This window comes from Haemaphysalis longicornis, unplaced genomic scaffold (genome assembly GCF_048455015.1).
Source record: "Haemaphysalis longicornis isolate Haplotype H1 unplaced genomic scaffold, Haemaphysalis longicornis Haplotype H1 scaffold_2, whole genome shotgun sequence".
In the NCBI taxonomy this organism is placed as follows: domain Eukaryota; kingdom Metazoa; phylum Arthropoda; class Arachnida; order Ixodida; family Ixodidae; genus Haemaphysalis; species Haemaphysalis longicornis.
This window is the reverse complement of record NW_027526295.1, coordinates 62,727,381-63,015,738: the sequence shown is the minus strand read 5'-3', so window position 1 is coordinate 63,015,738 and position 288,358 is coordinate 62,727,381. Positions and strand designations below refer to the sequence as shown.

The 288,358-nt window shown below is 47.6% G+C and overlaps 2 protein-coding genes, 1 long non-coding RNA gene and 1 pseudogene across 9 annotated transcripts; 1 reads left to right on the top strand and 3 right to left on the bottom strand.

Annotated features, from left to right (window-relative positions):
- Positions 1-79,180: 79,180 nt before the first annotated feature.
- Positions 79,181-81,605, bottom strand: LOC144167140 (uncharacterized; annotated as a pseudogene).
- A 9,019-nt stretch (positions 81,606-90,624) lies between these two features.
- Lrch (Leucine-rich-repeats and calponin homology domain protein) lies at positions 90,625-175,892 on the bottom strand. Of its 3 annotated transcripts, none has more exons than XM_077697922.1 (15): positions 175,485-175,892; positions 167,443-167,587; positions 165,233-165,362; positions 155,230-155,472; positions 146,779-146,894; positions 143,757-143,859; positions 142,749-142,883; positions 136,202-136,264; positions 132,356-132,456; positions 125,143-125,314; positions 124,353-124,448; positions 118,168-118,464; positions 112,101-112,178; positions 106,734-107,376; positions 90,625-93,053 (listed from the first exon to the last, which is right to left on the bottom strand). In XM_077697922.1, exons 1-14 carry the CDS (start codon positions 175,663-175,665, stop codon positions 107,083-107,085), a joined length of 2,154 nt encoding a protein of 717 aa, XP_077554048.1. In that variant the 5' UTR covers positions 175,666-175,892; the 3' UTR covers positions 90,625-93,053; positions 106,734-107,082. The 3 variants fall into 3 exon arrangements, with proteins under 3 accessions (XP_077554048.1, XP_077554047.1, XP_077554049.1); XM_077697921.1 differs by having other exon boundaries at positions 118,168-118,467; positions 175,485-175,891; XM_077697923.1 differs by lacking the exon at positions 106,734-107,376 and having other exon boundaries at positions 118,168-118,467; positions 175,485-175,889.
- A 1,073-nt stretch (positions 175,893-176,965) lies between these two features.
- On the top strand, positions 176,966-245,318 carry Vps50 (vacuolar protein sorting 50). The gene is made up of 27 exons (XM_077697920.1): positions 176,966-177,108; positions 177,296-177,361; positions 178,997-179,110; position 179,906; positions 183,284-183,354; positions 185,775-185,899; positions 190,748-190,865; positions 199,182-199,217; positions 201,631-201,713; positions 203,779-203,920; positions 207,934-208,050; positions 210,981-211,114; positions 211,242-211,397; positions 214,562-214,660; positions 214,837-214,927; positions 215,503-215,682; positions 220,487-220,587; positions 221,712-221,785; positions 222,395-222,486; positions 223,740-223,766; positions 225,448-225,555; positions 233,509-233,600; positions 235,759-235,852; positions 237,863-238,024; positions 240,101-240,222; positions 244,427-244,625; positions 245,134-245,318. The coding sequence occupies exons 1-27, from the start codon at positions 177,067-177,069 to the stop codon at positions 245,248-245,250; spliced, it is 2,763 nt and encodes a 920-aa protein (XP_077554046.1). The 5' UTR covers positions 176,966-177,066; the 3' UTR covers positions 245,251-245,318.
- Positions 245,319-251,720: 6,402 nt separating this feature from the next.
- LOC144167139 (uncharacterized) lies at positions 251,721-253,534 on the bottom strand. Of its 5 annotated transcripts, XR_013321858.1 has the most exons (5): positions 253,389-253,534; positions 252,310-252,436; positions 252,152-252,231; positions 252,010-252,096; positions 251,721-251,936 (listed from the first exon to the last, which is right to left on the bottom strand). It is a non-coding gene; the product is annotated as an uncharacterized LOC144167139 (long non-coding RNA). The 5 variants fall into 5 exon arrangements; XR_013321857.1 differs by having other exon boundaries at positions 252,152-252,436; XR_013321855.1 differs by having other exon boundaries at positions 252,010-252,231.
- Between the last annotated feature and the right edge of the window lie 34,824 nt (positions 253,535-288,358).

Below are 288,358 nucleotides of genomic sequence, written 5' to 3'. Positions count from 1 at the left end.
CGAACCTCTTCCGTGCCTCTGGGAAGGTGATGTTTTCGTTGACTTTCAAGGCAATGATCTGTTTTTCTTCTTTGAACTTTCCACAGCTCCTAGAATAGGCAGCGTGTGGTCCCTGGCAGTTGGCACAGGTGAAGTTCTCGGATTTACAATTGTCAGTTTGATGATCATGTGCTGCACATTTTGCGCACGTCAATTTACCACGACAAGACGTTGTGCCGTGCCCAAACCGCTGACACTTGAAACAGCGGCGCGGGTTCGGCACGTAGGGTCGGATTGGACATCTCAAGAAGCCTGCGTTGACCGACTTAGGAAGGTTAGAGCGGTCAAGTGTCAAGATTATGTGCTTGGTTGGAATTATTTCATCATTTCGGCGTATGGTGATTCGCCTCACTGCTGTACCGCCCTGCTCTCGGAGGCCCTCGAGCAGGTCTGCTTCAGTCTCATTCATTAGATCCCGATCAGAGATCACGCCCTGGCAGCTATTGAGGCTGCGATGGGGCGTGATCTTGATGTCAACATCTACCATGCGCGTTTGCTTGAGGAGGTTAGAGGATTGTTGCTTGCTTTCTACTTCTATCAAAACTTCTCCCGTTGTGAGTTTTCTAGCCTTATACGACTTTCCGATAAGGCTTTCAAGAAACTTGGAGATTAGAAACACAGATTGGGAAGTGATGGGCTTTGTCTTGTCAACAGATTCCATGATCAGAAACCGCGAGAAATTATCAGGCTTTGGGGGAGAGATCGATTGCAAAGGAGGAAAAGAAACTTCGGTGCGGCCCCTTTTCGGGGGCCGATCACGTCTGGGGGGGGGGTTTAGAAAATGCCATATGATACATTGAAAAGCAGGGAGACGGGGGTACTTTCTCCTTTGACCTTACCCTGGTAGTCAAAGAGGTCCCGGAGCTCCCTGCCTGGTAGACAGGCAGGGAGCCCATCGGCCGGAGCTTGACCACGGCTCTGACGGCCACCGTTTACGGCTTCTACCCTTCACCTTTAAACACATCGCCACGGTTGGACACGGCTTATGTTGGGAGCTCGGGGTCCGCGGTGTCGCTGCTCACCGTCACCATGAATACTCAAGGTGCCCCGTGCGGGGCTGTAAATGTACTACAGTTTCCTCTTTCTTCATTGAACATTATTTGGAAAGATGAACTGCTTCGGCTTTTACCTATGTATGTTAATGAGGTAGGGAAGTGGTCACGACCGCACGAATCTATTCCCACTCTACACTCTACACGAGGAAAGAGAACTGCCGAACCAAAGCCAAGTCAAGATATGAGTAGGTGCTGTGTCCTCAATTGTTATATGTAGGCTGGTTTTTGTTAAAGAGGCATGCTCCCGAGGAAGTTAGAAACTTCGCTATCAGGGGACCTCGGGCGTCCGTGCCGGGAGAGCCCCAAAAAGAATTACGCGCATTCAGGTCGCCTATAAGGATACATGGTTCGGGCCGCTGGGCACCCAGCGCCTCGAAATCAGAGCTAGGAAGTGCAGAATCAGGAGGAAACCGCTATCGAGCCATTAAATTTTATTGTACAAATTGCTACAGCCTGAAGGACAGTGTTCAAGGTGATAGGGTGCCATCGTAAGTATTTTTTGGCGATCATGGCAACACCGCCCGAAGAGTGTGTGCGTCCATCTCTGTCCTTTCTAAATGCCATATACTTATTCAAAAAATTTGGGTGTTTGAAATTTAGATGTGTTTCTCGAACATACTTTACACTTTGATGATTAGAATGCAGTATCTCGTACACATCGTCAAGACTATTACAAAGGCCTCTACAGTTCCACTGATTAATATTTTCTCTTTCCATTATTAAGTCTTAAGCGGTGATGAAGCGTGTCTATTTATGTGAGGTATGTTGCGGCTTGCACTTTTGGAAAGGTGTTTAAACTTTTCTAATGACCTGGACGGTGCAGACCATTCCCTTCGCTGCAACGCAAGCAGGATCAGTCAGACATCCATTTCCTCATCAGCTGTCAGGGGGGTTGCCCGGCAGGCCCCATCCACTCTACTTGGCATCCTTGCCGGTGCCCTTTGTTCGATCAGTCACCGTCACAGGCGTCAGGAGCGCCACGGGTGGCACGGGCGGTGCGGCGGGGGTGGGAGCCGGTGCGGGAACCCCAGTGTCCATCTCCTCGGTAGCCTCCAGTGTGCTGGCGGCCGGTGAAGCTGGGGAAAGAGCGGCATCGGTCCCGCTAGAGACGGTTGTGACAGGTTTGGCTGCCTGAGGCTACCCAGGGGGGTGATGCGGCGGGACAAATTCAGACTCGCTGTACTTAGTCCCTGCAGAAACAGACGCCGCTACGCCCCGTGGTGAGCTGCGCCGGCGTACTTCCCCTGAGGGAAAGAGGCGAACCTCTTTGGCGCCTCTGGGAAGGAGATGTTTTCGATGACTTTGACGTCAGTGATTTCCTTTTCCTGTTGAAATGTCTCACACTTCCGGGAGTATGCCGCGTACGGTCCCCGGCGGTTAGCACAAGTGAGGGTGGTAGAGTTGCAGTTGTCAGTGGGGTGGTCCTGTGCGGCGCATTTCGTACAGGTTGTTTTGCCATGCCCAAACCGCTGGCGCTTGAAGCAGCGGCGAGGTATCGGTATGTAGGACGAATGGAACGCCGGATGAAACCTGCATTTACATGATGCGGGGTGACGAGCGGTTCAATGTTAGGATTACAAGCTTGTTCGGCATTACCTTGTCATCTCTGCGCATCGTGATGCGGTGCATGGTTATGATGCCCTGATCATTTAAAGCTTCTTGAAGGTCGTCATGGGTTTCAGTTTGCAGATCTGGCTGAGAGATCACACGCTGCGAGCTGTTCAGGATGCGGTGGGATGTGACCCTGATGTTCAAATGGACCATTTTTGTCTCAGCAAGATGTGTTGTGGCCTGTTGCTGGTTTTTCACCTCAAGAAGGATTTTATCTGTCCGTTATTTTTTTGCTTTGTACGGCCACGGCCTCTCGATGGGAACTAGGTCTTAGTTCCCATCGAGCGGCCGTGGTATGGCTTTCCAATGACTCCCTCATGATACTTAGTGATCAAAAATACTGAAGCGATTATGTAGCGATCCAGCGATTCGATTACCAGGGAACCAGAGTAGTTGTCAGGCTTTGGAAAGCTTATGGTTAGAAGTTGAGTAAACGGTACTTCAGTGCGGCCCCTTTTGAAGGACCGATCGCGTTTTTGGGGGGAGTTTGATTTATACATACAGCATCGGAAAAAAGAATCAGTGGACGGTAGTACTTCCTTGGCTGAGTTTAACCTAACGCCATAAGACGTCCTGGAGCCCCCTGCCTGGTGAATAGACAGGGAGCCCATCCGCTGGAGTTGACAATGGCTCCGACGGCCACCGTTTGTGGTTTTTGCCTTTCACCTTGCAACTCCTTGCCACGGTAGAAAACAGCGTGAGTATATGGACTCCGGGTCCGCGGTGTCGCCAATATTATCACCTTGAATACACAAGGTGCGCCGATGGGGGGGCGAGAGATTGGACCAGACGGCATTATGATGAACCTAAATTGTTTATTTGGTAGGCAAGAGAACAGAAGTAAAACTTAGCCCTGTTGTAGAGTCGCCTCAACTTGAGTGTAATTGCATCCCGAAGTACACACGGCAATGTTAAAGAGGAACGGGGATAATACCGTGCCTTGCAGGGTAACAGTGGATGGGATATGGAGGCCGTCGCATTGCAGGTCGATGAGCTGAATAACAGCTGTTACATGACGAAGGCGTAGGAGTTCGCTCACCCCTCTTACGTTAAGGTGACATCGCTGTTGAGCGTCTTCCAGGGGCCCAATAAGTATCGATGACGAAAAGCCAAACGCCAACTTATCCATTTAAAGTGGTATTGACAGCAAATTTACAATATAAACAAATGGTATAATTGAATTCACTAGTTTCCGAAGATGCCTTCCAGAAAATCTGGAACCCTGCCGTACGGGGCACCACAGAAAAAATCAATTTTATTGGCGTGTTAGCGTGCTACCTCAGATTGCCAGTGCCAAAAAACCGCCATCAGTCTGACATAAGACATTCCGCACCCTGGGAACTGGCCGGTTCTGGCTGACGTCGATAGTCCCCTCCGTCAACTTTGGCAAAGCGGCAAACAATAAACGCTATATTGTCAAGAACGAATGAAATTCCAACGTCATTAACACAAACGAATTCAAATGTGCCGCAATAAAAAATTAAAGCTAGTAAACATCATCAATTGCAGGAATTTGCAAATTACTTTTGAAAATTTCCGCGCCCGGGTTGCCGGAGCAGGCTAGGGCGCGCCAATGCAGACCGCGTGAGAGCACCGCAGACAATGCGGAAAACGTGTGTCACGGCACGGGTTTTCGACTGACGTCACAACTTGCCGTTTTGCGCCTAGACTTGTGTGACGTACATTGCCAAGAACTGTAGTCTGTCCTGCCGGTGTGTGGAACCGAAACTGGTTAAAAGAAAGTATTTTGACCACTTTTTCAACATTTTCTTTCCGCTTACAAACACTCTAACCATTTCTATGCTGAGTCCTCACCGGTTTTCGCTCGATTTTGGTTATTAGTGGTCGGGAGGTATTGTTAACAGCGTAAAACGAGCAAGAAAGGGAAAATTTGGCCACAGTACTCCTTTAATACTTGGCGAGTAGGGAAAAGCGACAGAGACGTTCTTCCCCGTGCCCAAGCATGCACGGCTACGCTCGCGTACGGGCGAATACTCGGAGTTTCCAGCCTTTAACAGGCGTTCAGAGTGTTGCACACAGCCGAAAAGGGTATAAATACGCGCCGCCCCTCCCAGTAGTACTGTGGTGATTTACCCAGGGGCCGGTGCACGCTGCGCCTGATGGAGGGAAGCGGGGAGCTCACTTGACGCCCACCATCACTATTATCATATTGGCTGTCAGGTGGACTTACACTTCTCTCCTCCACCAAGCTTGCGACTATTTGCACAAGGCCAGGTCAAGAACGCCTTTGCTGGATCCAGTTAGAGCCGGTTCTCGCAAACGCTGCAACCGTTCCGCCATTTTAACGGCCGAAGCATACAGCATTTTACTTGTGTGACGTCACATTATCCAACATGAAATTTTAAAATCCATATTGTAGGCGGATTCTCTTAGCGGTGTACGTGCACTTCTGTCCACAAAACGAAACCGCAGATCAGTTGGACGCTGCTGCTACACTCTTGAATACAGTAGACATAAAAACATTACCCTACACTGACATGAAGCCACACATGAGACAACTTCGTAACACATGGCAAACATACCGGAGTTGCCAGACAGATTAGTTAGACGTAATGAAACCACAGTTGGTACCACACGCCACTGACACACACAACAGATACACGGAAGTTACCCTTGCCAGGTTACGGATGGGGCACACACGTCACACCCTCGTATCTGCTCACGGGATCTTCAAGACCTCTGTGTAGCAGGTGTGGTGAGGCCCTATACGTAGTTCGCATACTCATTCAATGCAAGGCACTCGACATTACACGAAGCAAACAGTTCCTACAACTTTACAGACTACACATCCCACTGCACCCAGCGCTTTTCCTGTCTGACGATCCCATGTTCTCTGTCAAGCATGTTTTTAAATATTTAGCCGAAACAAAGTGTTTAGACCTAATTTCATATCACGAATAATCACAACCTGGCCTTCTACACCAGCCATTCTCATTGTCTTTTCCTGATTTTACTTTCGTTCCTGTTGAGTGATTCTTCAGTTTACATCTTCACCCGTCATACATAACCACTGTTTTGGCCTCTTTGCCCGAGTTGGCCTTGCGCCATTAACCTCCAACCATTAATCAACCATCTTAAAATGCAGGGGTGCAAAACGTGCGACGAAGAGGGGAAAAATACAAACAGGCGAGTTAAGGCGCACCAACAAGCCCAATTTCAAGTCTTGGCTGCAACTCGGCCTCACGGGCCCCGAGCGGCCGCGTGGCAGGCAGGTGCCCACTTGTACCACCCTGGAAGCTCCTGAAGGGCTGGCTTCACCGCCGAAAATGGACCTTTGCTGCAATGCACAAATCTTGGCTGTAGCAGCCGTGTCTCGCGCTAACATAGCAACGCCGAAGCACTTAGCACTGATTCGTAACATAGAACTATAGCTCCAAAGGAAGTTGCGGATTCAATTGTACACGCGGTTACTCGGTGCCAAAGTTCGAATATTACTCGAAAAGGCCTAGTGTGATACCGTATCAAAAGCTTTCTGGAGATCTGCAGCCAAAATTACTGCATGGTATACCTTGGGACGGGTCGCGGTTATTACGTGTTTCAATTGGAAGAGTGGATCGTGAGTTGAAATTCCGACCCGGAAGCTGAACATGGTGTGCAGAAATACCCCAGTGGGATTCATCTGGTTTATATTGTCACGAAGCCAAGGACGACGCAGTTGTTTGGAAAAGAAACAAGTTTATTGGAGCGAACTTGTGCTCCCCTAACAACTGAAAAGAATACAGAGGCGGCGAAGCAGCGGTCAACAACGTGACGTACGTGCATCGGCGAGTGTCGCAGAATCGAATGCCGCGGCGTCTGCTGTGCCGGCTTTTATCTTTCGGCGCGATAGTTTCTGGAACCGTCGATTCACATCCAGAACATTGTAGATCACAGAAGATTATTCTGGGCTAGCGGCGTTAGGGCGAAACACTCTGCTTATCTGAATGAGATAGCCCGTGCGGCATAAAAATAAAGAATGTAACACGCGCTTCGCATGGGACACAGGTAACAGAGCCGGGCGCGGCCGGGCATTAAAAACAATAAATAAACAAACCCGTACATGGTTCGCGGCAATATGTCCCCCATGGAGACATGATGATGATGATGGTTGGAGTTTTTTGGCGCAAGGCCAGCTGGGGCAAAGAGCGCCAAACAAAAGTATTTAGAAGAAAATAGTGGCTACTAAAGCCAGAATAACACTAAACTCAATTAACGACAATGGTGATGGCTGGTGTATAGGGCCAGTTTTGATTACGCATGATAGGAAATGAGGTTTAAAAAGTTTACATCAGACAAATATTTAAAAACGCGTTGCACAGAGACCATGGCATTATCCCCCAAAAACAACGAAGGGTGTAGCGGAATGTGTTGTCTGTATAGTTCCTTGAAGTGTCTGTGTCTTGTTGTGTCGAGTGCCTTGCATGTGATTAGGATGTGGACTACCGATAGGCCCTCCCCACACCTGCTACACCCAGGTCTTGGAGAGCTAGTGAGCAGGTGTGAGTGTGTTACGTGAGTGTGGCCTATCCGCAACCTAGCTAAGGTAACTTCAATGTGTCTGTTATGTGAGTCAGTAGCGTATGGTCCCAAGTGAGGTTTTATTACATGTAACTTGTTATCTGTCTGTTCACTCCAGTGTGTTTGCCACGTGTTGTGAAGTTGGTGTCTGATGTGTGGCTTCATATCTGTGTACGGAAGTGTTGCTATGCCCACTGAATTCAAGAGTGTAGCAGCAGTGGCCATTTCATCTGCAGTTTCATTCCCGGCTATTCCACAATGGCCAGGAACCCAACATATTGTTATTTCGAGACTTGATACGTATGCCACCATAAGACCCTTAAAAACAAGATTGATTACATAATTTTTTGAGCGTTTTCTAGACAAAAGTGCACGTACAACACTAAGAGAATCTGTAAAAACTATGGACTTTGGAATTTGATGCTGGACAATGTGGTCTAAAATAAGTAAAATGCCGTGTGCTTCAGCTGTGAAAATGCTGTTGTGGGAGTTCATTCTTTTTGCCATGTTAAAGTTCGGTCCATGCGCAGCACAAGACACAGCATCAGCTGTCTTTGATGCGTCGGAGTAAAACTCTGCACACTGGTACTTATCCTGTAGGAAGAGGAAATGCTGCATAATAACTGCCCTTGGTGCCGTGTTTTTGTCGAACTGCACAAAGTACAGGTCACAAGAAACATCCCTGGCTTGCCATGGTGCAGTAAAATCAATGATCGCTGTCTTGTGGATATATGAAAATGACACTGCTAGCTCAGAAGCTTCTGCTCTCACTCTGAGAGGGAACGGCATGGGAATAGATGGGCGGTTTAAAAAGAGCTGCTGTGAGGATGCATCATGAATGGTCGAGTTAAAAGGATGATTTGTGAGAGACATTATTTTAGAGGCATACAACAAGTCAGTGTATATCCTCTGGTGATACAGGGACCATTTGTGGCACTCTGCATAGAGGCTTTCCACAGGGCTGGTGCGAAAGGCGCCACAAGCAAGGCGAAGCCCCAGATGCAGAACTTGGTCAAGCATTTTAAGTGCCGTTTTCGTTGCAGACCCATATACGACGCTGCCGTAGTCCAAGCGAGATCCAACCAGTGCAGTATACAGACGCAGGAGTAGCTGCTTGTCTGCACCGTACGATTGGTGCGAGACAACTTTAAGGATATTCATAGTTTTTAGGCATTTTTGCTTAAGCATTTTCAGATGAGGAAGAAATGTTAATTTGTTGTCGAATATTAGGCCTAAAAACTTGTGCTCCTTTTTTACAGGAATCGACACGCCGTTTAGAGTAATGTCAGGGTCCACATGGATCCCGCGAACACGGGTGAACACAACGCAAGTACTTTTTACGGGGTTCAGCTTAAAGCCGTTTGTGTCCGCCCAGCCAGCAAGTTTGTTCACGCCGAGCTGGACTTGCCGTTCACAGATTGACATATTACATGATTTAAAAGATATTTGCACATCATCTACATAAACTGAGCAAGAAATGGTTGGTGGCAGTGCCTTACGGAGGGAGTTCATCTTCACTATGAAGAGTGTGCAGCTCAAAACACCTCCTTGAGGCACGCCATTTTCCTGAACATGTACATTAGAAAGTGCACTACCAATTCTTACACGGAAAGTTCGTTCAGACATGTAGCTAGAAAGAGTGCTAAGCATGTTGCCCGAAACACCGAATGACTTCAAGTCACTCAAGATGCCATATCGCCATGCCGTGTCGTAGGCCTTTTCCATATCAAAGAAGACTGTAATGCAGAACTGTTTGTGAATGAGGGCATCTTTTATGTAAGATTCCAAGGCAACAAGCTGATCATTGGTGGAGCGCCCCGCCCTGAAGCCTGCCTGGCAGCCCTCGAGAAGACCGTTGTATTCGAGGAAGTACACGAGCCTGCGATTGATCATCTTCTCGGAAGAGCTTGCACAGGCAGCTCGTCAGGGCTATTGGGCGGTAACTTGAGGGGGACGACGGGTCCTTTCCCTCCTTCAAGAAAGCCACTACAACAGCCTCCCTCCAAGAGTGTGGAATGTGCCCCGAAAGCCATATTTTATTATATAGATGTAGAAGTGCTTCAAGTGTGTCTGCGTGTAGGTGTTGTATCATTGTGTATGTAATGTTGTCTGGGCCTGGAGCTGAGGGTTTACACGTGCTTAGAGCAGCCCTCAGCTCATGTAGTGAAAACAGGGAGTTGTAAGAAGTCTGTGATTTGTTGTTGTCGTGTAGGGACTTCTTTTCACAAGAGGCTTTATATTTCAGGAAAGTGTTCGTGTAGTGTGCTGAACTGGACACGTGTTGGAAGTGTTGTGCGAGTGTGTCAGCCTGGTCTTCCAGTGTGTCCCCTGTTGTACTGACCAGGGGCAGGCTGTGTGTATGTTGTCCTTTGAGTTTGCGTATACGTGTCCATACCTTGCGTGTGTCTGTGTTTGAGTTTATAGATGTTATGAATGAGCGCCAACTCTCTCGTTTTGCCTCACGGCGCACACGTTTTCCTAACGCCTTGGCCCGTTTGAACAAAATGAGGTTACCCGACGTGGGGTACCGACGAAGGACACCCCACGCCTTGTTCTGGGCCTCTCGCGCCCGCCTACAGTCCTCATTCCACCACGGCCTCCGCTGGTTGCGCGGGGCACCAGAGGCGTGGGGAATGGACTTTTCGGCGGCGTCGAGGATGTGCGCCGTGAGGAGTTGTGCGGCTTCATCTACGTGTAGGTGTGCTATGGATGTGTGGTGTAGTTTCGATGACTCTGTAAATGTGTTCCAGTTAGCTCGTGCTTCATTGAACCTATTATGGGAAGATGAACTGCTTGGGCCTTTACCTATATATCTAAGTGAGGTGGGGAAGTGGTCACTACCATATGGGTCAGTTCCCACACCCCACTCGAGAAGAGGAAAGAGAACTGCGGAGCCAATAGCCAAGTCAAGACATGAGTATGTGTTGTGTCCTATGTTATGATATGTAGGCTGTTTATTGTTAAAAAGGCATGCTCCAGAAGATGTCAGGAATTTCTCTATCAGGCGACCTCGGGCATCCGTTCTGGAAGAGCCCCAAAGAGAGTTGTGAGCATTAAGGTCGCCTGTTAGAATGTATGGTTTGGGCAGCTGGTCAACCAGCGCCTCGAAGTCAGAGTTTAAAAGTGAAACATCAGGAGGAATGTATATGGAGCATACCGTTATCAACCTATTAAATATTATCGTTCGAATTGCCACAGCCTCAAGGATTGTGTTCAAGGTGACAGGGTGGCATGCTAAGGATTTGCGGGCGATTATGGCCACACCGCCAGAAGAGTGTGTGCAGCCAACCCTGTCCTTTCTGTATACCAGGTAACTATTCAAGAAATTTGTGTTCTTGGAATTCAGGTGTGTTTCCTGAACACACATTACACTTGGCTGATTGCTATGCAGGATCTCATAGACGTCGTCAAGATTACTTAGAAGGCCTCTGCAGTTCCATTGAACGATACTTTCTCTTCCCATTATTATGTATTAGAGCTACTGGAGTGTGACTATTTATGTAGGGTCTTTCGGGGCTTGGACTCTTGGACGGGGTTTCTTTACCTCCTCTGGAGGTTTAGATGGAGGGACCCGTTCCTTCCGCTGCGAAGCAGACAGGAAGGGTCCCACATCCAAGTCATCATCTGATTTGGAAGGGGTACCCGGCGTACCGGACCCCCCGGACCTCGCACCCTTTGCGGTGCCCTTCGTTTTGGCCGCGACCGCCGAGGGCGTCAGGAGCGCCCCAGGTGGCACAGGCGGTGCGGCGGAGGTGGGAACTGCTGCGGTTTCCTCCAGCTCCAGCTCCATCTCTTCCGGGCCCTCGCATGTGCTTCGGGCCGGTGGAGAGGAGGAAACTGAGGGTGCAGCAGCATCCCCAACGGACGTGGATGCCACCACAGCCGCCGCTGACTTAGCAGGCGGTGCGGTGGCGGGTTGGGTCGCCAGAGGCAACCCAGGGGGGGGGCGGAGGCGGGACCAAGTCCGACTCGTGGTACTGGGTCCCCGCCGAAACAAGACGCCGCTCCGCCCCCCGGCGAGCTGCGTCGGCGTACCTCCCCAAGGGGAAAGAGGCGAACCTCTTTCGCGCCTCGGGGAAGGAGATGTTCTCAGTTACTTTCACGTGGATGATCTTTTTTTCTTGGTGAAACTTCTCACAGCTACGGGAGTATGCCGCGTGCGGCCCCTGACAGTTTGCGCAGGTGAAGGTGGTGGAATCACATTTTTCAGTGGGGTGGTCGTGTGCGGCGCATTTTGCGCAGGTCTGTTTGCCGCGGCAAGAAGTCGTAGCGTGCCCGAACCGCTGGCACTTGTAGCAGCGGCGCGGGTTAGGTATGTACGGACGTACACCACACCTAATGAAACCAGCATTGATGTGATCAGGAAGTTTTGAACTGCTGAATGTTAAGATTATGTGCTTTGTGGGTATTTCAACATTGTCGCGACGGATGGTGATTCTCCTGACAGCTGTTACGCCCTGATCTTTCAGACCTTCTAGAAGGTCGGCCTCTGTTTCACTTAGCAGATCTGGTTGAGATATCACCCCCTGCGAGCTGTTGAGGCTGCGGTGGGGTGTGACAGTGATGTCCAGATCTGCCATGCGGGTTTGGGTCAGGAGATTTTTGGCTTGCTGCTGCGTCTTGACTTCAACCAACACTTCACCTGTTCGTAGTTTTTTTGCCTCGAAAGATTTGCCAACAATTCCTTCAAGGAACTTGGAGACGAGGAATACAGATTGGGAGGAGACGGGTTTGGATTTGTCGATTGATTCAAGGACCAAAAAACGGGGATAGTTGTCATGTTTCGGAACGTTGATAGTTGGTAGGGGTGGAAAGGAAACTTCGGTGCGGCCCCTTTTCGGGGGCCGATCACGTCTGGGGGGGGTTTTGAAAATTCCATATGATACATTGGAAAGCAGGGAGACGGGGGTACTTTCTCCTTTGACCTTACCCTGGTAGTCAAAGAGGTCCCGGAGCTCCCTGCCTGGTAGATAGGCAGGGAGCCCATCGGCCGGAGCTTGACGAAGGTTCCGACGGCCACCGTTTACGGCTTCTACCCTTCACCTTAAAAACACCTCGCCACGGTTGGACACGGCTTATTTTGGGAGCTCGGGGTCCGCGGTGTCGCTGCTCACCGTCACCATGAATACTCAAGGTGCCCCGTGCGGGGGCATGGAGACATGCTCCAACGCTTTGCTTACGGGAGATGTGAGAGAGATCGGTCGGAGGTATACCTCCAGCGCCAGCGGTATGTCTGGTTTCTGGATCAGGAATACCTTAGCAACTTTCCACTCGGGTGGTAAAACACCAGCCTCCCAGTAACGATTGTAGCAGGCGGTCCGAATGTCGATTAAACGATTGTCAATTTTACGGAGTAGCTTGTTAGTAACGCCATTCATCTTAGACGCGGTCGTGGGCAGACCTGACGGAAATTGTCGGTGAAGGGACGGTTAACCGATAAGCACAAAGAAAAGTCAAATCTCCTCTGTCTAATGAGGACGATGGTAGAAACGCGCTTTTTTGCGTGTGAAAATCATAAGGCAAAGTGCAGAAGTCAAAGCGTCAACAACCAAAGTGCAACCTGCCTGCCAGTCGGCAGGCAGGTTGCACTTTGGTTGTTGACGGCAAACGAATCCATCACAAGAAAGGTTAGCGTGCCCCTAAATCGTTATTATTAGAACATCGTCGTCGTGCAAAAAATCAAAACGCCACAGTCCAAAGCCAAAGTACACTTCAGCTCAGCCGAAGTTCAAGCCAACCCCGCTGGAACGAATCCAAAGTAAAGGCTGAGCTACCCAAATGCGATGGTGGCGCAATCGGATAGACATGGTAGCATAACGCGAGGGACCCAGGCTCTATTCCAACCACGTGAAGCTTTTTTTCTTGTTTTATCATCATCATCATCATCAACGGGCTAGAAGCGGCGGAGAGTAGCAGGTGCAGCCAATTAGAAAGAAATGAAACGCTTCCGAAACGAAAATTGAAAGCAAACTTACGTCGTCTCAACGGGCCATAGAACGAATAATGATTGGAGTGACACTTAGAGACAGCCAACGAGCTTCCTGGACCACACAACAAACTAGAGCAGAAGATAACATAGTTCAGATAAAGAAAAACAGAAATGTACTTGGGCTGGCCACGTAATTAGGCGAAACGGCAATTGGTGAAATACCAGTGTGACAGAGTGTACGCCGAGAAACGGTCTAAAAAAAGTCATGCAACCCTCCTTCTAACGACGACAATGGGTGAACGCGGAGCTTTCTCGTGATGAATTTTTTGATTGACCAATCCCACACTGCGAGTATGTGCCACTCTGGAGGTACGCACCACTTTTCTAGAATACCCACAACAACACTGGGGTGTACACTCCGTAGGCCTACCGTCTGAGCTTAGGGTGCACGGCGCAAATGGGTATCTACTGCTTGGCGTTCAGTGAGCAATTTTTTGAGTGGGTGCCAGCTTGAGGTATTAAACCCAAAGATGTGACGCTAGGCCTGATGTCCTAGATCTCAAAATTGGTAGTTAGGCATAACGTCTTGTGGCGAACAGCCTTACGGCACGCAGAGTAACCCCATTCTTCTCCTAAGGAATTTTTTGGATGTTGTCTGGAGTTTTGGATGTCGTCGGAGCCGGATAGATGCCGGCTTCATAACGCGAGGGATCGAGGTTCGATTCCGGCCACGGGAATCATTTTGGGGCGAAGCACCTTAGGGGCTCGGGCAGTAAGCGTTTGCTGTCATCTAATGTAGTCACGGTACTAAAACTCAGAGACACTTGTTCTACAACACCTAGCTCTAGAACGCGTGCTCCGGCGTGTGACATGAAGCCAACTTACGGCCAGTCTGTCTCTTATTTAATTGCTTGAATCCAGTTTAATGCAAGAGAGGGCGCCACCGCCTCAGCAAGGGCGCGATTGCTCCTCTCACCGACGCTTCTCCAGCGCCACACTGCATGCTTCGCCGCTCCCCAAGTTACACGTTAGTAGATATGGCACGGTTTTTCTTTTCGTTTACTTCGCCGACTGTCATTCATCGTCATCTTCAGAGAAAGTTGGCTTTCCTGCAGGGCACTGGCGTGCAAGTGCATCAGTGTGGACAATAAACCTTCGCTTTAAAAAAGGAAGGTCAATTTCTCGATGAATGGCCGAAATAAGGAAATACGGAGGCAAAGAATGGACTCGAGAGGCGCGGGACACGAGCGGTTGGAGGTCGATGGGAGAGGCCTTCGTCGTGCCGTCGACCTAGTAGGCTGCTGCTGATGATGATACAACATCCACGGCTCCCACCAAAGGAGAGAGGCCGCCAGCTCTGCTTTTTCTCAAGCCTTCCACCACACGTGCAGCTGCGTCAATTTTTTTTCTGCGAAAATGTGCGGGGTCTTTTTTTCACCGCACAATGTTGTTCCATCATGCTGGAAATATTATCGCAAGAAAGAAGCCTTAGTCGGACTTCGACTCCTAGCAACCCATATAACTTTGAAATAGGCTTTTCATTCATTCATTCATTCATTTATTCGTTAATTCGTTCATTGATTCATCATTATTGCATACCAAGGGCTTTTACACTGGTACACTTGTAACAATAAAAATACGAATTCTTGTAACAATTTGCAGATTCCCGACGAGCACCTGCCAATCATGAGCACAGATGGACAAAAACATAAACGTGCACTTACGGCAGATGCGCAAGTCATTGCATTAGAAAGATATTTTTACATCATGATAAGAATCCGTGGGAGGCATCGAAAACAATCTACGGAAGGATGGCATTGCACAAAACGTTCACGGTCCGAGGACGATTCTCTACGAAACATATTGGAGACACATACAGAAAGGTTACGTGTAAACGATCTTTAGCAACATGTAACTTAACACTAATAATTCAGGTGCATCAGGGTGACCATTCCCTACGTTGCATAAATTACAGTATGTAAATGTTAATTATCCGTTAAAAGCAACCTCGCTGTCTTTCTCGGGCTGAGCGAATGGATCCGAAAGTGTGGCGATATATATTATCGCTTTGAAGCGTGCGCTCCATAATAGGTGATACTTGTCAAAGCAGTTATCGTGCCTTTCTTTTTTCTTGCATCGAGGAAACAATTTTTCCTGGCCGACTGAACTCGACCGTAATCGGCAGCGCTTTCAAGAGCACGCCTTGCGAGGGAATTAACACGATCGTGAATTTCCGCCCATACTGTGCAGGCAGCGGCTGGGCTGCTGCTAAAGGATACTAGGTGTTTCACTGGAGCCTTCAATAGAAAGGCTTCAATTTATTGGTGGCTTTTCCTGATTCCCAGTTCATCTATGTTTGACGCCGAAACCTGTGTAGTGGCCGTTACGCATGAATGACGTGCTGCCATGCTGAAAACGCCGGTGGACGAGTCCGGAAGCGAGGGCCTCAATCGAAGACTTGCAGCATGAGGATGACGGTTGGTTGCTAAAATTGGACGGCCAGATTCACTCAGCGTCTCGAGAGGCGACGCCCTGGTGCAGCTGGAAAGAAAGATTGCCCTATTTATTTATCGCCTTTTCGTGCTCCACCCTGCACAATTTATCAAGAAGTGTATGACAGGGAATGTTTTATTTTTCCGCAGAAACTTTCTAAAAACGTGTTACTATATTTGTAGATGTTTTCACTTATACATGTGCATCGTTAGGTAATTTCTGTAATTTGATTGAGCATCACTTTCATCCCTCTGTAACTTGACATACCTCGGTGCCTCTACGGCCTCCGAGGCACTTTCAAGTGATCTATGACCGTTTTTCGCCTGGGGGATCCGAAACAAAATTTGTTGGAAATAAAACGACTTTACTTGACTTGAAATTCCCGCGTATCTGCTCATTTCACTGCTAATGTCGTCAACAGACAATAATCTTCCGCTGCCTCTGCCAAGTAAGTGCGTCTGTTGCCTCCCACCTCTCAAGCTCTTCCCCTGCCTTTTCATCCTATTACAATATAAACGCAGAGGAAGTTTGGCAAAGACAGTTCAATTTTCCCGCGTTCGACTGCTCCGGAGTTTGGCCTCGGTCGTCGTGGGGTGCGGACGTGTTTTTCGTTCGCTCCTGCGCGGCCGGGGCGGTATCGCGATTATGCCGGCCACGCGTCGCGAGCCATGGGTGTTTTGTTTGGGCGGCGCGCGCTCTGCTGCGTGGGGCCGTCGAGCGCCTGCTCCCGCTCGCCAGTAACCGCTCGTCTGCCTCGAACTTCACCCAGCAAGCTCCCCACACTTCGGACCTCCGCGCACGACTCTTCGCAGCACAGCCTCGCCTCTACGCTCCACCGCTCCCGTCGAGAACTTCTCCCGGACGCAGCATGACGCCAGGACCTGTGTTTGTGAGGTGTGCTGTGCTCGGTGGCCCCCAGTGACTGTGGCAACGCTTCTTTTCCTCGCGGCGCCTCAACTTTTCTCTTTACCTATCTCCTTTTTCGCTACCCTATCCTATTCACCCCCTTCTATATTCCCTACCCCCCGGACTGGGTTGTATGCCGGTGACCCCCCAGATGGGCTCAATAATATCCCCAGTCCATTTCTTTTCCTTTTGCATCAAACCACTTAGTAGTAGTAGCGTTCGACTGCTCCCGCCATCAACTGAAACCTTTAGTTACTGTTCAACTTGAAACACTGCCACGAGATCTAAGCTCACGCAGGCTCTTTCTCTAGTTTTCTGTCACTGTACGGTTTTGAGCACGTATTTTTTTTACTTCCTGTCGCAAATGTCAAGCACACATGTACTTTATATTGAAGAACACTGCGAATACCAGTTGTGCATTATTTCAAACAAACACGTTCCCAAACCCAGTACGACTAAGTCATCTATTCCCCACACAATACTCTCCGTAGTGTGCGTTTTGCGGCAATTCAGGCACACTCTACCACATCGTCTGGGAGTGCGAGCGAAACCCCGACAAACCATGTTGTTGGGCTAGTTAGTTCGTATTCATACTTAAAACTGCGCATTCGGACGGGACAAGGGCCCGACAAGAACGGGACGTCCTGTGTCTTTTCCGTGTCCCGTCCGAATGCGCAGTTTTAAGTACGAAACCCCGACCTTCCCCCCATACCCAACCCTTCTCGTCAGCAGTGGGAGTGCATGTTGTCCAGCTCGAGCCTCGACGACCAGATCATTTCGGTTGAACGAGCTGCGAACTCCAGGAGTGCCCATGGACTTCCGGACTAGGGAGCCACCCCACAATTTATTTTTGCTCAATGAAATTTCTTCTTCTTCTTGTTCTTCTTACCTCACATAAGCCTAATTGCGGACAGACAGAGAGGCCGGAAGATATGTAGCAAACCAAAGTTTTCGGGTTTAAGTAGCCCGAAAAAACTGTAGCCTTAAATTAATAACGACAATAGTCTTTCTTGAAGACCAAAACCCGATAGTTTTGGTCTTCAGGTGGCGTCTGCATTTTTGTCTGTCTGCCCCTTGATTCAGCCAAGCAGCTGAAGTTAAAACATTTCTTGAACCACAATTTCTCATAGCGAAAACCTTTCCGAACCACTAAACGTGGAACCACATTTTATACTTGTCAACATTGTTGAGCAAGAATAAAACATTACAGGAATATTTTAGAAAGAACATTAATGCATGACTAGTGCTCGCAGTGTTCTTTTAATTGAAGATAAATGTATGCGTGATATCTGGGATAGCAAATAAACAATACGGGTCGAAAACAATATTTTGACACACAAAGCAAAAAGGGACTTCATGGTGATAGCATTCCGAGTATTCTAAGCTCAACAGTATCAAAGGGTTCCAGCAGACGGCATGGGCGTGCGAACGCGGAAAATGTGCCGTGGCTTTAGCAAACATCCTTTGTGTTTATAGTGGGAGCAGCAAGACGGGAGCGGAAAAGGGGGAGAGGTGGGCTGGGAACAGAGTAGAGGCCAATAAGTAGGTAGGGCTCCTCAAGATTATGGTGTTTTGACAATATTTGCAGCGTGGGGAGCAGACGCGCAGACAATGTTTGTACACGGGACCGCTCAGTATTCTACAGGGAGTAATTAAAATTGCTTATGAATATTTAAAGCGAACCCCTCTATCTCACAGTCTGGATTTCCTCATTGACGGTCTATAATTATGCCCGCGTCTTTAAGTCCTACCAACTACGCCGTGCTTGTTATGACTTCAAGAGATTGAGGTCCAGTAGTGATGCAACTTGCGTCAACTGAAACGAGAGTGAAAGGCGAAGGTGTCCAAGGCCCCCTCAATGTTTCTTCGGGTCCGCAAGTGGCATCCAACCATTTAGGTACTGTCGTTGTGTTTAACGTTTCAAACCAAGGAGGAGTGGAGGCGCACGTCGGGAATCTACCACGCCATCGCATGAGCAGAATCTTCGCTTTAGCTATTCTACCAGAGCATGGAGGAAAGAATACTCAGGAGAGGCCCTAGCATTCCAATGCATTGAAAAAAGTGCGAAGGAAGTGACGTCATTTTTAATGATCCCACTGATGGTGTCGCCTAGTTTTTTTATGCCTGCGGCAGCTAAATATGGCCACATGCCACGGACAATTTTTTTGCGGCGTTTTGACTGTCGCTTCCTCGATACGCTAGAAACACAGCGCAGTCGCTACGCCAAACGTTTTTAGATTAGGTCAGTTTGAAAACTCCGCCGTCGGTGGCGGCCCCAACTCGTACCCCGGCCGCAGCGGTGCTGACGCCGTTGACGCCGTGTTGAGATTTCCAGTAAAGCACATACAAATCTTTATCAAGGGAAATCGGGAAAACGTTGCTCAATTGCAACTTGACGGGCCCAAAAACCCTTAATCGGCGGAGCACGCAGTCGCCGCCGCCAGCTGCTGCCGGCAAAATCTCCCCGCTCAACGTTGGCGAGAGCCACATTCAGTGCTTTGCTCTCTGTGCGTTTCTTCATTGTCAAGTTAAGTGATTTCATTGCAGCTGAGACGTAGCGCACAAAGACCGCCGTGCTGTGCGGACCCAAACGCTGCTCCCGTCGTCTGCGTTCGCTTTCGTTAGCCGCCCGTACCGCGAAGCTGTTATCAGACCGGAAACAGCAGAGGAGGATGGGGAAGAGTTTTGGGCTCAGTGGGCTCATCGACATGGCGGGTGCGGCTCCACAAACGTGACGTCAGGGCCTCTCCTAACCATTTCTTTCAGAGGGCCCCGCAGCAACATAATATGGAGTAAGTAGTGCACTGTGCATACACAAAATGACCGAACTTTGAGGCATCATGTAACACGCGATGCAGCAAAAGTGAAAAAATTAGCAGTGGTTTAACTCGGCCAGGATATACGTAGCGTGAGCTAACGTTAAGCGATCCAATTCCAACCCAATCCAATCCAGTCCGGTCCAGTCAAGTCCAGTCCAGTCCACTCACTGCTCCTCGAGCATGCGCAGCACGGCTATCCAGGAGCCACGGGAAACAGCTATCAAGGGGCTCCGGCGCAGCATCAGACTTGGCTATTGTGCAATGGAGGCGTTCAGCTGGGCACGCGCTGGCGCCAGTGCGTCTGCCGCGGCTTGGACGTGACTCCTCTGGAAAGCGCAGACCGGCGAATGTGCAGACCCAAATTCTCTACTCACCCGTACTCCAATCGGATTGGATTTTCAATCCAATCCAATCCTATCTAATGCTCCTCGCGCTTGCGCAGCACGGCTCTTCAGGGTCCACGCGAAACTGCTCAACCTCGACCAGTATAGCTTACGCTACAAAAGGCCTACCTGTCTAGGGCAGCAGCGTTAACGACACCAGGATATGCTGGGGTACGAAAACTGGCACCTCCGGGCGGGCAACCGTGGCCGATGATCCGTGAAAGTGCATAATTGGCACCTTCGGAACGACGTTTTCAAAGACACGCCCAAGTGCACATTCTTCATTCGGAGACTGGCAGTGTCCGAATTGCAGGTGCACGACAAACCTGCTGACGACCCTGCCGATGTCGTCCCGGAATCCGTCCAAGGACATCACCAGCATCCGCTCCGACATTTTCTTGTATATTGCTGCAGACTTGACCTGCGCAAACCGGAGCACACACGCATATATCATCATCATCATCATCATCATCATCACCATCATGACCAGCCTGTCTACGCCCACTGCAGGGCAAAGGCCTCTCCCATTATTCTCCAATTACCTCGGTCCTGTGCCAACAGTGACCAATTTATCCCCGCAAACTTCTTGATCTCATCTGCCCATCTAACTTTCTGCCGCCCCCTGCAGCGCTTGCCTTCTCTAGGGATCCACTCTGTTACCCTTAATGACCAGCGGTTATCTTGCCTTCGCATTACATGCCCTGCCCAAGTCCATTTCTTCTTCTTAATTTCTACTAATATGTCTTTAACACCAGTTTGCTCCCTGACCCACTCCGCTTTCTTCTTGTCCCTTAATGTTACACCTATCATTTTCCGCTCCATTGCCCGCTGAGTCGTTCTCAATTTAAGTTGAACCCTCTTAGTGAGCCTCCAAGTTTCTGCCCCGTAGGTGAGTACTGGTAAGATGCAGCTGTCATACACTTTCTTCTTCAACGACAATGGTAGGCTGCTATTCATTATCTGATAATGTCTGCCATATGCACTCCACCCCATTCTGATCCTTCTAATTATCTCTGCCTCATGGTTTGGATCTGGGGTCACAACTTGGCCTAAGTAGATATATTCGCTTACCACTTCCACTGCCTCGCCACCTATGTCAAACCGCTGTGCTGTCCCGAGGTTATTGATCATTACTTTAGTTTTCTGCATATTAATTTTCAGTCCCACGGTTCTACTCTGTTCGCCCAGTGCGGAAAGCATGCTTTGCAATTCGTCCCCCGAGTTACTTAGCAGGGCAACGTCATCAGCAGATCTGAGGTTACTGAGGTATTCTTCATTAACCCTTACTCCCACCTGTTCCCAATCCAACGTTCTGAATACTTCTTGTAAGCATGCTGTGAATAACATTGGAGAGATTGTGTCCCCTTGTCTGACACCCTTCCTTATAGGTATTTTACTGCTCTCTTTATGGAGGATGATGGTAGCTGTAGACCCATTATAGATATCCTCTAGTATTCTTACATAATGCTCATCTGCCCCCTGGTTCCGTAATGCCTGAATGACTGCTAGGGTTTCGACCGAGTCAAATGCTTTCTCATAATCTATGAGGGCTATATATAGGGGTTGAGTATACTCAGCGCACTTCTCTATCACCTGATTGATCGTGTGAATATGGTCCATTGTTGAATAACCTTTACGGAACCCTGCTTGTTCTTTAGGTTGACTGAAATCTAAGGTTGCAGAGATTCGCTTAGCGATTACCTTGGTAAATACCTTGTAGACGACTGACAGTAAGCTGATCGGCCTGTAGTTTTTCAAGTCCTTCATGTCGCCTTTCTTATGGATTAGGATGATGTTCGCGTTCTTCCAAGATTCCGGTACCATTGCGGTCATTAGGCATTGCGTATACAGGTTTGCCAGTTTTTCAAGTACAATTTCTCCGCCATCCTTCAAGAGGTCTGCTGTTATCTGATCCTCACCAGGTGCTTTGCCCCCTTTCATTTCTTTTAAAGTCTTCCTTACTTCTTCGGTCGTTACTGGTGGGATGTCTATCTCCTCTGAACTACTGTCTCGTTCGGCATTATCCTGTATGTCCCGGCTACTGTACAGATCCCTATAGAGCTCCTCGGCCACTGTGACTATTTTATCCCTATTTGTGATGACATTGCCTTGTTTATCCTTAAGTGCATACATCTGATTTTTCCCCACGCCAACACGTCTCTTTACTGCTTTCAGGCTACCTCCGTTCTTTACAGCGTATTCGATCCTCTCCATATTATACTTCCGTATGTCAGCTGTCTTGCGCTTATTGATTAACTTCGAGAGCTCTGCTGGTTCTATTCTGTCAGCTGCAGTGGAGATTCTCATGGTTTGCCGTTTCCTGATTAGATCTTTCGTCTCCTGTGAAGGTTTACCAGTATCCTGTCTAGCCATAGTGCCCCCGACTTCTACTGCACACTCCGTGAGAATGCGTGTAAGGTTGTCGCTGGCTTCCTCTGTCGTAAGCTCGGCTTCCTCGTTAAGGGCGGAATATCGGTTCTGCAGCGCGATCCTGAATTCTTCTACTTTGCGTCCTACTGTTTGCTCATTTATCGGCTTCTTTCGTACTAGCTTGTTGCGGTCCCTCCTCAACTCTAGCCTAATTCGAGATCTTACCATACGGTGGTCACTACACCTTACCCTTCCGAGCACTTCCACATCCTGCACGACGCCAGGGTTATCGCATAATATGAGGTCTATTTCATTTTTGTGCTCCCCATTCGGGCTCCTCCAGGTCCACTTCCGACATTCCCGTTTACAGAAGAAGGTATTCATTATGCGTAGGTTATTCCGTTCTGCAAACTCAACTAGTAGGTCCCCCCTGCTATTTCTACTGCCCAGACCATAGTTCCCAACTGCCTTGTCTCCAGCCTGATTCTTGCCTACTTTAGCATTGAGGTCCCCCATAACTACAGTATACTGCGTTTTTACTTTAGCCATTGCCGATTCCACATCTTCATAGAGGCGTTCCACTGCTTGGTCGTCGTGGCTGGATGTGGGCGCGTAGCCCTGCACCACCTTGAGCTTGTACCTCTTATTGAGCCTAATTACAAGAGCTGCTACCCTTTCGTTAATGCTGTAGTATTCGTCTATGTTGCCAGCTATGCTTTTATTGACAAGAAATCCCACTCCCAGTTCTCTTCTGTCCTCTAGACCACGCTAACATAAGACGTGTCCATTTTTCAGCACCGTAAAGGCTTCGCCTGCCCTCCTAACCTCGCTAAGCCCTATTACATCCCATTTAATGCCCTCTAATTCCTCGAACAACACCTCGAGACTTGCTTCGCTAGATAAGGTTCGCACGTTAAACGTTGCCAGGTTCAGATTCCATTGGCGGCCTGTCCGGATCCAGTGATTCTTAGCACCCTTTGCTGCGTCACAGGTCTGACCGCCGCCGTGGTCAGTTGCTTCGCAGCCGCTGGGGACTGAGGGCCGAGGGTTAGTTGGCGTATTCATGGGAGGTTGTGGCCGGTACTACACCAGGGTGGCCAATCCTGCTCTGGTGAGGGAGTGCATTGCCGGCAATGGTCGCCGGGGTCAGGCCGCACCCCAAGCCCCTTTGTGCAATTCCATCAATACGCGGATTTTTTTTTCTTTTTTTTTTAATCCGGTGGGAATTGTCCGGCACCGGGATTCGAGCCACGGTCCTTCTGCACGCGAGGCGAGTGTTCTACCTCTACGCCATCGCTGCATCCGCATATATATACATATAAAACTCCTAAATGAGCAACTCCGGATACAACTGCTATGTGGAAGTCTTTGAAGTGATGTTTTCGGACAGTACAGGCGGAGTGCTGTTTTTAATGCATTGAATGGGGGGTTTGGTGTATTGTAGGCAGAGGTCGGCGAACTCACTCATGAGTCCACTCACTCAGACTCATTTGGACTCAAACTCACGCGTGAGTTTGAGTTTGAGTGAGCGCGAGGCTAGTGTGGCATGGTGAGTTTGAGCTTGAGTGAGTTTGAGCCGAGTGATCCCGACTGAGTTAGAGTCCGATTGAGTTTGAGTGCGCCTGAGACCTAGTGAGTTCTGAGTCCATTTTGAGTTCTGAGTACATACTATAGGAGTTTTGAGTCCATTTTGAGTTTGAGTACATATGAGTAGCCTAGCAGGCAGCTATGGTTGGCTGTTAAGTTTCATGCGTCACTGTGGCCTCGAAATTCAGGTTACCTGCGGGTACGGCACCAATCGCGATCTGCATGATCGGTTGGGAGGGAGGGGATGTCTGATTTTTTAAGTTGTTTAATACACTTAAGTTTAATACACTTTATAAGCGACCCCAAACCATCCACCGCCGGCGGCGGCGTCGGCGTCCGCAGTGCTCCTCTTTAAAGAAACAGCAGCCGGCGCCAGGTTTCGATCCGCGGACTTTGCGGCCGCAGCGCGACGCTCTACCGATCAAGCCACGGACGCGACGGTGACATCAGTGTTGACGCGCCTTATATCTTTAACGCATTCAAACTACGTCGTCAGCGGCGTGCGTTGGCGACTCAGCGGCGTTATAGCGGCTTGATAACTGCGTGGTGTACACGTGATACTACAAACCCGATGGAAGAGATGGAAGAGAAGGCGGCGAGGCGGTGGGCTGCGGAGGCCGAGCGCAAGCGCCGCAAGCGGGCCGACAACCGTGCATTCGCACTTTCACATTCTCCCCCTCGGGGAAATGCGGGGGAATTTTTTTTAGTTTCTTGCTGAATTTTCATGGCTATAAGCACTTGCTGTATACCTAATTTTCGCGGCTGGGCGCGTGAGTGATAATTGACTGGTGAGGTCATAAAAAAGGGTTGTCTTAACTTTTCCTCCTGACGGATCCACTAAGAGCGTGGGAAAGGGTGGTGGGAAAGCACACGGCGGCGCTGGCGTGCTGGTTGTTCGCCTGCTACTGTTAACGGCTTGATATACTAGGGGTCACAAAGGAAGAGGTGAGAGCCGGGGGAAAATGGGGGCGGGGGCTGTCCTTTCTGGTGTTTCAAATGAATTAGCTGAATTGACTGGGCAGCGCCCCTTAAGACAGAATAATGACCACATTAGATTGGGTGAAAAGTGAAACTGATGAGGCTAAGGCGTGTAAGGTATCAAATGAAAGGCCCGATTTACGGAATCAAGCGGGGTAAATAAAAAATTTGCTTCCTGATTGTAGTCATCAGGCAGTCATAATGAGTCATAGATTGGGTTAAAATTCAAAATGACGCTGCGAGAGCATGTGGGGAATCAAATTCAAGGTCTCGATGTGGGGAATCATTAGGGACGAAAATGAGTTATGGATATATCATGACGTAGTCATGGTAAGTCATTGATTCGGTTAAAATTCAAGTTCATGACGCTAGGGCGTGTGGCGTATCAAATAAAGGTCTCGATAAGGGTAATCACGTGCTTCCTGATTATTATCATGACATAGTCAAAATGGGTCATAAATTAGGTTAAAATTCAAAATGATGCCACTGGGTGTCCCGGGCATCAAATTAAAGGTTCCGATAAGGAAAATCACGTGGGACAAAAATGTGGCAGGGATATATCATGAGATAGTCATGGTTAGTCATCGATTGGTTTAATTTCAAATTGATTCCGCTAGGGTGGGATGGGTATCAAATTAATGGTCTTGATGAGCGAAATCACGTGGGAGAAATACAAAAATGCTCCCTGGTTATAACCATTAGATTGTCATGGCGAGTCTTATATTGGTGTAAAATTCGAAGTGACCCCGCTAGGGCGTGTAGGGTATCAAATTTAGTCTTGACGAGGAGAATCACGTGGTACAAATAAAAAAAGGCTTCGTAGTTCTAATCATAAGATAGTCATTATGAGTCATAAATTAGGTTAAATTCAAGGTTAGGCCGCTGAAGCATGTAGGACGTCAAATTGAAGGTTCCAGTTAGGGGAATCACGTCGGACACCTAAATAATGCGTCCTGGTTACAGCCATCAGAGTCATGGTTATTTTGACTGGTTATTTTGACTGGTTATATGGTTATATGACCCTGCTAGGGTGTGTAGGGTATCAAATTAAAGGTCTCGTCGAGGGGGATCACGTGGGACAAATATAAAAATGCTTTCGGGTTATAATTATGAAGATTAAGCAAAAGGTACACACTCACACTCACGCTCCCACGCTCACTCACTCACTCACACTCACTCACTCAAACTCACTCACTCACACTCACTCTCACTCTCACTCACACTCTCCCTCACACTCCCACTCACACTCACACTCTCACACTCACTCTCTCACATACTCACACTCTCACTCACACTCACTCTCACTCCCACTCCACTCACACTCACACTCTCACTCTCACTTACACTCAACTCACACTCACACTCTCAATCTCACTCTCTCACTCACACACTCACTCACACTCTCACACTCACACTCACACTCTCACTCACATTCTCACTCTCACTCCACTCACTCTCCCTCACCCTCACACTCTCACTTAAACTCACTCTCACACTCACACTCACACTCTCCCTCTTACTCTTACTCTTACTCTCACTCTCACTCACACTCTCACTCTCACTCTCATTCCCACTCACACTCTCACTCTCACTCATACTCTCACTCATACTCTCACACACTCACACTCACAATCACTCACACTCACACTCTCACACACTCTCACTCACGCTCTCACTCTCACTCTCAGTCACACTCACACTCTCACTCACGCTCTCACTCTCACACTCTCACTCTTACTCTCACTCACACTCACACTCTCATTCTCACTCTCACTCACAGGCACACTCATACTCTCACTCTCACTCACAGTCACACTCTCACTCTCATTCACACTCACACTCACACTCTCACTTACACTCACACTCTCACACTCTCACTCTTACTCTCACTCACTCTAACTCACACTCTCACTCACACTCATACTCTCACTCATACTCTCAATCTCACTCAGACTCACACTCACACACTCACACTCTCACTCACCCGCACACTCTCACTCTCACTCTCACTCCACTCACACTATCACTCTCACTCACACTCTCACTCACACTCTCACTCACTCGCACTCTCCCTCAACCTCTCACTCTCACACTCTTACTCTCACTCACACTCACACTCACACTCTCACTCACAGGCACTCTCATACTCTCACTCACAGTCACACTCACACTCTCACTCACACTCAACTCACACTCTTACTCTCACTCACACCCACACTCTCACTCACTCACACTCTCACTCTCACTCCCAGTCACACACTCACACTCTCACTCACACTCTCACTTTCACTCACACTCACACTCTCATTCTCTCTCTCACTCTCACTCACACTCACTCACACTCTCTCACTCTCGCTTCACACTCTCACTCTCACTCACACTTACACTCTCACTAACACTCACACTCTCACACTCACACTCTCACTCTTACTCACTCTCACTCACACTCTCACTCTCACACTCACTCACACTCACAATCACACTCTCACTTACACTCACACTCTCACACTCTCACTCTTACCCTTACTCTTACCCTTACTCTCACTCACACTCCAACTCATACTCACACTCACACTCATACTCTCACTCTCACTCACACTCACACTCTCACACACACTCACACTCTCACTCACACTCACACTCTTACTCTCACTCTCACACTCACTCACACTCACACTCTCACTCTCTTACTCTTACTCTCACTCTCACACTCACACTCTCACTCAATCTCACTCTCACTCTCACACTCTCACTCTCTCTCACACACTCACTCTCACTCACACTCTCTCTCACTCACGCTCACACTCTCACTCTCACTATCACTCACACTCACAATCACACTCTCACTTACACTCACACTCTCACTCTTACTCTCACTCACTCTCACTCACACTCACACTCTCACTCATACTCACACTCTCACTCACACTCACACTCACACACTCACACTCTCAATCACCCTCACACTCTCACTATCACTCTCACTCCACTCACTCTCACTCACACTCTCACTCTCACACTCTCACTCACTCGCACTCTCACTCTCACACTCACACTCTCACTCGCACTCTCACTCACACACACTCTCACTCTCACTCACAGGCACTCTCATACTCTCACTCACACTCAACTCACACTCTCACTCACACCCACACTCTCACTCACACACACTCTCACTCTCACTCACAGGCACTCTCATACTCTCACTCACACTCAACTCACACTCACACTCTCACTCACACCCACACTCTCACTCTCACTCACTCACACTCTCAGTCACACACTCACACTCTCACTCACACTCTCACTCTCACTCACACTCTCATTCTCTCTCTCACTCACACTCACACTCTCACTCTCATTCCCACTCTCACTCTCACTCATACTCTCACACACTCACACTCACAATCACTCACACTCTCACTCTCACACACTCTCACTCACGCTCTCACTCTCAGTCACACTCACACTCTCACTCACGCTCTCACTCTCACACTCTCACTCTTACTCTCACTCACACTCACACTCTCATTCTCACTCACAGGCACACTCATACTCTCACTCTCACTCACACTGTCACTCACAGTCACACTCTCACTCTCATTCACACTCACACTCACACTCTCACTTACACTCTCACTCTCACACTCTCACTCTTACTCTTACTCTCACTCACTCTAACTCACACTCTCACTCACACTCATACTCTCACTCATACTCTCACTCTCACTCAGACTCACACTCACACACTCACACTCTCACTCACCCGCACACTCTCACTCTCACTCCACTCACACTCACACTATCACTCTCACTCACACTCTCACTCTCACTCACACTCTCACTCACTCGCACTCTCCCTCAACCTCTCACTCTCACTCTCACTCACACTCTCACTCTCACTCACAGGCACTCTCATACTCTCACTCTCACTCACAGTCGCACTCTCACTCACACTCAACTCACACTCTCACTCACACCCACACTCTCACTCACTCTCACTCACTCACACTCTCACTCACACTCTCACTTTCACTCACACTCTCATTCTCTCTCTCACTCTCACTCACACTCACTCACACTCTCACTCTCGCTTCACACTCTCACTCTCACTCACACTTACACTCTCACTCTAACACTCACACTCTCACTCTTACTCACTCTCACTCACACTCTCACTCTCACTCACACTCTCACACTCACTCACACTCACAATCACACTCACACTCACACTCTCACTTACACTCACACTCACACTCTCACACTCACACTCTCACTCTTACCCTTACTCTTACCCTTACTCTCACTCACACTCTCACTCATACTCACACTCACACTCATACTCATACTCTCAGTCTCACTCTCACTCACACTCACACTCTCACACACACTCACACTCTCACTCACACTCTTACTCTCACTCTCACACTCACTCACACTCACACTCTCACTCTCTTACTCTCACTCTCACACTCTCACTCAATCTCACTCTCACACTCTCACTCTCTCTCACACGCTCACTCTCACTCACACTCTCTCTCACTCACGCTCACACTCTCACTCTCACTATCACTCACACTCACACTCACAATCACACTCTCACTTACACTCACACTCTCACACTCTCACTCTTACTCTCACTCACTCTCACTCACACTCTCACTCATACTCACACTCTCACTCACACTCACACACTCACACTCTCAATCACCCTCACACTCTCACTATCACTCTCACTCCACTCACTCTCACTCACACTCTCACTCTCACACTCACACTCTCACTCACTCGCACTCTCACTCTCACACTCACACTCTCACTCGCACTCTCACTCACACACACTCTCACTCTCACTCACAGGCACTCTCATACTCTCACTCACACTCAACTCACACTCACACTCTCACTCACACCCACACTCTCACTCACACACACTCTCACTCTCACTCACAGGCACTCTCATACTCTCACTCACACTCAACTCACACTCACACTCTCACTCACACCCACACTCTCACTCTCACTCACTCACACTCTCAGTCACACACTCTCACTCACACTCTCACTCTCACTCTCACTCACACTCTCATTCTCTCTCTCACTCTCACTCACACTCACACTCACACTCTCACTCTCACTCACTCTCACTCACACTCTCACACTCACACTCTCACACTCACTCTCACTCTCACTCTCTCAATCTGTGTGAGGCCATTTGAGTTCTGAATTCATTTTGAGTTCTCAGCCCATTTTGAGTTCTGAGTTCATTTTGAGTTCTGAGTTCATTTTGAGTTTTGAGTCCATTTTGAGTTTTGAGTCCATTTTGAGTTTGAGTACATTTTGAGTTTTGAGTCCATTTTGAGTTTGAGTACACTTTGAGTTTGAGTACATTTTGAGTTCTGAGTACATTTTGAGTTTTGAGTCCGAGTGAGTTCTGAGTTTTGCGCTCAATGTGAGTTTGAGTTTGAGTGAGCGCAGATGTGCTGCTCAGCATTGAGTCTGAGTTTGAGTGAGTGGTGATTCGAAAAAAAAAATTCTGAGTGAGTTTGAGTGAGCCGCGCCAACTTTGCCGAGGTATGATTGTAGGAGCCAAAGAAAACCAGATCCTTTCCAGCCTGTGAAGAGCGAAGTATAGCGAAGCTGAAGGTCTGGTTGGATTTTCTCTGTTGGGGTTTATCTACTGAAATATAATGACAGTCCCCAATATCCACGCCATCGTCTAAGGATACGCGCGATTGATGGGTACTGACAACGATGTGCTTTTATAACGCGGCTAGGACAATCACAGAGTAGGCTCTAGTGCGCCGCAGAGGTGGGCGTGTAAGACTTCGCGGCATCACTCAATGTCAGGGGGAGAGGGTACACATGAGTACACACGACTCTGGAAAGAGGTAACAGCACTGGAGAGGAGGGTACTGGGAATTGGGTGTAGCCATACTCCCTCCGTAGAAGGCCGTGCTTCACTGCAACATACACGTAGGAAAGCCAGCTGCACACACCGAGCTTGCACCGATCCCCTTAAATTCGGCTTCACCGCCAATACAAATGCTTTGCTGGGAAGACATTTTTTCTAGAGAAGAAATGAGCCGTCATATCAAAACAGGAAATAAAAAAAGTGTAGTTGATTTTTCTGTCATACGAATCGGTAAACCACGAAAGTGAAACGTGCAGCGAAATCTGCAGCGAAAGGAGCATGATTTGCGGGATGGCGGCTGTCTTGTCTGTGTGCTTGGCGAGCGACGTCCTGCTTCAGGAAAGGTGCGACCGCTTCGGTTCTGCTCCGCGGCGCATACTGCAGACAGTTGCGTTGCGACGAGCTCAGCTTGTGGAACGCGTGAGGTAGAATTTGTAGCTTGAACAGTGCACGCGTGAACGCGTTCCGCTACCGGCTGGCATTTCTCCTCGCATCAAATCAGCCGGCGTTCGCGCCATACGCCCGTCGGCGGCGCTACCACGCGGCTTACGCCAAGTTTCGGCGCTCGTTAGCATCATAATGCACTACTTCGCTTTACCTCTCCTAGACGGCATCACCATCCGCGTAAATGAACCTTTTCTGGCGTCATTTCGGTGACGGATATGAGGTCATCGAAATCTCGGTGTATCTGGGAATACAACACTTTCGTGTGAAAAGCGAGGTAATGCCCTCTGTTCGTTTTATGAATTTTTTCATGCCCTGACCACACCCTACTCGTGCTGCCGGAGGAGACCTTGCGACCCGAGAAATATAGAGCTTCGTCGTAGCAGCTCCGTAAAAAACAAAACATTCAGGACTATCTCTGGATTTCACTAGAACTTTTTAAGAGCGAATGCTCTTTATAAGCGACCCCAAACCATCCACCGCCGGCGTCGGCGGCGGCGGCGTCCGCAGTGCTCTTTAAAGAAAAAACAGCATCCGGCGCCAGGTTTCGATCCAAGGACTTTGCGGGCCGCAGCGCGACGCGCTACCGACCAAGCCACGGACGCGACGGTGATATCAGTGTTAGACGCGCCTTATATCTTTAACGCATTCAAACTACGTCGTCAGCGGCGTGCGTTGGCGACTCAGCGGCGTTATAGCGGCTTGATAACTGCGTGGTGTACACGTGATACTACAAACCCGATGGAAGAGATGGAAGAGAAGGCGGCGAGGCGGTGGGCTGCGGGGGCCGAGCGCAAGCGCCGCAAGCGGGCCGACAACCGTGCATTCGCACTTTCACATTCTCCCCCTCGGGGAAATGCGGGGGAATTTTTTTTTATCGGCCGGTGTGTTGCGCTGCGCTCAACCGCCCACCTGCACCGCACGCTTTGTCTTCAATAAAGCAGATTTCAACACCGTTATCAGTTGGTCATTTCTCATACATGGCGGCGTGCTCGGATTTAGGCGACAATTGTTTATGTGCGGTTGGTAAGAATATAGTTCCTGTATGTAGCTAGGAATTCCTATACGCAGGATTTCTAGGGAAGAATGCAGGTGGGAACCGCCACAGTTTTTTTATGTTGAAGAAAAGACACCAATACCACCTTCGCTAATATTATTGTGTCAAGAAACAATTGTACCTTGCAGCAAGAATTTTTACGTTTTTATGTAATGTTGCAAGCGGCTTATTTTATGGAAAAATAGGTATTTTATTATGGTCGTTCTATTAAGTACACACGTAAGTTTAAGTGTGCTAACATAACAAAGGGAGACCAATATACGAGCGATAAGCCCACGTAGCCCAGAATATGCAAGGCTATGCCTATTCTATAATTACATGCTAATACGAACTAGAGAAGTTTCCGTGAAATTTTCATCGCTTTTTACCACCGCTTTATCTTATTGTTAAACTAAGTATAATTTCATAGCCAAGACGACCAGGTCAATGGGCGCAGGGCCAATGTGCCCTGTAGGATGCGTTAGCCGATTGCGCAAGAACGTTGTGCTGCATTCACGGTATATAACCTATGGTATATAAACTATTCATGGTATATGACCTATAAGCATTCTTTGCATCATCAAACTGGACCATCAGGACGTTGTTTATCCTGCTGCAATGGGTGAAATTTAAATGAATGGTCATTGCGCAGGAAAGAGCCAAACGTTTCTATATGAAAAGCAATACTTTGATCCTTTCTGTTTTCGGTATTTATGGGATTAATTTGGGCGTAAATCTGGAAGCGTCTTACATGTGCAACTGAGCGTCAGCCACGGAAGTGCGTTGTAATGCTTGGGTTAAAAATATAAAAGGTACAATACCCAAAGACTCTCATAATGAAGGGGCTTCCGCTGCCATGCAGCCGTATGTACAATATAGTTAGCTTCAACACGGCTCTTGGTAGAGGCTGTAAAATTACTGCCGTAGAAAAGGTGAGCTTAACCAACGGTTTTCGTTTACCTGTACTGTCCTTCCAGTGGTGCTTTCTGTAAACGAGGTGGTAGTGACCCTGATACCAAGGCTGGGCGGCTCAAAGCGAATCGCCAATAAAGCGATCCAGCCTGGAACGGCGTTGCTCCAATTCGCCCCCGTAGCGAACTCCTCAAGCGTAGATGGGGTTATCTGATTAGGTCCTTTATCGAGACCGTTTCCGAACATCAGTACGAGTTCGTTGTCGGCACCCGCTTCAGGTTCTTCCTCTATCTCGCTGTCATATTGTTCTACTTGCTCGTCTCCGGGATTTCCTCCGGGAGCAGGACCGGTCGACGATCTGCGGTGTAAAAGCGAGTCTCTCAATAAGTACCTTGTACGGGTGTTGCAGAAAGAAGAAGGTGCCTTTCATAAGAAGCCAAAAGCGAGAAATCCGGATCTCGAAACTCACGGCTTCATTGCGGGCAGGGTGCTGAATCCTCTACTGTGCAAAACCCGCCTATTCCTGTGCACCTTGAACAGTAGGCCAGCCAAAATGACGGAGTGCTTCCGAGTTCCACAGCAACAGGGGTATAATCCCGTGCTGAACATCAGATGGACGACGGGACAGTCGGGAGGCAGGAGGCTGCGGATGTGAGCTGCTGCAAAGAACGAAGGGGGCCAGATTTGTTGCTTATTCCACGAGACAATGAGTGGCTTCTAAGGGAGCAAGCTTCTTGCTTGTGGTGTTGCTGAAAAGCATCTTGAGACACCAAATGTGTCCGCACCGCCTATACCCCCGAAACAGAAGCCGTTAAACTTTGCTACTCGCCTGCTGTAATGCCATACAAGGTAGCTACAGGTGCAAAAGTCTCGCGGAATGATACTTTACCTCCCTCAGAAATTCCTGCCGCGGTGAGGCGAAAGCACTTTCTGCCTTTTTTAGGGTACAACGCATACTTTTGCTTACCACAGCCTCGTGGTAAGTGCGGAACTGATGTGCGGAGAGCGTTGCGATTACCCACTTGCTGGTTTTACGACACCTTTCCGCGATTATAGTACTGCATATACCCTTTCCATGTCCTCACTACGACGTAAGGGGGGGGGGGGGGGGTAAAGTCGAAACCAGCATCTCCCCAGCCCCTCCCGTCTCTACGAGCCCCTTTTTTTACAGAAACTTAGACGACAAATGATATTCTTCGCCCAATCGGGAAAAACGTCTTTATCCGACTACCGTGGCTAATGAAAAATGCTGAAAACACTGATCTGGATTACAAAGTTCCACATTATAGTCGCTCTGCTGTTTAAAAGCCCTTTCTCTCACAATTGAGAAACCATTAATGTCGTGGGACCACCATATATTTTATAGACAGCTGATACTGCCCGGGTGCCTCAGCCTTCGAGGGTAACGTCAGGAAAAACTAAAGTATCTGTCTCCGCGGTCGCTTTCCCGCTTTGAATAGAGTGAGTGTACGCGAGCAGTAGGAACGGCAGTGCGAAAATAGAGCAAGTACGTCTGCTGTCGAGGGCAGTAATGCATCTGGACTGGTGCCCATGGAACTAGCAGGGAATGCGGAAGATGGGGGCCGGTCGCTCCCGCAACATTTTTCCAGATGGAGCAGGGCCCCCAACCCACTTCCCGACCGTTTACGCTAAAATCCAATTGTTGACAAGATCTACAGGTAAAATTTCAAACTTGTGGCTGGATAGTCCAATGATTTCCAAAAAGGCCGATGATCAGTTGGGCTCACAAGGATGGAAAGACGGCCAGTTAAGAAGTCACAGATTAAGGCACGCCACTACACATACCAGCAACCAAATACAAATACGCAAACAGATGCAGAAAAAATTGGCGGACTATTCACTTACGCCATATCAATGAACAAGAAACAGTTACCTCATGTCGCCACAGTTCTCTACAAAATAATACACAAGCCAGGCAATCACCGGACACTGTACCAAAGAAACTGGCCACAATTGTTGCAAATGCGGCAAACCCGCACAAAAGATTGATGACCAGCTGATAAACTGCTTCATATTAATAAACAAAACACTACTCCAGACACGCAAATTTCCAAACGCCACATAATACAAACCTGAAATATTCAACCACCAGGGTGCCTACCAAGCCGTAGAAGAACTCGTAAAAACTATCAGCTAGTGCATTGAACAAGCTAAACTGTCCTCTTTTCGGCTACGGCAGCCAGCCTTCCGTGACGCTACTGAACGGAAACCTATCAGTCGGTTACAGCGGCGTACTCTGAAGTTCAACGTTTTCTTATTCTGTTCTCTTGCTTTGTAAAAAGCTCTCTTTTCTCATTATTTTACATTCCCTCTTGCTTCTTCTTTCCCGGCTGTTCTTTCGATTCATTTTTTTTTCTTTCACCAGCAATTCACCACACACATATGCGGATTTATAGAATGTTCTAGACCGAACACCCAACTGCTACCACTGTTTCTGATGAGGTGAGCAGTAAGAGTAAAATCAATGAATTCGCTTGGTATGAACTATGAAACAGTGCAGGTGACCTTGCAGAAACTGGTACAAGTTCCAAGCTCTCTCTCCGTGCACCAGCAAGGAGTTCATAATAGGATATCAGAAAGTATTAAAGTTCGAAACTGCACTTCGTATTACCCTTTCTAAAGCCCCGTTTGACCCATGCCAGCAATTAGCGAGGATGTTTCAAGGACCAGTTTACCGCGCTGCTGGAGCAAAAGCAGCACCAGAGGCTCTTTTTTTCTGACCGCTTGGAAAAGCTACGGTCAGAAGCCTTGACGCCCTATGGAAGAGGACGAAAAACAAGAGACTTGTGTCTAAAAGAACCTCGTGTGCCCAGAGTTTCGCAGTCGCCTAGAAGGCTTCAATTCACATACGAGCCTTAGGAGCCTGCAGCGCTTGGCGGCAAGTTGACAAAGAGAAAATATAACACGACAGTGTTTTATGCCGGGGTACACAAACTCCACCGAAGTCATATCCGTCACGGATATGACATAACCAGGAAAAGTTCCATTGGCGCGGCGGTGGTAGGTTTCCAGCCCAAGATCACTCTGCCCGCATCGAGAGGTGTGAAACGCTCTACCGACTGAGCCATGAAGTCATGCCTGGGTAGCTGTACGAACGCGCCGTATGTCCTTCCCTCTAACTTGTCCATTCAGATGGTGCTGCTGTCTAGGAGAGGCGAAGAGAAGTGGTGCGTCATGAAGCTAATGAGCGTCGATAGTTGGCGCCTCGATAGGGCAGCGTGTAGCAGCGGGAGCTGCTGTGCTTACCCTTCCGCCGCCTATGCAGAACGTCACTCAGCTTGTGGAATGCCGCCGTCGCGTTCCACAAGCTGAGGTTGTCGCAACGCAATTGTCTGGCGTACACGCTACGGAGCAGGACCAATGTGGTCGCACCTTTGCCTAAGCGACCCGCCAGCAGGCGACGCACACCCACAAGACTGCTTGCCACCCGCAAATCATGCTCCTTTCGCTCTAGCGTACTGTGGCTTCACCAAAGGATTCGCTGACAACCCGTTAGCTTTCGTTCGCGCGGTTTGCGACCGCGTGGGGTTTTAGTCGGATTTACGCAATGCTCCGGCGCGTGTAATCCAGTGTCTAATGTTGATGCGTCTAACGGTGGCATAACGACGAAATATAAATAGCGATGTGCAAGTTCATATCGATGCACAATAAATATTCAAATGCTGCTGTGAAGGCACATTTCACTTTCGTGTTTTACATGTTCCTGTGAAAGAAGGATCAACCACATTTTTTTGCCGCTATCGATCGTATTACCAGCGAGATCCAAATGCGATTTGAACCGCCTGCCATGGAGCAGGTGATTAGCCTCGAGCGCGTTTTGGACTGACGCTCCTGAATGTCGAAACTTCGCTTCAAACAACCTAAATGACCTTTTAGGGTGTTGCGACCGGGCGGGGGCACCCGATCCGATCTCCGTGGCCTCCGACATACGAATGGTAGCGTGTATGATGCGAGCGGCCAGCCGCTGTTGCAGCCGTGAAGAAGTCTAGAAGCCGTAGGCTAACGTAACTGTTTACTTCATAGCGAGAGGTGAGCCGAAGCCAAAGAACAATGCCCCGACGGGCGAGGTTACAATACAGGACTCGAGCAGAGCGACAACATCGATTCGCTGCTCTAACAGGAATGGTTTACAACGCTTGGGCAGCTCTATTTATACCCAAAAGCGATAACGGTCAAACGCAACAGGCTGGAACACGCACAACACTCTTTCCAGAGTTCGTAAGCCGTTCATAGCCTCGGGCACGTTGAGTCCGAGAGAGGGGAGAGAGGAGAACTCCGTTGCGATCGACGGGGCCTCTGTGTCCTTGAAGAGCGTGGAGACGAGCCACGCCGCCAGCCGCCGAAGTTTTGCCGAGAGCAAAGCGTCTGACGCGGCTTTGTCGCAACTTGCCACCGACATGATTGCGCCTGTTTTCGAAGGCGCACGAGTGGCTTCGCCGCACAGCCGAGGAGTGATGCGGGGAAGTACCGCGGCGCTGGCCCATTCGTAACAGCTTCTCCGCCGGGGGTCCGAGATCCCGATGGATAAGGGTCTGCAACCGTTGTCCGGAGGGATGCTGTCGAAGTGAAGTGTTCGGCAGACGCTCGACTCCAGGCCTTGTCTGTACGACACCGTGCTGGAGCTTCACCGGGCGGGTCACTGGACGAGTAGTGGCTCCCCAAGAACGTCTCTGGCTTGGTCAGGCAAGCAACAGAACAGCACAGGAAGACACAACCGCATCGCCGGCAAGTGCGAAGACAAATCCACACTGAAGATCTACCAGGCTTTTAGTTGCGAAAAAGTACGCTAATAACTAACTACTCTAGTTATATTTTGGCCCAGCAGTACTTCAGACAAGTGACAAACCTGAAAGGTGACATTTCGCGTGATTGGATATGTCCCACACAACAAAAAATGCAATCGTAAAGGGCGAAACCTGCTCCAGGAAAAACAATGAAATTGAGAAAGTCAGGCGTCTACAAGCCACTTCTCGCGCTGAGAGCTGCGATTCGAGCCCTCATCATTGCTCCGAGCTTTCCCCAATTTGTATCGCACCTTAGGTCCGCCCGTTCTCTGAAAGAGACTGCTGCGACCGCGTGAAATGACACCGGTCGTCTTGTTCGACAAAGGTCGAGCGCGCGGAGGAGCGAACGAGTTTTTCCAACGTTCAAACGAGAGGCGCGCACTCCTTTTTGGAGGCGGCGTTCCCCTGGCGCGATGCGAGCTCACGGCTTTGCCCCTTCGCGTGCCCGCACTGAAACGCGCGCCACAAGAACGCACGGAAGTTTTTTCTCTCTCCTCGTTGCTCGCCTTTTCGTGATCGCGTTCGACAAGCGAACATCGGAACGCGTTTACGTTCTCTCCTCTAGGCTGGTCGGTTCCCGACTTCGGCTCAGCCACAGGCGCCACCGAAATCTCAACTAGCTCAGCCGATGTTGGCCCATCGTCGGGAGCATCAGCTGGGAGTGACACGGGCACGACGAGCTCTTTAGACACCTTGTAGTTCCCAACAGTCACTACCTCGTCGTCCCTCGCGCCTTCAGCGACAGCCTCGGCACGCGAAGACCGAAGCGTGTTCCCGTTCTCCTTCCTCACTGCCAGAACTACACTACAACCAGGCTGCTCTGTCTCAAAAGACGGCTCAGCCGCCCGCGACACCTGGATCTTTACGAGCTCGGCAGGCCGTTGCTCGAGGTCAGCTACCTGAGCTGGTGGCAGGACGGAATCGGCTTGCTCAGTGGCGAGATCGTCATGACTCCCAACTGAGCTGTGCAAACCGCTCGCTGCTTCGACTGCAGGCTTTCCCACCACGTCGCTCGTTTCTGCACTACCGTCCGAAGGAACAACCTCCGTTTCAGCGGACTCGTACGGCCTCTCGGTAACCTCATGGTTTACACACTCCAGCGAAACCTCGCTTTCTCGCGAATTGTTCATGTTCAAGTCGGTAGCCGTTCCCAAGGCCTCCCGCGAATTTGAACCGTCCGAACACTCCGCCGAGATCTCCGAAACAAACGCCGACACATTATCGCATTCAGTGGACACGCACTGCCCTCTGCCGCCTCTGCCGACAGTCTGAGCTAATGCGCCGTCGTTGCCTTCGTTATCTCTCTCAGCAACCTTGTCGCGCTGTTGGGCCGCAACCGTCGCCTCCGACTCGCGCTCCCGAGCGTCTGCTACTGGCAGCGCTGGCACGGTGCTTTCCTCGACAACGAGGTTTCGTTCGAGCAACAATTCTAACTCAGGCTTCGCTTCTTCCTGCTCGAGTTGAATTTTGTGCTCTAGGTTCTTGTTCTCCCGTTGGAGTCTCTCTCCCTCGAGCTCCCTTCTTTCCTGTTCAAGGCGCTCGAGCTCGAGGTCGTACCATCGCATCTTTTCCTCGTGCTTGAGCTTGCGTTCCTGTTCTTGTTTCTGCCACTCGAGCTCCTTACGCTGGCGCTCAGCCTCAGCCTCTGCCTCGGCGGCCTGACGTTTAGCCTCTGCCTCGGCGGCCTGACGTTTCGCGGTCTCCCTGCCATTGATCAGCTCAATGCATTCAGTCAGCTCCTCATCGTCAGCCCCGACAGCGAGTATAGCCTGTATCAGCTCTGGCTTTCTCAGCGCGTCCGTAACATCCAAGCGCAACTCTTTTGCAAGCTCCAACAACTGCGGTTTTTTCAACGCCTTCAAATTCATGGCCGGTCTATAGTACTGCTTTCCCACTGCTCCAAAAATGTTTTGCGCGAATAACCCACGCGACAAAAACACACGCCCTACCAGCTATCCTCAGAAGCCTGGTAAAACTCAGTGAAGAAAAGTCCCGCACTCACCATTGACCGCCGTGAATTCTGCGAAGTCCGAAGCCGCCTTGACGTCCGTGGTGTTGGGTCTCGCACCGTTGGCTTCAGGTGTTACGAAGTTGCCATCCCACCGCTGCCACCAGTTGTTGCGACCGGGCGGGGGCACCCGATCCGAGCTCCGTGGCCTCCGACATACGAGTGGTAGCGTGTATGATGTGAGCGGCCAGCCGCTGTTGCAGCCGCGAAGAAGTCCAGAAGCCGTAGGCTAACGTAACTGTTTACTTCATAGCGAGAGGTGAGCCGAAGCCAAAGAACAATGCCCCGACGGGCGAGGTTACAATACAGGACTCGAGCAGAGCGACAACATCGATTCGCTGCTCTAACAGGAATGGTTTACAACGCTTGGGCAGCTCTATTTATACCCAAAAGCGATAACGGTCAAACGCAACAGGCTGGAACACGCACAACACTCTTTCCAGAGTTCGTAAGCCGTTCATAGCCTCGGGCACGTTGAGTCCGAGAGAGGGGAGAGAGGAGGACTCCGTTGCGATCGACGGGGCCTCTGTGTCCTTGAAGAGCGTGGAGACGAGCCACGCCGCCAGCCGCCGAAGTTTTGCCGAGAGCAAAGCGTCTGAAGCGGCTTTGTCGCAACTTGCCACCGACATGATTGCGCCTGTTTTCGAAGGCGCACGAGTGGCTTCGCCGCACAGCCGAGGAGTGATGCGGGGAAGTACCGCGGCGCTGGCCCATTCGTAACAAGGGGAAGTCGCTGCAGATTTTGACATCAACACGCTTTCCGCGCAACTCGTGCATGCTCTAACGCTCCTGCATTACGAGTGTCCGGCTGCAAGTGAACACATATATTCTGCAGGTGAAGTCTACATATATGCGTGATAGGCTGGACCAGTTTGTACGGTGCCTGCAACTCGCATATTCTGTGGCTGCATCAGATGCTTAAGGAGAGCAATCTTTCGGTGCTCTGAGGTGAGTACGAAAATTTGGGCGCAATTGAAAAGACGCTAAAGAGGTTGACACACCTCCTTATCCTCCACGTGCACAAGAAGAGAGCTGCGGAACTGCACTTGGGTGCCTTTATGAAAGAGTTCGTATCTAGAACGGCAGAACCAACACCAACCTTCGGCCTGCTTTGACAACCTCTACTTGCGAACGCGCTCTTGTCGTGCCAGCCATAAAGCTCCTCAATCTGCGAAAATAACTTTGTACCTAAAGCCTACTTTTTGGTCTGCTTGTATTACATTTGTGCACTTGTTTGTCGTGCCAGCCATAAAGCTCCTCAATCTGCGAAAATAACTTTGTACCTAAAGCCTACTTTTTGGTCTGCTTGTATTACATTTGTGCACTTGTGTCAATTCACATTTTCTTCACTGCAGGAGCGCATGCAGGAACATTAAAAATGAATTTTCCCAGCTTTCGAACCCGTTTTTAATTTGCGCAGTCTACGCCGGTTTTCAGTACTTCTGAAACTGAAACTTCCAAACATTTTTAAAGTGTATACCAATAGAAAATAAGCGAGGATGCAAATATGTAAAACTTAATACGGATAAAATCAATAATATATTATTAGTTGGTGCCATTAAAATTACACTTATTAGTATATTATTACAATGTAATATAGATAATAAGCAAGTATGGTGGAAAACTAATACAAGGACGGCAATACTCGCCCCCCCCCCCCTACCTTCCATTCCCAAAAATGTTCCGGAGTCGTTTGGGATTAGGCATCGCGAATCCCCTGAAATATCGCAACCATAGGTTTGCGGAGTTGGGCATTTGCACTGCGACATCCGGTGGCTATATCGCATTGCATTTCACTTGACGCGAATCCATAGACTTCTGCAACTCTCCTTGCTACTCTAACTGTGCTGGAATATTTAGAGAATCTCTCTCATGGAGTACATCGCTTACCGTTCACGTGCTCGCGGACATTTGCGTAGTTGAAAAGGAACAGTGCACCCGGCTGTACTCCGGCTAAGGCTGCGAGCCTTAGGAGTCGCTCAAGGGCCAATGAGAACCGCTTCACGTGGTAGTCAGGGCTGCCCACTGGGAACTCGGACGCTGCCTTTGCTTCAGCCTCGGCCTGCGAGAATAGAGATGTCGGAACGGCGATGTTATTTAGCATTCACATTATTTTTAATAAAACCACTGGACTTATCCAGGCAAAGACCACGTTGCAAACGTTGCCGAAGTCCCCAGGTGGGTGAGTAGATGTGTGTCTTTAGAAATAATGAAATATGGATCAGTTGATCCTTGTGAAGACGATAGCATAGTATTCATATGTTTTGGGAAGTTGCGGATCGGCCCTAATTTTTGCTGTACTGCAGCTTCCGGCGCGCGCAACTCAGCTTTTAGGGCACGTCATTTGTCACTGCACCAACCGTTTATGCACATTTATCTGTTTTCTCTATCATCGCGATGTCCTTCGCTGGTTCAACGGCGGAATTGGGAAGACGATGGGAAGGACGGGTGTGGGAACAAACTTGAAGGGGCGGTTGTGGGATGCACAGTCTTTGCTACTTTGAACAGGTCCTATATGGTTATGTTACGACTGAGACCAGCTTCACCTCGGTTTTTGAGCAGAGCGGGGTAGTATTTCTTGTTGGCCGGCGTGAAGGAGAATAATATCCTTGCTTCTATGTGTGCAGTGATGTTCTGCCTATAATATTAAGACATGCGCAGCTAAATCTCCCTTCTGAGACTTCACTCGACAGGGTGTAAGTATGTGAAAACTTTTATTGAAAATTTCGTTTCGACAGTTGAAACTGACTGTTGACTAGGTTATCAACGTGAGGTTCTTGTCGTGAGCTATGCTTCTGTTTCACAAATTTCTCTTCGTGCCACGACACATTTTTTAGCATAAATATTTTATTTACTTTAAGTTTACGGAAAAATGTTCGATTAAACCAGCTTCCTAAATATGTCGTTCGAGAGAAGGCTAGTATATTAAAAATCCTGTTTTTGACACTCAAAATGAGTGTGGTATCTGCCTCGCCCTGTTGCTGCGGTTTTTGCCTTGGAGCCCAACACGCATATTAACCACTCTTCAGTTTTGAATGGACTATGTGCATTAGATTGCCCCGGTCAATAATCAGTGCTTGGGTTGCATCCTTTGTGCGCCGCCCGTGTTCGCTTTGCTGTGTGCCTAACCACGGAGACGCACTCACTTGACCACTTCGCAATTCTCCTAACAAAACTGGTGATTGTGCGTGTCATGTGCAGGCGTTTGAGGAAGCCCACTGTTGCCACGTTCACTTTCGAAGCGACAGCCCGAGGAACAACAACGGCCACACAGCATATATCCAATTGACCTCATTTCTACAGATACATCCACTCCTTCCCACCCACTCGGGATGACAACAAAGCAGGTGGAATCGCACTCGCTTACGAGATTATGCCTCATGGTTGCTCGGATTGCTCCAGGAATCAAAGGCATATCAATGCCTGTGAACAGCGCTACACACGTACGAATTTCCAGCACTAGCTACTTACCGTGGGGCAGGGTATTTCGACGAAGGTTAAGCGCCTACGGAGGTTGTGAGCGGCGGCCAGCTGCCATAGTTGGCTGACTTCCATGCAGGCGAAAAGTTCCTCGACGCCAGCATGTGCTAGTGCGGTCTCTAGGAGATAGTACTTGGTGAAGGCGCCCGCTTGGTCCATGACCGCCCCGTGGTGTGCTTACCTGGGCTGGTTTCTTCTTCTTCTCCTTAAGATAATGATGATTATGCTAACCCTGGAGCAAGCTGCTAGTGCAACAGGAAAAAAGGGCACACACCCATTCCTGGGGATTAGCTGACAAGGGCCATAACGCGCGACAAATCTATGAAGGGCGACCCGCAAACAAAGATGAACATGAGATATTTAGCTCTGAATCGTTTCGTGAACCGGTTCAATACGTGATTTAGTCGTACTGTAACTGAACCCGAAGGAAATGAAACCACCTGAACCGTTAGCAAACCTATTTTCTTTCGGTTCGGCGCCCTCTATGTGGGGCAGCTTGTGTAGTTAGCTGGGTGCATTTATTGAAGTAGTCTTGTTGCTGCTTAATGTGACCATTACAGATCAGTGACCGTTAGACACCTTGTTACGCCTCAAATACAATTAAGTTTGGTGTAAACGGTCTCTACGTAAAGCAAGACACCTTTTTGATCATTGCGCGATGAAAGGGGCTGGAAGGTGTTTAGCTGCTTGATTATATGCTGATAACTTGAAAATTCAATACTCGTGTTTGGTTTCTTGCATCTGCTTAACACAATTTTCGCATTATTTGGCAGGCAGGGCAATGATCTGGCTCTGAAGACGCTTCATTCTACTTAGCTCCACGGTGCTGCGACCAACTCGTTTCCTTTCCGATGACCTGCAGAGTGCCGGAGGGTCCATCACTGGAACCGTCATTGACTACAGCCTAGCCTGCACCACAACTAAGACACTCACGTGCCAGATTGCCCCATGTTTGTCAATTTGGAACTAGGTTCTATACTCATTTATCTTCAGACTAAGGAATTTGTTCGGAACACGTGGCCACCTTTGTTTAGAAACTGTTGGGGACCAGATTGGAGAAGCGCACAAAGAACTGCTGCACCAGTGTAAAATGGTGTTTGCGTTGCTGGAGACGCACTGGTGCGTGGTTTCTCTCGACATGAACAGCATAGATTAAAAAAATACAGTAGTCTCATCTTGATGCCATTTGGGGAGAACATTCACGAAGAGACTATAGGTGGTGTCAAATACGTATTTTGGAGACGAGACGTTTTAGGAGGTAATCTTCTTTTTGAGGCACTTGGAGGAGCTATATTTGAGGGGCGACAATCTTCGTAGATTGTTCTTATGCAATCGTTGTACACGTTACTTCCACCTGGTATGTCTTTTTCCCGGCTCAGGATGGCCAAATAGGACAGCAACTGTTCATAACCAAAAGAATTTGTGATTCTCCTTGGAGTAAACGCGATTTTCAAGGAGCTCTCTTTTCATGCTTTCGTCACAGGGTCGCTAGAATATGGTGCAGTGTTTTCCCATTTTCTTGAAAACAGTACAACGCTGGAGGCGTTACTTTCACCGTAGCAAAATTTTGCGAGGATTCCCTGAGCCTCCTGCACAAAGGCCTGTTGAAAACATGTTCGGCTCTAACAAAAACTTTCGCACCAACATGGCCATATATACAAGCTTCAAATATAAGGCGGGGTATGACTTTGCGACTACGGAGTTTGGGAAAAAACCTCTCCTTACATTTCAATAAATAAGGTACTCTATTTAATTGTACTACTCGAATGCTAACGCGAAGTTAACATACCGATCACTATGTTTATAGCGGCAGACTATAATACGTCACTCCTGCACGTATTACGTCACTGTGGCACAAAACATTCAATAATTCTTGCATTGTTTTGGTCAAAGGAAACGCTTTTTTGGGTTGTAATGCAGCTGTGTGAGCTACCAAAGGCTATTTCTTTCAAAAAGAAGAAATTTGCATTTTGTCTGCATGGCCTGTTTAAATATAATATCTGCTCCGCGTTTGCTAAACCTTTTGGCGCAGCTGTGTGGTATGATATGTTGCCTGCTGCAGCAGAAGCTGTTGTGGTAACAGCCTGCAGTGGTAAATCTGCTGAAAGGAAGTGAGGCTGCCCAAGGAGTGTCTTGAGAGCACTGTAGTCATCTTGAAAATGAATTTAAGCGACTGCTTTGAATATTGTGAATCTCTGTAGTCCCTGTCTTAGACGTTGTCTCAAATTTTTAGGTGGGGATTACTGCCACAGTATAGTTGTCGAATTTTCGGTTTCTATAATTTAAATACTTTATGCTGTAGAAGCTTGCACGTTATTGTAAGCTAGGTGCAGCCATTGTGTGTACAGCAACTGACTGTTTTTTTTTTTTTGCACTGAAAGCTGCAAATCTACGCGCAGAATAAATGTAGGAGTTCCACAGCACTCCAAGACGGCTCCCTTCCTACAAATCATTAATCCTTGCGCCCGTCTCATCGAGATAGGGTCACGAAAAGGGTCTCATCGAGATAGGGTGACCGGGGGTGTAAGTTTGTGTTTTAGAATCTAAGCACCCCCCTCATATTGGACATCGTGACTGTGGAAAAAAGGGGGTGCTTATAATAGAGTAAATACTGCATTATTCAATTATATCTGCGTTTCCACGTTTCTTTTTTCTTTTGTTCCCAAAGCGTGTCACTTTGTGTTTCCACGTTTATTTTTTCTTTTGTTCCCAATCCATATCACTTTATACGAAATATGAAATAGCGTAACTTTGTGCTGTATTCCTAATCACCATTGAATAGTTTCTGTTTCCAAAGTTTTTGTTGTTTTAATGATGTCCTGCCATTTCGCTAGGTGTGAATTATTTAGTCACGTAAACTTCTACTGCACTTGTGACCACTGTAAAATCGTTTCTGTACATACACTTCTTTCAAGTGTTCATAACCACTTACCTAGATGTGAGTTTATTTGAAGTAGCTTACATTTGTACAGCACTCGCCACCCCCCTTCAATCACGTCTGTGTTTCCAAGCTGCTTTTGTTTTATGGTTCCCAATCTTTTCATTGGGTGGGAATTATTTAGAGCTTCACTTGGTGTGAGATATTTCAAGTTGCATAACTGTCTTGTTCTTTTAACTTGGCAGTACATGTTTTCTTTTTTTCCTATTTTTTGCCAATCATTCTGCTTTTTTTTACTTATTTAATGTCATGCAAATTTGTACTATCGTTGTAATTTCAAAATCTGTACTCTTTAAGTCAAGGCAGATTGGTATCAAAACTGAAGTGGTTGTGTTTCAAAAGCGTATTACATAATGTTGAAGGCAATTAAAACGATTTCATCCCGACTCTTTTGTGTTTTATGTGTATTTTGAAAGCTTTCCTCCTGCCCATCTGCACTTATATACGGCTAGCTTGGCAAGACTCATTTTATTAGGTTAATTTTTGAGTTTTTTCTCTGATAGTTTATTTGCAGAAGGCCTGTACAGCCATCTTGTGTGGTCACACCCATAATTCGATTACACTGGTGAGGTTGGCTTAGTGTCAAGGGCACTTGTGCTGATCAGGACTGGTTTGCTGTTGCTTACTGCCACTTGTTTTCGATGCGACATTTCTTGTTTGGAGCTGGGCTTTGTGCGCTTCTGCAAGCGTCTGTGGTCAGCTTGGCTCTTCACAAATGCAGCACTTCAAAAATGGGAACACACTGTCACTCTAGAAACCAAGCGCCAAGTAACAACAAACAATGCTCAATAGCTAGCAAAACATGTATTTGAAGTATAAGTGCCCACGACACGTAGGCAACCTTACAAAAGTGCTGGCCAAGCTCCCAAATAGTGTATAAAGAATGTAAATTTAATCCTACATGCTCATTTCAGCAATGTCATACTAACGTAGACTAGACATAGATTTAACAAAATAATGTTTGTGCCAGCGACAGCAAAATAATGTAGCGTAAACATACCTATACCTCCCGCATGCGTGCCACTATAAGATCCGTAAGCTGTACCATCAAGGTAACATCCCATAAAAAGCATACAAAAGTACCATAACAGGTGCATTCTACGATATCCCTCACGTGAGTTGGACAGGTTTTTGTAGGTGTAGCAACAGGGAATATACGTAATTTTGACACCAGTAGTACGTCTCCTGGGCATCTGCAATGTCGATTTCTGACGTCTCCTGGATATCTGCAGCACGTAACGCGATTTACCCCGTAGTACTGGTCGGCTGGAGGCAAGTCCACTGTGAAGCGTACCCACGATGGTGGATTGGTCAAGTCGCACTGTGGGGTCGTTTTTAGAAAACGTGATCGTAGCCGTCCGTAGTAGTGGTCAGTTTGTTGGAGTCACGGTAGCTCTGGTGCTTACTCAAAGTAGGGGATTGGCCAAGTCGCACTGAGGCTCTGTTTTAAATAAAATAATCGTAGCCATCGTACTGGTCGGTTAGTTGCAGCCAGGAGAACTGTTTTGCAACCCACGATAAAGGACTGGCCGAGTTGCACTCTGGCTGCCTTCATAAAATTATAATGTTAGCCATAGTACTGTTTGGGTGGTAGGAACCAAGTCAACTCCGGATAATTACCACATTAGGGGACCGACCAAGGCGCACTGTGGCCTTGTTTTTATATATTTCATGGTAGACGTTCTACTGGTCAGTTGGTTGGAGCCAAGGCAACTGTGGGGCGTACCCACAATAGCGGATTGAACAAGTCGCACTGTGGATTTGTTTCTAAAATATGATCGTAGCAGTACCACTGGTTGTACTGTCGCAGCCAAGTCAACTCTGGTGCGTACCCACATTAGGGGAATGGCCTAATCGTACTGTGGCCTTTTTTAAAAGAAAACATGACCGTAGCCGTAGCGCTTGCCAATTCATTGGAGCCTATACAACTCTTGTGTGTACCCACAATGGGGTATTGGGGAAGTTGCACTCTGGCTTCCTTTTTAAAAATGTAATGGTAGCCGTAGTGCTGGTAGGTTGGTTGCAGCCAAGGTAACTATGAGTGAGGCGTACCACCAAGGGACCCACAATAGGGGATTGAACAAGTAAGATTGTGGTTTTATCACGTATTATGCGTACTCACCACAGTTGTTTTGGCTCGGACAAACGACGAGTACTACGGCTACAATTGTGTTCTTGAAATCGGAGCCACAGAGCGATTTGGCCAATCCCCCTTCGTGGATACGCGTCAGAGTTGCCGTGGCACCAACCGGCCAGTACGACGACTCACCTGTACCCCGGCAACAACAAACCCTCCGGTCGCTGGCGCCCTCCCGCATGGCTCCCGTCGCGTGAGTGAGGCGCGTTGTGCAACGCCGTCCGCGATGGGAAGCTAGCCAGAAAGGGGTTCGCGTGAAAGTCGCGATCCCCATGTGGAGCATATTCCGTATAACTAAGTTCACATCGGATATATCAAACTCGGCACGCCTACAATTGCCACCGAAGTGGGTTGTCTCGGAGCGGCGATTAAGGTTCTGATTGGCCATGATTGAGATGTTGAGCGTCGCATAGACCGACGTTACCTGGCCGGTTGGTGCCACGGCAACTCTGACGCGTACCCACGAAGGGGGATTGGCCAAATCGCTCTGTGGCTCCGATTTCAAGAACACAATTGTAGCCGTAGTACTCGTCGTTTGTCTGAGCCAAAACAACTGTGGTGAGTACGCAGAATATGTGATAGTCGCACTCTGGCTTCCTTAATATAATGATAGCCATACTAAGGGTTGGTTGGTTGCAGCCAAGGCAACTCTGGGGGGTACCCACAATGGGGGGGGGGGAGGGAGTTGTGGTTTGCGACGGGAAAATGAAAGGAAATTCACTGGGGATATTTTGAGCTCGGCAGGGAGCCCACCTGCATACAACCCAGTGCAGGGGAAGGGAAGTAGAGGGGGAGTGATAGGATAAAGTAGAGAGAGAGAGAGAGAGAGAGAGAGAGAGAGAGAGAGAGAGAGAGAGAGAGAGAGAGAGAGAGAGAGCTGTCAGTCCTAGAACGCTGTCAGTCCGGGCACACCAGTCAATCACTGCACTCCGGGCTACAGCCGCTGCGTAAGGCCGGTCGTCTCCAGGAAATGAAGCAGATAAGTGAAGACTTCCCGCTGGGTTCCCGCAGGTCCCTTCGGGAACAGAAGGTCCTCCATGTCGGCGCTGGGAAGGCCTCGACGCTGGAGCGCTCGGTGGAGCTCTGCTCTCGGCCCCGCGTGGTGGGGGCAGAAGCAAAGTAGGTGCTCGAGCGTCTCCAGTTCGGAACAGTCCGCACATGTAGGGGAGTCCTTGCGCCAGTGTCGGTGCAGACGCTACAATGGGTGATTGGGCAATTTACACTGTGCCGTCGTTTTTAAAAACTTAATCGTAGCCGTAGTACTGGTCGGTAGGAGCGAGGGCCACTCTACAGCACACCCAAAATGGGTGCTTGGTCAAGTCGCATTGTGGCCCCGTTTTTAGAAAACGCAATGGTAGCCGTAGTACTAGTCGGCTGGTTGGAGCCAAGACTACTCTAGTTCGTACTCACAATGGGAGATTCGCGAAGTCGCACTCTGAATTCCCTTTTAAAATATAACGGAAGCCATAGTACTGCTAGGTTGGTTGCACCCAAGGAAATTCTTCGGCGTACCCACAATAGGGATTTACCCAAGTCACAGTGTGGCATGGTTTTTCTAGCGCAAGCTACACTGCGATACCTCGGGCAGCCTTCGCGGGATGGCCAGTTTTGCGCCGTTGAGTGCTAGAGGTGAAACGACACCCCCTCCCGCAAGCGCCGGCACGCAGCAGCGGCTCGATAATGGTAAGAGATATGCGGCAAGGGGAGAGATAGGCGAAAAAAGAAAGGAGACGTGCGCGGGACCTGTGGGCGGAACGTGGCGGAGGAAGGCGAGGAGGCCGCCGCCGCAGCGATAAGCGTGCACCACGAAACAAGGCCACGACGTCAGAACCGTGGGCGATAAAGGAAGACGAACATCCAGCAGTGGTCCCTCGTACCGCGGCGAGGCTTAAACAACGTCGTGAGGAGAAGAGGAAAAACGCTACTGCTGGGAGCAGCTTCGCTACCTTTAAGTCTTACGAAGTAGTGTGGGCTTCCTTCATTTTTAAAAAAACAAGCGGCGTAGCCGTAGTACCGGTTGGTTGGAGCCAAGTAAACTCCAGTATATATACCCTCAACGGGCCATGACGGACTGTGCCCTCGTTTTAAGTGCGAATGCACTTCTTAAGCGAGCCTGAAGCGTCCGCCGCCGTCCGCATTTCGCCGCCGTCCGCATAGCAACAGCTGCGGGTGCGCGCGCTCCTCGTCTTCCTTGGCAACGGGGGGAGATGGGCGCGCGCTGCCTGGCCGCTGACATGGCACATACCCACGTGGGGGATTGGCCAGGAATCTCCTCGTCTTCCTTGGCAACGGGGGGAGATGGGCGCGCGCTGCCTGGCCGCTGCCATGGCACATACCCACGTGGGGGATTGGCCAGGAATCGGGCGTGAGAAGGGCTAATGCACCCGCTTAAAGGAGTACTGACACGAAATTTCAAAGCTGAGATCCGCTCTAGCAATGAAGTACAACGACAACACAAATAGGTGTCTGTGCATGGCACATACCCACGTGGGGGATTGGCCAGGAATCGGGCGTGAGAAGGGCTAATGCACCCGCTTAAAGGAGTACTGACACGAAATTTCAAAGCTGAGATACGCTCTAGCAATCAAGTACAACGACAACACAAATAGGTGTCTGTGAATAAATGCATCTTTCTTTCTTTGTAGTTGTGTGTGTGTGTGTGATCTCTCTTTCGCGAACATTACCGAACCGCGCAAATTCAACTGCTGCATTCGCACTTTCACATTCTTCCCCTCGGGTAAATGCGGGGAATTTTTTAAATTCATGGTAGCCGTAAGCAAGGCACCTTTGGCGCATACCCACATTGGGGGATTGTTCAAGTCGCACTATGGCTTCGTTTTTAAACAGACGGACAGGCAAGAAACTTTCTTGAGGTCCAGAAAATCCGTGGCAGTCTTAGTGACAGCGTCCTACGGACGTGGGCCGCACTTGCGCAGGGGGCGGAAGTCCTTGTTCCTCCGCTCTCTCGCAAGCAATCTGCACTTCCCGCAGTTGAGTCACGTACTCTTCACTTTGTAGGGCTTCTTCCCACTCTTCTGTTATACAGTCACCCCACGGTAACGCAGGGCATTGCCAGAGCATGGGTTTAAGGAACATGTGGTGCTGGTACATTTTGTGCAGTGCGGTTGGATGTCGTGGGCGAAGTGGCTAAATACGCTTCTCGAGGGGAATGTACCCGTTTGGAGCATTCTAAAGGCAGTGGATTGTGATCGCTCAAGCTTAGCGTGCGGGGCTGGATATTTCTTTCTCTCTAGCTTCTAGTTCACCCCGATGTCGATGACAGTTTGCAGTGAATCTCAATGCTCTTCCCAGTCACTGGTCGTCGTCGAGCGTCCTACGCTGCCGCGGCGGGTGATTTCACGCGCTGTCATGGGCCATTTCGATGGCGTTCGGGATGTTCTCGTGTATTTCGTGTCCCATGTGGGCAGGGAACCACGTAATGTAGTGGTAGCCGTCCTCGTTTATGTTAAATTTTTTGCGGTGCTTCCTTGGCTACCGTTCCTTTCACGAACCGGACGGACTGCTGCCCTTGAGTCCTAGTAGCCGTTCGGTCTCGACGGCCCGGCCATAGCCAGGACAATTGCCACTTGTTCTGCGACAGCAGGTTTGTGGGTAACTAAGGATGTTGCGTTTAGTAGTTCGCCAGCTGGGTCGGTTACGACCGCCACGTATTTGTTGGAGCTGCCATATCGTGCTGCGTCCACGAACATCGACGTTCGCCGCCGTTCTCGTGCAGTTTTCAGTGGCGCCTTGGCTCTGGCCGGCCGCTATCCTGCCTGCCTTCGTTGAATTGCGGGTGTATGTTGCGAGGGAAGGGCCTGATTTCGTAGGTCTCTCTCGGTTCCACATCGATTTTGACTTCATATGCCTGAAAATTTTCGGGGATGTGCCCCGTGGTGAGGAGTATGGCCCTCCCCGCTCTCGTTGTTAGGATTTGCCTTGATGCTTCCGTTTGTGCTTCGATGATCTCGGCTAGTTTTTTGTGTCCGCCCAGACTTTCAAGCTTTTCGGTGCTGGCGCTAATAGGGAGAGCAAGTACCTTGTTGATACATTTCCTGATGAGTGTAGCGACTTTTACCACCCCGGTTTTGGCCCAGTCGGCCGCTGCTGCGACGTAGTTTACGTGGATCATTGGGATGGCGTTGTAAAGTCTTACGAGGTCGTGTTCCGTTAGGCCTCCTCCTCTGTTCGATACTCGTGCGACGAGGGGGATTGTGTCTTCCGATTACTTTGTGAGCTTTTCGATCGTTCTCGTACTCTGTCCTCGGGATTGTGTCATTAGTCCGAGGAACCTAAGTTTGTCTACGATGGGGGTGGTTTGCCCGTATTGTGTTTCGATGCGTATGCACTGGTCGGCTGTTTAGAGCCTCGACAACTCTGGTGCGTGCCCAGAATGGGGGATTGTCCAAGTCACATTTTGGCTTCGTTTCTGAAAACCGACCCATAGGCGTAGGTCGGTTTGAACCAAGTCCATTCTCGGGAATGCCCACTGTGAAGGTTTGGCCACGTGGTGCTCCTCCCCTCCATTAACAACTCAGTAAGCCCTAACTAGATCTGCATTCTGCGCCGAACGTCTCTCATCCCCAACTTTTACTGTATAATCATATAGTGCCAATCAATAGCATAATCATGTAGTGCTAATAGTAATATAATATTAGTTATATAATTGCAATAAGAACACAATTATAATAATATATAATTACAATATACATACACTACATAAACATATAATTGTATATAATAAGAACTATAACAATATGTAATTATAATGAAATATAATATAATATAGTATAATCATGTAGCGCCAATATATATAATTTGGTTATTTGGAGCGGTCGTCGCGAGAAGGTGCTACAGAGTTAAGAAAGGTGCGTTGTCAACAGTGGACTGTTTTGGTCGTGATAGTATGTCATTGGCTGGTGTGGGCACGTGGCGTGGTGGGGGAGGAGGATTCTGTGTACGTATAAGTAGTTACGTCTTTTCCAATAAATCGAGTTGAAAGTAAAACAGCGCTAGTCCTGTCCACTTCTTTCTTATTATGTCCCTGTTAGTTCGCGCTGTTCCCCAAGATGCAAGTACACCAACTCGCCCAACTCGCCACCCTGCTACAGTGCCACGGCAGAAGACAGCGCATCGCGCCACCTGTGAGCGAAACAGCACGCTGCAGACACTGTTGCCTTTTTGCCCGCCTCGGCACCGCACCGAGCACGAAGATTTGAATTACGCAAACGAACAACACACGACCGGATCTTGACTTGTGCGGGTTTGTGACCATGCAAGTTCCGCAACGCACACCAATATCACAGCTCGTCACCGTAATGTTGCCGTAGGACGGTGACCGGAGCCGAAACCGTATCGGCAGGCCTTGGCGGACGGCCCTCCCGCCACCTTCGCTACAAAACCGATTTCGGCATCTTCGTGTGTGCCTGTAGTGGGACAGTATGGCACTGAAGGTGGAATCAAGGGCAGGGAGCGTGTCTTCAGTGGTGGGAGGGTAGCACCCAGTGTCGGTCCTTGAAGTTGGGAGTGCCCGGTAGTGCAGATCGCGGGCTGCGGCATAAGCCGCTTCATTCCCAACCAGGCCGGCATGGCCAGGAGTCCATACAATGGTCACTTCTAGGTCCGGAGGTAGGCAGCGTAGGATGGGGAGACCCTGCAGGAACTCCTCACTCTCTTCAATGCTCACTGGCAAGCAGGAACCCTTCCGGAAGATTGGCGACATTCAGACATCACCCTCATCCCGAAGCCGAACAAACCCCTCACCCCCACCACTCTCCGCCCAATCTCTCTGACCTCTTGCCTCGTAAAGCTTCTTGAACATCTGATACATCAACGCCTATCCGATCACTTAGAAAAGCAGAACCTCTACCCTCTTACTATGTTTGGTTTTCGCCAACACCTTTCCACGCAAGATGTGCTCATTCAGATCAAGGAAGAGGTGCTTGACCACCTCAGCCGCACCACCCCGAAGACCATTCTTACATTAGACGTCAAGGGTGCCTTTGACAATGTTACACATCAGGCCATACTAGATAACTTAAACACCACGGGATGTGGACTGCGAGCTTTTCAATTCGTCAGTGCCTTCTTGCGAGACAGAACAGCAACTCTCCGCCTGGGCCCCCTCACCTCAACTTTTTTCCACACCCCGGCCAAAGGTACACCCCAGGGTTCGGTTATTTCACCTTTACTCTTTAACATCGCCATGCTCCACCTCCCGGCCAAGCTGCAAGAAATTCCTGGAATTCACCACGCGTTCTATGCTGATGATCTCACCATTTGGACAACCCGGGGCTCAAGCGGTGAGCAGCAAGACAGCCTACAGCAAGCTATTGACACAACAATGTAATATCTCCAACCTAGAGGACTAACATGCGAACCTACTAAATCTGGCCTTCTCGTTCTTCGTACTCGTACTAGGGGAAGAAAAGCTAACACAACTCCCGATCCCCAGGTCAGCATACCCGGCGCTTCCATCCCAGAAGTTCCCACGCTTCGCATCTTGGGAGTTCCATTCCATCAAGACGGATCCGGGTCAACTCTCCTACCACAGCTACACAAGACAGTCTCCCAGCTGACGCATCTCATTCGCCGTATCCGGGGCTCCTCATATGGACTGCGAGAGTCAGACGCATGTCGCCTCGTACAAGCCTTGCTCACCAGCCGTATCACTTATGGGACCCCCTTCGTCAATCTGAAACCCCAAGAGACTAACAAGTTGGACGCCCTCATAAGAAATACGTACAAATCAGCCCTCAGCCTGCCTCCTTACACCGCGAACGAACGTCTCATGAAACTTGGCCTCCACAACACCCTGAATGAACTCATCGAAGCCCAGCGCGTGTCTCAGCTGCAAAGACTTGCCCTCACCCCCACAGGCCGTCAGGTTCTTCATAATATAGGCCGAACGCCGCCCCCTGCTCGTCTTAACCTACAGCGCATCCCCCTTTCCATTCGGCAACAACTCAGAACAGCGCCCATACCCAGGCACATGCACCCCATTTACAACCGTGCGCGAAGAGAAGCTCGAGTACGCCACCTCGAGAAGCGTTACGGCAATGACCCGCAGACCCGTTACACGAATGTTGCGCATCCCTCCCCCAATTCTCCGGCTACGCTTGTCACCCTGGACACTTCTGGCAACACCCTTACTGCGGCAACCTACCGAAATATGCCTACACCCGAAGCCGAAGCCCTGGCCATCGCCCATGCCATTACTACACATCGAAATCAGCCTTATCTCACCATCATTAGCGATTCAGCAAGCCTGCCGCCTTTACCAGGCCGGTCTCGCCCCACAGCAAGCCTTACCCATGCTACGCTGCCTACCTTCTGCCAGCCAAGGATATTTTCGTGTCTGCGTCAGTAGAAAACTCCCAGGTTACTACTGGCTACACAAAAACATCCCAGGCTACTACTGGCTACTGGCTACAACCACGCTACCCAAACTACTGGCACCCTCAAGAGAAGCGGCGCGAAATCCAGTCGGCTTGCTGTGTAAGGTACGCCTACACGTAGAGATGGGGGGTGGACACAGGCTGGTTTTGTATTCAGCGTCTGAGGAGGGGGAGGGCGCTGATTGGAGGCGACACATGTAATACAAGAGTGAGAAGACGCAGTGAGACAGGGAACGCCATACAGTCAAACCCGATTATAAAGAATCCGGTTAGAGCGAATTACGCTATATATCGAACAATAGCAAATCTGTTATGAGAATGCATGTGGGGCATATTCCGTATAACGAAGTTCACATCGGATATATCAAACTCGGCACGCCTACAATTTCCACCGAAAAGGGTTGTCTCGGAGCGGCTATTAAGGTGCTGATTGGCCATGATTGAGATGTTCAGCCTCGCATAGACCGACGTGACGCCCCACACCTTCCATAACTGTTTCTGACGCACGGGATTCACTACGGAGCCCATCCAGCCAGCGAGTCCGGACCAAGACGGCATCATCAGCGAACTGCTGGAAGAGCTCGCCAACGCTCCAGATGCTGTGCCGAAAGGAGTGCCCTCAAAAGATTTCCTTAGTGCCGACGACGATTTTTCCGTCATTGTGAGCCCCTAGAGCGCACACACCGTCGCCGATGTCATGGCAGGTGGTGCTGCTGAAAGCGCTGAAAAGGCTGAGTATGGCGTGTCGGTCTATGACAGACGATGTTGGATGAATAGGAAAACAGACATTAGGCGGGGTGCCCATTCTTTGCCGTCCGGCATACTCATGTCCCTCGACCGAACCGAAAGTATATCACTATCAGCATCATTATCAACAGCCTATCCACGTCCACTGCAGGGCAAAGGCCTCTACCATAGATCTCCAATTATCCCGGTCCTGTACTAACTGCGACCAATTTACCACCGCAAACTTCTTGATATCATCTGCCCAACTAACTTTCTGCTGCCCATTGCCTCGCTTGCCTTCTCTAGGAATCCACTCCGTTACCCTTACTGACCAACGGTAATCTTGCCTTCGCATTACATGTCCTGCCCACACACATTTCTTCTTAATTTTTACTAATATGTCTTTAACACGCGTTTGTTCCTTCACCCACTCCACTCTCTTCTTGTCCCTTTAAGTCACACTAATAGTCTGCCTTTCCATTGCGCGCTGAGTCGTCCTCAATTTGAAGTTGAACCTTTTTAGTCAGCCTCCAAGTTTCTGTCCCGGAGGTGAGCACCGGTAAGATGCAGCTGTCATAAACTTTCTTATTTCTTTCACATGTAGCGCTTGTGCAACAGCCCCTCAGTCCCGCACAGGGAATCGGGATACGGTAGCTACCACAATGGGCTTCAATCACATTATCTGCAGCCCCGCACACTACGTAGAACAGGAACCGTTCACACTAAAAATGACACATTTGCACGTTTCCTTGATGAATTAAAAAAGAAAAAAATTAGGCGCATCACACGCGGAAACGTACCTCATGGCTCGGGGTGCTGGATATCTGTCATACTTGAGGCAGTGCCTTCGAAATAAACTGAACCAGTTCTGTTACAATTTTAACTGCGACACTGTCGTTGAATACTGCCCGTAAGTTTGGTAGTTCCAGGGCTTGTCTTTTTACACTGTTCATTCATCGAGTGAATCTTGCCAATAGTGAAAAAGAGAAGGCGCGTCCTGTCCACAGAAGCATGGATAGGTTGCCGTCAGTTGTAACGTATAAAAATAATTTTGGAACCTCTCGATGTCCAGTGATCAGATAAGTTAGTTTTTTCGATGGAGGAAAGAAGTAGGGAATGTCCAATACGTTGGGTATCCATCTGTACAGTTCGGTGTCTGTAGTTTCCGTCGACCACCTTCGCTTTCATTAATTGCAGGTGACCCTCTCTTGTTAATCTCGATCTCATCATGAATTTGGACAGTTTACCGTGGGCATCTTCTCGTCTCGTAGCCGCACTTGTCGCTACCATGTCTGCCAGCTCGTTACCCCAAGCACCTGATTGTCCCGGTGTGTGGTAGTGCTGAACAGAAACAGTACTAGTGAGAGAAAGGATGGATATTTTCAATTGGTGGACTACGGTCGATTGATTAAACGGGTTACCAATAGCGGTTAGGACAGAGAGGCTGTCGTTGTTGAAGTGAGACAGAGAATAAGAGGTTTATCAAGTAAACACTAAAGTAGTTTGTTGAGGGCAATTGCTTCTATGTCGATCGAAGAGGTTGGGGTAACGAGCCGGTAGCGACGCACAGCTGTAATGGAACCAGGCGATCCATCTGTAGAGGCGTGTAGGGCAGGGATTCGAAATCTTTGGTTAGCTTCGGTAGCAGTACGCCTCTCGCTACAAATTCGAAGCAATCTGGCCGGATGACTGAGAGAGTAAATCGGAAGGCTTGTTATTGATTGAGTTGAACGTGATGGATTCTGGCTCAAAAAACAAAATAAACATTTGGACTTGAATGTCTAGGTGTATGTTTAGAGGTAAGGTATTAGCCATTACCTCTGGAGCAGCCGTTCTTGTGGTCGTGTACGCCTCTGTGACCGCAAACACTGTTTATCTGAGACGCGAGCGTACCCTTGACCGAAGCATGGAATGTTGATATACCAACACGCTGGAGCTGCGTATGAAACGGCCGGCAGCACAACCAAATGATGTAATAAGCAAAGATGCTGTCTATTTACACTGGTGTGCATACGACTGAAGCGTATCATTGGCACTGCAAGTGTTTCGACGACGGTTTGAGGGTCATTAGCGTGCACAACAAACGTTAAATGATTGTCGAAAACTACCCAAAGTAGCCTCATCTCAGGAACATATCGTAACGACATCGTAGCGAACATATCGTAGCGACGGCTCGCTCCCCGTTTTTTTCTCTCGAAACCAGTAAATTCGAACTTTTCATGGTATTAAACTTTAGTATGGCGTTTTTGGTCCAAGTTTCGATTCTATCCAAAGCTTGGTGAGCCGCTGATTCAAGCTGCCTTCGCATATGCTCATGTATGAAAATGGTCGTGTCATCCGCATATACCCGAAGGTGTACATCATGAGGCATCGTAAAAAAGAATAAATCATGGACGTAGGCATTCCATAATAGCGGGCTCAAAGGTAAACCTTGTGGGCTTCCCTTCGTCGGTGCATTGGCAATACTTCCGGAGTGTGAATGAAAAGAGATGGTTCGACCCTCCAAAAAGGACTGCAAAGCCGGCAAATGTTCCTAGGGCAGCGTTGCGACCGGAAAAAAATTAAAAGCCCTGGATGCCAACTTGAGTCAAAAGCGCCGCAAAGTCCAAATGTATGACCAACGATAAATCTCGTTTATCCGTGCGTTTTTGAAGGCAGCGGCGGAGATCCACGAATACAGCTGTATTCTGCTTAGTAAATCCATACTGGTGAGCACGGAGCAGACCAGATTGATGAAGGAAGAAGTATAAATGGGAATTTAGCATCCTCTCCAGCAGCTTCCCCAGTATACATGTAACACAAATTGTTCGGTATGGAGATGGTTGATGTGGTGGCCTTACATGTTTTAAAAGAAATGTAACACGGGTGATTTTCGACTGGAATGGGGAATGTTCAAGCTGAAGATAGGTGTTACACACACTGAGGAGGAAAGGGGAAATGTCGGTAGTTAAAAGCTCTGCCATAAAAGTATAGTAATACCGCCAAAGCCATAGGCTGGATTAGGGTTAATGCTGCGAGCTTCTGCTGGTAATTCGGTTTGGGTGAAGTCGACATTTTCGGGCTCCGTCTGATATGGTGCGTGAGCCACAAATGTTGGTAACGCCATGTGATCTCCCTCCTTCGTATCCTCTGATGTGAGTGTCTTTAGAACAAGGTCGGCAGATTTTATGGCGCCATTTTATGGTGCCAAACCGGCGGAATGCGGCTGCGAAGGGACGCCTGAATAAACATCTTGTTTCCCATGAACACGCCTGTCTTGCTTCAGTGACCTTGGCTTCTTCTATGTGGATTCTGTAGTCACTGAGGCCTTTGTAATACGTATTCTTAAAATGTTCCCGCTGAAGCGCATCCTCGCATCGCTAGAAATGCCGCGTATAACACGTGCCGTGGACCTCTCCTTGGTAACGGCATCGGTCAACGATATGCTTCCGCTATGTTTCTTTGGGACACTCTCATACTTCTTTTTGACGTGATCAAATGTTCTTTAAAATGTATCAACTGCAGCATCGAGAGCTTGGGGTGTGGTAAAGTTTACAGATTGATATCCTCAAACCATTATTCACTTGTCAAGCGCTCGATCATTTGACGTGTAGCCGCTTTGTTATGGGTTTCTTGCGAGGAAATGTAACTGACAGAGGGCCAAAAACGATTAAGCGATGGACCGACAAAGGCGTGTCATAGACTTTCCAATGATTACCGCTTTCCCAAACAGGGTCAAGCACCATCGTTAGGTTCCATCCAGGACTCTGCATACTGATTCATGAATGTCGGCGGTTACGTCGGGTCATTGAGTAGCTGCAGTCCACTGGCATGCAGAAAATGTGCTAACTGCTACGCACTAGTGTATAAAACGATGCCGCGCCACAAGGGCTTCGCGAATTGAAATCCCCGGCCACTTCTATATTATCACAACTGTAACGATCGCTAGCATCGGTCAGTAAAGTTGATACGCAATCAAGTGGAACGGACGGGGCAGTGTATGTAGCAACCAAAAGCATAATAAATTCATTGTGGTGTATTTTGATTGCAACCACGTAAGGGACCATATAAACAAGAAATTCATCACAGTAGACGAGAAGAGGAGAGTTGCAAAGTGGGAAATATCTACGCAAACACGGAGCCAACATAAATCACTGCTTCGTTTTCATCAAGACTGTCTTGCTGGCAGGGCTTGCAAGGCCGGGCTTGGCAGGGCTTGGAAGAGGTAGCAACGAGATCTGGCCGTTTCGGTGTTCAAACACGGTTGTTGTTGTTGTTGTGTTCTTTTTTTGGCGCCTACCCACTTGGGGGATTGGCCCGGATCGGGAGCTTTAATGAGGCTAATGTGCCCGATTTAGGAAACTACGTTTTGGAAAAAGAAAAAAAAATATTGATAAGAATAATCGCACAACAAATACAGGAATTTGTAGAAGAAAATTGCGCATTATACAGGAATTTGCGAGAAAAGGCTACGCGCGAATTTGCAAGAAAAGGCTCTTCTTTCGTCTGAGTACAAGAAGAGCGGCTAACAGGGTAGGCACCTAGTCTTAAGACGTAGGTGTGGACGGCTGTAACCAAGTTCCTGTGAGTAAACCCCAGCAAAGTGGCACCAAACGGCAGTAAGACCGGAATTGAAAAGTTAAGTCCAAGGCGGTGAAGTGGCTCCACGAGGTATTTTCTTCTCATTGAATAAAACTGCGGCAATGTAAGAAAAAATGCTCTATGGTTTCGGGTTCATCACAGAGAGCACAATGACGAGAGGAAGTGAGCCCAGCTAGGTGCATATAGAAGTTGAGCTGCGGAACTCTACAACGTAGGCTAGTTAAAGTAACCTCGCATTGGCGAGATTCGCAACGTCGGGAGTTAAACGCATATGCCAAATGGGCGTAATCATCAAAGGAGGTGATGACACCCTTCTGCCACCTCGCCAGATGTTGATGCCGACGTATCCGTGCTCCGGCCATTGTGGAGGAAATGGACAGACGTCGATCGGACGGCCGTCTAGAGATGACCTCGCTAAAGAGTCTGCTTCTTCATTCAGCCATAAATCCTTGTGCCCAGGCACCCATATCAGGCGGATGTCTCTTAAGTGGCAAGGAACTTAAAAACGAAATGTACGAATAGCTGAATTTTTGGAAGATATCAAAGCGGAGCAAACAGCTAATGAATCGGACACAATTACGACATTTAATATCTCAGGAGATAAGTTTTTTAATGCTATTACTAGTGCCATAAACTCAGCATAGAAGATTAGGGTGAAGACCGGTAGGCGAATCGCAAACGACCAGTTGAGTTGTGGACTGAAGTCCGGTAGGCGAATTGAAAACGACGAGTTGAGTTGTAGACTGAAAATCCCCACACCCTCTCTCTCCTCAAGCTGAGACGCATCAGTCGCAGGGACTCCGGAACCGAGGGGTCAGGGGGGGGCGGTCGCCCCCCCAACATTTTTGCACAGGGGGCAGGGCCCCCCCACTTTTCGACCGCTTACTCTGAAATCAAATTTTTCACAAAACCTATAGTTAAGTATTCAAACTGGCGGCTGTGTGGTCCAATGCTTTCCAAAAGTCTCTCTTTGCGAGCTTTGCGAGTCTCTCCCCAGGCTCCAGAGGCTCTCGCACTGCGCACTGCCGCGTGAGGTCGTTCTTCACAAACGACAGCAGTAAGTCAAAGACCCCCGGTGTCACCCTGTAAAACTTGAAAAAAAAAGCGTGGTCGCCCTCCCGCATGAGCCGCATCTGAAAAATAAGGAAAAAAGATCTGTCTGGAGGGTGGGAGAAATGTGCGGCATCGTAAAATGCACCCCCTTTCAAAATGCAGAATGAGAATAGGTCTGCATAGCCACCGGCCAAGTTTTTTTCCGGGCAAAGCAAGTGCGAAATGTAGGCGAGAATATACTCATGCAGGGCAGAACTGGATGCATAAAAGGAAGTTTATACTAGTGCCGTCCAGTAGACCCCTTCCCGTTTCCTGGCAAGGAAAACCGGTCGGACCCAACAGCCCGGCAGATCACGTGTAACAAAGTCGCATATCCTTCGAACTGACGTTGTTGCTTCGAGCGTGCGACCATTAAAGAAATTCGCGTCTAAACACCTATCAGATGCATGGGCTTACAAATAACGAAGCACAGCAATCAAAATAATTGCGGAGGGGTGCAGCCCCAGGCGACGGCCCCCTCGGGTCAGCTCAGCCCCAACCACGCTCAGCGCAAGGGACGCCAAAGCCACGCGTTTTCGTTTGTAAGGTGAATTCCTTGTACAGAAAACTGCAGTTTTCTGTACAAGGAATTAACGGAATTCAAGGAATTCAATGTGTGGTCGGGTCACAACATACATGAAAACAAATAAATATACTCCAACCAAATACCTCTTCAAAGCTTCATAGGTTCCCTTTATCAGAACTGACTAAATTTGGCCATGAACGGCAGTTATACAGAAAATGTTTCTTTTAAAAATTTTTTCTCCCCATGGCGCACCGAAGGTCGTGCGTGGCCTTGGAGGGGGAAGCACCAAGAAAACTACTATTCAGCTTTCCCCGACTTGGCCTGAGGAGAATGCCTCGAAATAATTTCTCTCGGTGTCAGTCACCTGCGCCCTTCCGAGGTACATGCGGTGGTCTTATGTTTCGCAGTGTTGAGCTAATGGGCTGCGCTGCTTGACATCAGGACGTCATTGTGTGTCGGCGGAGTCATTCCGGGAAGTTTTGCGTTTCACCGCTGTAAATGGTATGGCACTGCCCAAAGGAATTTCGCAAATAACCCCTCGCGCTTTTTCTTATGGTTTTCTGGGCTACAAGAAGGCCTTCCTTTTTGGGAATTCGGGATATCGTCTTGCTTTCCGCTTCGGCGTACACGTAAAGCAGACGCGGGGAGGTCGTCGGGAGATGGGCTTGCCTGGGCGTCATTTCGCTTTTCCCCGCTTCTTGTAATATGTTGTGCCCGTACTGACTGAGACCCGTCTGCGCCTGCGCGCGCGGAAGGGCGAGGAGGCGCGCGCGGAACTAATCCCCCAACCGCGACGAATTCCCTCTCTAATACCATACCTCGGCGACGCTACGTGCCACCGGACATGCCCGGAAGGGAAACGCAAGGCTTCATCTCAGCGGGGAAAATTGGCGCGTCACGCTTTGGAGGGGGAAGCAAGGAAGCACTGGAGTAATTTGAGGCGGGCAAGAGAGGGACGCTTGTCATTGATTGCTGAAGAGCGCTGTGATATATTCTCCGAAGGGGACAGGTAATCTTCCCCTGTCTATGCAGCACTGCGTGAAGCACAAGCACACTGCAGCACAGGCACCGGCAGACTGCTACAATAAGTGGCCAATTAGCTCTCCCAAGCGGCAGAACAGTTATGGGTCAATGTATCCTGCAAATGGGTGCTTTAGCTGGAAGTGAGTCGAGTGCGGGCAAAATTCATGGAGGTTTTGCGGAATAAGCACGCAATAAAAGATGCCCATGTTCGTTGTGTGTCACCCCTGAACCCCTCTCTCCTGTTTCTTACGAACCGGCAAGGGTGCCGTGCCCGTGTTGACTGTACCATGCGGTTCCTACATCCCCGTATGGCGGAACCCCTCCCGAGGACGGTTTTGCAGAAAGAGGCATTTTCATTCTTGCGATTGGGTAATTTTGTTTTGCTGCGTTTATCTCTAGCCTAAGAGTCTAGGGAACGGTGCTATAAAATGGCAGTGCCGAGGCTCTCCGGACGCAACAACGGCAATGTCTAAAAAACAGAAACGCCTCTCCGAGTTTTGGGAGAGCTTATCATTAAAGCGTCCACGTACAAGCGATGCCTCGACCTTTAAGTCAATTTCTTCAACTGATCTTACTTTACATTGTAACTGATGTCTTGTGTTGGCTGGCAATGTGCACAATTTTTCTGAAATATATGCATGTTGACTTTATGATGTTTACCCGAGTTCATAGTAATTTTGAAGTTCATTTATTTTACCTCATTTTACTTGTTTCTATTCCACCACTTCCACATTCTTTTGTATAAATATTGCCATTTCCTCTTCGGAGAGACATCGCCTTTCCTAACAAACTTTTTCAATGGCTTTGTTCGCGCTTTCGTTTTCGTACATGCATTTTGTATTTTTCCATGACATATCGCCCGTATACATTCTTTCACAACCTGTTTTACGATGTAAGAGGTTTTTCTCACACTTGTTTGTGTTGATGGTCATGTCTCGCCCTCAATTTTTAACTTTAATGTCGTATCTTTTTGTTACACATCGCATAGCATTGTATTTATTCTTTTACTTATCTTTTAAAGACTGCATTATTTTTGCCATTGCCCCGCCACCTTCCCCTAGTGGCTTTTCCACATGAGCGGTGCCATGAATGTTTGAATTAGAACTTTACAATTCTTTTCTGAACGATCGCCATTTGCGGGAGATTACAACTGCGCACGGCAAAATACAACCACAATAATCAACGTCACTAGCATAAGAGACCCGAAACGCGCTTTATAAACCCCCGAGCGGACGGTTGAACCTTAGCACCCCCCCCCCCCCCTTCGAAAAAAAATCCTGGCTACGCGCCTGTTCACAAGGTATATTGCGTCACATTTGTTTTGTCGCCAGTTTGATTATTAATGTGTTTATAATGACCCTTCGTATTTGTGCTTGGGCTGGCAGCAGGAAACAACTGGCATGAAAGTCAACCAGATGACCATGCGAAAGGAGCAGCGAATATTGACGGTACGTCTTTGCGATGTTTTTTTTTTTTTCTACCATGCTATTCATGTGCTTTTCATACTCTTTTGTGCGTGTCGCGCATTTTTAGCACTTCTCGCTATTTTTTTCAACGCATTATAAAAACGACTCATACAGTGTGGATCGACTAATAATTATTTTTATCTCACTTGTTACAGAGACCCCAGAAATGGTGGCACCAGGTGGTGAGGCCCGCTCGGCAACAGACTTCCGTCAGGCAACCTCGAATTGCGGCGCCTGCACTCCGATGGAAATGGCAAGCCACAACGACTCGCCCCCGCATGTTCGATCACTGCCGCCAAAGAGCTACAAATTCCCAAGCAACCACAGTGGAAGGTACTGTAAATATGCATGGTTTGAGAAATTCACGTGGCTCTCGTACGACTACGAACGCGACGTCGTGTTTTGCCATTTATGTCAACTAGCCTTCAAGGAAACAGGAGAAAAAGACGTTGCAGCAGTGGAACAATGTTTTATTCGCAACGGGTTCAATAATTGGAAAAAAGGGTATTGAAAAATGTCAGAACCATGAGAAGAGCCAATTTCACTGCCTCTCCGCGAGCCGCCAACTGCCGAGAGGAAAGGGAATCCGTGTAGTGCAGTTGTTATCTCAACACAGCAGCAGACAGCAGGAGGAAGCCAGGCAGGCTCTGCGCGCAATAGTGAGTTCAGTGCGCTACCTATGCCGTACGGGACAAGCTTTGCAAGGGCAAACCAAGGATGACAGAAATCTTCTTGACCTGCTAGATGAACGATCACAAGACGTGCCTGCTTTGAAGAAATGGCTGGAGCAGCGAGATAAATGGATCAGCAGCGACATACAGAACGAGCTCATTGAAATCATGGCGCACACTGTGCAGCGGGACATCATCAAAGACATCAAATGCAGTCCATTTTATGGAATCATAGCTGACGGTACTACTGACGTAACAGGGAATGAGCAATTCACATTTTGTGTGCGTTGGGTAGACGGAATAACACTGGAAGTTCGCGAGGAATTTCTTGGCATGTACAATGCACCCGACAGCAGGGCTCAGACCTTGTATAAAGCCGTGAGGGACATGATTTTGCGTCTGGGCTTGCACTTCCATAACCTAAGGGGGCACTGTTTTGATGGGGCCGCGAACATGGCAGGCAGATTTACTGGCGTGCAGAAAAGGATTACCGAAGCGGAACCACGGTCAATATTTGTGCACTGCAGCAACCACTGCCTAGACTTAGCACTCCAGGAGGTAGCAAGGAACTGCGGTGTCGTCGGCGACGCCCTGAACATTGTAAAGGATGTTTCCAATGCAATCCTGGAATCGAAAAACAGGAAGACTGTTTATTCAAGCGTCGTACTTCCTCCGGGTAATGATGGCAGTGAGCAGGATTGTTCCGGGCCAAGCACCCTACTGTTACCACTGTGCCCAACGAGGTGGACAGTAAGAGTAAAATCAATGGAAAGGTTCGTTGAGAACTATGAAAGGGTGCAGGCGACTTTGGAGGAACTGCTAGAAGTCCAAAGCTCTCTAAGTGGCACAAGCAAGACAGCCATGAAGGGATATGAGAAGGTATTAAAGAAGTTCGAAACTTTACTAGGGATTAGCCTTTCTATCGCACTGTTTGGCCCATGAGAGCAATTAGCGAGGATTCTTCAATGCCCAGTTTACCGCGCTGCGGGAGCCAAAGAAGCAGCAGAAGTCCTTTGTGACCGCTTGGCAAAGTTACGGTCTGACGCATCATTTGACGTCCTATGGCAGCGCACAAACTCAAGGGCAAGAGAGTTAGGTCTAAAGGAACCTAGTGTGCCTAGAGTTTCGCAGCCGTCCAGAAGGCTTCAGTTCACAGACAAGCCTCAGGAGCCTGCAGCGCTTGACACCAAGTCGTCACAGAGAAAAGAGTTTTTTGCCGCTATCGATCGTATTACCAACGAGATCCGACGGCGATTCGAACAGCCTGGCATGGAGCAGCTGATTGGCCTCGAGCGCATTTTCGCCGACGCTGCTGAAGGTCGATACTTCGCGGCAGTCGACCTAAAGGATCTTTTAGGAGTACACGCTGCAGATTTTGACATCAGTAGGCTTTCAGCGCAACTCGTGCTTCTCCCAACGCTCCTGCGTGACGAGGGTCCGGCCGCAAGTGAACGCATTCTACAGATACTGCAGGGTAAGTCTGCAGATCGGCGAGAGATGATGGACCAGGTTGTGCGGTACATGCAACTCGTGTTTTCTGTGCCTGCGTCAGCTGCTTCAGGAGAGCGATCTTTCAGCGCTCTGAGGCGAGTAAAACATTTTTACGCAATCGAATGACGCAGAGGAGGCTGACACACCTTCTCCTGTTCCACGTGCACAAGAAGAGAGCTGCGGAACTGCAATTGGATGCCGTTATGAGAGAGTTTGTGTGTAGAACGGCAGAACGAACCTCAACCTTCGGCCGCCTTTGAGAGCCTCCCCTGCCCTGTCCCTCCCGTGCCAGCCATGAAGCTCGTCTATCAGCGCTAATAGCTTTGTAACTATAGTGTCTACTTTCTTGTTTATTGTAACATTTCTGAAGTTTCGCCCGTTCAAATTTACTTCACTGCAGGAGCGAATGCTTAAATATTGAAAAACATGTTTTTCCAGCTTTCGAACCCGTTTCATCATTTGCGCAGTCTGCGCAAGCATTCCTTACTTCTGAAACTATTTTAAGTGTATACCAATGCAGAATAAACGAGGATACAAACATGTGAAATAAATACGAATAAATTTAAACAAAAAATAATAGACGTCAATAAAATTATACCAATTAATAAAATAATGAAATAAAAATATAAAATGGCCAAATATGAGAAATAAAAAGAAAACAAAACACACAAAGCCGACAGATGAGATCAAGAAGCTTGCGGGTATAAATTGGTCGCAGTTATGGGAGAAGCGTTGCCCTGCAGTGGGCGTAGACAAGCTGATGATGATGATGATGAAAAATACGGCAGTACTTGCCCCCCCCACTCCCAAAATAGTTCCGGAGTCCCTGATCAGTCGCTACAACCATGTATGAATCCAAGCTAGCCAGATAGTCGTTCAACAGACACGTTAGTAATCCCGCAGGGAGCATTTTTGTATTGTTAGGAAAAATGTTATTAAAGGTTAGGGGAACAGGGAGAGCTTCCCGGGACATTTGCATAACGGACGGAATGTTGATATTAAAGGGGCCCTGAAAGGCATTTTGAGCACACTAAATGAACTAGCGCAATCGCTAGATTGGGTCGCCAACGTCACCTGTGCCAGGTATTACTCTTTTACGCGCAGCGGAAAGCTCACACTTTTGTTGCAAAGTTTGTCGCTTTTTTCTCACCCTTTCCTTCGTGTTTTTGGACGCCGCCATCTTCACATGTCTACATCATCGATTCCCAGATGTTCGTCATGAGCTAGACATCCTGCTATTGGGCGGCTTTTTCACGCACTTCCGGCAAAGAGATGAGTCGTCTGCTCAGCGTCGGCTCGCCGGCTGATCTGCCAGCGGAGTGCCGGAGTGCTTTGACATTTTACGACAAACGAAACAAGTGTAAACAAACGCTTCACCGTTTGTATTGAATGCAACACGGCCATAACACGACGTGGATTTTATCTTACGTGAGTACGTACCATAAAGAAAGTCCCGTGGCACTTCTTTGGTGCAATCGCAGAGAACGCCCTGAGCCGAATGCCCGGGTTTGACGCGTACATTTTATTCAACTTCAAAACAATCCAGAGATGCGTTTCGAACGAACGCAACGTCACAACATGCGTTGCAAGTCTGAACCGCGATTGACAGACGATGAGTTGCCTCCTCCTGCCCGTCGTAAATACGGCACTCACCTCACACCCGGTTTGCGGGGACGAGCAGCAAGTCACAACTCTGGCGCGCAAGCGAGAAGGCTTTTAGCCAGGCACACTGCACATACCCCATGCGAGGATGAGTGGTACGTCGTTCGAGAAAGATAATCCAGACCATGGGAAGCACTATCCACCCGCAGAAGTACAATGTCGCATTTCATCGCGAAACGAACGCGTCCACAACACACAGGAGGCGATGCACACACACACACACACACAGCTTCGGTCGCTGCATTGGCTTAGCTGCAAGCTTCGTTCGGACAATCAGCGATGCTACGACGATACAGAGCTGCGTGAGGACGACGTGCTAACCACTTCACGTATTTAAAAACACAGGGGCAAAGAACTAGGTTCATCGGAAGCAAAAAATCTTTCCTCCATTATAGTGCCTGAAATATACTGGCTAGTGTGCCGAGGGCGGGCTCCAGGCGGGCGCCGGGAGCGATGTACGCGGCCGTCTGCCGCTTGGGGCGCTGCCGTGCGGGAGTGTGCGCGTTCATCCGGCCCGAGCAGATCGCGCGGTTACCTCCGAGCTGCGTAGCAGACGGCAGCGGCAGAACTTTCCATTCCCGCTTGCGACGAAAGCGAGCGAAAGCGACGGGAATTCTGTCGCGCAACCAAAATTTGTCCCGACCATTCGACAAAAACGATCGTCGCGCGACAAAGCGACGGAATTCCTGCCGCTCTCACTCGCTTTCGTCGCAAGTGCGAACGGGCCTTTATGCGCAATCTCCGCCCCACATAAAACAAGCTCTTGCTTGTCGCCTGAGCATACGGTTGATATCTGACTACGTTACACTGTGCTTGCCAGTGTATTTAAACGATGTCACTAGGTTTGAAACGTACGCGCTCGGCGTGCAGCTTTGTAAACGCAAGCGGTTTCACATACGCACGCTATTTTGCTGCTAATATAGTTTTAGTACAGCGTTTGTGGCCTTTGCATACGCTAAACGCTAAATTTTTGCGTCCCGCTACGTGACACCGCGATGGGAGTTTTAGTAGAGCGTCTCATCAGTTTTGCGTAGCGACACACTAATGCATACGGCGCCATCTGTCAAATGTTTTCCGAAATGTCTCGCCGGCTGATCTGCTAGCGGAGTGCCGGAGTGTTTGGACATTTTACGACTATCCAAACAAGTGCAAACAAACGCTTTCCCGTCAGTGTTGAATGCAACACATGGGTGCAGCTTGTCAGAACACGGGTTCTCGCTGATCGAGTGCAGCGTTGGTTTGCTCTTCGCCTTCACGTTCATCGCCGCTGATAAAGCGATCCGATCCGGCGCGTTTTGTGCACGGGTTCTGTGTCGGTTGAAAATGTCTTTTTTCACATGCCGCCGGTAGTAGGAATTACAACCACCGCAAAATAACACCCGGCACCAGCGGGGCCACATCTGAGACCGCGCTTTTTGGATAAACAGTGCGCGGTGCACCAAAGGGAACGAGCGCACGATTCTCCCCACGCGGCTGCGAGTTCGCCGCCGATACCAACTGCAGCCCTGCAGCTACGTACACCGCGAAAGGGCAAGGCCAGGCCGCACACATGCGGCCAGGTCATTCGTTCGCTTTTCCAGCCTGTGTCCATGGTGTCTACAGAGATGAAAAAGCCGAAAGAGCTGGCCCGTAGCAGACGGCAGTCTGTGGGAGCGCAATAGCGGAAGTACGTCACCGCTGAGGAGCGGAGCATCATGGGAGGGGAGGCCAACAGCGAAGAAACAGTTGAAAGGAGGAGGAAATACGGCGCGACGATAATTCGCGGTTTTTGATTTACGATTTCTCAGCTAATACTCATCGCTTTAACAAAATTCTTGCAGGAGGAGATTGCTAATACATTGCTTTATTTGGTTACATGTACATCCATGCATCGGCGGAAGGCATTTCAGGACCCCTTTAAGGGTGAAAGTAATGTCTGGGCATACACACATTGAGGGCGGTATTGGTGGGGCCACCACGAGTTAAAACATAAAGCCGGTCGAGCCACCATCAGCGAAAAATCTCTGCTGAGGGCGATTCGAAAATCCTAAACATCGTCAGCGCCGTTAAGAGCTTAAAGGGACAGACAAGCGATTTTTGTCGCGTATATGTTCTCTAGCTCATATGAAAGCCAGCGTTTTATATAGCCCGATAACCACAAGCAATTTCTAAACACACTGGCGGAAGTAATTTTAATTTGGCAGCAAACTTCCTGAAATCGGAAGGGTGGCGGTTCGTAGTGTCGAAACTTGACACTACGTTATGTGTCCCTGTCACGTGACCTGCAAACCTAGCAGCTACTGTAACTGCTGAAACGTTTATTTGCGCATTGAAAACCTTTAACACAAGTATTTGTGCAAGGTTAAATTGTATATGTATTTCTAAACATTATTCTGAATTTTTTAAAGACACGCCGCCCGCCGTCGCTGGGTGCCTCTCAGCATGCCTCTCAGTGTGGCTAACTGAGCCTCCATGCCGAGATTCAACGGCCGCGTTCAGTAAACAGACCCAGCGAAGGAGCTTTGACGATTCTGCCTGAGTCAGCGGCGTTTGTTCTGCCAAAATATTTGATTTCAGTTTCCAAATACGCCAACGGCAGCTTAAAAAAAAAAAAAAACGTCGTGCCCGGGGGGAGAATCGAACTTCCCACCTCCACAACGTGAAGCCAGATTCTACCTATCGTCTATCCCAACAGATGGCGCATTCATGCAAAATAGACCGCTGCATTAAAAACACATAAAGGAACAGGAAAGCATGCGATTCAAACTGTTTTTTAGCTGGGAACAAGTTTTTAAATATCGTTTTTTATTTCGCATACAGACAAAAGTATGTTGCCGAGCTACTCTATGTCATGGTTGCCAGCATTAGTTTTGGGAGGGACACATACGTCTCGTAGATCAAAAAATTCGATTTAAAAAGTTCTAGGGCGTTATCAGCAAAGCCGTTTCTCGTCAAGGTGCTTTAAGTGATGCCCTTTCATTTGGGGTAGAGAATATATACTCGACAAAAATCGGTTGTCTGTCCCTTTAAACCGAGACTCTAGTGCAGGCAGCCGGGACTCTAAATACAGGATGTTATAACCTACGTATTTCGGGAGGCCGAGACACAATCTCAGGGCACGTCTCTCCAGATGTATAAGCGGATTTAGTTTGTATATTGGAGATTCTGAAAAGAGAGCACAGCCAAACTCTAAAATAGGGCGCACGTACCCGCGGTAAATAAATATCAATGAGCCTCTTCTCATCCCAAAATTCCGGCTGCTAATTCTTCGCTACAGACCAAGTGCCCGTTCCCCTTCGTCGTAATGTGCTTTATATGATGCCGCCAATCAAGCTTACTCTCATAAATATTACCCAAGTATTTTAAAGTTGTCACTTGCGGAATAAACTTTTCCCGGTATTTAAGGCAGAGGGTAACAGGCACTGATACGGAGAATACCAGGACCGCGCACTTGGCAACGTTAATCGACAAATTGAGACTTGACAGCCACCTTTCGATAGAATTCAAATACTTTTGTGACGCCTGATATAGCTCATGGATGTCCCGTTCTGCTGCGAAAAAAAGCTAACATAACCGCAGATTTCATTGCTGGTAGGAATTGATCTCATCAATATGTTAAACAGAACCGGAGAAAGCAGTGACCCTTGCGGAACGCCCCTTGTCTGGTGTAGTATCCAAGTCTTAAAACCATTTTTTGAGCAAAATATCTTGCGGCCAGATAAAAAACTGCTGAATCCATGAAATAATGTAATTGGGTATCCCGCATTATTTAAGTTCAGCTATAAGGACGCTGTATTCTACACTGTCGTATGCTTTCGCAATTTCCAGTGTGACAAGCGCGCAGATTCGTTTGTTTCTTTGCGGGCAAACTGGATACGGCTCTCCACGTCCGCATCGGCGGACCAAATGGAGCCGCCTGGACGGAAGCCAATCTGATGTGCACTCAGTAAATTTTCCCTAGATAGAAATCGAAGTAAACGGCCGTACACAATTCTTTCGATCAATTTGACTAAGTTACTGGTCAACGCAATTGGGCAAATGTTGTCCGGGAGAACTCGAAGACTGGGTTTTTTTAGTAGTGGTACAATTTTTGCAATTTTCCAATCTTCGGGCACCCATGCTTTCTCCAAAGACGTTTTGATAATGTTTATTATATCGTGAACAGATTACTCAAAGAGAGGCTTTGTAGCTGTCGAGATGCCATTGGGTCCTGGGGAAGCTGTCGGGAGGCGCATAACTATATCCGCCATTTCCTCCATCGTGACAGAGTTAAAGTCCAAAACTTGGGTATTTTCAATTATCATGCGTCGGAGGGTAGCCGTAAACCTTGTTTGCAAGGCCCGGGTGACTTCTTCGAGCGACTGTGAGCTTTCTTCCTGCGTTTCCACAATGGATACACCGTTGCTTCTATCCTCAGAGCTCTTGCGGTTACGCAAAAAAGCAAAATGAATACGCCGGTTTTTTGTTTCGGAAAGCGCGAAGAACCGTTGCGAATAATAGTCCTGTTTAGCCGTTGAGATGGTTCGGCGAAATATTCCAGAATAATACTTGAAATTTGTCCAATTATTGGGGCTCTGATTATGAATAAATTTTTTCCACGCCGCTTTCCTACGCCGATAATCTCTCGTACAATCATTACTCCACCACGGGCTTATACCGTCTCTCTTGGTTGACGAAACAACAAACTCCAAATTTATTAGTGAACTTTTCATTAATGCTGTTACGTTTAGGGCCCTAAACTCCATAGAATCACTGGGCAGAGATGCAAGGGACGAACTCAACTTCTTTTTAGATGTAAAGCATCTCTTGCTCTCGGCTCCGTCGTCCATCGTCCGTCATCCATCCATCCGCGGACGATGGATGGATGGACGACGGACGACGGAGCCAAGAGCGAATATGCGCCCGGCTACTCCATTTCACCAATAAATGGTTATAGACCCGGCTATACAAATCGACGGTTCACGAGAATTTCGTGAGTTGTAATAGTTGTCTATAAAATGTCCTCCTGGGTTTACGGGCGCACGCTAGAAGGCTAATACGCCGCTAATGCTTTGACACTATTCCTGTCGAGGTAAAAAACACATTCAAGGCACGAACAAACTTATTTTGAAAACCCGCGTCAGGCCATGGTAGCATCCCAGTGTCCAATATATTGGACATCTCCCTGAGCTGAAACTATGAGGGCTATTGAAACAACACTTTTCACTTTCCTAATTCTGCTTAATTATTCTAAAAGTTTAGAAAACATTAGGCACCCAAATTCATCCCGGGTCTGAGGAGGCTATTAAGCGCAAAGGTAAATCTCAGGTATAACTGAGGCACAATATAAGCCCATGACTGACAGTACCTGCGTTCTTTTAATTGGGGATACACGTTGGATGGGTGTCTCCTACAGCAAATGATTGAATGAATATTTATTGAAACGGTTGCAACAGTTCTGCTTCATCAGCACAAGAAGCCGTAGTCAGTTGTGTTACTGTATGAGCTCTCTTCGGGAGATCCCCTAGATAGCTATCTACACGAACATAGTGGTCACCAGATGCTCCCGCGCACCGCCCTAGTGGGCTGGACATAAACGGGCAGGCCTGGTGGGCAGCAGGGCCCGCCAGGGTGGTATAGGTGGTGGTAGTGGTTAGGAATCTGAAATAGTTTGACTCTCCCCCTTGACGAGACACCCACGTTTTATTTGGCCAGTGCGACCACGATCTGTTTCAAACAGCCGGCGGGACGATCAGACAAGCCAACATCCTCACACTCAAAAACAGACACGAGGTTTCATCACGCGGGCTGGCGAGAAAGAGAGAGATAAAACATTAACATTAAGTGATCATCGAGAGCGAGAATGGAGGAGGAAAAACTTTATTTATCCCATCCGTAGAGAATGACTTCTAAAAAAATCAAGACACCAGACTGGCTAATAAAAAATGGCGCGTGCCCACTCAAGGGGATTGGACCAAAAAAATTCCGCGTGTGCTGCGGCTTATACCAAAGAGACACATACCCACATCCCCTGAGTACATACCCACGTTGCGGATTGATTGGCAAGAAATCGGGAGCTTTGGGGGCCTCTTGGAGAAATTATCACGGAGGAGAGGCACATAGCATACGCAGAGCATTGTATACAGCGTGGAGGATGACACAAAATTTTCAGGACCTCCACCGAAAGTGTTGCCTAACTGTTTACAGGCCACACAAGAGCACCGTGCTTTGCAGGCCAAGACGTGGTAAAATCCAAGCAAACCGCTTTCGCACAAATCAAGACTCGCTAAATTATTGTTCCCAGACAGATGCAGCGAATATTGTTATCAGGGCAAAAAGAAAACCAACTTCTTCCACACTATATGGAATTCCCCCTTTATTTGGCAAACACAGAACAACACACCTTTTTCTTAAGGAACCGGGGAGAGAGAGGGAGAGAAAAGACTTTATTGGGCCCAAATGAGAAGACTACTCTTAAGTCTACTTTCTTGCCAGGGCTCGGCCTCCGTTGCTGTTTAGACTAGGGCCTGTTGATCTTCAGCGGTAGAGCTCCGCAGCGCGGCCTCCGACTACACGTCGTTGTGTACATTTTAGTAAATGTGCGCTGCGTTCTCTGGGCTTGCATTAATGTGCGGGCACTTCCACATGTTGTGTGAGATTGTAGTCAACCCTGAACAAAATCTACATTTCGGCTCATAGAGGTCGGGATACATGTGATGATACAGGACTGGTTTTGCAAAAGAATTCGTCTGCAGAAATCATAGTGGCACCGCGTGTTTTCTATCGCGGGACTGGTGCGGGCCGGGATATGATCGTCTGCCCTTTCTATAGTAGTCGAGAATTTCGCGATACGTGAGACGCCTGCCGCGGTGCAGGGGTCTACCCATGGACGCGACTTGCCAGTTGGTTTGGTTGGTAACACCCTCCCCCTTTTTTTTATAACGTTTATGATGATGATGATGATGCTACGGCGGCTTAATATGGCGAAATGCATCTGCACGAAATTTTACGGCGCTTCCCCTAAGCTATGTGCGCGAACGAAATCAGCCGCGGAGAAGGCGCCTATGGCCGTTCCTAAAGATTTCGCGACGCTGCATGTTTCTTGGGCGATCGCGTGCCTTATCAGCTGCTCTTAGAACCGAAGTACCGCCAAAGGTGGCGAGGCGCAGCCGACTTATAGTGCATGTCTTGACATGCCGGGCGCGGCATGAGAAGTGACGTCCGGACCCTCCTCGAGCTCATATGGCCACGGGACCCCTTGACGTGAATGAATAACTAAATTTATCCGGAAGTTGAAAGCAAGGTCCAACAGCCGGCGTAGCTCGCCGCATATGTCTAGGGGTGGACACCGGCACGCCTGCTGGTGTCGGGATGGGGGAAGGGAATGTTAGACAAATAGATAGGAGAGGGAACAAAAGCGAGCGTGCTATGAATTGGAAGCGCTTAATTTATAGAATTGAGTGTGCCACCTGCATGACACGTGAATGTTATGGCACGTGAGTAGGGAAGGTGCGCACTAGCAACGCATAACTCTGATCTTATGGAAGCTTCGGCGCGTGCCAAAACGCGCCAAACGACGCAGCACGGAAAGCGAAAAATGCAGGGCCATCTCGACTAATGTGAAACCTGGGGAGAAAGACGCATGGCGTGTATAAGTGTATTTAAAGACTGTAAACCTCTCCCTTGCCACAAGGCGCGCGCTGGTTGGTCGCAGGAGGAGCGCCGGTGGGAGGAGCAATCGCGCGCTTGCTGAGGGTGGCGCCCTCTCTTGCGTTCAACTCGATTTAAGCAATTAAATGAGGGACAGACTGGCCGTAAGTTGCCTTCGTGCCACATGCCGCAGCATGCGTTCTAGCGCGGGGCGTTGGAGAACGATTGTCTTGCTGTGTTCTTTTAGTGCGCGTTTTTGTCCATGGAGATTAAACGTTCTAGCCCGAGGCGTTGGAAAAGGACTGTCCGTACGTCTTAGTAACGTGACATGAGACGACCGGAGACGCCGACAGCCCTTAGGTGCTTAGCGTTTAAAGTAAAGCTAGCACGACTTTCCACTGAAAGAGCCCGTCGATGAATTTAGAGCCAAAAAACGTAGAAATGAAAGCGACAAGAGAGGCGCAAATACAATAAAGCAGTTACGAAGTAATCGATCGGCAGGCTTTCGCCTAAAAAGCACGGTTAACGACTTTTTGGAACCAAAAGGGTGTTAACCGAAAATGCCAGCCAAAGGACGCGAAACAATTCATATATATAGTGAATCACACTAAAGGAATGATGACGCGAAACTTTATTATCAAAAACAGGGTGTGGCGCTCCCCATCGTCAGTGAGGCAGCGCTGTTTTCGGTGTACGGGCGTTGAAAGCGACGAATTCACGGTACGTGCTCGTTTGAGGGGGACGCTTTGCTTTTGGGATGACGACATGCCCTTTTGGTTGTTCCCGCCACTACCTATGCCAGCCCGACTGGCGCACACACCAAGTGGGGAGTCCTCATTCAGCCTGACACGTGGTCGGACCTTTCCTCTTTCGGCGTCTTCGTTGTCCTGTATTTCCGCCGGAAATGATCGTGTTGTCGCAAGGCCGCCGCCAATAAGCGACGCGAGCGTCCTCCTGCGCCGTTCTCGTGCTGCTGCCACAACTGTTCGAGCAGCTGATTCTTGGGGCCTCGGTGCAAGAGCGGTGCAGGTTACCGTAGTGCGCCTTGATCCACTGGTCCAGGAAGTGAAGGATACGGTCGCGCCCGCACCTCGAGCTGATCACCAACTGTGGGGATACGTTCTTCGAGATAATGGCCCAGGTGGTTGTGGCTGCGGTGCCTCCTTGAACGGGTTCGCCTCGCGCACCCCCTCACGCACAGCGATGTCCTGCTGGCTCGTAAAGCGGGTTGGCCGCTTGCGCTTCTCTCTTCCACGACCGTTTACGACCTGCACGTGTACCTCGGCCGTTGGCGTGTGGGCTGGCAGAGCGGGGGGCGCTCCGCTGGTGACGAACAACAATGCGTGCTGTCGCGGGATAGCCGCTGACGTGACACTTGTACCCTCCAGCACCGTTCGGGTACTGCTGCCGCACCCGCCGCAGCAGCTGTTTCTTGGTGACGAACTCGCCCTCGGTGCAGTAGCGGCAAAGGATGCACACCTAGTTGATCCATTGGTCGTGGAGCGGGAAGATGCGCTCCCGGCAGCACCTCGAGCTGTTGAACGGCGGTGTGCTCCTGAAGGGGTTGGTACCGAGGACCTCCTGGAGCAGGATGATGTCCTGCTGGCCCAAGAAGCGGGTTGGCCGCTTCCACCGCTCTTCTGAGACGACCGCGTAGGACCTCTTCGTGTGCCTCGGCCACTTCGTCGGCGTTTGGGCTGTGGGCCGGCAGAGCGGGAGGCGCTCCGCTGGTGACGAAGATGTGAGCGGCAGTGAGGAGTGCACCGCGGCTTTGAACAGGTGCAGCGCGCTCCGAGCTTCCGTCGCTGTCGCTACTGCAGCTCGTTTGGAAGCGTCCCCGCTGTTATCCGATTGTATAGGCAAAGTGACTGTCTTGCTCCATTATGGGTGACTACCGGCGCCCTGGACGGGTCCGCACACGCACTACAAGTCCCGGTCACATTCCACACACCTTTGTTATCCTCCTTCCCGTGGTACACCTCCGCCGTCGACGCTGGCAGCTTCCGATTGGCCGGCGCCGTGAACGAGCTCGCGTTATTGCTCGTGCTCTCAGACCCGGCAGAGTGCGACTGTTTTTCTTTTGGATTGTTTGCATCTTCGTCTTTTGCTTTGTCTCGTGTAGCGGCCTTCGAACAAAGCAATGTCAGTTTTTGCGACCCTAAACGGGAAACCGCCTGATTTAAATATAACAAAATTACGGTATCCCTCCAAAAATAGGCCAACGCTCGTATTCATCTCTAGAGCTGTCGGCGCGGGATCCAAGAGGGAATGTCCCCGCAGAGAACGATTTGGTTTTATTTTGTCTTGTTTTGCGTAACCGTCTATGCCATCGCATGGTGTTCTTATCAAAAAACGGCCTACGAGAAAATAAAGTTTTGCCTACCTTCAATTGGAACCTCTGGATGTAAAAAAAAAAAGATAGAGCCTCCGACATGCTAAAAAGGATCGGCCTATGCTCGTCAACGATGATACGAAACCATGGCACGTGCGCTAGTATGGAGTCTGGCTGGCATCCAGAACTGCGCCTAGGCCGCGAGAGAGAGAGAGAGAGAGAGCAACTTTATTAAAGTGCCTGCAGCTCGGTTAGATCCCCTCGCGCGGGGGTCTTTCCGCGACGCGGCCGTGACGTCTTCTCGACTTCTTGTCCCTCTACTTTGGCTCCGGCCTCGCTACTCCCTTCGGCTGGCTTCGCCTGCCCCTTTGTTGGGGCGGTAACCTTCCGTCGGTTTCGCTTGGTCGTTGCCTTTCAAGGGCCGCCGAGATCTGCTGGACGGCCTTGGTCTGTTGTTCCTGGTCGTAGCTTCCCGCTGCGGCTTCGAGATGTGGCGGGATCATAGTCTCTGTCGACGCTTCGCGCGGGTTTTTGGCACAGTCCCAGAGGATGTGAGCCGCTGTGGCTCTCTCCTTCTGGCACACTCGGCACAAGTCACTCTCGTACACGCTCGGACACACGTGCCTCATCAGCACCGGGGTGGGGAGGGACCCCGTCTGCAGTTGCCGGTATATCACCGCTTCCTCTCGAGTCAAGCCCGGGTGGGGTGGCGGTACCTTTCGTCTGCTCAGTCTGTACCACTTCACGATCTCGGTGTAGGTGGTCATGCTGTCCTTGGTCTCCCTCCACCACCACGACTGGTCGGATTCTGCCGCAGCGGCGCGGTTGGTTAGTCCTCGCGCCACCGCGTTTGCCGTCTCGTTATGGTTGGTGTTGCCCCGGTCCGACACATCGATGCCCACGTGTGCCGGGAACCCCTTGATGGCCACGCACCTCCTCTCACCGGCGAGGTCGACCGTGCGTAGTACTCGTGCGGCCTCCCTGCACACTCTCCCTCTGGCGTAGTTACGCACCGCCGTTCTTGCGTCGCACAGCACCGTCGTGCACGCAGGGTCGGCGATGGCCAGGGCGATGGCCACCTCCTCTGCCCGGTGCGCCTTCTGGGTTCTCACGCTCGCTGCCGTTATCGTTTCGCCAGTCGACGCCCTGACGACCGCCGCGGCGTAGGCCCTCCCGCTCTCCTGGTACTCCGCCGCGTCCACGTACATGGCCCCTTCGTCTCTGGTGTGGAGGTCCACGAGCGCCTTGGCCCTCGCCATCCTTCGCTCCTTGTTGAACTCGGGGTTCATGTTCTTTGGTAACGGGCATACCTTTAACTGTCTGCCTGTGGCTTCTGGCACAGGTACCTGTTCGTTTTCGGCTCCCTCCTCCATCGGTGTCAGACGCAGGTCGAGCAGTATCTGTCTGCCCGTTCTCGTTTCCGAGAGCCTCGAGATCTGGACGGTCCTCTGCGCCTCCGCGATCTCCTCCAGGGTGTTGTTCACCCCCAGAGCCAGAAACTTCTCGGTGCTCGTGCAGTCGAGGAGTCCGAGTGCCGCCTTGTATGCCTTGCGTATGAGCGCGTTGATCTTGTTTCGCTCGCACTGCCTCCAGTTGTGGAACGCTGCGACGTACGTGATGTGGCTTATGGCGAAAGACTGCACCAGTCGGGTGAGGCTCTCCTCCTTCATGCCTGCCTTTCTCTTTGACACCCTTCTGATGAGCCGTGTGGCCGCGGTGACTTTAGCCGCGAGGCGGTTCACCGTCTCGCCGTTCACGCGCTGCGCTCTATCAGCATGCCTAGCACTCGGATCCTCTCGACCTCTGGGATCGTGTGGCCGCCGCTCGTTCTGACCTTGATCTTCTGTTCTTTCGGCGTCTCTTCGTCCCCTCTCTTTTTCCTGGTCGTTCTCTTCGGAGGGATCACCAGCAGTTCGGACTTGCTCGGGGAGCATACGAGTCCGGACCCGTCCAGTTGCTCCTCGATGGCATCCACTGCTTCTTGCAGCGTGCTCTCTATTTGTCCGTCGCTTCCTCCCGGGACCCACAGCGTTATATCGTCGGCGTAGATGGTGTGTCGGACCCCGGCCACTCGCGAGAGTCGTTCGGCCACCCCGATCATCACTAGGTTAAAGAGCAGCGGCGAGATGACCGAGCCTTGGGGGGTCCCGACGCTGCCGAGCTTCTTCTCCGGGAGCTTCAGGTCACCGGCGTTGACCTCGGTGGTCCGCCCCGTCAGGAAGTCCCTGATATATTCGTACGTTCTCTTCCCCATGTCCAGTCGTGACACCTGGGCCAGGATTGCCGAGTGCCTCACTTTGTCGAAGACGCTTTGCAAGTCCAGGCCCAGGATCGCCCGGTTGTCTCTCGTGTTAGCGTCGTCGTCCAGGATCTCATTCTTCAGCTGTATCATGGCATCCTGCGTCCCGAGCTTGTTCCGAAACCCTATCACGGTGTTCGGGTACACCTCCGCTTCCTCCAGGTACCTTTGCCATCTGTTCATTAGAACGTGCTCTAGCGCCTTGCCCACGCAAGACGTGAGCGAGATTGGCCGGAGGTTCTCGATGTTCGGTGGTTTGCCTGGCTTGGGGATCAGGATCGTCTTGGCCGCCTTCCACTGCTTCGGCAGCTTCCCGGCTCGCCAGCACCTGTTGTAGTACGCCGTGAGGTTCTCGATTGCTCTCTCGTTCAGATTCTTCAGTGCTCTGTTTTTCACGCGGTCGGGTCCGGCGGTGGACTTGGTGTTCAGGTCGTGTAGGGCCGCTCTCACCTCCCACACTTCTATGTCCCTGTCTAGCCGCTCGTTGGTCTCGCCCTGGTAGTCCGAGTGTGTCTCCGCGGGGGTGGCCGGCAGGTACTTGTCGTCGAGGCGCTTCTTCACCTCGGCCTCTCCGTGCTCGGCCAGCGCCCTGTGGAGTGTCTTGGCCAGGTTGTCGTGCTGGTGAGACTTGGTCTTGGTCTCGTCCAGTAGGCGTCTTAGCAAGTTCCACGTCTTGCCACAGTGCATTTGTCCATCCGCCGCGCTGCAGGCTTCGTTCCACTGCTGCGCGCATAGGGCCCTGCTGTGCGACTCGATCACGCGGTTAAGTTCCGCGATCTTCTTGCGCAGCTTTCTGTTCGTCCGCTGCGTCTTCCATCTCGCCGTGATCGACTGCTTGGCCTCGATTAGGTGGGCCAAGCGGCTGTCCACTCTGTCGACGCGCGCGTCCGTTTCGATTTCCCTGGTGACCTCCCTCGTCTTCTGCACGATCTCGTTGGCCCACTCCTCGATGTCCGTTATTTCGCCTTGATCTTCAGGCAGCAGTCGTCGGAAGGCGTCCCAGTCCGTGAACTGGTGTTTCAGCGGACTTTTGCCGATCTCTTCGTTGGCCCCAAGCGGTACGGTGACCTCCACGATAAAGTGGTCGCTGCCCAGCTCGTGTCCTGTATTCCGCCACCCGAATTCCGCCGTGTCTCCGCTCCTGCCCCTGGCGAACGTGAGATCTGGTGTGGTGTCCCGGGCGACCGAGTTGCCCGTTCTCGTGGGGAACGCGGGGTCGGTGATCAGGCTGAGCCCCAAGTCCGTGGCGTCTTGCATTAGGTCTCTGCCCTTTGCCAGCGTTCTGGGGTAGCCCCAGGCCCGGTTCTGCGCGTTGAAGTCCCCGCAGATTACCAACCTATTACCGGGCCCCGCCGTTTTGCTCGCCTTGTGTAGCAGCGCCTTGAATTTCTGTCTGCCGTGCGACGGGCTGCTGTAGACGTTCGTCAGGAATGTGCTCTCCCTCTTCTTTTTCTTCCCCGTGATTACCTCTACCATGGTGTGCTCTATCGTGCTCTTGCTTAGTAGTTCATGCTCAACGTATGTAATGCCCCTTCGGACCAGAGTGCAAACCCCCCGGCCTGGCCTACCGGCCGCAGTTTGCGAGCTGGGCGGGCTGGCGTGGGTCCGGTATCCCGGGAGTCTGGCCTCTTCGGTGCGGGTCTCTTGCAGCATGATTACGTCTGGCTTTCTCGGTACTTGTTGTAGGTGCTGCTGTAGTACCGCCTTCTTTGCGGCGAAGCCGTTGCAATTCCAGTGCCAGACCAGGAGACACCTCGTCGTTACTGCTGTGGTTGCTGTTGCGGTGGGTGACCCGTCCATGCTTGTTGGAGGTTGGCCATCTGCGTCACCAGATTTTGCACTGTCGTAGCCAGCTGCTGGCACGTTCTCTCGAGCGAGGTGAACCGGTCGTCTATCGACGTGGTGAACGTCGTTCGAACGTACTCTTCGAAGTTGTCGAGCCTCTTCTCCATCCGGTCGAGCCTGTCTTCGAGGTTGTCCATCCTCTCGCTGAGTTTACGCTCTTTTAGGTTCTCGATTGCCCTTTTCTTGGGCGCAGGGCCCGCTGCCGCCGCCCTCGGCTTCGTTTCTGCTTCCAGTTCCATCTCTACTTGTTGTGCCGGTTGTGGTGTTTGCTGTTGTTGTGGCTGCGTTTGTATCCGCTGCATTATGGCCGCTGTCGTCTTCTTGATTTCTTCCACTTCCCTGATGATTCTGTCGACCGTCGCCTCCAGTTCGGTGTTTCTCCGCCCGAGTTGCTCGGCCACCCCTCTTAGCGCCTTCATCGAATCGCTTTCTTCCTGGGTTTTCCCGCCGCTTTGCTTTGGCGGCACCACTTGCTGCTGTTGCTGTCGTCGTTGGGGCTGCTGCTGCGGCTGCGGCTGCCCTTTCTTGGCGGCTCCCGACTTCGTAGCGTCGGCCCAGCTGACTCGGTCTCTGGATTGCGAGCGGGCACGGCGTTGGCGGCTCGCGCTCTGGCTTCGGTTCCTGCTCTGGCTTCGCGGGCGCGACTCGTGGAGGCGGCTGCCGCCGGCTGCGCCGTCAAGTGGCGGAAACTCGCCGGGCGCCAGCTGGTGCTGCGCCTGCTGCTCCGCCATCTTGCGCTCCCATTTCCGTTTGGTTACCACGTACGGGGTCTTGTACCTGTTCTTGCAGCTTCTGCTGCCGGTCGGGTGCTGCCCTCCGCAGAGTTTGCACTTGGGTTTACACATCTGCTCGTGGCCCTCCGCCGGGTTGTCGGCGCCACAGTCGAAGCACACCCTCGCGTTCGGCGTCGGGCAAACGTCTCTTCTGTGGCCTATCTTGCCGCACTGCTTACACACGTCGAAGTGCTTGCGGTAGAGCGTGCACTTCGTGACCACCGGGCCGTAGAATACGTAGTTCGGTACCTTTTCGCCTTCGAATACCACGATGACGGTTGCCGAGCTGCCGATTCTCTGCGCTCCTCTCGCCAGCGGATTTCTTGAGTTCACGATGTTCCGGTCGATTTCCGCCGGGGTGTCCTCTACCGGTATGCCTCTGATCACGCCTTTGACCGTGCCGTCCGGCGTGGTCTGGTACGCTCCTACCTCGTGCGACTTGCCTCCGATGTGGATGGCCTGGATCTTGGCGTAGGACAGAGCTCTCCCCTCGTCAGGGGTGCTCACCACCATGATGTTCTGCCGCACGTTGGGGCAGAAGGTGTCCACCGCCCCGTCCGCCCTCGAAATTCTCGCCGCCGCCATAATTGCCGAGGCAACGATCGAAAACTGCGTTTTAGCGATGTTTAGGCCCCCTCTCGGCCTCACGATCACCTTGATTTCCTCCTTACGGAGTATCTCGGGCATCCTCGCTGCTTTTGTTGCCGCTGACCTTGCCTTTCTGGCTGCGTCTTCCCTCGTTTTAGGTCTTGACTGGCGCGCCTCGACTGGAGCGCCGTCTTGGTCGGTCGGTGCTTTTATGCGTCGTCCCACGTGGGTCCAACCGTGGCTCTCGTTGATTTGTTCCGAGGGAACCTCCTCTCCTTGTACCTCGATGCACATCCGGCCGCTGCTGTTGTTGCTGGGGCCGATGGGCGGTAGCGTTTGTGGTGGTGATGTAGTCATCTCCATCTCGATGGCTACCTCGTCTTGCTCCATCGCCACGCCGGCGTTAGGCCGCGAAAACCAATTTCAGACCTTCACCTTGCGGTTCACGAATGGGCTGATCACAAAACGATCAGTGCAGCGTCTGCCGTTAACACTGGAAGCGGACTAAGGTTCATTATTGGCCCGATAAATTTAGTTTCTATGAATAATTATTTATTTATTTATTTAATTATTTACAAATAAATAATTATGATCGTTGATGCATCGATGGCATCATCGTCATCACCGGCGGTCACGTCATCACCGATCACGTCAGCGGCTCTCGCTCGAGCTGCTTCGTCATCTCCGGCGACGAGGACAATGTAGCGGCCCTGCGATGTCGTGGTGGCCTTGTTTCAGGGATATCTTGCGTCGAACGACAGCCTGTTTCCATTCTGGGCTGGCTGGAGCGAGGATACCAACACAATACGAAGTGCCACGGCCGCCGCAATCTCTTCGCATCTCACATCTTCGTCACCAGCGGAGCGCCTCCCGCTCTGGCCGCCGACGAAGTGACCGAGGCACTCGAGAAGAACGTAAACTGTCGCAGAAGAGAAGGGAAGTGGAAGCGGCCAACCCGCTTCTCGGGCCAGCAGGACATCATCCTGCTCCAGGAGGTGCTCGGCACCAACCCCTTCAGGAGCACACTGCCGGTCATAAGCTCGAAGTGCCGCCGTAAGCGCATCTTCCCGCTCCACGACCAGAGGATCAAGGCGCACCACTACAACCTGTGCCGCTACTGCAACGCGGCGAGTTTGTCACCAAGAAAGAGCTGCTCTGGGCGGTGCGGCAACAGTACACAAACGGCGCAGGATACAATTAAGTGTCAGATTAGTGGCTACCCCGCGACATCGCGCATTGTTGAGGCCGAAAGAGAAGGCAAGGAACGGCCACGTGTCTTACTCAACACGGACCCCTTACTTGGTCCGTGCACCAGTAGACCGGGCAAGGCGTCCCCGTCGAACGTCTACGTCTCGTGAATTCTTCTCATTCGACCTCGTCCACCGAACAAAGCTTCTTCAACGATGACGAGCATGAGGGCTGTTCTGCGGTGACTCTAAACCGGCTGAATTCTCCCGCCAGGTGGTGTCACTCCTGGTCTTGTGCCTCTATGGCGACCATGTAGGTGAGTGAGAACGCCCGCTTCGACGTAAGGAGCTCGACCTGATGTGGACAAAACTTAGTTGTGTCCGTGAGAAGGCGCTGTTTTTATGCCAAGCACAATGTGTAAATGGGACGACGATGATGAATAACTGTTAGTGATCTGAGTCCAGGTGCGGTATACACTCTGAGAGATAGGCGAAGCAGCTCGGCTGAGAGTCCTCCCACCTTACCTGACCATGTCGCACCGATAATGATTTCTGATTCTACACCGCCATTATAGCTGTGATAGACATTGAACTAAACTGAATAATTGTGCCTAATTCAAACTACACTTCATGTTTGTGAAGATGACAATTTGTATTGTTTTGTGTAGTGTCTACATATAAAATAGCGGTTGTTTCTGGTACACAAAAACCGTATGTTTGTCTTATTTTTCTTCTGAAATGGGGCCCCTGTGCAGGTCATCCGAGTGGAAGAAGACTACGGGGCAACCGAGGTGGTGCACACGCACTTAAGCTGTAAGAAGGGCTGTAACACAGGTTCTGTGGGCACGATTTGGTCTGTTTTATTTTTCGGATATATACCACTTCTCCTTCTCAGACATTGCAGCGGTGAACACTTTCATAGGTTCTAAAGTTAGTGTCCGGACAGGGGGTCGAGTATGAATTGATGTGGGGAAAAATACTATGCGGCATATTAAAAAACGGCACCGTTTCAAAATGCCTCAGTAAGAATTGGTGGGCCTAGGATGGTGGCGGCTTTTCCATCGAAGCTAGCTGGTTCGGATGGGTTGCACACATTCACGAAACACAACGCGACTGACCGGGGCGCAGCCCAAAGGAGTGCACGAAACTTGCGTTTTGGTGGTGCCCACATGACTGCACCTGCAGCCATGGCGGGTGCGTTCGAAATCACCCGCCTAGGTGGCGTTGTTCTCCGCCACGCTCTGTCCCCTCTGTCATCGCATCCATTTGCTCTAATGCGGCGACTTGCGCCGGCGCCACTTTCTACCTTCTCCCGTGCCTCGGCATTTCTCCCAATCAACACGAGGACATTGCCGGGTCGTGTGCATCACCCCCGAGTGCTGCAAATGCATGCAGAAGTTGCACACAGGGAAGGTAACAGCTTTGCTGTAAAGAAATTCCTCAGGGCACTGATTGCTTCTACGCCCTGCAGAAGGCGAAAGCCTGTCGTTACTCACAACCGCTTTAATGTTGCATTATTGTATTTGCGTCTCTTTCTTCACTTTCGTTTCTGTACCAGACCAGCACACAACAAAGCTTCCCTAGAATCAGGGTTCAGCACGCCTGGTACTCATGCGCCATCATGTTCAGGTGGCACGTGCCACGCAGCCTAGCTGCGCTATTTTACTTTTACGCTTCCGGTTCATATCTTTGTGAACTTTGTAAAGTGGGCACATTAGCCCCGCAAACCTCCAGATTCCTGGCAAATCCAGGAGTATGTGCCCCATGAAAAGAAATAACGACGACAACTTTTGTTCTACCGCTGGTAGAAAGAGAGGTGAGAGGAGGAACAAACGTTCATCTGAGACGATAATAAAGAAAAGTGGGAAGCGTCTTCTAATTTCAGAAGGCTGCGGCTACCACGGCTACTCGGACTCGTTTAACCAGGAATTCCCGATACTCAAGCTGCGAGCTGGTCAGCCTGCTCTCTTTTTGCTTTGGAGAAGAGAAAGGTATACCCACACGATGTGATCCCAGCACGGCGCAGGCTGGGCAGTTGTAGGAGTATGTTGAAGGAGATACGTAACCCCGATTATACGGCCCCCGGCCTTACGACGACCCCTTTACGACAGATCATCGCGGTTCCGGCAAACTAACCATAGAAACATTGCATTAAAAACCCCAATGATATTGCGCTCGGGTGCACGCGGTCCTCTCACGAGGAACCCTGGCGCGGATAAACCGGCATTTTCCCGTTTTACACCGCTTCGCCGCCTCGTCTCCACCTTTTTTTATGATAAACCCCCGTATGACGCTGCCTTATGGGCAAAGGTCCGCAGGCGGGCCAGGCCCCTCGCTGAACAGACGCAAAGCAAGCAGCCGGGTGCTCGCGAGCGGGAGTTAATTTTCGACGGCCCCACGCGCAGCAGCAGCTGCGCGCCAACCGCGAAAAGTCCAGGTGGCTGGCGGACCGTGAATTTGAAGCTCCCACCGCTACCAAGCACCCGCTTTCCTCGCACTATCGATCTAAGTTTCCTTTATCCACGACGCTCTCTCCTCCTCTCTCTGCTTTTTGCTTATCAGTGTCTTTCGAAGCGGCGTTGTCGCTCCGCTAATTTTTTTTGCTGCCCTTTTTCCACTTCCGCATCGTATTATCGTTCCTTTCGCTCGGCAGTTTCGCGCCTCCCCTTTTTCCCTCTCAATTTGCTCCACCAAGTCGGCTTCATCTCTCCGCGCGACGCTTGCGGGCCATAAAGAGCGCCGGACGGCACGGGGATCATAGATGCGGGGGTTGCTAGAGAGCGCGCCGCTTGTGTGGCGGGTTCTAAAGTTAGTGTCCGGACAGGGCCCGGTCGAGTATGAATTGGTGTGGGGGGAAATACTATGCGGCATATTTAAAAAAACGGTACGTAGGTAGCGTTTGATGCCGTTGCAAAATGCCTCATACGAACTGGTGGGCCTAGGATGGTGGTGGCTTTTCCAGCGAAGCTGGTTCGGATGGATTGCACACATTCACGAAATTATAGCTCGAACGCCGTAGAGGAGAGGGGGGGGAGGGGCACAAAATAGGCGTTTCATTTGTTAAAACGTGGGATATTATTAGCGATATATTCGCGAATAGTGCAGGAACGCGCTAAATAGTTTTTTTAGCCCCCCCCCCCTCCCCCCCCCCCGCGCGAACCCATCAACTGGGCCGGCATTTCCACGCGCGGTCCTTTGAAAGTCGTACTAACGTGGTTCCACTGTATGTGGTGGAGGACACAGGTATTTTACAAGGTACCAGTATGAAGACGTCACTACATGTGTGCACCTGGGAAACTGAGTGATGGTTGGGGAAGAGGATACCGTAGTCTAGACTGGCGGTAATGGTAAAAGATTTCAGTGTGATGGAGTGGGATATGATAGGTAGGGGGGCAGTGCTAAGTTTTGATTGATTGATTGTGGGGTTTAACGCGCCGACGCAGCGCAGGCGATGAGGCGCGCCGTAGTGGAGGCAGTGCTAAGTTTTCCTACCCTCGTGGGAATGCCCCGAGCATGAGATCGCGGGCAGTGGCGTAAGCTGTTTCGTTCACGTCAAGGGAGGAGTGAGCGGGGGTCCATATCAGTTTCAAGTACGGGAGACTGGTTTTCCTTGACAAGTTTGAGAGCTGGGGATGAGATGCCACGTGTCAGAAAGTTGCGGCATGTTTAAAGAATGTTAACGAAGTCTGCAGAGGTTGTGGTGGTTGCAAGAGTGAGTGCTATTTCTTTGGCGGTGGTGGTTGTGGCATTGAGATAGCTGATGGAAATTCTGATGGTGTTGTTCAAGTTGGTTATGGCCAGTGCATGTGCCAGTTCATAGGGGTATTGGGCGACACCCGTGTAACAAGTGACGGGCTTGTTGCAATATTTTTACTTCAGCGGATGAACCCGGGCTTGTCTTCCTGGGTTGTAGGCGGAGTGCACCTCCTTCTGGATAGGCGAGACAAGTATTTTGTTGCGAATGTCTGAAAGCATGCGACAGGGGGCCTCAGTGAAGGTTGTTGCATTGTGGCCCAGCTTGGTAAGGACATGGACGACCAGTTGGAGTAAGTGCGAGACAGGTAAGTTGGCTGACTTGCTGTGATTCCATAAATTCTGGAAGGGCACTGTGAAAGCCAAGCTGGAGAAGCTGGGCTGTAGATTTAAAGGCTTGGGAGGCCAGGCCAATTTTATGATTTTTGGATGAGGGCGCCTAATTTGGAGCATTCGTTCGGCTTGTGGTTGATGTCGAGTATGCAGAGTATGGTCACTTGCTGGAAGGGAGTCAAAGCTTAATGTGATGGTCGGATCAAGGGGCGTGTGAGGTGTCTGATGTGAGGCCCAGGCCAACCGATATTAGCGTGGAATGTGAAGTCTTTGGTGTAGAAAGCGTGGTGTACTTAGAGGCTGGAAAAGATCATGATTGAAAATTGAATAAGCGTAAAGCTGTCAAAAGGGGGTAAACAACGGAGCCTTGTGGTGGTCCTTTGGCGGTGCAGGAGAGGGGTCGGATTGAAGGGCCTGAGACCAATAGTGGCTGTTCTGTTTGCCAGGATAGGCCGAATGAAATTGTAGGTTATCACTCCACTGTTGGTTGTGTGGAGGCCTTGCAAGACGGCACCGCGTGAGGTGTTGCCAACTGATCCTTGTACGTCCTGGGTGAGAATGGTATTTGGGTGGGTTTTGCTGAGGTTATCGAGTATTTGTTCTTTGATATCAATGGGCATGTCTTGTGTTGATAAATGTGCGATATTTCTTGGTGCGTTTTGTGCCCTAAAACGCCAAGCACGCCCAGAGCTTACATGCTTTGTAACTGATCACAAAAAGAAATTGAGTTCTGCGTTAGTGGTGTTCGGGCGTATTGTGCGGATTGTCAGATTTCTGCGATTCGGCGTTCAAACAAGCAATTGTGCTTCAGGACCTCTAGCAATTGACAACGCTGCACACAGTGGTACAACAGCAAGTTATATGTGTCTGCTAAACACAACCAAGCAGGGAATTTCATGCAACAAGATGGTCTTCAAAAAGGATTCTTTATTTTTAAAAAAATGTACCACGTTCTTCTTTGGAAGTTCACATGTGAACCTTTCATAAAGGCGGTAAGTTTGTTCGCGACAGTGTCTCAAAGTTCCAGACAAACGTGGCCAATTGGCCTCTGAAGCTCGTCAAGCTCAATAACAGACTAAATGAAAAAGCGCAGCTCGTCACTTGAGATAAAGTAACAACACCACGACGCTTTGTGGTGCGAAAACATCAACGCAAACCAGGTTTGGGAGTCATGCTGCACCCCTGGGCAGTTGGTGAACTATAAGACAGCAAGTGCAACCTAATACAAGTACGCTAGACAGATGAAAAGACAGGCGCGAGTCGTCTTTCGTGTGCGTTCACCTTAGGTTGCACTTGCTGTTATTTTTACGAATGCGTACCAACTAGCGAGGCAACAGAAATTTCTTTAAACTGGCACCTGCAAAAGACAACATTCGCCTGAAATACGCAGGGAAATGCGCCTGGAGTCTTTAAGCATACACCTATATGGCCACACAAGCAAAAAACGGGCATCCTGACGCACGAGGTCATGGACAAAAATGACGCGGGGCTTACGCCGAGATAAAAAATGAGCGGTGAGAGAGATCGTTGAGGCATCAGCACTTTAGGAACGCGGGTGTATGCTGAGGAATCGGTGGCGGAGATCAAAATATGACAGCACCTACTTTGCGGGAAGACATTCTGAACACCTTTCGAACGCAGACGCCGTGACGTGGCCGCAAAACGAGCATTGTTCTTCAATGGGAGGCGACAATGGAAGGATGCGATAAGCTGGCAGCACCGAGTTTTTTAAAAACAAGCAATAAACGACAAGTGTTCACAGAACAGAAGAAGAAAACAAGCACAACACTAACTCGGGAAAGAAAAACAAGCAACAACACAATGTCTGGCTTACCACTGACTTAGCACAAGGCGCAAGATGTCTACAATAGATGTTGTGAAGCAGGCAGTAAGGGGTGCCCTAAGGCAGGTCAAAATACTTTACAATGAGGTACAATTTGTGCAATGTAAAACAATGTTTCTCCTTTCTCTTTCAAGAGCACATTCTCTTGAATGCAAAAACGCCAAAAATTAAGTACACGTGACAACACCAGCGTGGATGCTAGAACGAACGTGGGAAGCAATTAAACAACACTGAGCAAAGCAAAGAAGCCCCACTTGCGTGTAGCTCCCATTCATTAAGTACTGCTCTTTGGATGCCACTGACAGCACAGTAGCCGAGCACCAAGGAGGCATCACAGCGAGCTGCTGTTTGAAAGTGTGCAGAAACTGCAGCTGTACAGAATCGCCGTGCGAGTTGCAGAGGCCTTTGTCAAAGCGAGGCTATGAGGATAAACTTCTATGAAATGTTGACATACCTTAAAGTCAATTTAAAAAACTGCAACCACACACTGCATTCCAAATAGCACGGGTGACTGGGACCTCAAAAGGACTCACTAAATCTAAAAAAAAAAAGACGCCGATTTTTGGCATTAATTGTTATGTAGCTGGAGGTAAACGTTGGTTGGTCAACAAAACAGTAGACAAATTTTTGCTTTGGATCGAAATTTAACCAACAAACTTACAAGTTATGCACCAGCTTATTCTGGTGTGTAACCAACCTGGTTATAACCAACCAAGCTGGTGTTTAACCAACAACTTAAACACCAGATTTGAAAGGTGAACTGAATAGGTGCCTTGTTCGCCTAAAGGTAATTCAGAAAAACTGTTTGACGAAAAACTGCGCTTGCAGATAGAAAAAAAAAAAATTGCAAGCAATGTTCTCTCCACTTTTTTGCACAAGAATGGCACTACTGCAAATCAAGCCACAGCCTCTGGAGTTCCCGTGTTCACTGGTGGACATTTTTTAGGCCAGTTTCTGTACAACAGCTGGTGAGTTTTACTTTGAAAACTAAAAAATTGGGGAGACATTGAAAATCGGGTGAGTTGGTATATGCTCATCTTCGCAGCGCAAGATGGACAGAGCTAAACAAAGAAGGAACACCAGACAAGAGCTGAGCGCTTGTCCTGTGTTCCTTTTTCTTCAGCCCTGTCCGTTTTGTACTGCGAAGATGAAAGCAGAGGGAAGTGAATGTACCCTCAGTAAACATGACTTCGACCTTAAGATCGCTAAAAAGCAAAAAAAGACAGCCGAGGTCGGCTTTGTCATGGAGAGTACTGGTGGGCGTTTCTTTTTTGGTGTCACTGTGAAGGCCCGCATGAAGGCCTGGCTACGCTCCACAGTGTGCGGCAACGGTGGCCATCGGACACCGCCAAGTGGCAGCTCGTGCAGGAGGGTGGACTAGAAGGAGAGGTCAGTGCTTGTTGCGGCTGGTGACCCTGAAGAGCTCGTGCACAGTGACCGCGACCCGGACCAGGCCCCGCTCTTCCAGCACATCTTGCGCCGAGCAGGTCACCTCCTGGGAGAGAAAGGACAACAAAGCCCTACGGTCACTTCTCCCTGAAACAACTGAAAATTTTGCCGTAAACAGCCTTGCCAACCGACACAAAATTCCTCGGGGCATTTATGTGTGCTTGTGTGCTTTGAAGGCAAAAAAGCCTGGCAACACGTATTACTTTGCTTTTATTTTTGTCTTTTGGCACAAATTACTTCAACCAGCTCCTTTTCTGCTACACCCTGTTTGCTGCTGGTCCTTCACTTCAGTTTAACAGTCTTATGGAGCGAATTACACAAGCAAGCAGACTGGCAGCAGAAGCCACAGCTCCCCTAGGACCAGAGTTTTGCATCGGTAATGTGCACCACTTCTACACTTGTGCCATTGTGCTCGGGTGTAGGGCTGCACTCCCTATTCTACAACTTTTATGCTTCCAATGGATGGCTTTGTGAAATTTGTGAAGTGGACACATTACCCTTAAAGATCCTAATTCATGGCCAATCTCCCAAATGTGTGTGCGTCTCAATGAAAGAAACAATGACAATTTTTGTTCTGCTGCTGGCAGTGTGCAAAGATAGCGCAGTGGTACCGCATCAGATTGCTACTCTGGAGACCTTAGTTCAAATCCAATTGGATCGTGCGTATTTTATACTTGCTCTTTACAGTGGCAGCTACTTTCTTGACCCAACAAAAAAATGGCCTTTCACAGAATGTGGCATTAAGGCTTTCATCTTAAACTTCTGCCAATGTTGCGCCGTTTCACACTGAGGTTCAATTCACACGTCAAAACAGTGTGTTTGACTACAGCTTGGTTTCCTTGGGAAAAAAAAAGTTGATCTACACTGTGGGCAACTTGAATCCAATACAAAAAATTAAAGCCGTTCCACTCAATGTGAAAGCTGTCATAAGTGCAGAGCAGTGATTCGCCATAATGGGCTGTAGCACCATTATCCGCTCACTGCTACCACCCAATGCAATTCAAATTTCCCACCTTCACAGTGCTCGCGCGCCCCCTGCTTGAAACTGCGCCAGCAGTAGTTGCGTTCTTTTTGTGCTTGCTTTTCCTACCACACATGCCGGTGTCGCACTGCCACTTTTTTTTTTGCTTACTACCGTAAAAACCAACCCAACGAGCATTTCTAACAAAATGAACATGGGCGGTGCCTTTTAATTACATAAAATTTGTCTCAAAGGTGCCTGCAGTTCTCTTTGCGCTAAACAATGGGGAGATGTGTGACAAGTGCCAGCGGCTCACGCCTTTCAATCCTTATGACCATATAAACCGCTTGGCTTTCAAAGCCTCTGTAGAACGCCGTGATGACAGAACGTCGTGTGGCGCTACTTGGGTCCAGCGGGCGAGCTGCAACGACAAGGCGAGCCCCTAAGGTGCTCTGCACTTCAAAGAAAGTTGGATTCTAGTTTACAGCGACAATGCAGGCATAACTGAACAGCAAAAGGAACTTCTGAGCTAAATTTTTAACTGAGCAGTAAGAAAATTTACCTTAAGTACGAGCAGAAGAAAATGAGCGATTGTTGCAATCAACAGTGTGTTGCCAGCCAATGACATGGCAAAGTTTGAGGGCAGATCATCCAAAATGAAAACTGCCTCACACGTGGCTTCTGTTCACTGCAAAGCCACAGGAAAGCTAGCTGCTAATAACATTAATCTCAAAGCTCTGTAGCTGGCTAAACCACCAGAGGGGGGTAAAGTACAAAGAAAGTTCGGAGTGTGCGTGGGGGGGAGGGGGAATGGACAGCTGATAACATTAATCTGAAAGCTCTGTAGCTGGCTAAACCACCAGAGGGGGGTAAAGTACAAAAAAAGTTTGGAGTGTGCGTGGGGGGGAGGGGGAACGGACAATCTCACAAACTGACCAAATGCTGGCTCATTCCTATGCTCATTCCCTCTTCCTACACATTTCACTCCCTCACTCCACGTATTGTAAACTTGTAAAGACCTCTACCACTGCCATGGACTATTCGATCGATTCATTGCAGGGTTTAACGCGCCGACGCAACGCAGGCGATGAGGCACACCGTCGTGGAGGGATCCGGATTAATTTTGACCACCTGGGGATCTTTAACGTGCGCCGAAATCATGTACACATGGGCATTTTTTCTTTTCGCCTCCATCAGAACAGCGGCCGCCACGGCCGGGAATCGAACCCGCGACCTCGTGCTCAGCAGTACCCATAGACTATTCTGGACTCATAAATCATTGCATAGGTAGGTAAAAACACACTGGCACAAAAGCCAGTAGCTACTGCCAAGAACTGATGAGGTGTAAAAACTTGCAGACTTCCAGTTGTAAAATGAAATCTGCACAATGCTTTTCGTACGCATGTGACACACGCACACCTACACACACACACACACACACACACACAAACCTTGGTTGTTTTAAGCAGGGGTTAGAAGCAAGGTTGAGCCTTTTGGTGCAGCTCAGGGAGCAGAAATAACACTTTTGGAGCAGCTTTGGAGCAATAAAAGAGGACTTTTGGAGCAGCTTTGGAGCAATAAAAGAAGAATACTGGAGCAGCTTTGAAGCAATAAAAGGCGACCCACCGTGGTGGCTCAGTGGCTAAGGCGTTGTGCTGCTGAGCACGAGGTTCAATTCCCGGCAGCTGCGGCCGCTTTTCTGATGGAGGCGAAAAGAAAAAACGCCCATGTGTACGAGATTTCGGCGCACGTTAAAGATACCCAGGTGGTCAAAAATAATCCGGAGCCCTACACGACGGCGCGCTTCATCGCTTGCGTTGCATCAGCGTGTTAAACCCTACAATCAATCAAATCAAGCAATAAAAGACGACTTCTCGAACAGCTTTGGAGCAATAAAAGAAGACTACTGGAGCAGCTTTGGAGCAATAAAAGAGGAATTGTGGAGCAGTTTAGGATCACCAAAAAGAGAGCAATGGAGCAGCAAAAGTCTGGGAACGATTAAGAGTCAAACATTATTTGAAATCTCAGTTTCTGGTAAACACACACACACAAAAACAAAAAATCATATGGTTCTTACTCAACGTTTAATACTTTCAGCATATAAGGAAAAGCACATTGGTGCAGCACAGTGCAAATGGTGCAGCACTTCCACCCCTGTAAATTATGTAGGTAGACAGAAACAATCTGCGTTTATATTCTTTATTCGATTTCGATAAATAATTACCACGAACAGCATCATAGCAGTACAGTTTGATTTCTCTTTTTCTTACAGCATTGTGTTATAACATGGTCTGTTTATCACATACACGGGCACAGATAGCACTGCACGGAATAAAAATGCAGAACCGCATGAATGCACAAACAAGGAGGAAAAAAATTCAGAGCTTAATGTTTGACAAAATCGGGAAGATTTGTTTGTCAGTTCAATGCAGAAGGTCTCACCGTGACTCGCTGCAAGCTACTGCCACAACTTCTATTTGCGAGTACTTAATATCGCGAGACTTTCAATTGTTACACATGAGTAGAAACAAAATCAGCGAAGAGTTGCCTCGCACCTGTCACAAAGAAAACCAACATTGTCTGTCGGTTGTCACCAATCAGCCGACACCCAAAACTCCAAGTGACACTGAACTAAATGAGTTTTACTAGCACTGGCCTCTTTTATTTGTCACTCTGCACTGCTCAGAATTGCTCCAGAGCAGCTCTGCATTTTTTCTTCTCTTGCAGGATTTCTATATCTGCACTGCCCATCAACTGCTCTGGGCTGGCAAATAAGAGAGGCCAAAAATGAACACATCTGAGCATGATAGCTCTAATTAAGAAGTATCCTAGTTGTTTTGCATCCCGTCTCATTAACTACTACACTCCGTAGATCCCATCCAACTGAAATGCCATTCTACCGCGTCACATGACAGGTGGGTTAGTGTACAAAATAAACTGTTCTGTAAAATGTGCCTCTATAAGCGCAAAAATAAATGCCACACAAGGGAGGTCTACTTTTCAGGTGCACAGCAAATGGAAGCCCAACCAACAACTCTTGTGCACAATAAAGATAAGTACACAAAGCAGAGGGGCAACAAGTTTTGCTAATCACTGGACCGATTAAAGTAGCACAGGTTACAGTTGAAAGAGCTGTACGGGAGGTGCGAGCAGAATTTTGACTCACGCCCTTGATTTTAAAAACCGACAAATGCTAGGAATTTCTTGACATTTAAATCCCACTGTCCAATGATCATCTTAGTGACTATGAGGGGTCTTAATTAAACTAATTACAACCTAACTGGGCTGATACAAAATTATACGTATGATGCATTCCCACACATACACCTTAAAAGGTTTAATTCGTGAATGTTATTAAAAACAAATGCAACATTAATTAACAACCATTTGTTACTTGCAACTCTTCCAAGATTTGTGGTTAAAACAACCAAATAGAAAAAATAACCAAGGGCCTAACTCAATGCTCCACTCGCACCATTCACAAACTTTAATTTAAAAGCGGACAAATTTCATTTCAATCGATCCACCACACTCCCCAATACGGGGGGAGTGTGGTGGATCCGTATATATAGTACGCTGCCACAACCACAAATCGGCTGTGTGGAGGAGCTCGTTTCACAGCTTGGCTCAAGCCCGCAGGGCATCGAAGTTCTCTCTAGACTGTTTTTCACTTTTTTTTTTTTTTTGCACCCAACAGCAGGCACTTCCATTAGGCAAAGCCCCAACAACACTCCAACCGGTATCTCGTCCGAGCAAGCACCTTAACAACAGGGCATCGTCAAACAGCAACCTGGTTTACAGTTTTTGCTCATTCCCAAATACACAGCAAAGGATTTTCCACACTCACAGCACCGCACTTGTCCAGAGCACAGCAGCAAGCACAATCGGCTGCTCTTTCGCCATGCTTAAAGGCAAACACTCTTTCATCCCTCTGCATAGATGAGCATGAAGCTCCATGTGTTCTTAAGCACAGCAAATACACAGGGACAAGCCACATTTCCTGCTTTGTCGCAAAGACTCCAAACACTGCTCGGAGACAAGTGGTTCTCACAAAGCAGACCGGGGTAAGGCCCCTAAATTCACGGTGCAGCGCAAAATGATTCACAATACTACCAGAGGATCAAAAAGAGCAGGTCTGAGACTTATTCCTTCCCCCTTTAATTTGGGGGTGGCTTGTGAGCTTAATACAGTGCAGCCTGCTTGCAGCAAACCACATTTAGGAAGGGAAGTAAGCTGCTTATATAATCGACTTTGCCTGCCTCCGAAACTGGTGGTGGTGGTGTTGTACAACTGTCTTGATCTCAAACCCCTGAAACATCAACAAATTTTGTTCTCCGTTTATGGAATCATTAAAATGGTCATACAGAGCCGTATTTGTTACTCCTGGTCCAAACCATATGATGCGCCGACAACACCTTAAGCAGCCCTTCTGCCTGTAAACGTTTTTGCCAGCGATGACAAAAAGGCCGGATAAATACTACTGTTGGTCACATCCCCTTTTCCTACGTAGAGCTGTTTTGTAAAAGTGAAGATGCTTCATGCTCAGAGGGGGGGGGGTCTCCACAGCAGAGACTGTCATCTATTTGCCTGACCCATTATTAAAAAAACTGATGCTGTTCCTTTGACAAAATTCAGTGCTGTGCACTTAAAAAAAAAAAAAAAATCTGCGGGCCTTCCTTCGTCAAGCGCCTAATGGACACATCCGAAGTCGCTGCTGTTGGCAAACTCAGGCGTTGTTGCCTGTGCTGCCCATTATGGTGGGAAAAAAAATAAAAAATAACAGCCCTGCTTTCAAAAGCACAGCACACTCTTACAATACAAAACCAGGCAAAACAATCACCTCCCTGGTAAACAAATACACATGTATCTGCAACACGTGCTAGCCTTTGCTAATGAGCAGCAGTTCTACTTCTTCTGGCTTATCGAACTTTCAAAGCACACTGCACACAGCATTTAACCCAGTTTTGTTCACTGCATTCACACACGTTTTTACTTCAGCACTAAAAGTTTGCACAAAAAAAGGGAATTTATTATTACTGGAGACGTTTCATCACTTCCAGATTTGCTGCAGGCAAGCCGTACTGTACATGGCACACAAATGCAGGTCACGAAAAATAATAAGCAAAGTCACCGGACACACTGCACCTGCAGTGCACACAAATACTGAGCCACAGTGAGGGCCATAAGCAACAGTAAACAAAAAATAAAAGTCCTGTGAGTGAAGCGAGACTGCCTTGACTAGCCACAAACTTTTTTGCTGCCCACCAGCGACGGCGAGTCCAAAATAAATGCCGTGCAGTATTTGCACCAACAAAACGTGCACATGCAAATGACTCCTTTGCAAAAGGTTTAAACTAAATGCCTTAGGGTAAACTAAATACAATGGCTCACAGTAACTTACGCACAGCAGACGTCAGGGAAAGGCCACCCCACATGGAAATGTACGATGCACTTATCCTGTGACCATAAATGTAAACAGCTGTACCTTTAGCGAACGACGTTTTTAGTTACAGCCAAACCTCTGGACTGCCCACCAAGACCCTATCTCTAGATATTGATGTTGCGCTAGTTTATTGACACTATTACTTAACAAACTGTGCAGAAAGCGGTGACCGAGAACCTTAATCCCATTTTCCGTGCTGTTCAGAGAAGCCTGATCTGCTTGATCCAGCAGCAACATTTGTGTCCCTGTCCCAAACTTTTGGCTATGCAGCTTTCGAGGTAATCCAAGCTTCCATACTCAAGCCTAGACAAGTTCCATGCCCTACTAAGGAGGAAAAAAAAAAAAAGACAGGCCACCCATGTTATTCCTGTTCTATAGCTCTTGTTGTGCAAGTCAGACGACTCACAATATACAGAAAAAGGACACCCTCCAACTGAGCTTGAAGTCCATTGAGCACGAAACCTTTTCTATGCTACTGTCCTGACTTCCTCTTCCCTGAGAAACCTTTATACCTAGCTAGAAATCTTCAAGTAACTGTAGAGCGATAATAAAGTTGTGTAGCTGGTGGCAGTACCACATATTTGAGGTGTCTTATCCATGAGCTTCGAGCAAAACAGCCACACCCAATTGGTGTTCTTTCTACCTAGCTCTCAAAGAACATTTCCTCTCTCACACGACACTTCCCTCATAACTAGGAGCATTATAAACAGCCCACGTCCGTTCACTCTTGTTCAGAGCCCCTCAATTCAGACTCTGCCATATTTTATGGCGAGCTGACGGTCTTTAGAGAGAAGCAGCTCATGCGAACTATCTCACCCACACCACTGTGGAAGGTCCCCTTCAAACCCCCGGGGACACACCCTCCTTTGGGAGAGACTGCTGGAATGTCACTGACTGGCCCCAGGGATCACCAATTCCGGAAAACTGCTATCACACTCACACAATCACCTGTGCACTCGGCACTAGCCCGAGAATGTTCTCACTGCCTAGCTGCCGGAAAGCTAACCGCAAACTGCCAAGCCGGACCAACAGTATTTATTCGATTATAAGGCGGTCAACATTATAAGGCGAGGGTTCTGGTTGGAGAGTAAAAAAAAATCGCCATATATATACTGAGCCTCAAATATAAGGCAGGGTATGACTTCGAGACTACGGATTTTGGAAAAAAAAAAACCTCGCCTTATATTCGACTAAATACGGTACTAGCAGCCCACGTGGGGAAGCAGCTGATAGGGGAGCGGTGGCAAAAAAACAGCGCAAAGGACATTTTTGTTGTTGGTCTCAAGTTGTCACAAACTGAGTAAAAAATCAAGTACGTGTCTTCAGCCTTGAAATAATGCCCAGAAGAAGGGAAATAAAAATAGCAGCAAAAAAGGAGACAGGACTGTGGGGGACTAGAACACAGAATGGGGGAAGCTTGCTTGGACAGGAGGAACGCAGCTGGGTGCGATAATAGAGCGCACCTTGAAGATTACACACACCTAACTTGGGTGAAGGCACAAGCTCCAAGCAACAAGTTTTACATACCGGGGGGTAGGCAGGCCCCCCCAAAGAGGTCCTCGCAAATGTGATACACAACGCTGTTGTGTAGCAACAAAGCGACTAGCACACACTACATGTACACACCTCGCATGACAGTCGTTTGTAAAGAAAGGTCAGTAAGCCTTGACCAGGCCTCGATTTGCACAGAACGCAAAGCTAGTACTACCCCAAACCCATCTCGATGAGTACAACTCCTGGGCTTCGATGAGGTACGGCCCATCTTTCCCCCAACTTCCCTCCTCCATTTTCTTCCCACAGGCCTCATAAACATTAGTGCGTACAAGAGTGGCCACCAAACACTCCTTGCAGGGTACAAAACAGCACTTTCAAAATGAACAAAAACAACACAGCTATAGAGACAAATGTCTGGCTACAATATGACTATATTCGTATATAAATGAATAAACGGCTCTGAGCACGAGTAAAAATGAAGTAATGCTAAGCATCATGGTTGCACCGTAAGTGATGTCCGCAGAAACGGTGTCGCCGCTGCAACCAACACCGTCTGAGGCACCTCCAGACCGCCACCCACTCGACGGCAATTGGTTTGGTCGAGAATTTGGACGAGCTTCACTAATTTGTAGCGTTTAACTACCGACCAGAATCACAGATTAACCAAGGCCAGTTTGCGACTAGAAGAGCGACCTCGAGGTAGCCCTGGTGCACTAATAAGAATAACACGTTCGCCAATTTGACACACTACCTTGAACCCACCACTTTACCTTGCTCGATCGTACATTACTAATGCACAATGCTTTAATTACACATTTTAGCGTGTTACTGAGCAATCAATCAATCAATCAATCAATCAATCAATCAATCAATCAATCAATCAATCAATCAATCAATCAATCAATCAATCAATCGCTCAGGAATACTAAGGTAAACAGGGGCGCTCAAACTACAATGACGTCGCATTGACAAGGAAGCAGACATTGAGCTGCAAATTATAACCATCAAGTGCACTGAAAAACGCACATTTCGTCTTGCTTCAAACAAGTGGAAACCTCCCTAGAAACTCACTAGAATTTTGGCATATTCCCACGGCTGCAGAGGCCTCTAAGTAGCAATGCCAAATGAGAAATTACCTTTTAAAGATAACCTTGCATACACTTCAATTCATGACTAAAACTTTAAAACGAGGGATGTATCGCGTGCTGTTTTAGATGTAAACTGATTTACTATATCTTTTATAAGCTACCTGCTTGAGAGAAGAGGCATATTTTTTCCACGGCAACGAGGCTAGGAAACTAATAAATTCCCAACCATTCCGCCCATACATTAGTAGCTGCGAAACTCGTGAAATAAATTCAGGTCCTTTATCTGTTAAGAACTACTGCGCGTAAAGTACGGACAACCTAAGTACAAAAATAAAGTTCCGCCACACTTTAGACGCAATCATTTAATAAGTTTCTCTGTGGCAAGCATATTAGTATATCTTTAGTTCATGTAGTCAATATGCCAGGAAGAAAAAAAGAATGAGCCTTCCCGATTACACGAAAATCTTACAAAAATACTGCCGTGGCTTCAAGTAAGGCTTCGTAAGCACGGATGCCACAGGCCATTCATATCACACAGTCATGTTTTGCACAGTCAGTGCACAAAACTAGAACCATACTACGCTGAGTGACAAACATAGCTGCAACTCAAATCCACACAATGTGAAACTAAATACTGTAAGAACACACATGCACACACAAAGAAAAAAAGAGTGCTCATATGCATTTGTAAGGGGGTGCTAAAACAAAGACTGCATGTTTCTTTAATTGCTAGGACATAAGCAGGAGGGGTCTCTGGCATTGAACACAACCCCGCATGCAATCTGCTTGTCTACAGTGCCCCGCAAAATGCAGTCCAGAGACACTGAAGGAACCACGAAGACAATACGGAACCCTGCCTCCTCCAAAAGATTGGACAGCTCATGCCCCCCTAGAATTAATGTCGATTGGTGCAGATTTCGCATCACCAGCTTGCTCCGAAACATTACGACGTACCAAGGGCTCTCTCTGTCTTGAATTTTGTTCTTGCTTCAGATGACGATAGTGGCTAAAGTAGGATGACTTGAGCTGACGTGAACCTTCCGTGTTTTTGTAAAAAAATGTGGGAAGGTGGCAGCACGATTTCTTCTTTCGATTCAAAATGCTATCGCACTATTAATAAAAGCCGCTCGGAAATTGGCGCGGTGTTTGCCCGGCGCATTGCATTCGCCTCTGAGCGACAATGTTCCCGCACATTTCTACACTCTGACCATTTGCTGATCGCATTATCGCTGCAAAATAAGGCTATTTTTTTTTTTGCACAACGGTAGAATCTCGATGATCCGATCACGGTTGATCCGAATTTCACGATGATACGAATTTCAGGGGTGCTTCAGATGGACTGCATTATGGAAGATATGCTATTATTCGGGTTTGCAGGAATAGTTTCTAAAGTTTCCACGGTTGGTACAAACGCGCTAACGACCGGCACACGTGACAGGGCGATGTGGCAGGCCTCGGAAAAGGAGAGGGGCCACCCCGCAGTGCGCGGCTGCTGCACTTTTTCTTTTTCACGCTCGTCTGCTTCCACCTCCTGCGCTGTTTCCGCAGATGTGGATTTTTCCCGGGGCTTTATGCGGCTGATGATGACCAGGATACTGAGGGCTGGGGTTATCTCAGAAGTCCAGCTTCCTCTCAAGATTTTGTCACCGTGGACGAAAAGGTTGCAAACTGTGGCCTAAGGTCTATCGAAAAAAAGGTGGACGAAGCGAATGAAATTGAGGCTGACAGTGACGATGAAGGTGCCGACATGTGTGACGACCTGCCGTCGACGTCAGGAAATCATCACGCTCTCGATGTCCTGTGATGCACCGAAGTGCTGGCAGCGTGAGCGACGAAACCGCGGCAGTTCTACGCGCTTCAGGCGGCATTCCTCCACGACATGGAAGGCAGGAAAGTACAAAGGAGCATTACGGACTTTTTTAGCCCACAGTAGTTGTGTTACATAAAGTTTGTAAATTTTCACGTTCCTCTGAACTCGTTTTGGCTCGCACGAATTTGGGATGGTACGAAGATTTTGCATGGCCTATCATCGAGATTTTACCGTACAATACTCTAAAACAAGGTTACGGTTGCTGGCAAACCGGCCAACTTCAAAAGTTAGTCTTACAACAACCTCAAGTGAAGTTAGCTTACCTGAGAAACATTCGGGCCAAAACTGAACCGAGTGCTCATTTGACTAGGCAATTTTTCGAAAGGCAGGTTCCGTGTCGTCGTCTACGTGGTCCCTTTAAATGAGCGATGCTCTATGGTAACGACACTCGTGGCCACTTCTGTACTGTGAGTGTACGCTGCCGAGACTGGTGGCGCCAGCTGTCCTCTGTATAAGTTACAGCATAAACTAAAAGAACGGACTAACGAAAATAAGCACGCACTTAATGCGTACTTAATAAGAGCATTGCAAAGTGTGAGTGGTTGGCACAAAATGAGAGTACAGCATGGATCAACCGTACCACCCGTCGGCTTTCTGGAGTACACAAAAGTGGCTTGGAGTGTAGCGTTTCATGCAACAGCAACCAGAGAGAAAGAAATCCAAGCATTGCGATCATCCTACATAACAGAAACGATGGGTAGTGGTGGATTCGGATTGGCACCTGAACGGCTTAATAAAAAGTACTACGGATTGCATTCCAGGGGCTCGATTTGGGTGGGTGATAAGCGGCTGTGCTGGAGTGTTGTCTTGACTGTACTTGCTGTAGGCTACGGAAATCTGACTGTTGACACGGGGATTATTAAACGAAAGTATTCATACACATTCAATTAACGCTTACTTTGTGTGCAATGTTGAAAACTAAGCGCAAACTCACGCAGGAAGGAAACGACACCAGCGCTGGTGTCCTTTCCTTTTAAGGTTTCTGTCTTGCTAGTCTTGGCAGAATATTGACGACGCAAGCAGTTTTCACTAGGAATGTGTGACTATTCAAAACATTTGGATGTCAAAGCAAATAATGCGTTATTAGATTTGACTTTGAATTGAAAAGCACCAATAAAAAACTTCAAAATATTTTCAAAGTGTTTCGGAACTTGGATAAAAATGTATGAAAAATATATTCTCTACACTGAATCTGAACTGGTTGAGCACTGTATGTATCCCACTGAGAACCTGTTATCAATGGCCGCAAACTTGCACCACTGTTCTCCACTAACAGTGACAAGTTAAAGGGCGAAACAGGTGTGCATAGAGTTCCTATTACCACCAAGGCACTGGGCTGACTCAACCAGTCACTTCTCTCTTTTCGCACCTCAGTAATGTCGTACTCAAGATACTCCTGTTAACCTCTTAACACTCTCTAGATGAGAAAGCCCAGCCATGTACTGACACAGTGCCTATGTCCTCAGTTTTCTGAGCAAACTACGTGCAAAGTTTATATTTTTTTTATATACATATTGAAAAAAAGTGATGACCTTATCCTGCTTTGCACTCCTAGACGCTGGGATAAAACTTTCTTGACAAAAAGGTGTTGACATCGCGGCCCTCGTGAAGCTATACTCGTACAACCATGCACGTTTGTTATGACCCACTAGTGCCAATTTTAGCCTCCACACTTTTTGAACATCTCTATTAGGCATGCTATTTGCTTTTCTTTGTGTCGCTTTGCTTCCTTGTTTTTTATGTAGCTCTATGTTCTAAATAACTGCTCTTTTCAATAAACTAGCAGTTGAAAGTTAGCGCTTTGTCCTTGTGCATCCTTACTGTCCTTTAGTCTCAAGTTCCTTGGTACATCCCCTTAAATATGCCATTGCAGAGTCCACATTTAAGATCCTTGTGCATGTGTCGCAAGTGCATTCTAAAAATAAGATTCATGTGCTTGTTAGTACTGAGAAAATGACCCACAAGTAAGGCAGGGTTGATACCTCCGTGCCACAAGGGCATGCTGGAGAGGTTTTATAAATAAAGCTAATTTTTCCTGCACATGCAGAGTTTCCTTCCTAGAACTTACATGAGCGTAATAAGACACGATTACTAGCGAAACAGACACAAGGATGAGGAAAAAGAACACAGATTGATGCTAGTGTCACTCGGTGTTTCTTTTGTATTCCTTGTTTCTGTTTCACTAGTAAGCATGTCTTATTACACTTGGTACCGACTAGTCGAACTTTCTGCCTTAACTGAAATAAATATTCAGAGAACTGCTGTTTACGTTTTTTTAATTAAAGAGAAATGTGTAAGCCACAGCTTGTTAGGATATAAACCCTGATTACACTACCAGTACTGAAACGCTTGTAGTTGTGGGCATCACATGAGATGAAAGATGCAGCCCCATATAAAACTGAATATTCTAAATAAAGATATCAGTGCAATAGCTTCGATATGTTCTAAATTAGCCAGAGAAAAATTTTGGCATATATGCCATCTTATTTTCCTAAAGGCAAATAAACAGAAGCAAGCTTTAGCAACATGTAAATTTGTTTTTTTTTGTTGAAAACTGCTGATTCAATTCCCAGCAATTCGAACAAAAGAACTGTTCATTCAAAAAGAAGAAATCACTATTGGCACACCCCTAGTTTTCACATTTCGTATTTGTCTTGACAAACACACATTTGCTTTTCCTTCAAGATGCTTGAAGTGTGCCCTTTCCACTTGAGAAACCTAAAATTATGAGCACCATCCTTTTCAACCCTGGCATTTTGGAGAAAACACCGTAATTTCAGCAGCAACAAGCCCTATTCTGAACCAGGCCAATCCGATCCACCACGACCCAAGCAGTGTTGTTCCCGCAGGCACGAGTGCAAGATTCCCACCTAGGCGTCATCCTGTGGCCGGGAGTGTTGCTACTTGTGAGCACAGCTCATTCAGTGGCTCCGGTGCAACGGGAGCTACCAGGTCGAGGAATGCTGCCTCTTCCACGCTCCGTTTCCCCAACTCTGTGCCTTGGTGTACGAGGAGGTGAATAAAAAAAGCAGCTTTGAGTTGCCTCCGCTGTCCCCACAGGCATATGAGTGGGCGCTCACCCTCTCCCTCTTCCTCCTCCTCCTCAGCGCAGCACAGGGTTGGCGAAATGGAGAACGCAGAGAGGAAGGCTGTCTGCTCTTCTCCGTCTCCCTCAGAACATGTATGGGTGAGTGTCGACTATCGGGGGGAGGAGGAGGCCTAGCGGTGGGGAGGAACAGAAGAGGAGCAAGAGGGCCCCGCTGGGGAGTGCCGCAGCAGGGCGTGCAGGTAGGGTCCACAGCAGAGGCCCACAGGAAGCCACCAGGGGTCGGTGCCCCAGAGCAGCAGCAGGCAGGTCCCCGCCAGGGTGGCCAGCAGCATGTGCGCCAGCGGACGGTCACCGCGGCGGAGGCCGGGGGCAACGGAGGCGGCCGGGGCCAGCGCTGACACTGTGGCGGCCACGCGGGCCACGTCTACGCGAAGCACCAAGTCTTCCCAAGCAAACAGGTCCCCCTGCAGCCACCAGAGGTCCCACCCCCGGCTCATGCACCCAACAGACATCGTCATCATCATCAAGGGTGCCGATGGCGCAGAGAGAGACAGAAAGAAGGGTGTCGTCACTGTTGCGTGCACATACACCCCTCCACATGCAGCATGCACGCCACACCAGCCAAGTGAGGAGGAGATGGTAGCGGCCACAACCCCCGAGTTTGCATGCACGCAATACAAGTCGGTCACCAACTGCAGTACCAAAAAATGATCACATTCTCGTACAAGGCAAAGTAAAAGTCACATCTGCTTTTGTCAATGACGACCCTCCAAGTCTGCACGTGACGGCTAGTACTAGCGGCCACCTTAATCAACACTGCCCTTTTAGTGCTGGAAGAAGGGCTCAGATACACATAGAAGAAACTGACGCGTGCCCCTCCATATTCATCTTGAGTGAGTGGCAGCCCCTACTCCATTCCTCACACCAGGAAGGACGGAGTACTACAGTCCTGTTTTGGTAGCAGGATTGATTCTATTCCATTCCTCCAACTAGTAGAGAGCAGATGACTGAACTCATTTCGTTGCTCACTGAGGAGCACAGATTTGCACACGCAGGCTGGTCAATGACCCTTCTTCCAATGCCCCATCAACACATCGACAGGATAGACAGCACTGGACGTCTTCACCCTTTGGAAGTGCTCTCTCTCTCTCTCTCTCTCTCTCTCTCTGTGTGAATGTGTGTGTGTGCGCGCACGTGGCAAGATGTGGGCAACTCCACGAGCGATCCCACTGACAAAGTTTTAAGCCACACGGTTTAACCCCACCCTTTCTCAAACACCATCGTGTTTGGACGCAGTTGGCCACAAAGCAAGCAAGCCCGTGGGCACACCCGTTTACAACTGTGCCTTGCTTCGCGCTCACCTCAACAATAACCTGATGTGTACAGAGGAACCTGCCGCCTGCAGAAGCTAAACCAAGTGCTGCACAAATGAGCAGGGATAGTGAACTAAAAGAGCACTCCTGTCGTAGCAACAGGGGTGGAAGCAGGGTCTAGCTTTTTGGAGCAGGCACGGGAGCAGCAAAAGTCTTATTCTGGAGCAGCTTTGGAGCAGCAAAAAACCCATTTTGGAGCAGGTTTGGAGCAATTTAGGGGCTACTTCGGAGCACTTTTGCAGCACACTGACGGCCTTAAATAACTAATCCAAAAACTGCATGAAAAATAGAATTGGCTAGAATTATTTAGAAGGAGCGCAATAACTTAAAGAGGAGATAGCACCTTGATATTACCCTTTACTCGGGACTGAAACCTGCTTTTTGCCAATTCCTTTAAATGTAGCGACTTTTTGGCCTTTATTTGTATAATAATCAACACTATGTTACTAACAGTGGCTGCTTTTTTTTAATTTTTTGGTAAAGTAGAGTCAAGCTAAAACAATCGCGTGCAGTGCGCCGCCCCGCTGCCGCCGTCACCGCAACCGTGAAATTAGGCGTCGTGAACGTGCCCTACCCGAGTGGCACTCGCCGAGTGCGCATCGTATCGCATCGATATTCCCCAACACGAAGACGGGCGCCGTACAATATGATGCCGTATCCGCAGCAAGCTGCCGCCGCCGCGTCGACCGAGAAGGCAGGCATCATAGGCAGGCAAAGGTAGGCAGCGAACGAAGATGGCGATTTCACGACGCCTCATTCCGTAATAGACGCGAAGGCGAAAGCGGGCACGGCATCCCATCAAGACGCCCGCTTTCGAGGTCGAGTCTGGCCTCGCCGGCGCGCGAACGAGTACGGCGGCTGTGTGGCGCGCTGCACGCAACTGTTTTAAAGGGAAGTGATAGCGGCCGCTGCAACACTCTAGAGGAGCGTGCGCATGCGCTCCTCTAGTATCGCAGAAGAGCCCTTCGCACGGAAGTTCGCGTCGTCGCGGTTCTCGGTTCGTGCAGGTCCCAAAAAAGTAGACTTCAATCACCACAGTAACTACGTACTCGCGTAAAAATGATAATAATAATAATAATAATAAAAAAACTACTGATGCGAAGGATGTGCGAAGGGGTCGTTCATCTTACTTCGAGCAGCTGCAAATTTCAGAGGCCATGCCTCAAGTTATATCACTAGATAACTGTTTAAAGTACTTTTACTCATGCTGGTGACAGCCTTCCGGGAAAGCCGCGGCGATAGCAACGTTGCGATAAACTCCACGAGGAAACAACGAGTGCACCGAACTGCCGTGGCTATGGATGCGGCTGCGTCTATTGTGTAGCCAGCACTCAGTGTTGCCCGGAAGACGACAAGACTCGGCTAGATTTGGCGTTTTATGCTCTCAATGGACAATAATCGCGCAAATTGCCGTTTCTGCACAGCTTGGCGCAGCAGGGCAAATTGGCGCACAATGGCGCAATTGGCGCAGCAGTTCCACCCCTGTAGCAAGCAAAACATCGATGTCCAAATATTCACTGTGAATGCAGTGATCTAATGTACAGCAAACTCTATTTTTAAATGCAAAGCATCCTTTGTATGCTTCACCCAATTTACAGTACCTGGCTGGCTAGATTATCTAGCCTCGTAAGCCACTGCGCCCGTCACTGATTTTCCTGTAAAGTGTGCACCACTGCACAAGGGATATTACGGCAGTGAAGCCCACATCAGGAATAACGCGAAGTCCACTCCCACCGCTCACACTTACATTACAGTATCTTTTTCCAATAACGATCCAGGGATTCTGATCTCTGCCCGTGAGGCAACACTGAGTAATTTCCCCAGGCCAAAGAATGGTTTGCATTCAAAGAAAATTACTATGAAATGAACACTGCCTGCTATTTGTTTCAAAAACTGCACAACCTCACTAGCTTTTTCACAACAATGAGTTCAACAAGGTTATTCGGTCTCAACACAGCATCGCGATACAACAAACACAATGTAAAAGTATACCACCGCCAAAATACAAATCTGTTTTTTGTGTGTAGTTTTGTACAGAAATGCAAATGCTTGGGAGCACACCTGGGGTGCAACTGCATTACAGCCTAAGTCCTCAACACCTCCTCTAAGTGTTCAGTACGCTACCTACCACATGCACTTCTGCTATGATGATGGTGGGAAAGAAGGCATTCTTAAGGAAGGCCGAGATCCTTGAGACGTTGACCGCAATAAATGTGGTTGGCTGGCAAAGTGCAACACAGCACTGATTTACTCAGGGTTCGTACAGACTTCAAAAGCAAGAATTCAAGGGTTTTCAAGGAGTTTCAAGGACCAGAAAACACATTTTCAAGGCCCCATCAAACGTTTTATATGGGATTATTTATAACTTTTCCAACACAATGCAAAAGTTTTTTATTGCACAATACCTAAGCACATTAGTGCACATTTAGATAGTTGCTAACGGGTTCGTAAATGCTTCCCCAGCTGTATTTTTTATTTCATGGCTGGTATTTAGGGGTTTTTCTTTTTCCTTTGTGCTTGCTGAGGCTGTTTGATTTCAAAACTTGGTTAATGTTGCCTGCATCTCCTGCTTTGTCCGCACGAGAATCAGCTAAAATTAAATCCACAAATGTTGCTGCAAGGCAGGATTGTTACAATGTTTCTTTACATTTGTTAGCACCTAAAATCCACGACAAACACTTTAAATTCTTGTGAAAAGACAGGGCCATTGATTCTCTCCAGAAAAATCAAGGGTTTTCAAGGACCATTTAAAAATTCCAGGACTTTCCAGGCCTTGAAATTGACACTTCTAAATTCAAGGGTTTTGAAGGTTTTCAAGGACCTGTGCGAACCCTGTTACTACCAAGCATTCGCAAGCTGCCAAACTTTTATCATCCCTTAATATCATTCGTCTGCCAACAAGTGTGTCAGCCCTGGTTAACATTTCAAAGGGGAACTTTTAACTGCAGTTCTGAAGTTGGGTAATGTAGTGGAGGGCTTTGAATCAATTTATACCGCATTTAACACACACCAAGATCTTATACACATTAGGCACTGTTGCACCATAGCTGGGTACCAACCCAGGTGGTTTCCAAAATGGTTTGGATATTTTGATGCCTTTTTGAAGAAGAGGGTATGGAGGTTGGGTTGGGTTGGGGTGGGGGGGGAGGAGGTTATGATTATTTGGAAGTACAGTCAATCCTTGCAATAACAAAATCCTGCGAGTATGAAATTCCCGCAGCAACGAAATATTTTCAGATCCCCAGCAAACGTATATAGAAACCAAAGTATTTCCTACCTCGCAGTAATGAAATGGTTTTGGAAAGCGTTTTCGCGTTAATGAAATTTCATGTCAACGATTTCGCATTATAGATTTCGCGTTAGGAGGCGTAGTCAACTAATTTTTTCGAGGGGTGGGAGGAATAAGACGCATCGCGGGTCGCAGCGCATGCCATCGGCCGGTGGCAGCTCACATTGTCAGTGCACGCTCCGACAGGATTCAACTGCGATATCTGATGTCACGGCAAGCATTGTAATAAGTGGTTTATTTTACCATAGATATATTGTTATAAACGGTATCGTTATAAGTTGGCTCGACTGTATATGAAAACAAATTCCTTCAACAAGATGCCCTCAGTCTGCCCCTCCGTGTTGTGTTTAATAATGTCTTGTTTTACAGAAACCTGTACTGGTGCCCCTCTTTGAGCAGGGCAATGATTGGGACGGTGCCCATCGGGTAGAGCTGAAGAGAACCCAGGCGTGCCTGAGAACCACTAGTGAAGGAGACACTACGCACAGCACCAGAGGGGTCGCATAATGCACAACGCCAGGCTCACCTCAGGCACTCCCAGCTGGCGGCAGGCGTTGAGGAAGTTCTCCACGTTGCGCCGACACTTGGCCAGGGTCAGTTTGGGCTGCGAGGAACGACAGACGGCTGCTGTCACTTCACTGCGGCAGAACTGTTCGTGTGGGAGATCAGTTTTGCACTTTCTTCACGTAATCCTTGGGGGGAAAAAAAAGAAAGAAAAAAAAAACCTGTACCAGTCAATATCCAGGAGAAAAGCAACATTTTTTAAAGTTTTACTAAGGTTAGAGTTAAGCAGCACTATTTTATCCTGCAGTTTGAAAGTCAGGTTCTGCTGCACCACAAAGGGGAGCATCGAAGGTTGTGGGAATTGTGGAAACTAGCGTTTCCAGCTCAATCCGCGGTTGGCAGATGAGACACTTGAGCTGGTCCGAGACGAGTATGACGGCGCAAGTATGTCCGCGCAAGCCTTCGACAGCAGCGGCAGTGACGGCGAGGTTCACTTGTGCCCCATGAGATGGCACCACCACCTCGGCGCACAAGATGATTGATTGATTGATTGTACAGTTTCACGTGCCGACGCAATACAAGCGATGAGGTGTGCCGTAGTGGAAGGCTCCAGAGTAATTTTGACCGCCTGGGGATCTTTAACGTGCTCCGAAATCTCATACACATGGGTGTTTTTGCTTTTCGCCTCCATGAGAAAAGCTACCGCCAGGGCCGGGATTCCAACCCGCATCCTTGTGCTCGCACGAAATGTGCCGGTGCGGACGGCGGAAGAGAGACATTGGTGGTAGTGGTTGGCAAGAGCAGGAACATCATGGCATGCGGCGGCATAGCAACCCAGCTCCTTCCCGCCTTTCCAGCATGGACCGACCATCATCCACTGGTAGTGGTGGAGTCGAACAACTCCGGCCCCTCAAGCAAGGCGAGACGCGTCAACAATGTAGAAGACGGGAGCGCTAGGGTGGTCTAGGGAATAAACCCCCTTTGATGTTGACGTCGGTTGCCTTTGTCTTTTGCCTGCCTCCCATGCAGGCAACTGCGTGTGGAGGTCCATCCGAGCCAGACCCACACCACATTTTGGCGCCCAACGTAGAGCATTGTCTGCAAACACAGTTGAGGCAAGGACAGGCAAGGTGGCAAACAACGCCAGCGAGTGGAGCGACCTCCAGTGACTGTCCTTGCACCCTGTCTCTCTTGTGTAGCATGTTTTCCCTGTTTTTTTTTTGTTTCCCCTAAGTATTATCATTGCCTTTTCCCCGTAAAACAGCTCCTAATGCTACGGCACCATACCTCACTGCCGCTGTCATGAGGGGCGCCATCTTTTGATGGCAGTGACAATGTTGCTGAGATCAACCCACACAAACCGTAAAAGCGCATTTCACCCTCGATCTGAGCTGCGCTGTTGGCAGCTTGTTCTTTGTGTTTTAGGTTTGTGCGAGACTAATTTGATTTGTAAACACAGCACTGTCGAATGAAAGGCGGTGGTAGTTTCCTTGGTGATTTCTAGAACAATTCGTATGGCATGTGGTAAAGACAAAGTTGTCAAGCGATTGATGACTGACTGAGAATCATATACCCGTGTTACGCACCTTACCAGATAGTGTCAATTAGCTACTAAACGGCACTTTTACCAAAAGAAAATGAACAGCAAGGGAAAGAAAGAAGAGAAAAAGCTCTTGAGGACTTACAGTTCTGCAAAAAAAAAAAAGGGATCTGTGTGCACAATGACTCCTATGGTACATTATCCCACGCCAACACCAGAAAAAACAAAACAAAACAAAACAAAAAAACATGCTAGAGGCATGCGTTTCTGATGGTGCAGCTATGTTATCTGCATACAGCCTGCATAGATCACATGAACACACACAGCCTGAATGGGGCTCAGGGCTGTGTGAGCATTCTCAATGCTTATCAAGAAAAAACTTGTGGACAGAAGCACCCCTGCTGTACTCCAGACTACATTTAGCGAAAATACTTTTCCTACAAAGAAGACAGGGTGTTTGTACATCTGGGTATTTTTTTGGTAATTGAACTTCAGTTGCGGGTGCAGCCCATGTGTCCCCTAATATCTTTTTCATGACAATAAAAAAGACAAAGGTCAGCAGAACGCCTTGTATATTTGACAGGCTGCTTTTAGAAGAAAAATTCTCCACATGTTCTCGGGCGCCAAAAGAGTATCGTAGAAGTCGGAATCTAGGTCGAAATTTTTTCAGAAAAATTTGCCAAAAAGTCATCTCTTGATTTATATACCAGTCACCGGCATAATGCCAGTTGTCATTTGGCAACCAAGCAGTCTATGGGGCCCATCCAAACTGCAAAGGCACCATCACCACCGACATCAATCGGACGCACCGCCATCTTTTCTTGTTTACGCTTCCCTCGCTGTCAGTGAGCGCATGCGTGCTATTTTCTTCTTGCTCAAGATAAGTTCAGGCACCTGGTGCCAGTTCACCACAGCATTTAACAGAAGCGTCATACACTGTGCCCAAGGCAATGGCAACATGCCCAGCTAGTGCCAGTTCAGTGTCACCAAAAAGAAGAGTGCACGCTACTGGCAAAAGCAGAAGGGGCAGCTCTCGATCGGTATGCAACGCTCCAAAGACCTTGTTTTGTGGGTGCTGCGCTGTGCACCTGGAGCTGAAGAAGGTGACTTTTGCTTAGGTGCGTCGTGTGATGTCTCTAAGAAATGGATGGCCGCTGGCAACAACTTAAGATGTCTGCTGGCTGCCTGCACAGACCGGGTCTCACGACGGTGTGCACGTGGACTTTTCATGCTTGGCGCTCACTTCCTGATGGCATGGTCTTGTGAGTGCTTAAGGAGTATTCCATAAGCAACTCCCCGGACAGCACCGAGCACGACTTGCTGTGTGGGAGACTGACAGACAGAAGCAGTTGTCCAACAAGATTTCACAAGTAACGTCAGACAAAAGAAGTGCTTACAGCCTCAACAAATCGATTTTGCGTACCTAATTTTTAAAGATGATGGTCTCTCTTCGGCTATTTAAACGAAAAAATTTTGGTCTGTCTGTTTGTCTGTCTGTGTCTGTGACTCGATTCAGACACCCAGCCAAAGTGAAGCGAAAACTGCGCAATAATCTTTTATACCCACAACCAAATCTAAATGTCTAAGCGCGGTTTCAATGTTTATACTTGCCAACATTGTTGAACAAGAAGAGAACATTACGCAAATAACGAGGCAGAAAATCAATATGCGAGTGCTATTTACAGTATTCCTTCATAAAAAAAATTATGGATGCTTGATTTTTGCGAAATGAAAGACTACATCCACTGCAGAAAAAACATTCACTCCGTTGCCTACTGTAGCCCACGCTACTATAGTTTCTGGCGGCATTTTAAGAAATCAAATGGCAAGAGTTACGAAAGGTTCCACTAGATAGGTTCCGTGTTCTGCTTGGAACGCAAGTGGAGTAGGGCAATGTGGTCCTACAAACGCCTCAGTTCACACGTGTCTCTGCCGTACGGCAGCGCTAGCATCGAGGAACCCGGCCTGGAGTAGTGGAACGCGGTAAATGTAAATTGACTTCAGCAAACCCGTAGCACGTTTACCTTTGGAGGAGCGCAACAGGAGAGGAACAGCATGAGAGGTGAGCAGGAAAGCAAAGGGAGGCATTCACTTGGCAAATGTCGATGAAAGACTACCGTCTTTTGTCGACATTCGCAGCGAGAGGAGCAGATATACGGCCAATTTTTTCCCCCCATTTGCCGGCGTCAAGGTAAGGGGGCCAACCTATATTCCGACTTTTATGGTAGCTGCAGGGGTGAGACAGCCTAAACAGATTTGGGAGCAGTTTTCGGAGCAGCAAAATTTCGATTTTGGAGCAGAAGAATCTTGATTTGGAGCAGTTAGGGACAATTAATACATCATCTTGTGAGCTTAAAAAATCATTATTTCAGCAATTTGCAAGGTCAAGTGCACATTTCAATCAGTTTTGAATACACAGAACACTCAAACGGCCGTACCTGAAAGTTTTTAAGAGTATCACAAAGTACTAACTGCACTACCTTTTTCCTAACTGGTGATATTGTGTTGCGCCTGCACGAACACTGACAACAAAACTGCCGTTAACATTAGAGAGTTTTAGCAGTCCGTCTGTTCTGTTGGTCACTTTGTTACCGGGTTGACCGGACCGGTCTGCGCCTGCGCGCGCGGAAGGGCGAGGAGGCGCGGACAAGGCGAAGGCAGGTCCGCGGAACTAATCCCCCTACGGCTACGAATGCCCAAGTGCCCAGACGAGTCCCGGTGAGCACGGTAACTACGTACACGACGGAACAGGCGGACTGCTAAAACTCTCATCAAATTTAAGGGCTCCGCAATTGTGGCTTTTTTTGCTGTTTTAATGCTAGAATTATTATTTTTGTAATCCCAGGCTGCGTTGTACAAACGACTGTAGTCACGGCGACAGTTGAGCAGCTTCGAGCAAACGGTCGCATAGCCCAACCAGCCTACCCGTTTCAGTCCCCGGGGCACAGGTTAACCTTATGGTCATTTGAGTAGCGTTATTGTTTAGCCACCTAGATTTTGACATAAAACTTCACTTTGCATACATCAAGTGTTATAGTCGCGTGCTATGGCAACCGTGTAGTCCTGCAGCTATTGGGCGCTGCCTCAACAGGTCGCGGCGCCGCAGCAAAGCCCGCAACTTTCGTGTCAACCGTTCCATCCTCGAGGCTCGCGATCGCGCTTCGAAGCAAAGCAACACCTCAGCATTTTACAACAGCACAACCAGCCAAAAAATTCACTTCACGAACCCGATTATAGACGCGCACCGCGTTTCGCACTCAAGGACAAACCACGCCTAAGTCGTAGGCCCCACATTTCAATGAACTTTTTTTCGAGCCGCCCATGGCAACTTCTGGTAATCTGGCACCAACCTAAAACCATATCCCCGGGCTAACGTCACTGTTCAGAGCCACAACAGATAGAACGAATAGACTGGAACCCAGCTGATAGCGTAAAATAAACCAGGGAAAATATCGGCGATACGCACTGAGCGCGTTAATAGCAGCCAGATCAGGCGGCGGCCATGTTTGTTGCCACAGCGATGCCTAATTGAGAAGGCCGTTTCAGCGAACCCGGACGGAAAGCGAATCGAGTTTTAGAAGCTATCGCTTGCTTCGTTTCAGTCTTTCTATTTGTGCCATTTCTGTGTTTGCGATTGACCGACGATAAAAGCGGTGACCGGGATGCGGGAGGCTTTCGTCCCCGCCGAAACTGACATGAGCATCAAAATCTGTGCCGTTGAGGCTCTTCTGGAGCAGTTTGGCGCAATTTTCGCCATTTTCGTGCTTTTGGAGCAGCTTGGCGCAGGAAAATGGAATTGTATCAGAAAGGCGCAATATGCGCAGCTGTCTCACCCCTGTAGCTGTCATGACAACACACACCCACGCGTGATGAGGCACTCGAAAAAGACAGGACGGGAACAAAGCTCACACATGAGGGCACGAGATTATAGCCGTTTGATCAAAAGCGTTGCCGCCAGTGACGTCCTGGGTATATATGAAAGCAAGGGCACATGATCTCATGGCTGGCAGTCACTGCTATAAACCATCGAGCTGTCACTGTCAGCTAAAATGGGCAGGTAAAACGGGTCAGTTGGTTGTGCAGGGACGAACCCACCAGATTTCACACGCTTCAATGCTGTTTTGTCGTGAAAACGGCACATTACCGCTGAATGATGCATTTTCTACAGCCCACCCCGCAAACACTGAAAGGAGCGAATAGTACAGTATTTCACCCAAACTCTAAACTCAAACCTTTGTGCAGCCACGACATAACTGTCTACACTGGTGCACACACACACACACACTGGCCACATGACTTGCGACCATAATTGATCACCACCCACAGCAGCCTCTTATTCCCCTCTCTGTTCTTCACCGCTTGCCCGCGTCGGAGATTTTCAACTTGCAGTCCCAGACTCACCGCGGATAGTCTGAAAGTTCCCCACCCTTGCACGAATATATATGTGGTAAACGAGTGCGAGAATGCTTCCTGCGGAGTCTGCTGCGAGTCCGACAGCGATAACCAAAGAGCCCCACTGGGGGGGACGGACTGCCGCGTGCGCACTCACCGTGGCGGCGGAGGGCACGTGTATGGAGGCGACCGCGCGGGGCTGCACCTGGTTGGCCAGGTGGCAGAGCACGACGCCGTCCACCAGTGAAGGCCCCACCTCGGGGGGCAGCTGCACCTTGAGCCGGCTCTCGATGGCCCAGCGCAGCTGCTCCACCAGCTCCTGCTCCTCCCGGGCGCGCTCCAGGCCCCGGCGGATCGTGAAGTCCCCCCCCATGTGGCCGCTGACCAGGGCCGGAGGGGTGGTGGCCGCGGCTCGCATGGGCGTCCGCGCCCCGCTCGACCCAGGAGGAGGGGTCTGCTGCAAGTGGAGCACCCCCGATTCTTGGCTCTTGTCACTTGCACTTCAACTACTAGTGGCTCACAACAAAACTCATCACGTTGCGTTGAGAGTGTTAAGGGGGCAGATGGATGGTCTTTGGAGCCGAAAAACGGTCAAAAAATAGTTTTCTGAAAAATGGCATTTTAGGCACGCACAGCCATTTTTCTGTCAGTCTGCAAATTTCCTCATCAAAAGGCACCATATTTGACAACTCAGTTCGCGCATAATTCAACGGTGATGCAACACTTTTCTTGCAATGCGAAGATTGCATTTCGCTTTTGGATATCTCGGCACCAAGAGCAGGTACAACTAATTTTTTTTTGCTTAATGTTGGAAACAAGTTTTTTAAGTGGAGGCTTTGGAAACTTATTATTGTGTTCAATTGACACCATCTGTGAGCCATTTGTGCCAGAGCGCAGGAGGAGTGAAGTTCAGTGTGTTGTAAAATGAGCAACAACAGCTAAATCAAAAAAAAGTTCTTCCAACATTGTATTCTGTAGTCATTCGTCTGCATAGCCATGGGGTAATCGCCATTCTGTATAGAAAGATTATTTTGTGACCCAAAATAATGGCAATTAATCACTAACCATCTCAAAAAATATTCAACTTGCAAAAAATATAATTACAGATTTGAAATCAGTACAAAAAAACTCCATATTGCTGTGCAGTTTCATTGAAATTGGTCAGTAAATAAAAAACTAACTCTACGACCGTCCACCCTGTTAATCGACCAGCTTCGGGAAAATCCCCAAGGTGGAGTAATATAATAAGTTTCTGCAAAGGGAAAATTTTGCATCCACCTAAAGTGCAGCTGTGCTGCTACAAAGGAAAGCTGTACAAGTTTGAAACTTCGCTGTTGAAGAAAAATTTGTCCCGGTTCGCAATCCTGGACCAGGAAGAGTTTTTACAAATGCGAAGTTCTTGAGAAAGCTGTATAGCTTTATATAGAGTACTATATACTATATACTATACTATATATACTATATACTATATATATATATATATATATATATATATATATATATATATATATATACTATATATATACTATATACTATATACTATACTATATAGAGTACTATATATAGAGTACTATATGTACAGCTATAGAAAGCTGTATAGCTGTATAACAAAAAGCACGCGAGGAGCGTGTGAAAATGCTAAGTGCTAACATCGCTGGCATGAAACAAATCGGGCACGAGTTGCCGGAGCAGAGTGCGGGACAACGGCCTTCCCCCGGCAGGAAGGATAAGCAACCAGAGCTGCACGACCTCCGCCCCTCGGACTCAACACAACAGCACAGCAAACGGCCCGACCAAACCCCAACAACACAGCATCCCCCTGACCCCAAAAGTGCACCAACATGGCAGAGCACCACCATAGAAGAGCCAACGTGGCTGAAATCCTTTCAGGACCAGCTGCTACAACAGCACCACAGCCAAGAGCGACTGCTGCAACAGCACATTCAACTGCAACAACAACTAATGCAGCAACTCATGCAGATGGCCATGCAGCCTAGCACAGAGAGACTTAGTCACGGTGAACATGGCCCGGAACAGCAGCACACAGCCCTCTCCGCCTGAGCGACCCCCTGACGTCTTGCAGTGGAACTGCCGCGCGCTGCGACAGAGCGCGACCGAGCTCAACGAGCTCTTCCGCCTCACGGGGCAGCCAGCTGCACTTCTTCTGCAGGAGACCAGGGGCACTGAGCCGGGCGTGACCGGCTACAATGGGTACTTTCAGCCTACCATTGAGCACGCCAGGAATAACAGGGGGCAGCAGAACAAGGTTATCGAAGCTCAGGCCGCAGTTTTCGTACGGCGTGACATCCCGCAGGCACAGATCGACACGTCGGCCTACTGCAGCTCAGTGCAGGAAGTAGTGGCTGTCCGCTGCACTCTTGGCAAACGCAGACTCCTCATGGTCTCGTACTACGGACGGCCTGAACCCAGTTGTTCCAGGCGTGGCTTGCGTGGCAGAGTGAATTTTCAATGGATGGCAGACCTCCGGCAGCACTACCCAAAGGACCACATTCTCATAGCAGGCGACTTTAATGCGCAACACCAGGAGTGGGGTTACCAGAAAATAGATGCCAGGGGCCTGCAGATCAAGCAAGCAACCGAGACGGCACGCTTGATACTGGCCAATGACACAGATTACCCGACACGCTGCAGCCCCCGAGTGGACCAGCGGGACACCACCCCAGACCTCACCTGGGCTGACAAGGGCCTAGTGACGGAATGGAGACGCGGGGCGGACCCAATGGGCTCAGACCACTACCCGCTCTGGCTGGAGCTGTCTGTGGGTGGCTGCACAGGCCGCCCTCGCCGATCCAAAGCAATAGATTGGGATGCGTTCCGGAAAGCAGTGGCAGAACACGACAAGAGGGTCCCGGTGACCCGACGGCTCCTTAGATCAGCACAGGAGGCCACACGACATCTGATGGTAGACGAGTCAGCTCCTACCCCGGATAAGCACTTACTGAACCTATGGACCACACGGGAGAGCCTTCACAAAATCTACCTGACCAATGGCCGGCAATACGGGGATCTCCTCCGAGTGCGCAACAAAACTGCTCAGGCTCGCCGATATGCCAAGCAGCTTGCCCGTTCGAGGTGGTTTGAATACTGCGAAACCTTTGACAAGCACACCAGCACTCGCAAGTTATGGCAAACCCACCGAACCATGTCCGGCAAGCACAAGACACAAAACTCGGCACTCAACATACAAATGGCCTTAGACCTGACGCCAGAAGAATTCGAGGTGGCCGCCGCTGAGGCATTCTTTCCACAACCGGCCATCCCAGCAGACCCACGCACCTATGAACCAAGTAAACCAGCCAGTGACCTGGGAGCTGAGGCACCATTCACTCTGCAAGAGCTGACTCTGGCCCTGGATGCTGCCAACGTGCGCAGTGCTCCAGGCGGGGATGGTATCACTTGGCGAATGCTCCTCAACCTTGACGAACCAGAGAAGCTCCTGCTGCTGGACGAGCTGAACGAGATTTGGCGAACTGGGAGCATCCCAGCAGAATGGAAACATTCGATTATCTACCCCATCCCAAAGTCAGGGAAAAAACCCAACAGCATCAAGAATCTCCGACCTATAGCTTTAACGTCAACGCTATGCAAGCTCCTCGAACGCATGGTGCTGACTCGGCTCACATACCACCTCGAAGAGGAGAACCCAGCTTTTTTCGATCCAGCCCAGACGGGCTTCCGACCAGGGCTGTGCACTCAAGACAGCCTTCTGCTACTGCGCCAGTTGGTGGGAGGGGGCCGTCGGGGTCGCCTTAAGGTTCCTGGCATCCTCCTGGCAGTAGACTTGCAGAAAGCCTTTGACACGGTGGCGCACACAGCGATACTGAAGGCTCTCGATGGGGCTGGAGTTGGCACACGAATCATGAACTTTGTGCGATCATTCCTGGTGGCCCGAACGTTTGAGGTCAAATCTGGATCGGGCCACCCAAGGACATTCTCAAATTCCAGAGGAGTGCCGCAGGGTGCCATCTTGTCTCCAGTCCTCTTTAACATCGTGATGCAAGGTCTGGCTGTAGAGCTACGGAAAATTCCGCACCTGGGCTTGACATTCTACGCAGATGACATCACGCTGTGGGTGGACCCCAAGGGCACGAACTTGAACACAGCAGATGTACAGGGAATCATGCAGCAAGCCTTGGACACCATCGACAACTACCTCCCTTCCACTGGCATGCAGCCGTCACCGGAAAAGACTAACCTCCTCCTGGTAGGTGGCTACGACTCTGAGCGAGCGAAGATAAGCCTTACACTGGCCGGCAAAACCATCACCCGACCAGCGGAGCGGTGGGTGAGGATCCTTGGGGTTCCCCTCAGTGAGGTTGGTGGACCAAAGGAATGGATCCGTCAGCTTAAGCCAACGTGGCGCCGACACCTCCACCTGATCCGCCGCATAGGCAACCACTTTGGCGGTGCCGGCACACGCACCATCAGGACATTATGCCTGGCAACCCTCACCTCTAAGGCATGCTACGGAGCAGCTTGCTTCACATTGAACCAAACCCACTACGCACAACTGGAGGTCCTCCATCTCGAATGTCTCCGCGCAATAACTGGCCTGCCGCGTCACACGAGGACTGAAGAACTCTACAGGTACTCCGGCCTCCCTCCCCTCAAAGCCTTTATCGAGGCACACAATGAAGGCCATGAGCTACGACGGCAAAACACAACTGCGGGTAGAGGACTCCTCACCCTCACAAAAGAACTACCCCCCGATGCACCCAAACTGCCACGCCTGTTGGAGCCTTGGCTCGATGTGCTCCTCAAGCTTCCCAAACCACTCTCCAAAAAGTGCCATCAGCAGGATCATGAAGCGGAGCGTAGAGCAGCAGCTGCCTGTACTGACAGAACCCGGAACTCTGTGTTCACGGCAGCCACCTGGGACCCCATCACGCGCAGAGCCAGGCTAGCTGCGATCTCCCCAATCGGCACATGCAGACAAATCCACGTGCATGAGCACCGACCCAGCCCAGACCAGATTTCACTGTCCGCCATCCTGTGTGCAGTGGACGGGGTTTGTGGGGAGGCCCGTCGAGGACTGAGGCAGACAGGGGAGATTGTGGTGATCTACACAGACAGTAGAGAGGCCATAAAAATCCTTGGCCGCACCCCCAGGACTGGCACGCTTGCTCACAGGATCAAAATGGCAAGCACAGTGCTGTACCAGCAATATGGAGTGGAGGTGAGGGTGGACTGGGTACCAGGTCACGCCGGTGGCATTGGCGATGGAGCCGCACAGGCGTTGGCGAGCGAGCTAATGGACGACCGCTCCGCCCTGGTGACCCAGACTATGCCCGCACCAGACGACCCCGACCCAAGAGCCAAAATTCTGGCAGCCAAGAGGGAGCGAAGGCGCGCCCTTTGGCAGCACATCCCCACCAACCACCACCCACTGCCCCGAGGACTGCCACGGGGGGCTCAGGTCCTCATCCACAAGACACGTGCGGGGGCCGCACTAACAGCAGACGTGCTCGCCAAATGGCGGGCCCACCACCGATGCAGGCCCGGGGCTACCGACGACGACAGCGACGACAGCGACCACGAACAGGGCCCCATAGTGAGCTGCTCCACATGCACCATGGAAGTGTGCCCAACAGTGACCCACATGCTGTGGGAGTGCCCTGGCTACCGGGACCTCCGTGCCCAGTACCTGCCACCGCACATCAGCACTCTGCATCAATGGACCACCCCCAGCAGCAACAACAGCCGCGACACCCTGCTCTCCCTCTGGGCGTTCGCTCACGAGGCAGGCATCGATCGCCGCATGTGATTGCAAATGTATACCATGTACACGCATGTGTGTACGCACTTCTTTCTCTTCTTTCTTTGTTTCTGTCTTTTCTCCGACACCCTTCTTCCCCTCCTATTAGGCCAAAGAGCCATTCCACAATAAAGACTTTTCATTCATTCAGCTTTTCTTTGCTGCTGGTCCCTCGTTTTTACTCATCTCTACAATTTTGCCCCTGTGCTGTTTTTCTCTCACACTTACAGAGCTCTCGACTTTCGAAATCCGCAGAAGCACCAGCAAACTTTGCGCAGCAGACACACCAAAGGGTGCTTGGGTTACCGGACTACATATATAGAGGCCCTTAAACACCTTAACGTTGTTCCCTTCCTACATATGAGCGGACTTAGCACAGGGCAGTGGCCAACATCACAATCCGAAAAAGGTTTCAAGGTCTGCCTAAGGCCAAGGTTTCAAGGGTCCAAGGGTTCCAGGTTTTCAAGGGTTAAGGATTCCAAGGTTATGCCCGACAAAACAATCAACACCACCAAGGGGGAAACTGGGGGTGGAGGAGGCGCTGACTGTGTCACAGCCACACTGACCGGCAGGGGTGAGGATGGCTGGCTGCTGCGCTGCTGAGCCCAGCTGGCCTCGAGCCGCTGCACAATGGCTTCGTGCCGCGCACGGAACTCCTCCTCCTGCAACGGAACGACAACACCATGCAGAAGGTTGCCACCATGAGCACAGACGGAGAGCTATTCGCACGACCCTACAAATCAATGACACTACTTCGCCTTTATGAAGGCAGGTTAAGATTTTTAAGTGCAGAGCACTGTAGGGGCTCGCCTTGTCATCGTAGCTCGATCGCTGGAACCAAGTAGAGCCACATGGCGTTCCGTCGCCGTGACGTAACCCAGAGGCTTCGAAAGACAAGCGGTTTGTATAGTCATAAGCATTCAAAACTCGTGAACCACTGCCGCTTGTCATACATCTCCCCGTTGTTTAGCACAAAGAAAACTGCTGGTACATTTGAGGCAAAATATACGTAAAACCAGCAGTGCCCATGTTCATTTAGTTAGGAACACTTGTTGGGCTGGTTTTTGCGATAGTAAGCGAAAGAGAGTGGCAGTGCAACGCCGGCACATGTGGGAGGGAAAGCAAGCACAAAAAGAACAGAACTCTTGCTGGCCCAGTTTCAGGCAGGGGGTGCACGAGCCCTGTGAAGGCGGGAAATTTGAACTGCATCGGGTGGCAGCAGTGAGCGGATAATGGCACTACAGCCCGTCATGGCGAATCACTGCTCTGCACTTCCGACAGCTTTCACACTGAGTGTAATGGCCTTAATTTTGTGCATCAGCCTCTTTTCTCTGAAAGGGAGCGGCCACTACTCACAGGTGTGACCCTATGCTGTGGCTGCTGCTGCTGCTGGTGCGCTGTTATCTGCTGTGGCTGCACAGGTGCCAGGCGCTGCTGCCGTAGGGCCTCCTTGAACTCTCGGTACGTCTGCTGGTGCTGAACCCGTCGGGGAGGAGCGGGGGCCTCCTTGACACCAGCACCCGCCAACCTGCAAGTCACCAGAGTTGAGTGAATGAATGAATGTTCATTTCCACAAAACAAGTTTATGGAAGGAAAACAATAGGGGAAAAGTTGCAACCAGGCAACTTCAATACACACAAGTTGCAAAAATACACCAGTACACCAGCTGCAAAAACAATATACAACAGTTGTGGAATATACACCAGTTGCGAAAGCAAGTTTATGGAAAACAATAGGGGAAAAGTTGCAACAAGGCAACTTCAATACAAACAAGTTGCAAAAATACACCAGTACACCAGTTGTGAGAACAATATACACCAGTTGCGAAATATACACCAGTTGCCAAAACAAGTTTATGGAAAACAATAGGAGAAAAAGTTGCAACCAGGCAACTTTAATACACACAAGTTGCAAAAATACACCAGTACACCAGCTGCAAAAACAATATACACCAGTTGTGGCACATACACCAGTTGTGAAAGCAAGTTTATGGAGAAACAATAGGGGAAAAAGTCGAAACCAGGCAACTTCAATACACACCAGTTGCAAAAATACACCAGTACACCAGCTGCAAAAAACAATACACGTCAGTTGCGAAATATACACCAGTTGCCAAACCGAGTTTATGAAAAACAAGAGAAAAAAGTTGCAACCAGGCAACTTCAATACACACAAGTTGCAAAAATACACCAGTACACCAGTTGCGAAAACAATATACACCAGTTGTGGAATATAAAACAGTTGCGAAAGCAAGTTTATGGAAAACAATAGCAGAAAAAGTTGCAACCAGGCAACTTCAATACACACAAGTTGCAAAAATATACCAGTACACCAGCTGCAAGAACAATATACACCAGTTGCAAAAGCAAGTACAGCTGAACCTCGTTATAAGAGACACTGATGTAAGAGACAAATGGGTATAAGAGACACTATTCACCCACATGGTTGGCTGCCCTATCTTTCCCATTAAATCGACCTCTTTTATAACAGACATTGGATGTAGGAGATTGGTTATAAGGGACAAGTCACCCTTGAAGTTTAATCAATAATCTCGCTTGTAACAGACATTTTAACTTCAGATGCAGTGCCACCAGTCACTAATTGCAGTTGCTTCCATTGTGGAAACACGGGTGGACGACAGACACCTGCAGTCACTATTTAATATAGTAATTTCAGCAAACACAAAGTGGTTCAGTCAGCTATGAAATGACAATGAGAAGCCCTGCCAATGGAAATGCAACTGACAGAAGTGGTTGAAGCTTACTGCCATCCATTGGATGGAGTGCGATCACACATGTGGGCTCTCCCACTCGCGTAGCTCCCAATCAAGAAGTACTGCAGACATTGAGTCTTGCAAGCGTAATGAATAGCCTGAGCACACAGCGGAACAAGCTGTGTGCTCTGGCTATTCATCAGGCTTGTGAACTCAACATCTACGATTCATCTTCCACAAACAAGGAAAGGAAAAAAAGCTTGTAGAATCACTTGTAAAAAACAGTGTAAATACAGTCATGAAGCAAACAAAGTTTCATAAATTCTGGGGGCTAAACATTAATTGGAATGAATCTTTTGAAACATGCTGTAGCATTCTTTTGAGCTTATTTTAGTCATACGGTGCCCACATTGAACTAGGGTCTGATTAGTAAGTGAAAACATGGTACCCTGCTTATAAGAGACATCTCGTATAAGAGACAGAAACTGCTCCCCGGTACGTGTCTCTTATAAAGGGGTTCAACTGTATATGGAAAAACAATAAGGGAAAAAGTTGCAACCCTGCAACTTCAATATACACCAGTACACCAGTTGCAAAAACAATATGCACCAAATGCGAAAGCAAGTTCATGGAAAAACAATAGGGGAAAAAGTTGCAACCAGGCAACTTCAATACACATCAGTTGTGAAAACAATATACACCAATCGCAAAAACAAGTTTATGGGAAAACAATAGGGGCACAAGTTGCACTCAGGCAACTTCAATATACACTCGTCGCGAAACCCCACTTCAGAATCTAAGTCACGCAAGCGCCTCTGCATCGTTGACGCTGAGGGACAAGTGTGCAAGCGTGGCACCTAGGGGATAAAAACTGTGAACTTTGCCAAAAATTTACTTAAGAACACAACTTAATGAAATAAAGCTTGTTTTTTAAATTAGGAAATAATATGCCAGGAACTGTTTACTTAGGTTTTCAGACTTGTGGTAGCAGGTGCAAGTGCTTGAGTACTGCTTCAACTTTGTGCCGACAGATGGCAGGGTAATGCCCCATTGCCCCAATGTTCGTCTTCCAGGGCAGGGGGCCAACTGGTTTTCGGTACATGGGGTCTTCGGGGAGTTTCGCAACTGGTGCATACATACAGCAGGTGTCATGTCACGTTTGCACACGCCACGTTATTATTTATGTTCTTGCGGGAAGCACCCGACGTACAGGTACTGATGCGAATGCGTCACTGATGCCTCATGCGTAGATAAGTTCGTGTGATTGGTGGAATTGCTGCGTGGAGACTGTCAGTGTGCGCCTCGGATTAAAGGCTGTTCCTGAAATCAACCGACTTGGCACCTGCTACAACAGCCGGTACATACATACGGCAGGTACACACATACCTGCAATGAACATCGTGCCTCCAAATCGTGATACTGTAATTGTAAGTTTTGACCATGGTAACGAGCTGAAATACGTAGGTCCATGTGTACCACAATGCTCGCATATTGCTGTTTGAGCCCCTAATGGCAATAAGCATGAAGTGGAAGATTTGCGCTGGAATGTACGGTTGTTCCGATTCCCGATGTCGTAAGTTTTGCCGGTGTGCGAATGTGAGGGAGAGGTAGCAATTCCCATTCACAGAGATGTTCAGACTGATAACAGGTGAACGCAGACCAGTTGCAGCCACCTGCCCAGGCATCGTTGCAGACGCTAGATATAATAACCTCTATACTATAGAATAATCTCTACACTAGGAATACAACACATGGCAAGTGCCCTGCACATAGAAAGCTCAGGCAGGCACGCCACACATCATGACCACCACCAGCCAACACCTGGTGGCAGAGCGCAAAGCAGCACGTTTACAGAAGTGCCGGCTTCCGCATGTCAACAAGCAGTTCGTTCTCTTCGTTGTTCATGGCAGTTGCGTGCGCTCACACACAATGCGGTCCCTGGCTTTAAAGTGGTTGTGTGCAAATAGGATAATTCAATGGCAAACTGGATCAAAAACCTGGCTTTGGAAGCGAGAGAAATTTCAACTGGGAACCCAGAAACACCCACAGAACCTGCCCTGCAAGAAGAGACTCCTTCCACATCAGCATTGTGGAGAGACAATCTCATCAACCAGGGCTCTTGCTTACCTTCACTGCAGGGTGAGAGCACAGATTGAGAGATATGTACCCGATGAAATCTTTGGCAGACAACAGGACCCATGTGAGTGGTGGCCTCAACATGGCCATCAGGGCTACCCACTGCTGGATCTGCTTGCCAAGAGATACCTGCCGATACCAGCTACCATATTTTTCTAAAATTTGTAGTCTCAGTCACACCCCAACTTATATTCAAAGCTGAGTATGTATATATGCGACGATGTTTTTTGCACTCAAAACTGCAGCCTTGCCTTATAACTGTGACCGCCCTATCAACTGAATAAATACGCTACTAGTGTCTCAATCGAGTGGCCGTTTTCGGTATCTGGTAGAGTTGTGACGAGCAGGACGTCGTCGCTGCTCCCTGAACATGTCAAGCAGCTAACCTTTCTCTGTGGTAATGTTTAATGAGTGCAGTCCCTAAACCGTCGGTTTGTGTTTGCGTTGCATTATTTGCTGTGCAATAAGGTTGCAGTTTCTGTATCTCCTGAAGGTGAAAACTTTAGCTTTACAGAAATAAGTACAGTATAGCCCCCTTATAGCGAACCCGGTTTTAACGAAATCCCGGCTATAAAGAACAAATCTTCGTTTCCCGTTACCATTTGTATGCACACATTTTATGTTCAGACATAGCAAAAAACTAGGCTTGTGCGAATATTCGCACGCTTCAAATATTCGAACAAATACTACACTATTAGAATTTGCTTCGACTCGAATTTAAAGTTTCCGATATTTCGAAGTATTCGGGGTGAACTAATATCAAAACTCTGTTCAAGTTTCGCTTTCGTTAGGCAAGCCGCAGTACCATTGACATCAGTCCTACATCATGACTACATGGGGAGCCAAGACAAGTTAAGCCACATTCAGAGCGTTGTCGTAACCTTCTTATGCGCACATGTTCGTCAAGGTAGTCGAGGCTCCCGTTTCACTGTTTCAAACAATGAAACAGGAGCCTTGACCCGGTGCTCAAGCACTACACGCCGTAAAGCGTGAACCGCCTGGCACATTTTTGCTCGCGATTCGTGTGCATCGGCATTGCACATGTGATTTTTTCATGCCTGCGTCGACGAGTACGCGTTCCTGGGCGAGTTGGCGTTGCATTGCAGAAAAATTACAGAACGATTCCGCGTGTGCCGCAGCTTCAGCCTCGCTCAGAAAATTACGCGCGCCGCACGCGGCAGTGGGAGCAGCCTGACGACTTGCGCCAGTGGGGAGGCGGGTGCCTCATGGCGGCAGTTTCGAAGTGCTCGAGACAGCCGGCTGGCTCCGCCGGAGATGTTTAGGCTGAGCACCCCGGCAGATATTTCATAGGCGCTTTCACTAGCGGCGAGGATGATGTTTTATAGCACCGTTTTCGCCCACATGACTAGCTCACTTACTGCACAAGAAATTCCTTGTGTGCTTTAAGCGGCATTTTAAAGAGCAGTTAGTAGAAGCAGTCGCTCGAGCGCCCCACACCACATCGCCACCGAAGCTGCCGCCATGTTGCCGCGGTCGGCAGTGTCCCGTGCAGTGTGCGGGTGGTTTCGCGGCGGCGTCAGCGCGCCTGTGGAATGCGCGGCGTGTTTTCGCGAGCAGAAAACAACAGCCCGGCCGTTCCTGGAGAAAGAGCGACAAATAGAGGAGTCTCTAGAGAGCCCATACGTCGCCGTTGCTTGCTCGCTCGGCGGTCGGGCGCGTTGCCGGCTCGTTCGTACCATCCGCCAGGCCGCGCAGGTACGTTCGTAAGAGCTGAAATTTTTCCCATTGCACACAATGCAATTTCGCCAGGAGTTACCAGAAATTTGTATCACCCAGAAACATATCATCAAGATTCCACTGTATAGAACTTTTTTATGAAGGTCCTGCCAGGCCCAGAAGCTCAGTGACAGGAAGCTCAGTGACACCTGACAGCTATTCGAATTTCCTTCGAAAGTATTCGACCCCAAGGACTATTCGCTTCAAATTTGCTTCGAACTAAAATATCACTATTCGCACGAGCCTACAAAAAACGGATATAACGAACTGATTTCCATTTCCCGATGTATTTGTTACAAGCGGGCTGTTCTGTATTTGTATTAAAAAATGTTCACTTTGATTTAAACTTTGCTTTTATTACAGTTGAGTTCACTTAAAACGATACCGTTTATTACCATATATCCGATACAGCGATGAACAGCTATGGCACCGTCCACTTTTGTATGCATTCTATGGTAACATAAACTGCTTATTACAATGCTCCAGTGGTGCGATATCGGATATAACAGTTGAATCTAGTTACAGCGCACACCAAAAATGCGAGCTGCCGCCGGCCCTCCGCGCTCAGCGCGCCGGCGGCATGTGCCGTGAGCTGCAATGCGCCTCGCATTCCTTCCACCCCTCAGACAACGAGTGGACTGCACCGCTATGAGGAAGCGAGAGGAAGGGGGCAGAGCTGTTTTCCTTCCCAACCCCCCTCCCGGCGCCGCCACTTTGGCATCGCCCCTGCACCCACTTGCGCGTTCGCTTGTTGTATCACATGCCCGCTGCTTTGAATTTCACTGGGGGCCTCTCTAACTGCCTCCGTTTTTCCGTGGAAGGGACGTCAGAGGCGATGTTTTAGAGACGTCCGAGTGCTTCACTGAAGAGGGGATCGTTGCGCGAATATGTGCTGCGGACAGCGGCAACCGTGATGACTCGGACGATTTGTGCAGCCTACTCAGGTAGTGACTTCGCACGAGGCCCAATGCATGATACAGTCCCTCACGGACTGTGTTTTCACCAAAGACCTTCTTTCGCTTTCGCTCAGCTAGGTGAAGCACTTACAGATGCTCTTGAAAAAGATGCGCACCAGCTTTGCCTGCAGCAAACAAAGCTAGCCAACTATGGCTTCTTTTCTGCAAATGAGTAGTTCTACACACTTGCTTGCATGCAAATAAAATGTTATCTATGTTTTGTTGTTGCTTTTTTTTTGTGCAACCCGCTTATAACAATTATAGGTTTTAACGATGGAATTTATTTGGCATTTGGATATTGTTATCAGTGAACCAGACTGTATTCAAATTAACTTTGAAATAAAAGAAGTTGATATTCGCACACCCTTAATTATTACTCGACAAACCCTATCACACCATTAAATGTCCAACTAAGAACACAGTGCACTTTCACCCACAACCTGGTATTCAAAATCGGAAACCAAATCCACTTTCATGCAGCTAGAGTTCCCATATATGCAGTGTCGCTGAATCTGCATCCTGAACTTGCCACTGCCATCACCAATGCCTTGTTTCGGCACACCGCGAAGGCTGACCCTGGGTGCATCTTTTCGCACTTGGAAAGCACACCCGGCGAAATGTCCAATAAAGCGAAGTGTAAGGATTAATTTCGAAAATCCACTAATTCCAAACTTACCGCAAAATTTGCGCCACACACCCAGGTATTCGCGCATCTTTACATTTATTTGATTGATTGTGGGGTTTAACGCGCCGACGCAACGCAGGCGATGAGGCGCGCCGCAGTGGAGGGCTCCGGATTAATTTTGACCACCTGGGGATCTTTAACGTGCGCCGAAATCTCGTACACACAAGCGTTTCTGCTTTTCGCCTCCATCAGAAAAGCGGCCGCCGCGGCTGGGAATCGAACCCGCGACCTCGTGCTCAGCAGCGCAACGCCTTAACCACTGAGCCACTGCGGCGGGTATCTTTACTTTTACAAGCTTGCACACGTGAAAGGCGATTTCAGAAGCAGGGCGGCCAAGCTTACCTGGACGGCTCGCACGCTCCAATGAGGCCCCCATTCTCAGCCGGTGGTGAGTGGTTCTGGTTGGGGGAGCCCTCTTGGGAACTGGGCGCAGACTGACCATTCTGCACAGAAGAGAGGAAGAAGCCAGGAATGGAGGTTCTCCAACGAAGTGCCTTACCCCACTTCTAAGCCTCGCAAGACATGATAGGGGAACACACTGCTGTCGGAGAAACACAGGCAGCGCTACAGAACTGTATCAGCCCTGCTCTCGGTGCTACTTAACTACACCTGCACGCGAGCGCTACCGCATTTACTTGATTCCAACGCACTTTTTTAAAAACACGCCTAAAAATCCCATGCGCATTGAAATCGAGTACCGGCCGAAATCGCGCTAGAGGTGGGTTATCATCATCGACATAGAGGAGCCCCGCCATAATCACACGTTTGTGCAAGCAAAGCACCTAAGATTGCCCGGCCTGCTGCGAGAACAAAACAACAACAACCACAAATAAAATCTTAGTGGAGACCAGCCAAGGTATTACACACTACGCAGCCGACATACTGCCCACCAAAAAGCAAAAGAAAAAATGCACCTGAGGGACAGGGGGAGGGGGAAAGCCCACACTTCTATAGACTTTGCCTTGACGGAGGAGAGTAGGAGTGCGTAGTACTGTGCAGTACACCCCTTACGATAGGGAGCTAAAGAGGGCCCGCTTCTCCACCTTGGCAGCACCACCATCGGCCGTGCCAACATCCCGCAGTGAGAGAGCTCCACGGCAGCCATCTGCTAGACCAGCATTCGGCATGCTGAACAGTGCAATCTAACCAGCTGGATTTCGCCGTATCAACTGTTCCGGATTTTTTTTATTGGCTCGAATAAAGAAAAGGACGCCAACCTTTACGACAGCAAGCACGCTTTCGACGCGTCGAAAGAACGCGACTACAGAATAAATAGGCTCCTCGGCGAAGCTGGGTGGTTGTTTTCCCGCTGGAAGCCTACAGTGCAATCTCTCAGGGCTGTGGGCTCTGCCTAGGCGCCCCCTTGCCGTTACCCACTTGGCCACTTTTAACAGTTCTTGCACCCATTAACAGCTTGTTTTGTAAAGCAAACTTTTGTGCTTCTTTCTTTTCTCTGGTCACGAAAAATCAGGTGTGCGCTAGAATCGAGGGCGCGCCAGATTAAAGCAAATACTTTCGTTTTCGTTTGTGACATAAGCGGCGCTCTGCTTGCAGCTTTGCAATGCTCAGAAACTGCTCTATTTAGGGGATATTTTGGCATTCCCGGAATTGATGTAATCATGTTTGACTGTAGCATGGCTTGTCGAAAATGCCACTCTCCGTGGAAGTTTTTTTTTTCCAGCTGGCCTTTTTACGAATGTAAACAAGAAATCAACGAGTTTTGCAGAAAATATGGTATAGTCAGCCTTACTCACAAAATTTGTTTAAATAGCTATGCACAAATAACGATGCGACACTGCGTTACAAGGATCTGGCAACAGTAGACTTCTAGTTGCAACAGATCATTTCTGCTGGTTTGTTTGTTTTTTGGCCTCAATGCATTTTAAGTTGAATCCACTCCACTCATAACGGCCACACCTATAGCAGACTATCGGCTACAACAGACTAAATTTCGGGCTGCAATTGTTTTGACTGAATTATGTAAACAGCGAACTTCCGAGCTGTTTGGCACCCGATATGCCTTTTCTGTTTATTTTGGTGAGAAAACTACTGTGCGGCAAAATTGTTCGCATAGAACGGGTGCAGCCAAGCCAGGCCAGTGCCAGTAGCCATTGTTATTTTTTTTGTTTTGGCGACAAGCAGCAGGGTAGTTGATTTCACTGCGAGATAAACTAAGCATAATTAACGCTGTTGAACATGGCCAAAAATAGGCCACCATTGCCAGAAGTTTGGGCCTGTCTAACCAGGTCGACTTTACCTACAAGAAAAACACCACTGCCGGAAAAAAATTCGACTCCGCTGAGATTGAAGAACAGAGCTTTCGAATACGCTAAGTGGTGCGCACCCGGAGGTCGAGTCTGCCCTCGTCACAGTTTTTTGATGTAATAAAGAACTCAGGTTCGGTGAATTTCGGCATTCGTGATTCCCACGCATGTATCATTCCCATCCATTGTGTGCAATCTGCCTCTGGCCATTTTCAGTACCAGTGTTCTAACTTTCAATTTTACAGCTGTCCTTCATCAGACGAAAATCATTAAAAATGCAGAAGTTGCCTTGGGGGAACATCAGGCAGTGATACGAATTGTTTGATGATGACCAGTTTCGGGTAAGCCTGCCTCGTCCTGAAGGGTTTGAAAAGTGCCTTGTTAATTCTGCTGCTTATGAATGATTTTTATACGTGGTTAGTGGTTGCTCCTAGCTACATCTCCGCTTTATTTTCTCAGCTTAGCATGCATCTCTATGCACTCGACCTCATGTGCTAGGCCTTTTCCTGGTGCCGGTGCTAAGCTTGGAAAAAAGCACTCGGGGATTCTTTCCCCCTGCATGAACGCTGTACAGAGATGCTGCAGGCGTGTAGAAAGAACAAACTGCCTGTAGCATATATATGCAATACTGGTCAAAGTTCCCACTTTACAATCATATACCCCCCCTCGATCGGATACTGCATACTTCGGACACGGTGGACATGTTTTTCTTGATTAAAAGGGTTGGTTGCAATAGGCAAAGACTGTAGTGCCAACCCCTTGCACCCGTATTTCAATACAGCAATACGGCATACAGTAAGGGAGGGTCATGGGAGAAAGGGGGAAATGGTAGTTGGAACATAGTTAAGGGGATGTACAGTGCAAAAAAAGGCGAAGGACAGTAAGGATGCACAAGAACAAGGCGCTAGACATCCCCTATACATCCATCCCCTTAATCTACCATCATCATCATCATAATAATCATCACCAGCCTATCTAAGCTTACTGCAGGGCAAAGGCCTCTCCCGCAGATCTCCAATTTTCCACGTCCCGTGCTAACTGCGACCAATTTATCCCCGCAAACTTCTTGATCTCATCTGCCCATCTAACTTTCTGCCGTTCCCTGCCACGCTTGCCTTCTTTAGGGATTCACTCTGTTTACCTTTAATGATCAACAATTATCTTGCCTTCGCATTACATACCCTGCCCACGTCCATTTCTTATTCTTAATTTCCACTGATATGTCCATAAAACCCACTCCGCTCTCTTCTTGTACCTTAATGTTACCCCTACCATTTTCCGTTCCATTGCTTGCTGAGTCGTCCTCAATCATTTGTACATCCTGTACATCCCCCTTAACCTGCACACCCCCTCAAGTATAATCAACCAACCATCCCAACACCGTACCTTATTAGTAGTCAGAACGGGCACCGCAAGATCAAGGATTCCTATCCCCCTCCACTGCCCCGCACTGCATTGTGATTATGCTCGCTATGATTTGGCCAAAGCCTCGCGAGTGTGTGCTGCGCCTAAGCACCCCTCCTTGACCTGTTTTCAAAGAGCCACTGCACAGACCAGGCACACTACGAATGCTCTGTTCACTGCATCAGCACCCTTTTACAGCCCTCCTTAAGAGCCCCTCACTGGGAGATGAGGAGGAGGAGGAGGAGGATAAACTTTATTGGGAGCATCGTAATGTGGTGTGGGGCCCTCATTCCAGGACTCCATTGGAGACCCCTGCCGCTACGGCCCTTTCCACCAGCCTAAGCTGGGAATCGAGACCAGAGCTGGACAGCTCCTTCTCCCACTGCTCACAAGAAGGGTGCACGATTCTTGGAATTTTGGGGTTTGCCGAACACTCCCATACCATATGGTACAGGGTGCCCGCGGAAGCGCAAAATTTGCACAGCTGAGGAACGCGGGGGGGCTCACAACGATGCCTCACCTGCAGCTCAGACGGCAGGCCGGGTCCACAGCTATCCCCGCTGTCCAGTTGGTCTTCGAAGAACTGCACGCAAGGGCACACCAAATCAGCTTCAACATTGCACTGACAGCGCACTGAAGCTACTCCTGGGCGGTGCGGTGCGCTGTAGCAGAGGGATCTGGATTAGTTTCGACCACCCAGGCATCTCTAACATGCACCCAAACCTCCACACACGAGCGTTTTCCATTTTCGCCTCCATCGGAAAAGCGGCTGCAGCGGCCGGGATCAAACGCTTGTACACACTTACTGTGTCACTCGTACAGCTGCATACTTTTTCCTTAAGCAGTTGGGCATGTTGCAGAGAGCCAAACAGAGTGAAACGGTTCAAAGATTCATCCTCTCAAAGATTCAAAGGTTTCGTTGAAACAGCGCAGGCTGACTGCAACTCACACACTTTCCAGAGGGGAGCTTTTGGGAAATACAAAGGGCAGGTTTTCTAATAGCGCGTGTTCTCCACTGATTGCAATGACTCGATATAACAGTAATGCTTTCCAAGAAGGGGTATTTAGCTTAGACAATTCATACAAGCTTGGCACGAAAAAAATCTACTGATGAAGACAGACCAGGGAACACAGTACAAACTGAACAGGTCTCTTCTAGAGCAGCAACATGCATCTGAGTCAACGAGTTCGAACAAGTTTTCAAACTTGTTCGAACCCGTTCAAACAAGTGCAAGTTCAAACGGGTTGGAACGAGTTCAGAGTTCATTCAGTTTCTTTTTGTTAGAATGGCATCGGTAATACAGGAAATTGACTTCAAGGGGAATCAAACTGAATACTAGCAGCATTCGATGAATACGATTATTTCAAAAATCAAAGCTACAAATGAATGCCCACTGACACTTCGCTCAGCCCCGGTTTAACGAACAGCGACAGTACACCCAGTTGAATGTTTCCTCACTTTATGTGGGCCAGTGATCCACTTTCCGCTGCTGTTTTTGAGCAGCTTGTGCTAATTTAGTGTGTGCTGCTCTGTTTTTGCCATTCGCTAAAAAAGCATTTATCCCACTGTGGCACACGGCAGTGTTTGTATCTGCCAGACTGGACAGTGCTGTAATATACACCTGAACCACTCAAAAACGGCCTTGTGGTGTGCGTTTCTCTGCTTGGCCATTTTACTGCTCCGAGCGTCAATGCTTACGAGGACATGCACATTCTACAGAGGCATTGCAACCAGCTCACACCTGAATGCCACAGAAGCATTTCGTGTCCTTGTTCTACCAGCCGAATTTCAAGGGGTCTTCGCAACACAGACATATTACTGCATGTTCACAAACGCAAACATCTACGCACATTCACTGTGGTTCTCTCTTTACTCTTGCTAGTTATTGTAATTACAGCTTCAATATTTAAACTTGATTCCCCGAGAAATCCCCATGGCTTCTCTTCAATGTGAAATTTCAGTAGCTCTGTCAGTGTGAAAATGTCTCGCCATTTTCTAGCGCAGGGTCACAACCATGCACACGCTTTTTCAAAATTTTCTAAGCCAATCGTAAGCCTTCTTGACCACAAAGGATTCAAAGAATAAGCTTTAGCTTTAAATGTGACAAAAATATTTTATGACACTAAGAAAGACAGTTGTTTTCTCTAGCTTTCGGCATAAAACGTTTCAGCCTCGCTCGAGATGTAGGCTTGTACGTTAAATTTCTTGTGGCCTGCGCGTTTCTGGCTTGGCCTAGAAAATTTTGACAGATACTGTACAGTTGGATTCCAGCAGCTGCAATGCCAACAGCTTAGCCGAGATTCATAGCAGTGTTGGCTGCCTTCAGCAAAGGCAGTTGCTGTGACACCTCCTCCTCCTTCCCCTCGAGAGAACCTTCTCTTCCAAACCGAGGCAACTTGTGAGACAGGTTTGCTCTCCTTAGGGCTTTTCGGCTGCGCTCGGACAAGGAAGGTCATCTTCTTTGAGCCCTAGACGAGGCAAGTCCCCCACTATGGGAAAGACTGAGTCGGCAGTCATGGATGGCTCAAGGGGGTACAACGGTCTTTAAACAACTTCTTTTATTTTCAAGTACCATAAAAACCCGCGTATATTTTGAGGATTTTTTCCAAATTTTACTAGGTAAAATTTGTGCCTCGTATTATATGTGGATCCCAATGTTTTCAGCGGAGGGTGCGCCATCTTGCGGTGGCGTTAGCTGGCTGCTGCTTCTCTCAGCCAGCGCCATTTTGATTGTTTTGACCACGCGAAGGACCGGCACGTTCACCACAAGTCTATCACGATGGCGGGTGCACGAAGGCAGTATTCGGCTGCAATTAAAAGAAAAGTTATTTTATGTGCCGAGACCATCAGGAATTGCGCCGCAGGATGGCAGTTCGGCGTCCCCAAAGGCAGCATTCGCGGGTGGAGAAAGCAACTGGTGCTTGACTGGATAAAGTCTGTGTGGTGTCGGCGGCCTGGAGCACTGTTGGGGGTTCCTGTCAGTGCTCGTGTTGGACACCTTTCGCTGCCACCTGGCTGATTCTGTGAAGAAGTTGTTGCGCGAACCCCGCACCGAACTCATTGTCATTCCAGGAGGAATGACATCCCAGCTGCAACCGCTAGACGTTTGCATCAACAAGCCTTTCAAAGACTGCATCAGATCCTGCTACCAAGAGTGGATGAGGTCAGGAGACCCGTAAGTGAAAGCTACCGGATGGCTGACGCGGGCTCTCCAGCGGTGCTTTGCGGCTGGATCGCTGATGCGTGGGCCAGCATCCCAGAGGAGCTTGTCAGTCGCTCTTTTAAGGGGGGACGCGGGGATCAGATTGTGAAAAGTGACCAAAAAATCGTTTTTTCGGAAGTCACATTTTCGGATTGCACGTTTTATATTCAATGCATTCACAAAGTTTCCCTGCCGCAAACGATCGCAAAGTGCCAAAGAAAAATATTTATATCGGCTGAGGTGGCAAAATATTTCCTCAAAATGTCGAAAACACGGCAATTTTCGCAGCGCTGTATCTCCGGAACGACGCCACCGGGCGCCGCCATCTTGGTCGCGTTAGATCGGCCGTAACTTTCGTTTTCCGGTCGCTCCTTCTGTCATCGCTGGCTCATAAATGCACAAACAGCAGAAAGAGAAAGGTAGTGAAACGAAGAAACCGATAGATTGTAACACGCGATTGGCTGTCCAGCCGCCTTTTTTGATACGGCTCTCCTGATTGGGCGTCGCCATGACAGCGAAAACATGGCCGCCGCACTGCTGCGCATTTTACGCTGACTGCGCTCCGCCGATGTTTTCAAAGTTTCGCGATTGACTCGGTTGCAGTTTACTCGTTTTATCTGTTGCGGTACTGAACAGTTATTGCGGCGGTAATGCTTGAGATCGTGCGCCAGATAGGGAAGTGCGCAGTTCAAAAGATGCACCCGCCGCGGTGGCTCAGTGGCTAAGGCGTTGCGCTGCTGAGCACGAGGTCACGGGTTCGATTCCCGGCCGCGGCGGCCGCTTTTCAGATGGAGGCGAAAAGCAAAAACGCCCGTGTGTACGAGATTTCGGCGCACGTTAAAGATCCCCAGGTGGTCAAAATTAATCCGGAGCCCTCCACTACGGCGCGCCTCATCGCCTGCGTTGCGTCGGCGCGTTAAACCCCCACAATCAATCAGTTCGAAAGATGCATCGAGAACGTGCCCGCGACATCGCCGTGGTCTGTCCTTGAGTGGCAAGCGCGGTCCGTGCGTCTACAATTGCGGTTCATGAAGCGAACTTTTGGACGCATTGCGAGCATTGCGATGTTATAAAACGCTGAGTTATTGCTGTGTTTCACAACGAGCTCGCAAGCTTCGAGAATGGAATGACCGACTCACCAGAAGTCGCAGCGCGCGCTGCATTGGCGCGACGTGTTCGGGCAGCGGCCGATAGCGGGATTGATTGCTATTGCACGTGAGTAATAATAATTGATGTACGCGAAGTGAAATTGAATGGGAAAAGCGAAGTGGCCAACCATAGCAAGGTTACCTAAATTACGATTGTGGGGGACGTGCGCGTAGGGAATTGATTGTAAGAGGGGGGGGGGGGGGGGGGGGGGGGGGGGTGCTATGAACCGTCACCCAGCTTATTTGAGAAACTTTTGCCGTGGCTCTAAACTAGATCGTACAACGAAGTCTGGGATTACAAAATTATATTTTCAGTGTTAAATAAATTAGAAAAGATGGCGTAAGGATGCAGCGTTTTACACTTCGATTGGGTTTTCTATTTTTGCAATGTTTGCAATTCTGTTGTCTATTTTGCAATGATTGATTCGCCTGAAAGTGAAGAGCATGGTATGCTAATAATAATCAATGTTGTAATTGTGTAAAAGAACTATATTCTGCTTTCAAATAGCTCATCTTATGCTTGTGATGCCCAGATATAACTTTTTGACACTGAACACCCTCATGTACTAAGCTGTAGCTTCAGCAAGGTTATGACACCCAGAAATCTGCTGAAAGTCTGCTGGCACATTCATATAAAACGAAACCATGCTTTGCTCTTCATTTTGGAGACAGCTATTCATTAGGCATACATCAAGTAAAGTATAGGTACCCTAGTAGCCCATAGTGAACTTTGTGGTACACTAGGTGTAAAACTGGTGCTTCTGCCATCTGAAGGCCTGCACATGAAAACCTTCAATTGGCCAGGGAGGCCTCCCAGATGCACCAAATCAAAGGGCAAATGTCCTTGAGATTGTCCCCAAGCAAGGACAGCAAGGACTATGCTGCTGGTGCGGTTTGAAAAATCGTGAAGTCTTCGTAAACTTTAAGAGCAGTTTTCTCAAAAGTGCGTTTTATGAGTTCTTCGTTGCTCGTGGAAAGGATAACATGGCAACCACTGGGCGGATTTTGACACTGTCTGTTTTATTTCGATCCTTGAGGAGTTCTGCAGGGTATGACATTCTCGGATTTTCATTTTAGGGCCTATAGTTATTTTTTTATGTGACATTTACAGCTGAGTCAGCTGTATACTACTGGGTACAGGTGAAAATAATGTTCTCTGTAAAAAAAATGAAGGGTGTAAAAAAAATTCGAAGAATGTCATACCCTGTAGTGTTCTTTTGACTACAATTGAAAAGTATTCTGAACTTCCTACCATATGTCAATACCTTGCTAGGCTTTCCACGAGCGGGCAACATGTACACCTCTGTAACACAAAAACTACTGAAGCTATCATCCTGAAATTTCAAATTTCACCATTTGGAGTGTTTTTCAATGCACCTACCAAATTTCATTACTCTATGTCAAAAAATAAAAAAGTTTGCTACGATCCCCACCTCCCCCCTTAAGAAATGCGGCATCTCGAACGCCCTTGATGGCACTGAGGACCACTTTCTGTGGGAAGACATTTCCGACAAGGCAACTTCAGGAGACAGCGGCAGCGAACCTGACGATGACTGAACGGACATCGGTTAGGTTAGGTGCTCACCACCTAAGCAACAGTTAGGTGCTTACCACTGTCTACAAAGAAAGCTAAAATATGTTAATTCATGTCAAATATGGTCAAGAAGTTATTGCATACCAAGGTTCCCGTACACCCTTAGCCACAAGTAACCATATTTTCGCGCATATAACCCGAATTAAAAATGCGAAAATTTCAGTAGCAAAGTAGGGGTGCAGATAATACACTGGGTATTCCCTTTAGAGCAGCTTCACAGCAATGCATGTAGTGCCGTGAAGCTGCTACGCAGTAACACTGACTAAGCCTTCCATGGCCGCGATTGCGAACAACATATACAAGGACAAGGTAGAAAAACCAAGGACGAGCGCACTCTAACAACTGAACTTTATTAGTGAATTGTGACTTTCGCCTTGCAGTCAGTGTATTCTACTTGCTAAATATACGCTTTTTCTGTCTACATAGTATGCGATGTGTTGCTTGAGCAGTAGCTTTGGTGCAGCCTTTCCTGTATCAAATGTGCAGGCAATACGCGAGGATCTTTTTTATTTTCCGGCGGGCTGAAAGTGGGGGTGCGGATTATATGCAGGGGCGGGTTATACACGTGAAAATACGGCAGTTGACTGCTGCACTGCTTCTTCAAAGAATGCACTCCATGCTGCCACACTCACACATGTGGGGGGGACCCCCCACAAGAAGGGAAATGGGAGAGAGCGAGAGCAAGAGAGAGAAAGGAAGGAGAGAGAAAGATAGAAATAGAGAGGAGAGAGAGAAAGAAAGACAGATAGAGAGAGAGAGATAGAAAGGGGGGTAGAGTAGAGAAAGGGGAGAGAGAAAGAGCGAGAGATAGAGAGAAAGAAAGGAGAGAGAAAGAGAGCAAGAGAGAGAGAGAGAAAGACAGATAGAGAGAGAGAGATAGAAAGGGGGGTAGAGTAGAGAAAGGGGAGAGAGAAAGAGCGAGAGATAGAGAGAAAGAAAGGAGAGAGAAAGAGAGCAAGAGAGAGAGAAGAGAGAGAGAGAGAGAGAGAGAGAGAGAGAGAGAGAGAGAGAAGAGAGAGAGAGAGAGAGAGAGAGAGAGAGAGAGAGAGAGAGAGAGAGAGAGAGAGAGAGAGAGAGAGAGAGAGAGAGAGAGAGAGAGAGAGAGAGAGAGAGAGCACTCACCGCCCCCCTGTGTAGGGGTCCCGTCTCCGAGCAGGGGCTCAGGGTGCTCGGGGTGGTGGGGCCCCCTCCTCCGCCATTCTCTGACGGCAGCCACAGCTGTGAGGGGTCCTCCTGACTACGCAGGGAGCACGGGGCCTGCGTCACAGAGGCAGAGAAGGAGTTGGGCCTCGTTCACACGGCCGTCACCTTCTTTGTCACGGCACCGTCACCAAAAAAAAAAAAAAAAGAAAACGCGACAGAGCCGTAACGGAGCAGCGTTCGTACTGGAACTCTCTGTCAGAAAACAGGGTCGCTTGCCTAGTGGTCAATTTACCCTAGAATTGAGCGTGCTTAATCTGAAAAGTAAAGAAAATGTGACATTACGATACACGGTGACCGTACCGTATTTTCAAACGAATAATGGAGATATTGGACACACAGCAGTGGCGACTCCGATGTCTCTATAACAGCACAAAACCCATAACCTGCTCGTCTGTGCAAATTGGCGGCCGGCGACCTGATCCACCGCCAAGAAACATCACTGGGTGGTCGTAGCGCGGCCTCTCGTTCTGTTTGCTAGTGCTGCCCCTCGAACAAAAATGGGCAGTAAAAAAACACTGATACAAGTGTTTTCAACGCTGGCCCATAATACGTCACTCTTACCCATAACATGTCAATATGGTACGAAATTTGCATGTTTTCTAATACTGCTTGCATTTTTTTTTTCAGCCAAAGAGAGCACCTTTCAAGGCTGGAATGGGCCTGATTACCCAAGGGTGGTTTTTTTTCGAATTCAACAAAGTGGTATTTTATCGTCATGCCTTCATAAATGCGTCACGAGGCCCTCGGTTGGGCTCCAATTGTTTCTCGACCTCAAATACAAGCCCCGGACGTACCACATGCATTGCTATGTGCACAGCCCGATACCAATAGACCAGGACAGTTACACAGCGCCAAACGGATTGGACGCCGTATTTCTAGCCTGCCAATACGCCCTATCCCACGCAATAGACTGAGAACCCGTCATACATCGAAGGACCAGCGCTGGCTGTCGCCGCCGTCCGAGATGCCCGAGTCGACGGACCGCTTGCTGTCTGCTGCGATGTGGCCATTGACTGCGCAGTGCTCCACCCTGCCGGGACAAGCAACAGGCAGCCACAATCAACCACAGCCAGCGTACAGGTGGTCTAACACTCTTCTCGCAGGGGTACAAAGCCAGTACGTACAAACACAATACTCTGCTCCCTCTGCCCTAAAAATATATGGCCCCTGCATGGCCCCGAAGAAATCAAAGAGAGCGCATCTGAACAAGAGCTGTCCGACAAGTCAGATTTCGCACTGAGCACAAGTTCAAAACCTCATGAGGGTACAAAAAGAATCAAGATGGCCTAGATCTACAGATAATGGTGCCCAGAAGGCAGGTATACCTTTGGTGGGAGCAAGTTTTCTACACTAAGCAGTTGCAATAGAACTGGACCAAAATCATGCAACAAAAAGCCAGAACAATACGAGTGTGTCAGTCTGCAGGATTATGTCCCGAATACTTTTATACTCTGTTTGTTTATCAGGCAAGGGGGGGGGGGGGGTTGCAGAAATAAAACAGGAACAATTCAGTTGGGCATTGATATATTTTAGTTCAATATAACAAAAACTTCGATATAACGGAGTGACAAAGTTTTATGTAGCATCACAGCCAATGAACCCCATGTATGTTTACCCTTGATATAATGAAAAACTTTTCCCGTAGTGTCAACAAAACGAACCCCGCGGCACTAGAATTCAAATGAATATACGCACAGAAGGACCATATCCCATTTGCAGAATGGTGTTTGAGGTGAAACTATTGCCAACGCCTGCCCACGCAGCCCTGGCGGACTTACTACAAAGTGTACGTGAATCGGAGGCAACCAAAGATGCATCAGTAAACAACCAGGGGGAAAACTGCAAGTGTTTGCTGCCTAATATTCTTCCAGACACAGCTTGGTCTACAGCAGTCCCCACCGATGCTACTGCCAGAACATCTCCCGTTTCCCAGCCACCAATGCCCTCACAATAGTGGCTGGCTACAGCGCACCCCTAAGATGTCTGACAGCGACGTCTGTCTATGGACAGGAGCTCTGGTTGGAAATGTCCTAGCGGGAGCAAGTGCAATCTTCCTGACTCGGCCGTCAAGAACGCCACTGCAGGGAGTATCCCCCCCCCTATTAATTTAACACACAGCCCCACACTGTGCTCGCAGAAAAAAAAAGCACAAGAACACCCCGGCACATCTCTGCACAACTGACTGTGCAAAGTAACGTCCAAACGTTCACAAAGAAATATTACTCTGCATTTACTGAAATACAGTTGACGCTCAATAATTCAGTCACTTAATTGAAATTTTCGGTTAATAAGAAGTGGTGTGCTGGTCCTGAAAATTTCACGTGCAATTCAATGGAAAAAAAAAATGCTCACTAATTTGATGCTAGAACCTATTACACTGGTTAATTGAAAGTTCATTCGAATTGTCGGGAACGCGGCACAGAGACGAGCCGAGACACGTCTGAATGCTATGGCGTGCACCCAAAAACTGGGGCCCCATTTAATTCCACGCTCGTGGCGTTCGTGGTTGTTTGCGCACCGGCGGCGCGTAGCCCGCACTCATCGCTTGTCACTCAGCCCCAACGCCATCACTCTTGCAGCGCTTGGCTGTGGCAGCAGACGACCTGAGCCGCTAGGGCGCCGCCATAGAATCAAACGCACGAGGTAACGGACTATTCTCGTAAAATTCAATACAGTATCTGACCAATTTTTTGGACCTGGAGGGGAACGAAAAATAGTCTGAATAAAAGAGCAGTCCGAAAAATCCGTGAATGATTACTCCTGTGGGACAACTGGCGGTTCCTCGGGAAAGTCCGGAATGTCCAGCAAGTCCAAAAAAATGGCCGGCTAGTGTAGTGTAGTGTAGGGTAATGAATGGCAGCGTACCATTGTCCCTGAAGAAGAAAGTGTGTGACAGCTGCATGTTACTGGTACTCACCTACGGGGCAGAAACTTGGAGGCTCACTAAGAGGGTTCAACTTAAACTGAGAACCACTCAGCGGGCAATGGAGCGGAAGATGATAGGTGTAACATTAAGGGACAAGAAGGGAGCGGAGTGGGTCAGGGAGCAAACTGGTGTTAAAGACATATGAGTAGAAATTAAGAAGAAATGGACGTGGGCAGGGCATGTAATGCGAAGGAAAGACAACCGCTGGTCATTAAGGGTAACAGAGTGGATCCCTAGAGAAGGCAAGCGTTGCAGGGGGCGGCAGAAAGTTAGATGGGCAGACGAGATCAAGAAGTTTGCGAGGCTAAATTGGTCGCAGTTAGCACAGGACCGAGGTAATTGGAGATTAATGGGAGAGGCCTTTCCCCTGCAGTGGGCGTAGATTGGCTGGTGGTGATGATGATGAGTGTATTTTCAAGATAAAAAACAGCACCGTGTTCTGTACTAATGTCGCCACCATCGCAACTGGGGCAGTGCACAGCTGAAAAAGTGGCAAGCCAGTTCAGACCTGTGTCAGCGTACGCACCACTGTCTTTTCAGGTCCTCAGCCTTCTCTGTCGTGTACAGCGCCATGCGAGCAGTTTGTGTGGTTGATGCTTCAGGCTTCGATTTAAACCACAAGTCTCAAATATGGATGGCAACTCAGACTTGGCGACGAAAGTCCAAATTCTGAATGAAATCAAGAGTGGTGGTGTGTCCCGGACTAATGACTATGCTGTTCTTGTGCTTTTTGTTTATTTGGAAGTTCGGTTGATTCAAAGTCCTCAGCTGTACCTGACGACTTCATATTAACGGCAGTTGACTGTGCCGGTAATCACCCAAACTTTCCACTGCTTGCATGTGAAGAACGCATCCCCCCTGCTCATTTCTGCCACACCCCAAGTGCGATTTCAAAAAGAAGGAAACTGCAGGTGCGCTGTGCTTCCGTCAACTAACGACCCGTGTCATAACTAGAGCCTCGCTGTTGCCGCAAATGGTTAGAGACGCCACTCTGCCAATCAGGCAAGTCGGAGCCGTACTCACATGCCGCGCCCCGGCCGTCCATCGGCCGAGTCCAGCAGGTGTCCCTTGCGGCGGTCCTCCTTGAGGGCCTCCAGCTCCAGGTACTTGAACACGTGCACCTGGCCCCGCCGGCAGAGCTGCACCAGCACACAACTCAGTCAACCTCCCTTCCTCACTTGTTCAGAAAATAGCCAATGAACGGTCATCGCCCTCGCTTTTGCTGTTTTATTTGCCTCAAGGGGGCACACTGGTCTTACACCAACAATGTTTATTTTTACAGTTATGATGATAAAAACTGGAAGATGTATGCAATTTTTCATTCTCACTGTAGATATGAAATTTCTTTCTGTGTAAAGAAACTATATTCAAATTTATTTGCATTTTTGTATTTAATTTTCAGAGCTTTTGTAAAAAAACTGTTGGAGTGATGCAGCTGAACAAGGTACCAGTGAACTGTGCCCGAATCAAGGAGTGCAATAAGACTAACAGTAGCATTCTACCTGGTCTGTAGCAGAAGTTAGGACCGTTTGAAGTTTGGGCTTGGAAGCTGGGAACCAGAAAAAACGGTTTTTCCTTCCAAGCCCAAACTCCTGCCAATCGCAGAGCTGGCTAGTATGACATCATAGGTTCTGTTGCGGGAAATGAGCTAGTGGGTCGCATGGCCATTGCCTTTTTTCCTAAATATATAGTAGCTTATTTGAACAAAGCTTACCTTAAAAGTGGTGTGTCAGTATGATTTTAACCAGGCAATCTTTTGAATGAACCAAACTTGAATTTTTTCATCATAGCTCCTTAAATTGGTTTGCAGGGCGGGAAAAAAAATGTAGAGACCACTTACAGACATATGGCCGCTAAAGAAACGCCACCTTTTGCACACTGCTTGCCACGAATGGGGCTCCTTTTTGTAATTTGGTGATTACCCATTCGGTTGTGATTTAAGCGGTTTTAGAAAAGGTGAAAGTAGCAACTGGTCCTGATAAATAGCAATTATAAAAGTTCCCCCAGCTTTCTCACAAGTCTCACACTTAAGAAACGAACTAGTTTAAATCGGTAGAAATGGGAATCACTAAGCTGACGTGCCGAATTGTTTCGGCGTCTGCGCTTGTGTCGCGTCGTGGTGTAGCCCCAAGCTAGCACATTAGAATGGCTAGGTTCCGCTGTCTCACCCTTCGAAAGACGCTCCTCTCTGTTTTCTTTCTGCCGACGCACGGCCGGGCTAGGGCGGCGGCATCCGCTGCTCTAGCCTGGCCGTGGCCGACACTGTGGCTGCATTTGGGACAGTGCCCCCGCAAACTCCAAGTAATGGCTGGCAGAATGTCTGGTTTCACTCTTTGTAGAGCCACGTGTAAGAATTCAAGAGATGTCGCTTGGGCAATTCTTGTGGGTGCCATTTAAAGCTTCACAGCGTGGACTGGAGCCAATTTTTTTCCCTCGTCTCAAAAGAGAAACAAGGCCTTGAGAATCAGGTCCCCGGCCTCAAGGCCACAAACTCGGGTTTGTCCCCCTTCCAAAGTACTTGAACATGCCCCGGGCCTGAACGAAGTTGCAACAAATACAATGAAAAAAAAAAAAAACAAGCGACTGAACACAGACTGACAGAAGGCAGACAATTACGATCCCAAAAGTGTGTGCGACGTTTCCTAGCCTCCCTTCTAGACTTCAGAGTTTCAGGGACTTCAGGGAATTTTTTTTTTTTTGCAAGACGTTCTTCAGCTTTCTTTATTGTGATACACCTCCTGATTATACTGGCCTAATAACAAAAAAGGAAGCTAAGCCAACGGTGCACATACAAAAAGCAACAGCACGTACCTCTTCCAATTTACATCACGGCTATGAAGCAATCACTCAAAACCGATTTCAAAGTGGTGTGCTGGCCACCAAATGACTGAACTAGTATTACCCAGTGCATTGGTTATCAATCAGAAACCAACAACGGCGACAGCACGCATGAATAAAGTGTTTGGTCAGAGTTTTTGCTGGAGTTTCAGTTTGAAAGAGAAAGACCAGTGATGATGACCATTTTGCAACGACTGGAGACAATGGTAGGTACGAATAAGAATGTTACAATGCGAGTCCTATAAACAGTGCTCTCGCACACTGCAGTTAGCTAGCGTTGTGGTTTCTGCAACATTTTTCTTCATGCCTCCAGCACAAAAAAAAAAAAAAAGATTAGAAGCGGATGGCTCGCTTGCAAGACCCGTATGCCAAGTGCAACCTCTCTGGCTCAAGTGAACAGCCATGATTCCCCTGCTTGAGCAAACAATGCTAAGTAAACACTAGGATGTGGCTTTACACGGTCAGCAACAATACAATGAGTCAGTCAGAAAAGTTAATTCGAGGGCACGTACAGTGGCTACCTATAAAGTGGGCAAAGATGGCACACTTTTGATAAATAAATCTGCAACAAAATTGGAGAGTTGATAATGGTGAAATCGGGCGCTCTTCGGTACCGGATACTTCGCTAATTAACTTTGCAACGGTGTTACCCCCACCTTCCGAAAATGGCCCACCTTCTCAAGAAGATAATAGGGGCAGCATCCAGGGCAAGTTGGTAATCCATAACAGAATAAAATAACTGCACACAAAAGGGAGACACGGATGAAGTGAAGACGGCTGTGTCTACATTTAGACGGCTATTGCGCCGTGTGTGTCTTCACTTCGTCCGTGTCTCCGCTTTTCTTGCGCAATTATTTTATTTTGTTACCTTGTCAACATGCAGTGTTCCCAACAAGGAAAACAAGGCACTGGCACTTGGCAGCGGAAGCAGCTTCATCCCGCTGATTCCAAGCGCTTTTTGTTCGACTTTGCAGACTATTGCCGTACGAATTTCCATTCGTGCCCCTCCAGTGGTGGCTGGTCAAGAACCGAGATCATCGCTTCCCCGTTAACCATCTGTGATAACCATGGATGCGTCTGCGTCAACTGAGCCGGGCTGCCTATAAAAGGACTGCACCTACGGACGCTCCTGGCACTGGCACTCGGCAGCGGCAGCAGCTTCATCCCGCTGATTCCAAGCGCTTTTTGTTCGACTTTGCAGGTTGGTTGTTTTATCCTGCCGTGATACTTAATATTTCATGCACACTGTATTTCGCTGCTGCTAGTGCTGTTGGTGCCAATATGTCAACTGACCCTGAATTGCAGTGTTTGGTATGCCAGGACATTGTGCCTCAGGATGGAAAGTATTTGACGTGCACAAAATGTGACTATGCCTACCCCCTGGGTAAATGCTCCGGCGTATCTGCTCCTGGCACTCCTGGCAGAAGTGTCTCTCTTATGGCAACATGGATTTGCGCGACATGTGAAACAGCAGAGAGAAAGAGTGGCGTTGTCGCTACCCAATCTGAAAGCTCCAGCATTGCTGCTCAACTAAAGACATTGAATGACAATGTCGCAAGTTTACTGCCTATCATAGGCAAGGTCAACGCACTGTCCGAGCTTCTCGTAACAGTTGGAAATATTGAGACTTCTATGAAGTTTCTTTCCGAGAAGTACGACAGCGTACTCACTAAGGTTGAAAAACAGGACTCTGATATTGCTGCCCTGAAGAAGCGTGTTGACCGCATTGAATCTGGTACCTCCCCCGCGATCAGGCAAATCAGGTTAGATCTGAACGAGATGGAACAGTATAGCCGCAGGCAGAACTTGGAAATTCTTGGGTTGGCCAAAGAAGAACACGAGGACTTGTTCGAAAAAGTGAATACTGTGGCTCGTAAACTTGAACTTCCCGAGTTAACAAGATCTGACATTGATGGAATGCACCGTTTGCCACAACGGCCTGGAAAAGAACCCGCTGTCATTGTGCAGTTTACGTAAGTTTCCTTGAAGCAAAAGTGGATGCAGGCCTGTTCTCGCCTAAGGGCCAAAGAACCAGACATGCGCTTCTTTGATAACCTCACGCCTTGGAATAAGCGGCTGTTGTGGCTTGCGCGTGCGAGAGCAGAGGAAGTTGGCTATCGTTTTGCATGGCAGAATAACGGACACGTTTTGGGTCGAAAGGATGAAGGTGATAAGGTGATTCGAATCCAAGATGAGCGTGATCTGGAAAAAATGGTCTAATGTAGCTGTACTAGCTGTAATCTGTTAGTACCGCAAATGGCCTTCGCATCCTCTGGCTGTGCTTACCATCATGTTGATTCTTTCACAAATAATGTATCTGGAAACAAAACATGCTCAAACTGTTTTTCGCTGTTTCACCTTAACATACGCAGTTTTAGAAATGAAGAAGATGAAATGAACATTTTTTTATCCTCTTTGGGCCACAATTTTGATGTGTTGGCGTTTAGTGAAACTTGGTACTCGGATGCTGCTAGCGTAGTGAATTTAAATGGATATAAACTAGAAACTAATAGTCAAAGAACCAAAACAGGCGGTGGTGTTGCCTTGTACATGAAGGAGAGCCTTTTGTATGAAGTTGTTCCTGAATATACTGTGATGAATTCGGGTATTGAATCGCTCTTCATTGCCACAAATGCGCATGTCCTAGGCGTTATTTATCGCCCTCCTTCCGGACCCCTCGAATTGTTTTACGGCGCTTTCAATGCAATCTTAGAAGATCTCTCAACTACAAAAAAGCAAGTGGTAGTCATGGGCGACTTTAATATCAATTTACTCCAAGTATCTCCTTTGAACACCGAATTCCTAAACACAGTACATGTCAATGGCTTTACAAACTTAATTGATATACCGACTAGGATTACATCTCACAGTGAAACGCTTCTAGACCTGTGTTTAACAAATTGTGAGAAAGAGAATACCATGGCTGGAGTGTTTACTAGTGACATAACTGACCATTTACCTTTATTTTGCTTTATTCCAAGAGTGATCGAGCACAAAACTCGTGCTTTATGTGCACCTAGAATCTACAGGGAGATGAATAAGGGTAATGTGAAATATTTCCGCCAGCTTGTGTCGTCCATAGATTGGAGCAGCCTTTCCACAACATCAAATCCCAATGCTTTTTACGACTTGTTTATTAATTAGATCATTGAGGCCTATAATAGTGCATTTCCTTTTATTACTCTGACTAAAGCCAGAAAAGCTAGAAAACCGTGGATTACACTTGAACTCTTAAAAAGAATAAAAGAACGCAATAAGTTGTTTGATAAATTTGTAAAATCCCGGGATTTATTGGTCCTGATGGATTACAAGAAAGTTAGAAATAAATTAACAACGGACATAAAGACAGCGCGCCTTCAGTACTACTCAAACAAATTTGCGAGCATTCAGTTTGATCCCTCAAAAACTTGGACGGTTATAAAAAATTTGCTTCGGAAATCAAAGGCTTCAGTGCCATCTGAACTAAAAATAGGAGAAGATACCTTCAGTGGTAAAGCCATAGCTAATCTGTTTAACCAACGCTTCCTGTCTTTTGGGGTGTCCAATTCACGTAGCTCGGATCCAAGGTCTTATCTAACTCAAAACGTGTGCAGCTCAATGTTCCTTTATCCTGCTACTATAACTGAAATTACCAATGTGGTAAATAGTCTAAAAAATAATTGTTCTTCTGGCTTTGATGGAATTAGTGCCGCACCAATCAAAGCTGTGATAGACCTGATCGGTGAAGTCTTGTGTCACCTAGCAAATTTAATTCTGTCTACAGGAATCTTCCCCGATAACATGAAAATAGCAAAAGTTATTCTTTTACATAAAGGTGGTGCGATTGATGAAATTAATAATTACCGGCCAATTTCAGTGCTACCTATTTTCTCCAAGGTCATGGAGAAAGTTATAAATTCTAGACTATCAAGTTACCTCCAAAAGCTGAAATTAATTTCCGGCAATCAGTATGGATTTCAAAAAGGGAAATCTACTGAACTTGCTTTAATTAACATCAAGGATAGCCTTATTCGCAACATAGAAAACCGTCTTTATTCTGTAGGAATTTTCTTAGACTTTAATAAGGCTTTTGATTCAGTTAAACCTGATATTCTTTTTTTTAAACTGTCACATTATGGTATAAGGGGAACTTCACTTCAGCTTTTTCGCAGCTACTTATCAGACCGTGAGCAATCTGTTTCAGTTCATGATGTTCAATCCGACAGGCAAAAAATATCGTATGGTGTACCACAGGGGTCTATATTGGGGCCAATTCTATTTCTTTTATACATTAATGATATTGATTTGATTCCGTTCACCCAGGATATTGTTCTTTATGCTGACGATACGAATGTTTTTTTTTCGTCCACTGATTTGGCATCCGTCATCGCTACTGCAAACTCCTGGTTACAACAGCTGTCCCTCTGGCTGGATGCAAATGAATTACAGCTTAACGTTAAGAAAACAAAATACAGTAGAATCTCGATGATACGATTATGGGTGATACGAATTTCGGGATGATACGAATTTCTGAAAAGTCCCGGCAAAATTGCATTGTTTGCAATGGGAAAAATTTCGGCTGTTACGAACGGACCTGCGCGGCCCGGCGGATGATACGAACGAGCCGGCGAGGCGCCCGACTGCCGAACAAGCAAGTGACGGCTCTCTCTCCCCATTTGTCACTCTTCTTTCTCCAGAAATGGCTGGGCTGTTGTTTTCTGCTCGCGAAAACGCGCCCCGCACGCCCCATGCGAGCCGCGAAACCTCTCGCACGCTGCGCGCGCGGCGCGGCCGGCGGTGGCAACATGGCGGCGGCTTCGGCCGCGAAGTGGCACGGCCGCTTGAGCGACTGCTTCTAGCCGCTCTTTAAGATGCCGCTCAAGGCAGGCACGAAGTTTCTTGTTCAGTAAAGGAGCTGATAACGTTGGCGAAAACGGTACTATAAAACACCATCCGCGCCGCTAGTGAAAGCGCCCATAAAATATCTGCCGGAGTGCTAAGCCTAAACATCTCGGGCGGAGCCAGCGGGCTGTCTCGAGCGTTTCGCAAGTCGTCAGCGTCTTTTTCTGACCGAGGTAGGAGATACCGCGGGCGCGAAATCGTCAATGCGGCCGTGAAAATACAGCGCGCGCAAAGCCGAGGCGTGCGAATCGCGTGCAAAAACGCACCATGCGGTTCACGCTTGACTGTTGCGGCGTGTAGCGAGCTTGGATACCGGGAGTGAGGAGACAAGCGCGAAGCTAGGCGAAGCGTTACGCGCTCCAGAAAGGACTGCTTTGTGACGTGGGGGTTAAAAAAAAGCAGAAAAAATCACGGATTTGGTCACGGCAAAGTAAGAAAAGAAATAAACGAAAACTTTTTTCAGCGCTCAATTTTTTGGTCTGTGTTGGTTCATACGAATTTCGGATGATACGAATATTTTTCGCGGTCCCGCGAGATTCGTATCATCGAGATTCTACTGTATATCATTTTCACGTCTAAGAATAGGCCTATGAGAATTCCTTGCCCTCTAACATTTCAATCCCTTCCAATCGAAAGAGTCCAAGTACACAAATTTTTAGGTGTTTTCTTTCACGAAAATCTTCTTTGGAATCACCATGTTGATTTTGTTAAACACAAGACCACACAATCTATTGGAGTGTTAAATAAACTGCGTCCTTTGTTACCAACACCTGTAAAGCGTCAACTGTATTTCTCGCTTGTTCATTCTCGTTTCGATATTGTCTGTTGGTTTGGGGTGTTACTTCTAAGTCCAACCTTAACTTTCTCGTTTCGATTCAGAAAAGGGGTATTCGTTTTATCAATAACTTGCCTATGGCTGTTGATACCTTACCTTATTTCGCACAAAATTTAATTATTAGTATTCAATATATGTACGAACTTAAGTTAGCTGAGACCATATACCTTACCTATATAAGTGACCGCGAATCCTTTCTCTTACGTTTCCAAGCTTGAAACGCTGTCTGTGCTGCCAGTGTCACTGGGAGCCAGAGGTCAAGTCAGGCGACATTCACGTTACCTTTAGCCTCGGCACCATGTACGCCATTCTGCCAAATAAACTTCAAATTTCAATCAATCAATCAAAATTAAAGCCGTTCCACTCAATGTGAAAGCTGTCGGAAGTGCAGAGCAGTGATTCGCCATAATGGGCTGTGGCGCCATTATCCACTCACTGCTACCACCCAATGCAATTCAAATTTCCCGCCTTCACAGTGCTTGCGCTCCCCTGCCTGAAACTGTGCAGGCGGGAGTTCTGTTACTTTTGTGCTTGCTTTTCCTCCCGCATGTGCCAACATTGCACTGCCACTTTTTTTCACTTACTATCATAAGTAAAAACCAACCCGACGTGCGTTCCTAACGTAAATGAATGCGGGCACTGCCAGTTAGCTACGTATATTTTGCCTCAAATGTACCTGCAGTGTTCTTTGCGCTACACAACGGGGAGATGTATGATACGCGCCAGCGGTTTACGAGTTTCAAATGCTTACGGCTAAATAAACCGCTTGGCTTTCGAAGCCTCTGGGTTACGTCGCTAGACCGGTACACCGCGTGGCTCTGCTTGGGTCCAGCAAGCGAGCTACGACGACAAGGGCAGCCCTTAAAGTGCTCTGCACTTGAAAAGATGAGAGGGAGAGGGGAGGAGAGGAGAGCACTCACGAAGGCAGGCGGGCAGACGAGGGGGTTCCCGTCGAGCAGCAGGTGTCGGAGGGAGCCCATGAGTCGGAGCGGGGGCGGCAGGCGGCCCAGCCGGTTCTCAGACACATCCAGCCGCCAGAGGCGCAGGCGGCACAGCTCGGGCGGCAGCTCCTGCAGCCGGTTGCGCCGCACCCGCAGGGAGCGCAGCAGCTGCAGCTCCCCGACACCCGCGGGTAGGCGCTCCAGGTCGTTGCAGCTCGCGTCCTGCAGCATGAGAGGGGTGGGAGAGGGGCAGTGAATCCAAAGTTTTACTAATGCTGCTACTACAGGGGGCTGAGTTCCTCAAAGCCTCTGGATGCAGCTTTTAGGGGCGAAGCCCCTTAGGGGCTGGGGTGGTTGGCATCTCCTGTTGTCGTTGCCGTCATCATATTCATTCGTCTCATGTAGTCACAGTACTAAAACAACGGGACACTCGTTCACACTTCGCGCTAGAACGTAACGCATACTAACAAAACACCAGGACACTCGTTTACGCCTCACGCTGGAGAGCTTCGTGCTTCAAAGACACAAGACCTTTACAGCAAAGCTGTATACCTCTACCCTAAACTGTTTCTTCTCCGTTGGCAAAAACAACAAGGTGCCAAGAATACACTTATACACTGCATGCTTCGCCCCTCCCCAGGTTTCACCTTAGTGGAGATGGCCCGGGATTTTTGTACTCAACCTCCTCCCTTTTCACTGAAATAGAAACAACTCAGTAAGGGAGAGAGAGAGAGAGAGAGAGAGAGAGAGAGAGAGAGAGAGAGAGAGAGAGAGAGAGAGAGAGAATGAGCTATGAGGTGTGCACTTACAACTGAGTCAGCAAACAAAGGCATGTGTCGCCTAAGTTGTTGCAGCCAAAGAACGACATGCCAATAGTTGCAGCTGGTTGCAACCGGTGCTGTTTCCTCCGCTCGCAGGGCGTCAGTCCACATCAAACAGTTCTGTCACGGCATCGTGAAAAAAAAAACCACTAGAGAGCTAACAGAAGCGTTTCACATAAAACTCCCGGGCCATCTCCACTAATATGAAACCTAGGTTGGGGCAAAGCATACAGTGTATAAGTGTGTTCTTGGCGTCTTGGCGTTTTTGCCAACTGAGGTGAAACCGTTGGGGGGTACAGGTATACAGCTTTGCTGTAAAGGTCTTGTGTCTTTGAAGCACGAAGCTCTCTGGCACGTTACGAAGCACTCCAGTGCTAGGTGTAAATGAGTTTCCCGGTGTTTTAGTACCGTGACTACATGAGACGAATGATTATGACAACAGCGACAACAGGAGACGCCAACTGCCCCAGCCCCTAAGGGACTTCACTCCTAAAAGGTGCGGCGATAGATGTGTTAGTGCCCCCTCAGTTTCTATAACAGACAAAGAATACTTTTATCAGTGCCACTCACAGCGGTCGTAGCGATTTTTGATATCTTATGGTTTCACTTTTTTAATGCCCTGCTTCCTCTTCGACTGCCGCGTGTGGCCCCTATTGTGTATATTCCATGTAAAAGGTGCTTTCATGGTTTTTATCTTTGGCAAGATGAACGCACCACCTGAGACGTCAGTATATGAGGCATTTTTTTTTTCGAAATGAGCCAGATCCAGAAAGCGAAACTAAGTCGGATAAAACTGCAGTGACCAGAAAAACTCGGCAACTTTCCCCTAAAAAAAAGGTGGCAAGACAATACCAGAGATAACGCCATAAAAACGTGCACTCATGTTGTAGTTTGTATCAAAAATGAGCCTTATCCTGGTGTTTTACAGATCAAAAATGGGCCACATCCATTCGCCCATTTGTCCGTTTGCTTTTGGCTTGACTGTTCGGACTGTTTCGAGGGTGTTTTCGGAATATTTTATTGCTTTTAGAAGCTGGCTTATAACAAATTCAGATGGCCATTGGTAGATCAGCAAAAGATCCATCCACAGGTGTCAATGACAAAGTGAACGGAAGAAGTGAAGGAAATGAAATTGAGAAATGTGAACCAATGATTTCGTTCCGTCTGACCCATCCGTATGAAATAACTCTCGTTAAGGGGGGAGGTGGGTCTTTGGACAATTTTTTTTATTTTTAGTGCCAGCTTGATGAAAATTGGCAGTCTTGAGCAGTTTTTTATGCTGATTTCAAATATGTAATTGGTTTCAACATAGCAGAATAGGTTGAAGAAATACAGTGCATTGAAATTCATTTATTGAGGCATTTCTTACGGGGGTTTAGGGCAATTTCGCTTTATCAAACTCAGAGATGAATTATATGGCCATAATGCCAAAGGTCTACTCTGCCAGGCTATGCTATTTTTATTCATTTCAAAAGCTTTTGCAAAGTATGCAAAAAGTGAACATTTTGTACTAACAATTTCTATAAAATTATTTCATCATTACTCAGTTTTGCTTATAGGTGAACAGCGACAGAGTGATAAAAATAGCATAGCCTGCTAGATCAATTCAATACGAATACAATGATACCAGTCTTGTCATCCTAGCTCAAGAGCAACATAACAAAACCCGCCGTAAGGCGGAGCACGGTCTCGCAAAAAACGAAACTGAGAAAAACGCATTTGAAGTTTCCGATCATGGTAACTTTTGTTACAGCGCAGCTACAGTAATAAAAATAGCATCACTGTGTAGCTCAGTCCTTTGTGAAGAAAAGCACACTAAGTATGTGTCTGTGCCACAAAAATAAGCGTAAAAAATTCAGCGTAAACCAAGCATAATCTCTAAAAATAGTTGAGAAAAAGTAAATTTTCTAATAATAAACTTCAGAAACCAGATGTACACTTTCCCAGTTTATTCCAGTGCATCTGAAAACTACATACAAGCACACACATCACATACTGCAGCCTTTTCCGCTACCTGTAATGCTAAAGCACAGCAGCCAATGAAAAAGTGACATTATTCCGTCATTCTTTTCAATACTAAAGCAAAGACTTAGGTAAATTGCAATTTTCTAATCAACGCTAGGGTTGTACAAATAGCATCACCTGCTAGAGCAATTCAATACGAATTGAATGATACCAGTCTTATCATCATAGCTCAACTGCAAGATAAAAAAAGACCCCGTAAGAGGGAGAGGCATCCCTCAAAACTAAAAACTGCAGGGCCGTGGCTGGATATTGCAATTTTTTGATCAACACTAGGGTTGTACCAATAGCATCACCTGCTAGAGCAATTCAATACGAATGCAATGATACCAGTCTTATCATCATAGCTCAACTGCAAGATAAAAAAAGACCCCGTAAGGGGGAGAGGCATCTCTCAAAACTAAAAACTGCACGGCCGTGGCTGGATATTGCAATTTTTTGATCAACACTAGGGTTGTACCAATAGCATCACCTGCTAGAGCAATTCAATACGAATGCAATGATACCAGTCTTATCATCATAGCTCAACTGCAAGATAAAAAAAGACCCCGTAAGAGGGAGAGGCATCCCTCAAAACTAAAAACTGCAGGGCCGTGGCTGGATATTGCAATTTTTTGATCAACACTAGGGTTGTACCATAGCATCACCTGCTAGAGCAATTCAATACGAATGCAATGATACCAGTCTTATCATCATAGCTCAACTGCAAGATAAAAAAAGACCCCGTAAGAGGGAGAGGCATCCCTCAAAACTAAAAACTGCAGGGCCGTGGCTGGATATTGCAATTTTTTGATCAACACTAGGGTTGTACCAATAGCATCACCTGCTAGAGCAATTCAATACGAATGCAATGATACCAGTCTTATCATCATAGCTCAACTGCAAGATAAAAAAAGACCCCGTAAGAGGGAGAGGCATCCCTCAAAACTAAAAACTGCAGGGCCGTGGCTGGATATTGCAATTTTTTGATCAACACTAGGGTTGTACCAATAGCATCACCTGCTAGAGCAATTCAATACGAATGCAATGATACCAGTCTTATCATCATAGCTCAACTGCAAGATAAAAAAAGACCCCGTAAGAGGGAGAGGCATCCCTCAAAACTAAAAACTGCAGGGCCGTGGCTGGATATTGCAATTTTTTGATCAACACTAGGGTTGTACCAATAGCATCACCTGCTAGAGCAATTCAATACGAATGCAATGATACCAGTCTTATCATCATAGCTCAACTGCAAGATAAAAAAAGACCCCGTAAGAGGGAGAGGCATCCCTCAAAACTAAGAACTGCAGGGCCGTGGCTGGATATTGCAATTTTTTGATCAACACTAGGGTTGTACCAATAGCATCACCTGCTAGAGCAATTCAATACGAATGCAATGATACCAGTCTTATCATCATAGCTCAACTGCAAGATAAAAAAAGACCCCGTAAGAGGGAGAGGCATCCCTCAAAACTAAAAACTGCAGGGCCGTGGCTGGATATTGCAATTTTTTGATCAACACTAGGGTTGTACCAATAGCATCACCTGCTAGAGCAATTCAATACGAATGCAATGATACCAGTCTTATCATCATAGCTCAACTGCAAGATAAAAAAAGACTCCGTAAGGGGGAGAGGGATCCCTCAAAACTAAAAACTGCAGGGCCGTGGCTGGATATTGCAATTTTGTGATCAACACTAGGGTTGTACCAATAGCATCACCTGCTAGAGCAATTCAATACAAATGCAATGATACCAGTCTTATCATCATAGCTGAAGAGAAAAATACAAAAATCTCGTAAGGCAGAGTACAATCTTGCAAGGAAAAACAAAATAAAAATGCACTAGAAGTTTCTGATCACAGCCACCTTTGCTACAGCTCAGCTACAACACAAATGGCACTGTCATGTAGCTGTAGAATGTTCTGCTACAAACAGGGCTAAAGCACAATAGCCGCCTAGAAGACACTGTCCGGTGGACCTAGAGCAGACCAGGGCTGTAGGCGGAGTCCCGAGCAGGCCCGTGTCGCCTCCCCAGCTTTGCTTTGACAGCAGTACTGTGGGAGTGGTCCTTCTGCGACCTCTGAAGCCTGGCCTGGTCTTTCTCAAGGCTGCGCCGCACCAAACAACTTCCTGCACTGTAGCCGAGGTTCTCTGCCACTTCCACGTTGCTGCTGGTGAGGCCCTGGTTGAAGCGGCTGATGGCTTCTGCAACTGCCCTCTCGATGCTGCGCAGCGAGGCGTGCTGACTCTTTGGGGCCTGCTCCCAGATCATGGCATGCAGGCTTTCGTTCGAGTTTTGCGTGATGCCATCACTACATCGCTCGAGCAGGGCTTCATCACTGAGACGTGTGAAGACAGGCTCCAGCGCCTTGCACACAAAGTCAGGCAGGCTGTTCTGGTGAGGGGGAGGGGCTTCATTCTTGGCCAGGGCACGGTTGTACTTACACCAAGACTCCGGTCCCTCGGGACACAGGCTGTGCTTGGGTGCCTGATCTGTCGACGACATGTGCTGCAGTATGGCCCCCCACTGCTCGCTGCATGCCTGGCACATCATGCTTGTGGCTCCTCAGGGCATAGCCGTAGTAGTTGGTTATCTTCTTAATGCGGTCTTGGGTGAGCCTTCCTTTGCCTCCAAGTGGTTCACCCTGGGCTCTACATTTGTCCAGAAGAGCACGCAGGGCCGCTCCCATCCGCTTGTGTACATGGTTGATGCAGTCTTTCTTCAGGACTTTTATGAAGCCGTACACAGCGTCCTGTACCAGGGCATGAAAAGTCCTGCTGTCTCCATCGGACAGCATGGTGGTGTAGCGCAGCTTGTACTTGTCCAGCGAACGTCGAAACATGATCAAAGCCGCCTCCACCTCCATCTGCCCAGCTTTACAGTCAATGTTTTTTTGGCACACCGGAGTGTGTGTGGTGAGCCAGTCTGCGTACGCTTCGTCGTCTGGTTTCGGGCCAGTCGAACAGCCCAGGCAGAAATTGGACAGAACGACGTGGTCTATGACAAGACCAGTATACATCTCAATGATACATCCAACAGAGATGTGTGAGCTGCGTCCGCATGTCAGCCAGGTGCCGTCAAACGTGACGTCAATGTTTCCGGGTGCGTTCCCAAACTCGGCGTAAAGTTCTCTGATGAGGGAAACACTCGCTGCCTCGCACTCGCTAGCCACCGCATTGCAGGCTTGCACCATTTTGCCCATGTGGCCCTGGAATGTCTTGTGGTGCAGGCCGCGATGGGAAATGTTCATTGCGGCAAAAAAGTCAGTGAGAGCTGTCGCTCCCTTTCCGATGCTTTGCATCCCTTTCATGGCGCGAACATTCACCTCAAAGGGTGTTATCTTGGCCGCACCAGCCACCCTCGGAGACGAAAACCGTTCTTCGCGCAGCCCACATGCTGAACACGCGAGCACGAGCTTCGCACAAAGTCCGTACTCCTTCTCTTGGTCCTTGGAAACAGTCAAGGTTCCGCCGCCGCACCCGGGGCAGGACACGAGCCCGAAGAACGAGTTTATCACGTCCAAGTCCACGATGACAAATTCTGTTCCACTTTCCGAGCTTTCGCTCGCTGGTTCACAGTCCAAAAGTTTGAACTTTCGCTCTGTCGCCGACTGCGATGCCAAACGCTTCTTTACGTCCGCCGCATGTATAGGCCTCCTGCGCTGCCCAGGGGGCGCTGCACAAGCGGCTTCCGGGCAGTATTTCCGGGTAGTACAAAGCTGCGCGGGTCCCATAGGATCCCGTGTTGACAGAAGCAAAATGAGCTCGACGCTCCCGATTATTTTGCGACGTGGTCACCAGTTCATCCCCGACGCGTCCGATCTATTTCAGCGATCAACTTGGCATTAGGGGAAAAAGCTTTGCAGCGCTTAACACGTTTACAGCGCCGACGAAAGTGCCGGGACCATGACGGCGTCTGCTATTCGCAGGTTCACCGATCGATGTTCGTACGAAGTGAAATTTGAAGTGAAATTTCTAGTTTAAACTTATACTCTAGGTGACAGAGACTTCTCAAAAACAGCCAAGAAGAGTGACGCAATCGGTGATGATCGCGCTTTAAAAAGCCAGCGAGTCCGGCGGACCGCAGGCTCGCCTGCTGCGGTGCGCCGCTCTTTTGCGTACCTGCACACTATGCGTGCACTTTCATTAAACAGTGCTCGTTTGCGTCGCCGTTACGAATACACAGTGCAGCGTTAGCTTGCCGTTTTGTTGCGTGTCTCAGTGACAAATTGCCGCGACCGTCAGAAGCGTGAAATCTGTTTTGCGATTCCGAAATTAGTGGCCCTAAAACAAAGTGGTCGGGCGAACTAAGAGGCCGCTCGCATTCCTTGTTTGCTCTCGCTTTACTTAATTACGCTCTTGCAGTATACATTCCCAGTTTGCACTTGGTAGAATGAGGGTCAGCAACGGCCGAGTTCCATGCAGCCGACACGGCGGAGGGCTGGACGGCAAATCGGAAGGAGGGGGGGGGGGGGAGGGGAGGAGGATCGCAAAGAGAAAAAATTCAGCGAATTTCTAATATTTGACAATAATCTGGCGAAGTGTGAAGATGGGGGTGCAATTCAACTGGAGGACGCCAATTCTCTGTTCTTGCCTCGCTGTCTAACTCCATTTGAAGTCAAAATTGGCGTGTCGGCGTTCAGACTCGACGACCCCTGCACTAAACCAACAGTCAGTGATGATCGTATGTAAATATTCGGGGACCCGCGCCGTGTATGCGGCTGTGTTATCTGGTGTTATAGAAGTACACATCTCTGCAGGCAGCGGGCATGTGATTTGGTGCATGTTTTGCCCTTTAATAGCGCTTAATTTGTTTATTTGGCGCTATTGCCCCACCTACTCGCTAGTATACATGTACCCTCCCGTTCGTAAATCGTGCGGCGTAAAACGTTACGCAAGAATCATTTAGTTTGCGAAAATACGAAACAAAATTTCCACTCGTTTCAAAGGCGGTGCCAGGCCAGCAGTGTCAGCTGAGTCGGCTGCGCAATTCTTGCGTTCGCTTGCATGCTCCCGCTGAAGCAACCTTTTGCAGTTACCTCAGGATATAGGATGAGCAGCGCTCCGTGTTTATGCTACTCGTGAACTTTCCTTTGTCGACCGCACGCAAGAAGAAAAAACTGTAACTGTCGTTAAACAGTTAAACCACCCGACCTGGCGATACTGTCCCACGCCGCGACCATCGCGAAAGCTCGCTAAAAGAAAGCCGACAAATCGGCTTCTTTTAGTGGATATTATTTTGTTTAGCCTCTGCAACTACTTTAAGGGCTATTTCATACAATATGCAGTCATTTAAACTCGCCACAAAGCGCCACAACCAACTTTCACTCTGGCTTGTAATTGAAAACACATGGAGGGCGGCGAGGGTCGTCTGCTTTTGTACTACCCAGAGGCGTCGGCCGCTAGGGGCGCTGCCTGTCGCCAAAACTCCAGCGCAGGAGGCCTATAGCACGCTCGGCAGATTCACCAGTGGTGTAGTACACGGTGTCGATGCGGTCCTGATTGGCACTCGAGGAGCCGGGTGACGGTTCGCTGACGCCTGAAGCACTGCAACTTGCCACGGCCGGAGATTCTGAAAAATCTTCCGTCTCAGACGCAACAGGCGATGTCGTCAATGCTGTCTTCTTCCCCGCGTTCCACGCGCGTTTCCGCCGCTTCCCGTACGCTTGACGCGTAGTTTTTTTGATGCGAGCATCACCCGGCATTGTCGCACGAAAAAAGAATACGGTGCACCAAATCGCGGCAGCAGAGAGAAAAAGACACGATGAGAAAGATCTGGATCTACGGCCGAGGCGAACGCGAGGAACGAACAACAAAAATACAAACAGAAAAAGCGCCGGGTTCGCCGCGCCACCCAATCAGAGACGCAATACGAGGGGCTCGTCTCGCGCGCGGGCGGTCTGGCCAATCAGAGGCTCGTAAGCGACCTTTCGAAAAACGGCGAGAGCGAGGGCCCTCGCCATGCTACGCCATTTTGAGATATCGCAAAATACGCACAAAGAAACGACCTTCAAAACGCGCCCAAGATGGCGGCCGCCGGTCGTCTCCTTCGCGCATGGCGCGCGCGCGAAATTCAAGCATTTCTATACTGATTTTCGACAATTTGGGGTCGCCGTCATGTTTTCAAAGCTGATTTTTGGACACTTTTCGATCGAATTCAGCGGTGAAACTTTTGGAGTAGGTTCTTGAAGAGTCAAAGGTTTCAAAAAAGTATTTTTCTCAAAACACGTTTTTTCGCGATTTTTGGCCATTCTAAGACCCGCGTCCCCCCTTAAATTTATTTTTTTACTCCCGTATGTAGCATTTTAGTACTTAACTAAATAGCCGCTGCTTAGAAGTCTAGGCATATCCGCCCCCCCCCATCCTGAGAGTACAAATTACTTTATTAAGGTGAAGAAGATATGAGCAGCCTTCTTGTGAAGTGCGTTGGAAATTTATGGCAAAGCAATGGAGAGCTTCCTTACTTCGTGAGGGCCTTCAGGCGTGCACAAGAAAATTTTCCTAGGACTCAGCTGCTCTCCATGTTAGCCCTGTTAGAATATTTTTATGTCTTTTCCACCGAAACGCAATTGCACCATGCTTTCAAGTCAATTTAAATAAAGTTTTTATAAAAATGCCGCATCAACTTGAGTGTTTCAATTCGATATAGTCAAATCCAAATTGAGCAACCCCAATGTTGCTCAAACTGATAACAATTTTTAATTACTTGTGGCCATAAACTTCCCCCAGCTGACATGTAAAATATATCATATAATGGCTTTGCCGGAGTTGCATTTAGGTTCAGTAACAAAATTCCGCTTGTTTTTCAAATTCGCATTGGTGGATCTGGCTCATTCAGAAGAAAAAAAAAAAAAAAAAAAAAAAAACCACCCCATATATTTGCATTTCTTTTCAATAAACAAACCGTGGTGAGTTAGTGCCGTGTCGTCCCTTTTTTCTTCTATCATTCCTTTTTTTTTTTTTTTTGTGAGTGCGCTTTCAACGCCAAGAAGATCTCCACCCCAAAAATCTGCTCAACCCCACAAACCACGGGATCCTCAATAAGCTGGAGTAGCACAAGTGGATGTCCCCCTTGCCCTCCAAACTAGTGACTCCAAAGAGTGTGGTGAAACGAGCGGTATGGAAGCCCTGTCTGTTTAACGGAGGGGGCGCGTACCAGGTCCATGAGTGATCGGAGCTTGCCCAGTTCCTCGGGCAGGGACGCTAGCCGGTTGTTGGAGACCAGCAGCACCGACAGGACGGGCAGCTGGCACAGGGAACCCGGCAGCCTGGTCAGCTGGTTCCGGCTGCAGGCAGGAGAGGGAAGAGGCCACAACCCATGTTTCACGCCCGCTCCCTTCGCTCAAACCACGAGCGCAGACACCTCAGTCAAAGAGGCTCCCAAGAAACTCGCAACCGCCCGAAGGGTGCAAGAAGGCTTTCTCTCTCGATACAGGGTGTTACGACGATATTTGGAACACTTTAAATTTTTGTTTCGAGCAAACCGCTGCTCGGTTCGCACTTACAATTTCATACAAAGGTCACATTTTGTGGTCTATTTTGTCTGACACCGGGAACAACGATGGTGCTTATTTGTTTATTCTGAAAATAAATAAAAATAATTTGCACCTACGGGAAAATGGCGTTCGATTTGGACGTGCGAGCCTGTGCAAGCCGATTTTGGATTGATTGATTGTAGGTCTTAACACGCTGACACAATGCAGGCGATGAGGCGTGCCATAGTGGAGGGCTCCGGGTTAATTTTGACCGCCTGGGGAACTTTAACGTGCGCCGAAATCTCGTACACACAGGCATTTTTGCTTTTCGCCTCCATCAGAAAAGCGGCCGCCAAGCTGATCTTGGAACGACGGCGCCACCTGAGGTATGCAGAGTGAAACGGATGATGGAGATTCACGGTATTCTAGAAGCCAAATGAGGTAGCAGACAATCAAAACTTTTTTTGGTTCCTAGTTTAAGATGATCACAAATAGTTGCATGACAGCTCATGCCAATCTTAATAAAATATTACCAAAGTTCATCACTGCCAATAAACACTGGATTTGTTTCCTCACCGGCTTTCACACTTTCTATCGTCTGCTATCTCCTTTGGCTCCTTCCTTCCGTGAATCCCCATCGTCCGTTTCGCTCTGCATACCTCAGGTGGCACCGTCGTTCCAAGATCAGCTTGCACTGGCTCGCACGTCCAAATCAGCAGCCATTTTCCCATAGGCAAAAATCGTATCTATTTATTTTCAGAATAAACATTGCTCCCGATGTCAAACAAAATAGACCACAAAATCCAACCTTCGTGTGAAGTTCGAGCGCGAATCAAGCAGCGGTTCACTCAGGAAAAAAAATTAGTGTTTTTAGCACCGGCAGCAATGTGACAGGCCCGGGCACGCCGCAAAAAATGGGCCCGAGACCCATCCTTGCGTGGCATAAGAATGTTGTCGCGAAAAGGCGTTTTGCAGCACACACTTATTGTCACACATGAGGACGTACCTTAATTAAGGGTGCTTTAAAATTGGTTTAAGCATGGCAACCAAAATAACGAACACAACAACTTGTTTGGTCTACCTTCTCCTTTTCCTTTCCCTCTTCCAATTGAAAGCTCAGACATGCTATCAACGGTTAAAGGTAACACGAGTCCTCGCATGAAACTGTAAAAGTGGTGCTGGAAGTGCTTTCATACTATGCGTTCCTTTTCTTCCTTTTGAGGTCAAACAATACAACCAGGAAAAAAAGAAAAGGAACACATCTGTTGTCTGTCTCTCTCTATCTTTTGCAATAGCTTCTCCACAGCACTTTTTTTTACTCCGTGGACATACGTGAAGGGCGGGTTGTGCGTAACAAACGATGCCACCCTCAACTACAAAGTTCTACAAGACTAATCACCTTTCTATACGCCCAAAATCCCAAGGTTCCGCTGTGAAAATAGAAAGAGCATTTCTAGCAAGAAGTCAACTTCCAGCCTCATTTCTGACTAGATTTATAGATTTTAGCTGGAATGGAGAGCTTCTAAATAGAAAAATTCCTAGTCTAGCTAGAGATGGTTATTTCCAGCTTGAAGATTTTTTTTCTTCCAGCTGGAATGACAAATGCTAGCTTGAAGCTGCCAGCCGGAACAAAATCTCAATCCAGCTAGAAATGAGCAAGAAACTGAATTTCTAGCTAGAAAAAATTTCTGTTTCAATAATCCAGCTAGAAAAAAATATTTTCACCTGAGTTTGGAGCATGTTAGGTGAACACTGCAGCAGGATAAGGCTTTCGGTGCACTTTGAACCAACTCCTGTTCGAACTCGCGAGCAAGGCTGCATGGTGCGGGTGCAGCTGACCCGAGTGCCTACCCTCGGCGACCTTTGACCCCTGCCCCTCCCTGCAGCACACCTGAGGTCGAGGTAGGTCAGCGCCTGGAGGGCGGCCAGGGCCGGGGGCACCGTGCGGAGCACATTGCTGTGGCAGTCCAGCCTCTCCAGCAGCGCCAGCCCACACAGCTCCACGGGGAACTCGGCCAGCCGGTTCTTGGACAGGTCTGCACACAGTAGAGGTAGGGGCTCTTGTTACTTCGTTCCCGCCTAGCAGTTGAAGCTACACACAGCAACATAGACTCTATGCCAGTTGCAGGTCTTAAGGGGCCACACCGGCCTTAGAAGCATTTTTATTTTTTTTTTTCACTTTCCAACGAATTGTGATGAAACTTCATTGGCTTGTTCAGTTTTCTCAGCTGATTTCAAATATCGAATTAGTCTTTATGTGAGGTAATTAGTTTCAGAGTGAATTAAAAATGTTCCTTGATTGTTCTAGACAACAATAGGGAAGAAACTATTCAACAAAAAATTAACAGCAAGGCATGAATAGATGCCAGAAGTTGTGGCAAATGAAATGTGGGAAGCAGTTTTTTTTTTTCACAATCACACAAATACAAGTTTACATCGATTCTAACTTCTAGGTTTGAAGTACTCTTGCTAACCAATTAAAAATAATACAATTAAGCAAATACTGAAACGTGAAATGCAAAATCTGCTTCCCTTATTGGATGGCTTAAAGATTCAGCTTCACAGTGGAAACAAAATGATCTTCATAGCTGCACTACATGCTGGTATGTACCTCTCGAGAATTTCCTATCACTGCAACACCACTCATGGTGAAGAATTGGGGAATTATTCTTGAAAAATTGTTTTGCTTTGCTGCAATCGGTCCTCTCTGGCTTTTATAAGCACCCGGTAGTGTTCCAAGAACGGAAGTTTTAGAGACTAGAAAAACTCTGGAAATCAAGAGAAATGTGATACCTAAAAAAGAAGTGCTTTTTTAGGCAATTTTTTGGTTCCAAAGACCCATGTGCCCCCTTAAAGGGACACTCTTACTGAGCACTAAACACCGTCTAATTACCCTTCCACCCGATTAAGGTCTAGAACGCTTAGACCATGAGGCTCCATAATTTAAACTCTCCAACTCATCGCGGGTAGTTTGCGGGTACCCACACCATAGAAATACAAGTGAAAAACGAATTTATAGCCTTTCGGCATCCGTGGCGAGTCTGGGACTAATAACTGAAGAGCCCTCACATTCTGAGCTTTTCAGTAGACTTGCGTGCACTTTTCGAACAAGAAAAGGGAGCTAAAAAGTGAAGTTTCCTTTGTACCCACTCTCAGCTAATTTGCTGATGTTGACCGTGATGGCACACCAACATGTTCTCTGCAGGCTAGCGTAACATTTCGCCAGCACGCTTGAACTGCACACAATGTCGGGTGATCAAGAAGTCAATATCAACCGTGAGGTGGTTAAAAATTAAAATTTTCAAGGGTGCACCCGCCCGAAAACACGCCCCAGGATGACATCGTGCACTGCAGGCTGGTGCGTTGCAAAGTGTTTCCCCTCCTGCCACCCACTACAGATAAGCTTCGAGACTTCAGCGCAATAGTCAAACACGGTACTACATGAGTTAAACTGCCCAATGCAGCCACAGATAATGCCGACTCATTCACATTGTCACGTCCCTTTAACGAGACACGCCGGAAGACAAAGTAAGCAAGCAACCGAGTGGACAGCCGGGTGATGTAAGAAAAACAACATACCACCTTTTGTCCACCTCCTTTCGTTTCAGTGCCCAAATCGCTCCACTCGGAGGGTTGTCACATGCCTTGGGCATGGTCAATTTTCAGATGAGCATAAAACTCTTCATATGACTCACAAAACACAGCAGTCAAACCTCATTGTAACGAAGTAGTATTGAGGCTGCAAATTAGTTTGTTATTTCCGCTATTCGTTGTAACCATAGGGGCAAAAATCTGCTCTAAAAAATCAGCAATCTGGCTCGTGCAATAATCAGATAAAAACACATTGTTCTAGGCTTCGAACCCACTATAAACAAGGTAGTCCTTATCTCTCTCTTAGTGGCAATTCTTCAAACTAGAATGTGAGACCGTGAAATTACAACAGAACTAAGTTCGCTCGGGAAAACAGGCCTGCGTTCTTATTTACTTGAAGGAGGATGTAGCCTTCGCCTGGTGGCTTTTCCCAGTCTCAGCGAAATGAAGTTTTCCACAATGTCCCCACAATAAAGGGCTTTTCTATTTGTGCAGTCTTTCAAGCTACTAAAAAATGATTTTTTTGTCCCCTCCTCCCTTTTTTTTTTTAAATATTGATTTTAATATGATAGCCATTGGGTTTTGAGCATCGCGGAAACCAAATATTTCTTGGTTACAGCTGATATCCCGCGGCTCTCGAGGTTTCGGTTTCGTTATAAAAAGAATAGGTGTCATTGAAATGAGGCGTGACCAAAAAAACTTTGTATTTAGTTCCCTATATCCAATAATTCGCTATATCAGTGTTCGCTATAACCAACTGTGCCAAAAAACAAAACAAAAAAAGCTTCAGAGTACAAGCACAGCAAAGGGGGTGACTCAGTTACATGAACTTCTTGCGCAGTGCTGCCTACAGTGGAACTTGTGGTGCCCTCGCATTCAATAGTGTCAGCCTATTTTCCAGTGTCAGCAACGTTTCCTTGGAGTGAAGAGGGTCATTTACGAAAGAGCTTCCTGCCGGTAAAGCCCTCAAGCTACGACACAATAGGGCAATTTGGTTGCAATTAATCTCTTTGTCACGCTATGTTGTGACTGCGATAAAAAATGCACTCAGAAATTGTCTTTCGGAAACCATGCGACCCATTTTATTGCACAACAGTGGGATGGGGTTTGCTTGCTCGAAAGCATATCCTCAAATATAGTGAAAAAGAAAAACCATTATGGGTTTAAAGCGCCACAGCTATGCCTCAGTAAAGTGCTTTGTGGGGCATAGTGAAGCGCTTTTGATTAATTATGACCACGTAGAAACATTTAACATGTACACACAGACGATTTGTTTTTTGCTTCCATCAGAAAAATGGCCACCCTGGCCGGGATCAAGCATTTGACCTCATCCTCAACAGCCTAATGCTTGTCAGCCTAATGCCTGTCAGCCACCCAGTCAGCCCCCATGGTAGGTAGGTTATTCAGAATACCAAATATTCAATTCGCAAATCAAATTATTCAAAATATGACGTTTGATTTGCATTCACAGCGGTGATATTCACTGTTAGGCTTGCCGGATGGGCTAGAGCCACATTTTTCTAACCACGGAGCTGCTTTCTTACAGCAATGTGGCCACAAGCAGGGCCTTCCTTTCACTATTCTTCCTGTTCCTTCGGGCCCACTATCGCATTCATAAAACGTTCCCTTTTTGTTCCCACGGAAAAAGAAGGTAACTAACACAACTGTGAATATGACAGGGTGCAGACTTTAAACAAACTGCCTCTGTTGCTACAGTTACGGGGACACTGATGGGAGTCGCAGGCACTGGCCGATTACGTTACCAGATTAATGTCCAAGATGCGTAGGTGATACCCCTGCTGCACTGGCATCTTGAATTTTTACGAGAAAAGTGTGTTCAAAGTGGCCGTTTCCTTGCCCCATCTCTCGCACAGATTTGCCATGACCGGCAGGTCCGTAGGCCAGATTGCAAGTACGTGTAACTGGAATAATCCGAGTGTCAACAAACAAATAGCCAGTGTTAACCATGAAATAGGTGTGACTCTAAATTTTGACGGCCGAGATGGCGTCAAAACGCATTGCGATTCGGTGTGACATCATTACCGCAGTTACCATAATGGGAGCGCCTGGTGTTCTCTCTCCTGCCGCCTTTCAGAGTAAGAACTACGTTGTATACTTTAAAAAAAAATAGTCAAACAATGGCTTACATGGTGAAACAGTACAGTGCAGCTACAAATAAAACTTTGACAAATTCCCCTCTGTGTGCCTTCAAACTTTATAAGCAATCCTGATGAAGCAAAGAAGCAAACAGACAGCACTGGAAATGCAAGGTCAGAACACTGTAAACAGTGCATATTGCATTTTTAAATGAATCATTTTGGTATCCTTTTTTCCCCTTTCAGTGAAAACGAATAATGCAGTGCCACACACGTAAACACTGAAATGAATTACTGAAGGCCTTATTTGTTGCTGCACTGTGCAGCAACATGTTCGTAATGTCCTAGGTACTTTACTAATGGCCTAATGGTCATGTTCATAATGTTCTTAATAGCCTAGTTTCCTTGTTTTAGAAATATACCACTTTTGTACTAATATTAAAGAAATGCTCCCTGGCTAGTCTGTAAGTGCTATCTAGTGCGCTAAACTACAATATTCTGGCGTTTAATTCTGTATTTCAGGACAGACACTACACATCCTAAAACAAGCAAGCTAGGCCAGTAGGAAGATTTTCATGAATCTCTGAACCATTTCGTATTGGTGCACAATACTTTCGAACCTGTAGGTAGTGAATTAGCCGGTACCATCAGAATGTGACGGCCCGCTCAATCCATTTATTTGACTACTCAGAAAGAAATCGAGAGCTGTAGTTTTTTTGTTCTGGGTAGCAGCAGAGAAAACAACAGGCGCCGTTCACAAGGTCTGCACAGTTTACCATAATGACATTGCATCAGTCTGCAATGAGCTTTCTAACAATTTCAGACTTAAAAGTGCCAATTTTCACCTTATTCACTATTAATACCGAGTTCTGGTATGCTTATGCATAGGTTGTACAGGCTAAACATGCTAGGAATCCTCTAAATTGAGCCCTTAAAAACCAAGTAGGATGGCAAGTTGGACTAGTTGGTTCATATTCAAATTCATGGTGAAAAAACAGAACAAGAAACACAGGCACAAAAGAACAAAAGACAACAGCGCAGTGCTGATCTTCTGCACTGTTTTTTCATCACGAATAAAAACTCACCAAGTCAATGGCCTGATAAAAACGACACTTCCAAATGCACTTTTTTGTCACCAGAAATGGGTGCAAATTGTTAGGAGAAACCGAAGCATGGCACACGCACTCTACACTTCAATGTGGTAGTGCAACTAGACAAATGCATCAAGTTCTCTTCAGTGCCCCTTTTACAATGCAGCATGGCTACCTCTTCGCACAGTATACTAGAAAATAGAGGTGTGTCGTTCGGGCCGATTAGGGGGGGTCGCTTTTGCGATGAAAATTCCTGCTGAGAAACTCCTGTTGTGAGCAGCGCCTGTGGCGGCCGCTGCTTGCCCGTTGGTTTCAGAAGTTTTGTTTCTTAAATTAATCCTTATTTATTGCCATAAACAGTCTTATTTCTTCATTTCATGATCTGAAGTTTTATAAAACCCTCCAAATATCAGCTGAGTTTTATTTAAAAACTTATAGGTGGTGCTGGCTGCAACAGGACTTCTCTGGGGAACGCCTGCGCTCCATACAATTTTTTAATCGAAAAAGGGACCCGCACTCTCCATTGGTTATTTCCCCCGCACGACACACCTCTACCTTCTAGCACACCGCACTCTTAGTGGCTTCTTTGGCTTATTTCTTTTTACCGGAGCTACATGTGCTTGTGTCCCCGCATTTCCCGTGATAAGCCCCCCTCCATTCGGTAACAACTTTCTACCCCTGCATGCCTCCCTTCCTCTTCCGCCATTTCACAACTGCTGTACTGCCCCCGTTATCACGTGTGGCCCTCGCAAGAGGCTTAGCTCCCGCCTGCTTATCAGTTCAAGTGGTTGCTGCCTGCCCCCACATTACGCGACAATACAATGCACCACAAAATATGCGCCCGCCTAAACTTATTTTTCCTCACTTTCTGTATTGTCCTTTTTTGTGTGTACGTGTAGACAGTTGTCTTCAGACAAGGCCAGAGAATTTCTTGCCTGCATTTCACCCATTCAGCCCGTGTAGAGAAAAAAAGTGCTTGATGATGCATGCCCGGGAAAGCAAATCATGCAGACAGTTGTTAGCAGGCTAGATTTTACATGCTTCACGAAGCTTAGGCCACACGTTATTTCGCAGTTATTGTCCTTTTGTACCCTAAATTAGGTCAGATTTTAAACACTTAACCAACAAGCCTGTGGAAGAATGCTACACGGAGAGGAGAAGCTTATAACGCAAGGTCGGCCACTGGACTTGCAACCCAGTGTCAGTTGTCAGTCCTGTTTGTAAATGCAGTCTTTGTCCAAACTGTGGTTGCAAGTCTGGCGACTATCCTCGTGTTACTGTGATGACCACTCCCGCAAACATAGGACGTGGCAGTGATGACAACAACTACTATCAGGGGGCGTAGGTAGGCACACTGACCCACAGGTCACACGCTCTACCTTTTATTAATATCGTTGTCATGGCCTCTCGTGGATGCGCACAGAAGTTCATCTATGTAGTGCCAACAGGTGGCACCAGTTACCACAGTTACATGTTTCTCCTCTTTGTGCCACATTCTTTCACTGGTTTGTTTAGGTATCGATGAACCAAAAGGCCCAGACTCCCACATTAGATTCGAATCATTCTGCGAAACAAAATCCTGCTGCCATTCCCATTTCGTAGTAATCATATACTTTTGCATTTAATCAGGATTTAGAGCGCAGATTTCACATGTATGAAATAATAATCCACACATTATTTTGAGTAATAATGCTCTCCTGTGGTAATTTATTGCATTTAACTTTAAAAGCATCTGGGATCTTACGTGTGTGTGATATTCGACCACACACTTTTTCCATTCTTATTACATAGGAATTGTATACGTAACATGTTTTGTGCTATTTCTTGTCTCCCAAGCAACATTAAATCGTGAAATTCGCGATTAGGAACACACAAGCACATGCGGTACCTCGGTACCACATGCGCTCGTGTGTTATGGGAAGAACAACCCCGCTGTTCTCCCCATACCACTTTCCGAGGTTATTTCATTTCGTTATTTGTGTCCTGACAATGTCTGGTGTTCGGAATGAGCAGGTACCACAAACGGCTGCACTGGGACTATCCCAGGGCACATATACGCTACACCATTGACCTTACCCTAACCTTTTTACCTGGCCAGCCTGGGTCACCCACTTGGGAAAAACGACCTTTTAGGGGGTCAACCCTACTAAACCGCTGACCTCCACCCCCAAAGAACTGATACACGGATTGTACTTACTGGCTCTCACACTCATTTCTGCGGTACGTGTCAACTTTCAGTGGATCTGCGTGCTCGCTACAAAAACAATAACTGCTTCCATGCGTGGAGAGAACTGAAAACAGGAAGATCAGTTACAGGTGTTAACTTTCAGTGCAACTGTACGTTGTTTTAAAAAAAAACGATGAGCAAAAAAGAATTCAAATATGACGATGAGTGTTAAGTACCATTTTTCAGTGGAACTGCATGTTGTTCTTAAAAACAATAACTGCGTTCAGGCACTGAAAAAATCAAGGGGACGTGACAAACAAGGTCTAGGAAATGAACGGAATTAATAGTGTCGCCTCTTTGTAAAAGTATCTTCATTGTACTTACAGAAAAAGACAGTAAAAAGACAGAGGTAAAAAAGCCCGCAAAAAGCCTAATATTAATATACCCGATTATCAACAAGATGGAAAGCTAGAAGAAAACAACAAAACAAAGACCGCCCGGCTTCTTTTCTTTTTTTTTTTTTTCTTCGCCGCCGGGCTCCTATTCAACAGACCGTTCGACAGCCGTCAAAACAGATGGGGTCAGTGAACCACCAAGTACTACGGCGCCCCCACAACTTTCCCCTCCTCCTTCAAGTGACTGACGTCGCCAGACGCAAGAGCGGACGGCGGAAGCGGCTATCTGGGCCGAGATCGTTGCGAGAGCGGCCGCGGCGGCGGAGGACGCGAGAAAGTGGGCTAACATAACGGGCGAGGCCGGCGCAAATTAGCGGGCCGCTAGCACCCCGAAAGGACGTTTCGGCACGCCCTCGTCAGTTCAGGTTTACGTCGCTCGCTTAACGGTGCTCCTCGGTGGGAACGACGTTTCCCGACGCGCCGCCGGACATGAGACATCCGGCGCGCAATCAGCCCGTCGGGGCGGCCAAGCGAAACACGAGAGCTCTCAAGTTCGCGCCGCGGCAGCGTCGAGAGCAAAGAGGCCTCCTCACCTGCGTGCACCGTGTCGCGGAGGTCGTACTTGGCCGCGTACGAAGGAAGCTCCTTCAGTTTGCGGCCGTTTAAGCGCAGCTCGCCGGTATTCTGGGCTTCCTCGAGTATCCGCTCCAAGGTGCGCGTTAGCTGAGCGTTGCTAGACGCTGCCAGCGATGCCAAAGCAGTCGACGCTGCCATCTCGCCGTCCGCATGTTCAGCGGGACCGACACGAACGGGCACGGCAGCAAAGCACACACGCAGGCAGGGACCGCGTTGCCGCTCCTCGCAACCACGGCCGTTTTCGTTACACCCTAACTACGGCTGCTGCCATGCTCGACCACAGACAAGCGGGCGACCACAAAGCGAGCGACGATTGCCGCTGCGCCGTACTGCTATTTCGACGGTTGACGTGCGGCTGACGCCAGCGTCAAAATGCAGCGTCGTTACCTCACGCCAGGCATGGTGGCGCGGCGATCGATAGTGATGACTGGTATGTAGGCAAAATGGAGAAGCAGTTGCACGCAGAGAAGCGGTGGGAGATGGTTGGTTGGTTGGTTGGATCCGGAACGAGAATGGCGCGTACCCAAAGATGTCACAAAGAGTTTTCATCCTTGAAAAGCGTAGTAACAAAAACGAGAAACAAACAGTGTGAGCTGGCTGAACTAGAGGCGCTTATAAGCAAAAAAAAAAAAAAAAAAAAAGTCAAGAGACCACTGGCAGTTCACATTCACAACTGTCAGGTAGTATCGTTAAGACTTTGCTCGCATAATAGTCACAGTTGCATAAATCAATTCAAAGGGTATGCAGCACGCTTACGTCATAGTACGGCCGAAGTATGTTGCTGCAATGGCACGCACGCACTACGCGACAATTTACTGCAACACCGCGACAGTCGGATCCAGTGCATAGTAACTGGAATTTCTTAAATAAATAGTTTTGTTGATATGGCTAGGGTAATGCTCGAACTATGAGCGCATTAAAGTTTTTTAGCTCCTTGTTTTAAACTGGCTGTACTGTAGAGGGGTGCTGACGCCTCAATAGTTTCGCAACAATCCTGCACCTGCGCAGATTGCTTCTCTGCAATACTCGGAAGCACCTCTGTGTAGCCGTGTAGCTGTGATTAGGTCGCAAATCTTTTGCCTTGTTGTTTCTGAATCCCCACTTTACCTCTGACCCTCAATTCGCTCATGCATGAAAGGCAGCCTTACGTGCACTTTTTTTTCTTCTCAGCAATTTCTTACAGATGCGTGTTTCTTGCAGCAGCGAGAAAATATTTCAATGAAACGATGCAGACGTTCCTTTGTAGCTTTTCTGTCGTGTTTTATTTACTATTTATTTTAAATTGTTTTTTTATCAATGTATGCTAAATGTTATGAGTGAAGTCAGTATTACGGTGAGCAGAAGTGGGCAGCAAGACATTATGATTTTCTAACCATTGCTTGGGGATATCCCAAAAAAGGGTTGGTAACCCTGATATCGAGTTCATCGAAAATACCGAAAATACGGTCTGCTGCGTCTGCTGTGAGGTGGTTTTGAACGTTGTAGATATTTCCGCATCATGATTTCGGATATCTACGCAGGAAGCTGAGTTGAGCGCAAATGGATATCACAAAAAAGCTCCGATCTCTGGTCGGCAGACAGGTGAGCTGTCGGGCGGCGGCATCGCGGAATCGCACGCCCTAGCTCGTACTCTGCATTCGTAGTCTTGCATCACTTTCCGCGGAAATCCGCTAACATCAGCTGCTTGTAGCGCAGCGCTAGTTTCAACCGAGTTTTTGCCTCCCCTCCTGCATGATGGTTAGAGCCATCTGACAACTCCTCTTTGCAGGGGTCGGTGCAGGACGGCGCTGGTGGGGCGAACACCGAGGCCCAGGCGACGATTGCCAGACTTAAGGTGGGTTCTGTTTTCGGATTCTGGTCTTCAGTGACAGCCCGCTGTCGTCGATGTTTAGAGGGGGGAAGCGATCTGAATCGATCGAACGCAAGATTCAGTTCCTGCTCCGCTGGCGAGGGGTTGCTTATTGAGAATACGCGTCCTACGCGCTGCGGCCAGAGCGGGGCGTTTTGCTGCGTGAAATTGGCTGCATGCTGCGTGAGGCTGCCCTAAGGCATCACTTTTTGCTCCATGGCGTTAGAGACTAAACTCTGGAAAAACAAAGAAACACACGCACTTTGTTTACTAAAGATGTATGTCCCTAAAAAATGCAGCTTGTCCAGTGAATAACTTGTCTTGTATACTGACCGCCAGGACAGATCTCGAGTTTTGAGATCAGGTGTTTTGTCTTCGCAGCGAACCTCTAATTCGACTCCCCCCGCCATCATTCGCCGTAATAGTTGTGCACTAGTTCGGCATGCGTGAGTAAAGGTAGCAGTTTATGTTAATCAGCCAATCCTTGTCGCATCACTCATAAATGGGGGCAGACCGTAATGCCGATCACCAACCATACCCCGTTTCACCAACTCCGTGTAGCCTTGTTGGAGCTAAGAAGGTGTGCGTAGGTGTTCCTGAGGAAAGCAGCCAACAGGGATGTCGTGCACCTTCTTCTCATGGAAGCAGACAATCTAGGAACTAGAAGGAAAATGTTCCTCGTTAATCTACGCTGGTGCCTCCTTTGTGCTGATTGGCTGATTCCAGCTGTAGTCGCCCCAGGCAGCGCTACTTTGACTCAGTCGGAGTGCATATACATGAAGTTGATGAGGAGGGCGGGTTGAGTTGCAATAAACCAGTTTTTATCGACCCAACTCCCTCACGTGTCAGCGAACCAGTTTAGTTGGATGCGTTTGGGGTGAGTCTGCTTGACCCGCAGGCAGTGGGTGGGTTGGCTTGCTCGTTTTGGGCCGAGTCAGCGGGCCATGACAATTTGTATAGGTCCCCTTATGTTGACTCCTCCAGTCTGCAGATGCTTGCCTCTCACCTTGATTCTTTGGATGGAGTTCATATAATAATCCAAGGATACATGGACTCGACGAGGGAGGGTTGAGACTGACAGGTTCAGCTTACCTCGGCTCCTCCCATTGTTTGTATGAACCCCGTCCAAAGAATCAAGGTTCACGGAAAAAGGGCTATTCAGCTTCCCACGACCCACCGATACATTCGATGAGTCAGTCAACTCGCCCCTTGCCTGCAGGGTTAACGGACTTACCTCGATGGCCTTTCAACTCGACCCATGAATGGGTCAAGCCGAGAAAAACAGTTTTTTTTTTTACTCGAGTTATGGGATGGATCGAGTCGAAAAAACCTGTTTTTCTTGTCACACTTCTCCCTTATCAAGTCCGTGTATACAAGACCTCACACGCGGGAGGGTTGCGGTAAGCTGAACTTGTCGTTCATCTTAAGCGCAGAAAAAAACGGGGACGCAGTAGACAAGGACAAGCGCTTAAGATGAACGTTATGGAATACCAACTAGCCCGAACGCAAGCCCTTCTTCATGAACTTGTCGGCCGGCTCAACCCCCTCCCGTCGAGTTTGTGTGTATGGGGCTCGGGTCATCTCGTAAGCTCTGTGTGTGTGCATGTGCGTGTTTTGCAGCCGAGTGGGGAGCTGCCAGCGGACCCGAATGAGGAGGAAGAGGTGCTGTCGTGCATCGAGGCCATTTACTGCTCGGCCGAGGGAACCTTTGACGCCAGCGACCACGAGCTCAAGGTAAGCACACTCGTCTAGTGTTCTTGAGGCTTCAGCACCAACTTGGCCAACAACCCACATTGCTGAGCCCAGGGTGGGAGTTTCGGCCTGCTGAATCTTGTGTGAAAGGCCTGCAACGGCGGTCTTTTCGATGGTCGAGAGAACAGGCCATGATGACAGAGAGGGGGCCATGATGACAGAATAAAAATATTTTCAGCTGTCACTCAGCTTCATTCCAGCCACAAAAGAGGTTTCTTTAGCAAAAAAAATAAACAAATACCGTATTTTGACGCATATAACCCTGCATATAATCCCCACCCCACTTTCAGCCCGCCGCAAAAGAAAAAAAAAATCCTCGCGTATTGCCTGCACATTTGATACAGGAAAGGCTGCACCAAAGCTACTGCTCGAGCAACACATTACATACTATGTTGACAGAAAAAGCATATATGTATTTAGAAAGTAGAATACACTGACTGTGACACGAAAGTTACAGTTCACTAGTAAAATTTAATTATAGTGTGCTCGTCCTTGTTTTTGTGTTTTTTTTCCCTTGTCCTTGTATGTTTTGTGCTGCCATGGAAGACTTAGTCTTACTGCGTAGGGGCTTCACGGCACAACGCGCATTGCTGTGAAGCTGCACTAAAGGAAAAACCCCGCTTATTATCCGCACCCCTAGTTTGCCACTGAGATTTTCGCATTTTCGGTGCGGGTTATACGCGCGAAAATACGGCAAATAAAAGAAATACTGAAACACTTCTAAATTTCGCATCGCAGTGATGCAGTATGAGCCAGCACTAAAAATATGGCAGTCAGAGTTAACTCCATCTTAGCACTCAAGTGTTATGATCAAATGGAACTAAAGGACCTGCCGCAACCACCCAGCCATGTTTCTCGTTGGTTAATAGTGGCCTGTTGCACAAACAAAATGCTGTGAAGTCATAGAGAAATCACTGGAAAGCTGCTGGGGGTTGCCCTTGGCTCACCTATTTTTTTTATTATCTCGATTCTTTCTTTGAAGTTTACAATAAAATTGTTATTATTGTTATCAGGACAAGGCAGTCTTTTTAATGAATGAAACTCATATTTTATCTTCATAGTCACTGAAAGGGTTAACCCTTTCAGGTGCTATGTACACAAATGTGTACATTTCAATCTCGCGGTTTTTACAAAAAGAATAGCCGAAACTGAAAGTTTCCACTAGTTTAGCCTAATTTTGTATCCTCCATCTGACAGTGAAGATTTTAGGGCCATCCGGGAACAAGTAAGATTACTACGACCGTAAACAAACAAATATCGACGCACGCGACGGCTTCAGCGGGTGAGCTTTTTCATCTCTTTTTCCGCATAATCTCCAAGACTTGCGGCCCTAAGAAGATATAGAAACAATGCATATCACACAAATATATACGCATGTGGAAATGTTCAGTGCTACATGATGCTCCTGACCTCTGCGATGCTATGTACACAATTCTGTACATGACTGTGAGAAAAAAAAACTAGAATTCTGTTGGCAGTAACCTGCCATTCGTCTTATTTGGTGAGATACATAGCATAAAAAAAAAAATTAGGGGGAACTAGTGAGCAGCATCTGAACGAACTAAGGGAAAAGTCCTTTTGACTTCTTTGATTGACAGTCAGCGGGCTCATTACAGAGGGGGGAGCGTAGTGGCAATCTTAACTTCTCATGCTTGTTTTTTGGGTGCTTTCTGTACTAAAGCTGACTTTGAACTGGTTGCGTGAAACCCGCTCAGTCAATGAGTATGCTTTAGTGTACACAAACCAGATGACACTGGGTATCAGGCACATTTGGAGCCTCTTTTTACCAGCCCGTCAGGTGTTGTCTAGCTGGCAGGCAGTCGCTGGGAAATATAATCAAAGGGGGTATCTTAGCAAGCTCGGCGACAGAAAGTTAGTAGTCTCCTAGTGCTTACGTTCCTAAAAAAAAAAAAAAAAAAAAGACTTCATGAAGATCATTGACAAAGAACCGACAGAAGTAGGCATCCATCGTTGGTGAAGACCCAAACTTGTGTTTGAAACACATGAAACCTGCATTAAACACAGTGCTGCAAACCTGAGAATGAAAACTCGGGCCCATTTCATGAGGGCATGACAGCACAACTTTGTTCCAAAGTGCTGCAGTGACAATGCCTGGCTTGAAAAGCTTCGAGTGCGCCGAAGGAAATGGGTGAAGGCCTTTTTGGGACTTTGGGGCACATACCCAGTAGACCAATGCACGTGTTCTTCAAAAAACGTCGACTTGACATCCAGAAACTGCAGTTGCTGGCTGGTAGGGACCTCTTTCATTAGCTGGAACACTTTGAGTGTCGTGGCAAACACACTGACAGTGTCCTCTACCTGCTGTGACACGGTTCCCTCTTTGAGCTTAAACTGTCATCTACGTACTGGAATACCTTCACCACTTCTGTGTCTTGCAGGGAAGCCTGCAGCTGCCTATCACATACTGGAAGGTTAGAATGCGAGTGTATCTATCCAAATGTACATCAGGGAAATATTCAGCTTCCAGAAGCCCTAGGATTTAAGGGTAGCACTGAGGGAGTTAACTTCAGGGCTGTTGAGGCGACGAAAAGAAGATTAGAATGCTTGTGGGTGAAAAACAGAGAGGGGAATATTGCCCAGTACAGCTACCACCTGTAATAGAAAAAGTAAATACTTTGTGCCTAAAAAGTATTTTCTGCCTGCCCTAGGAGCAGCACTAGTATTAAATGAAGAGTATAAAACATAGGTGTATTAGTTTTTCTTTTTTTTTTTTGGTGAGGTGGCACATCATCACCCCACTACAAAGGGGATACCACTAGCAATCATCATCATCATCATACAGCCAGCAGTACCGGTCACTGGATATTGGTTCCAGAGAAGATCAGTGCACACCCCTTCCCTCTAGATATACCACTTCTCTTTGTAGGCAACCACTGCGGACGGTAGGTAAAAGTTTGAACTCCTCCAAGAACTTGCCTGTGGGGATCCTGAATTTGTTCTGGAACCTGTTGCTTCCAAAGGCGTCCGTGGCATCGCGGACAGCTTCGGTCAGTAGGTCGTGTGGAAGGGAGAGGTAGAGGTTCTTTTCGTCGACCGACAATGTGCTCAAGGTTCTCCCAGGTAGTTCCGCTAGGTAGTCCAAGACAACGCGAGGATTTCGATCAAAAAAGTGGTCATCTATTATCAGCTTCAAAAGAGGTCTGCAGGAAACCGACCAAAGTGGTTCTGCCAGTGCCCTTCTCAGACGCGATCACATCGAAGTAGCATGCCTCTTTGTGTGTCTTTCCTCTGAAGAAAACTAGGAGGCGCACGCCTGTGCCATTTGTGGCCTGAAAAGGTATGGAAGCACCCTTTGCCCTCCCTGGTATTGAAATGGTAACGAGACACACGCACGCATGACATCCGTGAAGCCTTTGGTATTGCTAAGAACGGCGATTGCTGCGCCAGCGCCCCTTCTGTGGCCCTGCCTGCAAATGAGATTGAATTTCTTGACAGATGAGGTGATTTAGATTGGGTAGGTTCAGTGCCTTTAACTTCTATTGCTGTGGTCGTCGGCACTCCACCATTTATTGTAGTCAAGTTTTTAATTTTTTGTTTTGTTCTTCGGTTTCATACCATCAAGTGAAACGTCACAAGTATTTTTTCTATTTATTGCCTGCTGCAAAAAATTGAGGCCAGTTTTTAGCCAGTGCTCTTGCGTGGCTTTTTTCACTGCCATCATTTTCACCATGTTTTACTGTGTGTTCTTTGATCAGTACCCTTTAGAAGCCCAGTTATTGTGTTTGTGCTGAAACTGGGACCAACAACTCGGTTTCCAGTGCTTTTTGTATCTGAGCGAGTGCATTGGCGGATCCAGAGGGGGTGTCGGATTTCCTGACCCCCCCCCCCCCCCCCCCCCCTCCCTCCTTAATTTTTGAATTTATACCCCCAAGACGACATATAGTTAGGAAGATGTCTAGAAGACATCTAGGAAAGGTCTAGCAAATGATTTTTTTCCCTATTTCTTGTCTTTTGGCTTTACGAAATTGTCGTAAACAAAGGTTACTATCCTCCTCCTCCTCCTTATCATCATCATCATCATCATCATCATCATTGATAGAAGCTGACCCCCTCCTCAGAAAAAACTTGGATCCTCCCCTGAGTGAGCGCTGAAACTAGTGCTGAACTGGCGCTCTTGTTGGCTGTGCTTTACAGAAACTGCCCGAGAGCTGGACCTGCCTGCAATCGAGCTCGTTCGCAAGGTGCTGAAGAGGCAGCTGGCCGTGGTCAGTGCAATAATGCGATTCCCCATTGTTGGGGGCTTGTCAGTGCACAGTTTATGGGTTCACCGAAGAAGCTTGCTGGATAGGCGTGTTGCTACCAACATAGCTGCACCTGTGGAATTATGCTGTGTTTTGTAACGCGACATTAATAATAGTAGCAGATATTTACCTGCGATGGTGGCTGAGTGGCTAAGGCATTGAGCTGCAGAGCCCAAAGATAGTGGCTGCTTTTCAGATGTAGGCAAAAAGTGAAAAGGCCCCATGTGTGGAGATTTCAGTGCACGTTAAAAGACCCCCTAGGGGTAAAAAAAATAACCCAGAACCATCCAATACTACACACATGTGCCTTGTAGCCCAGGGGTAAGCTTCGACATGGTAAACCCTGAAGATTTTAATCTTTCTGTTAGTATCACATATTCCCAAAAAATGTGGGGGCGTGCACCAGGCATGGAAATTTTAACTTGGCTGGTCTAACGAAAATTTGAGTTTCGCAAATCATACCTACAGAAATGGACGATTGTGGACCCATTGGGTCCATAAAAGCATCTCTGGCTGTTAGCAAGGGCCCTTGCAAAACACTCTACCCCTTTTTTTTATGAAACATCGGTGGTGCTGCAAAAAGTTAGCTTTGCCACGTGGCATACAAAGCAGGAGACACAAAAGGCTCGCATAAATGTGGCACAAATGACTTTAGGGGCGATGAAAATTACCTTCCCATGCGTCGTGTCCCAACCCAACAAATATTCCAGCTTCTGGAATGGCGTTATGTATCCTCAGGTGGTCTGAGTTAATCCAGAGCCCTCCAGTGCGGCACACCTCATAGCCCAAGTGTAGCTTTGGCGTGTTAAACACCACAGTCAGTCAATCGGCTTCCAGAATGGCACCCAGGTGCCACCATTTGGTCATGAGCCTATTCAGATTTTTTTTGTTGTTCGATAGTGGCAAGTTTGTTTTGTTCATGTCATGGAGCAGTGATTCTCAAATGGGGGTCCGCGTACCCCTGGGGGTCCGCGAGAGCATTTGAGGGGTCCGCGAAGCCTACCTCAAAGCTTTTACTCAAAGCTTTTCTCGATTTTGCCAGCCCTTTCTTGCAATGCAAAAAATGTAGCTTTGTCGCATTACATGTATGTTTAGTTTCTCCGCGTAGCACCTATTTTAACAACTGCTTTTTGCACGACAAGCCAGCTATGAGAAGGAAAAAAGCACACACAGAAGAGGCAATATATAGGTGTTTAGAGGAATTTTAAATTCAAGACCAGATTGTTTAACATGGTGCTCATCGTCATTAGCGTCAACCATGAAAGGCGGGCATCGAATAAGTGTGTGGGCTACGTAAGCTGCAAGTAGAAATTGTTTGACATTATGACACCAAACAACATATGCTCCATCGTGGGGTCCCCCATCACTTTCGCAAGCACAAAAGGGGTCCCCGGGGCAGTCATGGCTGAGAACCACTGTCATGGAGGATAATTGAAAAGGTGCAGAATGATCATGGTAGAATGCTCTATGTCAAGGTTATTTTTTTTAAAGTGCAGAGCACTTTAGGGCCTCGCATTGTCGTCGTAGCTCGCTCGCGGGACCCAGTTAGGGCCCCACGGCATTCCGTCGTAACGGCTGTCGTCGTGGCATAACCAGGATGCTTCGAAAGCCAAGCAGTTTATATAGTCATAAGCGTTCGAAACATGTGAACCGCTGGTGCTTCTCATACATTTCCCCTTTGTTTAGCGCAACGAAAATTGTAGATACATTTGAGGCCAAATATATGTAATTAGCTAGCATTGCCAACGTTCATTTAGTTCGGCACGCTTGTTGGATTGGTTTTTACGATAGCAAGCGAAAAAAAGTGGCAGCGCAGCGCCGGCACGTGTGGGAGGAAAAGCAAGCCCCCCAAAAAAAACAGGACTACCACTGGTGCAGTTTCAGTCAGAAAACCCAAAAAACTGGTTTGAACCAGAAAAACTGGTTTTGCCTTCCAGGCTGAAACTTCAAACGGTTGTAACTTCTGCTACAATCCTGATAAAATGATGTTGGTCTTGTTGCACTTCTTGATTTGTGCACGGTTCACTGGTACCTTGTTCAGCTGCATCCCTCCAGCGGTTCTTTTACGAAGGCTGCCAAAGAATCAAATATAAAATCCGAATAAATTTGAGTGTAGTCATTTTACACAAAAACAAATTTTATACCTACAATCAGAATGAAAAACTACACATGTCCTCCCAATTTTCATCATCACAATTGTAAAAATAAAGTTTTTGATGAAAGACCCGTGTGCCCCCTTCAGTTAGACATGAAAATAAGCAAGGGTTGCACGTTGCCTCTGGCGCTTCCTTGACTCAAAGAGCAGGTTGTCCTAGCTGTGGTGAGCAGTCGTGGACGAGAGGGTGTTTCTTGCCACCCTCCTCACTTCGCTGTCCCTGGTGCAGGTGTCCAAGCGGGTGTCGGACCTGATCTTGCAGAACCAGTCGTGGTACACCCTGGAGCTCCAGCGGGTCACCGAGCTGCAGGACAGCTTGGATGAGGCCTGCTCCGTCTGCATCCGGGGACGCAGGTAGTACCAGTACCGGTACTCCGGGCACAGAGGGGGCGGGGGTACTCGCCACACTGGACGAGGTCCCGGGTTCGATTCCCGGCCGCGGCGGCCGCTTTTCTGATGGAGGCGAAAAGCAAAAACGCCCGTGTGTACTACGAGGTTTCGGCGCATATTGAAGATCCCCAGGGGGTCAAAATTAATTCGGAGCCCTCCACTATAGCGTGCCTCACTGCCTGCGTTGCGTCGGCGCGTTAAACCCTACAATCAATCAATCAATCAATCAACACACCACACTGGAACGTCTCATTCTCTCTTGGCCTATATACCAGCCATCTTGTATTTTAAACTTTTGCTGTACAAGCAGCTTTTCTTTTTTTTTTGGTGGTGGGGGGGGCGGGGCAATTTTTTCCTGTTGTCAGCCTTGCACATCAAGCCATTGGTATGATTTGTTCAGTTTTGAACTTCTTCCTTATATTAGAAAAAGCCAATTATACTTTCAGAGGAAGAAACACTGATGTGTGTATTGTGCAAAAGTGGCATGTCTGTATATAGAGTAAACTTAGTTTACTCCCATCCACTTCAACAAGACACAAGGTAGGCTCGGGGGAGGGGGGGGGAGGGGGGATATAAGGCTGCGGCCGGCAACCAAGCTTGCCAGATATCGTGATTGGCAGCACTGGGCACGTACAAAATGATGAACATATAGAGAGAAAAGGGCCTCCAGGCCATCAAGGGAAAAAGTGAGAGTAGAATAGTTGTTTTGTGCAATGCAGGGTCGAACAAAGGGGCAGGTGCGGCCCTAAAACTCACACTACTCTTCCGGACCGCTCGTAATATCGGTTACAACAGCCCGGCCGTTCCTGTAGAAAGAGCATCAAAGGGTAGAGAGAGAGCCCATACGTCATTGTCGCTTGGTCGCTTGGCAGTCGGGCACCTCGCCGGCTCGTTCGTATCATCTGCTGGGCTGTGCAGGTCCGTTCGTAACAGCTGAAATTTTTCCCATTGCAAACATTACAATTCTGCCAGGACTTCTCAGAAATTCATATCATCCCGAAATTTGTATCGCGCAGAACGGTATCATCGAGGTTCCACTGTACATACCAGCACATGTTGCCGTGTCCACACGGTGACTCTGACAGGGTCGTTCTCTTTTCCTGCGATCTTTCAGCAGGGTGTGGAAGCTAAAAACGCCACCCCATTCCTTCTGTCAGCTTTCCTCAGCTGCGAGTGGAATGAGGGATTCATAGGTGGAGTGATAAAAACTGAAAAAATGGCGCAAATGGAGTGCAGAAAGTCAAACGGCCCCGTCCCAAAGCGATGCTTGCGATGCAGTACTATGCGTGCGACGATGCTTGCGTCGCAGTAGCAGACACACGCAACCAGGGCCCGTTTGCCCGAACGCGATAAGTGCAGGAATAAGTTCTCAATTACGGCTTTAGCGCTGTCCAGGTAATAAGTCGTTTGCCCGAAACTGATACAAACGCTTGCTTAAGGTAGCGTTTCCGCCGGGTTTCCCGGCAACCGGCTTATTTACCATGGCCGACTTCGACTTATTTGCGCCTTATTCGTAAGCGGGAACTTAATCGAGAACTTATGCGTACAGGCAGACGGGCCGAGGTGTTGTTGCCAACCAGCAAGAAGCAAGGCATTATGGGCAATATCCGAGCAGAGCACTGGCACGGGGCGAGGAGAAAGGCGAAATGAGGCAGAAACATGCCGCGAATTAAAATGTGCTGTTTTGATTTGCAATAATTCCACTAATACTCCTCGCTTAACAAAATTCTTGAAGGGCGTGATTACGAGAAGGTTGATTTATCTGAAAATGCGAACAGCCATGTATCGGCACAACCTCTTTCAGGGTCCCTTTAACTGCGCATGTCTGGATCCACCCCAGCAATTCGCAACATCAGAGATTATAAATGATAGATTCACAATACTGAATGCAACTATGGTGATCAATCGGGGCCTTCCGAACTAGCTGGGAGAGCGAGCTCATAATCTCCTTGAGTAACTGGGAACCAGTGATTGTTTGTAGTCACAATGCCACCTCATGTAGGTAGATTGTCCGAAAAGGGGGCAATGGTGTGGACTTTCAGCTTGTTGAGCACTGCACAGTTCTAAATGCCATTGTTCATGCCTTCTTGACGTTGGCAGAGCAAGGTTTTGCGCACTCCAGAGTGTATTCACAAACTGTATCCGGCATGGCCTGCTTTGTTCACGACTGTGCCTTAGTGGCGTTCCAGAGAGTCGTTTTTAAACACCTTGCAATTTTGTATCAGGGTTCACACAGGTCCTTGAAAACCTTGAAAACCCTTGAATTTAGAAGTGTAAATTTCAAGGCCTGGAAAGTCCTCGAATTTTTTAAGGGTCCTTGAAAACCCTTGATTTTTCTGGAGAGAACCAATGGCTCTATCTTTTCACAAGAATTTAAAGTGTTTGTCATGAATTTTAGGCGTTAAAAATGTAAAGAAACATTCTAACAATCACGTTTCAGTTTATTGCGTGAAATTACGAGTTGTGGATTCTCATTATTACGAGGCAACATAGCGAGCAGCACTCCTCAATAGAATTCATGTCATGATACAATCCCGTGAAAGCCAGCTTCTGTCCTCTATCTTGCATGTTCCATCTAGTCTGTGGACGGCCTTGCGTTGCATGTTTGCTGTACCTCATATGCTCCATGTGCGTTTGCTTTTTTGTGCAAATGGTGGTCGTGTACATAGTTCATCCTGCCTTGCAGCAACACTTGCTGAGTTAATTTCAGTTGATACTCTGGCTGACAAAGCAGGAGATGCAGGCAACATAAGTTTTGAAATCAAACAGCCTCAGCAAAACACAAAGAAAAAAGAAAAACCTCTGAATACAAGCTATGAAATAAAAAATAAAGCTGGGGGAGCATTCATGAACCCGTAGCGCCTATCTAAATGTGCATTAATGTTCTCAGGTATTCAGCAATAACAAAGTTTTTCATTTTTTTGAAAAAGTTATAAATAATCCCAGATAAAACATAAGATGGGGACCTTGAAAATGTGTTTTCTGGTCCTTCAAAACCCTTGAATTTTTGCTTTTGAAGCCCGTACGAACCCTGTGTATGGCGTTATCAAAAGAGGAGACAGAGCGGAAGCTTTTTTGGGGTGGCTTTGTTCAGCAAAAGAGAGAACGTTTCATGAGAATGGTCTGCAGCCCCTTTCATGTCAAGATTGCTTGGGGGATGACGGTGCTTGCTTACATGGTCAGTGAGGAGAGGTAGCGTGTTCATCGAAATGCACCCAGGGGGCAGCTGGGATGTTCTGATTTAAAGAGAGTCAGGGACAAGGAGCTGATAAAGGATCTTCACCATCATCTATTACGTCTACTGCAGGCCACTCCCGTAGACTTCCAAGTGCTCCTTATGCTACACTGTCTGAACCCATCCTTTGCTTCCGAATTTCTCGTCCCTTAATTGAGTAATCGGTCTTACGCTAGTTCTAGACTGATGATTGTGCAACGTGGCAATCTTAGGTTGACAGTTGAATGCTTATGCTCAAGAGCCCCTAATAAATACAGCAGCCGACCGATTTTTCGGACCTGGAGAGGAACAAAAAATAATCCAAATAAAAAAATTACTCCCACCTCCCCTCACGGGAACCCCTGTGTAGATGCGACGCATAGGGGGTTCCGTTGTTGTTTTCGTTAGGTTGATTCTCCCATCGCGTGAAACATGCTGTGAACCCCCTGCCGCGGCTATGACGCAACGTGGCGCGGCTATTACGCAACACAATCCACTTTAATCCAATCTAAGCCCAGCCAAGCCAATCCAATCGAATCCAATCCAATGCCCCTCGCGAGAGAGTGTTTGCTATCGGAGAGGAGAGGTGGTGAGCGGCGGAGAGTGCAGCTCGCGCGGTGAGGTGAATGGGGGAGGGGTGTGGACGGACAACAACAACGCCGTATGGAGGGACAAGGCGAGTGAATGAGATGCAGTCGCATCTAAAAAGCCGTCCGAAAAATTCGTGAGTCATTACTCCTATGAAACAACTGGCAGTCCCTCAGGAAAGGCTGTAATATCCAGCAAGTCCAAATTTTCAGTCCGAAAAAAATGGTCGGCCACTGTAGTCAATGCACCACTTGATAGGCACTCGATAGGATGGTTCAAAGGTAGCCTTTGAAATGGCCATGTGGCATAGGCCCACTTCTTCTGTCTAAGGATGCTCACAGATTGTGAAGCCAAGTCCGGAGAGCCCTGAAGTAAGCGTGTGAGTGAGCAAGTGAGTGCTTGTGAGTGAGTCAGGCAGTGAGCAAACGAGAGTGAACTGGCGTGTGCCCCCCCTTCCCCACCCTGGGTGTTTAAGTGCGGAGCACTTTAGGGGCTTGCCTTGTCGTCGCAGCTTGCTCGCTGGACCCAAGTAGAGCCACACGGCGTTCTGTCGTCGCGGCTTAACCCATAGGCTTCGAAAGCCAAGCGGTTTATATAGTCATAAGCGTTTGAAACTCGTGACCCGCTGGCGCTTGATCATACATCTCCCCGTTATTTAGCGCAAAGAACACTGCAGGTACATTTGAGGCAAAATATACTTAGTTAACCGGCAGCGCCCACGTTCATTTAGTTATGAATGCTAGTTGGGTTGGGTTTTACGATAGTGGGTGAAAAAAAGTGGCAGTGCAAGGCCGGCACGTGCAGGAGAAAAAGCAAGCACAAACAGAACAAGACTACCGCTGGCGCAGTTTTAGGCAGGGGGCGCGCACGCACTGCGGAGGCGGGAAATTTGAATTGCATTGGGTGGCAGCAGTGAGCGGATAACGGCACTACAGCCCATTATGGTGAATTCTGCTCTGCACTTCCGACAGCTTTCACATTGAGTATAACAGCTTTAATTCTTGACGCAGGAGCCTGGCGTGCAGCCTGGGGGAGCTGAGCGTGTCTGGCTTGGGCCTGCTGGCGGCCTGCCGCAGGCGGCAGCAGCTGCTGGGTCTCCTCCGCTCGCTGCACCTCATCAAGGCCCTGGTGAGGGGGAGTGGCATGAGGGTTGCGGGATTGGCTCCGTTAATTTACGGGGAGACTCACTAATTCACAGCGAGAACCTTCGCCACATAGTCAGGTGTGTTCGACACACCCAAAAGAAATGTTCAGAAAGAAGAAAATGTGGCGCAAACTAGACATGGACGGAGGAAAGACAATCCGGCAGATACATGGAGCCTGTATCGGTCGTATCTTCTCTCCTTTGTCCACGCCTAGTTTGCGCCATAGAGTTTCTTAGTAAGTATACTAGAGAGAAAACTGCACCTTGTAAGCCATGTCATCATGGGGGTGCATGGGAAGACCTCCTTTTTGGCTTGGACTGGGCATGACAATTGGATTCTTAAGCGGTTTTTTAGATGCAGAGCATCTGATTCACTCGCCTTGTCCCTCCGGTGTCGTCGTCGTCGTCGGCGTTGTCCGCCCCTCCCCCATTCTCCTCGCCGCGCCAGCTGCGCTCTCCTCCGCTCACCCCCTCTCCTCTCCGATAGCGAACACTCTCTCGCGAGGGGCATTGGATTGGATTGGATTCGATTGGCTTGGCTTGGATTGGATTGGATTTGGATTGGATTAAAGTGGATTGTGTTGCGTCATAGCCGCGGCAGACGCGCTGGTGCCAGCGCATGTGCAGTACTCTCTCTTCCGCGGTTTCCTCTCCTTCAGGCGCGCTGCGCATATAACCGGTGTGCCGTTCTCCGGCGAAGCAACATCCACGCTTGGCTCAAACACCTAGAGTCCATGCCACTTTACAAGTACGCCAGCATCGTCATCGACTGGGACCGGTTTACGCAGTCCCCTCAACGTTATGCGCGCTATAAAATGCGGTCCCTTCGCCGCTCCGCCTATGCGTCGCATCTACACAGGGGTTCCCGCGACGGGAGGTGGGAGTTTTGGATTTGCTTTCTTCACTATGCATTAACACGTTTACGAGCTACAAGGAAGCCGAACTCCTCCCGTTTTTGTGGTAGCCGTGTTCAGAGAAACAGCAGGCAATGTGTTATTGCACCTGACATTGCTCATGCCGCAGTCGAAGGACGTATGACTGAGCGGGTAATATGCCGCCGCGAAATTTGCAGCCGACGAAAAGAAGAAACAAAACGTACTTCGACGAAGACAAGATACAACAGATATGGGCGCTTGTATGCTTCCTATCTTGTCATCATCCACGACTGTTTAACGCCAAATTTTCTTCTTTCTTGTTAAACTAGCTGGCGGTCGCGGTGCATCGGTTCACCACGAAGGCAACGTTTTCATAGGCACGCTCAAAAAACTTTCGAAACTTTTCAAACAACTTATTATTTGAGATAATTGTAAAATTAATAAAATCACAGTCTCTAATGAGTTTCCTCCCCAAATATTAACATTGTTCGTAACTACAACCTTGTCCTGCGGAATAGCAGGCACAACCGTTCCGGCAAAAATACGCTTTACTTCTTTTTCCTTAGTTTTAAAACAGCCTGTTTTTATTTTGCACTTGCATAATTGCACGCCATTCTTCGCGTTTTTGTGGCACTTTGTTGAAATTTGCCGTCACTAAAATGTTTCAATCCAAGCCAATGATGAAACTAAGGCGAGCGCGATGTATAATGGCGGTCTATGACGACACAGACGACCTTGACGTGAGCCGCATAGACTCTAGCGCCAGATTCCTCTCTAGTGTATACTGTAAGAAACTCTATGGTTTGCGCCACATTTTCTGCTTTCTTTACGTATGTACCAACTACCAAAGCAACAAGTTTTGTTAAATGTTCAGATTGTGGCATTGGAAGTGCATTTTGTTGACAAACAGCGCATTCCCTTGGATTCAGGTTAGCGCGGAATTGCAAGATTGTGCACTCGATGAAGCGGGCGACTGCTTCCGCAAGGTCAAAATGAAGATTAAGGAATTAAGGTCACGACACTTTGAATTATGAAAAATTCTTGGCAGCGCTGCATATCGATATTGAGCCCTGTGGTTTAATTGTGTCTAACTTTATTTGCGTGGTCATTATTATCTACAAAAGTTCAGAAAAACTTTTGGCATGCTGGTGATTGCATCGCAGATGCAACCTCAGGCGGTGCTCGAAGAAACGGCATAATTTTGCCTCAATGTAGTCACTGTAGGATGGGTGTAGGTAAAAGGAACAAGATTTAAGCTCTCTAAAAACATTCTTTCTGATGATGTGATAAGCCTTCTGGGCCGTGAGAATTCAGTCGCATCAGCTGTTCGGTACAGCGGCAATCGTCTTGCAAATGCGGTACTGGCATCCCATTGTTTCTGGATGTTGTAAGATACTGTATAATGCGTACTATAGGTCGAGCCAGAATATAGGTCGACTCCCTTACCTTGTAGCCGAAAAACACACACAAAAAAAACAGTTCAGTATAAAACATTGCTTTTTTTTTTTTTTTTAGCTATAACTTGTTTTGTCGCAGATTACTTGTTTGGGTTGTCTGAAATGTCGTCAGATGACTGCTTCTCGCTGGCTGTCGCACACACAGCTAGTCATCCTCAGTCCAGTCCAGGGAATTGCTTATGCAGCACTTCTTAAGCACTCACAGGACCATGTCATTGTGAAGCGAGCGCAAAGCATGGGACAGTCGTGGGCAGACAGTTCTGAGAGCCAGCCTGAGCAGGCGGCCAGCAAGCATCTTGGGGTATCCGTTTGTAGATGTGTCGCATGACGCTCGCGGACAAAAGTCGCCACTTTGTACTGCAGCACAGGTGCACAGAGCAGCGTTTACAAAACGAAGTCTTCCGAGCGTTGCATGCCGAGAGCTGCCCCTTCAGCTAACGCCAGTAATGTACACTTCTTTTGGTGACACCAAAGTGGCGCAAGGCGGACACGTCGTCGGCTTTGGGAAACCTCCAACTTTTCTTTTAAGTGCTGCTGTGAACTGGCACCAAGCTCCTAAACTCTTTTTGAGCAAGAAGAAAATAGTACGCACACATTCACTGACAGCGAGAGAAGCAGCAAAACAAAGATGGCGGCGCATCCGATTGATGGTGGTGGGGATGGTGCTTTTGCGGTTTGTATGAGCTCGATGGGCCCTCGGTTGCCAAGAAACGGATAGAATTATGCCAGTGGCCACTGTATAGGTCGAGGGGCGACTTTTCGGCAAATTCGTCGGTAAAATATCTCGACCTAGATTCCGCTTTATACGGTAGTTGCTAAAGACAAAACAACTCAGCTGAAAACCTTGCTGTGCAGTTCAAACATGCCATTTTAGTAATTTAGTAATTGCTTCATGTGTTTGTGGCCAGAAATGGCTGGAGATCAAACTATGATAATGCCTGATCATGCTTCAAACAAGCTGGCACCCTCAATATGTGCCAGTGTGTAGGCTGTACAAAAATTTTCACCATGCAAAGTATGTGACCGGCATATTTTTATTGTCCGTGTGTGTGCTGTTGAATAGTGCTGCTTACACTACGTACGAGCCAGTCACGTGTGTGCCACTTGTATGTAGGATGACACAGTACTATTCTGCGCATCTTTTTCGTGGATGTGTGCGTCCATAACTTAAGGTTTGCCTGTTGTGCACGTAATTGTGTTTAAAAATACAAGCGCTTATGTTTGTAATGTGTTTACAAATTCTTGCATGTATTGATCGAACGTACCGTATTTTCACGCTATAACCCGCCTCTGCATGTAAACCACACCCCCGCTTTCAGTCCATGAATAAAAAACAATTTTTCTGCGTATTGCTTGCACGTTTTATGCAGGAAAGGCTGGAGCAAAGCTACTAAATCAACATGGCACATTTTTTGACGCCAAAATACTGAACTATATTTTGCATATTGAATACATTCTCCGCACGGCCTAAGCCACAATCACTCATTGTCACAGCTCTTACTAGAGATATTGCTTGCGCTGCAGTCGTCGCTGTCGTACACATCATCATTTTCACTTCCGTTCATGCTGTTTGTAACGCATCATTTCTTAAAGCTCTTGCGAACCATCTCAGCAGGAATCACCTTTGAGGCCTTGACAATCCACTTACGAAAACAGCGCCACATCAGACCTGTGGATGCGGCCTGTCGGTCATAGTGACCTTATAGAGACCTTCAGTCATAGAGACCTGATAGAGACCTTATAAGTCATAGAGACCTTCAGCCATCCATTCAGCGTAAAGAAACAATGTGTGCTTTGAATGGTCTATTCAATGAAACACCCAGAGGCGTCGCCACCTGCCATACAATTATTATAGGGCGTGAAGGTAGAAGTTAGGAACTGTTTACATTAAATTAAGCATCTAAAAATAGACCGGTGTGGTGGCTAAAGCCACCGCCTCATTTCAAACTAAACTTAACTCATGCCTATCATCATTATATTATGGAGCGGTGTTTTCATGGTGTTTTTGAGTATTGGCACTGATACTCTCTAGTCTAGAATGGTGCTTCTTACGGAAAACTCTAGCTGATTCGCCCATTATTTATTCTCAGGTTGTTAGGTTGTTGAGCTGGGTGTGAAAAATAAGCACCATCAGTGGGATAAAAATGGCTTAGTCAGTATTGCTGCTGTAGGGGCCTCACGGCACAATGCGCATTGCTGTGAAGATGCACCGAAGGAAATACTTTTTTTCTAATCTGCACTTCTAGTGCACCCCTAAAATTTTTTGCATTTATTGTGCAGGTTATACGCACGAAAATACGGTGGAAGTAAGGTAAATGACAACAGTATGCACAAATGTTCACCAGGCGAAGAGCTGGACACATTTAAACTGTCAGGTGTATGCAGCGATGGCGTAGAGTATGCAGCGATGGCGTAGAGGTAGAACACCCGCCTTGCGTGCAGAAGGACCGTGGTTCGAATCCCGGTGCCGGACAATTCCCACCGGATTAAAAAAAAAAAAAAAAAATCCGCGTATTGATGGAATTGCACAAAGGGGCTTGGGGTGCGGCCTGACCCCGGTGACCATTGCCGGTAATGCACTCCCTCACCAGAGCAGGATTGGCCACCCTGGTGTAGTAACGGCCACAACCTCCCATGAATACGCCAATTAACCCTCGGCCCTCAGTCCCCAGCGGCTGCGAAGCAACTGACCACGGCGGCGGTCAGACCTGTGACGCAGCAGAGGGTGCTAAGAATCACTGGATCCGGACAGGCCGCCAATGGAATCTGAACCTGGCAACGTTTAACGCGCGAACCTTATCTAGCGAAGCAAGTCTCGAGGTGTTGTTCGAGGAATTAGAGGGCATTAAATGGGATGTAATAGGGCTTAGCGAGGTTAGGAGGGCAGGCGAAGCCTTTACGGTGCTGAAAAATGGACACATCCTATGTTACCGTGGTCTAGAGGACAGAAGAGAACTGGGAGTGGGATTTCTAGTCAATAAAAGCATAGCTGGCAACATAGACGAATACTATAGCATTAACAAAAGGGCAGCAGGTCTTGTAATTAGGCTCAATAAGAGGTACAAGCTCAAGGTGGTGCAGGGCTACGCGCCCACATCCAGCCACGACGACCAAGTAGTGGAACGCCTCTATGAAGATGTGGAATCGGCAATGGCTAAAGTAAAAACGCAGTATACCGTAGTTATGGGGGACTTCAATGCTAAAGTAGGCAAGAATCAGGCTGGAGACAAGGCAGTTGGGAACTATGGTCTGGGCTGTAGAAATAGCAGGGGGGACCTACTAGTTGAGTTTGCAGAACGGAATAACCTACGCATAATGAATACCTTCTTCTGTAAACGGGAGAGTCGGAAGTGGACCTGGAGGAGCCCGAATGGGGAGCACAAAAATGAAATAGACCTCATATTATGCGATAACCCTGGCGTCGTGCAGGATGTGGAAGTGCTCGGAAGGGTAAGGTGTAGTGACCACCGTATGGTAAGATCTCGAATTAGGCTAGATTTGACGAGGGACCGCAACAAGCTAGTACATAAGAAGCCGATAAATGAGCTAACAGTAAGACGTAAAGTAGAAGAATTCAGGATCGCGCTGCAGAACCGATATTCCGCCCTTAACGAGGAAGCCGAGCTTACGACACAGGAAGCCAGCGACCACCTTATACGCATTATCACCGAGTGTGCAGTAGAAGTAGGGGGCACTATGGCTAGACAGGATACTGGTAAACTTTCACAGGAGACGAAAGATCTAATCAGGAAACGGCAAACCATGAGAATCTCTACCGCAGCTGACAGAATAGAACTAGCCGAGCTCTCGAAGTTAATCAATTAGCGTAAGACAGCTGACATACGGAAGTATAATATGGAGAGGATCGAATACGCTGTAAAGAACGGAGGTAGCCTGAAAGCAGTGAAGAGACGTCTTGGCGTGGGGAAAAATCAGATGTATGCACTTAAGGATAAGCAAGGCAATGTCATCACAAATAGGGATAAAATAGTCACAGTGGCCGAGGAGTTCTATAGGGATCTGTACAGTAGCCGGGACATACAGGATAATGCCGAACGAGACAGTAGCTCAGAGGAGATAGACATCCCACCAGTAACGACGGAAGAAGTAAGGAAGGCTTTGAAAGAAATGAAAGGGGGCAAAGCACCTGGTGAGGATCAGATAACAGCAGACCTCTTGAAGGATGGCGGAGAAATTGTACTTGAAAAACTGGCAAACTTGTATACGCAATGCCTAATGACCGCAATGGTACCGGAATCTTGGAAGAACGCGAATATCATCCTAATCCATAAGAAAGGCGACATGAAGGACTTGAAAAATTACAGGCCAATCAGCTTACTGTCAGTCGTCTACAAGGTATTTACCAAGGTAATCGCTAACCGAATATCTGCAACCTTAGATTTCAGTCAACCTAAAGAACAAGCAGGGTTCCGTAAAGGTTATTCAACAATGGACCATATTTACACGATCAATCAGGTGATAGAGAAGTGCGCTGAGTATACTGAACCCCTATATATAGCCTTCATAGATTATGAGAAAGCATTTGACTCGGTCGAAACCCTAGCAGTCATTCAGGCATTGCGGAACCAGGGGGTAGATGAACATTATGTAAGAATACTAGAGGATATCTATAATGGGTCTATAGCTACCATCATCCTCCATAGGGAGAGCAGTAAAATACCTATAAGGAAGGGTGTCAGACAAGGAGACACAATCTCTCCAATGTTATTCACAGCTTGCTTACAAGAAGTATTCAGAACGTTGGATTGGGAACAGGTGGGAGTAAGGGTTAATGGAGAATACCTCAGTAACCTCAGATTTGCTGATGACGTTGCCTTGCTAAGTAACTCGGGGGACGAATTGCAAAGCATGCTTTCCGCACTGGGCGAACAGAGTAGAACCGTGGGCCTGAAAATTAATATGCAGAAAACTAAAGTAATGATCAATAACCTCGGGAAAGCACAGCAGTTTGAGATAGATGGCGAGGCAGTGGAAGTGGTAAGCGAATATATATACTTAGGCCAAGTTGTGACCCCAGATCCCAACCATGAGGCAGAGATAATTAGAAGGATCAGAATGGGGTGGGGTGCATATGGCAGTCATTCTCAGATAATGAATAGCAGCCTACCATTGTCGCTGAAGAAGAAAGTGTATGACAGCTGCATCTTACCGGTACTCACCTACGGGGCAGGAACTTGGAGGCTCACTAAGAGGGTTCAACTTAAATTGAGAACGACTCAGCGGGCAATGGAGCGGAAAATGATAGGTGTAACATTAAGGGACAAGAAGAGAGCGGAGTGGGTCAGGGAGCAAACTGGGGTGTAAGACGTATTAGTAGAAATTAAGAAGAAGAAATGGACGTGGGCAGGGCATGTAATGCGAAGGCACGATAACCGCTGGTCATTAAGGGTAACAGAGTGGATCCCTAGAGAAGGCAAGCGTTGCAGGGGGCGGCAGAAAGTTAGATGGGCAGATGAGATCAAGAAGTTTGCGGGGATAAATTGGTCACAGTTGGCACAGGACCGAGGTAATTGGAGAATAATGGGAGAGGCCTTTGCCCTGCAGTGGGCATAGATAGGCTGGTGATGGTGATGATGATGATGATGATGATGATGATTAAACTGTCAGGTGGAACATCAGTTCTCAATAGGTAAAAAATTTTTAAAGTGTCTTTTCACAGTGCGCGTTCCACAATTTTACAACAATTTGATTTGATGGGATTGCACCATTTTTTGATAAACACACCTGGTCCAGCATAATGTACGTTGGACATGCCGTCAAAATACTCACACAGGTATGTCTGAATTTTGATGGGGAAGTTGGACGTACCCGCAGGCATAGCAATAGAAAACAGGAGGTCAGAAGGGGTGCTCTGCGTTATGTCTGCTACAAGTCTGTGCCATCGTCCTTAACATTGGTCTTCTCGATGAAGTCTAACGAACTAATCCTTTTTCCTTTCCTTTTCCAGCAAGAAACCGACACAAGGCTTCGAGAACTGCTTGAGGTGAGCACAAAGACAGGCTAATCTGACAGGTAATTTGAGGCTAATTTGATGCAGATGAAAATACAAGTTTGTTTTATTAGAAAGATTTCGTGTTTCGTAGTGCCCCCAGTGCTTGTATGGATGCAAACAATGCTTTATTCACTGAGAAATTAATAACTTTAGGTTAAAATTTTGATTCTCCCGCCAAATCGTGTGTTTTAATGACATCTGCAATGACATCACAAGAGCGGGTCACCAAGCTAAACGTAGTGTACTTCGGAGCCTTGTTTACCATTAGTCAACCTAGATGGCGCCACCATACCGTGGCGGGCTGTTTTCGGCCTTTGGTTTGTTTTTGACCGTATTTAAGCCTGGCTTGTTTTTTTTAAGGTAGAAAATTACCGTGTAGTGAAACATGGTGTTTGCTCGACAAATATGGTCACGTAAGAGTGCGCTCGTCACTTGTGCCAATCGGCCAGTGTCGTGTGAGACAACCCCAAAGCGCCTCAGTGCTGTGCAGCTAAAACAACCATAGTTCGCGCAGTACCAACAGCAGTGCACATTGGTACTTCTATGTTTACGAGTACTTTCGTAACTTCCGCTCTTTGCCCCACCATTCTTACTGCTATAAGAAGAACGTGCCCTAAATTTAAGCGCAAATAGCTTGTTTGGCAAGCTTATAAGCCCCGCCTAATTTGCTGCTTTTGTCGGCCTCAGCCAATTGCACAGCTGGGCATATGACGTCATAGGTTCTGTTGCGGGAAATAAGCTAGTGGGTCACATGGCCATTCCCTTTTTTTTCCTAATTATGTAGCTTATTTGAGCGAAATTAACACTAAAAGTGGTGTCCGTATGATTCTAACGAGGCAATCCTTTGAATGAACCAAACTTGTGTTTTGTCTGCATGGCCCCTTCAAGTTTGGCTTATTTCGTTCTTAAAGCTGTGGGAGCCTATGCATTGTTCCCAAAAAATCTTTGTGCTTATTGTCGAGGGAGATGGCCAGCCAAAACGGGAGAGAACTTTCGAACTTCTTATCTGATTTCATCAGCATTCGCCAGTTTATTTATACAGTAGTTTATTTAAATGCGTGCCGTGCATGTATTTTGTGCAAGATTCAAAACTGTAAAGCCTTTTTCATATTGCTGAGCGTACTGACGCAAAAATACTGTATTTTCATGCGTTTAACCCGCCCCTGCATATAATCTGCACCCCCACTTTCAGCCCGATGGAAAAAAAAAATTGTCGTTTATTGCCCGCAAGGCTGCACCAAAGCTACTGCTCAAGCAACACATCACATCCTGTGTAGACAGAAAAGCTGTATATTTAGCAAGTAGAATACACTGACTGCAAGGTGAAAGTCACAATTCACTAATAAAGTTCAGTTGTTAGAGTGCGCTCGTCGTTGTTTTTCCTTTTTTTTCCTTGCGTGTTTTGCGCAATCGCTACCGGGGAAGCCTTGGTCAGTGTTACTGCGTAGGAGCTTCACGCCACAACGCGCATTGCCGCGAAGCTGCACTAAAGTAAAAACCCCACATATTATCCGCACCCCTACTTTGCCACTGAAATTTTTGCATTTTTGGTGCGGGTTATACATGCAAAAATACGGTATATTCTCTGGAAGAGGCGTATATTTGTCTTTCAGTTTATTAAACTTTTAAATGCGTAAGCATTTCTATGTGTACCCAATGAGCAGACCCATCTGTGTGTACAAAACGTTTGAAGTGTCACTTGTAATTATTTAAGCGGTGATTACACGCACACCCAAGAGCTGTGTGAAGTTTTTGCTTATTCCTGTTGAATCTCCGCTCCTGCCAAATGACAGTGCAAAAAGCACGCTACAACAAGAGCAGAGGGCACTAACACAGCAAATGTGTCACGTTGCGTTTCTTTGTGTCGTGCCTGTTCTTGTCGTGTTCTTTGCGCTGCTGTTAGGCATACTGTACTAACTTGGCCAATCGTCTGGTCTAGCTTCGAATAATTGGGCCATTCCTCTTTGAGTAAGGCAGTTTTGAGCATTTAGCATGTGTGTGAATAGTGCACTGTAAAATGATTTACGCTCTTTTTGTCTATAACTAACACCCTTACACCCTATCAAAAAACAAAGAAAAACACCCTTTGAAAGAGTGTAATTAATCATAAAACACACTTAAAAGTGTGTATTCTTGTGTTCTTGCTAGGGTGTGAGGGTGTTATAAATGACAAAACACCCCAAAGGGCATTCTCCTTTGTTCTTTATGACAGGGTTAAGGAAAGGGTGTGGTTAACATTAAAACACCCCTTAAAGGGTGTATTATTGTGTTCTTGCTAGGGTGTAAGGGTGTTATAAAGGACAAAACACCCCAAAGGGCATTCTTTTTGGTTCTTTATGCCAGGGTGGAAGGGTGTTAGTTATGGGCAGTGAAATTATTTTGCAGTGTGGCTGGTTTGATGCAGGAGGAGGACTACCCGGGCGCCATCCAGCTGGGGCTGACCTGTCACAGGGCAGCCAGCACCTTCCGCCACTACCAGTGTGTCAGGTGAGTGCGCTGCAATATTTAGAACCTGTTGTGACAGACGGGCCAGACACTGGTCTCCTCTGTAAAGCTTGCCACTAGTGCCTGACCATATTTACCAACACGTCCCTGGCTTTTTCGCCTGGCAAGCTTCGAATAGTGATTAAAGTGGGCTCTCTAACTACCTGCTGTCCCTAAAGAAAAAAATTCAGTGCCATTCCACTATGTGTAGGTGGGTAGCCAGCCGAGCTGTTTGCGGGTTATGGCCGAACTCCCGTTCAAACTGCATTGTCGCTCCGGGGTAGCGTTCAGTGGGATTGTAGCCTCGTCTACATATTGTTTTTCCTTCATCGTGGTATTCGAGGTTCTGAGGGGCATTGGGCTTGCACTTAGTGTTGGTGGCCTGATCGTCGGCGGCGGTTTCCTGTTCGCACCCATTGCTGCCTATTTTTTTCCTTGATGAGTAGGCTTCACTGCGCAATAGACAATGTGGGAAAGCCAGCTTACAAAGACCGACCTTACACTCATTTTCTTGAAGCTGGCGTTCACTTCTAAGCGCAAATACATTGCTAAGAAGACGTTTTCCCAGTGGCAACATGCGGCATCTTGTGTCGAAATATTAAAGGGACACTGAAGTGAAGTTTCTGCCCCCGGTACTCACCTACGGGGCAGAAACTTGGAGGCTCACTAAGAGGGTTCAACTTAAATTGAGAACGACTCAGTGGGCAATGGAGCGGAAAATGATAGGTGTAACATTAAGGGACAAGAGGAGAGCGGAGTGGGTCAGGGAACAAACGCGCATTAAGGACATACATACTAGTAAAAATTAAGAAGAAGAAATGGACGTGGGCAGGGCATGTAATGCGAAGGCAAGATAACCGCTGGTCATTAAGGGTAACAGAGTGGATCCCTAGAGAAGGCAAGCGCTGCAGGGGGCGGCAGAAAGTTAGATGGGCAGATGAGATCAAGAAGTTTGCGGGGGTAAATTGGTCACAGTTGGCACAGGACCGAGGTAATTGGAGAATAATGGGAGAGGCCTTTGCCCTGCAGTGGGCGTAGATAGGCTGGTGATGATTGTGGTGGTGATGATGATGATGAAGTGAATTTATGAAACTTCTGTTTTTGCTTGCATTGTATCAAGTGGCTCGAATAAATGCGCTTTTCATCGTTTATCCGGTCAATGAAGCAATGTTCAATTTATAAAGCCTGAAAGAAGAAGAAAATGCCATGCAAGTCTACGGCAGCTGGAACAACTCACAGCAGTGACGTGTATTTGATGTGCGATGTCATTGGATGATGTCCAGGATTAGAATTCAAACCAGTTTCGGTTTCGGTTCTCTGAAATGACATGCTTGGCACCCAACGTTATCATTGGTTGGGCATTCTCGATATCTCAGTAATCAGCATACCGTGATTCTGCCATGTTGCCACCTGTAGAATGGGTCAGATAAGCCGGTCAGCATGGCTTAGAATCATAATGTTCACTAGCCAATGCATACACTGTGGCTGAACGCCCTCCACATCACTGGATGCACTGAACTGTGAGGCGCTTCTCCCCCACCCTTTGGAGCTTGCCTGGCTCGGCCCTGTGTCGTAAGAGGTGCGCTTGCTCCAGCAACGCCAATGAGAACTCGCCAGGGTGGCAGTGTCAGTCTGCACGCGTTCTGCGAACTTGCTCATGGATCAATGAAGGTTGCAGCACAAAACGGTGAATGCTGTATAGAAACCGTAGCTTCATAAAAAGAAATCAACTCCAAAAGCAAAATAAGTGCTATCGGGGATTCGAACCCATACTTTGCGACGCACTGCATCCATTGCTTTAGACCACTTGGCCACAGCCCCCCACTGTTGCAGGGAAGTAAATATGAAGCATATCTTGTATAGCCTGATTGCATAACAAAACTTGATGAGCTAGTTGGTTCATGCTTTCTGTAAAGAATAAAATGGGTGCTAAAGGGACGAAGACGAAGTAGACACATACAGGTGCAAACTTCCAACTGTTTATTCAAGAAAACCGCGCTTATACACAGGCCAAAGGTACGGATAAAATCTGCACAGATGAATTTTATCTGTACCTCTCCTCTCCCAGTGAGCTGAGCGCCAAGCTGCAGGAGACACTCGAGATGACTGAGGAGCAGCTGGACATGGCTTTGTCACGACTGTGCGTCCGTTTCGACCGGGACCACTACGGACGCCTGGACGCCGCTTACCGCCTCCTCGGCAAGACTCAGGTGTGTGTGCGGCCTTTGCTGGAAAGGGTTTGAAGTTTTCATTACCACGCCTATTCAAACCGATCATTAGTGATTGATTCTTTATATTGCCAATTTCTACATGTTGTAGTCGTTTATTCTGCACCTAACGCACCCCAGTTACACCCCTAACGCACCCCAGTTGCACCCCTAAAGCACCCCAGTTACACCCCTAACCCACCCCCATTACCCCTAATGCATTTAATGCTCCCCAATGGGTAGTCTAGGCACAGCACTTTTAGAATCGGTTTGAATTCTTCTGCTCTCGTGACATTGAGATTTTGGACAGCATTTTTTGCGAGCTGAGGTGTGTGTGTTGTTGCAAAAGGGGGCGTGGCTGCTGCACTTAACAAAAGGGCCTGCCATCACCATAAAATTTTCCAGCTTGTAATCCGAGAGCGTTGAGAGGTGATAATTACCTGAAAGTGACACCAGCTGTTCCCCAGTGAGCTTTGGTTCAGAGAGCGGGTAGCTTTAATCTGCCAGTGCTTATTTCTGAAGGTACCCTGCATGTCTAACAAGTGAACCTGGAATTTTCTGCCAGTTTCCAGTAGCTTCGGTTTTGTTTTTGCGTTGTGTCATCGCCTGTCCAGCGTCAGCGGGTTAAACACTAAAATCATTTGGAATATTTGCCTACAAAATGTATATTCTAAATTTTTTCCACTATGGGCGGTTTGTTATACACAATTTCTTTTAAATGCAGAGCATTTCATTAAGGGCACAGGGTAAGGCAAAATTTAAAAAAAATGACTTTTTGTTTTTCTTCGCAATTAGGGAAGTTCAATTCCTTGTGCACATTTTCCATATTCACACTTGCCTTAAAAAGTCTTATTTCTCGCTAAAAACCAGTTTTCCCGTAAGCAAGTAGTAAGTGCCCACATCCTCTTAAGAATGTTCTCAGGGTTTATTGTCATTTTTGTTTATCAAAAAACTTCCCGTTTCAGATCAAAATGGTTTTCTGGAACCAGCTGTATTAGGAAATTGCTTAGCAACCATTGCATAGCTGATTTTTAAGTGAGGGCAATCGAAAGACCCTGTTGCACGTTTTTTCCACATTTGCCCTTCGAAGCTGCACACAAAAAAACATCTTTTTTGGGCTTCACACTCTAATGATTGCAACATTGGATGCTGTTCTTTCATTAAATGATGAAGCAATGCATGAGCTAGCATTATGAAATCATTCAGAACAAAACCTGGGCGTAACACCACCATCAAGTGGCTTAAAGAGGTTCACCACAAGCAAAATACTTTGTGAACAGATCTGTACGGATGGTGCACAAAATAGTCAAGGAAGGACAGACGACCGGGTGAAAAGCAATAAAATGACTTTGACAGTGATTATGAAGCTGGTGCTTTTTAAACAAATGGCTGCAGTGGTGTTTATGGCAAAAAAGTATTGTTTTTCACCTTTTTTTTACTTTAAACTCAATTATCTCAAAACAATGTTTTTTCTTACATAGGTACCATTATTTCCTATATCTTCCAAGACAACGAGCTGATTTTTTTTCCCTGTCATCTACATAACTTGTCACACCTGCTGTACTAGAATTGAAAATTTGCACGTAACAGTTTTTTTGGTACACAACTTTTATTACTAAAATAATGCCAAAATTTAGGTACTAACGGATAAAAAATTATAAAAAACTGAATTTTTAAAGAACGTTCATAATTCTACTGCAGTTAAAAAAGCACTAAATTTGAAAGAAAATGATATATAAGTTATGTAGATACCTTTCTTAGATGCCGAGAAAAATGTACCTCAATATGGCCAAAAATACATGGGAGGCATAGGGCTTACCCTGTGCCCTTAACTCAGATGTAGCGTCCGCCGTCCGTCCGCAACAGCGAGCACCTACACTATAAAAAAAAATAATAGTTATCGGCGCCTGGTTTCGATCCCACGACCCTGCGGGCGGAACGCAAGGTACATGATGCTCTTCCCACTGCGCCACAAAGCCGACACAGAATGAAAGGCTACGAACGCGCCTTATATCCTTGACTCATTCAAACTACGTCAAGAAGCTGCTGATACAACGCATTCACTACCACCAACTCCCCAAACACTAAACGTTAACGCAATACACCCACCCCCTATGCGACGCATTTACTCGAGTCCCCCTCGCGGGGAGATGGGCCCAATTTTTTTATCATTTTCTTCGACATCTGGACAATAATTTTGATTTTGATAATCTTTTTCATCATCTGCATTTTATGTAGCTGCAATATATGCCTAACCAATATGTTTAGGGTAAAACTTGTTTTCTCAGATCTCTAAAAATTGGGCAGTTTTCTGCGGTAACAAAAGCGTTTGAAGGCGCTGAAAACACAGACAGAAGAAGGAACACACAAGACAGACAAGGTGCCTTGTCTGACTTCTTTGTTCCTTCATGTGTCCATCTTTTTTGCGCCTTAAAACCCTTTCCACTCATGTTGAACCAACTGGTCTACATCAAGCTCGTTTTTGGTGGACCCTTCGTGTGTCGCTGTCATAAGGGCTCATGGCAAAGCAAGTGCTGCCTGATGTCGCTTGTAGCCTTACCACAACACAATATGCCCTCTTCCTTCCAACAAGCATGCTAAGTGTTTGTTTTATGCATGAAAGGCTATCGGGGGAGGGGGGATTTGGGGAGGAAACATTCATAATGAAATTTCCCTAATGAAATGTCCTTAATGAAGATGGGACTGTCAGTGTGCTAGCCGGAACGCAGGTGAATGGACGGTAGTAAACTTTGTTCCTCAAGTGGCTTGGGTGTACGTTCTGGTAGCCATGGTCGGCTGTTAGAATCCCGTAGCCACAACGTTAAAATTAACATTTATAACTACTGCTTCAAATATCACTGCATCAAGCAGTGATTCAACAAACATGATAACTGCGATAGTTGGTTTGCTAGCATTCTTGTCCAAACAGCACAAAGTGGACAGGACGGGAAGGGCTAAAGACTGACATTCAGTGCTAGTTTGTCGTCATTTTTAACCCTTCTTGTCCTGTACACCTCCCACGCTGCTTAGTCAAGGAAGTGATTGCTTCTGCAGTGGGAGAAAAGACCTTGGCTAGGGTGAGCTGAATATCGTCAATGTTTGGTTGGTTTGGAAGGAGTTCCTGGCCGTATTGTCACAGAAACGAATTTTTATAGAATGTCTATTTCGTAAAATTGTGTTCCCGTAGCCAGTAAGCATGGCTATTATAACTTGCGTTGGTGATGCCCAGAATCACTCACGACAGCCTGCTTCATATACGAAGTGTTCTCTGACAATGTTGCGGCTAAACATGAATCTAAAATGTACTGGCAGTGTGGTTTCCCTTAGCCGTGGCTTTTTTGACAGCCCCTCTTCTCAACCACGCAGGTGTTATTAATGAGGGTGGGAAAGTGTGCATGCATGACGAGAATCCGTAGTAGGCCCACAATAGTTCGCACTCACTGGTACACTTTTAGTGTGAAATTTTCTGGCAGGGTTGGCTTCCCCACATTACTGCGGTGTGTGAAAAGAAGAAGCCTGTGCAAAATGGACTGTAAGGACGAGGATTTTCGGTCGCTGCAAAATATCGAACATGCATACTGGTAGTTTCCTGACCTGCAAAAATGTCAGGTTACCCTGTAGCTTATTTATAACAATGCTACTACTAATAGTAGGCTGTCTCTGCAGTTAAAAGGATTCATGATGGACAGTAGATGTGATTTGTTTTTGAAGGTCTGCTTCTTGAGCTCTTATTTATTTGGATAGTTTTGAGCTGTTACTGGGCAGTCTGAAACTGCTCTTGCAATAGGAATTCAATGGGAAGGTAAAGTACGGAGCTGCATTGGTGCAGTTCAAAGCAGTACAAATTTAAATTACAAATAAGATGCATAGACCTCGAAATCCTATTCCAGTTGGCGAATATGGCTGAGTGCCATCCCACTGGAAGCCTTAATGTTGTGTGTGTGTGTCCAATGGTTGGGTGTCATCGGTGCCTTCTTTTAGAATGGGTGTGTGCTGTGCACTCGTCTTCTGCACAGATGGCGGCCCACCAGCTGCTGATGCACTACTCCAGTGCAGTGCAGAGCCAGAGCGTGGCGGTGGTGCGGAGGCATGCGCAGGCGGGGGACAAGGCCCAGTACGGGGACCTCTGCCAGGTGGGTCGAATCCCTGTCGGCATCGAGGTGTTGTGCTGTAGGGGTTCACACTGATAGGTGTTTAAAAGTTGGCATGCTGCAATGTAGAACCAACGTTTATTACGTTTTTTTTTTGTGTCCAGAACCAGCAGGGACTGCAACTGCCTTCCGGCCCCTGTTGTCTTAATCGCAGATCATTCCATTTTTAAGACCGCACTTCTTGACTGTGTGGCATGCAACTGTTTGCCATTTTGCCTATTGCTTGCTTATTATCGTTCCTTTTTTTGAGGGGCGAAGCCCCTTAGGAGTTGGGGCTATTGACGTCTCCTGTTGTCGTCATTGTCGTAATCTTCATGTCTCATGTAGTCACGGTACTAAAACACCCGGAAAATTGTTTACGCCTCGCGCTACAACGTGATGTGTACTAAAAAAACACCAGGACACTCGTTTACGCCTTGCGCTAGAGAGCTTCGTGCCTCAAAGACAAGAGACTTTTACAGCAAAGGTGTATACCTGTATTCCCCAACAGTTTCATCTCTGTTGACAAAGGCGCCAAGGCACCAAGAATACGCTTACACACTGCATGCTTCACCCCTCCCCAGGTTTCATGTTAGTGGAGATGGTACGGGATTTTTTTGTATTTGATTTGTACCGCATCCTCTCTGTAATGCCTGAATGGTCCGTAGAGTATGCAGATAAATAAACACATAAATAAATATACCAGAGGGAAATGGGGCGCCAGTGTTCAAGTGAGGTTTACTTCTTCAGTGAGCCTGCCGTCATGCACTGGTAGGAATGCTCCACTTGTCCCTGGCATCATGGCTCACCAACAGGCTTGAAAGTTGGCTTTGGCTGCAACAACACAAAAGTATTGTTGTAAAAGGTTGCCTAAAGTTGTTTGATTAGTTCAAGAAAGCAGCTGCAAAAGATTAATTTGTCAGGGAATATTTAGAAGCTTCATGAAAGATGAACGAGAAAAGAAATGCTGCCCATTTTAGAGCGCAGCTCTTGTTAAGCGCCCCCTCCCAAGGTTTCGCGTAGCCGTTGGCTTCGTCATGACCGAGTGAACGAAGAGGACTCCGAAGATAGACGAGACAGAGCGGGGAGGAAAGTGGGGAGGATAAAAGTACGATGGAAGTGTTGGCTGCCCCAATTCACATGTGGGGTTTTAACCGATGGAAAGAAGACACATTCCCGTGCACTGAAGATATCGGAAAAATAGAATGAAAAAGATAAACAAACAGCCGCAATAGAAAATCACTGTAACTGCCCCTTTGACAGGTTCATCTGATGTCACCACATGTCCACACAGGCTGATTATCGATTTATGATAACAACCTATCGTTACCAAGTTACCACAAGTGCTAGCAGTTAACTCACATCACAGCAACTGCTCATAGGTGCCAGTGATTACGTCTCAGGTTTTAAAAGTCTCTCTGTCTGGACAAACACTTCCAGTGAATTTCAGTGGCCTTGTAGATTGTGCTGCTTGCATTCATGAACTTGCCTTGCTTAGGCAGGAACTGTGCATGTTGCAAGAGGGAAAAGGTTTGGGTGTGTTGGTAGATGGACAACAAAGGGCAAGGTAGGACAACGAAGGACAACACAGAGGCGGGACAAGTGCTCTTCCCATCTCTGCCTTATCCTTCATCCTGTGTGCAATTGCATTCATAGTGATTACCATAAAGGTTACTCTTCAATTGCTTCATGTTTTGTTCATGTATGGCTGATTAGTATTGCTCAAGGTTGTGCAAGCTGATCCACTTTTAATTGATTAGAAGAAGATCGATTAGTATTGTTCTCATTAGTATTAGTAGTATTACTATTAGTATTAGTATTTTACTGATTATTATTGCTCAAGGTTATACAAGCTGCTGCACTTTTAATCATTCTTCCATATTCACCCTCTTGATGTAATACTCTGTGCGACATAATAAACAGATAACCTGAAATATGCGAGACTAGAATGGCACAAGCCGCTGCCACGAGCCACAGTCTTCAAAAACTTATTGCAGCAGTGAGTTCAAAAGGACCTAGTGTGCACTTGAGGAGCCATACTTGCCGCAGCAAGGTGCCGCAGAATTTAAGCCTGTTGCACCACTAATCATGAGGTCGCGAACCCTACCTTTCAGGCTGTGGTGACCACATTTCGCACAAAATCCAAAAACAAAGCACTCACCCAAACGAGATTTTGGTGCATGTTTAACACACCCCTGAGTAGTACTTCTCTTTCATTTTGAGTTGCTGATCCATTTATTCTTGCGCTACAGACGTCTGGCCTCCTGGTTACCGTATTTTTGCGTGTATAACCCGCTCCTGCATATAACCCGCACCCCCACTTCCTGTTGATGTATGAAAAAAATGTATCCCTGTGTCTTGCCTGCATATTTTCTACATAAGAGGATGGACCAAATCTACTACTCAAGCAGCATTACACATTTGCTTATGCAAAAGAACTTGCCTAGCTGACTACGTAACTAGATGACTTGCCGCATACATTTCTTCAGGTTGGTATATTGTTGACCTGTGTGTGCAAAATAAGCACTGTCAATCGGATAACAGTGGCTTGGTCGTCATTACTGCTGTAGGGGCATCACGGCCCAACGCGCATTGCGGTGAAGCTGCACCAAAGGAAATACCTTGCATATAATCCGCATCTCTACTTCACTCATGAAGTTTTCGCATTTTTGGAGCGGGTTATACACTTGAAAATACGGTAGCTCAGGTGATTGACTGCCCTAGATAGGTCGTGGTTCCAGGTTGGAATCCTGGACTAGAGCGAATTTTTTCTTCAACTGCAGAGTTTCCAAGAAAACTGGGTAACTTTTCTTTGTAGCCATACGGCTGCATCTTAGGTGGTGTTACGTAAGTGTGCCCACATGCCTCGTAGCCGAGGTATATGCTCCACATGCTGACCCTGCCTGTACCACTGTTACCGGTACCATGTGCAGCTGGTTCCCCCCGAGCGGCTGCTGCCCTGCCTGGTGGAGCTGTGCCAGGCGCTGTGGCAGATCATGTGCAGCTACCGGGCCCTGCTGGCCTGGCACCAGCACCAGAGGGGAGGGGGAGGGGAGGAGGGGGAGGGGCCCACTTCTCCCGGTAGGTGGTGGGGACAGTGGGGGTGTGGTGGGTGGAGACCCTCCGCCCAGTGACCCTCCTCCTATCATCATTGCAGCGGCTGGTGGGGGAGGGGAGGGGGAAGCGGGGGAGAGGGACCTGGAGGCCCGCTACGTGAGCAACAAGCTGGCCGAGGGCCTGCAGCGCATCTGGCAGGACATCCAGAAGAAGGTCACCTGCCTGCTGCTGGCCTCGCACATTGCGGGCTTCAAGTTCAACCAGTTCATACAGGTGCTGGACGTGGTGCGCAGGTGGGTGCAGCTGGATGGCGAGGCAAAGAGGTGGGTGTTGCGAATAGCAGATGTGGCTCCTGGAACATACTGCACCAGCATCATCACATTTCTGAGCGCTGTTCGGTCAGAGTCTTCATGAGTGCTGTCGCCTCATTCAAAACCTTTGTCGCTTGGGCTTTCCTGGCAGCGCGTTTTGCTTTCAGCCGGTCCATCATTGAGCGAAAATTTCCGGCTTACCTGCTTGGCAGGCAGTCAGGTCCACGCGTTGCCTCTCTGGGTGCGGTTGAGCCGCACCCAGAGAATCACCTCGTTGCGGTTGAGCCGCCAGGGAACAGAGCCATGAAACACCCTATTGAACCCCTTTAATGGCGATGACAATGATGATGATACTGGTGTGGTATGTTCCACAAGCTGCATCTACTATTCGCAACAGTGGGCCCTTATGAGGCGAAGAGCTAGCTAGCTTCCAGTTTAGAAAAACTGTGCGTAAAGGATGGGACTATAATGAGAGACAGGACAGGCGCACACTCACAACTCAGTCGGAAAGATGAGCGTGAAAAACTTTACCAACCCTTTCTAAAGAAAGTTAATAGAAACGCGAAAGCTTGCTCACAACAAAACTTTCTCGGAAGTGCAACAAAACCTTCGCTATAGTTGCATCCAACCTTCGCTAAAAGTGAGTCTAATCGATCGTTAAACCTTAAAAGATGCAAATCACAAACGAAGAATGAACCCATGTGACAATTTTTTGCGCTGTAAGTTAGCACATTATATGAACGATCTAAACGTATAACTTTATGAGGTAGAGGTATACTGTTGTACTCCTTCTTTCTGATTGATGTGTGTATTGTCTTATCGGAAACCATTCCTTGTTCGCGATTTTCAAGTAACCGTTTTTAAACAATGGATGCCCAGTTTCACGCACGCGCCGAGGGTACAGAGATGATGAGAGCTTTTTGGTCGACCAACCAGGATATGGGAAAATGCATTAGTTTTTTGACAGGACGCCATCGGTCCGACACAGACAGCTTTTGCTTTAAAAAAATTAAACCGCTTTTCTCAAGAGAAAAATAGTTAAAACACGAAGCTTCCTCTTATGCATCCTGCATCAAAGTCCAAAACCCAAGCTACTTTCACATTGTCAGAATGGTGCAGTCAGACGGTTGTCGGCTTCAATAGGCCTTATGCAAAAGTTCCGCTCTCTTACGGAGCCAAAGCAAACCCTCCTTTCGACTCCATGTTAAAGGAATACACAAGCGTTTTTTTGTGCCATGCTGACTCGCTGCTTGCCTCGTGGTGTTTCATTGTATATGATGACGAATGGATGGTGTATGGAGTTGTTTGTGTTGCTCCTGCTCCTGTGCGGCTTTTCAGAGACATATATTATCCGTACAAAACGCAGTCGCAGCGGCACCAAGGGCAGAGTCACAAGCTTGCCACTGAATTGAAGGAATCATCTTCGGTGAAGGGCTGCAGCAAAGTAGGGCTGTCCGAATGTTAAATAAGTGTCCCTTTTCTTGGCAGTCGGCCATGCCTTACATGCTTGTTCAATTCAGGAATGCAGTGGAATGACCCCCGCGAAAATGATATGATGTGATGATTGCCATGAGGGTGGAAAAAAACTAGTTCCTTTAACCAGTTTTCTTAACTGAAAATTTGTGTTAGCTTGTAATCGCTAAGACGCTATGATAGGTTCAGCCATTTAAACTTGTGAACAGGAATCATTCGTAAAGTGAAGGGTTGTCACCACACGGAACGACATACTCAACGAAATAGCCACCCCATCACCCTCCTCCTCCTTTCTATACCTCCCCAAGCCCGCACTGAAAACGTTCAAAAATCATTCATTGCTCTAATCGCCGAACCAGAGCATCCACACTTACCTGCACATAAGTTTTTCCCAGAACGGCTCCTTTCTCTGCGTTATCATTTTCGCTGTAGAGCACCTTTGCACAGCAGGGTTTCTTTTTTTTTTTCCCTTTCTTTTTTGCAGTCGGCGCTTTTTTTGCACTCTTGTTGTCTAATTGCACCAAGTAATCTTCACTTATGGCCAGAACAATCACAGATCAAGCAGTGGCTGGGGTTCCGCGCAGAGCGTATTCACGCGACCACTCGAGTTCATTACGCATGCCAATTGGTGTTTACAGAGTATGCTCACATCGCGTGCAAAACCTACTGTGGGAAATTGTCGATGCTGTGGGCACGTAAAAAAACTGATTCTTGCATCAGGCCGCGAATTGTAGTAAAGTAGCTCTCGGATTCACAAAGCACAGTGGTTGCAGACTATACGTTCAAACGAAAATAATTTCAAACACCGAATGGGCAAAAACAAACGCTAACCTGTCAGTATGAGGCACATGCACATAGCCGTTCCATTTAGTGTTCGCTTAAAATCGTTTTATATCCTCAATTGCGGTCGCGCCGATCGCCGCAGTACATAGTTGCCGGCAATCACCTCCGCGTTAGCGTGAAGTAACTGGCTGATTCAAGACAAGCAGGCAGTTTTTCCGGTAACACCTTTCATATTACAAGGATATAATATCTTCTTCTCATTGTTGCATGAACAAAGGTAAGACAGACAACAATTCGGGCATCCTGGACTACAGCACACGCCAGATCGCCCAACATTCTCTGCAGTTAGTTGCTCCGCTTTCCCGTTCAACCCTTGAACATGACAGCCGCTCTTACGGTGGCCGCGAGGGGGCAGCAGATTTTGCAAAAGGCCTATACGTGAAGGTCCCAGGTGGGATTCTGGCCAGAGGAAGGGTTTTTTAATCTTTTTTCTTGAGGCACTTGATGTGCCTTCGCTTATCATCATCATTTTGGGAAACCCATTGTGCAGGAAAGCCAAACGCACTGCAGGAAAGCCAAAAACATTGGCTTTCCTGCAGTGCGTTTTTGCACAAAATTGAATGCCATTAGTGAGGATTGAAATCTTCGCTGCAGTATATGCCGCTTATTGCACACTCGCACGAGGCAGCCAGTTTTATCAGCACATCATCCTCTTTAAGAATTCTTGCTCATTCCCGCACAAAGTAATGGAAGTGATTCAGGCAGGATGCGTTCGTAGTTGCCTGTCCTGCACGGAACAAGGAGCTGCTCTGAATATCAACAGGCGGCTGTGTTGTTAAGCAGGAGTGGTTTCATCGTTGCATGTTATGTTGTTTCCCTGTCGTGCGCAGGTTGATGGACATAGGACAGGACTTCTGCAGCAGCCAGTCAGAGGAGCTGCAGCAGTCACTGCGGCAACAAAGCTTTAACTACTTCAAGGACTACCACCGGTCAGTGTCTCTCCCTCCCTCCCTCCCTCTCGCTCCTCTCTCTCTCTGTCTTTGTCTGTCTCCTCTCTGTCTCTCTCTCTTCTCTTCTATCTCTCTTCTCTCTCTATGCCGTTTCCATAATTCACAAAGTTCTGTCCTCCCCCCTTTGGATCACGTGTGCATAATACCCTGTGCAGGAGTTGCATGGAGGAGCTGCGCATGTTCCTGGAGAATGAGAGCTGGGAGCTGGTGCCCGTCAAGCCCTCTTTCTCCATCCTACAGCTGCAGGTCCGCCTCTCCTCCTCCTCCTCCTGACTCAAATTACCACAGTTGCGATGTCAGTTGTGTCTAGAAATTTTTTTAGGGGAACACTTCTAGAGGCATGCAAATGTCGTGAATGCATTGTGGTTTTCGACTTGGAAACGTCTGTTAGAGACATGCGCTGAGGCCTGCATGAGTAATTTGGGCATGCTAATGATGGAATGAACAGGAGAGGAGCAAGGTAGGAACCCTGCTGAATGCCTTCTTTGCTTGTCGTTGCCAACTTGGTAGTATGTGCTGAGTCATAACGACCCGGCCGGGAAGAAAAGAACACTAAGGGAAAAGGATGGCGATGATAACGAGAGCGCACATGTAGCGATTGGGCACTAATGCTTTCACATTCACTACATCACAAAGGGTGCTTAGGTGGTTCCTGTAATTCTTCTGGTAGACAAGCAACAATAACAAAAAAAGCCCTGCTATTGGGAGTGAGCCACTTCAAACTCAGCACAAGTGGGGTTTGGACTTCAAACGTGTGGGCTGAAATGGACTGACAACATTGTTCTGGTGAGTGCAACACTCCTTGGCCCTCCCTGTTCCAGGAGCTGCGGTTCCTGCAGTCATCGCAGCCGCCCAGTGTGGCCCCAGGGTCGCCAGGGGGCCGCCCAGAGGCGCGGCCCGGTGATGTGAAGCGCCTCTTCGACCCCACCTGCCAGCCCTTCGTGCTGCAGCAAGAGGAAGAAGAGGAAGACCTGTTTGACCCCGTCGCTGCAAGCCCGGCTGTGAGTGCTTTTTCTCCTTTCTCCTCGCCTTAGGGGCACACTGGTCTTAAACCAAAAAACTTTATTTTTGAAGTTATGATAATGAAACTTGGGGGCATATGTAGTGTTTCATTCTGGTTGTAGATATAAAATTTGCGTTTGTGGTAAATGACTACACTCAAATTTATTCAGATTTTTATGTTTGATTTTGAGACAGCCGATTTAACCCTTTCGCCGCCCCTTTCGAGATAACTCGTGCAACCACACGCGCCCACTCGCTGCCACTTCTGAGTCAAGTCGTGTGAAAAAAATCATTGCGGGCATGTCGTGCCATCTGGTGGAAAATCGCATAAATGTGCAGATTGTGTTTGATAAATTTGAGAAGACAGGTGGAACGCATGTTTGCACAAAACCAACATGAACTTTCACAGAACGAACATTAAAAAAATACCCGGTAGGGAGTGAGGACCAGACATAAAGAAAACTCGCCAGTGAAAGGGTTAAAAGAACCGTTGGAGGGACATGGCTGAACAAGATACCGGTGAACAAATCAAGCAGTGCAATAAGACCATCATCATCATTCTACCTGGTCTGTTGCAGAAGTGCTAACGTTTAAAGTTGGGGCCTGGAAGGCAAAACCGGTTTTTCTGGTTGCCACCTCTCAAGCCCGAACTTCAAACAGTTGTAACTTCTGCCACAGGCCAGGTAGAATGATACTGTTAGTCTTATTGCACTCCTTGATTTGTGCACAGTTCACTGGTTTCTTGTTCAGCTGCATCCCTCCAGCAGTTTCTTTCACAAAATCTGTCACGAAATCAAACATAAAAATCCAAATAAATCTGAATATGGTCGTTTTACACAAAAACAAATTTCATATCTACAATCAGAATAAAAAGCTATATATGCTTCCCCCCAACCCCTCCCACAGTTTTCATTATCATAACTGCAAAAATAAACTTTTTTGGTTTTTAGAAATTATTGGAGGTGACAAAGGTTAACCTGTAAGTTAATGGTTAAAGAAAAAGAATATTTTACTGGTATTAGAAAACTTCTTCTTTGTTGCATCAGGGAGATGCATGAGGTCGTGTATAGTCATCTCCCTTGAGAGGGAAGCTGTCTGAACTGCAACCTTCAACAGCATGCCAAAAGCACCTCGTAGAAGCAATGCCTGCTTGGTGATTGGCCAATTTTGTTGCCTCCCTAACCGCTTATATAGTGTGTTTGAGTCTACAGAAAACTGCCAGACTCGCAAAAAAGCAGCACATGCAGCACATGTAAAGCACATGCAGCACATGTAAAGCAGCACATGAAAGTGCTGCTTTACTGACTGCTTTGTAGCTGCTTGGTCCCTCAATCTCACCATCGATGGTGCGCCGACTGGGCTGTCGTGCGCCCCTTTGAGTATAAGCGAAAGGATGGATCCCATCATCCAGTAGATATAGCTAGACGGCAGGCTGCGAAACCTCAAGCAAAGGCAAACTTTTACGTTGGAAATAAAATTTCGCCAAAAGGGCAAGATGAACTGAAGAAAACACACCACACTGCGCTGTGTGGTGTGTCTTCTTCTGTTTGTCATGTCCTTCTAGGGCAATTTTATTTCCATTATGTCCGACCAACTAGCCCATCAGATTACTTTGACAAACTTTCACTCACCGCTGTGTGCAAAGTCTTTGCTTTGGGTAATGATAGCTAAGTTAGAAGAGATAAACCTAGGCCTTTTTTTTTCTTCTAATTTGTGTAAAATGCAGGTGACACTTGCTTTTTTATGTCTAGCAGTCTTTATGTGCTAGGGCAGAAAGGGTAGAAGGGCAAAGCCCCCTCAGGGATTCACAGTCCCTGCAGTTATGATGATGAGATGGCCATCTTTTGAGGCCACACACAACCTAGCAGTGTAGTGTAGCTACTGGCACAGCTGTTGGCAAGTGTTGCTCTCCTATATACTTCTTGTACCTTATTGGCCTGTCAAAAAAGACCGTTGGACATTCAATGAGACTCAGTTCTGTTAGGGTCTTTAATTGGACCGATTAGATACGCTGCCGTATCTCCCCATTGGATGTGCCATGGAACCAATAGGGGATCAGTTTAGTTACTGTTGGACCTTCAATTAGATACATTGACTCCAACGCTGTAGTCACTAAGGTTGTTCATAGTACAGCACTGCACGGACCGCAACTTGTAGGCCCGTCCCGATAGAGACACGGCCCAAACTTGCCCCGAACCCGACAAATTTTTGAAATGTGAGGCCGATCCCGGCAGAATTCAATAAAATAAGCCCGAACCCACCAGACTGTTGTTAAATGTCCTCCGGAGTCCGACAGGCTGTAAACATGAACTCGAAGAAGTTTCCTGTTAACCTAAAAAGCGTAAGCACAAAGCGTATACGACTACTTTGGATATAAATTTTCTTTAAACGCGGACCGAGCTTTGTACAACTCAAATATCCCGACTTAGAAGGTGGATTTTCCGAGAGTTGCGGCACTTTATTTGCCGTAGTCTTGAAATCAAGGCACATCGAAGATACCTTAACTGGTTCAAGGAAAAGTGGGTAATTTTTTTTCATTATTGCAACTCTTTAACAGATATTACACATTTCATTGTTCCATTCCTTGCTGAAATTCGAGCATATGATGCGTCCCGTTTTACCACTTCATTTTTGTCTTTCCCTCTAGTTATGTTAGCAGCATTATTGTATCTGTGCTTATTTTCTTTCTTGCCTTTAATCATTGTTTTAAAAAAATCCTTACCTGAAAAAAATCATGGGCTCTGTTTTGAGAGAGACAGAGAGAAGTGAACTTTAGGGAGACACTGGTCTTGAGGACATGTTTGTTATTTTTTAGCCTATGTGTTTGAGACTTACGCATTATGTGTATTTCAACATCCTGAACACAAATATGCAGTCTGCTTTCATCTAGGTGGTGTAAGTTTGGAGTTGTGTGACATTTTATGCCAATCCATTTCAGGCAATTTTTTCGTTATCTACCTATGAAATACTCGAATACTTTTTATTCCTTTGTCCTCTAGAAGGATCAGGGAGTGCAACTATACCACAGCAGCAATTTTACATTGTTTCTCCAACTGCAGTAAACTTATGAAAAGTCAGTTGATCGATTTCCAATGTTTTCGTAAAACAAACAGCACGAAAGGTTGTGCTAGCAAAAATAAGTGCTAGATTTTTGTGGTTTTATTGCATTGTTCAGTTCCTAAGCTTTCGAATGCTGCAAAAATTATACAAATCTGACCAGTACATCCCTAGCTACTGTACCCGACAGTTGACCTCGTGGGGAAAAAAAGTGGTCCTGACAAAACAAGGCATGAAGTTTGGGAACATAGGTGAAAATGGTCATTGAGGCAAGTTCAAAGGGCAACATCCGCGTAAATACTTATGATACAGCTATAATATTTTGCAGGTACATTCTTCGGGACCTGTAGACTGCAAATAAGATTACCTAATACAAAAAATTGATTTTTTTGCTACATTTTTGGTCCTCAAGACCAGTGTCGCCCCTTAACCTGAGAGATCAATGAGAAAAGTTTTCATTCTCAACAATTTGGAATTTCCGGCACGGGGCTGCCGAGCCTCAGACACCGCCCAGGCCAGCTCGGGCCTGAGATAATTTTTGTTCAAGCCTGAGCCAAGCCCGGGCCTGAGAAAATTCATGCTACGAGGCCCGAGCCCAGCCTGTGGACCAGTGGACTAGTTTTTCAGTGCACTAGATGGTCAAGAAAAATCGCGCTTGAATGGTTTGAGGGGGTTAGTGTCACTAGATAAGGTAAGCCATGCAAGACAGCACCGGTGGCCAATTTGGTGTTTACCAGTGTTGTGAGATTGCCGCATCTGTGGCCTCGCTGTTTACTTTGACTGTGTCGTTTGTTAACAATTCACTACCGAAGATGCAGCAAAACGGCATCTTTGGACTCACTTCTGCTGCTGAAATGCTGTTGCACGGGTTATCTTCGATTCGCAATTGGAACGACATCCATCGCACGCAGCCTTAAGCCCATACTACATGGAGTGATTTCGCCTGCGAATTCGCTGATGCGGCGCCGCTCGTGCGGCAAAACCACCTTTTTTCGTTGCTGCGGCAAAGTGCCAAACATTTGAAGCGGTCGAGCAAACGCCGCTCGTGCGGCGTGTGCGGCGTAGAGGGGCCGGACCTGCGGCCAATAGGAGCACAGCTCGGCACCACTTGCACGCTTGGAAACCAGATGGCGTTGCTTGTATGAGCGCGACAAAAGCACGGGCACACCAAAACGTTTGTCTTCTCTGCTGTGTGTGCGTATATTGATAAAGAATTGGCGATTCTTATATAAAACCGCAAATAAACTTATATTTACCGCAAACCAGGCAGAAACAACTTGCCAAGAAAGTAAAATAAAACCACCCTTGTTAAAATCGCAACAACCTTTGCTGGTGGCAAACTTGATTCAGTCTGCAAACAAGGCGCATCTGAAATGCGAAAATCGTGGCGTTCGCAGGCCCCATGTAGACGGCAATTCCAGGCATTGCGAACTTCGCAAGTGCGAATGTTCGTTCCAGCGGATTCGCAGGCGAAATTCGCTCCATGTAGAACGGGCTTTAGAGCAGGGAGGACAAGCTCAGTCTACCACAGTTCACCGAGTCAAAACACATTAAACAACAAAATGGCAGCACCCATGAACCGTCGCAATGTAAACAAATGTCACATGATGCACATGACCAATGATCACGGTGGCGGCACGGAACAATAGGGGAAAAGAGTGCTGATACTCTGAAAGCTTATCTAGTGACACTAGAGGGGGTTATGGGGTTTATCTAATGGCGGCTGCCTTGGTGTCCCTGGTGCAGGACGGTGGTGGGGAGGTGGACTCGGACGACTCGGACGTGCCCGAGGAGCTGAAGCGTGACTACGTGGACGAGATGACGGGCGACACCCCCCACCACACGAGGTGACTGTGCGTCGTGTGCTATGTGCACGGCAACATTTGGTCCTGCGCGATACTACAAAGAGCCAGGGTTGTTCCTCAGTGTACACCAGTTGTGAAACTCCGCTTCGGAACCCGGAACATCTGAGCACCCCTGTTTTGTTGGAGCTCAGGGGCAAGGGTACTGGCATGGCAAGTAGACAAAAACTGCATTTTGCTAAACGTTTATTTTTATCATCACTGTCATCGTCAGCCTAATCAGCTCTACTGCAGAACGAACGCCGCTCCCGTTGACCTCCAACTGCTCCTAATAACAAACCTTAAAACAATAAAGCCTGCTCTCCAAATTAGCGAACATTAAGTTGGGCAATGTCCACTAATGTTTCGATGATTTTTTCTTTTATGACTTACGACAGCAGCTGCAAGCGCTTGAGTAACACTTCAACTCCCTCTTGCCAGATGGCAGGCCACTCAGCTTTTCCCATGCGTGCCCCTGTTTGCCCGCAGCGTAGCGGGCCAACCACCAAACAGTTTTCGATGCATGGGGGGTCTGTAGGGAGCTTCGCAACTGGTTCATACATTGAGTAATGCTGACAAACAGCCTCTCTCTGAAATGCGTGCTGCTTACATCTACTGAAACTACATTTGAGTAGTGTTTGACTGGACTCAGGTGCCAAACATTTTGTGTTCAGGTTCACCATTTTGTAGTCCATTTTTTCAGTTCTGGCATTTATTTTGTACCACCCTAGAGCTGACTGGACGGCACAGGTTAAGTTCGCTTTTTTTTTTTTTGCTATATGGTGTTTTCTTTGCATCTTCTTGCAGCGAATACAGCAGCATAATGTGTTGAAATTTCGGGCTGTGGTCTTGTAGGAATATCAGCCAATAAATGTTGAGGGAAGGTTTGACATCTTGGCACCATGTGCACTGACAATGTTGACTAGGCCTTGTGTATATGCACGATGGTAGTACGTAGTAAGAAGGCGGATGAAACCAACTGTTTAGGAAAGAAAAATTCTGTGCAGCTTGGTATTGGGCACTATGGGCCACAATGTGGTCGACTTGTGCAGTCAAGCAGTATTAAATTGGGGTCAAGTGTTGTGTGTTGATTCCTCACATTTTGCCGTATCTTGGTGCTGCTGTCGCAGGAAGGTCAGTCGGCAAGGCACGCAGGCCAGCCCGTTTGTCACCAACACCAGCCTCAACGTGCTGCGCCAGTTCGGTGGGTGCCCTCGCACAACCTTGCCCCGTTTTTTTGGTCTGCTATTTGGTCTGCTTTTCGAAAAGCACACTTGCAAGGCGAGGATTTGGCCCTGTGGGAATTGAAGGGAGCCCATCAGTGGCTGTGCTACCTCGTTTGTTTCCGTGCTCATTCGATGCTAATTGAGCTGTAATTGAAGGGGGATGGGGGTCGTTAAACAATTTTTTTTAATTTTTAATGAACTCTGTGAAACTTGTCAAAAAGCTTGCTGCTTTTTTCCCCACGGCCTTCAAGTATGCCATTATTTTTTGAGTCGGTCAATTAGTTTCCAGGATAATTACAGATAATTAGCCATTTTTGTAGGAACAATAGACAAAACAGTGTTTTGTGAGAAAGCTATAGTGTTCATATTTGCTAGTACTATGAACACTGGTGAATGCACTGTAGGAAAGGGTTTTTTGATGCACTGCTTGCAATTAATTTTACAGTGGCAAGGAACCATTTTGAACACCTATTTCAAACGCCACAGTGAAGGTGAAGGTGATTAAACTGAAGGTTCAAGGGCTGTTTCTCTTACTCTAGTTGTGCACCTCTGGTGTTCTGGTGTGGTGAAAAAGCATTTCCTTGCAGGCAAGTACATGAAGATGATGGACGTGCTGCACACGATTGCCTTTGACGTGTTCCTCAGCATGTCGCAGCTCTTCAACTACTACCTCTACGCAGTGAGTGCTCATCTACTCATCGAGGGGGCAAAGTTTCAATGTTTTGATTTGCTGGACAAATTGGCATTAGTGCATTTTGTCAAGTAACGAAGAATTCTCGGAAGACAGAAAGGTCTTCCTCTAGGTTAAAAATGCTGTTTTTGTAAATTGCTATTATCTTTGGAGTTTGCTTTTGTGTGGTGAGCATAAAAAAATGATTATCCCACGGGATGCCACGTGGTAACCATTTTGTTTTTTTGCAAGGCGAGGTATATTTTTTTCTTTGTACAAACCTTTTATTTTTCTTTAGGAAAATCTGGGAAAAAGTTAAACCTGCAAAAATATAAAGGATACGCCTTGTGGAGGATGCCACTGTTGAAGCAGTGTAGGCGCTGGGCTGGTGTCACCCTGCTGCCTGCGTGGCCAAACGCTGAACTCTCCATTGTTGGTCGAAAATTTTTAAGTGCTGTCAGTGAGATTGCCTGACACAGGCAAGAAAAGTAGTCCTGGTTGGTATTGTTTGTGTCCTAATTGTTGCTGTGCAGTGGGCTTGGCTAGTTGCAAATTGCTCCAAGGTGAAAATGGTAGTTTTTTTTTTAGCTGGATTATTGAACCAGAAGTTTTTCTAGCTAGAACTAGTTCTAGCTAGAAACGGGCAGAATTTTTGGCTAGAAATTTAGTTTCTAGCTCATCTCTAGCTGGATTGAGATTTTGTTCTGGCTGGCAGCTATTACTTCCAGCTAGCATTTGTCAGTCCAGCTGGAAGAAAAAATACCTGCAAGCTGGAAATAATCGTCTCTAGCTAGACTAAGAACTTTGCTAGTTAGAAGCTGTCGATTCCAGCCAGAATCTACCTATAAATCTACCTAGTCAGAAATGAAAAAACTAGAAAGCTGTTACACTAGCACAAATTCCATTTCCTCGTGTCTATTTTAAGGCGAGAGGCAGGCGATATTGCGATTTAAAAAACGGAACCTTTCGGCTGATTAATTACTTGAAATTGTGAAGTTTACTTGTTTTGTCTCTGGTTTTGGGGCACATTTTTACAGTAGGAAAAGGAGGGCGATTCATAACTGGAACCCAGCCCCACCTTGTTAAAAATGCCACATCATGCTTGTGGTTTGGATAGAGTGAACGTGAAGTAATCGTTATGTGCGGGTTAAATGCAGGAGCACGTGGTACGTGCAAAACCTGGTATATAGTACTACAAACATTGTGTGTGCTGTTTGCACAACCACGCATTTGAGTAATGTTTGTTATTGCTGTTGTTGCAGGTGTACATATTCTTCGCCAAGGAAATGGTGAGTTTCCTGGACGGAGTGGGCGGTACATCACCCCCTTCATTAAATGCATTGTTGCCTCATTCATCATCATTATCATCACCAGCCTATCTACGCCCACTGCAGGGCAAAGGCCTCTCCCATTATTCTCCAATTACCTCGGTCCTGTGCTAGCTGCAACCAATTTATCCCCGCAAACTTCTTGATCTCATCTGCCCATCTAACTTTCTGCCGCCCCCTGCAGCGCTTGCCTTCTCTAGGGATCCACTCTGTTACCCTTAATGACCAACGGTTATCTTGCCTTCGCATTACGTGCCCTGCCCACGTCCATTTCTTCTTAATTTCTACTAATATGTCTTTAACACCAGTTTGCTCCCTGACCCACTCCGCTCTCTTCTTGTTCCTTAATGTTACACCTATCATTCTCCGCTCCATTGCCCGCTGAGTGGTTCTTAATTTAAGTTGAACCCTTTTAGTGAGCCTCCAAGTTTCTGCCCCGTATGTGAGTACAGGTAAGATGCAGCTGTCGTACACTTTCTTATTTAGGACAATGGCGGGCTGCCATTCATTATCTGAGAATGCCTGCCATATGCACCCCACCCCATTCTGATCCCTCTAATTATCTCTGCCTCATGGCTGGGCCTCATTCAGTGCAGCCTTTATTGGAGTTGAAGGGAAAAAGTCTATCTACAGCCATGAGCCCAAGCTTTTATTGCTGAAGAAAGAAGCTATGGAGCCAGCTTTTTTGAATTGTTTGTATCAGTGCTGTTGCCAGCCAGGAAGAAAAAATTTTTTTTTTCGCACCCAATTTTTATGTTGCCAGGGTCTCAGTTGTGGTCACTTTGCGCCGTCCAGAGAGGCTTTGCAACCCATTTCCTTTCCAGGTTCGTACTTACACCACATAAGCCTTGTAATTGCATTTCGTAACTTATAGCAACACCCTCTGGACAAGAACCCATAGTTAAAGGTCATGGTTCACAGGCCAGTGCAATGTTGTCTGTGACAAATTTGAACAAAGATTGTCATGTTGCTTTCTTGATTAGGGTGTGTCTGGCCAATCGAGGCGCTCCTCCAGGCCATCTTCCTTATGCCGTTTAGCTGCGCGACAAGGGTGCGTTGCGGGAAAGCTCATCACTGCTAGAGAGGAAACTGTTTGTTGGCATTATGGAACTTTGAAATACTTCAAAAATGCTTCCAAAATTGCCATTTAATTTGACTCTGAAGTGTGGTATTTGCTTTGATATACGAAAGTTTCGATTATCATGCACACTCCTACAAACATGTTTGATGCCCCTGCAAGATGAGTTTCACAGAACACACTGAATAGTGGAGAATGTAAATGCTAGATATTATATTTGTGAATAGAAATGTATGCTTAGCTGTTCGATTCTTACTCATATATTGAAGGATTTGCGTACCCTTGGTACATATCTGTACAGGAAGGTTTCTTCACGCTAATGTAGTTTCTCCACTATAGTTTAGATTCTGCTTGTGTATTTTGGAAACCGCTGCTAAGTGCGAACTAGCTTGTTTTTTTTTTCCTTTTTTTTTTTTTTGGTAAACATCTGTCGTGGGCAGTGGAGGCAGCTCTGTTGCTAAACATCTGTCGTTGGCCATACTTGGTGATAAGAGCCAGCTGTTCTAAAACAAGGTCTAGCAGCCAGCCCACACGCACCCTTATGCCTGCACTGTTTTGACGCAGAGCGACTTCCGGGAGAACTCACTCAGTGCCAAGGCCCTGACGACCCTTCAGAAGATTCGTGAGGACCTGTGCGTCGACCCAGAAGGCCAGGAGCCGGGCAGCTCCAAGGTGAGTTGGCATGAGCCAGAGACGCCTGCCTGTTTCTTCCATCATGCCCCTGAAGGCAACATATGTGAGCGGTGGCTTCGTGCACGTTAATGCATTTGGGCCACTGGCTGTAGCTATACTCTGGGTTCTCCGTACGTTTTCTTCTCCCAATTCTTTTGTGCCCCTTTAGAAACTTAACTCTTTCGCTACCGCCGGAAAATTGACTAATTTTAGGGGTCCAAGAAAACATTTTTTTCCTGCTAAAAAATTGGTTAGGCACTAATTGCAGGAGCACAAAAGGCAGGTTATTTAACGGCATTTCCAATAATACCAGTTTTTGAAAGGTTTTTATATATCATAGTTGTAAAAAAATATCAAAACCAAAATTTTCGTCAAGTTGTCGAAAAAAATGATAAAAGAGGAGTTGTGTATATCAAACCACCGGTAGTAGAAAAAAATTAGAATATACATTTTGTAGGAAAACATTTCAAAAATACCCCTAGAAAAAATGTCGATTTGCGCGGAACAGTTTGTCAGATATAAAAAAAAAAATGTTAGCACGCACAGTGCTCGTGTCATGCGGTGAAGCCCAACCTCCAATTCAAAATGTGCATTTTCGGGTGGTTTCCTGGAATAAACGTGGCTGTTTGTCATTATCAGAGGCACCAATTTGCCCCCACATAACGTAAAAACACCATGTCAATGGCTGACTTTTCATTTACAGCGAGCACAATATTTGGGACTAGCACGCGATGCGGAAAAAAACATGCATGAAGTTAAAAACGGAACGCCGTGGCTGATTCTTGTTGTCGTTCACGGTCAGTTATCTCTCAAAACATAAAGCTGAGCTTTATTACCATCTTCTTACTCGCAATTGTAGCCTTGCTCGCAAAAATGAGGTACGATGAGCTAGAATCGTGCCCTGCGATCTTTGGCCGAGTAGCAGTTGCGCGATGAAAAAGATCAGCACAACGAGCCTCCTCTACTGCAGCGGCACCTAACATTTTTTCAAATGAAACAGTACAAAAACTTCTCGGAGACTCCGTCCGAATAAACAGTTCAACTAAGCAGCAACCTTAGACACCCGGATATACCCTCGCATGGAAACGAAACTAGAAGTCGAACAGCTGGCAGTGTAAGGCCGGTTTGAAGCGCTGTCCTCGGCGGAACAGATATCTGGCGACTGGGTGTGACCTCTTGACTTGCATCTGAAGTTCTTATCGCAGAAATCGGGTCAGGGTGGGGGGAAATCAGGAGCGCCGTGCTTTGTTCGAGGATCAGTCGCGGACCCTCCAGGCGCCATGGCAGGTAGCCTTGAAGTTGGGTAACTGCGTAGTAGCGCTAAATATGAATTTCGCGATGCAGAAACGAAACCGAAACTGTTGTAAACTGTTTGCGAATGGTCCTGGGGTAAGTAGAACTACCACAGTACTTAGAACGTGTGCAAAGACAATAATACTGCCTAAAATCATAAAGTAGCTTTGCAACCAGGCAGTGCTTGACATTTTCAGCCAATTTCTGGGAATATTACTGTCAGAGCGCGAACCTGGCGATTGGAAATCGTTCGCTAGTTCCCCATTCACGCCCTGATAGCACAAAACAAGCGCTGGTGCAGAGTAATTACAAGTTGCACGCATTCTTCGTTGGTAGCCGTGACGCGCGATGACCACGCCCCTTTTCCACACCCAGGTGATTCAAAAGCGTGTCAAAAATCACGTTTCCGTTGCAAAAATGAAAACAAAACTGATTTTGAAAGGCCATTTTCTGATATAACTCCGAACAGCTTTACTTGTTCGAGAAACGCTTGGAACACTATGAAAAGGCACTCCCAAAAGTATTGATCAAATTGATCGATTTTGAATAGGCGCGGTAGCGAAAGAGTTAAGGGGAGACATGGCTCTTAAAACTGTTTGTTTTAATTTTTAAGTAAACACAGTGAAACTTGCCTGTCTTGCTGCTTTTTCTCCACTGATTTCAAATATGCCATTATTTTTTTATTACCCCCCCCCCCTCCCTGAGGGCTGTTTTTTTTTAGGGAAAGGTGGCAACCCTAGGCATACGTGTAATTTATTCTAATGCATTTCATTTTTGCCCCAGGAAAAAACAGCCCAAAACCGTATGGGCAGACAGAGTACAAGTCAAAACAGCGCCACCGCTTGCTTATCAGTATCAACATGCGATCAGAGCATCGAAAAAAGAGCGAACTGGTCAAAAATGCCACGGATGCTTATGCTTGCAAACCCAATGTAGGCACCACACACTCACACATGTATGCAAGCACCAAAAAAACGAGACGCACAACAAAATGTCTTTCCAGTGCAGGCATGTTATCTGTGAGCTGCAAAAGTCGTACGCAGTCGGCTCTGCCAGGCCTTGCCAGTGCTTCTTGTGTCTGTAAAAGATAAAGTAAGCTTGCCGACAGCAGAGCCCTTGCTTCCGCAAGAGGAAGGAGATGAGTGCAGCTAAGTTAGTATTGTGCAGTGTGCCCCTTTCCACAGGTAAAAGGATTGCCGCCCCACTCTATGACGGCCTCTCACTGATCGTTTTAAGTGCAGAGCACCTTAGGGACTCGCCTTGTTGTCGTAGCTCACTCGCTGTACCCAAGTAGAAACACACGGCAATGCGCCAGCGCGGCTGCCATCACGGCCTAACCCAGAGGCTACGACATCCAAGCGATCACAAGCATTTGAAACTCGTGAACCGCTGGCACTTGTCATACATCTCCCCGTTGTTTAGTGCAAAGAAAACTGAAGGTACATTTGAGACAAACAATACGCAATTAACCGGCAGCACCTGCGTTCATTGAGCTAAGAGCGCTCGTTGGGTTGGTTTTTACAATAGTAGGCGAAAAAAAGTGGCAGTGCAACGCCGGTACATGCAGGAGGAAAAGCAAGCACAATTGAGAACAGAACTCCCGCTGGCACAGTTTCAGGCAGGGGGCGCGTCAGCACTGCGAAGGCGGGAAATTTGAAATGCATTGGAGATACCTTTGTTGAATTAATCAGGACTCCTAAGAGTGAGCCAGGGCGGCAAATAGTGTGATGGGTGGTAAGAGTGAGTGGATAATGGTGCTACATACATCCTATTATGGTGAACCACTGCTCTGCACTTCCGACAGCTTTCACACTGAGTGGAACGGCTTTATTTATGCCCTCGCCGCGTTGACCGCCTTTCTTAGCCCTGACTAAATTTTGAGTCGCCCTTTCTAAACGAAGAATAATCATAATTAGGTTGTTCTAAGTTTTGGCAATTGAGTTTAGTACGGTGGCCCTGTTTACACTGCATAGAAGTGCATATCAGCGAGTTTCTAAGGTGGCAGCAGCAGTGAGGTAATGCATCCAATCCCGCGGACGGCGTGATTTCGCTGCCACTTACAAGTGCAGTGTGCTCTTGACATGATGTCCACCCGTTGGAAACGGGGTCGCTGCGATTCGACTGCAGCCTTGTAAACGCGGCATGCGGCCATACGGTATGTCACAACTTGCAGGTGGCGAGAGCCGTCCTAGCGTGATTATAAATGAATTTCCTGCATTTGGAAACAGCTTGTACTGTGAAAAATCTTCCCTTCTTTTTTTTTCTTTTGGCGTAAATGTTATGACGCCTAGGGAGTGCATACTTTGAGCTGGTTATTTTTTATTCTTCTCTATGAATTGTAATTGGTGGGTCGATGCAAGGTAATTAACCTGCTGCAGCACACTCAAATGCACTTTCAACAATTTGCTTTGGAAGGGCAATAAAATGACCATTGCCTCGTCTTGTTTTGTACATTTTTAATGCTACTACGCACATATTTGATATTCGATTCGATATTCGGAGACACTTTTTTTTTATTCATATTTGATTTGTATTAAAAAATTTCAATATTCGCAATCCCCTGATCCTAACTGCAAAATAAAGCTTCCTGACAGCCGTGACACCGGATTTAAACCAATTGTTCCAACAAAATTCTACTCGGCAGAGGAAAGTGCTGTGTAGTTCATCTCTCATGTGCTGTCTCCATGGGTGCCATTTAAAAAAAAAAGGAATAATCTGAAGAAGAATGGTCAGTGTTGCAAGTTAATATTGAATCATCGTACTGTAACAGCGCCAAGAGAATGGACAAGAAAAAGAAATGGGCTCAGTTAAGCCTAGTGTATCACGAGCAAAAGCAAGCAGTGTTCTGTAGAAGTCTGCCTTTGCTTGAGATTTCACAGCCTGCTGTCTAGTTATGTCTACTGGATGACTGGAGTTAGCCTTTCGCTTGCAGCAAATTGCACTTGCACTTTTGCTTGCACGGACGGCCCAGCCAATGCCAGCGTCTATGGTGAGAATCAGGGACCAAGTGCAGGTGAAGCAGCTGTTTCACCCTCGCCTAGTCATGTAGTACCGCAGTGTCAAGGCTCCGAGTGAGTCAAGTGATGGGACATTCACGGTTTGTGCACCGGTGCCTCAAGGTCACTGCGACATGGTGAATGACGTTCGAAGATGTAGTAGGACACACACAAATAAAAAATGTTAACGATATCAAGCTTGCTCTTTAAGGGGGGACGTGGCTTTCAAAATCAACTTTTTTATTTCTTTGTGGATTTTGATGAAAATTGGCACAGCAACTGGAAATGCTTCCGTGATAACACCATAAAAATTCCAAACTAATATTTTGAAAACTTTTTTATGTATTAAATTTTCTTTCTGTTCCGCTTGTACCGAGCTTGAGCGGCTTATAAAATACGATAGAAAACTTGTTCGAAGTGCTTTGCATTCCCAAATGAATGGACGAGGTCGTGACAGTTTTAGAATTTTTTTTTTACAACACAATGTTTTTTAGTTTTCATTTTTTTAGAGGTTAATGTGCAATAGGCATGTTGACTGTGAACGATTATTTGAATAAAAAAATCACAAAAAACAAATCTGGAAAACCAAGAGTGTCACGACCTGAACTGTTTATCAAGGAATGTAACGCAAGAAACGAAATCAGAATAGACCCAGCGGTCACAAAAAAATCCCTGGTACAAGCGACGGAGGTGGCAAAAAAAACTGTTTTGAGAAAACGGCTTCCGAAGTTGCAACATAGGTTTCACTTATCAAAAGTCGTCACGGTTGTAGCCTTTCATGTCCTTTTGAACATGGGGCTTCTGGAATGCCTTGCCTTGAAATTGGAGTGCCTTTTACAGCCTTTTTCTTTCCAGAAAACATCATTTTCAGCTCCTCCGTGAAGAGTACATACCCCACTTTGCAGACCAAACGAAAAGGGAGATGGGTTTCAATGGGCTTTCAATGCAAAGTAGGTTAGCTGGTTGGCTGTATCGCACTGAACAGCCTCCTTTTGCAGTGTTGTCACCATGGCAACAAGTTGAGCATTTTTTAACTTAAATTTGAACATTTTTGGCTTTTTTTTATGTTTTATCATCTTGCCTGGCACAGCAACTTAATTAGTACTCATACGTGCAGGTGTTCATTGCCAAAAGTTTGCATATCACAAGGATGAAAATGAGCTACTTTGAAGCTTGGTAGAGTATTCTGCATAACTCCCAACTTCAATGCAAGAGCATATTTTTTTAATACTTTTGACATTCAAGGCATCCAATATTTCTAGCAGCAAAGCCAGTATGCCCTAAGCAATGGTATCAATAATTTCCCTAAAAAATCACTGTTAAATGCTGCGACAGTAACGTACATTTTTAATGCAGATAACATATTTTTATTCCTATATTACTAACTCAAACCTGTTTGCATGAAAATTACAAGTGCACGGGAAACGTTGCGCAATACGGGCGATATGGCTCGCGCTCATCGCAGCGCACGCTTACCGCGACATATCGAACTTTAATTATACCTGATATGGCTGGTCAGGTCGCTTTTAAGATTAAATCTAATGTCGCAGGCATTAATTACAACTACTGGCGTTCAATCGTAACCGGTTGCCCAGTCATGTGCTGCTCCAATGCGCGTCGGCTATGCCGTGCGCGCCAGCGCGTTTGACGCGTCGACCGTTTCTTTCTCAAGGCTAGCGAGTCCACAGTCAAAACACAGCAATAACCAAGCGTGTAAACATCGCAAACCCGACTAAAAGTTCACTTCACGAACCGCTATCGCAAGCGCGCACACCGCGTCACCCTCCGGGGTCTGGCGACGGTAGAGTCACGCGCACCACGAAGCGTTCGATGACCTCCTCCTTTCGAGCCACACAACTTCCCGTAATCTGGCTCGCGATCTCAGGCATTCCCATCGCGATAACGTGCGTGTTGAATACCACAGATTGAACAGAAACTCGGCTGAGCGAAGCGGCGAAAATGAACTCAATCCGCTCGCTACGCAGCTCAGGCGGCCGCCATCTTGCGTTGCGCCCGTGACATCCTATCAGGAGGGTCGTTGTTCTGTGCCCCGACCGGAGGACCAATAGCGCTTCAGCATCTATTTCTAGCTTCGTTTGTGCGTCGTTTCTTTTTTGCCGTTTGTGCGTTTGTGAATGAACGAAGATAAAAGAGACGAGCGGAACCGGAAAGACGATCGCTCGGCCGATCTAACCATATCAAAATGGCCGCGCCCGGTGGCACCGTTGTGGAGATAGAGCGCTCCGAAAATTGCCGTTTTTTCGCCCTTTTGCGCTGATAGTTTGTCACCGCGCCTGACAAAAGTATTTTTTTATGCCACTTTGCGGCGCTTTTCAGCGTAAAAACTTTGCAGACGCATAGAATAGGAAACATAGAAGCCGAATATGCGGGTTTCAAAAAAACGATGTTTTGGTCATTTTTCCGAAGTTGAAAGCCGCGTCCCCCCTTAAATTAGGGAACATTAAGTTGGGCAATGTTGACTAATGTTTCTATGATTTTTTTCTTGGGGTTTGCCTTGGGGTTTGCCTTGTCGACAAGGGGTTTGCCTTGTCGTCGTAGCTCGCTCGCTGGACCCAAGTAGACCCATGCAGCATTCTGTCATTGCGGCGTCCCACAGAGGCTTTGAAAGCCAAGTGGTTTAAATAGTCATAAGCGTTCAAAACTCGTAAACCGCTGGCGCTTGTCATACATCTCCCTGTTGTTTAGCACAAAGAAAACTGTGGGTGCATTTGAGGCAAAGTACACGTAATTAACCGGCAGTGCCTCCGTTCATTTAGTTAGGAACGCTCGTTCGGTTGCTTTTTGATAGTAACCGAAAAAAAAGTGGCAGTGCAACACCGTCATGTGCGGGAGGAAAAGCAAGCACAAAAAGAACAGAACTCCCGCTGGCGCAGTTTCAGGCAGGGGGCACTGTGAGCATTGCGAAGGCGGGGAATTTGAATTGCATTGGGCTGTAGCAGTGGGCGGATAACGGTGCTACAGCCCATTGTGGTGAATCACTGCTCTGCACTTACGACAGCTTCCACATTGAGTGGAACGGCTTTGATGTTTTTTTCTTTTCATCCATTGTCTTGGCACTGTTAGGGCACAAAGAGAGAAGAAACCAGCATCACTGAATAAAGGCTTTTAGAGTATCAGCACTCTTTTCTCTCATTGTTATGTGCCGCCAGGATTTTCAGTGGTCGGTCCGCACCACGTGATATTTGTTTACATACGGGCACAGCCATTTTGTTCCTGGACCCCCTCTGCTGCGTGGACGCTACAGTGGCCAGTCACACTCGGCCCGTCATAACCGGCGGCGGTTTCGTTGGGAGAGATGGCAGCACTGCAAGCCAGAAAAAAAATGGCCCCCATATGCTTCTGGGTGCACGAAGTTGCGGCACTCTTACTCGTAGGTTATTTAGTGGCGCTAGAAGGAAACTGCCTACAGCCATCTTTCAAGAACATTATCTGGTAACAGCACTGTCTGTCAGCTGTGGCCCTTTTTAGTTCGTCTCTTGCACTCGTCCGGAGTTTTCAGCAGAGAGAGCCAGGCCCGTCTTCTTGCTCTCTCCTCCAGTCGAGCCAAGGCGGAGGTGTTTGCCCTTGGCGAACCCCCCTTTGAAAGGGGGGGGGAGGGGAGTGATGCCCACCGTGGTGGACGGTAACGTGGGCGGTGACGCAGGTGCAGGTTCCTCGGCTGTCCCCTGTGGTGGACCTGAGCAGCCCCGAGAAGCTCTTCGGCCTGGCACCCCGGGTGGTGGCCGCCGAGTCCCTGTGAGTGCACACACTCTGCCGTGCTCACATCTTTTGAAAAGCACTCAGCGTGGGGTTCAGCCGCATTACAGTTGAACCTCGTTACAACGAACACTTGTATAGCGAATTATCGGCTATAGCAAACTAAGTACAAACTCTGGTTGGTCATGCTTCATTTCAGTGACACTTATACTTTTATAATAGAAGTGAAACTGGGAGAGCCACGCACACTATCGGATATAATGAAGAAATACATGACCAGTTAGCTGAGAAGGTACCTGAAAAAACTCCCGGCGTTCGAAACTGCAGAAGTATAAGGGCCGCTTTGTTCATGGACACTGTGGAAAATTTCATCCTGCTCGGTGCTGTGAGTAGCCACCAGACAAAGATCACACCATTCCTCAAAAAATAGGAACGCAGGCCTGTTTTTGTCAAATGAACTTTGTTCTGTTGTAATTTCCCGTTTCATGTTGTGGTTCATTGAGCTTGAAAGGCCACAAGGAGAGAGATAAGGGTTACCTTGTTTATAGTGGGTTCAAAGATTAAAATAAGGAATTTTTGTATCAAGGATTTTTGCCTGGCCCAGATTACCGATTGGTTTGAACTGATTTTTTAGCTCTACTATTACAACAAGTATCAGATATACTGAACTTAATTACTGCCCCATACTACTTCGTTATAATGAGGTTCAACTGTACCTCATATAGGTAGGACCTGCAGTTTCCAAGCAAGGTAGCTGATGAGTGCTTTTCTGGTCGACATTTTTTTATTATTTCGGATTAATTTTCTCATGGCTAGTCAGGTGGACTTGTGAGAATGACTGGCTGTGTGGCAGGAATGTCAACTGCTCAGAGGCCTGCCCACTGAAGGTAGATTGTCAAGCGGGAAGCTTCTGGGGCAGGCTTTGTGGGGGCCAAATTATGCCTCAAATGTTGAAAGAAAGTAACAATGCATATGGTGTGTCGCTCCTGTGAGCAGAAGTAATGATGTCCTCCAACTAAGGCACCCCTCAGGTAGCCAGTTTTTCAACTGCTGGTAGTTGAGTGCAGTTTTTCTGCTTTCATTTTTTTTTTTTAATGCGGCAATGTCTTCTCACGAAAGCACTTTTGCAGTATGTCTCTGAGTGATGCATTTTGCAAAGATTCACTAAATGCGCCTGTGTATTCTTTGCCTGGTGACACTGAGTGCAGCCGCTTTCCGAAAAAATCACGGGCCATCTCCACTAATGTGAAACCTTGGGAGGGGCAAAGCATGCAGTGTATAAGTGTTCTTGTGCCTTGGAATTTTTGCCAACAGAGATGCAACCATTGGGTGGCAGGGGTATGCAGCTTTGCTGTAAAAGTCTTGTGTCTTTGAAACACGAAGCTCTCTAGCGCGAGGCGTAAACAAGTGTCCCAGGGTTTTTGTTAATACGCGTTACGTTCTAGCGCAAGGCGCAAAACAGTTTTTCGGCATTTTAGTACCATGACTACATGAGGCGCCGATTACGACGACGACAACAGGAGACGCCAACAGCCCCAGCCCCCAAAAGGGGTTCGCCCCTAAAAGTGGGTCTTTGCACAGCTTACTTTCTTGGCCTGGGCCACAGTGCTCATGTGATCCATTTTTCTGCCAAGAGGCAACCACGGAAAATGAACTGAATGGAAAGGAGCCTCCAAGGAAGGCTACTACACTCCAAGGCCAGTTGTTGAGCCACTTTCTTGTTAGCCATCACGGAAACCTTAAATAAAGATCGAAAAGCGCAGGGCTGCTGAAGCTGGGCTGTCTGAAAAGCTTTTGTGGCTAGTTATAGTATACAATGGAGGCAGTAATCTGAGAGGCCCCATGACATTGTGTTTCGAAGGCGAAAGCGAAAGATATGCCCATGTCCTCTATACAAGTTTACTGGCGAAACTGATGCCATTCCCACTTACCAGGGTAAGTCGATGTGAGAGCGTAGCTATGTCATCTGTAAGCCCAGCCGATCCTCTCCCTTTGCTTCGATCCTTCGATCTTCTCTCCAGTCTGTTTTCTTTGTTTCTTTTTCATACATGCGCATAGGGTTGCACTAAAGGAGTTGTCTGCATACACGGGACCACCAGATCTTTTTTTTTTTTTTTTTTTTTTTGCTTGGCCATATGAAGTTCCACTTGAAAAGGAAGCATTGCCCGTGGGTGAAGCGGGGTGCGGGGCTGTGCAGGTTGTTCCTGTCCGAGCAGTTTGTGTTCCTGGTGCCCCACCTGGAAGCCCTGCTGCCCAGCAGCAAGCGTTCCTCCGTCCAGGCCTACCTGCAGGTGAGCCAGGTGTTTCCACGTGAGTCGCATCTCGGACGAGGCCCCTGTTTTGTCCCAGTGTGATCCCAGTGGTGAACAAGCAAATGCTCTCGCTTGCACTGGGTCAGCCACCTGGTAGAAGGGCGCAGGAAAGCCAGGGTGTGTCGAGCATGTGTCAGACACAGCAAGCACTCACTGCACTCTGTCAGGTTAAATCAGGCAATTCCAATAAGTCGATGATTTAAATTACTGGGGCTCTTCAGTTTACAATCTCAGACTCACTGCCGATAGTCCACGATGAGTCTGAGGATTCCCCATGCCATAGAAACATAGGTACATGAAAAATGAACACTGGATTGCTTCTTGATTGCTTCATGGTGAGTCTGAGGCTGATAAATCAAAGAGCTCCACTCTAAACTTTGTCCTCTGAGGCCAGAATTGGGGGAGCCCAGGGTTGCTGTCTTTTGAATTTCCCTCCATTAGTTTTTTGTTGTTTGTCTATTCAGCAAATCTTCACCGTGGGGTATTTTGTACAAGTGTTAGCACCTTAAAGATGTTCAAAAACAGGCCTTGTGAGTGCATCAAAGTACTCCCAGAGAAGTTTAGTGGAGATTGCTGGCTAAGAAGTTCTTGACGTTGTCGGTGATTCTGTGGCTTAGATGGTGCTCTGCCTTTTTCAGCTGCTAACAGGTACAACCGGGAGTCTCGTGTGTGTGCGATATGTGGTCTAAATTAATGCGTAGCCCTCTGCTGTGCTGCGTCACAGAGCCCAGCTGTAGCTTTCATACGTTGAACCGAAACTTAAATTTGAATTTACGTCTACAGAATGCAACTGAGCCTGGACATAGCTCTTAAAACAATTTATTGTAATTTTCAAGTAAACTCTGTGAAACTTGTCAGTCTTTTTGCTTTTTTCCCACTGATTTCGAATATGCCGTTGTTTTTTGAGTCAGTGAGTTAGTTCCCGAGATAATTAGATACAGTTAGCCATTTTCAGAGGAACAATATACAAACCAGTGTTAGTCATAAAACTGCAATATTTATATTTTGCAATACTATGAACCCTGGTGAAAGGCACATACACCAACCAAGGGCGTTTATTCAAAGCGGTCCCAATGTTTCGGAGCCTACTCAGCTCCTTCATCAGGGGTGACTGTGTACGACATGCAGCAGCGGTTATATGAGGTGTCTTCGCAAGGAAGGCATTGTCATCTCCCACAAGCCAGTGTCAATTCTTGGACATCTCATACCTCTACCTGAATAGCGGCCGCCAAAAGAGAAAGCCCAAGGGGTCGTCTACAAAATTGCTTGCGAACAATGCCCCGCTAGTTACGTTGGGGAGACCAGGAACTTCCCGGAACGCCTCCGCCAGCACAAAAACAACGTTCGCAAGTCCGACACTCAGCGCAGTGCATTGGCCGAGCACTGCGAAAAAGCTGACCACTGGATTAACTTTGATGGCGCGCAGGTGATTGGCACCGAAACCAATTACTCACAAAGATTACTGCTTGAGTCCTGGCACATACAAGGGAACCGGCAAGGCCTAAATAGATCCCTCGGAGCCCTTCCCACCATATACACCCATGGCCTCCGATGCGCAAGGGCAAGATTCTAGTAAAAAGAAAAAAGAAAAAGAAGAAGACACCTCATATAACCACTGCTTCTTGTCGTACACAGTCACCCCTGATGAAGGAGCTGAGTAGGCTCCGAAACGTTGGGACCGCTTTGAATAAATGCCCTTGGTTGGTGTATTTGCCTTTTCCTCAAGTTTAATCCAACCAGAGTTCTGTCGAAGATGTTCACATGTGAACCCTGGCGAGTGCAATATGAGAATCGGATTTTTTGACGCAGCGCTTGGGACTAATTTTACAACTAATTAACCTTTGATGTTTGAAAGTTTAATGAGTTGTTAACTGCTCAAGGAAGGAACCTTGTTTGGGCGAGAGAGAGAAAGAGGGAAAAGGTTCTGTTCCCCTATTTATCGTGGCCCCCTTCCTCCTCCCCCCTTAATTCCCCTCCCCGCATGCGCAGGCGGTGTCCCTGTGCGCGGTGGAGCTGCGGCAGCCGACGTACATGACGGTGGCCGCGCGGGGGGTGGGCTACGACCAGGTGCTGTCGCTCATGGACCGGGCCCGCTGGGACCTGCACGACATCACCTCCCAGCACAGCTACTACGTCGACGTGCTCGTGCGGGTGAGGGGGCGCACTCTAGGGGGGTGCGAGGAGAAGAACCGTGCCCTTAAGGGGGGGGGGGGGAGGGGGGGGGCGTGGCTAGCAAAACAGCTTTTGTATTCATGGAGATTTTTTGCAGACTTGTCTAGGCTTTTAATGTCAACTGATGTCATCCAAACCGCTGATTTTTTATTTTTATTCCGAAAAAATAATCCTTTGTTATCTTTTCAAAAATATTATATATGAAAACATTCTAGATGCACTTGAAATATAATTTTGCAGTTTTGCGAGCTCGCTAATCGTCGCTGCTATCACTATCAAACGACATTTGTTTTGCCATGTAGACCCACATGGCCAAACCGAATGTCATTAACAGCTAATGTCATTCACATTAGATTTGCTATCTGGCAGGGGTATTGGAGCATTTTTATAACTCGCCATTGTAACAAAAAAACTGAAACCGGTTTCAGGATATCTTATATACTTTGTGAGTTACAAGGCTAATCACCTGAAAACTGCATTAAGCATAATTAACTGATTAGGCAAGAATTCAACAAGATTTTTATGTCAGTGTGATCAGAAAGGTCTGTTTTGTGCTGAGAAGCTATTAGATTATTGTTTTATATCCTTTAGGTATACAAAAAATAATAAGAGAAGTTTCATCTTCCTTTCTACACCAGAAATAGTTTCATGTCCCAACGAAAGTGAAACCTGTCTCTTTCTTTCTGAATACCTAAAGGAAATAAAGCAATAATCTAATAGCTTCTCGGCGCGAAATCAGCCTTCGTGATCACACTGACATAAAAACCTTGCCTAGTTCTTGCCTAATTAGTTTATTTTTCATGGGGTGACTTTGTAAAGGTAACTAGTTTTGTAACTCAGAAACTATAGAACATAGTTTTACTCAGAAACTATAGAACATACTAGTTTTAAACTGATTTCAGTTTTGTTATTATGATAGTTAAATACATAAATTCTCCTTACTGGATTAGATTTGGTCTGTAAATAACAAAAGTAGTTTTACTTTCCACGTACCTCGTTAACGTTTAGGTGGGGTTGACATGCCAATTTCACTCCTAAATACACATACACAAAATATAAATAAAATAAATATTCAATAAAAAAACACATTTACCGTTTTGAAAGTCTTCAGAACTTCTATTTAAAGTCATTTAGTATCAGGGGTGGTAGTTATGTTTTCTTGAGTGGGTGGAATAGAACTGGTTTTGTTTATGTTTACTATCAAATCACTTCTTTTAGCCCAGTCAATAATAAGCCCAAGAGTTTGATTAGCTCGAATAGATAAGTCTCTTCCTGAGCGACCCGAAAAAAAAAAAAAAAAGCTAGTGTCCTCTGCATATAGGATGCATTTTTGCTGTCTTAAAATATGTACGATTTTATTCATGTGCAAGAAAATTGAAAAGGGCCCCGAATACTCACGCAGTTGTTCGTTTCACCTCTTATGGTTGACTAATTTTCGTGCACTGTGACCGATGTTGCAGATAAGATAAGATTAGTTACAGGGCTGTCCCTCTTATGCAATAATGGTGTAATTTCCGTAGAAATGTGACACGATGAATTAAGTCAAATACTTTTGTGAAATCAGGGAAGATGCCAAGCACCACGTTTTTGTCTTCGAAATTCTGCATTATGAATTCTTTCTGCTCCAATATTGTCATTTCTGTCAACCTATTTTTGCGTAAGTCATATTGAACAGGCGTCAAAATATTATAGCGTTCCATAAAAGAATTCAGTTGCTTTTAGTGCTGGCTTCTCTTGCATCACTTTTACCAATACTACATCACTGCGACACGAAATTTGAGTTTTTAATATTTGCAGCATTTTTTTTTTTTAAAAAAAGTGTTTCGTGGCTGTAGTGGAACTGACTGGGCTAGGTATTTCCAATTGAACAAAGTTGTATTTGGTCGTCATGGAACACGTGTGTTGCAATGTATGTGGTGGGGTTTTGTGTCCCTTTAGGTCGGTTTCAACGGAGGACACAATCGGTACATACATTCAATTTTGCCAAGCACTGCTCTGTGATGTGGATGAAGACAAGTTGGGCTAACAGGGGGGATAATGTCATGGGGTGCGCAGGAGCTTCAGCACTTCCTCATGCGCCTCTCGGAAGTGGCCAAGCAGATTCCGCTGCCTGCCGAGGCGACTGAGATCCTCTGGGAACACGCCATCCGCATCGCCAACCGCACGTTCATCGAAGGGTGAGGCTGCCACAACCTCTCCATCATCACCACCACCACCGTCAGCCTGGTTGTGTCCGCTGCCGGACGAAGGCCCCTCCCCAAAAAATCTCCAGCCACGTCTGTCGAGTGCTAGCCGAGTCCTCCGTTTGCCCCCGAATTCTTGTCGCTCATCCCTCCATTGAGTCTTTGGCTGACCCCTGTTGCATTTGCGATCTATTGGCAGCCATTCTGTTAAAAAGATGGTACACCTGTTGACCCTCATCTGTATGACGGGTGCTATTCATGCCCATTTTCTTCACTTAATTCGAGCTAGAATGTCTTCCACACGACACTGTTCCCTAATCCAAGGGGAAGGCCATTAACTCGACAGAGGGACGAAATTAGAAAATTCAGAGGCAGGGAATGGACTCGAGTTGCGCAGGACAGGAACGGTTGGAGGTCAGTGGGAGAGTCCTCCGTCCTGCAGTGGACCTGAGTAGGCTGATGGTGATGATGATGAGAATGGTGATGATCATCATTTTTTTCATTTGCTAGCAGGAGTGTGTGAAAGCAGTGACAGCACTGAAAAAGCTGGGATGCTCACCAAGAAGATGAAGCTACTAAAGTGGAATCACAATGATACAATTACAGCTGTGCAAATTTTGGCACGACATGAATTTGGAAAGCTTCCCAGTTCGTGACCACTGCATCCAGCTGTTGCAAATGCATTATGCTACCACAATGAAAGATGCGAATCGCCGAGTGCTTCTATTACAATATTATGGTCTCGGAAAAGGGTTCCGACTGTGTCACGAATTTTGAAACAAATTCAACACGATTCTATGGTTTTGTTTGGTTGAGTTTCGTTGACTACTGTGGAGAATAAACTGTTGCAGTTTTGTGAACAGATTTTAGTCCACTCCTACCATAGCTGTTCAGTAGCCTGAAGGGGCTTGGGAAAATGGCTGGTCAGCTCGCTTTAAGCTGTGCTAACGAACATGCCCTGGACTCTCTGGCGTTGTTTCCAAGGATGGTGGGGTAACGGATCTCTCCGTAACGACTAAATCATAACGACTGATTTGTAACGAGTGATTTGTAACAAAGGTAGGAGGCCTGGGTGGACAGACAGACAGTCATGTGAAACCATGAGCACACAAAAGAGAATGATGAATAAAAGAGGCAAAAAACTGAGCCATGTGTCATAACTAAATTCAAATGAAAACGTTCAAGAAATGTGAGCCAGATGGGTCGGGATGTTTGTAAAGTTATCTATTTGGACCGTATATTTCAAAGAACTGGGTATTCAGCTGTCTCTGGATGTGAAGAGATAATGATATACCGTATTTACTCGCATAATCCTCGCATTTTTTTTTCGGAAAAGTCAATGTGAAGTTAGGGGCGCAAGAATAATGCGGGGAAAAAAAATTCGGTGCACAGTGTTGCCGATTTGCCTTCTGCCAATCCCGCTAAATGTAGCGGTCGTTTTTAGATGCAGAGCATCTTATAGCGGCGGCCTGTCACGCGTCGTCGGCGTGCGCCGTCCGTCCGCACCCGCCAGCTGTGCGATAACGCGGCTCGTACCCTCCTCTTCCCTTCTCCTCTCCGCGCCGTCTGTGCGCCGACGCGCTTCTCCCTCCGTGTCTTCACCCTGCCAGCTGTGTGATAGCGCGCATGCGCGCTTCTCTCTCCTCCTCCTCTCCACGGCAGCTGCTACCGCGCGCTCGTACCCTCCTCTCCCCTCCTCCTCTCCACGCTGTCTGCGCGCTACGCGCTTTCCCTCCGCGTCTCATCCGCAAGCTGTGCGATAAGCGCGCATGCGCGACTCTCTCTCATCCTCCTCTCCACAGCAGTTGCTTTATATACCCCGTGCGTGCGCCGCTGGATCAGTTGCTTCCTCGATTGATTTGCGCAGCGCCGTCTCGATGTGCTGAATGGACGCCAACTAATCTGCCAACGAACTGTCTGGCGCACCTTCAAACAGCGCCAGTCAGTCCGTTATGCTCTGCATCCTCACAATCCCCCTCGGGGAGGTGCGGGTATTTTTTTGTATATGTAAGCTCAGTGTTGCCAACAGCAGCTATTTCTTTTTATTTTATTATTTACAACGTAAACAGTCTCCCGTCGATCAGCGATCATGAAATTGCCGCCTTTGCTTTCTTGCGCGCGCCCTATCTCGTCGTCGTCATGTGCGTGCCCTACTCCAGTAACGCACGTTGAAGTCGGTGACGCCGAAGTGCCTGCCTGCGGCACGGTTGCCGTGTTCGATCGCGTACTCTATCGCTTTCAATTTGAAAGCGGCAGTGTAGCTGCCGTTCTTCCCCATGGCGTAGCGGCACCAAGCACTAAACAAAAAACAAAGAGATCAAAAAGTTCTCAAAATGGCAGCGAGCTATCCACCACTGATGCGAGTGACTCACTGACTGCTGCCGCTCAACGACGAGACCACGACGGCGACACGACGACATGACAGCGGGCTGTGCGAACACCGTCTATTTGCGCGCACGCGAAACCGGCTCAAGGACAGTGTGAGTAGTGTGTTAGGGCGCCTGTTAGGGAGTAGCCATGCAGGTTGTTAGGGCGCCCAGATGGCCTTGGATACACAGCCCTCTCCGCCGAACGGAGAGGCGGCGGGGGAGGGCGCGCGTTGGAGAGCGCGTGCACCATGCGGCTTTCGCGAGCAGGCAACTTTCGCCGCTGCAAAGTTGGGGGTGCGAGGATTATGCGAGGAACCAAAAAATCCAAGTTTTGATGGCTCACATTAGGGGTGCGAGGATTACGCGACTGCGAGGATTACGCGAGTAAATACGGTAATGCGAGCAACAACAAAATACAGTATAACCTCGTTACAAGAGACACTCAAGGGAGCCAAAAAACAGGTCTCTTCTAACCAAGGTCTCTTGTATGCAATGTTTGGAACATGGCGAACATAGAACAACCAACCAAACTGCTTTCATTCAAATGTCTCTTATAACCAAGTGTCTCTTGTAACAGTGTCTCTTGTAACGAGGTTTTACTGTATTTCGAGGCTGAGCAGAGAAGTATGTAGTCTAAAAGGAGCATTCTGCAAAGAAAAGTGTGCCCATGCGTTCCGTACAGGGGGTTAACCAGCTCAGCTCTAACGTGTGGTCAGTGTTTTACCTGTGACACACAACCTACTCATTTCGAAGTAATGCGCGGCCAGTGTTTGCCACTACCTCGATGACCCGCACCATCGCCACCTTTCCACAGTAGCTTGCTGGACGTGCGCTCCACTGCATGCGAGAGACTCTTTTTGGCTCCCTCTAATGTGCCGTTCCCACTTACCAGTGCCGGTGGATGCAAGAATGTAGGTATCTACAACATCTATAAACCCAGCCAATTTCTTTCCCTTTGCTTACAACTCCTCTCCAACCTGCTCTCTCTCTCCCGCTCTCCCTCCATCTCCGTCTCTTTCTCCTACTCTCTCTATCTCTATCTCTCCTACTCTCCCTCTATCATTCTCTGCTGCTCTCTATCTCCATCTCTCTTTCCCACTTTCTCTCTCTCTCTCTCTCTCACTCACTCTCCTACTCTATCTCTCTCCCGCTCTCTGCATCTCTCTCCAACTCTCTCTATCTTTCTCCCACCCTCCCTATCTCTCTCACGCACTCTCTCTTTCCTGCTCTATTTCTATCTCTCTCCCACTCTCACTCTCTTTTTGCTGACTTGCACGGGGCTTGAAGGAGGAGTTTTCTGCATACACGGGACAGCTCGATTTTCCTTTCACCTAGACTTCCCTTCAATGCAAGGTTTCTTAGCACATCCTTGCATGTAGGTGAAATCCTGTGGTCTCTGAGTATAAAAAAATAATGGCCTAACACGAGCCACAGAAAAAAATTTCAAGCCTAAGTAGAGAAGAACATAGTCCAACAAAAGCGCCATGTAGGAAAACGAGGGGTTTTTGAACGCAGCCTGCATACACCTGCACGGTACGTTGGGTTGTACCTAACGTAGTTTTTACCTTCCGTACGTGTACGGAACGTAAAACCGACAGTAGGAAGGTAAAACCTACGTACATCGGGTAAAACAGGTTTTACCCGATGTGCAGTAAAACCTACGGTAAAACCTACGTACCTACGTACGTAGGTTTTACCGTAGGCTCTACCCACAATAAAACCGACATACTCTAAACCTACTGTACGTCAGATTGTACCTACATGTACGGTAGGTACGACCTACGGTAGGTAGAGCCGTACGGCAGGTACAACCCTACGGGGTGTTGCAGCTTTTCGCAGGCCAAGCGGTGCACGCCAGAGGGCCGTGCCCAGATGCAGCTGGACTACCAGCAGTTTGCCAGCAAGGCGGAGAAGCTGCGCGAGCTGCCCCAGCCCCCGCTGCCCGACCGGGAGCTGGTTGAGGGCTACATCAAGGCCTACTACCTCATCGAGCCGGGCCTGCGCACCTGGATACTCGCACACACCAAGGCAAGTATGGTGCTGCCCCACCACCACCACGCGGGCGCTCGAAGTGACGTTTCAGTCAGACAGCCTTATACCCCTCTCGCACAGCAGATCCAGTGACATCTAAAGTGAATGACTTTAGCTGTGAAGGCTGCTAATTTGTTGCTGCATAAGAACACCAGATGACATTTACGCAAATGGCATTTGGTAGCCGAGCAAGTTCGGGGAACACATTCACGTTAGCTTCCAAACCGAACAAGTAGCCTCAATGGCAGTAGTCCATCACTAAGCAAAGAAGTTTAGTGATGTCCTTGTTTACTCACAGGCACATAATTTTACTTGCTCCTGGCAGCCACACTATGATTGTCAGTAATGTACTGCCTTCATGGCCCCTTTAACTCGTAAGGAGTGCTTAGGGGACCTCGGAACTTCTTTTTTCTTTTTGCAATGATCAAGTGATTGATATGTCTACAGACAAAATTGGACAGTGGAGAATTCTCGTTTCCGTGGGGACGTTCATTTGTCCTTGCAGGACTATTCTGCCAAGCAGCTCACGGGCCTTGTCAACTGCATCGGCGGCCACCTGAACAAGAAGGCCCGCCAGGCACTCCTGAATCTCATCGAGGAGAGCTCGGCAAGCAGGAAGTGACACCTTAGCCCACTTCCTTCACCTTCTATTTTCTACACTGCTGTCATTAAACTACACTCTTCATTTGATGCCTGTGGATTGCTGCTAGTCTCCATTCACAAACCTGTATGGTGCAGACACTATTGCGAAATCCATCCAGTCCATGTCATGAATCAGTGTGGCTTATGGTTCAACTGTGATGAGTTATGCTGGTTACTATGGCTCCAACAGCACTACCCTGGTGGTTGTTTTGCCCTCAAAGTTGTGGCTGCTAATGGACGCAAGGTCAAAGGTCAGCGTTACTGCACTAGCAAAATGTAGCCCACTCTTGATTACCCTGTGGCTGCACCCACGCACTAGATACAGCACATTTGAAAGCTTGCTTCTACAGCCCATCTCACAAGTTGTGTGCAGCATGGCTAGAGCTATAAGGCCTTCATGTTTGGCCTTATAGCTCTATATTCTGCGGTGCAGTCACCGCAGTCACCACTGGACGCGGAAGAAAGTACTCAGACTTTTGAGTCCTGGTCTCAAAAAACTGACGTTTCGTACATCTCCCACTCACGCAGCAACATCTGAAATGAGCTACATTCCGGATTTACCTGGCAGCCAAAGGTTGACTGAGGACCTCGGGCTCAGGCAAGGGCTGTCTCTTCCAGGGTGTGAAGTCCAGCCTAGTGGTAGAGTTCTAACGTGTGTGTTGTGGAAGCCCCGTGATGGCATGGAGGGCTCCCTGTGTATAGCATTTGTAGGAAATGTGAGATGAAAACAGGGCCCTTAGGAGGCCTTGCTCTCCAGAATAAAAGTTAGCGGGCAATGTTTTGGGACATCCTACCAAAGCTATTAGAAATCCTTCAGATTAAGCTTAGCACAAGAGCCCATTGTGCTTTCAGCTGTCGAATACACCCCTAAGCTCCTCTGGAGTCATGGACTAATTCCCAACATACAACACTGTTCTGACACGCACTGAAAAGTTTGGCTCGCGATAATGAGAGAGACCAGAGCCTGCTCCCCGGTGAACTTTGATTTCATCAGTAAAATCACCATGCTGGTGGTAGTAAGGAGGCTGGTGAAAATGTCAAAAGCTTGTTGCAGACCATGAACATCACCTTCTGTCGTGGAGCGCTGTGCCGCTGTGGTTCAGATGGTCGTGTCGCTGGCATATGCCGTGACATGGATGCCAGGCATGTCAGCAGCACCTTACACAAGCTTAGTCTTGACCTATTGAACAGAGTGGGAGACAAGGTGGCCCCCTGTGGTACTCCTGAATTGGTTGTCAAACTGCAGCGTATCTTGCAGCCAGAATAGGCCTCAAATGTCCGGATGAAATTGCTCGATCGTTTGATCGTATAGGATTGTGCGAGTGCCTTGAGCACAGCCGTGTGAGTAATGATGTCAATTGCTTTACGGAGTTCCACCACAACCATGACGCGCAGTGGCTTATGATTTGTTTTTCGTATGAACCCCTACATAAGAAACAAGGAATCATCAGTTGGGACTCCATTTGACATGGGGGAAAGGGCTTGACTTCTTCAAGGTGGTAATTCAGTCTGGCCACTGCCATTCACTTTATTAGCTTGCAGATGGTAGATGTAAGAAAGAAAGATAGGTCGCAGGTAAGTTATATCTGATATGTCGTTTCCTGGTTTAGGAACTGGTGACTACGTCATGAAGCATGTGATTGGCGTTACTACACAACTTGTGAAATGTGCAGTGGTTTGTCACCCCAGTGACAAACCGGCGCACGTTCCACAAGTTGTGTGGCAAGATTTGGGCTGCAGACGACAGCCCAGAAGGTAATAAAGCAGGAGGGAGGGTAGGCCTGTGGCAGTACGTGTATTTAAATTCTTATGTGCTACGTACTGTTCTGACGGGTGGTTGTGGTCGCCACATTTTGGAAGCATTTCTTTACTTTCACAGCTTTTATTATAATGGTCATACCATTGGCCCTTAAACATCTCCATGGGTTCCGGGTGTAAAACCAGAAAACAGTGTATGATAAAGCAGTTTGGCAGATTTCTTTGATCAAGAGTCAGTGCTACATGCTTGTTTCCAATTTATTTTTTATTGTGGTGCTTTTGACTACCGTCACACCTTGACTGGGGAGGCCATTTGGAAGATCTGCCGGCGATACGACTCCCTGCGAGCAATTAAACGGCTAATGACCATCTGTATTTGTTTGTCTGAGAAGGCTGTCTGATTGTTATTTTGTATTTCTATAACCATATCTCTAGATAAACACTTTTTTTTTTGCCTTGTAGTTTTTTCCAACGACGTTTTCCAAAAACTTGGCGATTTTGAACACAGATCTGCTGGTTATGGTTGTCCCAGGTGCTACACACCGACTAAGAATTATCGAAAATTTTCATAGTTGCTAAACGAAGAGCGAACTGTTTCGATGCTTCATGCGTGCCCTCTTCGGGGTTACGTAAACGCTTTTGGGCGACAATTTAGGAAGCATGTATGCACTACATTAAACGTGCCCAGCAGTGTTGCAGAGCTCCTTGACTGGTAGACAGGGAGCCTGTCAGCCGGAGTTTCACCAGGGCTCCGACGGCTACGGTTTGAGGCTTCTACCCTTCACCTTAAAATATATTACACATGTAAAGTGGACACACTGTATGTATGGACTTGCGGTGTTGCCACTCGCTGTCAGAGATCGCTTGAGGGGCCACGTGCGGGGTTTGATAATATTTTATGTAGCAGAGACAAGTATGACCTTTCTGTATTTACACGATTGTAGGTCGACCCTTTTTTTTTCAAATTTGACAATCCAATGTTGGGGTTTTGACAGAATCGAAATCGAACCGTCTACCGCTAGTAACGGCAAGAGTTTGTAATTATTTGTGTTGTGGGCCTATTGTGATTGCTACTATGTTATTTCGAAAAATGTATAATCTTGTTTTTTCTACATCACCTTTTTATAGCTAGTTGCCATTGTTTTTCTTACCGTTGCTGTGCACTGTTACATATCCGGGGCTGATGGCCGCCGTCAGGCAGAGTTCATCTGCATTTTGCCTCTCCTCCCGAGACATGGTCTGTTTAAATAAACCCAGTAAACGCAAAACGTCCTGAGGACGTCCTCAAATGGTCTAAACGTCCTGGATCCTTTACTGGGCGTCCAGGGGACATCCACAGGGTTAGATATTGTAAATGATCATCCCTCAATGGTCTATCCTAGAGCTTATTTTGGACCACAATAGATTGCGAATGATCCCTAAATGATCCGTTGTATTACTTCTTCTGGATCACCATCCGTATGGACGTCTGACGCTGCCGTTACCACGGAGGAAAGGCTATTACACTCGTATCCCTAGCCAAAATTCTGATAAAAACTTGTATTAGTCTTATACATTTTTGTATTGGGTGTGTAAGACGTGTATTAGTCTTATACAAACTTGTATCAGTTTTATAAGTTTTGCGTATAAGAGGTATTAGTCTAATACAAATGAACCTATAAGGTTGTTTTAGTTTACAAATACAAATAGATCTGATAGACCGCTAATAGACTTACGAGCTATTAGTTTGTATGAGTCCAATACGTAGAGACGTATTGGTTTGAATAAAAACTAATACAAATGGACCCACAAAGTGCGATTTCCTGAATTTTATTTTTTCCCGAAAATCAAGCGACAACAGGTTGAAATGAAGGCTTAAGCAATAAAATTTATTTGGTATGACATTATGAAGCGTATTGTTCAGTTTTAAATCTCCGTAAATCTCTAACCTAATTATTATGCAAAATAGGTCAACATTTTTTTTTCACTTTCGCTTCTAAAAAATGCGCTGCTATCAGACATGAAGAGAGCTGATGGGAGCTAAGAGCGCTAAAAGTGCTGCGCCTGTGAGGCCGCAAGAAGAGCAAGAAATCTAACCTGGAAAGACTGCAACGAAGCCAAGCCATGCCATGGTCTTCGTTGGGTTACGCCCAGTGCTGCCACTGCTACTGATTTATCAGTAGATCTGCTGATGTTCAATTACTGCTGATTTAGTGATAAGAGTGCAAAATCTACTGATTTTTTTGCTTTCTGCAGATCAGCCCATTGGACCACAGATATCCGTAGGTCATCCGTTTTACAGCCGAACGTCCAAGTCCCACGCTCGACGTCTGGTGGACGTACTTCGGATGTATTTTTCTGGGAAACGTGAACGTCCGTCCAATTTGGTCCGACGGACGTCCGTGCTACGTTTGTGCATGGACATTTACTATGGTCCCAATAACGTCCGCTGGACGCCCGTCGTACGTCTGAATGGTTGAAGCAATATTCCTCGATCATGTTTGTAACTCATCGTAATTAGCCTTGCATTAATTATGTTAGGGAGGCAATCAATTTGTAAGCTCAGAAAACAATAGTAGTAGCTGTAAAGCGCTAACCACATGGAGCGATTTTTCCAGCGACGCGACTAGGATCCGCAGTCGCCGAACCGAAGTCGCTCGCCGAGGCAACCACATGACAGCGACGGCTCGAGCGACTCAGCATGCGACTGAGGATGGCGATTTCAATGTTTCCGCACTGCGCATAGTAATGCGCTTGGTACGCTGGATGTCTGCAAACATTTTTTTTGTTCATTTGTCATAAAAAGCGTGACTAAAAAGTATTACGCCTTTCTACCTTGGTTTTTGCACTTCATCGCATCTCTAAAGCTGGTTTGGGTTAGCGATAGCGCACGCTTTTCCTTCTGCGCCTCGTTTCTCGGCTCCAACATGAACGCCGTGAAGAATTCGCTTTCTTGACGTCGTTTTTCCCACACGGGTCTCACCCAGTGTGAGCGGGAGCCTTCTTGCTTCTGCTTCAGCGTGTATACAAGCTTTGCCACGCAAAGCTTTCTTTGCCGCTGCACCGCAAAGACTTCGTCTGCGTGGATTTGCAAAATCTTCCCCCCGTTCTCTTTCAAAACCGGAGGTTGCGTGCTTACGTAGGGGCTCTCCTATTGGCTAGTCGCTGAGGCCACTTCCGGGAGGCGAGCGACTGTTTCTGGCGACCCAGAACCGGGCGATTCGATGAGCGACTTGGTGCGCGGCGAAAAGTAGTTCGTCGCTAGTCGCGTCGCGCCCCAAGTCGCTCGCAAAATCGCTCCATGTGGTTGGGGCTTAACACGTTTGCATGCTAAAGCGGCGGCATTCTGCTGCCCTGACAGCAACTGTTGTACGGTTTTATTGCATTACGAGGATACACGTTATACTTAAAGGGGCACTGACACAAAAATCTTGCATCTTGTTTTTTTTGTTGCAATAACTAGCTAATGACCTATTTATCACGCGTACAAACCTCATTTGCTTCAGCGCACGACGGTTGTTTAATTAGAGACGTTTTTAATGCGGCCACTCTCAGTTTCGGTTTCAGCGGCTGCCACGGACTTCCGGATTTTTTATAACCAAAGCTGTCCACGTGACCACACAAAACTGTGACGTGCGCAGCGCCATGCAACCCGCGCACGTGAGCGCGCTGCTTGAACGGTCTGGTTCGTTCGCACGAATTCGCCATATCAACACCCCCTAGTAGCACAGAATGTTGCCCGAACATTTCCACAACGTTTCCCCTTAACGTTGCCAAAACGTGGCTAATGTCCGCTTTTTTTAACGTTAGTGCAATGTTTCCCAGAAACATTGCGTCAACATGATTTTAGCATTGCTCCAACATGGGGGCAACGTTTTAAGGGTGTTGTTTTAATGTTTGGATAACGTTGTTTCTGACGTTCGTCAACGTTGCTCCACTATTGGAGCAACCTTCCAGCCACGTGCGGGACACATTTGAACAACGTTATGAGACGTTTTCTGATGACATTGCAGCAACTTTTCAGCTACATTTTCGCAACGTGCATACCACATTTAAGCATATCCCTGTACCATTCGGACGTTGTGATAACATTGCTACAATCTTGCAGCAACTTTAGATCCACACTTTTAACATGAAGTTAGCATACAAAGAACGTTGCTGCAACGTTCAAGCAATGTTTTTATGAAGTTGCAATAACATTCCTACAATTTTGCGGTAACTTGCCAGCTATATTTTTCCAACGTGCGGGTAACATTTAGAAAACGTCGCTATCATGTTCAAGCGATGCTTCCTACAACGTTACCGCGACTTTACAGATACGTTTTTTCCCCACGAGGGCCGCATCCGCGCACTGTTGATATGACGTTCAAGCAATGTTTCTATTACGAAGCGATGATATTGCAGCAATGTACAGGTAACTTACAGTTACATGTATCTAATATACATGCAACAATAACTAGATGAAAATATTATAAGTTAACTTTTTCCTAGACAGACGATTGTTGACTGCATGATAAGCGAGCACTTCAAACGTCGTCCTCATAAACTCCTGAAAGGTATAAACTGGCATTTTAGACTGCATGTTTATACATTTGATCCCTACACTGACCAACACACACAATTAAGGCAGTCCGGCAAAATAACAAACTAAGAAATGGCGGAATTTTAAAGCAAGGAACATGCCAGCTAGCGTAAATAACAACACTGACACTCTTTAAGATGAAAGAACATGTGCGTTTTATTTTACCATTAACAATCGATCCGAATACGTATTGTGTTAAAGCAATTGAATTTCGCAAGTACGCTGTTTCAGCCGTTGTCTTCGTTTTTCTCCTCCTGGGCTTGCTTGTTCTTCTGCCTTGACAAGTCAGTTTGATGACATACTTGACGGCCATGAAGCAGTAACATGGGGTTGTTACTGCCACGCTTCTGCGAAATGAAAAAAAGCTGTAGTTTAGGAGAAGTTGCAAAGTCTCACCTCTCTCACCTCACAATGTCTCACCTCTCAGAACACCAGGACTTTTGGCATACAATATGGCCTCATCAATTTTCTTGTACTGGCACTTCAAATGAGGTTTGACTGCCATTCCTGGAAAACAAACAAAATGGCATTGCTCTAACACACAGGGTGCTCAGAAGCTCACCTGCAGTTTGGATGACGCTTGCTGCCAGATGAGCTTATTCGTGTGTTAATGTTGTGGTGCTGGTAAATCATAAGGTATTTCTGAAACAAAACAGAGTGTATAGAAGTGGTTCAGAAAACTGAAGTGAAGCAAATTTTAGCTAATAGAGAAAACCTTACCTTTAGGAAGGAATATTATAGCAAAACAGGCCTCTTCACTTTTCACTTTGTCTTGCTTGTTTAACTTTTTCTAATGCCCGTGCCAACTTTATGACGCACATCGCTTGAGTTGGTTTCTCAAGCATCCCTGGAAAACAGAAAAGGACAAAATACTGAATTATATAAAATACCTTACAGCTTTCTTTCCAGGCCATTGAGTAATTAAGTGAAAAGTCTTCGATCAGACAGCTTGCCAGAGAATTTTCAATTAACAAGAGAAGCCGACCAACTGATGACGACGTGGTACGTCGGCAATCATTGAAAGAGGACGATAATTACCTCAATGGCCATAAACATAAAAACGCAACGAACAAAAATTAGTAAACAGGCAAAAGTAAAGAAGGGAAACATTACATGTACAACTAGATGAAATTACAACCGTGTATTTTCTTGGTTGCCTAATTTTACCTTTTGCTCTCGAAAAATGTGCTAAAAACTGGCTTGAGCTGTTTTATTTTCTTACTTTTATTTATTTTTGATCATTTTATTTATTTATTTTTATTTGTCATTTATTTTCTTTATAGTTATAAGCATCCGACGTAGACCAGCCTTTCACATGGAAAATATGTGAATACTACAAAGACGTCAGGCGTTGTTTTACATCGTAAGATGGTTCGCATAAGCAGCTGATAACATATGGCTTAACTGCAACGCTAAATTGTGTTCCGCCGAAACTCGCGTGAAATTAAACATAACAAAGTTATATTTATTAGTTGTATTTTTCGCGTTCGTGAGCAGCTGCGGCGAGAAGTAAATTAAAAGCCAATCGTACATATCAAGGTTCTTGCAGAACATATATATATATATATATATATCAGCATCATAACAAAAAATCTACTACTGAGCGCCCACCTGATTTCTCATTATACTCTTTCCATAAAATTTAAGTGAATACGTGTTCCCCTTTTACAACCGTACGCATTCACAAAAGCAAGGATATGCTTAGAAGTTAGAAACGGGAGGGCAATCCTGTTCCCGCTCTTTTACGAAGTAAACTGCATTCGAAAGAACGAGGCGAGCTCAGAAAATCGAGCGCTTACCTTCACTGGTCGGTTGCTATGAACTTTCCGGCCCGCAAATATTCGCCGTAACATGCGGCCACACAACAATATTTCGTATGACATGGTTCCTTCTCCATTCCGTTTGATTGTCACTATGGCTGCTCCTTTCTGAAAAAAGCGCGCGCATTTCGCCTACTCTTCCCAACCCACCGCCGGCTGCCAGTCGCAAAGGAGCATGAGGGGAGGATCTAGTCCGTGTTGGGGGAGGACCCCTCTGCGAGGGGCGCGCACGTGTGCGCGTGTGAGAGGAGGGTAGGACGCTGGCCAAGGACGAAAGCGTTTTCTTTCTGTCTTTTTTTTTTTTTTTCGGCCATCCCCAACTCGCGCTCGGCTGCTGAAACTTCCTTCGCGACACACAGAAGGGACGGGACGGGACGGGACGGAGCGTCGACGAAAACAAAAAATAAGGCATGCAGGAAGAAAGGAATGCGCGAGACAGCGTGCCTGATTCCCAGCTGAAGTCTAGGAAAAAGGCGGGGTTCCGAGAACGCCTGGCGCCCTGCTGTATTTCGTTTCGCGCCAAGCAGAACGCGACAAGTGTTCGATGCATTGGAACCTCTTACGAATAAAAATTACACCAGGAAAAATCTGAAGATAGTGTGTGCAATGCTATTGGAAGGGTACAAGAGCAAAAATTTTCAGGTTACTTGGAAGGTTCGTTTGTATAATGAGAAAAGATCCTTGAAATAGGCCAATGAGCTTTCGTACAGGCAGTATCTCCTGGAAAATGGGTGTCACACCAGGGTTAGGTCTTTGTTTTGTTTTATTGTTTCATATATGTTACAATATCATGGTGCTCTGACTTTGGCGCTCGAGGTAGGTGAAATGTCTATGGGGAAGTTGAAATATAAAACAGCCCACTTCATGTTGTCTATTTCAAACAAAGGTGCAAGGTGTGGATTAGTTGGAACGTTCGCTGATCAGAGGGGCTATAACAGTGACTAAATGTCACAAGAAGGGGGCAATTTAAAGTACATTAACTTTGGGCTTGAATCTATTTCATAAATCAACCGTAATTACTGCGGCAATGTATATATGAAGGGAAAACACACGATTGTAATTAGCTGGCGACATGTATACGGCTCGCACACCCATATGATGCACAGAAATTTATATAGCTTGCATATAAAATTTCTCCAGTAAATTAATTTTTTCGAGCAATTATGAGGATCCAGCAACAAGGCAATGTTTGAGCCTTCTATCTAGATTATTTTTGTTTAAGGATATACAGGCGGCAACATAAAACAACCCGGCCATGCATGCTTTAAAGGGGCCATAAATAGGCTTCCGAAGGTCGCCATTGTAATCGCGCAATCGCTAGAATACCCATTCACGGCAACATTTACCAAATATTACACCTATTACACCTAACGAATAAAAACATGAAGCAAAAATTTGGTGTCAGTACTCCTTTAAGAGAGAAAGTTAACAGTGCGAGTCGCTTGTGAAAACTTAGCAAAATGGAAGTGGAAATTTTCCTTGTCGATGCACGATTACCTTTTTATAATGCAACCGTTTACTACCAAAGGAAGGCGCGCAATGTTTTAACAATAGGAAAGGAAAGTTGGGAAGTCATTTCTGGATGCTGTTTTCAGGCAGTTATGAAAGAAATGTGCGCGAACTTCTTAAAGATACGGCCAACACGTCGAATGAAAAACACGGCGTATACCCGATCACTTTGTCTTTCCATGTGGTGCACGTTTCCCAAAAGAACACATCTCCATTGTAAAGAGGCCGCGTTAAATTTCGGTATGATGTCATGGTGAAGTGAGCGGCTATGGAACGTAAATGAAGCCAAGTCGGAGTAGATACCATTTGACGATGGCATAAAAAGCTATTTTCTTGTTGAAATTCCAGTTTGTTTATTTATTCAGCAAATAATGATTGCAAGATAACACACGGCAATGAAACCCAAGTTCTCATTCGTGCCTCACGACGTCGAAATGATGCGCCGTCCGTTTCACGCGCGCGTTGGGTTAATTAGTAGGCGCTGTGCATTTGGTCAGTTTCCTGGATATATGCGGCATGCACATGGACAAAAACGCACCCGAGTGGCATTTGTAAAAGACTCACGAAAACAGCCCGATAGTTGGCCATACGTGACAACGCACAGTTGAGGGTGAAAGCTGCGCGGCTTTATCGGTCTCCGGATTAATTTTGACTACCTGGGGATCTAATTAACGTGCACCGAAATCCCGAACACACGGGCATTTCCGCTTCTCGCCTCCACACACACACACACACACACACACACACACACACACACACACACACACACACACACACACACACACACGCACACGCACGCACGCACGCACGCACGCACACACACACACACACACACGCACACGCGCACGCGCACGCACGCACGCACGCACGCACGCACACGCACACGCACACGCACACGCACACGCACGCACGCACACACACACACACACGCACACGCACACGCACACGCACGCACGCACGCACGCACGCACGCACACACACACACACACACACACACAAAAAGCGGCTGCCGCGGCCTGCAATCGAGCCCGCGTCCTCGGGCTCAATCCTTGGACTCAGCGCTAGCACAACAGCCACTGTGGTGGGTTTCTAGAATAACTAAATCACACTATAAGATGAGACAATCTGTATACCAATTGCATGAGCGACACGGCCTGCAGGGGCTGGTGCGAACCGTTGAGCGCACGGATGTTCCAATAAGAGCGCATTCGCAAAATGGAAAAGTTGGTTTCGTACATCAGTGAAATTCTGCTTAAAACACGTCATTATTTGGGTGTCATTTACACGGATCTAAGTTGATTTACACTGCAGGTATTGATTTTTCAGAGCGTGACTGTCGTGCCTAATTGATTGGCTTTTTACTAGGTGTGGCACAGCGACGCTTCATTGCACACGTTCACAAATTTCGCGGGGACTGGACTTCACGGAAACGCGTCCATAGCCAACAAAAGCGGCCGCTTAGAGTTATTGTAAGTCCAATCTGTCCTCAAGAAACTCATGTGTCAGATGCACGCCGCCAAGAAATTTTTGCGTGTATACGTCGTATGCGTATATACCTTTAGGAAAAGTGAATGAAAAAAAAAACGGGTATAGAAATAAGGTGCTTCGTTGTTGAGTCATATCTTCAAATTATTGTGGGCACCTCACCGTAAAAAAGTAAAAATTTGTTCATCGACTCCATAAGAAAAGTGCGACTAGCACGACGAGTATAGAAAAGTCATGATTGCTTTTGAAAGTGACTGTTTTTGAGCGATATTACGAAGGCTGAAGTTCAAATGGGACATATAAATGGAGCAGGGATAAGCAACAAGTAGGGGGCGAGGGGGAACACAAACTTCTTGTTATTGCATGTTTACTGATGAAAACAAATAACGCGCTGCAAAGATTGGCTTAAACTGAGCTTGCTATTCCGTAAAACTAAGAAAAAACATGTAGAATACAGATACAGTAATCCCTCGTTATAGCGAAGTCAGCAAGACGGCGAAAAATTTCGTTATAAGCGGTATATTGATATAAGCAACCACTCGAGAAAAGCTAAACCAGTTTAGCTTAGTATACGCCACAGCTGCGAGGAATCAAACCATAATGTATTCACTGAAGCAAAACGTTATTCAGAATAAGCTGTGGTGACTGTTTCATGTTCTTGCCGGGCGAGAGCAACCCCTGCTACAATTTGACCATTTGACCAAGCAATGCAGGAGGCTATGGTCGCCGCCCACAAAAATTGGCAGCGGCAGTGCCCCTTTTATAGGGGGGCGTGCGGGCGTCACGAAACGCTATACGAGAGTTTTGCGCTGAAAAGCGCCGCAGATGCCGTGGCTCGAGACGGAGGTTGTTTGTTGAGCTCAAAAAATAAATAAATAGTAATAATAAAAAGATTAACCGCCAATTGGGCGTACAAAGCACAATCATGAAAACTGATCGGTTTCGCATTAGGGGCATTGCATGATCACTGGGAATTGTTTTCCCGAGTTCTGCAGCCGTGAAGTTTGCAACACAAGATTTCTTCGGCGCCTCGTTGTCGGCGACACTGCCAATTCTACGGTTCGATTACCAGTGTTCGCGCACCGTCGTGTCCACGCCCTTGACCAATGTGTTGCGACGAAGTTCAATGACCCTACCACGCATTTGGACCGTTTGCCCAAAATGGGGATCACCCGAATCGAGCATGACCGGCTCGAGAAAACCGCCGGCGAAGTACCAGCTTGTGTTGACCTGCCATGTTGACAGCCTGACTCGCCACTGGGTCACCGCGGCACGGCGACGCCTCCGCTCGCCACTTAATTCGCTCTAAGCGGTAGCTCTTCTGGCGCTTCGAGTAATGCGGCCTAAAATGCATCCGTTTGGGTTGGGACCAGAATAAATTTCGAATGAAGCGATATTTCGAATAAAGCGATTTCGTTATAACGAGTGACTACTGTATTTATATTTATTGGACGTAGTTTTTCGATGATTATAATAATTACGCCTGCGTGACTAATAATAGAAGTTCGATTTCTTACACGTGGAGGAAATCGCCGCGGGCCCATGTGCAACACAAAGAAATGCCACTGCCAACACGATCATTGCGGGGGAATTTGCGGATGACGCGAGCTCACGCACGACACTGATAACTTAGTGAGGCTAGAAAGTATTGGCTATGATCGGGAATCTGCCTGCCTGACCTGTTAAAATTCTGTTCTCCAACGTAAACGAAGCCTGTTAGTGTATTTTTGTTAGCTTTACAAAATGATACAGCAATAAATGAGTGTTTTTGTAAGTTTTTCCTGAACAAAAAAATATTTTGTTCGCGCTCAACCTTCAATCGAAGGTGCCATATTTGTGGTATATTTTTATTAACACCAAGAACGGCGATGAGATTTACCCGCTTACTAAAAAATGAAATAAAAACGAATTTCATTCATGGAACAGCCGGCGGCCATCTTGAAAAAAATGACCGTCTTAGAACGGTGCAGCACCTGGCTTGTAACGCACGATGCGCGGAATGGCGGTATTATTTTATTCGAGGCTGCATCCACTCTAAGATAATATTGTGTGATCATCCAACAAATGAGGGACTAAAATAAACGGATCTGCCGCCGAGTTTGGCTACGCCATCCGTCGGACCGGCACCACGCGTTTCTTTCGTTTTGAGAAACGTTCAAACGTTCACGGTTCCTTTAAGATTTCATGGGGGAATCTACACGCTCAGCGTGACACTTCTCCACATGCATTTCTGCAGTTTTTCGAGAGCTGTGTTTCTAAATGATCACACATCGATGTAGGGTTTTTGCGGTCTGCCTCTGAACCCAGCAAACCACGAAAGTCCATAGGATATCCACAAATGGTCACAATATCCAATGTCATTTCAGGACATTCATGTGATGTCCATACAATATGTTTCACCCAAGATCATCTGCTTGTGGACATCCATGCGATATCACTGCAAGTGTGTTATAACATCATTACGCGATATCACTAGGACGTCCACAAATTTACATTTTTCCTTACACTGAGAATTCGCATTCATAGCGTGGTGTACATATTGGGGCCCCAGCCACACAAATATTAGTTCAAATCTCCCCTCATCCCCGTCTTTCCAGCTCCAAAATATTTTCTGGCCTGTTTCTAACTCATATTTTAAATGAAGAGCGGGTAGTTATTTGATTTGGAATTTGAGCGAAATCTGGATTGCCTTTGTTTGATTCGCGAATTGGATTCTATATTTTAGGCTGCTTGATTTATGTGGATGAAGAACAAGTGGGACTGTTGATTTTCTCATTCAGTTGTAGGTGAGCACTGGTACGGAGGCTGCAGTACGGAGCCAGTTACGGAGCCTGCTGAGTAGGCAGGATTCTTGTCACCCAAATTTGATGCTTGGGATGCGAGCGGGTGCATTGCATGATGCAACCCACGCGTATGGGTATTGCTTGTTTGGTTCTTGCGCGATGGAGTGGCGGGCCTCGTCCAGTCTTGTAACGTCGGGGGAGATGAGGGTGACGGCCGAGTAATTTTGCAGCGTTTTACTGCATCGTGAATAGCCTCGTGGCGTAAGCGGTCGAAGGCTTTGCGAATGTTCAAAAGGACGACAAAGGCCACGGGTTTTGGTAGCCTTCGCGTTTTCTAGTGCAGAGACAAGGTCGGCAATTGAATCCAATGGCACTGCGCTGGCGAGGAAAACCCGTCTGCGGCCCAGGGTTCAAGTTGCAGATTCGTGCATACTTGTAATTCCAGGCGTGCGAGCGCCATGGATTCGAGAATTTTGGAGGCAACGCTCGTGAATGAAATAGGACGAAAAGAGGAGAAAAGTTTGGGAGATTTGTTCTTTTTTAGGATGGGAGGGACAAGTTGGAGGCCAAATTGAGCAGGGAGGGTGCCGGAAGACAAGTGGAAGTTGCAAAGTCAAGAAGGCGCGAGTGCTGCCTCTCGGCTACGGGCGCACTTTTCCTTTTTGCATTTTGAATGACCCGCACGAGCTCGGCCGCCATGAAAGGAGCTTCAAAAGCCGTGCTCAGGGCGAAGGAGGGAGCCGGCGCAGGGGCGTCAGATTCTTCGTTTTGGGCTGCGGCAGGGTTTGCGCGAGAAGAGAAAGCTCGGCCACGTTTTTTCCCCTTACGATGGAGCGGGCGAGGAGGGAGGGGGGGGGGGGGGGGGAGGTTGTATGTCGGGGCATGGTCGGGGTCGCGGAGATGGCGCGAAGCAAGTGCCGTGCAAGGAGGAAAGAATACTATTCTTTCCTGCATGGGTGAGGCCCTCGTCCTGCAGTAGACAGGCTGACGATGGGGATTTCATTTATGTGCGTGCGTGTGCGTGTAAGTGCCGTATTATATGCAGCTAAAGTACAGTAATTAAAGTACACGAGGCGATGGTACAGTGAATCAACATTTTCTAAACCAACCTAATCTAAAAACGTTGCAGTGAACTGTGGCTAAGACGTCCATTGGGCATAACCATTTGAACTTTTATAGGCGACGTAATTTCTCCAAAACATGGGTTAGTGTGGTGTTTCACATAATAAATAAATGGAAAGCTGCTATACATTCAACATTTCTCAATATTGCGACAACCTAGATAAACATGTACACAGACAATGTTAATTTGAAGGTTTTTCGTGAGCATTGCTAAATATGTAGAAACTGTACGTACGCGTTGATCACTTTTAACCACACTCCCGAAATTAACGTATCCTGTAACTATATCGCAAACATTCAAGTGTGCTGTACGGGATCACTTGAATTTTTAGGCAGCTTATGTAACTCCACGTTAAATCGTTTATCATCATAAATATGACATTTGCCAACATTCGGCAACATTGCTGCAACGCGAAAAAAGCGTGTAAATGGCAGTTTCTCATGCGTTGTTTTTAAACGTTACATGAATGTATCCAACGTTGGCCCACATTTGGCAACATTGCTGCAACGCAAGAAAATGTGCATGTGGGCAACATTGCCTATGCGTTAAACGTTGCGTGAATGTTGTTGGATGCGTCCAACACTGATTTTACGTTGGCCCACATTTGGCAACATTGCTGGAACGTGAAAACACGTGCATACGGGCAACGTTGCCCATCCGTTGTTTGTAAACGTTGCATGAATGTTTTTGAATGGGTCCAACGTTGGCCCACATTTGGCAACATTGCTGAAACGTGAAAAAATGTGCATACGGGCAACGTTGCGCATCCGTTGTTTGTAAACGTTGCATGCATGTTGTTGAATGTCTCCAAAGTTGGCCCACATTTGGCAACATTGCTGTAACGTGAAAAAACGTGCATACGGGCAACATTGCCTATACGTTGTTTGTAAACGTTGCGTGCATGTTGTTGAATGTCTCCAACGTTGGCCCACATTTGGCAACATTGCTGCAACGTGAAAAATGTGCATACGGGCAACGTTGCCTATACGTTGTTTGTAAACGTTGCGGGAATGTTGCTGAATGTGTCCAATGTTGGCCCACATTCGGCAACATTGTCACCACGTTGTGTAACGTTGCCTAACGTTACACAACATTGGCAACACGGCAGAAACGTTGCGGCAACAATTTGTGCTACTAGGGCCGTCGTCTTCGTCCGTGTCGTCCTCGTCATCCATAGACGAGGATTTGTTACAGGCGATAGACGACGCTCTGTTGGATGTGGCAAACCACTTCCAGTTTGACCCACTTGCCAGCAGCGAATCGGAGCATGAGGCCCACAGTGACAGCGAGGAGCAGCCACACCAAGACCCGCGCGTTGGAAATGTTGAATGGCAAGTATCACTTAACTCCGTGTCGGGCGTCGTAACATCCAGGGCGCTCAACAGCGATGTCTAATTGATACATTTGTACGCCACTTTTGGCGGCGAGGGCATATCGCCCAGCGGAAATCTGTGCATGCTTGCACCCGAACCTGTATGCGATGGACAGAAGTCCACGGAGCACCGTACCCCCGATATGGTGCCACAAAGTAAACACGGGCAGTGCGTAAACTACACCAGCGCACGTAAACACGCGCGACGCCGCCGCGGAAGGCCAACTGGGCAAACCGGCAAACTGCGCAGTGCGGGTGTGGTCCCTAGAAATTGTGCTAGTCTGCCGTCCGCGCGCTTTCTCTATGGGAAGGCGTGTCCTCGCTGCTGATGCACGCATAGCGCTGCGCAGAGGGCGCTGCGAGCAATCGGAGCGCCCGAGCGGCCAGCCGGCCTGTGCCGCGCGCTACTGCCGCGGAGCGCGGGCGCGCATCGGGGTTTGTCGGCCACTTAGAGCGGTGAAATCGAATGGTACGAGGAACATCAGCTCACAATTGAAGGTACGATAGTACTATAAGACCTTTCAGTGTCACGCCCCGAGTTTTTCGTGAATTGGAGCCTCTTTGCGGCCGCTGAATTTCGCGAGTGAGACCGAAGGATGAAACTGCAGCAACTAACGTAGCCGTTTCACTACCACCGCTTGAACCATTATTAAAGTGAAGCTTTCTATGTCTCACTGATGGCCTATATCGCCTCGAAAAAGCACTGCAGGAAAGCCAACTGTCTCTGACGACGGTGATGTTTGTGAGTAAAGTGAGAGGAAAAAAAAAAAAACGCTTCCCGTGGTCAGAATCGAAGCTGGCTCCATCGCGTTTTGAAGCCGACGTCTATCTCAATGCGCATTTCCAACATGGTAAAAGCAGTTTGGATTTGGAGAGGAGTGCAGTCAGAAAAATTATCCACTCCTCCTCTCCGCAACGATGGTTGAACACGAAGCTTTCTTCGCGTGAAATCAAACGGCAATGGGTCGATGTCAAATCCGGCGCGATCATAAGTCCAAAATGCATGCGAATCAAAGTGAAAGCTCAAATTCAAATCTCAGACGACAAGGAATCGCTCACAAGAAAGCTTCGCGTTCAACCATCAATATTCAGTACAGTGAGATCCCGTTCAAAAAGAGCTCCATGCGGCACCAGAAGCTGCGTTTGTTCCACATCGAAACTACCGGGTCATTCCTGAACGTCATTGGCGGTGAAAAACACGCAGACGGCTGGTAGGCTGACAAAAATAAAAGCGAAAGCTTGAGTAAAATGTTGTGCCAGCAAAACTTGTTCCTATATACTTTGGGCAGAGTGCGGGGGAAGGGGGATAAAGCAAGGTATTTATGGTCATGACAGTATAAATAAACCTCAATATTTTTACTCCTTGTTTTCAAACGGCCACGATTATAATGATTGGCCATAACACAAATATTCTCCCGTGTTGCTTTCCCCGCGTGCGTCTCGCAATTCCCTCCCGTGGGTGACCAAAAAGAACCTGTGCAATGATGAACTCAAGCGAAGTTACTGATTTGCAGCCGGGTGTTATTAAAAATCAGTTTCACGTACCCAATGCTGGCGAATGTTTTAAATCGTGGTATTCACGAAAATTACAGGCACGCAAAAGAGGTTTGATAGTACCCAAATTTTTGAAAATTTTGAGGTAAGCGGAGTGTTGGGTTAAGCGAAATGCGAAAAATGTACGGCCAGATCACTGGAATAAGAGCTAGTGCTGGTAACAAACGCTCCAATGCACAGGGACGCTTCCGGAATACAGGCAAAATAATTTGCAGAAAAAAAAACATTTTTTTTAGGTATTGCGGAAAAAGAACTGTGTGATTCACGCCTGTTTCGCCTTCGCATCTGGTCCCAAAAAAGTGTTTTCGAGCTTCTCAATGCCGCATCAGCTGTTGGTCGCCAACGCTATATTCTATCTTGCTGTGAAGCAGGCAAAGCTAATGTTTTTCTTGTTCCTGCCGTTTTTGGCACTTCTTGAGACCCGTCGTCGTCCACATGATCAGAAGCGTCTTCCCCAGCTATATCAACAATGTAGGCGTCGGACAGCACTCCGCTAACGGGACATCGGCCGCGCACAGTGCTTACCACGCTCAAATTTGCCGTTCGCGACGGTGTTCGGCGGTTAATGGGAGCTAAGCTTTAACCGAGAGCTTATCAGCTGCATGCAGCGGATGTTGCATTGCGTCCTCTTTGTCAACATTTCGAGATATCCGTGATCCCCGAATAGACGTTTCGAGACAAAGGGTGGAAAATGTCGCCTATGGCAGGTATATATGCACGGCAAAAAAAAGGTTTCGACTTAACCGGTATTTGGAGATATCCGAGTTCGAGTTATGGAGAAATCACTGTATCTGCATGATGACTGAAGGTGATAAAACTTCGTATGCATGTGCACACGTCTTGTTTTTTTATTCGGTATTTACATTTAACAGATTCCCAGTTGACTGGACGTAACTGAGGGGGCCGCGAATACGTGCGCTTAAGGGCCTCCAGATCAACGATGCGAAAGGTCAGAAGGCACCGGTTCGAGCTGCTTTATAAGGTCAGAAGGCACCGGTTCGAGCTGCTTTATTTACATACACGTACAGGGGACAACATCTTGGGAAACTTGCAAAGAAAGACGGTTCCAAAGAGCCATACAAAAAAGCGGAGTGCCGACACACCACACACACTTTTTCAGGCGCTGACTAATCCATCAGTTAACAACGGCGGGGATATTCACAAAGAACGGTTGTTTGCTCGGTAATGTAGCCGAAGTCCCGCATGATGTTTCCAAGCTGGAAAACGATGCCGTGCCGGCAGTGTTCCCGAAGCCCCCGAGTATGTGTCGAAATCGAAATAGCGTAGCGACATGATTCCGCGGTTTTTAGAAAACTCCATCCTTCATAATACGCGAAAACGTACTCCTGTCACTTCACGCCTCGGTTAAAACTCTTCGTACTGGTAAGAACCAACTTATTTGGCTAATCTGGTTTGTCGACAGAAACGGATAGGGTTCGAAAAGGGGCAGTTAAAATGGGCTGAACCCGCCCAGAAATAGGGCAGAAATACGAAGGCAGCAGCAGCATGGCAGAGCGCCGTCCGCCGCTGCCCATCGCGCTGACCGGCCACGCGCTCCGATTGACTGCAGCGCCGCCGCTGCATGCATCACGGAGGAGCCCCCTTTGCGGCCGGCGGATGGCAGACTAGCACATATTTCTAGGGACCATAGTGCGGGAGCGGGAGAAACCCGTGACATCTTTGGATTTGGCTTATTTTTAAAAAATGCACGTAATGTCGATGGCGCGAGGTCCTCCGCCGGCTGCTCGGTTGCGTTTCGCTCACTTTAAAATTGATTTTAAATATGTTCTAGGCTGTATTTTCCGCTGACATTTTGCAGATGATGTATGTGCGTTCTCAACAATCTACCTCCGACGTTATCTCGCCTTCAAAATTTTGTATCAGTGCCCCTTTAAAGGGGCACTGACACAAAATTTTGAAGGCGAGATAACTTCGGAGATAGATTGGTGGGAACACATATACATCATCTGCAAAATATCAGCGGTGAATACAGCCTAGAACATATTTGAAATCAATTTTGAAGTGTGCGAAACGCAACCGAGCGGCCGGCAGAGGACCACGCGCAAGTGTAAATAAACAACATCCAAACACGTCACGAGTTTGTGTTTGCCGCTTCCGCACTGCCGGCTCGCCACTCCAATCGGAGGGCCGGAGGGCGGAGCTTCTGCTCTCGAGAACGAACGACCCGATCGTTGGCGGCGGAGGCGCCGTGATTTCGTCAGCTCATCGGGCAGCTGGCCGCGACCAAAGTTCTACAGCGATTCCAGGCACTCTGTTTCTATTACTGTTTATTACCATTGATTGCGGAAACGCGCCGGAGGCACGAAAAGCCCACTGAGCAAGCCGCACGGTCGCTGTGCAGGCGGCGGCCACGGCCGCGAAGTGGCCCACGCCGGCGCAGGTAGCTCGAGTGATAGCTTGTTACCGCTGCACGAAATTGTCCCCAAGTCCCGACCATGGTGGCTTACATGAGAAAGGAGTTAATGATGCCATGGCGGGTTGCATTAAAAATTGTCATCTGCACCGCTTACGAGAGCGGCACTCGAATATCCGCCGCAGTGCTAAGCCGAACACATCTGTAGGCGGACCTGTAGGCAGACCGGCCGGCTGCTCCCAGCGCGCGTCTTGTCACCCACCGTCTCGAGCGTCGCGCGTCGTTCGTTTGCCGCGGTAGCATTTGCACTCGCAGCGCCTACGTCATATCCACGGTCGCTTTTTAATTAGGCGCCTCACGAGATCAGTACGGGGGGGCATTCGCAGAAACTGCCGTCGATGCGGATTCGACAGTGCTACGGCGGCTCTGCTCTGTAACTGTGATATCCCTCCGACGGTCACGTGGTCAGCTTTGTTCACACAAAATCCACAAAATCCATCGTTTCGCGGCACTCGCTGAAATCGAAACTGCGACTGGCCGCATTGAAAATGCCTCTAATTAAACAACCGTCGCACGCTGAAGCAAATGAGGTTTCTACAGGTTATAAGTAGGTCACTAGCTACTTATCGCAACAAAAAAAACAAGATGCAAAATTTTTGTCAGTGCCCCTTTAAGGTGTGAACCATCAAGGCAATTAGAAGAAAGTGAATGCAGTGAAGCCTTGCGTGATGTAGGCTGAATTTCACAAATTTTAAGTGCGAATGCACTTTACAAGCGACCCCGAACCTTCCGCCGTCCGCATAGCAACAGCTGCGGGTGCGCGCGCTTTTCGTCTTCCTTAGCAACGGGGGGAGATGGGCGCGCGCTGCCTGGCCGCTGACATGGCACATACCCACGTGGGAGATTGGCCAGGAATAAGTGCGAATGCACTTCTTAAGCGAGCCTGAATCGTCGCGCTCGCATAGCGCCTCCTCTCTCCCCTCGCCTACTCTCCTAAAGCCCCTTTACTACTCTCCAGCTCGCAACACCCTCTCTCGGCGTGCCAGCCAGGCCACTACACTATATAAAAAAAACAGCATCGGGCGCCAGGTTTCGATCTGCGGACTTTGCGGCCGCAGCGCGACGCTCTACCAACTAAGCCACGGACGCGACGTTGATATCAATGCTAGTAACGCGCCTTATATCTTTAACGCATTCAAACTACGTCGTCAGCGGCGTGCGTTGGCGACTCAGCGGCGTTATAGCGGCTTGATAACTGCGTGGTGTACACGTGATACTACAAACCCGCTAGTTCTGCATTCTCTCACGTGACTGCGCCTCCTCTCCCTTCACTCCGGTCGGCGCTACGCAGCTGCGGTGCGCTGCGGTGCGGTGCGCTCCTCCTCTCGAACATACACGTTAATTCACCAAGATTTCCGCAGAGGGACAAACGAGGCGTGTTAAGCCGAACGTGATCACGAGGGGGTGTAAATGTAACTAACGGGCAAAATGCCACCAAACTTCAACAAACTCCCCCTCATAGCATCACCCCGTGCTTCGCACTTCCTCATACTCCCCTTCGGGGAAATGCGGGGGAATTTTTTGGTTTTTTTTATTCTTCACCTGTAAAAAAATCAAGAGAAGCTTGCATTTACGCGCAGTCCCATTGGACCACAGATATCCGTAGGACATCCGTTTTACAGCCGAACGTCCAAGTCCCGCGCTCGACGTCTGGTGGACGTACTTCGGATGTGTTTTTCTGGGAAACGTGAACGTCCGTCCAATTTGGTCCGACGGACGTCCGTGCTACGTTTGTGCATGGACGTTTACTATGGTCCCAATAACGTCCGCTGGACGCCCGTCGTACGTCTGAATGGTTGAAGCAATATTCCTCGATCATGTTTGTAACTCATCGTAATTAGCCTCGCATTAATTATGTTAGGGAGGCAATCAATTTGTAAGCTCAGATTATATACGGAGTATGCATAAGAGCCGGCGGCGCAATGCATTGTGGGTTAGCGGCCATTTTGAAGTTCTTCGTTTCGGCACGACTGCTGCTGCGGGGCCGTTCCTGAAGCAAGAATGGTGTACTGCGCGGTTGTGGGCTGCAATAGCCGCACCCAAACAAAGGCGAAGAAGGTGCAGACGAAGGAGAAAGACTGTGGACTCTTTAAAATTCCGAAAGTGCGCGTCCTAGAGTGCAACAAAACTAAGGAGCTGTCCGAGCGGCGTCGACGCGAGTGGGTGGCACGCATCAACCGACGCGGTGTTGATCAGAACCCAGACAAGTACCGAGTCTGCTCTCGACACTTTCTCTCAGGTACGTGAAAGACTTGGTACACATTGTACTGATGAACCTGGGCATAGTTAAAACGTGGAACATAATTTTGACGCGGCAGTGCTCTCGGTCGACTCGTACGTACTTACAGGCCACGTTGTTGGCGAAATGTTGGAACGATAACAGCGTGCAGTACGTGTGTCGCTACAATTTCTGAGATGCATGTCGCGGTGTAGCGTGACTCATCTTCAGTGCTTCATTCCAGGCCGTCCAGCGAATTTGTTTGACGACTGTAATCCCGATTGGCTGCCATCGCAACACTTGGGCTACCCGTCGAAAGCGTTGAAAGGGCAGCGCTACGACCGTCGAAAGGCTCGTTCCCAGCAGCTAGACCGCAACGGTAAGACATTCACTCGACCCTCTGTGATTTTCGGTGTGTAAACCCTCCGAGATTTTCGTTATGTAAAAACTTCACAGCCACAAATGGCTTTTTGCAGGAGCAGTCTCGCCAGTGGTCGCCGTTTCGGCCCCAGAAGAGCCTTCGGATGGTGAGCAAGCAGAAGAGGTTCTCCGAAATGTTGGTATGAGAAATTGTGACTTAGAAATCGTAGTGCTGTCTCTGATGTTGTCACAACCATGCTTTTAATCAACTGACATGCTATCGTGTTTTGAGTTAGTGCATGTCGTGCAGGGCAAGAACTGGGGGCAAACTTGATATGAGTACAGGTTTTGCGACATTTCAAGCTAAATGCAAACACCATGTGGAAATGTCAAACTATGTAAAGCTACGTGCTTTCATTCTCCCTGCATTGCATTTCAGTTGGTGTGGAACATAACAGTGATATTGTTTGACATCTTTTTCTGTAGATGATTGCTGCCAGACGGATTTTCTTGGGACTGACATCGACACAATGAGGAGCCAAATTCTTCAATTGCAACAAAAGCTGTCCGAGACAGAAAAGGCGTTGCAACCACTGACATTCACAGAGGAATCCCTGCAAGGAGACGACAACAGGGTGGCCTTTTATACCGGGCTGCCATCATTTTTCATGTTGTGTTCTGTGTTTTGCCTTGTGAAAGATCATGTTTCCCATGGTGCACGACACGCACTCACCCAGTTTGAAGAGATGATGGTGTGTTTGATGAGACTAAGACTGGGCTGCCAACTGCAAGACTTGGCGTATAGATTTGGCGTCTCTCAGTCAACAATATCCAGGATATGCGACAGATGGCTGGATGTGTTTTCGGACAGATTAGGGCGTTTGTTGCAGTGGCCAGAAAAAGACCAAGTAATGAAAACAATGCCGGTTGCATTCGTAGACAGTTTTGGTTGTAAGGTGCGAGTGATTCTCGACTGCTTTGAGATATTTATTGACAGGCCGAGTTCGTACCTGACAAGAGCCGAAACATGGTCAAACTATAAACATCATAACACTGTGAAATTTCTATTGGGGATATCGCCCCAAGGTGCGGTCACTTTCCTCTCACAAGCATATGGGGGACGCGCAAGTGACAAAGTAATCACAGAAGAGAGTGGGGTGCTGGACTTGCTCGACTATGGTGACATTGTTCTTGCGGACCGAGGCTTCCTGATAGCAGAAAGTGTTGGCATGCGCCATGCCTCCCTTGTGCTGCCAGCCTTTACAAAAGGGAAGACACAACTGTCGAGTCACGAAATTGAACAGACAAGAGAAATCGCAAATGTAAGAATTCATGTAGAGAGAGTCATTGGTACAGTGCACAACAAATACAGCATTCTGAAAGGCAGCTTGCCAGTGGAGTTGCTACAATGCAACAAATTTGGAGAATGCCAGATCGACAAGATTGCTCGTGTATGTTGTGCCCTGGTTAATTTGTGTAACTCTGTTGTTCCGTTTGAGTGAGAAAAGAGAGTACCAGTGATCACAGTGGATTGTACAATAAACCTTTCATGCATCTCTTTTCCTTCTCTTTGGGCAAAAACACAAAATAAACATTTGATTGGCATAAAATAAATTGCACTAATCACAGAAGCTGCATGTTCAAAACATTTACAAAATTTCTATGCTGTGGTATACATACAGCACTGTCTTAAACGCTCAAAAATTCCAATGATTATCACAGTAACTATATAACACTTTTCACACTATGGCACACTCGAGAACTTGTCTGGTGGTGTGAAAATATTGCACAGGCATAAAAATATTGTAAAATATCACAGTAAACGTGTTCAATCTGAATTTGCAGAAGAGAAGGTTTCCACGGCATGGTTAAAAACTCTGTTGTGCACGGCAGGAATCGCAGAACCACTTGCTGGCTTTTGGCGCTTTCTTTAGCCCAACGCACTTAAAATGGTACCATGTAATAGCACATGCTGGACTATCGCATGCAATCATGCTTCCTTTTTCTGGCCCCCGGCACACACAGTACTGCCCTAAGCTGGCGTCGGTGACATTTGCAGTACACTTTGGTTGAGCCGGATTAGCCAGCGCAGATGTGCTCAGCTGGCTTGGAGCAGGAGGCTGGTTGCCTCTTGCTACGTTAGCAGCTGCGGATGTGCTCGGCAGGCTTTGAGCAGGAGGCTGGTTTTCTTTTTCTGTTGTGAACCAACGACACACAAGTTCAGGCAACAGGACTGTTTTGAAAAATCCCTCTGCTGCATGTAACAAAGGAAGCAGGAACTCCTTGTCTGCCTTCACCCTCTCTACGTGTATCTCAGTGCAGGTCCACAACACAAAGTCGCAGTACTCCCTTTTCCACACAAACAGTTGCACCTGGATCTGGTAGTAGTACCGGTGACTTTTTTTCAAGCGAAGCGACCCTTCACACTCTGATACACAGCTGCTTTTTTCACGCAAGAGATCGCACAACTGCCCATCCCTCACAGTCCATGGACATTTCACCTCTACTGTGCCCTCGCCACAGCAGCTGCACTTCACAAGCAGGTCTGGAGTTGCCCCCAGAAAAACATATTCTTGCGAGATTAGAAGCCCTGCTTGGTGAAACTCCACGTCGTGGTGCAGCTCTTTTGTTAGCTGCTGGTACTTCGCAAGGGCGTTAGCTTCGTTCTGCCTCCCATATTTCAGCTGAGGTGCATTTACTTGATTCTGGTGGGGGTAGCAGATGCGCTTGATTAGGCTGAGGGACGGAGTGTCAGTGCTTGTGTGACAAACATCATACAGAGTTGATGCCGTCACGCGACCAGCCCTGTACTCGAACCACTGAGTGCTCATGGCCTGCCTTCTTGTCCTGGCTTCAATGCTCTTCACTGCTTCTGTAGTTATGGTTACATTACTGTAAAGGTCATCACAGTATGAAACCACACTTTGGTGATTGGAAAGCTCCAAAGATCGGTCATAGAGGCGGCGCAAATCAGCACCTTTGCAGCTCCTAACAGCAGGCACAAAGCCATCACTGAACGCTGAGTGCGTGCTGGCTACAACTGGGCGATGCCCTGCCTTTATCAAACTGGACAAAAAACACGTCCATTCTTCCTCTGTCGGGGCCGGTGCAGTTTGTCGCGTGTCAAGCTTTACGGTAGAGAGAGAGAGAGAGAAAGGACTTTTATTGGTTATCCTGCACTATCGGTGAGGGGGATCACCACACAGGGTTCCGCCCTCACCGTCGGCTGTTGGTGTTAAAGCCGATCCGGAGACGGGGCCACGTCCGGCCGGAGGCGTCGGCGCTGGGGGGTCCGACCATTGACGTGATCGGGAAGCCGCCCGCGCTTCTGCCTGGCCAGAGCTGTCTCCAGCTGCTGGATTACCATGAGTTGGAGCTCCCTAGTCGGGGAGTTCATATTTTGCACGACATGTTGTGGTAGTTCCGGTGGGTAACCCCTCACTCTGTGTTCGTCACACCCCCACATTATGTGAGGCAGGTCCGCGCGCACCACACTACACACACAGCACACGTCACTCTGGTAAGAAGTGTTCATATCAGCCTCAAGCTGGCGTTTTTTCATGGCACTGGACGCGAAATCCATTTCAGAGACGGGCCTCGCGTGAATTTTGCGAATGTGAGGGGGTAACCAAGAGTTGTCCGTGTCGGTGCACGAGCGATCTTGGCGCGCACGTGCGACGTACTGCATGTAGAACAGAAGCGCGGCTACGTGAGAACATGCTTCGCCGTTCCCGGCCATACACGTGCAGTGTGCAGCAAGGATCTCGCCGTCGCTTTTGGCGAGCACCCACGCAGTCAGTGGCGTCTGGCTGAGGCCCTGCGAGTGATTCACCTGCGTGCGTACATAATATCATTACTTTATGGGGAGAACAAAATGCATTAAAATGAGGATCTTAAGCGGATAGCAAAAGGAATGTTACCTGTGTGATGGCAATCGCGGTATCTGTCGATACTTCTTTCAGCCATGGTTCCCGCACCCAGCCGCTCGTCACGAAATTGTGGGACTCCAATCCCTTCTTAGCCTTCAGTTGCTTTCTTGTTAGAAAGCTCGTTCGCAACACAAGGAATTCATTTATGTCTGCTTCATCTACGCACGGCCACCAACTCAAATCCGTCGTGCAGTCTCCTGCGCGCAGGACGAACGGATCGACTCCACACAACTTGATTTTTTCGCAGTAACGCTGTTTGTCGCTACCTTTTAGGCTGGCGGCGTAGTCCTGAGGAGGCGGTGACATAACTGGCTACATTCGTAGCCGAAAGCAATGCGAAACGTGTCGATGCGGTGAATGAAACAGAGCTAGCGGCAGCACCGACGGCGAAACTGCGACGACTGCCTCGACTGGCCTTCAGCAAGAACTTCAAAATGGCCGCTAACCCACAATGCATTGCGCCGCCGGCTCTTATGCATACTCCGTATAGGAGGCACAAATAAATCGTTGCGGCCCGAACGAGTCAACTTTACATAGTTATGTTCGAATTAAAAAAAAACGACAGCAGATCTCGTAAAGTTTTATAAAAACAGTTGGTTTGATATGCAATGTTGTATTGTTTGATTTGCTACTAATTAGGCTAAAAAGTTTTTTTGTGACTGAAATTTTTCATCGTTTTTCTTTGGTGCGATGCAAAGCCAACACTGGTCATGACACGTGAAGCCTTATAGCCATAGCCATTCGCGTTTGTGTGCGATTTGACTATACGATTTGTGAAGCGCCAACGAACTTCGAGAAAGAAATCCTGCTGCTTTCTTCTAGACATCTTTTTCCGTCCTCAACGAAAGGTAAGACATTTTTATAAGCGCCGATAAGTGGGGAGGGGGCGGGGAAATCGTCTTTAGCTTTCCGTGTACTGCAAACGCAGTACTAACCGTACGCTGTGCCGAAGTTAGGCTTAGCGCGTTTTCAATGACAGTGTAAAAATGCGCTCAGGGAATCACCTTTTCTTCGCAAACATAGGCGCGATAAATAACTTATACCGTTTTCTTAAAGCTATCAGCGGTACGTGCACGTACTCTTGTTGAAAGAAAGTCGTTGAGCATGCCCGCGTTCGCATTCAGCCCGGCGCTACCTACGACGTGGTGTGCGCAGTGGCTACTTTTACGTTCACTCAGGTTTACGGTAAGGGTTGTAACAATTTTTGCTGTGTGAGCTCGTTGCGGAGATGCTTTATGCGTTGGCCTCGAGGTGAAATGTAGGCACGGTGTCACGAAACGTGTAAGAAGCCGTACGGTGCGTTTTAGGTTTTAGGTAGCGGGGGGGTGGGGGGTGGGGGGGGGGGATAGACCCATAATTGATAGACGCCGTCAAAGCGCTTAGGTGAAAAGCATGCATCGTATCGAAACGCACCCCACTGCCTCTGCCAAGCTTGGAGTTGGGCCACTTGGTATATTAAAAATATTGAAATATGAGGGGTGGGGGAAGCATTTAGCCTGGCCAATCAGGCTTTCGATGCGCATAGTTACGTCCCTCCGCAACTGCCAGTCACCGTGTGAATGTATTGTGTATAAAGGCCCATTCACACTTGAGACAGGAGCAACAAAAGCGGTGCTGATTTCTTTTCTTGTTGCTGCGATCTACATTAGCTGTAGATTCGAGCAAACCAAAATAGCTCAAAAGCAGGCTAAAATTCTTTTTGTGTGTAATAATGTAGCCATATATAAGACTACATAAACCATGAAGTTTGAATTTACATGTATTTGACTGTTGTGTGGCTCCAAAAAGAAAACTGTAATTGTTGCTTTTGGTTTTGCAGGCGCTGACCGAGGAGTTGGGGAATATTTTGAGCCAAGATGTTCTTGGCATGAAGCGTGATGGGCACATGAAAGGTTGTACTTACTTGGCAGTTATAAAGCATTAAATAAAGAATTTTCAAGCTTTGTGACATTGTCTCATCTGTTTAGCATCCCGTACTTTGCAACATGTAATATATTTCATTCAGTATATTTGTTTTAGCAGCCTGCTTAACTGTTCAATACTTCTTTTTCAAGCTAACTCTTTGTTCTTTAGCGTGCATTGATGGAAGTTTTGTCTTTAGCAATTTAATAAATATATCCCAAACATACTCGCTATGGATTCATAAAGCTTAATAGTGTAGGTTTCAGTTTTCTAGTAAACTTGAGAACCTGTACTTTGTAAATTTCACTGCTTTATTGATAACATGCCTTGAAGTACTACTCCAGCTTTAAGAATACTCAATACAAAAGCCCCTTCTGTAGCTTGTTTTGGCAAAACCCTAATTATAAGTGCTTGTACCACACGCGGTGTGGACCGACAGCTCCACACCCTATTCATATTTCTCTTGGCAAGAGTGGGAGCAGGAGGAGGAGGATTGACAGCATCGTAATGTGGTGTGGGGCCCTTAGAAGAGTGGGAGCAGTGATGCTTGCAGTATCATAATACAGTGGAAAGTTGCGAGCTTATTGTAACCCCTTTTCAATACAGAACCATGTGTACACTGTGGGCTGCCATGTTGAAGCATCGTGTTCACCGAGGTAACTGCCTACTACAACTTATTCATATTTATGTTGACACAACAGCCCGCAGTGTATGTATAGTCCTTATTGAAAAGTCGTGACGATAAGCTTGCAACCTTCCACTGTATTATGCTTCTGTAACGTCACTGTTCGCACTCTTGGCAAGAGAAATATGAATAGGCTGTGGAGTTTTGTCCACAGAGTGCATGGGGCAAGCATTTATAATTAGGGTTGTGCTAAAACAAGCTACAGAAGAGGCTTTTGTACCAAGTATTCTTAAAGCTGGAGTAGTGCTTCAAGGCATGTTTATCAACAAAGCACTGAAGTTTACAGCGAGTACAGGTTCTCCCTGATTCGAAAAATTTAGGACTAGAAGCGGACGCCCGGCGGACATCCAATGTTCGCATTTTGTTATCCCCTGGACGTCCCCTGTTTGGAACATCTCGTTCCAAACATCTCGGTTTGGAAATGTCTGATTTTGAACATCCGCTGGATGTCCGGAAATCCGGCTAGGACGTCTGTCGGACGTTCGTAGGATGAGCAATTCCTTTGCATCGTACCATCCCATGGACGTCTCTAGAACGTCCGCTGGCTTTCTGCGGATGTCTAAAAGACGTCCGAATGTCCGACACCGGATGTCTAGCGGATGTTTTATAGACGTCTGTGGTGCAATGGGAGGTTACCGAAAGCTACCACAATTTTGACCTCAGCTTGAGTTAATCGGGGCGTCGCCATTTTTCCGAGAACCTATTCTGATTGGCTTTTTGTCAAGAACTGAAAGCCAACCAAAAAAAAAAGAATTGGCTCCAATCCAAGTTAGAAGGTTTTAGGAAAGCAAAGCTTTAAAACGACACCCACAGCCATTGCCCATGAGAAGTCACTTGAATTCACACACGTGGCTCTACAAAGAGTGAAACCAGGGACGCCGCCGCCTCGCCGCTGTAGCACGGCCGTGAGGCGGGAGAAACAAAACGGAGAGGAGCGTCTTTCGGAGGGTGAGACAGCGGAACCTAGCCATCCTTATGTGCTAGCTTGTGGCTACACCACCGCGCGACACAAGCGCAGACACCGAGTGATTCCCATTTATACTTAATTAAGCAAGTTATTTCAGTAAGTTTTAGAATTGCGAGAGAGCTGAGGGAACTTTTATAATCGCTATTTATCAGAACCAGTTTCTCCTTTCGCCTTTTGGGACTGAAAACATAATCTGTCCCCCATACAAAGAAGATAACATGGCATTAATAATTCACTGGAAGTGCAGAGGACTACTAAACAACCTAGATGATGTCAAGGACATACTTGCCACAAACGCACCTTTGGCCTTATGTATTCCGGGAACCAACCTAGGCCCTAAACAAAAAACATACTAAATAACTAGCAGGTCTTCCGCTGCGATCGAGAGCAAGCGAGCAGTCTCTGTGGTGGCGTTGCCATAATCGTAAAAATGGTATCGCAATACAATACCACAAACTGAAAACAAGGCTAGAAGCCATTGCTGCCACATTACTTGCAGTTAAAACAATCACAGTGCGCCTTGTGTATTTAGAATCACACATCACAATAAGCGTCGAAGATTTAGACGACTTACTAAACCAACTTCCAGGGCCATATTTGATTGCTGATGACTTAAACACCCACTCTACGTTTTGGGCTAGTGAAAAAAACTGATGCAAGGGACCATATTTTAGAGGAATTCATCCTGTAAAATTATGTTTGTTTACTCAACGGCGGCCTACTTAGCTGTATAAGCTCAGGGAAAATGAGCTGCATAGATTTGTCCTTCAGTTCGCCTTCTGTTTTTAGCGATTCTATATGGCATACCATAGGAAATCCATATGGGAGTGATCGTCAGCCTGTACTAATAGGCAAAACATTCTCACCAATATTTACCCCAACGAAACTACGTACGTACTTCAGTTTGCTGACTGGGAATTTTTCACATCTGAAGCAAGTTGTGAAGTGATGTCTCGTATTAAGGGTTGGACTGCATTTTTGTAATGTAGTGCTGTGATTGCACTGAGAGAGTCTGTGTAGTTAAAACGGTTTTTAATATTTTTTTTCATTTATCTCTACAGCCACGGAGATGGCATGACATTCCGCTCTGAATACCGAGGCGCACTGAGGTATCCTGGTCACCTTTTTCCAATTCCCTTGCACTACCGCATTCCAAAAATAGCATGATGTTTTGGAACCGTTTTTGTAGAAGCCCGTGTATTCTTCGTAGTTTTTTGTGTAGCGACAAAACTCCTGTAAGTTGTGTTCACGCGGTGTCTGCGTTGTTTTGAAAGTGTCAGTGTAAAGTCACATACAGGCGGGAACGTTTGGTCATGTCTATGGGCAATTTCAGGTAATGTGTCCAACATATTTAGGCCTTGGCATTTTTTTGTGTGCCAGCTAAAGGTTTGTTATTAAACACCTTCCTAGATGGGCATTTTGTAACTATAGGATAGCACACACGCCTTAATTGTGAAATGACTGTTATGATGTATGAGCATGTCAGCATAGCTCTTCTGTCTGTAAGTGATGCTTATTGCCACAAGAAGACTGTGCCACGCCGACGGGTCAGCTAAGCCTCGCCAGTCATAGCCGCTACCACGGCCCGCCCGCCGGCTTCGTCGACGCATCAGCTCGAGGCTATTCGCCCCCTCAAGAAATAGAGACCATTGGAGACATCGACCCTGCACAGATGTACGACCCGAGATGGCGGTGTTTCGCCAAAATAAGTGGCATTAAAGGGCGTCGAGCAAGCGGCCACCACGGAGGAGCTCAACCGGCGCCATGTCAAGGACTCCCCACCAAAGCAAGGCAAGGGCACACAAAAGCGCACGTTTGCGGCTATTCTTCTTACAATAATACTGCGAAAAACAATGTTGCACTGCTTTGTTGGTGATAAATGTAGAAGAGGCTAAGCTCGTGCATTGGTAGGCTCAACTTCGGGCCCTCCACCATGTTACTTGATGGGATTTTATGACTGCCTATTTAGAAACAAGTTTTATTCTAAATTTGCCATAACAACAGTGCCTTGTGAATGACGAAGCCTGGATGTTAATTTAGTTGCGGTATTTGAAGGTGAGCTTAGCAACACTTGGGATATGACTCATTTGGCTAAACATAATCGCGAGCATCCTAGCAAACACGCATTTCGTCAGGTTTTTCTATCTTAACGCAGCCTGTTGAGTTCACACACGATTTGGCTCTACAGTAGAAAAGCTTAAAGTAGTTCACTGTACTTTCTTGTACTGCAAAAAAGCATTTGACGGTCTTCCATGTCACCTTAAATTTGTAATTTTGAGCTATAAACTGAATGCATCGGTTATTGTATGGGTAACCGAGTATATCTCTCTAAGACAGCAGTCGGTCGCTCTCAATGTTCGCTCGTCCGGCTATGTTCCCGCGACCTCAGGAATTCCTCAAGGCTCAGTTGCAGGCCCTCATTTGTTTGTACGGCCTCAAATCTTTGTTTAAAATGTTCGCGAATGACTGTTTAATTTACAGGACTATAGCGAATGAACGTGATTCAAAATACTTGCAGCATGACTCAAATTAATAACATCCTGGTGTGCTGATTCAGAAAAGTCGTTGAATGTTAAAAAGTGTGTTAACGTCACCTTTACAAGGAAACCTTCATTCCAATTGAATACGTATACCGTAAATTACACTGCTATAAGAACGGTCGGGGAATATAAATAACTAGGAGTTCATTTAAGGACTGGTTAGAGGTAAATAGGCACGTTCACAACATAAAAGTTACGGCTGCACGTGTTTTTGGCTTTCTGAGATAAAATTTCAGCGAACCTCCATCTAACTTAAAACAACCACCGTATTTCACTCATGTGCGCTCAATGTTGGAAACCGCATGTATCTTCTGGGATCCCTACACCAATGACCTGGTTGATACGCCCGAAAACACACAGAATAGGGCAGTGCGATTCCTATTGGGTAATTGGCACTGTCAACTCAGCATGAGGGAAAGTAAAAGTAAACTTGAATAGTAAGACGGGAAAGATCAGAGGCGAAACCTAAGTTTGAAATTTTTTCGTGATATCTATCATTCGAAAACTGGAATAGAAGGGGAGAAGTATATCCAAGAGCCATTCTACATATCCCAAAGTGGGTCCGCTAGATTGAAGCAAATTTTAAACTTTCCCATAAAGGTGACGCCTTGCGCGATTCATTTTATCTCAGATCAATACGAGAGTGTAATTATCTTCCACGTATGATTTTATCCACTGTTTATAATGACGGTTTTCCCTGCGCTTTGTGGAAATATTTTGTTATTTAGTCTCATATTTGGTGCTTAGTGTTATGTATCTCCCTGCTATAATGCATGCAAAGGCAAGCTGGTATCAAATATAAATAAATAAATAAATAAATAAATAAATAAATAAATAAATAAATAAATAAATAAATAAACAAATAAATAAATAAATAAATAAATAAATAATTAAATAAATAAATAAACAAATAAATAAAGAAAATAAATAAATAAATAATAAATAAATAAATAAACAAAATTGCAGAGCCCCAAGTTTGACCCCGACGGGTTGAGAACCTTACGCATTCAAACTTGCTCAATGAAATATTTATTATTTTATTCGTTGCACTATGCTAGATTTGCTGTACAAATACTATCATTGCTATGTTATTGGCTTGAAACAAATAATGAAACTCTAGTCTTACGCCTTTCCCTGCGTGAAGACAGAGGGATACAACTGCAGCCACCTGAAGCAGGACATCATTCGCAACGCGTCTAGAATTTTTTAACGTAGTACGACATTAGAGGAAAATTAAGTTCTTTTGGACTATCAAGTGGTGTGCGCGTAACTCATGAAAACAACATAAAAATAGATTGAAAATGAAAGTACAGTCAGCAGAAGGCTTGTGTATAAGGCGCAAGCGGCGGGCTCTGGACTGGACTGGACAGGCGACATAACGCCTGGTTTGAGACCGGTAGAATGTGAGCATGCGCGACCCGCATGAGCGCGATGGCTGTTTTCCTTGTCGTTGTGCCCGTCGCCTTGCCCTCCGTACCTTCTTTCGCCGTGAGAAGCGCTGCCTGCACTGCCGGGCCGGGAAACAATAGTGGAGATTAGCGAATAGTAGTACACGTTGGCTACGTTGCACTACCTGCAACGCTTAATTTTTGCGGCGCCCTACGCAATTTAGACAGTTTTTTTTTGTATGACAACGAACAACAATCGCCGAAAACGCATCGCTGCCGGTGTTTCATCGGTCCGCGATTGCTTGCACAGTGCATTAAGAATTGCCCCCTTAGCCCGTCAGCAGTGACGTGCACAGCCGAGCCTAGAAACCGGATAGTGGTGCACTCCGTCCATATGCAGCTATTGGCAGAATAATAACGCAATGAACAGCTCTGCGCCAAAGCTAATGCAGACGAAAAAAAGCCGCCCGGCCGCATCTTCCCACGGGGGGAACTCGAGTAAATGCGTCGCATAGGGGTGAGTGTATTGCGTGAACGTTGCGTAATTGGGTAGTTTGTGGTTACCGTTCGGATGTGGGGAGGGTTTCGTCTTTATTATTCTTATTCAATGTTTCGTGATTTTGGGACACAGGAAGGACAGGTGAAGGTATTGTGGTCATTATTATTTCTTCTATTCGTTGGTGCTGTCGTTGTATTGAACGGAGATAACGACTGCTTTATGGTCGCTAAAGTATACTGTCAAGGGATCTTTGAGCAGCGGTCGTGCGTTGGAGTAACTGGTGAAGACGAGGTCGATGCAACTGCCGTGGATGGTGGTGGGTTGCTTGTTGTTGTTGTTGTTGTTGGAGGTGGTGGAGACGCAGTGCAGGCCGTGGCGGGTCCCCATGTACTCGAACAACCACTCGTCCTTGCGTATGTCAACGACGGAGCTCCGTGGTGGGACACGAGTAACGTGGATGGAGCATCAACCAAGGATCGCAGTTGACTGAATTACAAGCGCGCGCTCCGCCGCTTATATACACACCGCGCGCAGTAGAGGGGGAGGAGTACGGGAGAGAGACGCGCATGCGCACACTTCCGTACACAAGCGCGCAACCTTTCCACGCCCCCCCCCCCCCCGCGCGCCGTTATCACGCAGCTGGCACGCCGCTAGCACGCCGCTATCACGTGTACACCTGCCGCTGTTGCTGCTGAGCGCGACGGAGCGCACGGGGTAACTACTGCGGATGCGCGCACACACGCGCGCTCCCTGCCGCACCGCCGCAGCTGTTGTTGAGAGCGACGAGGCGCACGGGGTAGCTACGGCGCATGCGCGCGCAGACGCGCTCCTCCCGCACCGCCACAGCTGTTGCTGAGAGCGAGGAGGGTACGGGATAGCTACGGCGCATGCGCGCGCAGACGCGCTCCCCCGCACCGCCGCAGCTGTTGCTGAGAGCGAGGAGGGTACGGGGGAGAGACGCGCACCTGCGGAGTGAGCGTGTGGACGGCGCCGCCATCAACGACGGAGGACCAGGCGAGCCTAAGAAATGCTCCGCATTTAAAACTCGCACGGCCCGAGCTAAGGCGGGCAATCTTCACTTTTGTTTCCCGGCCCGGCAGCACAGGCATACAGCGCTTATTACGGTTAAAGAAGGTGGGGAAGCCAAGGCGACCAAGAGAGTGTTAAACGTTTAGTAGGAATTGGTCATTTGTGTGTCCTAACGCAACGGTGAACGTCGAACTACTTCAGCGTTGTGCCTTCGCGCGTTCTTTGAACCCGCGGCGGGGCCTGTGGACCGGCGCGTTGCACCGACGGCTCCGTCTCTTTTGTGGCATTGAAACTGCGGTAGTACTCCTCTACGTGTCTGTGAGGTGCGTTTTGGTGTCGGTGGCTGTGTGGAGGTGTAATAACATCGACTGGTGTAATAACATCGTTTGCCTGCTACGGCCGCCGCTGAAAACGTAAGTCACCATTTCATTTTTTCGCGGTGCGGGAGTGCTCGCGCTCGTTCCCGCCAGAACTTCAGCTGTCGTTTATAACTGGCACTCGCGAGTGCTGCTTAGTGTTGTTGGTTCTTTCGAAGAAAAAAGTGGTCACATACATGTGCTTCCAATTGTGTGACGCCAGTTCTAGCTGTCCTTTTTCCGGCTTTGTGTTTTCCGAACAAGCAGCCGTGCTCCCACTGCAGGTTCACGACGTTCAGCATGCGTTGAAGCAAGACTCGTGTGCAGTATAAGAGTTGCGGATGTATTAAGCTGGCTTAATTAAACTCTACCTAATAATGAAGCTTTCGTTTCATTATTTTCTTGAGCAACGTAAAGGTATTGTCGAGCGACAAAGTAATTGCACTACCGCTGGGCTTCTCCGTCGCTCCATCGGTTCCGTTCGCGTCTTGCGCGTCTGACGGGGCAGAAGTGAGCGAAGGCACAACAAAATTTCACGGAACCGCTGGCGTGTTGCTTTGTCTATTGTACTTTTTATATTACCTTGCGCGACTGCAATACGAGTGAAGCCCATTTTCGGTGAAATTCCGGACTGTTTTCTCAAGAACGAGCCAAGTAACTGCTACCGTAAAACGCAGTATTGAAAAATGAATAGTGCAGTACGTTTTATGTTTCATAGCGAGTGTTAACAAGCTAGAACTTTAGGCTGAATATTTTCACACGGACATGTGGTAAGGCTTGTATAGGTGCTGTATTTAGTAAGCAGCGTGAATTTAGCATTATAGTGAACTATTTTTTTTTACTTATTACAGGCGCTACGACGCACAGGTGTTTCCCGTGGACAAGTGGCGGGTGCAGCAGTCACAAGCTTTCCAAGCTGGGCTATAGTGCTGTTCAACAACATATTGTGATCTTGGCACGTCGGCGAATTAACGGGAATGAGGGTCCTGTTTTCATTTACCTGAATGCTTCTGTTTTGTAGGCATCTCAAGCAGTTAAACGAATGATAATTGGTTCGAGCTTCATGAGCAGCGCTTTTTAAATTTTTTTCTCGACTGTTGTTTGTGTTCGTATTCTTGCCACTGTTAAGCCAGGTTTCTCGTATATTTGATGTGCATAATAAAAAAGCTACACAGAGAGACCCGGTGTGTTGTGTTGCTCAATTGTTTTTGGCAAGTCACTTATCTATAATTGCTTCGCAAAGTTGATGCAGTTTGCTTAGTGTGCCTCGCGGTCCCATTTCTGTTTTATACATGCCATTGTACAGGAAATTATTTAACGAGTGCGCATTAAATAAATAATGCGCACTCGTTTAATAATTTCCTGTATGCTGGCATGTATAAAGCAGAAATCGGGCCGCGAGGCAACTCATAAAATAAGCATTGGTCATAAGGACTGGCCACAAAGCCAAAAATGTGCATGAAAATAGCGTGGGGTCCACCCATTGGCATTATCATGGCAAGATACTTTGCCAAGCGTTGTCCAATATTGGCCTTCCAGGGCTTGGCCAATTGTTGGCTTGTCACCTTTCCCAAACACCAGCCAATATTGGCGGCCGAGGTATTGCCAAGCTCGGACACATTGGCCACTGATGAATTGCCATGCTTGGGCTTGGCAATATCTGCTGCTGGGGATGTTGCAAATCGTGTTCGAACCTCCCGCGCAAATTTCACGTGGTTCGGATTAGCCCCGCACAAGGGAGCAGCGACCATGTTGTTGCATATCGTGTTTGAACCTCCCGCGCGAACGTCAAGACGTTTGGATTAGCGGATAATGGAACAGCGTCTGGGGAAAGTGTAAGGGGCGCTTCTTGGTGGTGACACTTGAAACATGTGTGAAAGAAAGGCAGTGAGAGAGATGACGCGGTAGCCGCACGTGTCGTACTCCACTTCACCCTTCACTAGACGCTCCTCTCCGTTTTCTTTCTTTCGTCGCTGCTGCGCTCGCTCACTCGGTTACGCAGACATAAACAGACGCCGCTCCCGCGAAGCCCAGGTAATGGCAGCCCAAGGCTGCCCCCTAAAACGACCGAAACCCGCCGTCGCGGTGTGTGTCACTTCTAAGCACGCGTGCATGACCGGTTCCCGGTTTATGCGTGTGCAGTTTTGTAGTGAAAAATAGTGGTAGGGAGGAGGGGAGGCGTGCACGCGCAGTTATAGGTCTCATGCCCTTACTGATGGATGGTATGTCTGTTGTGCTGGAACGAGATTTAAACGCGGACGTTAAATGGCCCAATGGGACCTGTCCGGAGTACTTAGTGGTAGAGCGGATTGGGTTTGTGTGTTAGGCTAAGTTCAGATTACCGACGCAAAACCCATAGTGATCTATGCACGTAAAAAAATGCCATGTCACGCAGTTCGGTTAGCTGAGACGTGAAAAAACGTCACTCTTTAAGTCATTGCGACAGTTGCGGTAACAGTCTGAACCCGGCCTTACACAAACAGTGAGATGCTTAAGACGCGGGAGAGACACAGGCAGTTTCATGTTTATCTGCAAGAACAAAGCTTGGATCCGTCAGAGGGTCATTCAGCTAATGGGCTGGGAAATATGCTCCATCGCAAATTACGACAAACGTGTGTTGTTTCGTGCGCTCCGTGGACTGTGTCCAGCTTTGGAGGACATCCTTCTTCAAAGAGTGTCAAGGCACTAATTTGTTTCTGGTGCGTTCCACAATAACCCGGGCCAGAGTCTTACGTTGAATGTATCAAATAGTGCCAGGAACACAAACGAATGTACCTAGGTTTATTATATGCTTTTAAGGTTCCACCATTGAATAAACAATATTTTATACCTGCACTCAACGATACATCCACAACCCAGCTCTTCTTAATCCCCAATCTGTTTCTTTGGCCTTCTCACTCAGGGTCAGAGAGGAAGCTTCAGGTCTGTCCGTTGGGTTTTTTTGATGTATGCACATCATCATTTACATACACTGTACCACCATGGAAACTGCACAATGGAAACTGAAACTCCATTAAAGATAAATGGAAACTCCATTTCCATTTATCTTTAATGGAAATGGATAGAAACAGGGTTTCGAGAACAGCGATCCTGCCGCAGTTCTTATCCCTGGAGGATAAATAGAAATGTTCCGGACTTTACAGTATGTCTCGAAAACTTCTACTGTAGTGTAGTGTGCCGCTGATGGTCCCAAATTTATTTCTTGCTGAAATATGAGCGTGCACGCTACAATCTTCTCTGGAGAAGAATATGGCATTTCATTCATCATTCGACGCATTTTTAAAAAGAAATTCGAAGTCCGTCATCTTTACTGACTCATTGAGCGTTGTGCCGTAAATATCCTTACACAGATCCAGAAAAAACCACATCCTCAATGTAGTTTTGAATGGCATAATATCTGTATGAGGTACATTTTCAACTAACCCTGAGCTGGGTTCCAGGATACGCTGGAATCGCGTGGAAGAAGTCCGCGAATCACACTACTGCCGCTGCTTCACTTACAAACACAGCGGACATAACGCCAATACCCTACACCAACCTCAAGCCCCACAAAAGACAACGTCTTCGCCATCTAGAGTACACAGACAGACAAGAAGATACAGATAATAAAACCACACTTAGCACGACACGCAACTGACTCACAGAACGTATTCCTCGAAGTTGCCCTTGCTAGGTTATGGATAGGGCACACACACGGGACACAGTCCCATCTGCTCACTCGATCCCCAAGACCCTTGTGCAGCCGGTGCGGGGAGGACCAATACGTAATTCACATTGCAAAACATTGGAAACTTTTGTTATTTATTGGAAACGACTCCACGCAACAAGACGCAAACACTTCCCTCCATTATATAGACAACATATCCCACTACACCGAACGTTGTTTTTAGCAGATGCTCCCACCATTCCTCTACAACGCACCTATAAGATTCTTAGCGAAATGAAGTTTTCATCCCGCATTTACTACCACGCGTAGTTTGTTAAACTTAATTTTATGGCACGCAAAATCGCATCCCGGCATTTTACACCAGTTATCCTTATTGTCTTTTACTAATTTTACGTTTGTATTTGTTGAGCGATTTTAGAGTTTACGTCTTCATCCTTCATACATAACCAGTGTTTTCGTGTTCTTTTCCCTAGATGGCCTAATGCCCTAAACATACAATCGTCATCATTGTTGTGGCTGGAATATATAAAAAATAAGGTGACTTCATTTTGATAGCAAACATATCAGATGCCCTAAAGCGGGTGCTAGCAGTTTCGTGCGCTCTACCCAAGTATATCAGCCATAAAAACAAGTATAAGATAACACTAATACAGGGGTGTGGATTTTCAAGCATCGCTCTGTTGGCCAAATGTTAAATTATCTCTGTAATACACAATTCGAAATGCTACTCTGAATAAATATTTTCGCTTTAGTTTTGCCAAGGAGATAACTGTCGCCCTCCGCTCACATTTACGTGACGTTCTCTGAGATAGTTCACAACACACCCACGCGCCGGCTAATATAGTCCCAACGTAAAAGCCAAAGCGTTAAGGTGGCCAAGTTCTTCAGAATTCGTACTACTTCGAAAAGCTTGGCCGTTTCTCCGGGCAAATAACGTCACTGTCCAACAGCATACTTATATAGTTGTGAAAGCAATGCAGCTCGTGGATGAGCAATGCATCGAGACAGGCACCCTTCCGACAGAAGATTCCAGAAGGAATGATAACACGGGAGAACGCTATGAAAGAACGTAGTGGAAGTGAAAGAATTCCATACGCTTTCGTTGCACGCTGACATAGTTCACTGATTCTAGCGACGAAGAAATGACACACAAACCCACTGCTTCCACACAGAAGAAAGCGTTATGAAAGTATCCGTTAACTTAAAGACCACGTATCCGTAAGCTTCACTGCAAAGTACGTAAAATACCGGAGGATTCCGCTACCATTGCTACAGAACTCCTCCTCTATCTCCGCTGTTTGGCGTAGCTCCCCCAAGAATGAATGCAGCAGAGGTTCGTTTAATTCAATTTACCAGCGCTTTTAATCGCGTACCAGGTGTTGGGAGTGTGCGTTCATGTAGGTTCCGCTCGACGGTGTTCAACATACTATTTTTAATTTCGAAAACAATGAACATGTATAATTGCCATCAAGTGTAATGGGAACACATTCTTCTAATTTTACAGGATTGTTTACTTTCCGGATTGCCTGGATGCTTTGGTGTAGGTTTTAGGGAGTCCTCCTAACAGTCAAAGCTTCCTGTAAACCGTTATTGGCTGTCATAAAACTAGGTAGACAAATACTTGGCGGTATTCACAAATCCTTGTTTTAATTACTTAAGACAACACCAGTACCTTTGATTTGGATATATATATTTCTGTGAAATATGGCTAAAGTTGCGCTTGGGGAGAGTAACATTTACAAGAATAAGACATTGCTGAATTCATTTAGAGCGAAGCCAAGAGATACGCAGTAAATTTTTTTCCGGGCTGCAACTGTTGGATTGTGCTGACAAGTGGCAGCAGCAAAAAAATGGCAGCATCTCCACTCCGTGGATGATGCTGAGGGCGTGGTGTGCGGGGACTCAAAATGACATCCCAGTTGTGCCCCGAGTGACATCCAATTTGCTCCCACACCATGATTCAGTTTGAGGCGTGAGTTCCCTAAATGAAAGTGCAGCACATGGCTCAAATCGAATTTCACTTGATTTTCGCTTGATGGTGGTGTGCGCACGAATTGGCCCGGACGTAAATTGGGAGGTCCTAAGGTACTCCGCCCAGTTACAGGCGAGGGAGTGAGCCATTTGCCTCTCGGGTACTAACTCATGGTAGTAGCGAAAATACGTAAGACGACTGACACTAACTCTACTGCTCTACCAGACACAGGCTCGAATCCTGCCGGTGCCTGTGTGATTTTCTGCAATTGTAAATGCTATGCGCACGGACGCCGACGGACATTGTGCGGTCCTAAGGTACTCCGCACCTAAAACATAGACACCATTATTGTTTCCTCTACGGGGACGGGCTGCACTGATTTTAGTGCAATTGATATACTCAAAATGTATCTTAAGCAGCATGCAGTTCTGAATGACGACACAGGCAACCACGATATCATTAACGAGGAATGTGCCTCCACGCTACCAAGACTCGCTGTTTTGATTAATGTTCGCTTTATTGGCACACATTTACGGATGTTTCAGCAGATTTTGCAATCGGTTTAATTGGGTGTAATGCCCCGAGCCGTGCTGCTTCGATATAATTCAGAAAACGTAAGGTATTTGGAATGGGGAAGCGCGGCCGTGAGACGACTTGCGGATTTGAAGCCATATGTAAAATTTTCATTGTTCATTTATGCTTTTATTACCCGCTGTGAACATGTGTAAGTTATTCTGTAAGCAGCCTGGATGCTTTCGTGTTTTGCGAGCCAAGTTGGGCGAACGCTTTCAACCCGATGGTGAGGTTGTTTGAGCAAAAGAAATTTATTCCGCTACAAATACTTATACCATTTTTCAACTAAAAGAGAAGGATGCGAAAGGCCGAGTGAACAAAATACTTCGCCCACACCAACCGTAATAGCAACCGAAGCCAGTATATTTCAAAGTGAGAGCCACCAAAGGTAATTTACTTTAAAAGGGCATGTAAGAGTCGCTCATTAGTTGTCGATGGAGGGGTGAGGCGTTTACAAGCTGGTTTTTAGTTGCGCATTCTTCCGGTTATTCCTGTCATGGTCATCGTATTAGCGCGCAAATGTGACTCTTGCTTAAGTCGTATTCCTTCTTCGGCATTGTTTCCTGGCGGTCCTTGCACAGAGGCATCAGCCAAGGAAAGCGGC

What these genes read in the sequence shown, in the direction of transcription:
- Lrch (XM_077697921.1), bottom strand. Translation starts at nt 175,665, where the DNA reads ATGGCAGCGTCGACTGCTTTGGCATCGCTGGCAGCGTCTAGCAACGCT. An exon ending in CCGCGACACGGTGCACGCAG is followed by an intron (nt 167,588 to 175,484) that starts GTGAGGAGGCCT and finishes TACTGTGTGCAG; the next exon opens with ACCTGTCCAAGAACCGGCTG. An exon ending in CACAGCATAGGGTCACACCT is followed by an intron (nt 124,449 to 125,142) that starts GTGAGTAGTGGC and finishes GTTCCGTTGCAG; the next exon opens with GAGGAGGAGTTCCGTGCGCG.
- Vps50 (XM_077697920.1), top strand. Translation starts at nt 177,067, where the DNA reads ATGGATATCACAAAAAAGCTCCGATCTCTGGTCGGCAGACAG. An exon ending in CAACGTGCTGCGCCAGTTCG is followed by an intron (nt 221,786 to 222,394) that starts GTGGGTGCCCTC and finishes ATTTCCTTGCAG; the next exon opens with GCAAGTACATGAAGATGATG. An exon ending in ACGTCGACGTGCTCGTGCGG is followed by an intron (nt 238,025 to 240,100) that starts GTGAGGGGGCGC and finishes TGGGGTGCGCAG; the next exon opens with GAGCTTCAGCACTTCCTCAT.